This window comes from Micropterus salmoides, unplaced genomic scaffold (assembly GCF_014851395.1).
Source record: "Micropterus salmoides isolate LMB-PRFRI ecotype aquatic unplaced genomic scaffold, ASM1485139v1 Ms_hic_scaffold_19, whole genome shotgun sequence".
NCBI lineage: Eukaryota > Metazoa > Chordata > Actinopteri > Centrarchiformes > Centrarchidae > Micropterus > Micropterus salmoides.
The window spans coordinates 17161242-17449599 of record NW_024041039.1 but is presented as its reverse complement, the minus strand read 5'-3'; the positions used below and the strand labels follow the sequence as shown (position 1 = coordinate 17449599).

Below are 288358 nucleotides of genomic sequence, written 5' to 3'. Positions count from 1 at the left end.
CTGCTCTGCATATCAGTTTCTATCACATCCTCTTTTTAGGCAAAGCACCTTTCAAACACAGAGGCAATTCAAAGTGATTTACACAAGGTATAACACGAGAAATGCATTAAAATTACATTTAAAAACACAGTAACATGCTAAATAAAACCAAGCAAAATAAAATAAAATCAGATTTTAAAAATTTTCCAATACTTAAACTCTAGGATTAAGTAGCTTGTGTGTATGACACAAGGTTAAAGTGACTCACAGGTCAGGCTAGGGTTGAGGTCAGGGACCTTTCCTTTCCGGCGGGACTGCTTTCTCTCCTCGTCTCGGATCTTCCTCTCAGCTCCCTTGTCGCAGAAGACCTTGATCTGGCAGTAGCCACGGTGGATGGGCTTGTTGCTGCGGTTGTTGTAGCTGTAGGTGTCAATCTGCAAGTTCAGAGGAAGACCCTTCACGCCCTTCTGAGAGGAGAAGTCTGTGCTCAGGCAGTTGACGGAGATGAAGATCTGTGGAGAGGGTACAGAGGGAGAAGACAGGATAAATGAGACAAATAACATGGAACAGCTGTGTTTCAAGCAAAGAGAAAATGTACAAAGTTTGAGAAACTAAACATAACAACAAGCCTTGTCAAAAGTAAACAGCAACTTAAGTAGTGATCTAATGATTTAATAGCTGCTGCTAAATCATAAAGAAACTAAGGTTTTCACTTGGAATCATTGTGCAACACATAAGGCCTCTCTGCGGCAGATGGCTCATGGTCTGCGTTCAGTGTTCTGTGTTGCCCTCTATTGGTCTACTCTAGTAATCATAGGCTCATATAGTTTGCTAGGGGAGATGCTGCTTTGTTCTCCTGGTGCTTGTATTGAAAACAGGTTATCATTGTGTCAACAAAGCACACCATCATAACAGAGCATTTGGAAACACCTAATAGAGATGATCCGAGGGGTAAGCAGCAGACATCACTGACATTAAAATGTGTGAATATGTGAACACTGGTCTGTTCATCTGTGAACCCTGAACATGTTTAATTTATAGTAACATAACTTTATTTATATATCATGTAGAGAGAATTAGAGAAAAACAGTTCTGTAGACCAAAAAACATTTTGTTTTGAATATTTTCAGTGATTTACAGGAATACATTGGCCTTCACAAAGCCAAGTTAGAATAAAATCAGTTTACATGTAAATAGACTAATCTTACATGTTTCTGCTATATGTATTTGTGTGTGTAAATATTAAAACAATATTTTTTATGACTACAATCATATTTGGAGTGATTAACACTAAATATTGGTACATTTTCCTTGTATTTGGGGTTTATGACAGCGTTACGCTTTGTTAAAATGATAAGTCAGATTTGTAGCTGAGCTTGTCATGCACAGAGCAAAATGTGGTAACACCAGTAAAAGGCCCAAGAGCAGGTAATCATAAGGGAGAGGGCTGCCTTTTGCAAATACATACTGAAATGCCAATCACCTCGGGGGCAAGTCACACACACACACACACACACACACGTCATATCTATATCTGTCATCAAACAGATCGATGAGATCAACCATCATTGATGAGATGCTCAAACAACGTGGCAGGGTGTCGCTTCCACAAATACACACACAGTGAAGTAATGAACACACACAAGGATGAACATCCTATGGACACAGGCCTCAAGTCATGAGACAGACCCACATCCTGGTGTGTGTGTGAGTGTGTGTTTGTGTGTGCGTGAGAGAGGTTTGTGCTTGTGACTTTATTTATGTAAAGCGTAGCCTACAGATAGCAAGGCGCTGGAGAGGAGTCACGGCCATGTTGTCTCTGTCTGTTTGTTAGCCTCTCAGTCGTCCTCCGTCTCAGGCTGAGCGGATCAGTGCCAGAGAGCGACATGATGGTCAACAACAAACAAAAAATCAAGAGTGGAAGAGAGGACAGGAGCTCCTGCTGTCTGTCACTGTCACCTCTCCTACCCGTTAAACAGGATTTTATTTGTTAACACGCCCCCTCCCTGCTGCTGAGTTTCCTCATTCCTGCGCTCTTTGTTGCACCTGTCTGGGCGTGCAGAAATACCTGAACACTCAGCATCACAATAGGGGTGAGAGACAGGCAGGTTGGACCAGTCATAAATGTATATTCACGGAGCAGGAAGACTCGTACAAGCACACACAGATACACACACACACACACACACACACACACACACACACAAACATACACTCTAAACTTTAAACAAAAAGACAAAACACACACAAGGAGGTGACGGCATCCTCACTCTTCTACGTAGGTCCCTAAATTTCTTTTGGAGAATAACAATGAACAAAACGGCTGATGATCATCGACAAAAGCGTGTCAACACCTGAAACCTTAATTTTGGTCTGTGGCAAAAACCACACATGGCCTTGAAAAGGAGGAGGAGTAGCTTATTTCTGGCTTAAGAGTGTTTATGTGAAAAGTTCAGGGCTCACATTAAGGGTTCAAGACGAGGAAGTACATGGAAACCTTGGATTACAAGTGATCCTGCGGAGAAAACATTGCTCTTGTTCTTATATGAACACTGAAGGGCAAAAGGAAGGCTTTCGTACAAGCATGTCTAATTTTGTGTGTACATGTTCCTGTTGTTGTCTTACTTTGGCTTCGTCATTTGTGTCCCAGGTGAAGGAAATGGCGTTGTAGGAAATCTCCTCGATGTTGCCGATGGTGTTGAAGCTCTCCTTGTAGTCAGCTGTAACAAAAAAAAGTTTGGTGACTCATTTAGTAGTAGAGTAAGATGCACAGCTGAACCAACCAAGCTGGTGTAAAAGAGTAAAAGCATGCACAAATGCACAGAACGCAATCAAAAATAAATTTTTGGATCGGCAGTTTAAATCGGCCAGAAAAGCTATAAAGAAAACTTTACCTTTATTTTCTAAAAGACTGTATGACACACTAAGGCTGCAAAATTAATCCCTAGCCAACCAAACTGAACTGTCACAACAAAACAACACACCTTTTCCTGTCAGTTACCGCTAAGCTGTCCTTTCAAGCAGCCACTTAACTGTGCAGACACGGAAGGATTAATCAACCCACTACATGACAAAACCAGGATGAATCACTGAAATCACTACACCAGTAGTGTCTAAGACATTACACTTACTTACTTAACCCTTTTCATTTTTTTCATATATAACACTGACACTGACACTGATTACTTACCAATGTCCAGACACCTCTGTTTGGCCGTGTGCTGTCTGGAGTGCCAGTACTTCCAGTGTTTCAGCTGATCATCTCTGCACTTCTCCTCTCCAAACACCACCATCACTACACTCTGGCAATGAATTTACACACAAAGTGACAACTTAATATGTTAAAAATGATATACAGCATGTGAATACTTTCAGCAATCCCTAAACTGTTCCTTGTTCCAGGTTTATCTTTCGCTCTTACCCTGACTTTGGTAATGGGTTGCTGCATTCCTTTGTTGTCAACCTCCCTGAGGGTGATTGGGTAAAACTGGCCCTTGTTGAGGTACGTCATCGTCCCGTCACCTGTCTTCTGACGCAGAGACTTGGACGCCTCAAGAGTGTACTCAAACTTATTCCTAAAATACAATAAGATAACGGCAGAATTAAGTAAACACAAAAATAAGACAACAAGAGACAGCACTTCTTTTTTGGATAACAATGCAATAACACCATTCAAAAACATGGTGAAGCATAATGGCGCGTTTCATTGAGCCGCTGCAGCTAAATCATGACCTAAAACCAGCGCATTGTCAGATAACGACCAGTGTGTGTGCAGACTCTTGTCTTTCACACCTAGGGGGAGTCTGGTGTCTCCCCCGTGACTGCAATGAATGAGGCCATTCTGCACTGTTGTGTCAAAAGCTGAATGGCGGTGGAAGCCGGACGGTGGGCCGGCAGCAGCGCGACTTACCCCGGCACGGTGTCAAACGGCGGGTACTCCTCAGGCGTCATGGAGGCCATCCGTAACTGGAGATCCCCTGGGAAGGAAAACACCTGCGGCACAAAAAGAACACAGATGAGGTGTGAAGTGAGGTGCAGCAAAAAGAAGATATTAAAAAGCTGCTTTGCTTTGATTTTAAATGATTTAATTGCCTCTTCCTATCCTTCACCAGAGGGATAATAGGAATTTAATTTTGTGCCCCTCAGGGATTATTCTCTCTTTTTCCTACCACTTTATATAGATGTTATTAATGTGTTCTTTACCTTCATCCCCATTTCTTTTAGTTCAAATGGCTTTTCCTTCATGTTGCTAACTCCCCACCGCAACCCCCCTCCCCGTACAGGGGTTTTGTTGGGTTACTCTTTTCTAAGGTAATTCCCCTCCAGGTTAAACAGAGAAAGAGGACAGAGAAAGGGCATTGGCTATTGTCGGAGAAAAGTACAGCACTTTATTGTGTTGGTGAGACAATGGCATAATAACACACTGGCCGCTATTTTGGCATGTTCAAATAAAACCAGGGAAGGCTGAGCCCACCGCTGGCTCCATGGGATCAGGTGAATATCCTATTGTCTGATGGGAGAGATCTGAGAGAGGAGAGGAGAGGAAAGCGAAGTAGAGGAGGAGGAGGAGGAGGAGGAGGTTGTAGGGAAAGCATTAGCTGGGTTTTAGAAAGAAGGGGATCGAAACACACACCTCCTGGGAACCATCCTTGAAACTCTCTGAATAGGTGGAGTCGGGGGGCGTGCGGGACTGGGTGCTGGGGCTGAACTGGACCGTGCTGTGGGTGAGCTGGCGGTCAAAGACACCCACATGGCTGTCGGTTTCGGTGCAGTTGTTCGGTATGGTCACTGAGAAGCCATGGGCCGGCACCTCTGTCTTGACGGGCGGGTAGTTTGGCACAATGGAAAGCGTGACGGTCGTGTCTGAAGAGTCAAGCATCAGCAAACTGACAGTCAGGTTTTCTGCTTGTAGGCTAAATCATGTCCGCTTAAGTTACTGAATGTGAACAGACCTGGTGAAGGGAAATGGGCCCTCTTCTCCTGGGCCAGCTGAAGAATATTGAAGGGTCCCTTGAGAACCTGGATCCTGTTCTCCATACCGGCTTCCTGAAGTGGAGTAATGGAGTGTCCAGCCTGGATCTGGTGTCTGCAACAAAGACAAACAGCACATATGAAGTATTGAATTTAAAGTGTTATCTGGCATATTGATTTTCTAAAAATGATCATAATTGTAGTGATATCCATCTATATAGCTCCATATATACTGTAAATGCTTTTTACTCTGTGGTCTCATTTACATTCTTGATATCAGTGAGATTTCCTGACTATATAAAGTCAGTATAACCTCGTGATCCATGTATTTTTAACTTCAACTGTAGGACAAATCTAGCCGGGTTGGGCAAGGTGACAAGGTAACAAGGTGCTCCTGCAAAGATGACCATGTGTGCTGTGAAATGAGCTACACTCTGTACTGTACTGCTCCTCCCACAAATGCAAATACACAAAATTCAGAGAACGTGAAAGAGCTTGAATCTCTCCATTCCCTACATGCTGTGGTTCCACTCCTCTGTGCTTTTATTTTTTAAGGGGGATGGTATTAGGTGAGGGCTGCTGCTGTTTACCTTTTGTTGGGATCCACATCACAGACCAGTGATTCTTGCTTGCTCTGCGGTATTGTTCTCTTTTCCCTGGGCACCTGTATGGGAGGGTAAACACAGCCGCTGAGCGTCTGACCACATCACATCCAACAACCTGGGTCATCCTACTGTCTATATGGGCAACTGGATCAGTTAAATGACATGGGCTCTGGCTCACAGATGTTGCTTAATGGTCGGATGACAGCATAAAGAAAGTTCATATATGAAAAGCCTGTAACGATTTGGTAACTAATCCCCTGAGAAAAGATTTTGCACATTTGATTCATGACAGAAAAGTTCCTATGGCTGGAGAACTTTTTCCTGCGTGGTCAAGACTATAATTTCCAGGGTTTTCCTGATACCTTATAGTAGTCGTAGAGCAGGCCCAGTGCTGCAGCGCTGTCCTCGTCTCCATTTATGCTCATCATGGCCTTGGTGGCAGCTGTCAGCGGGTTCTCCAGAAATGACTTCCAGGCTTCATCTTCTGTGGTGAAGGAGCGGCGCTGGCTGCCGTAGCCTGGCTCGTTCTGGAGAACCAGGACCGCACGCTTACTGCGGGAAGACAGAGTTTCATAAGTTACCGTGTACAAAGTGATTATTAAGATGTTAATGCTTTTTTAAATGCGGAGATCTGCTTATGTGATGTCATTTTAAAGCCTTTACCATGTGATACCTCAAAAAAAGGTAATAATTAAAGACAATACTTCAACTATACTGTATGGACACTACTTATTTAGACTCTAGGATTAATATCTCCCTTTATTTGATTCTCCTTAAGCACTCAACAGGTTTATTCTCCTCACTGACTTAATACAAGTTCACAAAGCCAAGACCTACAATCACGGCCTCGTGCAAAACAGACAAACAGGTTGTAAGAGTGAGAGATCAACCACGAAGATGTTCTTTATCTGAGAGACCAGTTGTTCAAGCTTTTCAACGATTGTGCAACAAATCTCAGCCATCGAACCGCCGAGGTGTCCTGAGACAAAGACGCTCTACAGGCTCGTCCAGTGTGACAACTCTAGTTCGGGTATCACCTATTGGCTGAGAAGGTGAACGCAAGTGATGCGTCTGATCCTGCTACATTCCTGCGTTTAAACAGCGAGGTGCAACTGTTTTTGTAAGAGAACCTGTTTGTGAAAAATAATCAGGTGTTTTTGTACACAGTCACCACCTGTGTCTCATCAGCTTATAATGGTCTTAACACATTAATTTTAGCTCACTGGAATGAAAATACAGCACTTTCTTTCAACAAGTGAGAAAATATTGAAAATTTTACCGTAAATTTGGATGTTTGCTCAACTTATATTGATTTATTTATTTCTTGTAATGACTAGAGCAAAGTAAAGTCATTAGTCGAGCTCTTGTTATTAAAGTCTCATCTAAATCATCAGCTTTTACTTGCGAAACTTTGGAAACTCCACACCTGCATAACACCACCACCTACTGATTTTCTGCCACAACAAAGTAGTTATGATAAAGTGTAAACGGACTGGTTCAGTTTCTACCTTGAGTATCTACAACAAATCAAAACAGCTTTTGCCATGGTCAAAGCAAGGAGCTAATTAGTAATCCTATATCTAATTGTGCTTTTCATAAAAGGCAGCCTGATAAAATCCATTATTTACTGGCAATAAAACTTTAAGGAAATGTAATCCCTTAACCAAATAAACAGAATTCACTTGCAGGGAGAAAAAGTCCTAATTGCAGCATGTATTCACAGACATCTGTCACTTTTAACATACAGCAGCATGAAATAACACAAGTATTATTTTTTTCTGTGCGAACATTTAGAGAAATACATAAGAGAAAGAATGCATGAATCCTCTAAATTTTGACACAAAACATTTCAGTCATATAGTGTAAAAATAAAATATAACCTCATGTCGCCCTGTGCTTGCTTACATTGTCTGTGTAAGTAGTCTGGCCAACGCCTAACAGGTGTACAATTTCACTCTCCGAAAATGTCTCTTGTCGTTGCACTCAGAAAACATACACAATCATTTATGTCAACGTGAAAGACGTTTCTCTCTTTTTTAAATGCTTTTAAGTGAAGCTCTTGATCAGAACTATTCCTTGGAAATAAAACCATCAGCAGACAGTTTTCTTTAGCTGACAGCTCCCAGCTCAGGTCCATGTTTTTACCTGAATAAACATCATTAAGACTATCCACATAACTGTTGGGGCTTGAAGCGAAATCAAACACTAAACCGCCCATCGCTATCACGGGACGGGGCTTTAATTCTAACAGGCTCCTCTGCTCGCACGACAGGTGGAGATACACCTGTACAGGCTTGAACATGACAGGTGAAATGAGCAGAGTTTTACCATGGGAAACTAGGAGATTTAATCACTTTCCCGCTTGGCAGCCAGTGTAAAGAGTAAACTCACCATTAAAAAAGAAGCCATAATTATCCTAGAGTAAGGCATGTTAAACAAATACCAGAATAATTTTTAATATCATATAGCAGCTATAGGTCAGAGGTGGACCGCAGTGTGACCTTTCATAAATTCCGTTCGTGCCATGAAGTTAAAAAAGGTGCAAAAATAGTTACAATCCAAACAACAGGTATTTAGAGTCAGTATTACAAGCTTATAGAGACAACCTGCCCTGCTGTGCAGGCTAAAAAGTGGAGAGTCAGTGCAACTTACTTGTCATGCTCCTGTGACATCTCGGTCGGTCGAACTGGACTTTCTAGTTGGTACTGAAAATCCGATCCGTCTTCTTTACCGTAGAAAACTCCGCCGCTAACGCTGGATGAGGGCCGGGGCAACAAACAAGGTGTCCCCTACTGAGAGAACGGGTTTTGTCTGCTTTTCTCGCTTTTTGGGGCAATGCTGAGAAATTGAGGCCGGTTTTACCTGTGACAGGCCAGCGGATTGGATTACAGGTGCACCGTGGGGGCGGGGACACACTGTCAATTACCATCTCTGAGGTTGTGATTGGCTCACCTGGTGGCCTTGCTGGAGCTGGAGAGGGACACGCACTGTGGACCAGTGGAAGAACAAGGTTTAAATTTAAATCATGTTGGTTATGAAGTGGGGGAAATATAGCCTACATATCATATAGGCCTATATATAAAACGAACAAAAAGGTGATCAAAAGGTAGATGATTGCCCTCAGAACAACAGAATCAAATAAGAAACTGGTTCATAAAACTGGATACCTGCAGATATCAAGTACTGATCAGATATCAGTGCTTTCTTTTCACCACATGTACAATCTGTATACTGTGGAATTCATTGCAGTCCTTTTTATGTGGCGTAAGTTACAATGAGGCCAGATATTGTTGTGACACCAAAAACTGAGGCAGTATATGGTAATGCATATAAAGAAGCTGTTTTTAAAGGATAGGTTCTGTGTTAAAACAATAAGCAGTTGCCCATTGAACAGGTTTCACTTGCTGTAATAATTTCTCCTGTTCATATCATTATGAAATCCCTTTCTAACAAGCTTCCAATGCAAAATACAAAAGGGACACTATTCTTTAATGTGGAATTCTTCTATGTCATGTGCTTAAAAAGGTCAATATGGGCAATCAATCAATCCATTGTTTTGTATTGGTGCATCAAGACTGATAATATACTTTCTAACCATGACGTGAACATGTTATACTGTTCACATCGTGAGTAGAGTAGAGAGTAGAGATGTACTGTTTGTGGTGGTAGTAAGTGACTTTGTTGTGACCTCATTACAATTAATTGTGAGGAAAATTGGCCATTTGAACACCTTCCACAACAACTGGACAATCTTCTGATGAAGATCCTGTAATGTGGCTGAAAGCACCACAGTTTTCCACTAAATGCAACCATTTTCACAACATGTTGTAGGATCAACTCTTTTTTTCACGAGAATTATACAAACAAATTTGATTTTTATATTATGCCACAGAGTTAATCTTTACGCACTAAAAAGCTCTCGGATCCATTTACGTCTTTGAGCATTTTGAGAGTGTGAACATTTGGGGAAATCTGTTTCAATAAATACTATTTTAACGTAAAATATCATAAAATACTCATAGGTAAATTGACTCCCACCTACAACTGGATGATGTCACAGAGTGTTGTTTACATTCTCCTGGAGGAGAGATTACTATCAGCCTGCACAGCTGCAGGTAACAAGCAGGCAAATTAGTCCTGAAACCTCCAGAATCATAAGAAGAGTGCAAATAAAATGATTAATTTGCATGCAAATAAGGAGGGCCACTAACGGTTATAGATCAACAGCATCCTGCAGCAAGTAACATGAAACAGGAGCAAGTTACTGTTAATGGGGCTGCATAAAATGGGGAGTAAAACTATATATCTATCTATCTATCTATCATATATTTTGAGCTTCTCTGAAACACTGTATTTGCATTGCTCCTACTCTCTATAATCCAACAACCAGCTTTGGGTGGCTTGTGATAAAATAAATACTTCAAAATCCCCACAACACAAGATGAAATGAAACATTCTGAGTGAAAACAAACAGCTTTGTAAGACATAGAGGGGGGCTTAAACGATGCTATCAGTGATATTCAAAGTTTCTCCCTACTGTGACTGAAACTAACTGTAATCCCCCACCTGCACCCACACCCCCCTCTCCCTGACACACACACAGACACAACCTCCTGCTCCTGGATCCTGTTTTACTGTTTATTTATCCCAGTGGAAGGACACCTGCTTCTTCGGGAGCTTGTTTGTGTTTGCACTGAGGACATAGGATAATACAGTGTACAATGAGGGAGGGATACAAGGGTGTGTGTGTGTGTGTGTGTGTGTGTGTGAGAGAGAGAGAGAGAGAGGGGAGGCTGGAAATTGTGTATGGGATGCTGTTGGTGGGTCTGACTAAATGCTGACTCGACAGAGAGCAGAGGCACCAAATCATGGGTTGAAAACAGACAAAAGAAAAAACGGACAGATCAAAGAGGGGGATCAGACCTGAGAAAACACCTGCTAAGGTACGACAATCTGAAAATACTCCATTACAAATAAAAGTTCTGCATTCCAAAATCCTACTTACATGAAAGTTCAGAATTATTACCATCAGCAAAAGTACTTTAATGTAAAATAAAACTATTCTGCAGAAAAATGGACCATATGACTGACATATTACAGTATTATATATTACATTAATACTTGCGACAGTGTTGCATAGTAGGCTACTCTTGTAGCTGGTCAAGATCATTTTTAACTACTTTATTTACATTTATTCAGTTTAGCTGACACTTTTATCCAAAGTGACTTACAATTGCTATACATGTCAGAGGTTCCACGCCTCTGGAGCAACTAGGGGTTAAGTGTCTTGCTCAGGGACACAATGGTGGATGGATCACAGTGGGGGATTGAACCAGGGTCTCTCACACCAAAGGCATAGTCTTATCCATTGTTCCATCGCCACCCCATACTTTATATACTTAATTTACAGTTAGGTGTTTAGTGGAGGGAAAATGGGAAATGCTATACTGATAGACATCTAAAACTTGACAACAGGAACCACAGGTTTAATTTAAGCACACATCATAATGTATTATCTTATCATATTTTGTATGTTAAATCTAAATCTGTAGCTATTCTCTGTCAGATGGATGTAATGATTTTAAAGTATAATATGTTCCACTGAAATAGGTATAACTTGGCATACAATGGAAGTACCTCATACAAGTACCCTACATTTGTACTTTACAGCAGTATTTAAATATACTTAGTTACGTTCCACCACTGGATTTGGAACTTGTTCTAGTAGCTTTGAAAACAAAGAAAATTGCTTCGGCATCTCTGCCTTGTGGTGTGCCCCAAGGTTCTGTTCTGGGTCCTATTCTGTTTACCTTGCACGGATATGCAAACTGTTTTTAAGGTCTATCTTATCAAACAAAGCAAGAAAAAACTTATTTATGTGGCACATTGGGCAGCATGGTGGTCCAGTGGATAGCACTGTGGCCTCACAGCAAGAAGGTTGTGAGTTCAAACCCCGGACGTCCCGGCCTTTCTGTGTGGAGTTTGCATGATCTCCCCGTGTCTGCGTGGGTTTCCTCCAGGTGCTCCAGTCAGTGCCACTGACTAGACACTGATACATACATCTGGAGTTGGTCCCTGGGTGCTGCACACTACTGCCCACTGCTCCCTTGAGGGATGGGTTAAATGCAGAGAATGAATTTCACAACATGTATGTGACAATTATGGTTTCTTCTTCTTCATTTTATTTTTATGACCTAAGAGGTCAGATAGATTCACATTGTTTCAGCAGTGCACCTGCCGGTCTTTATAACAGTCACGTAACACCTTAGACCACCGTAAGAGTTGTAATATTACATTGTTGTATATTATGTGGGTCACGTTAGTTACAGCATTACATTTACTCATTTAGCTGACGCTTTTATCCAAAGTATCTTACAACTGCTATTTATGTCAGAGGTTGCACACCTCTGGAGCAACTAGGGGTTAAGTGTCCTACTCAGGTGCACACTGGTGGATGTGTCACAGTGGAAATTGAACCCAGATCTCTCACACCAAAAGCATTTGTCTTCTCCACTGCACCATCGCCACCCTATACAGCGACTGAGACGGTGGAGAAGCTGTGTATCTGAGTATCAGTAAAACGGCAATAAATCAAAATCCCGACATTGCAAAACAAACAACGTCAGATCCGTGCCTTGCGTCACTATTGGTTTTAGAAATAAATCATCCTCATTTCCTTTGTACTGTTACGACATTTCTTGAAGGAAAGGTGACCAGACGACTCCAGTGCCACGCCCCCCACACCCCGCCCCGATATTCACCTATTCTCATCTGGTCACCCTGCTTGCAGGCTAAAATCAACGTGTTGACATAATACCGGTGGTCCACAGGATAGTAATATGGGTCGCGTGAGCTGGTGCAATAATGTGGCAAACCATAATCTTACAGCTACAGTATTTTGCAACAGATAATGTTAGCAACTGGTCGGCGTTAGCCGGCAAGCTAACTTATAATTTGAGCCAATTAAAACCAAAATCCTAATTTATTTCACATGATTTGCAGTAATGTTTGTTTGCCTGTCCAATGTTTACATTTTCAAAACAAAGAGGAGGTCACCTCAGTTTGTACTGGGGGCCTGTGTTGTGCTGGGAGCCAGTCGTTTCATGGTGTTAGTGGACTCCATTTCGTTGATGCTGTGTGCAGAGTTCAGAATCAGTAGGCAGGTGGCTCTTGAGCCCGCATGAACGTCCCAGCTTACGTTAACCAAAGGATTTTGTGCTAAGTCCTTACATAGCAAGCAGCATAGTGGTTCTTCCATGCATGAGTGTAGTTTATTTTTATGTGAGGTTACAACCGTCCACAAATAGGAAATAACAAACAAATTCATTTAAAACTAGATGTAACCTACATATGTTTTTGGGTTGTCCATCCAGCTGTCCGTCATTCCTGTGACATGCTGTGACATGTCCTGGAAAAATACCTTTTTGGCCATTATTCAACACCATAACTCTGGAACAGAAGGGGAGATTGTGACCATATATTACAGTTGGCTGGACACTGAACAGGTGGCACTTTAATTCAAAATTCAAAGGTCATTGTGACCTTAAAATAAGATTTTAGCCATAATGTAAGGATTAATTGGGTGATTCTTGATTTCACACACCTGACGTGTACAGGGACGATAAAATGAGTAAACAATAACTAACAAAGTAAGGGCTTTTCTCCATCTCGTCCATTCTGCCTCTCACTTCCTGCCTCATTCTGAATTTAAAGCATCATCTGAATTACGTGACTGCAAACAACATATCAGAGTGCGCCTAACTATTAGTGATCAAGTGAGTGAGTTTCACCACGGCTTTGAGAGGCCAGTGTATCTAAAAAACAAACCCTTACCTAACCGTTTGTGTAGCTATACTCTATAAGAATCAATCTTTACATAGTAATCAAGTACATGTGTACCTGTTTAGCCAATAGGCTACATGTATGATAATCCTTTAATAAGTTCAACAATGTATATTCACTGGAATCATCCATATATATCATCAATATATTGCTAACTTCCATTAAGCCAAAAAATACACTTTATAACTTTTATTCAATTCCTTCCAAGTATTCACTAGGCTACATAGATTATATGATACTCGACAGACATTGATGTAAACTGCAACTTGTCTAGTTAGTGGAGGTTTTTTTTTAATGTATTGCTTTTATAATGTGTCTGTATTTCATCTTTTTTATTGTGAAACACTTTGTGACATTTGATCAAGAATTACTTACAAAAACAGGAGTAAAAACCCTAAGAAACACCCCAACTACCCAGTTTAAAGTCTGCTCTCCAACAGGAGGGAACCCACACCCAGGCCAGGCTTGCTATAGTTACCGGTGTTCTGTCGCCTGAGGCAAAGAGATGGTTTCATGGCTGTTTGGAAGAGACAGAAAGACAAAACATACAGTGAGAGATGAAAAGCTGCTATAAACAAGTGGACACCTAAATGTGCCATGTGGACTCTCTAATGTGGACTCTCGATTCCCAACAGTTTCCAATGACTCAAACCCTCCCGGACGTTTTGTGTCAATTTACTTAGTGGGATTCAGCTCCCTCCCCCCAGTCCTCTCTCACATCCCTCTTTCCACCTCCCAAATCCCGATCACCTCCCTCATCCTGGAAGACAGTTGTTCTTGAACGCCGTCCCGCCTCACTCCAGGCATCTAACCGGGATGGAAATGACATGCAAATCCATCCCCACTTTTCTAGCATGTAAGCACTTGTCTGAGCCGAGAGGCTAACTGTTTTGAGGTCTGTTTGAGTCATGCTGGACCACTGTCAGCCCGGGTTTGAAGCTTGTTGTTGTTGGGTAAACAGGGGGAGAGCCTGTGTGAACCATAAAACAGTGTCGTAATGTGTTTGAAGATCATTATCATGTTGTCGGTCGTCATCTCTGAATGTTAGCAGACAGTTAAGGTTTGAAATTATGAGATCTGTAGGACTATCATTGACATCTCCTCAACTACTCTACCTTAATGACAGATGACGCTGATCCACAAATATTATTTTATTGACATTGTGGGATTGTCCTTGCTCCCGCGTAACTGATTACTTGTGGTTTCAATGTTTCAGGGTTGAGCGCAGGCAATGCCTGGTCGGGATGTTTTTCAGTGTTTTGCTGAGGCCGGGGTTAGATGGTATCACACTGTTCCCTCTGATGACAGTAAAAACAGTGAGGGCACGGCAGACCCGCATGCTGCTCCACAAATCCTAAAACACTTGGGCTAATGCACGCACAGACACACACGCACGCACACATGCATGCGCGCGCACACACACACACACACACACACTCACTCCATTAAGAGTCCCTTAACCTCACCTGGAAAAAGTACTGACCTGTTTCCTTCTCATTGTGTGTATGTGTGTGTGTGTGTATATGTGTGTGTGTGTGTGTGTGTTTTGCTTCACAACACTGCTTATGTTTTAGTTCTGAACTGTGGATGTAGCTGTATTTTTTCCCTATATTTGTATCCATTTGTAACAATGTCAACAATTTCCACATTGACATCTACAGAAACAAAAACAAGAACAAATATACAACTAACTAACTAAATAAATAAGCCAACCCCTTACCACAGGTGGCTTACATGAGGTAAGTGGATATGGTATTTGTAATATATACAATATGAACAGCACGCATAGACGGATTTTGAGTGATGGTATTTTGGTTTTATAAAAATAGCCTGTTGTGGGAAGTCTTTAGGTTTACAGATCAAACAGGCAGTGATTTGATGCCACAGGAGCTGCTCTGTGATATTATATTCAAAGACCTATCTGAACCAGGACTACACACACATACACACACATACAGTCTAATGTAATCCAATTGTTTTGGAAACTGTAGCTGTTTAGACACAATGCAGATTACAATCACTTAATCTCAAACCCCAGTTATTCCTTCTTTTTCTTATATGTTTAAAGACATAGTCACAACCCTGAAGATTTAAACATCCCAACAGATTTATTATTATTTTATCTGTTTGTGTTCATGTGACCTCAGCTTCATTTACCTAACGTCTCATTCGGAGGTGAGATGATGATCTGTGAGCCGTTAGTGTGGGATTCAGCTGCCTGACACATGTAAACACTCACAGTAACCTGAGCACTGTATTGTGAAGCAGCTCTACAGGCTCAGACATTTCCATGGGTACATGAATGTTTGCAGGCAGGACATACAGAAATGACAGGCAAACCCTGTTTTATTACAGTGAATTAGAAGGAGATAAATTTGTATGCATCCCTTATCTTCCCAGTTCCTCTCATCTGCAGCTAGTGTACCGGTCAGGGCGAAGTCTCTATTTTGATATATGTTTAATCTCATAAAATATGACACCTTACTCACTGTTTTGTATTTTCATTTGGCTACAAGTATGAGATTTTTAAAAGCAGCTTTCGCTGGCCGTGTGTTGGCTGTTTGAGGAATGCAGCCAAACAGAGTGCACAGCATTCCTGCGTGATCATGGTTGCTTCAGCCCGCCATTTTAAGACTCACATCCATAGGAAACTTTCTCACCTTCATTTGAACTACACACAGAGACATGTATTTCGAGAGCGAAGCAGACATGAGTCATGAGACACGATGACAAATCTTCAAATGTACCCGCAGAAAAGGATGAAAAAAATTCCCTGTTCAGGATTATCAGTTTGGATCATGCTCTCCAGTTGTAGATACAATCAGATGCAAAACAGTCTACTGTGGTTAGACTCAACACTTATTTTAGTGTTTTAGTGAAGAGGTGAGAAAGTGCGATTGTGTAAATCACTCTGTTGCTGTCAGATCCTCGTCAGACAAGATACCATCAGTCAAAATTCCTCAATCTTCTCATCAGGCCTCAGAGGTTGTGGTTTGTCTTGATTTGCTGGACTGGCAAGATGTTTACAACCTTTACATTTCTTACAATATCAATTTTTTGCAGTACCCTTAAGTTGTTAAAGCCTCCAAAGTTTTATTTCTTTCTTTTCTTATTATCTGTCCAATTCATCACAGTCTTGTGACTCACAGGCACCTTCGGAACACAGAGGCAACAATGAGTGCATTATTTAAAATGAACAGAGTGGTGGAGGTTCATGGATGGCCTGGACAGGTGAGGTGACTTGTGACTGAAGGCGGTTATTGTTGAAGAAAGCATGGGAGACTGTCAAAACAAGCTCTGCCACTTCTCACCTGGTTCAGCCTCCCTTTCCGCCCAGTCCAGTTTGGTTCCTGTTGTGATTAAGCAGCAATCACAGCCTTCTCATTTTTTACGGCACAGACGAATAGTCAGATCTTTTACTTAAGTAAAATTAGCAGTACTACAATGTAAAATAAATTTTGAGGTGTTTGTGACAGATGGATATTTTGTTACAATGTATCAGTAAAATGTAGGCTACTTATGGTTTTTCTCAGTCTCTTTGGTGCATTTCTCACATCACTATTAACATTTGCACAACAGTTAGTTCAACCTCCACAACATTTAGTCATTTGTGCACATAATAGTAGCAATTTCTCATTCCTTCCAACAAATAACAAATGCTTTTGGACATGCATCAACTGCTATCATACAACTCTCTGCTGTTTTAGAACATTATCATTTGCTTATGTCATGTCACTCAAAATTAACTATACTTGTGACTGCTGAATAGTCATTCCATATAAAACTAATAGTCCTCATTTCATTGCTTGAGTCATTACATACAAAAATGTTGAACTAGTTCTCAAAATCTGTCAAGCAAATTTTACACAGGTGAACCTCAGCTTTCACTTATGAGAAGGGGTGTGTGAAGCATTAGTTGCAACCAATAATAAGCCACTTCTCTACAATCACTCAGAGCTGAATCCCATAACCCCCCACTTTACAAGCATATATGAACCAAGCAGGACATAGTGTGTACCATTTCTACAATACTGTGACACAGAAATGGAAGGTCAGCCTCATGGAAGAGGGGTGAGGGTGCGGGGAGGACGGGGAAGGGGGCAAAACAGGGTAAGAGGAAGAAGAGGCCAAGTACATAGGCAGATTCCTGATGAAATCAGGGCTACAATTGTGGATCATGTTGTCAATCACAGCCTCACAATGGCTTAGGCTGGTTGAAGGGTGCAGCCAAATGTTGGGAGAACCACTGTAAATTCAATTATTCAAACATTTTGTCGGGAGAACAGGTGTGTATAAATCGACAGTAATTCAGCACTAAACAATCTGCACTGCACTACTGTCATTGTGTCATACATGAAGCTTGCAGTGGAACAAGAACTTGTCACGGTTTACATTTTAAATTTAGACGTACAGCTTTAGTGCATCACACCTTTAGTGTATTGTAGTGTACAGTAGTGTTACACAGTTTACTGTGATTTTACTCTGCACCACACAGGATCGCAAGACAACCTTGCAGAGGTGGAAGAGGGCGCCTTTTTACTCCGCAACAAGAGGAAGCCATTTGTGCAATGGAGATTGCAAACAATGTCATATAGTTGACAAAGATACAAAGTGCTGTTATAGAGGATGACAACATCTTTGGGAATATTGAATCTGTTTCAGTCGCAACAATTGACAGAGTGCTCAGGAGGAATGAAATGCGCATGGAACAATTGTACAATGTGCCATTTGAGCAGAACAGCAACAGAGTGAAGGAGATCCGTCACCAGTATGTACAGGTAAAACATGTACAGGTGAAACTCAAAAAATTAGCATATCGTGCAAAAGTTCTTTTATTTCAGTAATTCAACTTAAAAGATGAAACTAATATTATATAGACTCATTCCATGCAAAGTGAGATATTTCAAGCCTTTATTTAATATAATTTTGATGATTATTGCGTACAGCTTCTGAAAACCCCAAATTCAAAATCTCAGAAAATTAGAATATTGTGAAAAGGTTCAGTATTGTAGGCTCAAAGTGTCACACTCTAATCAGATAATTAATCCAAAACACCTGCAAAGGGTTCCTGAGCCTTTAATTGGTCTCTCAGTCTGGTTCAGTGGAATTCACAATCATGGGGAAGACTGCTGACCTGACAGTTGTGTAGAAAACCATCATTGACAAAGCCTCAAAAGGTAATTGCAAAAGAAGCTGGATGTTCTCAAAGTGTTGTATCAAGGCACATTACAGTTTTTCTCCATTGGTTTGGCTCACTTCTTGAAACAGAAATTACATTCTCAAAACATCATGGACAAACCTCCAAACCACTTGGCAATTGTTAACAGAATTGAATCTCATTAATTTCATCAAATTGCAAATGTCTTAAGTAGATGTCTCAATGTCTCAGTACATCTTTGCAAATGATTAAGTACAGGTAGCCTACATTTAGCACAATTTTCAAGTGAATAGATCTTGTTGATCTAAACTGTTCATTTTGCAGTCTAATGGTTGTTCACTCCAAAATGTGTCAGCGTCATTTCATTGTATAAGTCATCACAAACAATAGTCTGTTCAATTGTCAAAATTAGTCAAGAACATAATACCATGAATACCATATATGAATTCCTTGGAACATTTGACATATTTATTACAGAAATTGACAGTCAGGTGAAACTAGAACTTGACTAACGAAGGAGTGTCACATCTCAGATGACCAATCAAACAGTATGTTTAGTTATATGACAAGTGCTGTCCATTACTGTGAATGTATGTAAAGAGCTTGACCATGTAGGACCAGTACAATTGGAGGACGAAGACACCATTCTGTCCCGGATGAAATTCTTGCCACAATTATAGACCATGTCATTAGCCATGGCCTCACAATGGCGGAGGCAGGTCGCAGAGTGCAGCCTAATGTGCCTCGCTTGTCACACTCTGCCTGTCTGCCATGCCATGTTTTGCACTTGTGTTTAGTTAGCGTTATTTTGGTCTGTTGGGTTTTGGGGGTCTGTCTTGTCTGTCGTCTAGTATTCGGTAACCCTTGTCATGTCTGTTACCCCAGTGATCCCTGTGCATGTCTCTCTGTTTTCTCCTGCCTCGTTAGCCTCATGACTTTCACCTGTGTTGCTCCCGCCCTGCTCGTTAGTAAGTATGTATGTATGTAGTGTTTCTGTCTTGTCTTTGTCGGGTCATTGTATGCTGTCTCCCTGTGTCGTGTGCAGATACTGTCTTGTGATGTTCTGTTTGCCTGCCTGTCGTGGCACCCTGTTTTCTGTGGATTTGGATTTCTGTTTGAATCAACAGTTTTGGATTTTGGACTCAGCCACTCTCTGTAAGTGTGCTCGCCTCTTATTTCGTTTATTAAAACCCTTGAACTGTACCTGTCAGCCTTGAGTCCAGCATTTGGGTCCTCCCACCTACTACCTGCTTCACCACACGAACCATGACATCGCTCTACAGTCTCCATCATCCAAACCTTTTGCAGGGAAAACAGGTATGTAGTCAGTCAATGATGGAATTATATGTTGTATAGGACAGGACACTGTGCATAGAACAAGAAATATATTTATTTACACATTTACCTATTCATTTAGAGTGTGTAATATCTTACCTCAATGGGATGTTATGATACTAAAAATGACAAGGAAAAACACTGGAGAAAATAAACTATACCATAGTTTATTTTCTACAGTATTGATGATACAGTTTACAGTACTATTCCAGTCACTGTCCAGTGATGCATTAGAATTGTGGTAAAGTTACTGTAAGTAAAACAACAATACAGTTACATAGGTAACTCATTCTTTAAGGTATACATTACAAATGGAGTGTTGTCCTTTTGAATTCTATGTCTAGGATTGGAAACTTCTCAGTGAACAACAAGAACAGGAGATCTGTAATGCCATCACCTTGAGACAGATTCGCACTGCAATCCTACAAGACAATGCCATATTCCAAAATGTCAACTCTATAAGCATCTCCACAATAGACCGGATATTGAAGAATCAGATGACAATGAAGCAAACTTACAGGGTACTATTTAAGAGGAACTCTGAGAGTGAAAGAGCTGTGGTACCAGTATGTACATGTAAGTCAGTTACTGGTTGTCCATTATAACCTTTTTATAATTAAGCAGTGGTTCCCTAACTTTTTTCACTTCAGTACCCACTTTACCTGATCTGTGTATCGAGGTATGAAAGTATTTGATTTATCTGACTTCAACATTTTGCCTAAAAACTGCAGCTTACTGTGATACAATTATCATTGTAATCCTTATTTTGAAGAATATAACATACAATAAGAAAAGGGTGTCAAAGAGCTGCAATTAGTGCCTCCCATGTAAATCTAATACTGTGGGTTTTACTGTAACATTTCAGTAAGTCTAGTCATTGATGATTTCCCCCTCCCCTTTCTGTCAAATACCCCTTGTAGCAGGGGTACATGTACCCCAGGTTTGGAACCACTGGAGTAGTGGCCAGTAGTATATTGAACTTGTGGAGAACATAGAACACTCAAATGTAATTGTCTGTAACTGTAGTGTATGACTGATTTGATTTTTTTTTTTTTTTTTTTTTTTGCTGTTGTAGAGAAGAATGGCATTTTAAGGAAATGAGACCCATCACATCCTCATGTTTGTGGATGAAGCTGGCTTCAACCTGGCCAAGGGCCAAAGACGTGGCCGTAATATTATTGGCCACAGTGGATGTCCCAGGGCAGCGAGGGGGCAATATAACTGTGTGCTGCCATATCTGAGAATGGTGTGGCCACTCACATCCCCAGTCTTGGCCCATACAATACATAGAAGCTCCTCATCTTCTTGGACCGCCTTCATTTGGATTTGATCCCTGAAAATGAGAGAGGTCTCGTAGGGCCTCACCTACCACAATATGTCATTGTATGGGACAATGTGAATTTCCACTGTGGCCCGCTCATCAGGTTCACTACTCATCCAAGGATGGTCATGGTGTTCCTACCACCTTACACTCCTTTCCTCAATCCTATTGAGGAGTTATTTCCTCAATGCTCTGCTTGGAGGTAGTGTATGAGAATTGGGCTCAAGATCAGAGGTCCCTGCTCCGTGCAATGGACGTGAGGATATTGCAGGAGATCAGTGTAGGGGATGGTTACGACATGCACGCCGTTTCTTCCCTCATTGCATCGCAAGGGAGAATATACGCTGTGATGTGGACGAGAATCTGTGGCCAAACAGCAGCGTGTGGATGGCCAGGAGGGTGAGAACTGTGACCAGTGAAGAACTGTTAGTTGTGAAACTCGAGCTTTATTTACAGCACTGTAGGCTGCATATAATTCATTGTGTTTTTTTTTGAGTGTTTATATTACAGTATATTATGCTGTATACACTTTCTTTTTACTCTGATGTATGGAAGTTACTTTGTGTGTGAATAAAGTACCCTAAAGTCCTATTTCTTTCAGTTTTATACACAATTGTATTCTGTTTAGCTAGATGACAAACTGTACAGTAACAATTGTCAATGAAGGACTGGGCTAAGACTGAAAGGTGGACGTGAGGTATATTTCAGTGGTCCCCTGCCATAGTGACAAAACATCTAAAGATTTTGACTTGCAGTGCTTGCACAATGCCAAAGGGAGGAAGCAAGAAAAAGGTGCACAAGCAGCAGGGGTGACCATAGCCTGGAGAGGATTGTCAGGAAAAGGCCATTCAAATGTGTGGGGGAGCGTCACAAGGAGTAGACTGAGGCTGGAGTGACTGCATCAAGAGCCACCACACACAGACGGGTCCTGGACATGAGCTTCAAATGTTGTATTCCTCTTGTCAAGCCGCTCCTGACCAACAAACGTCAGAAGCGTCTTACCTGGGCTAAAGGAAAAAAACTGGTCTGTTTCTCAGTGGTCCAAAGTCCTCTTTTCTGATGAGAGCAAATTTTGCATCTCATTTGGAAACCAAGGTCCCAGAGTCTGGGGGAAGAATGGAGAGGCACAAAATCCAAGATGCTTGAAGTCCAGTGTGAAGTTTCCACAGTCTGTGTTGGTTTGGGGAGCCATGTCATCTGCTGGTGTTGGTCCACTGTGCTTTAAGTCCAGAGTCAGCGCAGCCGTCTACCACGACATTTTAGAGCACTTTATGCTTCCTTCAGCAGACGAGCTTTATGGGGATGCTGACTTCATTTTCCAGCAGGACTTGGCACCTGCCCACACTGCCAAAAGTACCAAAACCTGGTTCAGTGACCATGGGATTACTGTGCTTGATTGGCTCAGCAAACTCGCCTGACCTGAGATTCTCTATGGGACATTGCCAAGAGAAAGATGAAAGACATGAGACTGAACAATGCAGAAGAGCTGAAGGCCGCTATTGAAGCATCCTGATCTTCCATAACACCTCAGCAGTGCCACAGGCTGATAGCATCCATGTCACGCCGCATTGAGGCAGTAATTCATGCAAAAGGGGCCCAAACCAAGTACTGAGTACATATGCATGATTACTTTTCAGAGGGCTGACATTTCTGTATTTAAAATCCTTTTTATTATTGATTTCATGTAATATTCTAATTTTCTGAGATTTTGAATTTGGGGTTTTCATAAGCCATAATCATCGAAATTATATCAAATAAAGACTTGAAATATCTCACTTTGCGTGTAATGAGTCTATATAATTTATATTATATACATTTATTTATTTCAGTAATTCTACTTAAAAGGTGAACTTATAAGTAGAATTACTGAAATAAATGGTTTTGGTGAGTTTCACCAGTATGTGTTCTCTGCATATTCTAATGTTCAGTGCTGTAAAGTGTTTACTTTGAGTAGTGTCATGCACTACACTTACATGACAGTTCTGTGTATGTGTATTCATAGTGCATACTGTACAATATGTTGTCCAAAATTCATTATGTTACACAGGAAAAGTTGTTATAGTTTTTCTCACTCACTCTTCTGTAATAAAGCATGTACTGGAGCAGGAGGCCAGGGAACCGCTGCACACATTCATATACCCTAATGAGGCAGGTTTCAATCTGGCAAAAGGTAGAAGATGTGGAAGGAATCGCATTGGACAGAGAGCAACCACTGAACAACCATGTGTGCAGCCATCTCAGAAAACAGCATCCTCATCCATATCCCCCATCTTGGTCCATACAACACACAACATCTGCTGACTTTTTAGACACTCTTTACAGGGACATCTAACTGGAGACCATCTGAACAAGCATGTTGTTGTTTGGGATAACGTGCGTTTTCACCACTCAGATGTCGTCAGACAGTGGTTTGCAGCACATGATAGGATGGTAGAATACAGTATCTCTCTCCCTACTCACCATTCCTAAATCCAATAGGAGTTTTTCTCTTCCTGGAAGTGGAAGGTATATGACGGGCATCCACATACCCAAATGGCCCTGCTAGCGGACATGGATGCAGCATGTGATGACATCACAGCAGAGTCCTGCAGAGGGTGGATTCGCCACTTGAGGAGATACTTTCCTCGCTGCATTGCAAGGGATGATATTCGCTGTGAGGTAGATGAAACTATGTGGCCAGACAGAGAGGAACATCTGGATGTGCATGAATGATTTACAGTACTATGTTGTATGTTCAGTTCCAATATGTACTGCAATATTGTTTACAGTTGTGCACAGCTCTACCCAAAGGGAGTTTATGTTTGGTGTATTTTGTCTTTTGCACAATGCTGTGAACAAATTAGAATTGCAAAGAGCATATGCAGTAAAAATATGAAACATACATCTTCAGTGTCTTGCACTCAGTTACCTCACTGAATACAATAATGTGTAACTTTACTGTTTTCAAATGGCTGTTCAAATAGTATATAGTGCTGTCTTGAGCATTTTCAGGTAGTGTCACCAAGATCTGACTTTTTTGCATTTACAGAGTAAACATGATGAAAACATGACAAAGCCATTTGACTATCTTGTTCATAAACAATGGTGTCAGGACTTTCACTGACATGAATACTTGCTTTTGAGGAATGAGCTATCCATTTTGAGCAAGTGACACACTTTTGCAGGTCATCAAATAGGTTTTGCAGTTTGTACTAATTGTTTTCAGAACTGCATTAACTGTTGTGCAAATGTAAATAGTGATGTGAGAAATGCACCAAAGCAACTGAGAGTAAAGTATCAACATGAAAAATGTCTGTAAATTTTTTGTATTTATAGGACTATTATGACTGACTAATACAACTGACATTTACCTAAGTACTGTACTGAGTACAGTAGGCCTATTAGGTAAATGTACTTAGTTACTTTGAATCAGTACATGGACTTTATGGCACACTGCAGTAACACTGTAATGTAGGTTCATCCCAGACAAAAGCTGTTCGAAGAATTTGCCTTTTTTCAGCCATCACAAGGTAAAGACGAGAGCAAATAATCTGTCAGCAGCTGGATTCATGCCTGCTTGATGGGACTTCATCTCGCCTTCATGTATTCGGGCATACTTACGTTCACTCTCGTCCATGCACAACCACACTTGTGTTCACACTTGGAGGAATGCTTCCTGAACAGATTTGCTGTCAAACCTGAAATGTGTCTTCAAGAGGAAGCAGGACACAAAATCAGAATCTGAAGTGTTTCTAAAAACTGTATTGAGTTTGAAAACAACAGGCTGACGTTCACAGAAATTTTGATTTTGGCTGCATGTTAGTTTGTCTTTAAGATGTTACTTGAATGGTTGTTATTATGCAATATATAGCTTCATGTTGCTTTTATATCATTTTAATTATCTTTTCTTATTTCTTGTGTTTTGGATGATTTAAACAGGAGTGGTGTCATTTTAGATAGCTAAACATGAATCTCGAAGTCTTTTATTTTGTAATTATTAGAAGTCAAATCTTTCTATAGATAGTATTAATGGACAACTTTTATTTTTACCCATGGGAATAAGAAATGGTTGAACTCCAGTAAGGAAAGATCTTACACATAAAACTTTTTCTTCATCAGAGTTCACAGTAATCAAAAGATATGAAGGAGAAGTTTCACTCAGGTATCAGTTATCAATTCAATTTATCACAACACACACACACACACACACACACACACGCACGCACACCAACACAGTCTCAGATTTGATTTCTATGTGGCTATACAGTCATCAGGATCTTAGATGGCATGTATAAACCTGCATGAGTTTCTGTTGTCTTAAAGCCAACCGTTGCTGCTTGGTGATCACTGCGTTCTTCATATTGTGAAGGAACGGCTGCAGTGAAACCCATTTGTCATCTCCACCTGTTTAACCTGTAACATACAGACAAGCAGCGACACCGTGGTGCAACATTGAGCAGACCCTGCCTTATACTGCACATGCACAACTGAACAGGAAGGCTTAAGGAAACCTTAGAGACATTCAGAAGAGCAACTGCTTTCATACTGCAGTCAGGTTTATTTTGGGTAAGTGAGTCGAGGAGGATCCCTACGTAGGTGAAAAGTAAAATGTGAAGTATCAGAAAAAGAGTTTGGAGGCAAGTGACAAGACATTAAAAGGCCCCAACAGAAAGTAGAAGAAAACAGAGGAGTTTCACTTGAACCAGGGCCAAACCTCCTGAGGGGATTAAGAAACAGGGAAGAGTCTGCTCCCTAACACATTACGTTTATTTTTTTTAAAATAAAGTTCATTAGTGAGGGACAATAATGGAAAACAGTGGGAAAGTTCCTCATCAGCACCAAATGTTTCTATTTAAACTGGGCTCCAAATAAGTACACTAATGAAGATTTCCATATTTCTCCAACAACATTTTATTCCCTGGCAGCATGGAGAGATTCTTGTTGGGACATTTAGAGCTTCTTGATGGGAAATAAAACAGTCATACTTCAGACTTTTAGAGATTAGTTAGTGGGGTGGAGTTTATGCAAATGGTCCTTATAAATCTAGCAGAATATACAACTGAACAGCTAATTAAATAGATAATGTGAAAAATCCAATTACTAAAACGTTAGGGTCGGGGTGGGGGCTGTCCTATATTTATATTTGTAAAATTTGTATTTTGTCATTGGAAATATTATTAATTCTAAAACATATAATAACATATTAATCTCCTACCAAATTTCCCTTGATAAAATCAGGTTTTCGAAATCTTAACAGTCAATAGCTGATAAACAGTTTGATTGCATCAGTGAGTCTAACATTGACTTTCTTCTTATTTCTTATATCTGACTCAAAATCACGTGTATGCAAAACTGCGGTTAAAATAACTCCTTTACATGGATTTCTTTTGTTAACTTTCCACAGACCAGTCAAACCAGCAACACCTCTGTCCTTGGTCCATCCCAGGGTGGAGCAGAGAAATCACTGCGGTTGACAAGTTGGGTTAGGCTAACCGTCATCTTTGTTTTTTTGTTGTTAATGTAGATCAGGGTTTCACTCAGTGTGCTGAGATTTGTTCAGATAAACACATGCACAGATACACAACTGCATGTTCTTACAAATACTCTTAAGCATTTGTGACATGTTTTATTTCATTTTTAATAGTCTTGCTTTTATTCACCTGTACCTTTTGAATGATCATTACTGACCAGTTACCAGTTACTCACTCACCAGACATGACTTCTCATTTTGATGACATTTTAAGGAGGATGTTAAATAGCTGGGCAATAAATACACGGTGAAGTCAGAAGCAGGAGAACTTGTTCTGTCCCTGAGAGGCTGGATGTATATGCAAGGCCACAGCTGCCATCGAGGACACTGAGGTCATATCTTCATATTCTCAGGGATGTGGGAGATTTAGACACGTTACTATGTGTACATATCAAATTGTAGAGGAAATGTTTAGTGGAAACACACCAGGATCATGATCACTAAATACATCAATATATATTTTGAAAGCCTCCTGCTCATGTACACTCTTGAACAAAATCTTAAGACCGGGGGAAACATTGCAAGTACTCGCATTTCACGCTGGTGGATCATAACCGGGTTGTAAGTACTGCTTACAGTCACACTGTCATGATCTCCTGATGGCAAAGGCAAAAAGCTTTCTCTCGTTGAACGTGGCAGGATTGTTGAGCTGCACAAGCAAGGCCTCTCGCAACGCGCCATCGCTGCCAAGGTTGGACGCAGTAAGACAGTCATTTTACATTTCTTAAAAGATCCTGAGAGTTATGGGACAAAAAAGTCAAGTGGTAGACCCAAAAAGATTTCACCTGCACTGAGCCGCAGGATCCGATGGGTTGTCCGTGAAGACACAGGTCGATCCTCGACCCAAATTAATTAATAAAATAAAATGCACATTGCATGATGTAGTAACATAAAAAAATAAATAGCCAGGGCTTTTATTTGATTTAATCACTGAACTCATCCTGCCTATATTTCTGACAGGCCCTTAATTCCTTTGCACAAAACACTCGCTCAGCAAAGATGGGAACGACGCTACTGTCAAATGGTTGTCTGGTAATAATGTGGCTCGGATAACATATCATTGATTAAAAAAACATCTATAAAAACCAGACCAGGCTTCAAATTGGGACCTCCCATTATTTGTCAAAACATGTAGCCACACCAGGCCAGTAAAAGGGACAGGCGTCCAATTAAAACAAGGCATTGAATTTCACTTTTAGTCACTTTTTAACACAATATGTCTGTAAATGATCAAATTGTTGTTTAAATTATAATAGTGCCACAGCCCGTTTGGCTTAAACAAGAATACAGTGTATTACAACGGTCAAAACAAGAGGAGAGAAATATAGAGTTGTTCTAGCCGTTGGAAAGATAAGAAGAGGTGTGTAGTTTTGCATTGTTTCTTCTTTGGACATAACAAGACTGAGACTTTAACGCATTTAATGCACAGTGAAGGAACAGAGGTCTGTTTATTAACTGTTCAATAAAGAGAAGACAAGGTTGAAAGACAGCACGCTCAGAGAGAGTACTGACGCAGCCTAAACAATACATTGTGTTTTTATGACGCACACCTCTGAGCCAAGTGACACTTCAGAGTCATCTGATTTTCAAAGCGGAGCCTCACCAGGATCACTCCCTCTCTGCATTCACGGAAACGTCAACAGCACCACGTGTGTCGGTGCAGCAGTGCAGGCTAAAGACCAGGAGAGGGCGGTGTATGATAACCTTTATGTGAAACCAACACAGTAATCAAACCTACTCCTCTTACTGCTCTGTGTTCGGGGAAACAAAGTATACTTTTGATCTTTCTTTCTTTTCCAAACATTTTGTTCCAACATGCCTTCTGTGCTGTTCTGCCTTCAGGCAAGAAACTGTGCTTCACACACACACACACACACACACGTATACCTGCACTTCTACATACACACAACTTTACACAACTAAAGAGGGGCTTTATAAGCTCTCAGTCTTTTCTGACCCCTCTATTTGTATGCAAATGTCTTCCTGTAGGACAGTGTATTGAAGCTCTTGTCAATGGAAATTAGTGGCAGGCTGTAATTGACGCTGCAGATAAAAGCCCATGTTTGATATGAGGCCTCTTAGCTTGGAGGCCTCTTATGAGGATAATACACTGCTTTTTCACTCTCTCTCACACACACATGCATGCAGGGCTTCACTGTGTCCGACTCTTTGTCTCCTTCCTTTCTGCTCTCCTGTCTCGCCCTCATGAATATTTCACAGTTTTCATTCCCCTGTTGCTCTCGCTAACACCCCTTCCTCTTTCATCTTCTTGTCTCCCACTTTCCTCATACTTTTATCTCAATGAGTGTGAGAAGTGGGTTTGGTATCGATCTGTTTGTTTCTATATACTATATATGAAAACCCACACACAGACCAATACCTACTGTTCGATTCCCACCACCCACTGGAGCACAAGCTAGGGGTCATGAGAACACTGCACCACAGAGCGGAAAACATACCAACAAGCGCCCAAGCCAGAGAGAAGGAACAGAACCACCTGAAGGGGGCACTTACAGCCTGTGGATACCCTAAATGGACCTTTGTGAAGACAGCCACAAGATCCAAGAAGAACAAAACTACAGGGGAGGAGGAAAAGAAGGTCAAACGCAACAACATTGTGATTCCATACGTGTCTGGAGTATCAGAGAAACTCAGGAGGATTTACATAACAGGAACATAACATCCCTGTGTTTTTTAAACCCAAGAACACACTAAGACAGATGCTGGTACACCCCAAAGACCGCACACCCAAACACAAGAAAAGCAATCTAGTGTATGCGGTCCAATGCAGTGAGGAATGCACAGACCTGTATATTGGGGAGACTAAACAAACCACTACACAAACGCATGGCTCAACACAGAAGGGCCAACTCCTCAGGTCAAGACTCTGCAGTCTACTTACATCTGAAGGACAGAGGACACTCGTTTGAGGACCACCAGGTGCACATTTTAGACAGAGAAGATGGATGGTTTGAAAGAGGTGTCAAGGAAGCCATCTACACCAGGGTCGAGAAGCCGTCATTGAACAGGGGAGGGGGTCTACGCCACCACTTATCCCCCACTTACAATGCTGTCCTTTCATCACTGCCCAGGAAACTCAACAAACGTAACCTATTGACCTCAGGTGAAGATACCAACAATGGTCGTTCAGTCTTGGCCACAGGTAGTCTTAACGGCTGTAACGACTGTCGTCACAGCAACAAGGAACACTAACGAACCAGCGGTATCGATGACCCGGGCCAACGACCCCACTGAGGTTAAATAGCTGAGTTTCCCTGCCAGTCAGTCAGAACTGAAGAAGTCCTTTGGATGAGGGACGAAACGTCTTCCAGTATCTTCAACCAAGTCCAGTTGCCCTTGATTTTAACCTTCGTTGGATAACTATGACCTGCATGACTGAGAATCTTCATAGACATCTTTCTATATACTGTTTATTTGAGAAAGGAAAATTTACATTGATCTACGTTCAAACAAATGTAAATGTACCTGAGTTAGCCACAAAGCTAGTTTTCATCGGCAGTCCCTTTGCTTGATGTTTTTAGGCATCCTTACTAATTCAATACAATATAGTAGTTAAAAACATACTACATTGTGGTAAAAAGCATATACAATACGGTTTATCAGTATGATCAGATAAAATCCAATAGCAGATGATACAGGTAAACAACATCAGTGTTGGCATTGTTGGTTTTCAATAAGCCACAGTAAGTGTGTGTGTGTGTCCCTGTCAAAGCGAAGAAATAAGGATTTATTATCATGGATAGGGCGAAGGAGAAGCACTTGCAGGGTAACAAGCTGCCTAAACACCCAGGGGTGCCCACTCAATTCATAATCCATGAACTGGTGCATGCTTTTCCCTTTTTGTCTGCAACCTGAAACCACACTCCTCGCTGCATGTTTCCGGACAGATCAATTTGAAAAACAGTAGACAAAAAGGGATCTCCGCACAGGAGAGGAAACAGGAAACAGGAAAAGCAAGACAGGAAGTGCAGCAACAACATCAATCTGTACCTCCTCCTCACCACTCACTCACACACACACACAGATGTTCCCATGCACATCCCCTCCCTCCCAATCCTCCGCACTCGCAGATCGTTGGCATGCCGCTGGTAACCATGGAAATCAAGGCGTGGAGAAAAAAGGGGGGGCCCTTCATCTAGAGGAAAAGACGCTGCATTCATCACCATGACAAGAGCAGTGCTGGGTGCTGATATGGTCGACTTTGCTGCACACACAAGAAGTTGAGTCCAAGAATAACATCTCGTCTTGTTTCTTTTGTTCTGATAGCGCACGTGGATGTATTACAAACACAACCACAGAGTTTCAAGACAAAAAAAAGGCTTAAATAGGATGAGAACATTTTGAAAGGATTCACGTAACATGCACACATAGGCCTACTATATACAGTAGGCCACATAGTTGCACTCTTACATGTAAATGTATACACATACAGTATATAGTAGATACACATGCTCAAAGCATGAGGGCTGCAAATTAGCTTCATCTGGACATTTTTTTATAGGCCTACATTTCATTTGTCCTTCCAAAGTAACAATGTGTATCTGTATTGTCTCTGTTTAAACAATTAAACAAAACCAATAAACAGAATAACTTCTCATGATAATAACAAATAACCTAATAATAATAATAATAAAAAAAGTTTCATATTCACACATGTAAATGTTTTTTGTTCCTGCTTTGGTTAGGGAAACTGTTTTTCTTCACAGTAGTTTAGCAGAAAACAAATCCTAACTCAAGGTCCTCTTACTACCTTTCTTCCTGGAGCTTCTCATTGCAATCTGTATGTTGCCGACATCCTGCTTTTCAGCTGAACTAAGGAAGACTGTGAGATCAAGAGATGATGTTTAAAGCTCTAGAAAAAGCCAAGTGACCACCTTGAGTTATGTTTTGTATAAAGGTATCATGGTAGGCTGGTGGTATTTGTATCTACATTACATTTATTCATTTAGCTGACGCTTTTATCTAAAGCAACTTACAATTGCTATATATATATATATATATATGAGAGGTCACACGCCTCTGGAGCAACAAGGTGTTAAGTGTCTTGCTCAGGGACACATTGGTGTCTCACGATGGATTCGAACCCAGGTCTCACACCAAAGCCAAGTGTCTTACCCACTGAGTCATCACCCCTAACAAAACTATAAAGTATATTTACATTATTCCAAGTCCAGAAAATGTCAAACACACTCCATAAAAACAATACTTTAAAATAATATAACTATGTTTACCTATATTTGTGTGCTTCTATTGATTCTCTACATGACAGCTATGATCTTCCACTTGTTGCCTCAAGTGTTCAACCAGGACACAACCAGGACCTAATTTAAACCATGATTAAAGACCTGCCAAGGTCGAAACTTGTGTTGTTTTTATTGTTTCATGAACATGCCATGTAACAAATAACAGATTTTTTGATTTCGAATGTTTGCTCTTTTGTACATGTTTAAAAATGTGTATTATTACTTACAAAAAAGCTGCCAAAACATACAGTTGCCCTAACTATAATTTGGTGCCTTTTGGTTAAGATCTATGTGAACCACCTGGCTCCATGTTCTCTCTGCTGTTTGTATATTTTCTGTTTTATTTATGTGACATTTACTCTATATTATATTATCACACACACACACACACACACACACACACACCTTCCTTTCTTGGTTTCTGTCTGGTTTCTCTCTTTGTGTCTGCTGGTGCACACTGCAATCCAGTTATCAGCGTAGTTAACGCCCAGGGACAGCTGTCATGTTGGAATGTAAACAACACTGGTGGAGTCACATCAAGAGTCACGATTACACAGAGAAAAAACGTCTATACTGTTAACACTAGAAGCCACAGTTAAGACACAGCCTTTATTCTTCTGTTCTTCCTTTGTGTGTGTGTGTGTGTGTGTGTGTGTGTGTGCAGTACCAGGTGTTGGCCAGATTAGTGACCAGTTGGCGATGACACACTCTCCTGGCATCCTCCCTGTCTGTCTCTGTCTGTGTTTGACTCTCTTCGTCTCGCGTTGCTTGTACATGACCTCGCTGCCCAGAGATCACACAGGGATGCCGGCAAGCACGTCAATCTGGATGGTATTGTTTCGTCTTTACTGCCCTTGGTCTCCATGGCAGCAGTCAAAGTCAGGGAGTGGGAGGAGAGAAAAGAGAGACACTGAGAGAGGCAGACCATTTAAGTGCCCATCTGAGTTTGACTGGATTTCACGAGAGAAATGCAGAGATGGGCTTTATGAGCAACTACACACTACAGTAATTGATATACACAACCAGTTTACTGGGTACTCCCATCTAAAACTAAAGTAGTCTAATAAAAAAGCACTGCAATAAATACTACCTTCCTGTAGGTTGTATTGTTCAGTTTTTGTTGAAACTGTTTTAGAGAGGTGTTGATATAGCTAGTTTGGAGGCTGCTGTTTGAGAAATACCTCTGAGTATAATCTAAATAATGGTGTATACTACATACTGGTGATGGCAACACATAACATACATTCTGATACAATACAACAAGAGTCTACAGCCATGCTACATAGCATACATACATAGAGATGGAGGTGCCTTAAGCTAAATGCTAATGTTTGCGTGCTAACATTAAGTTATAATGCTAACGTGCTTATGTTTAGCAGGTATAATGTTCACCATCTTAGTTTACTGTGTTAGCATGCTACCACTTGCTAATTAGCACTAACCACAAAGTACAGCTGAGGTTTAGTGCAGGTATTTGGTGATAAACCAAAGTATCAGACAAATGAAATTACCCTGCCAGGTGATGAAAAACATTATTTCATTTAAAAAACACTTCAATATAGTAGCTCAATTTGATCCCTGCTGCCACAAAGCAGTATTTTATTTTGAGGGGAGGGAAACAAGATTAGAAGTGGAGGGGAAAAGATGTCCAATTGATGATCCAATTCCCGTATAAATAAAACCATTTTAATTTATTTTATAATTTTAACAATATTAAATTAATTAAATTGGTTTGAGGTGATCAGCAGAAAAGGGCATACGATATGGAAGAGCAGGGGTGCAATGTAACACATTCAAGGTACTTTATAATGCTCACTCCACAACATTCCACAAAACTACAAACATATTATGATCTTCTAGAATATTACTACCCAAGGGTCCAGAATATTATTATTACTACCCAATTTAAATAAAGTATTTAAATTAGCTCAACCTTAAACATCTACAGCAGTAAAATGCAACATCAAGGCAGCAGTAATATTAATCCAAAAACATCAAACAAAATAAACACTGACAGGGACCATTTAAATGCAGAATGAGTACTTTCACTTTTGATGCTTAAAGTCACTTAAAGTAAGGTTTTCAATGCAGGACTTTTACTTGTACTGGCGTTGTAACTTCACAGTGTGGTATTGCTACTTTTACTTAAGTAAAGCATCTGAATACTACTTCCACCACTGCAGAGGAGGGGAATATGGTGCAAATTAGTCATTTTTCAAAGGCTCTCTGCTGCATCATTGTAGAGCAGAGTCACCTTGGGAGAGGAGAGGTGAGGAGAGGAGAGGAGTGGAGAGGGCTCGTCATCAGAGCAGAACATCACCTGAGGCCTGGACACAGACCGAAGCCTCTCTCTATTGCCGTAAATATGCTTTTAAACAAAAAAAAATCCAAGCTGTTGAAGCACATACAGTAACAAAGCTCCAAAAGATTTTCCATATTTGGGCCATAAATCATTTCCTGTTAAAGCATTGTACTTCCTAAAGGGATATCCTTTGTGTGTTTATGGTCACAGGATATTTGTACCAGTTCTGGCTCCATGCCTGTTCCAAATAGTATTTATAGTAAATTAATAGAAATAGTGAATGATAAGTACATTTTAGCCCGCTTCTTGTTAATCACCCACTAATTTATCATAAAGTAACCTCTAACGATAAAAGGGGAAAAATATTATCTGATTACAGTGGTATTTGAAAGTTGCTTTAGATAATCAGGATATCTTCTCTGTTTTTTAAATTCTGGTCTATGGAGTCATTGTTTTTTAAATGAGAGCGTGGGCAGGCAACTCACATTGCTATGGTGACCACAACAGGAGGTAAGAAAGGCAAGAAGAGCAGGAATCATGTTAGATATAAAAGCATTGACATGGAGATAAAGAGGCGCACTACATGGCATAGGGAAAAGCCTCCCATATCAGCTCTAATGGAAGTGTAATTTTGTAGTCAAATGTCAGCAGCTCAATGGTATCTACAACAAACACTTGAGCTGGAGGGCCTTGGTATGGTGGGGGCCTGCGTGGCATTCAAATACACCCCTGTACAAACACACACATGCATATCCCACAATGAGCCTTGTTAAAGGAATAGTTTGACATTTTGGGAAATACGCTTATTTGCATTCTTGCAAACCACTGTCATGTTTGTACGCTATGAAGCTAAAGCCAGCAGCTAGTTAGCTTAGCTTTGCACAAACAGTGGAAAACAGTTACCAGCCCATCTAAAACTCACAAATTAACTTTTTTTTAAAATGTTTAATTTTTACAAAAATGAAGTATAAAAAAAGACATGGTTTTACTGTACCAAACTATTTCCTGCCCGCACACGGTCTTTTATCTTCTATTTTGTTTATCTTTTTAGTCTTTCCAGTATTTCCAGTAAAATGCTGTCATTGTGTTCTGTAATTTCAGTGTTAAAGCTGACCTGTTTTACCTGCTGTTTCTCATATATTCTGGTACAAGGTGTATCGCCCCCATCACTCTTCCTCATTCCCTCTCTCTCTTTCTCTCTATTAGGGCTGCAGTCTGACCCGGCGAGCTGTTGCTAAGTTTATCTCTGTGCCAATCTGTGCCCCAGAGGCATGCAGAGGCAATCCAAAAACGACAGAGTGCACTGTCAGTTAGAATAATCATAGGAGGGAGGAGGGGATGAAAACCCATGATGGCATGCTCTGTTTTACATGAGCTACAAGCTAAAGAACAAGGGACATGTGGGCGAGCATGTGCGTATGAGCGAGTGGTTTTGTGAGCGTGTGGGTGTGTGTGTGTTGGTTAAGCGTGAGAAACTATTTGCATCACATAACAGTCGCATCAAAATATTAGCTGCAAATGATAGCAGAGTGCGATTCTGAATCATTAGACATTGCCTCAGTGCCCTGTTCCCTGTGACCTTTCTGTTGCTGTTTGCCTGCAAAGCTCTTGAACTGACTCAGCCATTTAATAATTAACACCAACCCCCCAAACCATTTCATGTGGTCCATGCTAATTAAACTCTGGTTACAGAAGCACTGTGCTGTGTGAATGTCTGGTTGATGAGCTCACCAGGTTTCCACTCTACAGCTTTGTAGATGTAAATTACAAAAACAGGTTTCTATCTATTATCCTTCTGTTGTGGAAACTTCTCCACAATGAAACTCTTCAATGATAGAAGACTTGACTTGTGGTTTGCATAAGAAACCAAACATGATCTAAAATAAACATTTATGTTAGCACTTTCAGAGAACACCAGGAAGCCAGAGTATTATTGGTCCAGAGCAGTACAGCAAATGCACTGTATTGTTTTAGCTGGTGGAGTGGAATATACTCCGGACCTTTTCATCAATATATCGATCCAAAATGAGGCAGGTCTGTGAATTATTGAGTTTATGACCTCTATGCAGGGGTCTGACATCATCACTCTGGGTCTGGAGCCAAGCACCCTGCTGCACTGGAAAAGCCCCTCTGGCCAGGACTGGGAGATCTCAGCCCTGCTGGTGGTGTGCTGTATCGGGCCGAGCTTAGAGTTTGATAACGTGTAGTGGCTCCCAGACAGGTGACCTTTGGCTGAGGCCTTAGATATAATACTGCACTCTAGCAGGGTGTTTCTGAAAAGGGATTGTGCAACATGTCCCTTTTTATTACATAATAGGCAAATAAAGTCTTCTAAGATTGAAATTGTTTCTGGGGGGAAATATCTTCTTGATATGAAATTGACCCTCATCAGAAAATGTTAATTCTGTGCCTTTTTATTCTTTAAAGTCAATTGGATTAAATTAATTATTTTTTAATTTATCAGCGAGGCGGACTCCTGAGCAATGCACCAATGTCCTCTTGGAATATGTCTTAATTTGTGTTGCTACTGCTGTGGCAGTATGTCTTTCCTATGTTGTCTGTTCTGACTTGTGTCTCTTGTGTAATTTGTCAGTATGCATGGACGAGCAAACCGGTTTCCCCTCTAATGAGTTATTTTACTGAATGTAATCTAATCTAAAGGCTATCAACTCATTTGTTAATATCCAAAACAAACATCTTTTTCTGAACTGTTTTATAAAAGCGTCACAGTTGAACATAAATGTATGTAAAAAATCACATTGCCATTATTCATCTTTGATTTAGCAGGAGGAGCTTTCTGCTTGGGCATGTTGAAGCACAGCCAGGGCAGTGTCTATTTGTCTACTGGCCAAGTGGTTGAGCCCTGCCCTGTAATGACTCATAAAATACTAAAGACAACAAAAAAACAGAGGACATCGGTACAAGGCTTCTGCACTTTACAGGTTTGACAGTCTCTTGGACAAACTGATATTTTGTGTGTCACAAGCAAATCCCTGCATTAATTAGTCGTAGACTGCTCATCTGCGCTGTAGCCACACAAGAGACACGTCTGGTCACAGAGCATGACTAAAGGGATACAGCACCATGCCATTCACCTCACCTTTGAGTAAACCACAGGGAGGGGCCGACACATAAAACCAGCTTTAGTAACTTTCCAGTTAACCTCACCACAGAGGAGGAAGGGAGAGGCTTGTGAGAAAGCCAGACTACATGCTTGAGCAATGGGTAGTTTTATTGTCTGAGAATGACCACAAGCTCCTCATTAATATCAACTTGAAGGACCGTACCTTTGTGTTAAGTTTTGTTCCTTAACTATTAATAATGTATGTACTTAACATTTCTGCATGCTAGTTTTATTTTTGTTTAATTTCTCTTACAATTTCAGGCATCTACTAGGCATCTACATCTTCCACTGATTTGGTTTCACTAAAATCATTTAACAGACTTATAAAACTTGCCTCAGTCATGTAATGTATAACAGTGAATATTCCAGTCTTCATTGATATTTTTGTCAAAGTTCACTCAATGTTGTGATGTAATGCAGTGCAGACAATTTTATGGATTTGCGCTCCAACTGCATTATTATGCAACAAATAATGTAACAAAAAAGAATCCAGACTCAGTGTTGATTGTGATGAATTGGAAAACTCAAGTTTCAAGAATCTGTTAATAGATTTAATAAGGCAGTCAGTGCCTGGAATGGCAGATGAAATGCATCTAAATCATTAAAACACTTTAGCTGAGCTTGCTGAATAGTTGTGATTTGTAGTAAATGTTACGACATTTATTACAAAGCACAAAAAAGGAACAAAACCACTGGTATGGTCATTTAAGTACAGAAACATTTAAAGTTACTGTAGGAAAATGCAGAGCCAGGTCACTCCAGGTATTACACATATGACGAATGTGTACAGAACACGCTTTTATGCACAGGCAGCTTCCTGCTACTAGTACAAAATGCAGTCCTCCCAGCACACCAACACTACTCCCCTCAGGAGAAACATGTCCTTATTGTGCACTTCCTGGGAAAAAGCATTCACTCACTTTTTATGGTCTCCTCTACCTTCATTCTCAGCTGCATTCCTGTGAGGAGCTGGCTGCGTCTCATCTCTGCAGGTTGACACAGGAGCCCATCAGCCCTTCTGTCTGATCTCCCCAGTGTTGGTATTTGGGTGTGTACCTTGCAAACACAGAGCAACAATGCTTACTACACAGATAAAGGGGTGTTCTTTCCAATATTGCATGTGCGTTTATGGAGGAGGGAAAGTTGTATGTAAGCCAGCAGCACAAAAAGCTAAGATATACTGAGGGAAAGAAGGGAATGAAAATGAAACAATGCGATGGAGACAGATGGCACATGAGAGAGAAACAGCAGCACTTCAGCCTACTCCTATCACTGTTTCATTTGGCATCTGGTACTGTAGCACACTAGGTGGGAGTATTGGAAGCCCACTTGTTGTGTAACACCTTTTCCCTCCTCCACACTATCGGCAAACTCTGCTACAACAAGGTTGAATCACAACAGGACACAACAGCTTTTTATGCAGTTTTCATGCCTCCCCCTCTCCCCACTTCCCCTTTAATATCCATCCATCGTCAACCGCTTATCCTGCTTGGTAGGCTAGTTTTGAAACACATTTACATGACTAGGGTGTGCTTGTTATAACAAAACTCCACATATGACCACAACATATCTTTTTCAGAGAGTCTAGCCTTGGTTTTCTTACAGGGCTTATTTATGTACAGAAGTTTTTATATCAAGCGATTGTTTAAAGAAACACATATCTCATATGGTACTGTAATGACATGAGTAAATGTTCATGTTGTATGTGCAAATATCATTGGTTACTTTATATAGAGTATTTTACACATTTCAATTATATAGTTATCTTATTTTTGTTTTTAATTATATTATTTATTTAATGTTGAACAGCTTGGGGTTCCCTACTAATAGGCCATAACAAAATTGAGGGCAGTATCTTTAAATACATTTATGCACATGCAAACATACCTAGAGAAAGCTAGCATCACATATGGACAGTATGTTCTAATATGTATGTGGTTGCATTGAAAAAGGGCAGCTTGTTAATTAACTAGATAAGCTCTTTTTATTTCAGGGTAGGCTACTTCCATCCATCCATCGTCAACCGCTTATCCTGCTTACAGGGTCACGGGGGGCTGGAGCCAATCCCAGCTTACATTGGGCGAAAAGCAGGGTACACCCTGCAGGTTGGCAGGCCATCGCAGGGGGTAGGCTACTTTTGAAACAAATTTACATGACTAGGGTGTGCTTGTTATAACAAAACTCAGTTCATCTGTGACCGCAACATATCTTTTTCAGAGAGTCTAGCCTTGATTTTATTACAGGGCTTATTTATGTACAGAATCTTTCACAAAACCTTCTATTATATCAAAGTGTAGGAGTCCTCACTGTTCCATAAAGCTGCTGCACATGAGGCTAATGACTTACAGTACACTGTCATATTGCTAAAGAGCATTAACACTTCCCTACAAGCCTCATTGATTTTTCTGTTGATCTGCCCTTCACTGACCTCGACAATAGCTCTCCATAGTGCTGAGTTGGAGATTGGCTTCCCCGTTTCTAACTTCAAGATTAATGGAGACAGTGATAAAACAGCCTCTGCATCAGCACCTCATGGTAACTTCACTTCACTAGTCAACACTGACTTCTTACTATATTGGACCAGGCCAATGACACCACAGCAGATTAGCCAGTGTGGCTGTGAAACTGGTTACACCAGAGAAATCCTCAATAGTTGACTGTTTCCCTAACATTTTATCCACTCCAGCAGAAAAAATCAAAAGTATTTGTTGTAATGATAACATTAAACATATTGCATCCTGCATTTCTCATCTGTTTTTCAATTTCTCTCAAAATCTTGCCAGAGTGTGCCTCGCTCGGGGCTCCTCTGCCGCCAACTGCCACTCCATCTGCAGCGAGGTGGAATGATGCTTGGCAGCCGCAGCTTCGAGGCTGAAGTGCTGCAGCATGTTGTATGTGTGTGCATGTATGTGCAGCCGGGAGAGATGGTGCCTAGACACATTCATTTAGGTGCTTCATCCACGCTTGTCAAAAGAACAGGACGTGGAGAGTAAATGTAATGGGGAAAATAGGCACGCCTCTGAACAAGCTGTGTGGTTTTCTGCCAGTGATGAGCCAGTGCATATGTGTGTCTGAACACATTTGACTGTCCAGCATCCCTAGAAAGGCTGAGTCAGTCAAGAGAAACACAGAGTGAGTGAAAAGAGAGATGGGAGGGAGAGCTGGTACTGACTCCATACATTATGAAAGCAGAGTAGGTCGGAAAGGGACAGGAAATGCATGTCACGGAGGACACTTTCTGAAGGGTACTGCATCTTGGTTAACCTCAGAAAACCTTTCAAAAAGCTTTGCAAAACAACCATGGTAAACGTTTTCTGTCTGATGTTCTCCGAATCACAAAATTCAGGATTAAAAACAGAAAAACATATCTGCAAAAAATTGTGACTTTCAACAAAATCCACATGAAATACTGAAAATGGTATCTTCATAGGAGTCCAAATTATCTGTCAATATGCAAGGTAAGGTCAAGACTCCAGTATTTTACTCTGTAGCCAGAATCTCTCCTGTTTTGGGATGTTCTTTCATTTATTTATTTATTTGATATAGAATAGAATAGAAAATAATAATAGAAAGTAGGTAGAATAAAGAGTATATAAATATGAGAGTATAAATATAAGATAAAGAAAAATATAAAGGAGTGTGGGTATTTACAATATTTACATTATTAATTATTAATTGTTATGGTAAAGAATTATTATATATATTCATTCCCTCATCAATCTTTTTTATTTTTGGATGAACTTGTTTATTTACCCTAAGTCATTAACTTTATTATGTCAATCAGTGAGGATAGCATGAGTCACAGTACAGAAGACGTGCTGCTATTGTCAACAAGCAACCATGACGACAGATCTGTCAACCATCACCACAATCTCATAACTCCTCTTTAGAGTTAAATATGAACCACAGAGGTCATTGGTGTTTAAATTAGCTGCCAATAGAAATGTTTTGTCCTGAAGTCACGTTTGCTCAGCATCTTCCTCTGCTAACACGACTGCAGAATTAAATGTTGTCTGGATGAATGTTCATTTGTTAAGAAAAGCATTCACTACTGAATAATATGAAGGTTCTCCCCACCCTTTGGGTATCTAAGAACGATTACTAGTCCGTCTCAAGGTGCCACAGTATAAAACTGTATGCGCTTTCCTACAAGATAGCAAGATACTGTACAGACTAAGGAGAGGAGAGGAGAGGAGAGAAGAAAGTTAGTATATATGTATATAGCGATGTGCACATAGTAATGTATTATTCATTTAAGCAGTCAAAGAATGAGAGTGAATGCAGCCTGCATACCAAGCTAACTAATGCACTCACACATACACACACAACAGTTTATGTGCACATTCATGTAGCCCTTAGCACATAACCACTGTTTAAAGAGCAGTTGTCACGATCCTGTCCTGAGTGCTGTGTTTTTGGGTTTTGATTCTGAGGGTTGGTCATTGGTTTTTAAATTAGCTGCCAATAGAAATGTTTTGTCCTGAAGTCACGTTTGCTCAGCATCTTCCTCTGCTAACACGACTGCAGAATTAAATGTTGTCTGGATGAATTTTAATTTGTTAAGAAAAGCATTCACTACTGAATAATATGAAGGTTCTCCCCACCCTTTGGGTATCTAAGAACGATTACTAGTCTGTCTCAAGGTGCCACAGTATAAAACTGTATTCGCTTTCCTACAAGATAGCAAGATACTGTACAGACTAAGGAGAGGAGAGGAGAGGAGAGGAGAGAAGAAAGTTAGTATATATGTATATAGCGATGTGCACATAGTGATGTATTATTCATATAAGCAGTCAAAGAATGAGAGTGAATGCAGCCTGCATACCAAGCTAACTAATGCACTCAAACATACACACACCACAGTTTATGCACACATTCATGTAGCCCTTAGCACATAACCACTGTTTAAAGAGCAGTTGTCACGATCCTGTCCTGAGTGCTGTGTTTTTGGGTTTAGATTCTGAGGGTTGCATGTTAGTCCTGTCATCTGCTCCGTTTAGTTCTCTGAGTTTATTCATTTATCAGTTGGGTATCTGTTATATAGTCTGTGGTCTTGTATCCAGTCTTCGTGGTCTGTGTTGTTCTGTTATCTTGTCTCTCCAGCCGGTCTTATTAGTTAGAATCTCTTTTGATGTGCTGTTAGTTTAGACTTTTTTTTAGTTTAGACTTTGTTTGCTTGTTACCTTTAGTGTGCGTCCTCTACCTGATGTTATTGTTTATCTGGTTATTATCTGTCAGCTGGTGTTTAGTGGTGTTTTGGTATTTTCCAGATTTCAGTCCTGTACCAGTCTCATGTAATCGTTTCTGTGCCATCATGCTTGAGTTCTGTCTGTTTGCTAGGTGTCGATTTATGTTCTCTGCCAGTTTTATTCATTAATCTGATTTTGATCATTCTGCTTTAGTCTCTGTGTAGCCTTTATTATTATAAGTCATCTTTAAGTTACTTAGTATCTGTCTTGTCTCGTATCTTAGTTCCTAGTTTAGTGTCTTAGTTCTTAGTCCTGTACCTTTAGTTCATGTCTTAAGTGTTTACTCCGGGTCTGTGTACTTCTGTGTTGTTTTGCCCATGTCTGCTCTGAGTTCTGTTTTACCTTAGCTTCTGTCTGTGTTCCTTGTTGGTGTTAGTTTGTTTGTGATCTGTCTGCTTGTATTAGTTTATTTATATTACTCTGATATGTTCAGTGTTGAATAACTTGTGTCTTTTCCCCCCTCAGTAATCTGCCTGCCTGCTAGTCTTCTCTGTTTTGGTCGCATGTCTTTCACCTGTGTGTCTCCACCCAGCTCATTAACCCTGTGTATATATGCTTGCTTGTTTCCCCTCGGTCTTTGTCTGGTCATTGTAGTGTGTATATGCTCTGTTATGTTATGTTATGTTATGTTATGTTATGTTATGTTATGTTATGTTATGTTATGTTAGAGGTTATGTCCTAACCTCTAACATGCACTTCCTGTGCTCTTCTTCTTCTATCCCCTTACAATTATCTTGTATTGATTGCACTTTTTTTGTTAACTCTTACTTCTTCCCTAGGTATTTACCCCATTGATGTGATATGAACTATGAGCTCTTAGTATTTATTGCTGCTCTTACTAGTATGTATTGTCAGTTGTAGATCTGTACTTGATGCTCTGCTGATGCTTGTATGTTGTTACCCAAATGTAAGCCAAATGAGTAAATGTAAATGTAATGTTGTATGGAGGAGTGTCTGTTGCTGTTGTTTTTGGATACCAGTCAACTACCTGTAAGCCTGATATTCTGCTTCTGTTGGATTAAATCCCCTGAACTGAATCTCTGCCTTGGTGTCTTGCGTTTGGGCTCACACTCTTGCTTGCACTGGTTCTGTAAATCATGACAGCAGTGGATGCAAATGCAGCAGTTGGGTGAGCGTAAGCAGAGAAGCAGCTCTGCACCGCTACTGCTTGATAATTCACTGACATTCTCTGTTGGATTTAATTAGGGCTTAGCCCTTTTGAAATCCTGGTGTGTGCTTGCATCTGTGTGAGAGACAGTGTAAGGGCGATTGAAAGAAAGTGTTTTAATTACCTCTAATTAGAGCTGAGAGATGGGCTGTGAACTGGAGCACAGAGGCATAATTGCCATGAGACGACCTCCCACCACTTCACGGTGTGGAGTGGAGACCACCTTCCCCTCTTACAGTCACTCATTTAACAGTTACAACCCACTGAATAAACACAATGAGGCAATCCAAAATCAGTCACTTAATTCATCCAAACTTTATTTATACTCGTATATTCTTATATTCCAGTGAGTTTCTGCATTACAGAATTAATTGAGCATTTTTTGCTAAAAACAGATGACTATTGTAGGTATTACTGTAGAGAAAGCTGTTGCCTCTAAAACACAGAACATGAATCTAATGAGGTTCAGAAAATAGCCTCAGCTCTCATCTATTATTCAACCTCTTGCTATCAGCAGCAAAGTCCATTTGCAGCAGCACGTCAACAATACTTCTGAGGCAAAATGAGAGAAAGTACTTAAGTGCCCCCTGTGTGTGGGTGTGTGGGGAATTCTGCTACACTTTCAGGATCCGACAGCTTGGTGGGAACCAAAATGCTGGACCCCACAAGTTTAAAGTTTTTTAGAGGGTCAAGACGTGTGCCGCAAATGACTCCCTTCAGCATCAGGATCCACTTGGTCAAATTATCGCTGGTTAATATTTGCCAACACATGATGCTCACACCTCTCTGGAAGCTCATTTTGCAGCGTCTGAAGTTGTCAGAGCTGTAATTGATGACTAGCATTCTTATGATTTGGGAGATGTTGCTAAATGCAGGGAGAAAAGGTGCTCATCAAGACCTCATTTTAACATGGGTGTTAATACTTCATAACGTGAGAGAATTTTTTTGTCTCCCAGGCCACGCCTGCAGAAGATATGGCCGATGCCGACCAAGTAGTTTGCAAACGCAGCTTTTTGCAAGTCTGCCCAAAAAGAGTCCTAATCTCAACAATGCAGACCCCACCAGCAGAAAACAGTAGTTGTGTGCTAATTATCTGAATACCTCTGTACTGATTTTGATTGTGAACACTTGAAGGTCAGGGTCCATGTTGATAGTCAGCATTTGATTAAATGCAATGTCAAGGTGACTTTGAAGACGTAACCTCTCTCCTCCAGTGCATAACCACATTCAGGTGTCACACTCTGAAGGTGGGTGTATCCTAGCAGTGCCAAATGACAACTCATCCTCTACAACAAAGAGAATGACCCTCAACCTCATCAACGCTCTGCTCATGAGGCTCATCACAAAGGCCCTAGAAGGTCAGCACAGACGGCAGACATCAACACAATCATCAAGCATCTGTCAGACAAGGTGCTGGATGAGATCCATCTCACTGGCTCGGCTGTCTGAAAAACCAAGCAGCATGACAAAACTCAACAAAGCCGTGATTAAAGTGCTTGCCCCGGAGTTTGGCTCTCCAGAAAAGACACAGGAGGGATCAATGGCATCAAACAATACATCTTTAGATGATGCTGTTTTGAAGAATCTGAAAAGTCATCCATCCTTGGCAGACCCCCAAAAATGTCCAGTTGCCAGGTGGGAAAAGCTGCAAGCAAGCCCATCTTGTGCTGCATCATGGCCTGCTGCAATGACTAAATAACCATCTTCCCCTTTTCACTGCCTCCCACTGCTTTTAACATCTGAAAGCATACCGCATTCATCCAACACTGTAATAAGTTCACAATCCGTCACACCTTCCTTCTCACTTGAATTGTAGGTCAGACGAGGTGGAGGGTGGTGGTGTTACAAGACAACCTAGAAAACATCTTTCCTTAAAGAAGGCTGCCATTAAAGGTGGGGTAAGCAATTCTGGAGAAATCCAATTCCATGACAAATACCGTGATATAGAGCAAACACTGACGCAGCAAGTAACGCAATAAACATTAGTTAAGTTAAGGTTAGCAAACTGTCGCTACAGCTTCTGCTGCAAAGCTAACACTAACCCTAGACGAGATGGTCCCAGAGAAAGCACAACAGCTCCAGACAGTGATACTCACAACTCTCCCATACTAGAGCTAACAACAAAAGCACAGCTTGGTAAACTGGAAAGTAAGCTGAATGTCTGTTACCTGGCACACAAATCATGGCCAGTACGGACTGAATAGTAGCGGGGTCCAGGCCACTTTCCTGCATCTACGAGGCCAGGGCAATGAATATCAGGATAAAATTCTCTAAGGTATACATAGTATATGCAATTTTCAAGTGAGATATAAATATATAATGGGATATAGTAAGTTTTAAAGGTAACCAGGTAGAAATATCTGTTTTTGTTTCATCCTCTGACTTAAATATGACATAAAGCTACATCACCCATTTAAAATTATACAAAAATCCAATACTCCCATAAAGAGGTTCAGCTCACTGATTTGAAATATTACCCACAGGGGCCTGATACGCACAGGAATTATTTAAGGGATAGAGGCCGTGGTAATAAAAAACAGTATGGCAGAAATGTATGTTATCTAGTACTGTATATACTCATTTTGCCCAACTACATGTAATATGTGTATTGAAAGAGCAGAGTCTTGTCTTTTTGAACATTGTGGTCATTTTCAAAAAGAAAGCTCTGTCTTGAAAACAATCTGCAAAATCCATAAACATAACAAATGTAAATAAAACTCACTAAATTGACTTGTAGAGATCCACAGTGGCAACACTGGCCTAATGTTGAATATGCACAAACATTGTAAACATTCACAGAAACCCTAGCAACACAAATATACCATATTTATTTTTAGGTGTTAGAACTTTCAAGATGACTTGGCATCCATGGAAACAACTGCGGTCTTGACATGACGTGACGTGACGTGACGTGACGTGAGTAGTAGTGAATTTCATCATTTTGCAGTCTTATGAACTAATAAGAATAAAGAATGATAAAGAATAAACTAACTGCTTTATAAAAGTAGGAAAATAACAAAGAACATATCACATTCAAGTTGTTTGTCGTTGCACAAAGCTTCAGATTCAGATTAGATTCAGGTTTGGTTATTTCGTAATGGATGAAACAAAGCAAATATGCAGCTTCAGGCCTTGGCTCAGGTTTGGGTCTTACAATTGGTAGTAGTCAAGGGTCAGGTCTCAAAGTCATGGGTAAGGGTTGGGTTGGAGTCTCAGTTTTAGGCCCTTGCAGCACAGGGACAAAACATCTCTTGCACTACTGAATTTGAGCACATTTTTTTCCAAAGCTGATATTTTGGCTGCTTCACATGTCAGATGAAACAAAAGGAAATGTAAACCTTAAGTATATGCAGCCGCCATGCTACTGGCTAATATCCACACAGGCATCTCAAAACTAGAGCTGAAGCCATGGGATTTCCCAACCTATTAACCATTATTATTTATAGCCACATGGCCTACTGTGGACAAGAGACTCTCCATCTGAGAGCGCCATGTCTAACGACAGAAATAGATGTCTTAGTTCTTAGCCTGGTGTCAGGTGGTGATTCAAATAAAGACTTTAAAGTTGAGGGAGAGGACCTGGTTGGGTTGGAAAGTAAAAATGCATTTTTCGCTGAATATACTAAAATTGGAAAGACACTTTATTCAGAATGCATACCCACGGAGTGATTCTTATTCAATTTTATTCATTTTTTTTCATTTCATTTCAATTCATAAGATGAGAGACAACTGCAATATTGCAATAGCTAAACATCTATCAAAACAAAATATTCCTTTTGGAATGTATAAAACAAGATGTCTCTGACTCTAAAACACAGATCAATATATTTAGTTTTAGATTTATTTGCCTTAATGCAGGTGCTCTTAAAATATGAATAGGAACTATTCCTCAGTTTTACTTTTACCAGAAACTCCTCGGAGTGTGGGGTGAAAGGCTTGTTGTGTGGTTAGGTTTGGCCATGTACAGGATGTTAACCTTAATGCTCTTTCCTGTTTAGAGCAATGGTAGCTGTGTAATGTATCCTGACCTGCACTGCTGGCTGCAAATGAGGGTCTTCATGCACTGTCTGTCAGAGTTGACACAGCACAGGGCCAGATGCTGAATCTAATGCTTGATGAGCTCTTTCCAAAAAAGACTTGTCCCAACAGGAGCGGATGTATTTGCTGTGAAAGGACCATTCTGCAAAATAAATGACCAGAAAACATACAGCACTGGCTTCATCTTTTGCAAGAATAATAACACAATAAACACAAAGGATTAACCCTGAATCTAAAGTGCAACTCATTAAATCAGAACCTATAGAGCCTGTTTGGATTATACTGGCAAAGCATTTACTCACAATGTAAAATGATATATTATTAATATTATAGATATTATACTAGACATGATGAATTTGAAGACAGTTCTACATCCATTTTACAGAGTTGGACTAGGACTAATTAAAATTTTATGAAGTGAATTAATTAATTTCAAATGGAAATTGCATTGCCAACTATATGGCTTGCCTTAACATGTGACTTAGGCCACATTCACACCCAGCAGGCAGGTTTAAACAGTTTATTCAAGCTCTGATGAGTTTTGTGTGCTTTTGCTGTACCGTGGTGAGAACAAAATCATTTGAACTTGGATGCAATGCCAAAATACCTGAAGAGACCATCTGTAAGTGCAATGAATGCTGTCCTTTTAAATAACTAAAATCTGCTCATTCATCTGAATCGTTTTCTTGTTAATTGAATGTTTTTAAAAGTATTGTGTGCAAAAGTAGGATTTAAAATTTTTTACACTTTCAAAATAATAAAATATGTGTGCATGAAAGTTCAGAAAGGAACTGGCAAAAATGCATCTGTAATATCAGAAACATTCAGAAATAAAGTATGCCATATGATGGATATCTACATACTTTTTTAAATGTAAATAGTATCTGGTGAAAATCAAAGTTGTGAGTAAGAAGGTAAACTCTTCCCTGTGTTAAAGTCTCTAAATGACGATTTGTGAAAATTATCCATATTGCACTGAGTTTGAATTTTTCCTTAAATCACTCAAGGCTCCTCACTGCCAACAAGTCCCTAGACTGCCTCAGACAGCTGCCTTCATCGTCAGGGAGTCAGGGCCAGAGCAGGCCTGCAGTCAGCCGTGAAGACGGAAGGATTCACAAAGTAATTAACTAAACAGAACGACAGCTTTTTAATTCCTTCTTCCTTCGCAATCATCATCTGGGAGTGACTATTGAAGTCCAACCATGAACACAAAGAAGAAGGAAGCTGTTTTACAAAGCAACGTGAAGAAAGTGTTCAACTGTTATGAAGATTATGAAGATTTAATCCTGCCTGTCTTTCTGTCTGTCTGCCTCTTCCAGCTGAGCCTGCGTTTAAAGCTCCCATTAGCTTAACTGTTGTCTGTCAGGAATGGTTAATAATGCATTTGTGGTTACCTTGGGGATGCATGATTAAGTTCACAGAATCTGGGAGAAATTATAGATTGTGATACAAGCAGCCAACTGAAACCCGCTGTAGTGCATGTCAACCCCAGTAACATATACATTAATTTAACTGTATTAGGTTTGATTTTTATTGTTAGTGTTGGTTTGTCACACGCCTTTTCATGACCTCAAACAGCTTATCGTTCTGCCTTCCTCTACGACTGAGAGGTGGAGACCAAGCAAGCTCAAAGGTCAGCGTGAGAAGGTTTGAATTGCGTAAGAGAAGGAACAGGCTTACAAAAGACCTTTGACGATGGTGGTTGTTGGCAAACAAGATTTGAATAGAAACTGCCATTGATATTTTCTCAAAAACACATGCTGCCTGATATTGTTTGAGCCACTGTGAACTGTGCACTGAGTCTGTTATTAGAAAGAAGGGCCATATACTCATACATTTCTATATTCTGGTAAGAAGTGATCCTACTAACAAGCATTATATATGTGTATCCAAAGCCTGATATAATGTTTTCCTCCGTGCCGTAGCGCTTCATTGTCCAAAAAACTATTTAAAACATCAGTGGGCCACAGAGTTGCAATGGGTGACATGTTTCTTCAATGCAATGAACATGAGCACTTGAGTATCTTTTTTTCAATAAATGGATTTATGAGACATTTGTTTCTTTTTAAAATTAGGTGTTCAATAGGAACCAAGGGACTTGGGGCTAAGAGCCACAAAGTAGCCTACCAAGAGACAAATTAACTGAAAGCTTATTGTCAGCTAATTTTCATGAAATTAGCTGACAATAAGAAAAAGACCACATTATCCTTAAACAGCCTTAAACAGCAAAAATATTGGCATACCAGCATGTGTGAGTCAATCCTTGTCTGCTCACCTTTTACCAGAAGGGTTCAGGTAGTATTTCAGGTTCTGGTAGGGGGGGGGCATACCAGAGTGGAAACTGATCCTCAGGATGTACAGAGGCCATTTTCATCTCCTACTACTTGAGATATCTGGCAAGATTCAGTAGAGTGTGTTCATCTATCTTTTTTCTCCTTGTAAAATATGCTACGGATGAAGAGGTTTGAGTTGAACCAGACATGCTACTTAAAATGATGAATGATGGGATTGCTAATAAGAATGGGAGGCAATCCACAGACCCCTTTGAGGGCTGAGAAGAGCTCTAGTTGACGTAGGTTTTTGATTGCCACAGTCTGACTGGACCACAGTCTATGGACATATAGCCTACAGTCTGCAATATTTATCCAACAGTGTTAGCAACACACTAATGACAGACAGCTAGCATAATGGCTAGCTAATTAGCAGTGAGCTTTCACGTAAAAGCTATGCTAAAGAATAGGCTACCTACAGATAATGCTCCAACGAGGGCATTTGTGGATGGGATAAACAATGTCTGTCAATATTTGCTTGGTCATAGATATAACAATATGGTGGCTGCAACTGTCTGTTGAACTGCAACTGTGGAACCATTCAGCTGAAAATAACTGATGGTTGGTGTGTGGTAAGTGAACAATTATTATGAATCCTCCCAGTGTGCCCACAATTCATTCACTAGAAATAGCATGTTTTATGCTTAGCCATATGCTCATATTTATAAAGGCCTATATGTAACATTTATGTCACAGATAAAACACCCAGGGTTTCATGGCAAACTCAACCTCAATACCTCCAGGGCAATACCATAGAGCTATCAGGTGTAAAGGTAACTGCTATAAGCTGTCCTTCATCCCTACTTCCATAGCTCTTCTTAATAAACAGAACAGACTCACTCAGTTGTTTTTAGCATTACTTAGGTTTTAATTGATTCAGTCATCAGTCACTGATAGAATAGGTGGTTATGTCACATACACATGTGCAATGCAATGTAAATGTATAGAACAGATTGTATGATGTGTGTGACTGTGAAGTCCACATCAGAAGCAGAATCAGAAATACTTTATTGATCCCTGAGGAGAAATTCTGTGTCAAAGGCAAAAGGAATATAAATAAGATAGTGGTATATAAAGAAGTATATAAATCTCAGAGTAAAAATATAAAATAAAGAAAATATAAAGGAGTGTGGATGTGTACAATATTTACATAATTAAAGGAATTGTTATAGTACAGTATTTACATAATTAAAGGAATTGTTATGGTGAACAGTAATAACGAATAAATAGTAGCAGCAGAGTATTACACATTAAGTATTTAAGCAGATGGTTATTGTACAAAACAGATAATAATGTCCAGTTTAAAACTAACTAAGTGTCCGTGTGTCAGACACTTAGAAGGAGGAGTTATAAAAGTTTGATGGCCACAGGCAGGAATGACTTCCTGTGGCATATTGTTTGTTACTGCAACATTGGGTGGCACTAATGCTCAAGACAGATTTCCCTCAGGGGAAAATAAAGTTTATCTTATCTTAAGGATTTTAAAATATACCTTTGTGCTGCACAGAACTGGTCTGAAACCTGTCAAGGAGGGCTGAACCAGACAGGTGACTCTTTGAGAAGAGGATTTGACACACTGGATATGCTTGACAGGGATCACCTATAAATTCTTAAGCTTAACCCCGGGGGCTCCCCTGACCACTTGGGCCTCTGGGTCGGTGTCCTGTTGGGCCTGTGTGGCATTCCTTCCATACTCAACAACAGTAGCTACAAACCCAGGAGGACAAAAATAGACACATTTTTTTTTCAGCAACTAAAATGACAAAGAGCAAACTGTTATTGAGACTGTATGGTGTTACATATTGTGGTATAAAATACTGTTTATCGCTCTTGTGTTTTCTTTGTGTCTCATTAAATACAGTCCGGTTCAACTTATCTGTAGACGTGTTGCTACAGTGTTTGTAAATGCAAATTAGCACGTAAAGCGTTGTCATCAACTGGTATTGCTTACAATGGCCAGAGGCATCAATCTTGGTTTTCCGACTTATTCTACATTTTTCTTACTGTCAAACTCCTGAAAAGACCAAAATCAACGCGTATGTCCATCTCTCAATACATTTTTAATTCTCCATACCCGCTGGTTCCTACTAAAGAGACACAAATAAATCTGAATATGCTTTCCTTTGTTATAAAGGGGCAATACTTTCCTTAAAAAGCTGGGCACTATATTCAGCCTATATGTGGAATCTACTCAAGATAAACGACCGTGTTCATAGTAATGAAGGAACATGTCACCCAGTACAACTGCCTGACTCACTGACTTGTTCATATGTTTTTAAAAGTTTTTGGACAACGATGGAGATATATGGCACAGACAGATAAGCTACATCAGGCTTTAGCAACACAGGCATTTGTGAGCTGGACCAATCAATTGTTGGTTTTGGTGTTTTCATGTGATTTGTTGATAACGTAAGGCATGTAAGACAGATTCATGTCTAACTAAAGAGTGCCACACCCGCCTACAGCGTGTGAAAGCAGGGAATGATTGGAGGAGCATCACCATGGCAATGCGATGACGTCTTCATCCCTTGCTCTAATTGGAGGAAACCCCGTGGCAACCGCTGCAGTGTTCCGGTCTGTCAAACTATCCGCGAAGGCCCGCCTCTTTCCCCCGCGCTAAACAACTACTGGTTTACACTGCCAAATGTTCCTGTCGATCAAATGAGATTACGATTTATGATTGGAGAATCGACTTTCAGCTGAACCGCCCCATTTTAGCAAGCTCAGTTGTATTTTCGCTGCTACTGCCGTTCTTTGCCTTTCTGACCAACATCTCAAATCGGATCAATTTGTGGAGCAAATTTGGACTTCAGTAGTTCAGAAACGGTGTGTATTTGATTATTCCCCCCTTCCTTTAAATATATAATCGCTGGTTGATCGCTCAACTAACAAATTGTGGTTCGTTTAGTGTTTTGTGAGAGTAACGTTAACGCTAACGTGACATTTTTTTATTGAAAGGAGTGGCCGATGTAGCTAACGCCAGCTAGCTTTGGCCAACTTGCTAGTTAGCTGCTCCAGACAGCTTTGTGGCGGGTTGCCGTGCGAAACTGGCTTGCCAGCAGATCTCTGGTTCCGATGCTCGCAGCCAAACTTAGATTGGAAACCATCTTTTCCATGCTGTATTGTATGTATAATGATGTTGGAAGCGAGATGGTCGTTATGTAATTAAATGTGTCTGACAAAGGATTTTCTTCCGTTTAAATATTTTTAACGACTGCAGTTACCTTTAGTGCCACAGTACAGCTTATATACCAGGAGGGTGCATGCTCTTTCATGTCATGATGGTGATTACACGTTTTATTTTTACCTAACTAAGTGTCAACTTCTTTTTGCAGCTTGAAACGTTCCTGTGGGGAATACTCTCGTCGATTCCTTGCTACACCCGTTCTTCAACCTAACGTTAACAGTCCTTGACTGTCCCCCGGATTTCTGATTCCTCAGTCCCCAAAAATACATAAACTATGGATAGAACGGATCTCATTCAGAAGGCCAAGCTGGCGGAACAGGCTGAGCGCTACGACGACATGGCAGACTGCATGAAAGAGGTTACAGAGAAGGGAGGCGAGCTGTCAAACGAGGAGAGGAACCTGCTGTCCGTCGCCTACAAAAACGTGGTTGGGGCGAGGCGGTCCGCATGGAGGGTGATGTCCAGTATCGGACTGAAGACCGAGGGATGTGAGAAGAAGCAGCAGATAGTGAAGGAGTATCGGGAGAAGGTGGAGAAGGAGTTGCAAGAGATCTGCAACAACGTTTTGGTAAAGTGTCCAATTTCTACTGTGATGTATTAAGTCTGCAGCATGGATCCATGTAACCTCTGTGAGGTGGAGACCTCTTACATTGTTTCACTGCATTATTATAATTTAACAAAGTTAAATGATGGCTATAACGGCAGTGTGGTTTCATTAATACTTTTCTGCTCTTGAGGCAAGGAGTGAAATGATTTATGTTTTTAATATGTTAAGAAGAAAATTGTCTGGTGTAGCTTAACTATTTAGGGATACACAAGTTACACATCATTATTTTGTACAATAATTGATGTCAAATGGCATCTGCCCTGCTTCCTGTGAGCTCCTCAGTTGTATAAATATGGCCTCTAAAGCCAGCGGTGACAAGGAAGTATTATGTAGTCCTCCCACTGTTCCTGCCTTTTGGGAATCTGGATTTAGAACAATGGGCTTGAAACGTTGTGAGGGCGTGAGCTGACAAAAGGTCCTTGTGACTACATCAGCGAGGTGTGTCTGAATGGGTGGAGAGAGAACTCAGGAGGACACACACAGGAAACATACGCTGTAGTGTGTGTTCTGTCAAGCTGTGCTATGGTCTGTGTCCATGCTGTCCCATCTGGCAGATAGATGCTTAATGTGGTTAGCCAAGTGCAAGAATATACATGCAGAAAAGGCTCATACTCTCCCTACAATCCAGTTTGTAGACGTCACCAAAAATGACCCTTCCATCCATAGAAACCAGTGAGACTGTGTTTGACAACTGATCTAAATGCATTCTGAGACTTTCCACAAGACTTAGTTTACGGGGGGGGGGGGGTCATGCTTTAACCTTGTTTAATCAAATGCAACAGCACAAATTGGTGCTTTACATTATTTCTAGCCTGCCTTGATAATGGATTAGAGGAGATCTGGGTGGAAGCTTAGCTGTAAGATGGAGATCATTTCTTTTTAAAAATGCACTGCAAAGCTGTAGGAGCCATTCATTTTCAATCAGCTTTCCATGTGTGTTTCTGAAGATATGCACTTGCACAGCTGTGACTCAGCTTTCAGTATCTCTGCGTGAGTGAGTATTGACTGAGGGTTTGTCAGCGGAGGAAGGTGTGTCAGTCTCCATGCTGTGACTTGTCTGCAACGCCTGACAGGTTAGTTATGCACCCACAAAAGCAGAAGCGCAGAGACCGCAATAAACAAGCGGTCTGTGTGCCCCTCTGTCTCGATTTCCTGCACAGTACACTGAAACCAGGCAGACTTGCATCCAAGCTGAAAGCAGGTCTTAGTTGAGAGGCAGCACAGTCTTGGGGATGGTTGGGTTCCAGTTTAGATGTGAATGTTAGGCTTGTAGACCAGGACGGGTGCCAGCTGAGCAGATTCAGGCTTTTCACTCTGCTACAAAAAGATGCAGGTTCTTCCAGCTGAATCTGGTATGCAAGCAGTGGGACATAGGCACGTTTCAAAATCAAAGTCTTGTCAGCGTTGTCAGACTGCCACATGCTTTCATCATCGTGTGTGTGATTCTTACATCTGCTGAGTTAAAAAAATAACCAATTCACAGCTAATTGTGGTGTTGCTAATTGAATTGATAATGAGGGATTAGTCCACGCTTGGCGGGGGGGGGGATCCTGACATGTAAAGACTTTCACTCGCATAACCAATCAGGTTTTAATCCAGTAGCACTGTTTGTGCTTTCACACAAAGCTCTGATTTCAGTCACCAGAAAGCACAGAGAGCGAGGCTACTTGTCTGTTGTGCAGAGCATGCAGTGAAAGACGAATGCTTAGCACTTGAGACATGCGCATGTTTCGGCTGAGCCAATCTTTGTCTCAGTAAATGACTGGGGAGTGGCTGCTGAGGTGGGTTTGGCTCAGACAAGGACAGCTTCTTTCTCCCAGGGTTTGGAAGGGAAAGCTCTTCTCTTTAAGTTAAAATGTTTTTTTTTTTTATTTAAAGACAGAGGATGTTTAAATTCTATTCTAAACACTGTATTGCTTCTCAATCAGGACTGTCATTTGGGTTGAGTTGTCATTTTCAGTCGGCGTGAACTGTTAATCTGCTCTCTAAATCGGTTAACTTGAGCATAAGCCATGGTTTCACTGACACAGATTAGCCCTGGTAATCTTCCCATGTCCACTGAAAGATGATTACTCAGCCTGGAGTGTAATCACAGGATGTAATTTATAACACATTTTTGCTGTTACCAATTATGTTAATACTAATTCTATATTAAGTTATTTTGGCTGTTTCAAGAAATTAATTGTAGATTTAAAGAAAACAATCATTAAAAGCTGCAGTTTGTATTTTTAATGGGGAAAAATATTACATTTAAATCATTTGAATATTTAATTCCACTGCTCTGCTATATTTTCTATAATTAAGTTGAAAACATGAGGGTAGTGTAAAAAGGAGCATGCAGTTGCAGTTATAGTAAAGTCGTCATTGAATATCTGAGATCAAATTTTATTCCAGCTGTTATTTCTGCACTTCAAAGTCTAGATAGAGGCAGATCCTTAACTTGCCAGCCAGCATGCACGTGCTGCAAACACGGCACTTTTTTGAGCTCTGCAAGCAGTTGTTAGCGAGGTCCAAGCCTCCCGACACCAGCCCCCCCCCCTCGCCCAGCAGAGGCTGCGCAAGTCAACCCGGGCGCCCCGCCCGTGGAGAATAAACGACCAGAGTTTTAAATGAAACGTACTTGCGATTACGGAGATATAAAATTAATGTATGTCTATGGGAGTGTTATTTGATATACGCTTAGTAGCTCCACCTAGAGGCCGATTGACAACAAACTTCATACAGCCTGTTGGGAGGGTGTGGCAGATAAGGTTCCCGAGTTTGGTGTATATCGGCCATTGCAAACCTGAGAGATGACCTCACTTCCTGTTTTTAGCATTTTTCGCATAGATTTGTTAGCCTATAATTGCGACACTTTTAGTTGATCAAGATTTCCTCTACAAACTCTATCAGCGTCGTCCATAGATGGTTCATGCCAAGTTTGGTGTCGATCGGACTTGCGGCTTTGGAGAAGTTAATTAAAATAGGTTTTTCAGTTTTCGCGATTTTGTGGGGAAAATTTAGGCGGAAATGGGTGTGGCCTATACCACGAGATTCAGTTCGATCCCCCGAGCGCGTGGATATGTTTTTGTTATGCGCCTTTGTAGGCGGGAGTTCGAAACCGAAACTCGTTGACCTTGCTTATAGCGCCCCTTAGAGGTAGAATTATGCAAATTGACCTACTGTATGAATTTTGCGTCTGTAGCACTTACCATGTAGGCTGCAGTATCAGTTTTCTTTACAGAAGAAGAAGAGTGATAAAAATCTTAACCATTACAATAGGGTTCCCAGCTCTGCTGGTACTGGGTGCCCAGTTGGACTTGGACCCCTAAGGAGTATGAGGCAGCACTGGTATCTTACTCTAGTCTGTTTTTAAAAAGAATCTGAAATAAGACCTCATACTATACTTTACAGTGCAGACAGGAGGACAGTGCTTATCAAGAGAGCGTGTAATCTGGGGCAGAAGGAATTGGAGGACACACTAGAGGCCTGGCCTGGTTGTAGACAATTTTGGAGCAACTTTATCTGAAACTGACAAGAAGTAGTGGGTCTTCTAAACAGCACTGGGGTGAGCACATGTACTTGACTCCTGATGGAGCAGATCTGTACCCGTTAATCCTTGAGCTGAGGAGCTACAAAGAGCAAAAGGAGTAGTGCTCTCTGGTGGATGGAGGCTAATGGGACACTTATGATGGGTGAGCCCCACCTATATTTAGGGTTGTACCATGCAATGTGGACGCCCATGTTCTCGCACCTTAGTTTGTGCCCAATTTGGTGAATGTAGCCATGTCATCCTTGAGTGTGGCTCTTCATCTGTCAGTCAGATGTCAGTAGTGATGGGTAAATGAAGCTTTTGTGAAGCACTGAACCACTTGAGCCAAATGTTTCGAAAATAGGTTCATTACATATCCTGGCGAAGTTCAAGGCTGCAGGCAAATTAGGCAGGCTAGCTGGTTGACAGGAGGCTTTTAATTACATACACGCACGCCCCTCAATGAGCAGTGTTGGAGAGACTAGTTTTGTAGAAAAGACCATTAGTTATAAAGCATCTTTGCTTTAAAGTACATTTACTTTGAAAATTCTTTGATGCACACACATTAAGACTGAACTTAATGGTCTATTTACAAATAAAGATTGATGAATGTATTTTGTTACTGAGGAGAGAGTGCTGGGAAATGTGGCATAGGTTGGATGTGCTTGTGTAACTGAATGTGTTAAATGGGGTGCACAAACACTCAAATGTTTCGGGACGGTCGAGGCAGTGCCAATAAATCACGGGATTGGACTGCGAACCAGTCGGTGATTCAGTCAGGGAAGCAGTTGCTGCTTCGGACGTCACCAAAACAAGCTTTGAAGCAGTGGTTCAATGGGATTGTAGTCCAGGGTTTGAAGCGTGTATCGAAGCTTCAGTGTCTCACTGCCATCACTAGATGTCAGTGTGCTTGTGGTTTGGTTGATTGATCTGATGAGTCGTAATGGTCATTATGTACTCAGCCCACCAAAATGAATTGATCATGACGTTTTCTCTCTCCACAGAAACTGCTGGATAATCATTTAATTGAAAACTCCCCAAATCCCGAGAGCAAAGTGTTCTATCTAAAGATGAAGGGTGACTACTATAGATACCTTGCTGAAGTTGCCTCTGGAGACGACAAATCAAGTGAGTTGACAGTTGTACGTTTTTATTAGAACTGTATTTCCTCCTGGAAGAAATGCCTTCATGTTTTTTTTTTTTTTGTTTGTTTTTATTTCCAGCTGTTGGGCTAAGCTAAAATATCCCAGCCCTATTAAGCACTCTTTAAAAAGTGGGCCTCTTCACACTCTAAATAGAAACGTGTCAGATTTTGTCCTGAAGCTAGGAGCTTGAAATGACGTCATGTAGGGCAATGCGTCACGGTCCTGTGATCACAGGGCCCCACCTCCATAGGAGGGTGAAACAACAGTGAGTGGTAGCTAATGAGGGCCTCCAGTTTTCCCACAAGGAAAAATGTACAGTGACAGAATTTTCTTCCCCACCTGCCCTCACTCTTATTAGCATTGTCTATTCCAGAGTGATCCACGTAACTAAAAGCACTTTGTGTGCTGATACAGAAATGTTCCTGCTGTCTAACAGTTTTCTGGCTGTGTCTTAATAGTCCCAGAATTCAATTTTAAATGGCTTCAAGGTTGAAGGAAAAAATGTATCTTTGTCATTGTGCAAAGAACAATGAAAATCATCTTGTCAGCTCTTCAGTAGTGTGCAGCATGAGGTGTAGTCATTTCCTGAAACGGCTGGGCACTGTAGTTTTTAGCACTCTTCTCTTATTAATACAGATTTGATGCTCTGAGTATCTATAGCAGCAGGACAATGTATACAGTGCCCATGTTCATAGTAATAAAGTACCATGTCTCCCCCTGTGAGGCACATTAATCTTGTTTTAATAGTTTTTGGATAACAGTGTGTGTGTGGGGGGGGGGGTCTATGGCACAGAGGAATAAGCAATATCAGGTTTTAGCTATATAGACAAAACTTCTTAGTCTGATCAAGTTATTGTTGGATTTGGTCGTTTAATTTGATTTGTTGACCCAAACGATAAAGAATGTCACCAGTCTTATACTTTAAAATTTAACTGCTTGACCTTTCGGGAAGTACGCTTTTCCTTCCTTGCCAAGAGTTGCATGAGAAGATGGCCACCATTTTCATGTTTGTACAGTAAATATATTTGAGCCAGCCAGTGATTACAGATCAGTGGAAAACGACTAGCCTGGCTCTGTCCAGAGGTAACAATCTGTCCACCACAAATTCTAAAAACTCCTAAATGAACACATTAAATCTCTGTTTAATCTGTGTATATATCAAAAATAATTTACTGGCAGTTATATGCCAAGAAAATTTTTTGGCCAGGAGCGGTTACCTTCTGAAGTCTCTGCAGGTTAACTGCTCTTTTCCTAGTTATGTGCCTGTGTGTAACACTCATGCCCGTAAAATAGGGCTGAACAATTAATCGAAATATAATCTAATGGTGCGTTCCAGTTGACATGGGAATTCGGAATTTCCGAGTTCAAAGGTCAAAATTTCAAAGGGAACGCCCCCTTAAGTCAGAATCCTGACTTGGGAAGTCTGGAGAACCGCACAACCCCGACTTCGTGATCCAAGATGGCTGTCGGGGTATCAACAGTTAGTGAAAGCTGTAGTTTATACTGTTTATTAGCACGTGTATGTGTACTTGTGACTCATATAAATGTTCGTACACAAAGTGCTGTCCAACAGCTGTCTGTGGACGTGTTGCTACAGTGTTTAGTGTGAGTAAATACCACACAGTGTTTTTTTTTTTTTTTTTTTTTTTTTTTTTTTTTTTAAATCAACTGGCGTATCAATAGCTAACCTGGCTAGTTGTAAACGAGCGAGATTTTCCGACTTGTTAACTGGAACGCCGTCTACTTGGGTGTGACGTCATTCCCAGCTCCGACTTCCGAGGTACATGGAACGCAGCATAAATCTCAATATCCAAATTGCAGTAGCTGCAGTAAAATTTATAACAGCATTATAATTTCAGCATTTTGGCGCTACAGAGACGCCCTGACCTACAAATCGCGTTCTCAAGACATAAGGGAACATTGGTACAGACCCAATTTCAGTGAAAATGAAAAAAATAAATTTAATAAAATAGCGGACTTCTATCTCAACCTTGACATATACATATTCTGACTGTTATATTGTTTTTCTTCCTCCGTCTCCAGAGACCATTGGAAACTCACAGCAAGCATACCAGGAAGCGTTTGACATCAGCAAGACTGAGATGGACTCCACACATCCCATCCGCTTGGGCTTGGCGCTCAACTTCTCAGTCTTCTACTACGAGATCCTCAACTCCCCAGAAAAAGCCTGTGAATTGGCTAAAAAGGTCTAAAGGCGTCTCTCAAAAAAATCAGCCCTCATTTCCACAATGTTGCATTGCAAGTGTTAACCTTTTCCTTTTTGTTTGCAGGCATTCGACGATGCCATTGCTGAGCTCGACCAGCTAAATGAAGAGTCCTACAAAGACAGCACTCTTATCATGCAGCTCCTCAGAGACAACCTGACAGTGAGTGTTGCACTTTTCACACAGCACAGAAATGACCTTCAGTGTTGCCTTAATGTCTGTCACATGGTCATATAATGCTTCAAACAAACTCATTTGTTGAAAAGGCCACACAAGGTCAAAAGCCTGCTGTCGTTGTAAGTGGTGAGACGCATTGAACCATACAAATGAGGTCTAAACGGCACACGCTTCCGGACAGCATCTCCTCAAAGGCATTCATTAGGGTTCACATGGTAATGGAAAAACCTGCATCACAGTCATGTACTTTGACAGCCCTAAAGGTTTTGGAAAATGTTTATTCCACCTCTAGGATTTGACGCGACGTGCTGCATAAAGCCTTAGAAAACCATTTATGTAGACGAGAACTTGGATTGGGTTTTTTGTTGTACGTTTGCACAAATTGCTGCCGTTTTTATGGTATTGTGCGTGTACAGATAGAAAGTCAGTTATAATTATCTCTACAATGCTTCAACATTTAAAAATGGTGAAGGAGTCGGGATATTTGACTAGATTCCACTGTATTTTAACCTAAATATCTGTTTGTCTCCTCAGTTATGGACATCGGACAATGCTGCCGAAGAGGGCGATGCTGGAGAAGGAGGAGAGGGTGGCGAGAATGAGAGCTAAAAAATAAATACATAACACAAGCCCTCATTGTTGGGGTCATCTCCTCCAAAAACAACAAAAGGACAAAAAAAAACTTTTTACACATCCTTCATTCCTTATTGCTCCACTCAAACATTCTACCAATGAAACCTATTGAAAAGAGTTGTGTAAGGAAAAAAAAATCATGCTTTTCACAATGTAGATTTGGACAATAAATTGGTGAAAAGAGAAACCCTCCATTCCCTATTTAATTTGTGTTTGTCCTGGCCTTCCCATTTGTGCAGTTTCAGCTGTAGAGAAGTGTTTGATAGCTTGACATGATATCCGACTCCTAGCTCAATTTTAGAGGCAGAAAATGTCGTTGACCAACTGGAAGTCTACATCCCATTGATTGAGAAAGTCTGGATTCCCCCCCGATAAGAAATGTTTGCTATAAAAACTAATTTCCGCCATATCTTTATTTCTTTTTAGTGTCTCTGTCTAGACAGTTATGTGGTACGGTTACAGCAGCTGAAGTCCAACTTCAAACAGATTCAATTTTTCATACTGCAGGGAAAGCTAGTGCACTTTACATGCTGGCAACAAATACTATAATACAGCCAAGTAGTGTCTATTGGTTCAATCCTCACTTTCTGCCCTGGTTATGATATGCCACTCTTTCACTAAAGCATGCTTGTTTGGGGGTGGGGCTTGTCTGACCAAATGCTGGGACCTTTTTAATGGGAAGAAGATAATTCTGTCATGCATGTCTCTGGAGATATTACACTGGAATGGGAGCAAATGCTGTAACACACACCAACAAGTCCAAATGTCAAGTTTAGTAAATTTCATTGCAGGTTTTTCACATCCTAAAAGGGGGTGATTTGTTAGTCTGTCCAGTGATTGTCATTAGAGATTTGGACCACTATTGTTTTGCTATTCATTCAATTGTAGTCCCCAAAAGCCTTGTGGAACTGTTTGAATCCCTATGTATCAGCTATGTTAACATAAATAAAACATTTTATAAACCAAGTTCAAATGGGTCTTTCTGTTTATTTTATTTGCTTAATAGTATGTACTTTGATGTTTGTAATTGTTGATTGTTAAAAGACAACCTTAGATGGGAATGAGAGAGAATTTATTTGGGAACATTTATTATTGTAAGGGTTTCCAACTTAATGATTTGTCAATATCTTTCTGCTAATCTCTTTTGTATTAAAAGTATTAAGTTTTTCTGTCTTAATATTTTTAGAAGCATCCACTCCGTTATTTAAGAACACAAATGTCATACACCCATGTTGGAAAGAAAGTACATTTATTCAAAAACTTCATCTATTTTACTCTACTTCAAATGGAAGTGGGGAGAAGTACTCAAGTACATTTATGTACATCTACAATTTTGAGGTTCTCATGTTTCTACTCTATCATTTAACCGCTATAGCTACTTTACAGATTAAGATTTTACATTAAAAAAACATGGATCAGGTTGTAAAATGCCCAACATAAAATTGTTAAACTTCACCAACATTAAAATACATTTTACATGTTAATGTAAATGTATAATTTTAGAAATAATCCAGTAATAATCTAACATTTACATTTTACACATTTATCTGACACTCTTACTAAGGAGACTTGCTATATAACTCAGAGGGCACACGCCTCTTATCTGCTAACTATTTTCATGATTAATTGTTTAGTCTTCTATAAAATGTCAAGAAATTGTGAAAAATGCTAATCACAATTTTCCAAAGCCTAAAGTGTTCAAATGGCTTATTTTGTCCAACCAAAAGACTCTTCATTTACTATCATAAATGACAAAGAATAGCAGCAGTTCCTTACATTTACGAGGACGAAACCAGCAATGTTTCACATTTTTGCGTAAAAAATGACTGATTCATTTTCTTTCAATCAACTGATTGATTAATCGACTAATCATTGCTGCTCCACTCTTGTCTTGCCCAAGCATGCATCGGTGTGTGGCAGTGGGAAGGGCCACTGTCCTGCATAAAGACAGAATAGAAAAGTGTATTTAGGTGGGCCTATCTGATACTTTACACTTTTCTGATAATACTTGACTACTTTTACTTAATTAAGATTTTTCATGCCATGCAGGACTTGTGATGGAGTATATTTGCTGAATACTTCTTCCACCTCTGATAATAATCCAGTTAAATACATTATGTTTTTACACTCTTTTCTGCATAATGGAGATTTCTACTATTCAAGGCAGGACTTTACATTGTGGTTTTGCGACTTTTACTTCCTCCTCTGTCATGAATCATCTGTGTAACTTCGGTGTTTCTGCTTCCCGCATTCCCGCATATTATGCTGAAAGCGGATGTTTTCTCTTCGACGCACTTCCGGGTAGCTCAGCTAGCTGTTTTAGACAAACCGACTTACTCTCGAAAATGACAGCAGTAGCGTAGCCAACTGAAAATGAGGCGCTTACTATTAATTGCCTTTCTGGCTCCTTGTTGGGTCAACGGTGCAGTTAAGTCAAGAGTTACTCCGGAGGAGAATCATGAAGAAAACACGGAATTTGGTAAGTAACGTATCAAGCTAACGTTAGCACAATGGTAATGCTAACTGTCTTTGGAATAATGGGCGTTAACGATGATTGCTGTGACTTTATGCTATCAATGTTAAGTTTATTCACAGTGATGATCAACACTAATATTTAATATTTTAACTAAGGGTTATAAAATGTTACGGTATTGAGTCCTGGTTAATTTTAATTATCTGCTAAACAAAAGCATCACCCGGCTAGCCTTGGCTCCAGGTGTTATCAGTCTGGTCATTTTAATGAAAAAAAGCAGTTTCTTTCTTGGTCGTGTATGACCATCATCGCCTCTCTATATTTATTTTCCAGATGCCCTGAACTCCATCCTGTCAGATTTTGAGGTGCTTCCATCGTCGGGCCTCCAGCTGCACTCTGTAAGGAAGAGGGACGTCCGCACCCAGTCCCACCTGGAGCGCCTGGTGAGCTTCAGAGCCCTGCACAGGTACATCAGCACCCTCATGTCTGACATTAACCCACCTTGAAGCACAGTGTTTTTTGTGGAATGATGCAGGGTAGGGTCAAATCTGTTTCAAAACAAAACTCACATGCCCATGCATATATTGAAAATTATTACTGATTGGTTGCTGCAATCATTCTTGTTGTCCATACTGCTGAAGAGGATAATAACTGGCATACTTAGCGAATGTGATTGCCCTTTTCACACACTGTGACTGTGCACACTGGAAAAGCAGTTCACACATTACTAGATGCAGTGCGTTAGTGGGTTCAGATGCCTGTTCACAAATCCTGAATGTTTTTGATTCAGGCGTGATCACTCCCTCTATTTGTCCTTCTAAATAAAAAATAAAATAAAAGCCTCAATACCAAGGTAGGGAAGAAAGAAAGAAATTAAAGAGAGGGGAGAGAGAAGAGAGCAAAAGAGAGAAGGGTGACCATAAAAGCCAAACTAAATGAAAACCTAAATAACTTCACTTGGTCTGTATTTCAGATTGAAAAATATAGATAAAGGTCCACTCTGCAGATTTTATGTTCAGCTGAATAGTGAAATGCTGTAGTCATCTGTGACAGGATTGGAAATATCAGAGATTCTCTCCAGAGCATAGACTGTTGCGTTGCTTGAAACAGTTGGTAGACCTTATCAAAGCATGTATGTGCTTCTGAGACAGGAACAGCCAGATTGGTCAAAATCCACAGTCCTTGCATAGCGTTAAAATACATTCTAAAGTTTGGACAACAGCCAGAGCTGAAATCATGCTTCTGTGGTCGGAGTTAGTTTATAAAGTGGGCATCTTCCAAAACATTTTTGTAGGAAATTCCCTCTCCGTCCACTGCAACCCAGCAAGGAAACACCGTAAGTGGAAACAAAAAGAGGGAAGTTGATGACTAAAATACCCCCTTGGTTTGGCAAACAAATGTCTTAAATAGATGTCATATGAGCCTCAGTTAATGTTTGCGATGCATTACTGCACCCCCATCACTGCTAGGATGGACAGCACATACAATTGTTTTTACAGCAACCAATTACTCTAAATGTCATCTTTAAATATCATAGATCAGACTAAAACTATGATCATACAAGACGGGTCATACTGAAAGTATTTTCTCACCTTGTGACTAAATACGCCCAGCATCAAATCCCATTTGACTCTTCACAGTACTGAAAGCAGCCATGTAATCGTGTTTGGATTAAAGTAGAAATAAGCTATTTTTATCTTTTTTCGACTTTAGAAATTTCAAGCTCTACTTGACCACCAACACAGACCTTTTCACTGACAACTTCAAAGCTGTGTTTGCTGATAAACACGGGAGGGAGGAGAACTATGATGTTCAGCTGCAGAACTATTTCACTGGACATGTTGTTGGTAAGCGAATGACTTATAGGATGAGGGATGCACCAATGTTTTTTAAATACTATATTTTCCTGATCGGGCTTTGTCTTAGTTTGCATATGCAAAACAAGTAAAGCTTAATAGACAAATTGTTTGTTAAAACCTTAATCTGAGATATCTGAATAATAGCCACTGTTTGCCACACATGATTAATAACTAAAATGTTGGGATGGCTAGCACAAAACTATGTGAATGTATCTGTGCACTATACTTAATACATTATTGGATTTAGTCTGCATTTGTCAATCTTTAAAAAGTAACCTTATTTATTTTGTGTTTGCAGGAGAGGAGAATTCACGTGTGCAGGCACACATAGAAGGAGATGAGTTTTCTGCTCATATTCTAACCGATGACGCAGAATACAATGTAGAGGTAAGGCTGTAAAATCAATCGTTGTGTAGAATCCAAACAGAGGGGGTATTGACCCTTTACCATTTTTTTGTAAGACACTTAACCCTCAGCCATTTTATCCAAGGCATTTGGCTGAAGTTTGACCGTAGAGGGTAGAGCTGGTGAAGGCTGTGATGGTCGGATCGACATAACCAAAGCCACAAAAAAAATCAAGAAAAAGGCAACCAAATGATAATTGAATACTGTGCTACAGTGTTGTACTCTAAATCTGGGAAGCTTTTCAGTGTGTGGGTGCCTTTTTCTTGATGATGCTTTTTGACATAAAAAAATGACTAAATGATTATGGGGTGGCGATAGTGTAGTGGGTAAGACACGTGCCTTTGGTGTGAGGGACCTGGGTTTGATTCCTACTACAAGGCACAGGCAACAAACAGTCTGACCATAGGGTCTGACCCGCTATGAGTATTTCTGTCACTCATTTCTGAGAAGATGATTAAGCTAGCTGCACCTAAATTTGGAGTGCACACGTATTTAAGCCACATGTAATTTACTTTACCCGACCCTCTGGCCTCAGCCCCACCCACTATGGTCTCTCCAAATCCTGTGGAAAACACTAAAAAGCACATTTTGACTATTTAATTTATGCAGTGGTAAAAAATGTGAATGTACTTGTTCGCTATTCAGCAAATTTTTTCATTATATTTGGTTTTTGCTTCGGCCAAGAATTTTCATTTCGGTGCACCCCTAGATAAAAGCATCAGCTAAATAAGTAAATGTAAAGGAGGAGAGGTGGGTAGTTTGATTGATAGTTTTGCTTTGTAGCCCAGTATATCTAACGATGAGGACATCTTGCGCAAAAAAATTGGAACTGTTCCACTCTACCACAAGTATACAGTGCATTTTGTAAGTATATTGACAGTGACACATTTTGCTCTGCCATCCAGCAAATTGGTTCTGAAATGAAACAATTACAGAGAGGACTGACTCAGCTTAATTTTGACACTGTTCTACTGCACTGTTTAAAATTCCGGGGGGGGGGTCAAAACAAAATGTGTTGCTGTCCGAGTACGTAAGGGCTATGTTGTATATAAATGTTGGTGAAGAATGAGAAGAAATGAAATGTCTACGTTGCAATAGCCAGTGACAGGCATTCCTTTTGAATTCCCTACCCCACTGCCACTACCTGGAAATGTCTTTGTATTTTCTTTTTGTTACTCCTTTTTTTTCTCCCTCCCGACCTCTACTCTCTCTGACTCCTCTAGCCCCTGTGGAGGTTTACCAATTCCCCGACTGATGGCAGGTTGCTGGTTTATCGCTCGGACGACATCAGGAACCTAAGCCGCATCATCTCCCCAAAAGTGTGTGGTTACATCCACGCAGAGGCTGAAAACTTGCTGCCACGGACTGCCAGGAGGGACTGGGACGGGCAGGAGGAGGTGGACCAGGAAAAGGGTGAGCTCTGCTGTCCGTTTCCCACGCTAGGGGTCGAGAGTCTTGCTGGGGTGTGTGTGTTCATATTTGTGCCCGTGTAGTGGAAACGTGTAGGAGGAGGATGAAGTATATAGGGGGTTGTTGAAGATCACAGATCTGGTGCAGCTTAGGCTCTGTGCTCTTGTTAGTGGATGGTAAAGAGTAGATAAAAAGTAGGAGGAGGATAACAAATGTTGAGAATGAAGGAGGCGGCTGTAGTAGTGAGACAAAGGAGGTGGGTGTTATATTCTGCAACAGTCACTTTAACAAAAGTCTTTTCATCTGTCAAACCTAGCCCATATTATGCACATACACACTGCAGACAAGTGGGGATTATGTAACAGCCAAATGCCTTTTTTTTCTCTTTTGTGCTGCTTTGGAAATGTAAAGCATGTAACACTGATAATGTGCCAGCAGAGGAATCTAAAACACCTCTTACAGGCTGCTGGTTGAAAGCACTCATTGGGGATATGAGTTGAGGTGAAGGTTCTTACGGAGGAGGCATTTAAATTCATGGAGGCACTGCTGCCCAATGAGATGACTCTGAGTCGTCACTGGTCTCCCACTGCTTGTTGTGGAAGCCAGGGCAGCACACACCCACACTTTTGAACGGCGCACAGCCAAGTGTGTGATGTAATGTTCAAATGTCTCGCTGCTTCCTGTGTCCTTTTCTGTTATTTTCCGCTTCTGACTGTTTCAAGAGTTTAGGATTTGTGAAGCTATGAGGCGTCCCTCCAGATTCCCTCCCCTATGCTTTTCTGTGGCAGTGAGATAAACATGATCCTCACTTACAGCTTCTACAATGTGAGGATTTGCATTAATTTTGCATTTGTAAACTACAAAATGTTACAATTTTAAGATGGGTTTTTTTCATCTTGTAGCCTTTAAAGGCTCTGAACCCGGGGAAGTATAGAGTCATTGCAGGGAGGAAACACATGACCAAGCGAAAAGTGGGTACATTTTTATTGTATTTAGGTTTATTATTATTGTAGTGGAAGAAATTTGTCCCTGAAATAATTGCAGTTTGAACTTGTATTGTTCTTACAATGTAACTCTTGAGAAGCATTTGTGAAAACATAATTATCAGTATATTAATTGCCTACGAAAATACTTGTTTGCACCCTTAAGCATTGCCTTTACAAAGTGAATGCATGGGCATTGCTTAATCTATTTGGTACTATGAAGTTATGTAAAACAGATCATTGTATAGAAGTGAAAACTACTGAGTACACCTCAACCTCTGCACTAGCTGGAGCTTGATTTGAATGTAACACTGTACGGTCTGTGTGTGAAATCGTTGCCTCCTTTAGCTGTCAGAATATACTGCGGACCTCGTTCACACTTATTATTATGCACTCTACTATAAAGATAAACTGCTATTTAATTCTGGCTTGAAGAATTGAAGAACGGAGGCAGAGCCTAATCAGTTCACAGGCAACAAAAAAGACAACGTGCTGCTAAATGTGAAAATGAGGGCAATTAACAGTTGGATACTGGAGCCATGGCCTCATTGTTAACTTTGTCTTGTCTTTTATGTAAGCTTACCCATGATAGTTTTGAATATTGTTACTTCTTTTGACTATGTTTCTTTCTCTACCCCTTCCAATATATCTGTCTATCTCTCTCTCACTCTTCCTGCTTCCTCCTTGTAGTTCACCACCATCGAGAGAAGAGACAGGCTCATGATCACAAGAAGAATACCTGCCCCCTGTTGCTGGTTGCAGATTATCGCTTCTTTAAACACATGGGGCGCGGTCAAGAGAGTGTCACACTCAACTACCTGGTCTGTCTTTCTGATATGGGCAAAGTCAAAATAAATTCTTGTAGTTGTGTTCATATATTACTTGAATAATTCTTGCTATATGATTGAATTGATGAATTATTTTTCTTTTCTCCCTCCAGATTGAGCTGATTGATCGAGTTGATGACATTTATAGGAACACAACCTGGGATGATGAATTCAAAGGCTACGGGGTCCAGATCCAACAGGTGTGTGTGTGCGGCTGGCTGCATGTTGTACTTCGAGTCTCACCTCTGGAACAAGTTGTGGCGTTGTATCATCAGACGTCACTGCTCCCAGCAGCATGACCGCTTTGTTTTACACCGAGTCACTCCTGGAAGTGGAGCTGAGAACAACACTGTCTCTCAGTGGGTTTGAGAAAAGCATTTTTAGGAGGAACTGAACGCTTTTGTGTGAGCTTCGTGGGGTAATTTAATTTGTTCCACAGGCTTTGGGAATGAATGGAGACACTGTTTTGTCAAACTGAGTTTGGGGTTTTCTCACTGAAAAGATATGCATTCATTCAGCTATACAGAGTTAGTTTTCTTTTTTTTTTTACACCATACATGTCAAGAAGAATCCCAGTACATTAAAAAAAGGAAAAATGGTTTTAGGACTTGAATGTAAACCCTAAAGCATGATGCTGACTTGAGTCACATTGTCCCCTCTACCTATAAAGCTATTTTTACTGCAGTAATGCTACTTTTACTTATGTGAGTAACACTTTGGACAAACTATGTTGCAGTTTAATGTAAAATAATTTATTATTCATCAGTATTTGAGGGACAAAGGGAATCTAATACACAGTATACAGGTGCTGGTCATAATTAGAATATCATCAAAAGGAAACTTGTATAATGTATACATTCATTCCACACAGACTGATATATTTCAAGTGTTCATTCCTTTTAATTTTGATGATTATAACTGACATCTAATGAAAACCCCAAAATCAGTATCTCAGAAAATTAGAATATTGTGAAAAGGTTCAATATTGAAGACACCTGGTGCCACACTCTAATCAGCCAATTAACTCAAAACACCTGCAAAGGCCTTTAAATGGTCTCTCAGTCTAGTTCTGTAGGCTTCACAATCATGGGGAAGACTGCTGACTTGACAGCTGTCCAAAAGACGACCATTGACACCTTGCACAAGGAGGGCACAAAGGTCATTGCTAAAGAGGCTGGCTGTTCACAGAGCTCTGTGTCCAAGCACATTAATGGAGAGGCGAAGGGAAGGAAAAGATGTGGTAGAAAAAAGTGTACAAGCAATAGGGATAACTGCACCCTGGAGAGGATTGTGAAACAAAACCCAGTCAAAAATGTCGGGGAGATTCATAAAGAGTGGACTGCAGCTGGAGTCAGTGCTTCAAGAACCACCACGCACAGACAGCTGTCGCATTCCTTGTGTCAAGCCACTCTTGAACAAGACACAGCGTCAGAAGCATCTCTCCTTGGCTAAAGACAAAAAGGACTGGACTGCTGCTGAGTGGTACGAAGTTATGTTCTCTGATGAAAGTAAATTTTGCATTTCCTTTGGAAATCAAGGTCCCCGAGTCTGGAGGAAGAGAGGAGAGGCACAGAATCCACGTTGCTTGAAGTCCAGTGTAAAGTTGCCACAGTCAGTGATGGCCATCACTCAGTCATGTCATCTGCTGGTGTTGGTCCACTGTGTTCTCTGAGGTCCAAGGTCAACGCAGCCATCTACCAGGAAGTTTTAGAGCACTTCATGCTTCCTGCTGATCACCAACTTTATGGAGATGCAGATTTCATTTTCCAACAGGACTTGGCACCTGCACACAGTGCCAAAGCTACCACTACCTGGTTTAAGGACCATGGTATCCCTGTTCTTAATTGGCCAGCAAACTCGCTTGACCTTAACCCTATAGGAAATCTATGGGGTATTGTGAAGAGGAAGATGCGATACGCCAGACCCAACAATGCAGAAGGGGCTGGAGGCCACTATCAGAGCAACCTGGGATCTCCTAACACCTGAGCAGTGCCACAGACTGATCGACTCCATGCGACGCCCACATTGCTGCAGTAATTCAGGCAAAAGGAGCCCCAATTAAGTATTGAGTGCTGTACATGCTCATACTTTTCATGTTCAACATTTCTAAAAATACTTTTTTTGTATGGGTCTTAAGTAATATTCAAATTTTCTGAGTTACTTAATTTGGGATTTTCATTAGTTGTCAGTTTTAATCATCACAATTAAATGAAATAAACATTTGAAATACTGTGTATCAGTCTGTGTGTAATGAATGAATATAATATCCAAGTTTCATTTTTTGAATGGAATTACTGAAATAAATCAACTTTTTGATGATATTCTAATTATATGACCAGCACCTGTATGTCTTTATATCTAGACTATGAAATGTTTTTATGTAACAACAATTATGAGCCAGTATGCAAAGATTTGTTTAAATTCTTTAAAAAAAAAACATTATTCTGTAATAACACATGATGAATTGTTCGTAAACGGTGTCTGTGGTTACCATTCGCAGATCATCATCAACAAGGAGCCTACAAAGCCTCCCCCTGGCCATGCTGGCTCTGACTGGGTACACTACAACATGGAGAACAGCCCCAGAGGAAGGGAGGTGTGGGATGTGAAGAGACTTCTGGAGGTAAGAGAGAGACGGAGTGAAAGATGGATTGTCAGACAGAATGACAGGATATGTCTAGATACACAAAATGTGTAGCAACAGTATGTCGGTGTGAGAGAGGAAGTTTGGGAAAGAATATCAAAATTATGTTCTAGGTCAGAGGTTTTCAAAATGTGAGGCCCTCAGGGAGGCTCCAAACTATTTCAGGGGAGGCTCATTGAATGGAAGGGAAACAATGTTACATAAGATTTCCAAAGGAGATCACATAGAAGAGCCTACATATGTGTGATTTAGTTAAAGAGAGTTCAGAGATTCAGTAGTTTTGGGGAACTGTTTTTCCCACTTTAGAGTCAGAAACTAATAACTACCTTAGGACGGACCTTTTTTATGTTTTTGGTGCTGTCTGAAGTTATGTCAAACAGCATGTCCGATATGTTGGCTGAATTTTTGAGTCTCTATGTGATCAAATAACATAAGCATAATCCCATAGATATCCAGGAATTGAGCGAAACTAAGCTAGTGAAGTAAAGGCCTAGTTCACGCTACACGATTTTAAGACCTGTTTGCACGTCGCCTAGCTTGCGGACCGTCGGGCTGTGATCGGGGGAAAATCTGCGATCAATCGGCACATGCCAGTCGTCGGCCGACTTGACATCCACATCCAGTCAATGATAGTAGGCAGCTGGCAGAGCTACACTACAAACATTTTTTACCCACCTTCAACTCTCTCTGCAGCACAGACAATCCCTGCTGCCCGCGTGTGCTTATCCATTCCTTCACCCATATCCTTTTTCTTATATAATGGTATAATTTTTATAATCGTTTATAATAATAAACAAGTCCAGTTTGGCGCATAGTTTCGCGTCATTATCACAATGAGTTTTTTTTTATTATTATTATTTTTTTTATGTAAGTAAAACCTTATTGAAAAGGGCTCATTCTGCAGTGTCTTTGTAAAACAAGGAATACAACAAATTTTGACATACACTAATGTTGGTAAATAAAGGTTCTCTTTGTGTCCCACAGCAATTCAGCTCAGACATAGCTGACAACGCCTCCGCTGTGTGTCTCGCCCACCTGTTCACTTACCAGGATTTTGATGAGGGCACACTGGGGCTGGCCTACGTGGCCCCCTCCAAACCTCTGGCCCTCGGCGGCCTCTGCCCAAAACGTAAGTACATCTTATCTCTTGATAAGTGTAAAGACATCTACATGGTACAAACTAGCAACCATCCTACATTACTAGTATATGGTTAATGTAGGCTGAGTTGAATCTGTATCAGTGAAATATTTTATAATGGAATGACACTTTGCTCTGTTTTGTTGCTTGTGTGTCATTTTTGAAAGAGACCATCTTTGTTGCAGTGTCAACAAAAATCTGTTACATTCATGTGCACTGTCGACATGGAACTGTGTGTTGGACACCCGGGCTTTTTGAAAGCAAAACCCGATACTGACATCATTCTTTGATTGTGTGATTTTTGTAGCATACTACCCATCTCACTCTGTAAAGAAGCCAAGTTACCTCAACACCGGCCTGACCAGCACCAAGAACTATGGCAAAACCATCCTAACAAAGGTCTGTTTTAATTTTCAGTCTTCATCTTTGACAAAAGTTATGACATGGTGCACTCAGGTTTTACTCAGGATGTTATGCAATATGTCACCAAGCCAAGTTTAGATTCTAAGTAGGCCAGACACACCTTTTTGTGTGGGTGTTATGAGTATTGATGTCAACTTGGTTGCATTTTGAAACCTCAGGTTGCTCCTCTGCACAGTTTCTATCTGAGTTGGGAGGAAGTTTTGGGATTTGGGGGGGCTATTTCTTGAGAGTGCATCTCTAGCCTCTGTGAATAAATAAATGTTTCTGTCAGTGAAATATTATGACTAGTAGTTAAACACCAGCATCTTTGTGTTGAGTAGAGACATGTTGTCAGTCCAACATTGCTTGATGGATGATCTGATATTTAAAGCAAATATATCTGGTCTGCTCTGTTCAGGAAGCAGATTTGGTGACCACTCATGAGCTGGGCCATAACTTTGGAGCAGAGCACGATCCTGACAACATCCCTTTTTGTGCACCCAGTGACGACCATGGGGGGAAGTTTGTCATGTACCCAATCGCTGTGAGCGGAGACCATATCAACAACAAGGTACCTGGCTGCCCAGATAAAAAGTGGTGTTCAACTTAAACATACAACAGGATACAACAGAAGCATTACGATGTAGGAAGGTATATAACAACCTCGTTATGTCATCCTGCTGATGTAATCGCTGACGTAATCTGTCCTCTGCGCATGCGTCTGTAGCGACCTGTCGGAAGCTCCGCGTTAAACCTGACTCTTATAACCGTTTTAATCCACACTTTTACATTACATTTTTTAAATCCTTTTATCTAACTTAAATGGGTTAAGGATTTTAGTCGTCCGACATGGATTCTAAACTAGATGAGTGTAAAAACGCTATGAACGCTACTGATCACAACAAAGCTCCGCCGACTAACGTTATGCTAGCCGAGATAACACTGCCCCATGAGGACTGCACACTCCTTAAGAAAGCGAACAAAATGATTGCTGACCTTATGGAAGACATCCGACGACTTTCAGAGGAACTCAAAGAGAAAGATTCCCTGCTGACTGGCTTTATGGATGTGGCTGCCTCTCCTCCGCACATCAGCCTCTCCAACCGCTAACTTCTTAAAGCTGTGTGGAAAGTCCGTTTTTATCTCTGGTCCCATTCCCACAGTTGGTCGCGGTGCTGGCCGCTTCAGTAGACTCCTTGGCCTCCACGACTGGCTCCAGTCCGCCTGCAGGGCTCACGGTTTGTGTTATGTTGATAACTTTAATATTTTCTGGCAAAGAATGTCTCTTTTTAAGACAGACAGACTTCACCCAAACAAACGGGGCTCAGAAATGTTAGCTGCTAACATACAGCATGTGGTGCGGTCCACACATGACTTAAGTGAATGACTAATCGTTCACGCAGCACACCTGGACACACCACTGCTCACTGAACAGATCTCTACCTCACTGCCACAAACAACTGTCTCCACCTGCTGGCATATAAAGCCGTCTTCTACCAGCGCTGTTCCAAAGACTTCTATTCCTGTCATCATCACGCATAGACCAGTAAACCGAAATGTGCACTTCACACACAGAAATCATAGTAATCTTATAAGGATTAGGACAACTGCACCAACTCCAGCACCCAAAACAAACTCGTTTAAAATGGCTCTCTTCAATGTGAGATCACTGTCAAGTAAGACTTTTATCTTAAATGATTTTATCTTGTCTGCAAATTTAGATTTTATGTTTTTAACTGAATCATGGTTGCAATTGAATGACTAAAGCTAGCTAGCTGAACTGTGTCCGCCTAAATATGATTGTTTTAGTCAACCGAGGGTCAGTTGTTGTGGTGGTGGGCTAGTGAGCGTGTATAGGAAAAATTTTAAATGTCATCAAGTACGCTGTGATGAATTTAACTCCTTTGAAGTTCTCACTCTAAAACTTGGAGGGCTGCAACCTATCATATTTGTTATAATTTATCGCCCCCAAAACCGCCTGGAGGATTTTTATCAGAACTTCCTGAATTTTTATCTATTCTGGTTTTAAATTATGACAGAATTGTTCTTTGTGGCGATTTTTAATATTCATGTTGATGACCCCAACAATGTTAATGCAACTGACTTTTAAATATGGCCACTTCTTTTAACTTCAAACAACATGTCATAGGGCAAACACATAACCGTGGTCATACACTGGACTTGGTTTTTACCCTGGGTGTCAGCATTTCCTCTGTGGAATTAGTGGACATGACCATATCTGTTTTTAGCTGCGATTCGCCTGTTACTCATGCCGCCTCACCAAGCTCCGTGTGTTCTCGCATCTTTAATGAACAAAGTGTTTCAAAGTTTTGCGCATTCTTTCAGAGCCAAACAACCAACACCAACACCAACACCTGTCTGATTCCAACACCAACAATCTGGGCGATCATTTCAATCATATCTGCTTGTCGTCACTAAATATTACTGCTCCTCTAAAGGTTAGGCCTATGTCTAAAGCTAGTAAGCAACCCTGGATAAATGACAACATTCACAGCCTAAAAAGGGAATGCAGGAAAGCAGAGCGCAGATGGAAAAAATCCAGTCTCCAAGTCCATTACCACAGTCTGAAGGATTTATTAATTAACTACAATAACATGCTTAAGGATGCGAGAACACATTATTTTTCTGAACTCATTACTACAAATAAACACAATCCCAGGTTTCTGTTTAAGACTGTGGATCAGCTGGTAAACCCAACCCCTCCTTGTGCCTCAGCTGGAAGTAATGATGACTGTGAATTGTTTTTATCTTATTTTACCAATAAGGTTGTGTCAATCAGAGCCTCTATTACCCCCGCGGCCTCTTACTCGGAGGTTCCTCACCAGCAACAAGAGAGTTTTAACCAGTTTTATCCCATTGACTTGTCTGAGCTTTTGAAAACAATATCACAAATGAGAGTGTCCTCCAGCCCACTTAATGTAATACCTACAAAGTTTTTACTGAAAGTAATGGATTCTGTTGATCTCGGTTTTTAACAGCTCCCTATCTACTGGTTGTGTCCCTGATTATTTTAAAACGGCTTGCGTGAACCCACTTTTAAAGAAGCATAGCACTGAGACTGCGCTGCTTAAACTCACCAATGACCTTTTAATGTCTGCTGATGAAGGCATGTGTTCTGGTACTCCTGGACCTTAGCGCTGCTTTTGACACCATTGATCACAACATCATGTTAGACAGACTGAGACACTGCGTGGGGATCTCTGGTACTGCCCTAGAATGGTTTTCATCCTACCTGTCAAATAGGAAGTTTTGCGTGTCTGTAAACAACTGTCTCTTCGTTCTGTCCAGTTAAATATGGTGTGCCTCAGGGGTCGGTCTTAGGAACAGACCCTGGAATGCTGAGTTCACTTAACTGCCTTTGTGAAGTTAGAAAATGGATGTCAAATAATTTCCTCCAGCTGAACTCAGACAAAACAGAAATCCTGGTCATCGGGTCTCAGCAGATGGCAAAACAAATACTGCCATCTGCTGGTTCCCTAGTAAATCATATTAAGCCTGTTGCACAGAACCTTGGTGTTTGGTTTGATAGTAAATTAAATTTTGAGCAGCACACCACAAAGCTTGTTCAATCATGTTTTTATCAACTTAGAAATATAGCAAAAATTCAATCTATGTTAACTTTTAAGGACACCGAGACCATTTTACACGCCTTCATCTCATCACGCCTGGATTATTGCAACAGCCTTTTCACTTGCTTAACCCAAAAATATACTGATCGACTCCAGACTGTCCAGAACTCAGCTGCCAGGCTTTTAACCAGAACAAAGAAATATGACCACATTACCCCTATTTTAGCTTCACTACACTGGCTCCCAGTATGTTTTAGAATTGACTTGAAAATTTTATTGATCACTTTTAAAGCTCTTCATGGCCTCTCGCCTTGTTATATTTCCGACCTTTTAGTCCCATACACACCAGCACGTACCTTGAGATCCTCGGGCAGAGGTCTGTTGTCTGTTCCAGACTCTCGACTGAAAACTAAAGATGACAGAGCGTTTGCTGTCAGGGCCCCGAGGCTCTGGAACAGCCTGCCCGGGGAAATCAGGTCGGCTGAGTCAGTGAACTCTTAAGTCCCTTCTTAAAACATACTTTTATAGGAGAGCCTTTCCCAATCTTATTTGACTTTATTTTATCCCTTTTATTTTGTTCTATTTTACTTATTTTATATTTACCATAAACGTGTATTTTAGCACTTTGTAACTTGTTTTTGAAAAGTGCTCTACAAATAAAGATTATTATTATAACAAGCTACTCAGACAGTTCTGAAGAAGCACTGAGTTAATGAGGCAAAGTGTGATAAGAAGTGTGAATGCCATTCCTAAGTGAGTTGCTTAATCTACAGAGTGTTGGATAAATGTGAGTCACAGTTGTTCCTGTGAAATGTAATGACAGACAGTAAATAAATTGTACCTCCTCTGACGTCAGCCTTAACAGCTAATATGCACATCACTTTTGCTGCAGTTTAATTGTAAAAAGTGCTGCTGTTTATCTAAGCAAGGGTTAAAACGAAATCTTGAACCACATCAGTACGCATCAGTAAAAAAGCATACAAAGGCCATGAAAATGTTTGCGTGGCTGTAAATGCATGCATTGTTTTGTCATTAAGGATAAACTCGTCGCAGGTAGAAACACCATTGTTTCACTAACTTTGTATACATGTTCCATGTAATTGCTTTTTCATCAGAAAAAGCTTTACATCTGTTCTAATATGTTAGCTTCACAGCAGTCACATTGTCACATCGTCTTTCACAGCTGAACATAAAGAATCTACCCCTAGATAATAAGCTCTGTCTACTTCCCCTTCCCTCCTAAAGCGTTTCTCCAACTGCAGCAAGATCTCCGTAGGAAAGACGTTACGTTTTAAGGCTCCCTTGTGCTTCATAGAGAGGAACAGTAAAGTATGTGGGAACTCCAGAGTGGAGGATGGGGAAGAGTGCGACCCCGGGTTACTCCACCTCAACGATGACCCCTGCTGCTCATCCGACTGCAAATTCAAAGGTGGTGCACAGTGCAGGTATGAGATCCAAACAATAGATCACTTGTACAAAATCCACTTGTCAAGTCTAAATACATTCTCAAACACTGGATTCATTGATTGAACTTAAGATGTCTGAAAATCTTTGTTCTAGTTTGAGTCACATATGTCTCTGTCTCCACAGTGACAGAAACAGCCCTTGCTGTAAGAATTGCAAGTTTGAGCAGGCTGGAACAAGGTGCCAGGAACCCATTAGCGCTACCTGTAAAGGCATATCCTCCTGCACAGGTGAGCGCCTCCTGCTGGTGTAATGCAAGAACTGCAGCGACCACTTGAAGGCTGTTTTCTTCTGTGTTTTGTACCTTTTTTAAAATGATAAATTGTTAATACCTTGAAAACTACAACTCCCTACCCTTTCTTCAAGTCAGGCAACAGCAGTCAATGTCCACCTCCTGAAAACGCTGCTGACAACACCGTGTGTGTTGACAACGGCCGATGTCGCAATGGAGAGTGCAACCCCTTTTGTGAGGCCATGCAGAATCTTCAGTCCTGTGCATGCAACGGTAAAGACCAGTACATTTGTCACAAGATTGAGGAATGAAATGTGCAAAAGTCACACAATTAGGAAAGCTTCAAGAGGTTTGTCCGACTAATGTTGTGGATCCTGCCAGTCTGACTGTAAAACTGCAGATTCCCAGTGATCATGGAGGTCCCGGAGAAGTTTAAACCAGACAGACAAAATTAGGAAATGTAAAGAAAAGAAATGGAAATCATACCTTGAAAAATTCAAGTATGATAAGAATTTTGTTTAGTTGAGATTAAAAAAATATAATCCTTTCATAGATGTATTGTAGGAATATGTTGTCAGTTAAGCACGAAGACAAACTCCCAGGAAGACGCATGTTTTGTGTATGTGGGGAAAAAAACACCAGCACTTGTGTTACGTGGCAAATTTCATATTTGAACTTTAGTTGAAGGATTGGAAGGTCCACTGGTGGATGTAGAAAATCCCACAAGCCCTGGGCTCATGAAACCCTTTAAAAAAGTTAAACAAACTCATTCCGGGAAAGTTGACATTAGACAAAAGATTTTTCTGGATGGCAGTGGCATATTAAAAATATTTTAGGAGATGAACATGTCTGAATGAATGACTCCAGTCTGAATTAATCTTTCAATCTCTGTTCTGAAAGTGAATGTGTGCACTGCCCCTATTAATGGAGGGTCCTGTCTTCTGTTTGCAGCTACAGAGAACTCCTGTAAAGTGTGCTGCAGGGGAAAAGATGGCACTTGCTCTCCTTTCCTCCAGACCAATGGCAGTTTCCTTTTCCTTCGCAAAGGAAAACCCTGCACTGTGGGCTTCTGTGACGGGGCCGTGAGTCACCAAATCTTTTATATCTGTCCACTCTCCAGACAGAACTCTAGCTGATCCTCCCATTTCCGTCATGTTTAGTATTTTCCTGTCACGCTCCAGCACTGACGGGGCTTACAAAATTGTACAAAAGTCACAATGAGTTCATTGATTTTTGCTTTATTTGACTGTTTGGAGAGCGTCAATTTTCTCTTTTTAAAACAGGGAAAGTGCATGAAGCAGGTGCAGGACGTGATCGAGAGGTTGTGGGATTTTATCGACAAACTGAATATTAACACATTTGGTAAGCTGGTTAGAACAGGCCACTTTCAAATCTATATATATATCTAGTATTTGGAAAGTCAGTCGTTTGTGTTGTTGCTAATGACTATAGTACCTGAGTTAAGTTCAAACCTGATTTGTTGCTTAAACTTCGGCTTTCTGTTTGTTTGGTTTTTTTATCTACCACCGTCCTCAACGCCGCTTCTTTACCAGGGAAGTTTCTGGCTGATAACATTGTGGGCTCTGTCGTGGTGTTTTCCCTCGTCTTCTGGATTCCTCTCAGTATCCTGGTTCACTGCGTGGTAAGAAACAGCTGGACATCCAGTTACACTATTTCCTGCATACCATTAACTGCTCCTTTTTAGGATTCTGTAACTCTGTGGTTGAAGTTAAATCGCTTCTTCACCCGCTACGTTAAAGCCCTGTCCTTTTGTGTTTATTTCTGCAGGACAAAAGACTCGACCAGCAGTATGAGGAGAACACAAAGTCCTTCTTTTACCCTCCAAGCGTAAGTTTCTCATCTCTTGTATGCCCATATATGATCCTGTGCACTAGCCTTGCTGCCACACTAACCAACTAATACAACGTTACTTTTTTAAACACACTGACATCTTTAATGACGGAGGGAGAGGCGAGCATGACGGTTAATTGTTCACGTTGGAGGTATTTGCTCTTTATATATTCACCATTAAACTAGGTGTTACAATTCAGCAAGTATCCTGCAGAGAGGAAATTAAATAAGTTTCAATGATAAACAATAAAATAAGAATTTACTATTTTATGTATTTGCACGTGCACCAAACGTATCTCTACCATGTTAAACTGTTTGTTTTTTTTATTAAAAAGCTAACAAATTTACAAAATCCAGAATCTTAAAAGTAGCAATATAACTTTATAAATAACTTTTTGTTATTTATATTAAAGGTCCTTAAAAAAATTTAACTACATTAAAACTTTTACTAGCAACTTACGAGTACACAACATAATGAGCTACAGTTCAAACACAAATTTAGAAAATGTTGCTGTTCCTTACTTCTGTGCACCAATCAGGATTTAGCAATTTTTGAATTAAAACAGTTGTTTGCTTGTTGTTAAACACTTGATGATCCCCAGATTGTCTCAAAAATGTTACTTTGATTGTTCTTTATTTAGTCATATATTTTAAATGTTGTGGAAAAAAGTAGGATTTGAAACCAGGTTTTCCGAGACTTTAAGAAATGCTGTTTGTGCCGCCACAAGAGCAATGCCTCAATTTGTAATCTGACAAAATATTTATTGTCTCTCTGACATTCAATGTATGCTACTACAAACCATTCATACTCTTTAACTTAATAAACATGTTTGTAACATCATTCCCAAGGCGGTCCTGAGAAATCTGGTTCTAAATTGATTCAAGCCTTGAAAATAAGAGCAGAGCAAGAGCAGGACACAAATGCATTTAGAATCCCGAGGAAAAAGCTCTAACTTGAAGCAGTGTGAACTTGTGGTCAGGTTATCTGTCAGTAAGGGCCTCGCTCTCCCTGCTCACTTTAAGCTGCGAATGACCTGTCCATCACTCTTTGCCTTGGCCCTTTCTGTTCTCATTGGAACTGCAGCAGATGGTGGAAGTTTGTAGTAGAGCTCCCGCCATAGGTGAGTGTGTGTGCCATGGTTTGGTGTTGCGAATTGCGTTGCCATTAGGTCCATGATGATGCATGGTCGGTGGCCCACGTTTGGGATACTCCTGCAGTCTCTTACTCCTTGATGTAATCGCTGATCTGGTCATTATTTCCAGCCTCCTCAGACTCACCGGCGTCTTTTAATCTGAGAGATGACATGAGAGAGGCTCAAACTAAAACGGTTCAATGTGAACAAAGCTATAAGTGTGTTTCTCTGTACAGACATCGGCCGTGCAGAGTCGTATCCGATCAGAGGTCACCTCAAGGAAGGCAAGATTGCATTTGAGGAGTATTCAAACAGAGAGAGGACTGTGCAGGCTGCACCTTGTTGTCTTTTGTGAAATCCGATGCAGTGTGTGTCAGTATTTTAAGTTTGCATCTGCTGCTGACATGAAGAGGGTAACGTCCTTTAGGTGATCGTTGTTTTTATTTCTCCTTTCTTTTTCTTTTTTCAATGGCTGTCTTCTTCACTGTGTCAAGTCCTTCTTAGGTTTGAAACACGTGGAGACTGAGGGCACATTCCTCTATAGACTTTTCACATGGCAGACATTTTGATTTGTAGTAGCAGGAAAAGTGCCGGAGCAACTAATTAATGATGGCTTAATTCCATTTAGGTATGACAGGAAGTCCTGCAAGTGAGCCAGCATGCACAATAGCAGGGTCCTTGTGCTTCTAAATGGACTGCAGCCATTATTAATATTAGTTACACCTCTGTTTGACAACTCAAGATGTCCACTGTGAGAAATGTTCGTTTTACTCATTCCCTTTTTTAAAGGGGGTATTGGGGATGATAATGGGGTGGAGGTAGCAGATAGCTCTTACTAAATTTGAGGAAACATCTTTACGGTTTTGGTAAACTATTTCTGGATAAAGTATGAAGATCAGGAGAAATATCTGATGCAGAATGGAGTAAAAAGGGAATGGATCCCATCTCAGTCAGACCGTTTAGACGCTTTGACGTGCTTCAGTCTCACGTGTTGTTTTTGCTCTTCAGAGTCAAGAAATGCTGAGCAACCTCGAGTCGGCGTCCGTGCGCATCGTCAAGCCTCCTCAGCCTCCCTGCTCCTCCGCCGGCCCGACCGCGCCCTCCTCCCTGCCCCTGCAGCATCAGCAGCTGAGCCAGCTCGGGGCACCTCCCGCGGCAAGCAGCAGTACCCAGGCCCCCGGCCCGAGCTGCGGCCCCACCCCGGACAGCGCAGGGGGGCTGCGGATGGCCACCATCCAGGAGGACACCAGCAGCGACTCTCACCTGGGAGAGGAGGGCCTGTCGGACGATTTCACAACCGCAGGAGCCTGCTCGTTGGCTACGAAATCCTCCTACGAGGATCTGACAGAACAGAACCTGCCAGCCAGGGACCGGCGGCGGCTCAAGAGGCAGGACTGCATTGACACTAAAGAGACCGAGTGCTGAAAGTAAACCACCAGTACTGATACGTGTTTTAGGGAACATGCAAATATCAACCGTATCTGTTGAAAGGTAAAAGCATACGTGTTTTGTAGGTCAGTGTACGGCAACTCTAGATGTGGATGTTAATCAGCCAGCTGTAATTTGGATTTAAGCACCACCATACGAGTAATACACAAGTAGTGTTAAATCCCTGTCACTGCAAATAAATTAGTTACTGAATTCAGGTTTTTGTGTGCCTGTGGTAAAATAAAGCTGTGTCTTTTTCAGTTAGGGTTTCCTTGACCAGATGAAGCCTTCAGGATCAGAGTAGGTCTGTGAGATTTAATCCACCGCAGCCCTGTTGCCATCACACATTAGTTCAGTTATCTTTTTGTCATAACCCATTGGCTAAATGGTTTCTGAATACGCATTAAAAAATTATTTACATATCATATTACAAAATATCACAGTGAACCCAAGGCTCTATCCGATTTTGCCAGTGTGTCCTGTTGTCAAAGATTGTGGATCATGTTGTTTGTTTTTGTTTGTTTTTTAAAAAAGCATCACATTAACAGCCTTAGCCTCGCCCACCGCCTTCCCAGAAGTACTGTGTTCATAGCAATGCAACTCACCCATTTGCTCCACTCCATATTAATGTATCTGTGGTTACTTTCCCGTGAAAGGAAACATTTCAGTGTGATATATTAAGCAGCAAACACTTAACGTTGACTTAAAAATGTTTCATCTTGAATCTGTCATAACTGCGCTAGTAACACATCACTGGATAATTGAAATAATTTGTACATGTTTTTACTGTGCTGTGTCATCAGTGGTTTGTTGTTAAAAATTACAGCCTTATATAATATTTTGACCCCCCTTGTATTTGGGATACAACATTTTAATACTGTGCAAGGAACGAGGGGTTGTCTCTTACGTCAGTATTACACTTATTGTATTCGTCCATCTGTTGAAACTAAGAGATGTTGCAAGACTCTAATAGAATGATGGTTATTTTTTGTCATGTATTCTTTCTGTCTGGTTTATCCCTCTATGAAACGACATGGTGCCTTTTCTGATTTTTGTGCCTAACCGTCCCAGTAGATGAACATGAGTCTGAACAATCCTGAATTTAATTTGAAAAGAAACCGGAGAAGGTGCTCAATGTTATTTTTCCGCTTGGGTCTTCTGTGCCAATGTGAGTTCTGCGCCTCTTCCTCTTATTTAATGCGCTCTCACCACTGTTGCCTGCTGTGTCACGTGTTAAAATAGTGAAAAATGTATTAACAGTAGGTCAAGGAAAAAAAATAAACTGTGTAGCTAACATTGACTTTACTGGATGAATGTGAACTGATACAAAAACAGACAGATGTCCTGTGTCATCTGTTCTGATGTGTATATTCTTAATGTTTAAAAATGTCCACCCTTGAGTTACTTTTTTGTTTCTGTTAACTACACACCTCAAAATAAAAATCTTTATTGTGCATTTTAAACTTGAATACATGGTCTTGCATTTGACATATACACATCACAGCTGCTTCATGGTTTCATAACCGGAATGCAGTCGTGTCTGGCTCGCAGTTTAACAAGTGCAACACATGAATGCCGCTGAGTGTTATGTTCTCCACAGAATAATCAGCCTTGTAGGACCTTAATGGAAGATGTTTTTCCAAACGTCCTCTCCTTCACTGGTCACAGAGGAGGCTGCTCTCGGGGCTCTTGGCATCGATGTCTCCCCAGTAGGGCAGGAGGAAGGGAAGGTCAGTCACACGACTCTCCAGAAGCCTCCACAGCTGCTCAGCCACAAATTTGTTTCCCTTCTCTGAGAGATGCAGTCCGTCAGACAGGTAGGCTGTGTAGTCCTGTGAAGCAGAGGACAAAACAGGATGTTTGATGCCACAGGAAGACTTCTGTTAAATTATGAATTTGGAGAAAAATAATAGGGTATAATGGCGAATCTAAATACTTTGTCTGGTCACTTCCATTCTTTTAGTTTGTCTCAAATATGACAAAAAAGAAAATGTTTGAAACATTTAAGGACACCATATTGACAACATATACTATATTTACATAGAGTCGTAAATGTCCTACAACAACAAAAACAACATGCAGCAGTGACCATGATGAGTACTACCCACCTGTCCATCTTTCTGCATGAGTGTCCAGAGGTCCAAGACGTCTGTACCACACTCGCCAGCAGTCTGGACGCACGCCTGGGCATACTGGCCAGCAACAGAGTTGTGGCGATTGAGAGCACATCCTGGGTAATAAACATGAAGCATTCATGATCTCTGTAGGCCTGTAGAGTAAAAATGGTCTGCGTGACGAGGAGAGAAACACTGTGAATGAATGTTACCTTTCAAAATGCACTCCTTCTCCCAGGCTGGCTCATGAAGAGGTGGAGGAGTGATGAAGATGACTCTGTCTGCTGACACTCCAGCTGACGCCAGGAGCCTGGTGATCGCCTTCAGGTTCTCTGAATATTCCTGCAGGGGGACGTGCTGTTGGGGGTTTTTATCTTCATGACAGGAACAGACAAAAGGAGGCAAAATCATGCACAAACATTAGGATATGATGGTTGATTATTAGTGACAATATTTTTATGCAAACATTTTCAATTAGTCATTTTGGATAATCCCAAGAAGCCCGAGCAGTGGATGACATCTGAAGACATTTAGGATAGTTCTCCAGTGATTCAGTCTTGCACTTCCATAAGATCCAAGTTCCAAACATAGCTTCTTGCCTGGTAAATATCCACATCTTTTAAAGCAGGGTTTGAGTATGGAAAAGTGACAAAATTTGATGAACTGAATGTACTAAAAATGCTTGATTTTTTTTGTATGCTTTTTGTTGCACTGTATTGTCCCACAATTCAATGCACTAAGGAAACAAAGGTGGTTCTCACACATTCAATATTTGGAAAACCATTTTGCTTTCTCTGGTCCAATGTAGGCTGATTGCCACTGGTGTTTTAAAGTTGCGGCTTGGCGTCCAAAAGGCACATATTGAATCATATATGATTAAATTTTATTATATTGTATTGTAGTGATAAATAAACAAAGTAACACAAACAAATATTCACACAAAATATTCCTAAAAAACTAAGAAAAAAAGCACAGAGATCCCTACTCAGATCAATCAAATAGAGAGTTACTGAACTTCTTAAATTGTCTGTACAGGTTCTGTCAGTGAAGTTTTACCTTCCAGTGCGCAGTCGTTGGCTCCAAAGAAGACAGTGACAGCAGCTATGTTGTTGTCTGCTGGGTTTTGGGTGTCGATGAGGCGAGGAAGAACTATCTTGGCCCATCTGGAGTTGTAGCCAGACAGTCCTCTGTTTTCAACATCGCACGTTCTGAAGGCAAAACACGTCATATTCAGATATAAGTGAAAGGCACATCAATTTGGTTGTTTACAAAACTATCACATCAACACAATTTCTGTTCATAACTCTGGACTGTTACTGAAACCTGAGGTGTTTATGCGAAATTTAAATTAACAGCTAATATGTGAGAACTACTTACCTTGCTAATTTGTTGGCAATTTCTGCACCCCAGCCATTGGCTTGAAAGGAAAACTGAAAGAATCACAGCATTGTGTTTTTAATGGCATAACTTACTGAAGCTAGCAAGCTAGCAGCTACTGCTAAATAACTGAGTAGCAGACGGTATGCAGAAAAATATTACAGTCCTTAAAGATCAATTATCTAGCAGGAGCTGACCTGTGTGATGGAGTCCCCAAATAAAATCACTTTAGGCCAAATTACTGTTTTGTACTTGGACATCTTGAAAAAGAAAGTAGGAACTGACAGCAGAACAACCCGAACTTCCGGTTAAGGGGAGCCGGGGTGTGTTACCATACTTCACAATAAAAGTCTAAACATCATGACTTTTTCTATATTTACTTTTTTCTATAATTATGCATTTTGATTTTAGCTAGATAGATACAATTATATAATATAAACCAATAAAAAAACTGTATTCTCATCATTATATTTTGCAAGCCCATTTCTATAAGGAAAGCTAAAAAAATAGAAATGTGTGAATGACTGAGTAAATATGAATTACGAGTTATTGACTTACTATTGCATAAATTTTGTGCATTTAAGTTAAAATCTTTCTAAATATCACATTATTACCTCGAAAGTCAAAATTTGGAGGGTTGGCTAAATCACAGAAACACCTTTCTATATAACGCAATACCAGTAAGGACATCCTTCTAACTTTCTTGAAGGTATGATTTATTGCAGGACTGTTCAGGACTGTGCATTTCTTTCTTGAAGTAGCTCATATGATTAAATTTAATCATATAAGATGATGAATTTGCATAATTCTTGCAGTTTTGCGGTTGTTTGAATGCACTTATTGTAACTCACTTTAGATAAAAGTCTTCTTAATAAATGTAATGTAATATGACATATTATGCATATCTGCATTAAACGTTTGGTTAATGGCTGCACACAACCATAGACTGTATAGAAGAAGTACAACAGTACATCACAACTTTGATTTGACTTCTTCATACCCACCACTGGGGGCGCTGTAGTCAGACCAGCCTCCCTCCGCAACACGGAAATCAGCTGTCTTTTCGCTCCCCGTAAACATGGCGGAGGTCAGGCATCGTCTTGGAAGGGGGACGTACATCTTTGCACACAAATTATGTAAACGCTACCTCTTGCAAAGTCTGAACAAACAGGGCACAAATGCAACTCGGGCTTCGTCTCTGTCAGCGGGGTTCCTGTTGGGTGACATTCAAAATGGCGAACTGTTTGGAGCCGTTGGAGTCTCACAGGACGGTTTCATAAGGGTAACGCCACTGCATGGGACTGGTAATGTCTGGGGAGACGGAAATGTCGCTGAATATTATTATCTTGGACTTAACAAAGAGTATTCACTCCCAAACAAGACACAAACTCAAAATATAGAAAGAAATATCTCTGTTTATAGGAATAATGCTAAGTTTCGGAGGACTGGCTGCACCATCAGGTCTGCTTGTCCACTACAGAGCCTCTGTAGTCAGTTTGTGTCTACCAGAGCTTACAGCGGCAACGGACCCCGATCTGAGCCCCTTTACAAAACCAAAACAGGCTACTATGACATCCTGGAGGTGACTCCTATCGCCACTCAAGCCCAGATTAAAACAGCCTATTACAAGCAGTCCTTCGTCTACCACCCGGACAGAAACGCCGGCAGCGAGGACGCCACAGTCCGTTTCTCTGAGATCAGCGAGGCCTACACCGTGCTGGGCAACAAGGCGCTGAGGAAGAAGTACGACCGGGGTCTATTGTCCCAGTCAGACCTCCTCGCAACAGCCAAACCCTCCTCCCATGTCACCACAGGGAGCTCAAAGCAAACCGAGAGCCGCCGGTCTGTGGTGGGGGGAGACAGCCGAGGAGGCGTCTTTGATTTCGAGAAGTTTTTCAAGAACCACTACAGCGAGCAGCTGCAGAGACAACGAGACATCAGAGTCCGCAAAGAGGAGATGCTGAAGAAGAAGCAGGAGACGATTGAGGAGAAGGAGTTGGGCAGGATGATGGAGATGGGAGTTGGGCTGCTGCTGGCGATGGCCGTGGCTATACTGATCAGCTTAAAACGCGGTTGATGTTCGTCCACAGGGAGGAGATGAAGGATGAAGTGAGGAGGACAGTTTTACTTGTTAGGAATTATGGACACTTTTAAAATAAATTTATTGTGGTTCTCTTGAATCATCACCACCTTTCACACTACAAAAAAACCCTGCTTTTAAAACACTGTCTGTCTTCTGACCTCTCTGTGCAGGGAGACATGAACAACTAAATATCAGTGAAATACCATGGATGACTTAACATCATTTTCTCTAGGATTGCACCAAAAAACTGCCAGTTAAAGACTAGACTGTAATGTGCATAACAATTCAGTTCCCCATTCTGAAATTGTGCATCTCAACCCAGTACTGTCTACTTCTCATTCAATACAGTATTCAGTTCACTACTTGTGATTCTGTGCACTGCTTTTTTGCTTGGTGTCGTCCTTTGTCACTCAGTTTGTTGGTCACACACAGTCAGCACAAGAATCCCAGCGGCAGGGACGGGGTCTTTTTTAAATGTTTGGTGCTGATGCAACACATAAGGTTACCAAATCAGATGTTTTTGCCAATTCTTTACAAATGCCAAATGTTGTCTAAACACAAGCAGCCCTTCAAGAAGAAAAAAATATATATCTCATTAAACAATAAGTAAAAAGATTATGAATAAAACCAGGTATTTGTAACTTTCAGTACTTTACAGTTCTGATACAGAAACTTTTGAGTGTCGAGGGTTCAGCTCGACCCAAAAAAGTGTAGAGGGTTCAGCTCTCGGCTCTACCCAGGAGTCCTTAATCTGTCACTCTGCCATGAATCACTCTTTAAACGTCGTCCTACAGTAGTAGTGCTACAGTAGTAGTGCTACAGTTCAACTCATTTGGCTTTTATAAAGTCACCTGTCTAGCAGATTTCTTTATTTTTATAGTGGAGAAAATTTTTATTATGTTTTAATGTATTGCTATTTATGAAGTATTTATAGCAATATAAGGAAGTAGGGGATGTGTGGGACAGGTAACACATTAAACAGGTGCATTATAGGAACTGTGGGTTTACGCTCATAGTAAGTGTAGATAGTAATAGTAATAGTGAAGAAATGTGCCTTGGATTATATATATTGTAAAAACATTGTCCTGATATTTAACTAATAAATGTCTTGTGAGAACAGTGAAACAAATGTTGCTTAAGTCTTTTGTTGGCACTACTGACACCAACAATACCCGATGATGATCCAACTCAATGATACAAGGCGCACATTTTTGAAAAAGTCTTGTTTCAAACATGTAATGAACACAAACATTTAGTGCATTTAGAAATTCCACAGGTCACACCACAGATAAAAAGTAAACAAATCTGTCATATCAGTGCACATTACTAACAAACTCTGGTCAAGTAAAACCTAAAGTGCATCTACACAAATACAGTAAACTTATTAAATATAATTAAAAGTGCTTGCATAACAAACAAAAAAAACCCACAACAACACTAAAATCTATTAAAACAAAACCTTAATTATTCACTTTTCTTACTTGTTAGCTTTGTGGCCACAGGTCATAAACTTTCCTTCTTGTTCATTTAATTAGTAAAATGCCAATAGTCTTTCCATATTGCATTTACTCAATTACACCAAACCACACAGAGCAAGTGCCTAATGATTTGGATCTATAGAAGGATCAATCATCTGCATTTTGCTGATTTGTTTTGTCAAATGTATTTGGGATAAAATGAGCTTTTAAAACACTGTGAATCCTGGTAGTGTAGAATTATGGACGTCAGAAGAATCCAGTGGTTCTCAAACTGTTTGTCTTGAGAAATGTCTGACCTTGAGAGACTGTCCCCCGTTTGTCTAACTTGTTATGAACGCGTCTGCAGACCTGCAGTCCAGTATGTCCTCTCAGATGGCCGGGTTGAGGGCGTCATAGAGCCGCTGCACCGCCAGCTCCACCATCTCTCTCAGGGAGTCGTCCTCCGTGCCTTCATCCTCGTAGCACACCGACTGATCGGGGGAGAGGAAGTCAGTAAGAAAGATAAAAACAACTCTGACATATGTTGTTCTGTTCGGCTCCTCACCCTCGTTTCCAAGCAAATGTGAACCATCTTCCCATCTACCGTCACAGTGAAGTTTTTACCATCACGGAAATCCACACATTCCTCTCCAAACATGTCCCTAAACACAGAGAGAGATTACTTCAACTAAAGACTGACTGAGGTACTGTTTCTGAGGACGTATACCCTGTTATAAACAGCCACTCACTGCAACATGACTCCTAGGCGGGTTTGGAAGACGTCCATGTCCATAAAAGAACTCTGGGTCTCCATGACTGTCAATAAAACAGAAATTAAATCACACTAAACAAGAATTTATAAAAACAAAGACAATGGCAATAACGAAACCCAGTAGTAAATGTGTTCAAGTCAAACATGAGTCATTTGTTGTAGGCTTCCTAGTTTATAAAGCATTCAAAACTAAAGATCTGGATAAACAACATACATAGCTGACAGGCAAACCGACCTTTCTGAGCCTTTGGGTTTGACTGCACTTCCAGCACTACAGTGGTGACAGCATCGGCATACATGTCGTTGAGAGGGTTAGCTATCCACTGAAACAGGAGATAAAGAGAAAAGGTGGTTGGGTGATCTGCAGCGATTAAGAAAACACATCAGACCCAGCCGACCTCTGAGCTGCACGATATAAATTTCCTATATAAACCGTAAGACATGATAATAATAGGCCATTTTATTCATACTGTAAACCTGGGATCTGTAACCTGCTAGCCAAACACAAACTCATTTTTGAGAACACATCTGTGTTTTGATAATGAGCTTAGATTTCACACAGCAGTTGCATAAAGTCACTCAGTGAACTAAAGTGACCATGAGCAAGAATTACAGCTCATGAAGTTACTACACAAATGGGTGTGATTAGACAGAAGTCTCTCCACGCATCAGGACCACCGCTTACCTCTAGCAGCACCATGCCGACCTCGTGGACCAGAGTGATAGTTTTAAAGATCTTCAAAGTGTTCTTCTCGGTTCCATCCAGCTCTTCCACATCGCCTGAGAGCAAAAAGACCGCCAGAGGCAGTGTGGTACGAGCGCCAAATCAGTGTAAGTGAAGTCAAGAATGAATGAACCCAAAAAAACAAGAATACATTTGGAAAAGTTTGCACGAATACACATCAGACTGTAAAGGAATTGGTCACTCAGCGCACACCCTCACACACACACACACACACACACACACACACACACACACACACACACACACACAGCAGTCTTACCAGTGAGGTTCCTCAGATGGCAGACGAGCAGTGAGTAAGGTCCGGTGAAGGGGATGGCCTGGGACTGTTTCACAGTGCTCATGGCCAACTCTGTGTACGCTGCAAGACACATCAGGTCACTTCATGGTAAGGATCGTGAGACTGTTGTATTCTGATTCACCCTGGAGCAACAGAACAAATGTGTTAACATATATCTCTTTGGAGAACTAAAAAAAAAAACTTACTAGAAAGGTCAGAGGGATTGAGGATGTGGTAGTTGAAGTTCTTCTTCACCAGTATGCCTGACACCCTCTGGCCCTGGACACACTTCTTATCAGCCAGAGAGCCCATCACCTGAGAGAAGGAGCCATGTTCAGTAACGTCTCTCCAGTTTCAGAGTAGATTTATGTGTTAAACATTTATAGCAGCTGTCGACCAATGTGGGTTTTATAATGGCCGATGCCGATATCAAAACAAAAAAAAGTAATGTATAATTCCATTATTCGTGCAGAGTACAATCTAATATAAATGTCTATCTGAGCCAGTAATGTGTTGTTTAAGATGGATTTCCTATTAATTAATGAAAAAGAAAAATACATTGGGTTATGTTAGATCTCAGAACATGACTGGTGTTTAAGGGAGAGTGTGGTATAATTTTAAAAAAAAAAGTCAGTTTTATTGACCTTGGCCAGCTTCTCTCCTCTGAAGTTGAGGGTGACAGCTTCTGTGTTGCGAGGGTTGTGGACTTCAATGTGAACCTGGTCATTATCCTCATACTCCCTGATCAATGCAGCCTTCAGACGAGCCATCTCATTCTGTTCCCCGTGGACCAGGATCTGAACATTACAGATTTTTATTTACAACTGATGTAACTGACAGGTACAGACGATTTCAGACACAAATAAATCAATTGATTTTTTCCCCCCCTCCTACCACGTGTGGTGGTTTGAGAGCCCTGATGAACTCGCTGGTCTGCTGGTAGTCAGTGTGGGCGGAGAAGGAGATGTAGTCCACTGACATCTTTAGCTGCAGCTTCTGTCCCGACATGGTGGTGATCTCCTCCGGCTCAGACATGATGTGCTGCAGGAGAGAACGCAACACATAATTTTAAACTGACGTCGTTATATATTCACTGTTTCAATAGATGCATCCAATTTGAATTTAAACACACTTTTATCCAAGAAACCAGATGCATCTACGGTAGCCCTGAGAGGCAAGTGAGAAAAAGTTGTGGCGATCTATTGTACCGACGCCTGGTAGTGAAGTGTTACTACCAGACGCTGGTAAAAACAAAGAAAATTTATTTATTAAGACAGGACTATAATTGCACAAACATTTAGATTTTTTGTAATTTCATGACTATTCAAAAATTCAAAAATCATGACCAATCCCTATCGTGTTTAAGACTTAATAACAGCTGAAAAACGTTTTGCCAGGATGCCATGTTTCTAAGTGACTTTTTTTTATCTGTAAAAAGACGGGATTTTTTGTCAGAATCATTAGAAACATATCTGAAGCAATAATCTTTTCTTCCAGATGAGTTTTAATTTCTCCATACACTCTAAATACAAGATACGTATTATGTTATGTAACGTTACTGTCACGTCTTTCTTTTGGCTGGTAGTTTATCAGCGCGTCACCTGGAATAAAACATGAATACTTTTAGTCCTCTTTAGAACATGGGCCAGTGGTGCACTTCAGTCTCTTGTGGTTAAATGGAGTATTACAACAACAAACACAAAAAAACTATCCTGACAAAAGAAAACTTTTTTTTCACCTGGTCTTAAGTCATAAACACAGGAGAGAAAACAATTTAGATCAGACTTAGAAAATAGATCACCAGAACTTTTTTTCTCACTTGCCTCTCAGGGCTTCCGTATATATCACACTATTATTAACTCAAAATAACATTCACACTTTGTCTACCGTCCTGCTGGAGTCTGACCTTGGCCAGTGTGCCCTCTACACAGTATCCAGCGATAATCACTCCGTTCCTCTTATCAGTGCACCAGCTCTCAAAGAGCTCTCTGGAGAGCCCGCTCTGCATCATACCCGGAGACGCCATCACAACGCTGGGACCAATGTCGTCAAAGTGATCCATGCTCTGGGAAGAACCGACACCACAGTTATAGATACTCAGAAGATATAACAGTGTGGGTATCTGTGCCTGCAGCGCTCTCTACCTTGAGGTTACTGATGTGCTTGAAGACAAAAGGATTGTTGATATTGATGGCCTTGCGGATCTTGTCGTTCATTGCGTTGACGTAGGTCTGGTACACGGCCATGCACTTCTTGGCTAGGGATGAAGCATAGTAGATGGGGATGTCATGGAGCTCTGGGTGGTTCTGCCAGTACTCATCTACAGGAGAACATGAAACACAATCTTACAGACTCCTCTGATACATGATATAATACAGACGCAACTGACAAAACTAATTTTTAGTGTAATACAATGCAAATATTAAGCATCTCATGATCAAAGGTGATAGCACAGAAGCAAAAAATGTTGAATTCAGAATAGCCTATATAGAGACATAATCGAAATCAGGGAGTGACACACGACTTCTCACCCAGGATGAGCAGCAGTTCCTGGGCTCGTCCCAACGCGAACACTGGGATTAAACAGCGGCCTTCTCTGTTGACAATGTCATGGACTGTGTTACAGAACCGAGCTTCACGCTCCTCCCTCTTTTCATGGATGTGGGTGCCGTAGGTCGACTCCTGCAAAAAGAATGAACAGGATTCATCATGTTGTGGTCACATGACAATGCATCAATTGTAGTGTTCAATGTGAATCATCTTTTGGCATACTATGATTAAGATGTCAGGTTTGACACTGGGGATCTCGGCAGCCATCAGATGCCTGTCTTCTTGTCGGGAGAAGTCTCCTGTGTACAGCAGCTTCGTGGGGAAAAGGCAGACTTGTTAAGTAAACAACAGGTCTCTCTGAAAGAAAAAAAACAAAAACAATTGTCATTACCTTGACTCCAGCTATTTCGATCATGAACATGGCAGCTCCCAGCACATGACCAGCGTGGTAGCACCAGAACTTGATTCCGGCCACCTCCTTGACCTCGTGGAAGTTGATGGTCTCAATCTTATCCATGCTCTCCTCCAGGTCTGTCTCAGTGTACAGCATGTCATCTGCAGAAATGTTGCTGCAATAAATCAAGGACACAATTATTCATTTGGAAGATAATCTGTTGTTGCATAGTGACGAATGGCCCCAGCTCCTACCTGACTTTGACGTAGTCTGACAGTAGCCAGCGGTAGATGGCTTTAGTGGCGTGGGTCATGAAGGTCCTGCCTTTAAAGCTGGTCTTCTGGAGGAACCAGGGGAGAGCTCCACAGTGATCCAAGTGGAAACTGGAGAGAGGAAATATGCATCAACATCAAATGGCATTCTTAGTCAGTCTTTAGTTATGTTTTAAAATACAATCAGAAGAACATGCCCTAGTAAGGAAAATACAGATGCGTTTAAGCATGTGCAAATAAAAAAATACACAGCAATACATTTAAAAGAGAGGAGGGAAGACTCACTGGCTGATGAGAAGCAGGTCTATCTCAGCTGGGTCGATCAAGTCTATATAGGGGAGGGCGTCCATTCCCTCCAAGCCAGGGTGGATACCACAGTCCAGCTGCCAAACACAAATATGACTTTCAAAAACAAGCCACCGCACACTGAAATGACTTTACTAAATTTACTGTGAACAACGCATTTCGCATATGGCTTCTAAAGGTTCATACAGTCTCAACAAATATGACTTTATTTCACTCAGAACCAATACTGATTTCCAGGGAGGCCTGGGCACATAGAAAAAAACACATGACACAATAAAACAACAATAATTCAAAAATATCAAATAATAACGACAAATGTGTAAACATATAACTATTTGTACTCTTTTAGCTGTGGTTCCTTAACTTAACTGAATAATACTTGCAGATATGTTAATAGGTTAAGATATATTGTTAGCAATTTTACTTGAGATAATAGAGACACATACACATTTTGTCTATTTTTAAGTCGCATAGCAGCATACTGTACAGCTACAACTTAATACTGAATCATGGAGTCAACATATTTACCATAATTTTCCTTCCTTTGAACTCCAAGATGATGCATGACCTCCCCACTTCCTGACCAGCACCCCTGTTGTTACATGAGGGGGGGGGGGCATTTAAGCTAACGGTACATTTATTGGGTTGTTATTAACCTTTATTCATAAAAAAAAAATTACAAATGAACTCACAGTGGACGGATTAGGAGCTGGTCGCTTTCCTCTGCGGGAATAATCACCTCTACTTTGCGTTTTGTCGCCATATGCGGTCAATTTTACAGGCCAATTTCAAAATTGAAATAACTCAAGCCTGTGTTTCTGTGTTTGCAGGTTGAATGAGAGGGGGCGGCCTCGCGGAACGTCACACTTCCGGTGTTGTTGCAAAATACCACCGAGAGGAACCAAAAGCGTTGGCAAAGGTTCCCGAGACATGTGTTTTTGCGGCAACGAATTCAAAAAAACAACTAAACGTTACAAGGGGTACGTAAATTATTTATTCATATATATATATATATTTTTTTTTTTATTTTTTTTTAAATCAAGCATTATACACACTTAATAATATATATTATCCATAGGCCTGACGGGTAAACTTTCAGCTTCAGAGATACTTATTCGTACTTCGTTGCGTCCCCTTTAAGCGGTGTTGGGTGTGGGCTGTGAAACTCAAACAGAAGCTAAACAGAAAGCGTCTTTGGAGAATATTTACTCTAAACGGTACATTGAGCCGGTTACGGTACAAACAGGTAACGTTATGTTTGCAGCTAACTCTGTTGAATACACGTGCAAGTCTTAGCTTTTCAACTTCAGTATGAAAATTAATGCGGTGGGGGACATTTAAGGTGGAGCAGGATGAGTTCATCTAAACATTTGCTTTTCTGTTAGGATGTATCGTTACAGTGTAACTTAGCACAACGAGTTTCCTGCTGAGCGTGTGGGTTGGCATGTTGGATAAAGTTCTTGTCCAACCTGTTGATTCTGGGGGATCACTTGTGTCGTGGGGGCTCGGTTTTAAAATATGGTATGCTCTCCCACATCTCACCCTCCGACTCCATCACAAAGACCTGCTGGGCTGTTTGCTCTGACATGGTGGAGGTAGAAGATATTTATACAGTAGCAGGTGTAACAGATAAATTGGTTTCCTTTACGACTTTATCAACAGGTATATTTTACAAACTGCAGCTCTGGCAGTCTTTTGTCAGAGCCAATATTATAAACACCTCAAATGTAGTATTTATTACAGTGCTATATTGGCATAGTATTGTTTTGATGCTCTCTAACTCAGCACTGAATGGGACAACAAAATGAAAGTATGGCAAACTGAAAGTGAACTTTTTGTTTTTGGAGTCAATTTATGCTCAATGTTTACAATGTATCTGTATTGTGAGGAAAGTGCTGTTTTTGAAATATTGGCATCAATATTGTATGGCCTTGAAAACTAAGTTGATGTGCCTTTTAAAGGTAAAGATAAATTGTGACTTGAGGTACTTTTATTGTCACATACAGGGTTGTTGGACTGGGGGAGGATGGGGACTGAGTATACAGGGCCTTCATGTGAGGAGGGCCCACAAAGAAACTAGAATGAATAGGTGTGGATGTGGGGAGGGGCCCATAGAGAATGCACAGGACCCAGATTTTTGTGTGACGCCCCTGGTCACATGCACATACATGAAATTCATTCTCTGCATTTAACCCATCCCTCAAGGGAGCAGTGGGCAGCCACTGTGCAGCGCCCGGGGACCAACTCCAGATCTGTGCCAGTGTCACTGGTCAATGGCACTGACTGGAGAACCTGAAATGTTTTTGATGATGGAGGAAACCAGAGCAGACATGGGGAGAACTTGCAATGCCGCACAGAAAGGCCCAGGATGACCGGGGTTTTACCATATTTAGGAGGCATTACAGGATAGATTAGCTTTCTCATGTTCACTCTGAGCTGGGGAAAACTTTACTACTGTAATGAACTGCTAAACAAACTAACTTTCTCTGTGGGATTTTAAAGTTCTAATAGGATTTTTTTTTGTGTGTGTGTGTGTGTGTGTGCGCGCGCTTTGTGTTACTACTAATTGTCTTGTGTTTGTTCTTAGGTCACTCGTGCAAAAGAGATTTTGATCTTTACAAGACTTCCTGAATAAATTAAAGCTGAACTAACTGACTAACCAACACTCTTATAATGTGAACGGCTGTGCAGCTGTCATAGTAACAGTTGAATCGTGCAAAGGATAGCTAAAGGATTATTATGTTCCTGAAGGTCCACACTCTTGGACAACGATATGTTCTGCCTTCAATTATTCATCATCTGTGTTGACACTTGAGAAGGCAGTCCTGTGTTTCATGCTGTGGTACATGGTGTTTCAGGCTGGTGAGGCCGGAGATGCCTGATGTGGTCGTCATGTTGAAGGATGTTCCGGAAAGTCAAGAAGCGCCACAGCAGCAGCAGCTCGCAGAGCAGTGAGATCAGCACCAAAAGCAAAGTACGAGGACGCACACATAAATGTTATGACAGAGGCACTTTCTCGCTTGTTGAATTCAGCCAACACCCTCTTGCGGTTCCGTCTCTTTTTAGTCTGTGGACTCCAGTTTGGGAGGGCTTTCCAGGTCGAGCACTGTCGCCAGTCTTGACACAGACTCCACCAAGAGCTCAGGTCAGTCTGTCTTTCCTCTTCTCCTTCCGTTCCTCCTTTTCCTTTTTAACTGATTATGTGGTGTACGCCCTCCGTAGGTAACAGCACGTCAGAAACATGTGCTGAGTTCCGGGTAAAGTATGTGGGAGCCATTGAGAAGTTACAGTTTGACATGAGCAAGACCCTCCAGGAGCCCCTGGACCTCATAAACTACATTGATGCTGCTCAGGTAAGAAGCTAAGGAAAGATACGGGCATTCATCAAGCAGTGATGGTTGCTTTGCCCATCACTCCAGGCTAACAGAATTCAATATCACGGTCGATATCATGGAGAAGATGCTGTAAATATTCTGCTCCTTCTTCACAGCAAGATGGAAAGCTGCCCTTCGTGCCTGGAGACGAAGAGATGATTTTGGGAGTGTCGAAGCATGGCGTCAAAGTGGCCTCTCTGGACCAGTGTGTGAGTAGAAAAGCAATAGAAATGAGATATACTGTACTTCAGATTGAATGGTCATTGATTAGACTCTGTGGTGTCGCTGGGTCATCAATACAGCCAAACAGCATGGTTATGAATTCAGTATCAATTTATATTTTTGACATGGTGCTGCGCAAAGCTGATCAGCAATTCCCCTGAAATTTCCTGATGTTGCATCCACATTACCCATTTTATCTGAACTGATGCAGTATGAGCTGAATCTGTGGTGTAGCGCTACACTAATGTGATCGATTCGTGATGATTTACATTTCCTAACCGCCCAATACAAATGACAAAATGTATGCTTGAACTAATGAGTTAGTAATTATTAATTAAAGTCCACTTTAATTGTACCTCTGGCCAGGATGTGCTGCACCGCCACCCTCTGTACCTGATAGTGCGTATGCTGTGTTACGACGACGGCCTGGGCGCAGGGAAGAATCTCCTGGCTCTCAAAACCACTGACGCAAAGCAAGAGGAGTGCAGCATCTGGGTGTACCAGTGCAGCAGTTCAGTGAGTGTGACAAAGTATAAAATGAAGCAGTTTGCCTGATTTGGGGTAGTAAAAATGTCAATAAAAGCAGTTTTTAATCATCTGTCTGAACAGGAGCAGGCTCAGTCCATCTGCAAGGTGCTGTCGTCTTCTTTTGACTGTGCTCTGATATCAGGCAAGTCCTGAGGCCAGAGGGATGGGACGGGTGCGGAGGTCGGTCTAGAAGAGAATTTAAACAACTGCAAAACCAGCAACAGCAAACCAGGAGACAACCATGGCCAAAAAATGCAACCATTTCCCTTTGTTTTCTCCAACTTTGCTTTAAGAGAAATTAACTGGAGGTCAAATCCTCTCTGTTTTCAGTTTGCGGGAAAACACGATTTAGATTCCCAGTTTGATTCCTAGTAACACCTCCCTCCATCATCAGTTAAGACAGGACTGCTGTGAATTTGAATCATGTCCTTGGAATTTGTTTCCTTTACCTCAGACGGTCCTTTGACCTTTCACATAAAGTGTTCAGAAAGCTCAGAAAAAAAGGGAAACGGTTGCATTTAAAAAAAAAAAAAAAAGCATTGCAGCCTGCCATTTCAGTGAATCACATTTAAATGTAAATGATGGTACAAAATGGTACATTTTATCTTAGCTGAGTCAGCATGTGGTAATTCATGGGAGGCATTCATCAGTGTTGAAATGAGATGGTACATTCTCCTCATGTGGAAACCACTCCGATCCCTTTTTAAGTTTAGATATCCCTTTGTGTGTTTTTCTGAGACAAACAGTATTGGTACAATAGCAGTCATTTCTTGACTAGAAGGTACATTATACAAAGAGGCTTTAACTGTGGCCCGCATCCAATATTTTGCCATGTGAGTGTTAATTTTTTCTTAATTTGTGGAATTTACTCATTTTAATGACTGTTGTAGCATATGTCATTTTAAATTTTATTGGTACTAAAAGCTTGATGTGTTTTTGGATTTACTAAGTCCTTGTTTTATTCAAAATACATTAAATCCATTAGACTTACTGAAACCACGTAAATCCTGAAACTTGACTTCACCCTGGCCTCCCTTGTCAGCATGGTCCGGGTTAAGATTGGGTTGAAAATGTGTGTGACGATGAGGAAATGAAATAATTTGATCTGGTGCAGTATAAGGAGTGGAAGGTTTTTATGTTTTTGAATATTATTTTACTGATTAAATGTCATTTTTCCTTTTTAGCATCATCTTTACTTTTGAGTGGCTTTGACATTTTGTATCTGTTAACTATGAATTGTTGATAATATTGCTTTACCAAAACAGCACATTATAACAGTGTTTTTACACTGCAGTGAATTCTTACATTTTGATGCAGACATGCTGAAATCTTCCCCATCAAAGGACTTAAGACCATAAAGCAATTAATACTGTAAAGAAACAGACTAAAGCCTTGCATGATTTCATATTTTATTATTCCAGTTTCATTTTCCCATTTGCTTGCACAATAGAGTTGATCCACAGACAGTTAATGAGAATTAATTAAGTTTATTTTCCCATTTGTGTGAGTGTGTGTGAGTGTCTGTATTTGTGTTTTCAGCACACACAGGTCCAGCTGAGGTCGTATTTGTAACTCCTCACCACCACAGCGCATTAAGACATTTACTGCCCAGGTTAACTCTGCTTTTTTAATTTTTTTTTTACACTTAAATATCAACAAAAAACAAATCTATTTACACAAATAGATTATTAAATCTTCCTGTTTCCAGTGAGTTAATATTAAACATGAAGTGTATCAATTACGAGCACATGCTTCTCTTGTCATTCACAAATCAATGGAAGGCTCTGGTTTCAGTTTAAATGTCTAAATAACATTATGAACAAAAAACAAAGTTGCTCTGCAACCAAAAATGAAGTTAATTACATTGAATGTTTTATATTTATTTCAAACCACTACTGATAAACATCTTTCTACATTCTAGGACCCCAGAGATGAGAGGCTTAAGCTGTAGGAAGGATATTCCTTTCTCTCCTGGCTGTATAGACAGTGTCACAGAGAGACAGTTTCAGCTCAGTTGTCAATAAAAAGCAGCCTGTCTGAGTGCTTTCAAAGGCAAGAGGAAGCAACAAAAGTCAGAGAGCTAACTCTCACTTAAAAAAAAAAAAAACTTTCCACTTTGATATTCTTTCATTCTGAGCTTATTCCATACAGATGAGACGCGGACACACACACACACACACACACACACACACGCGCACGCACGCTTCCTATTCCTCTAATAAGGCAGATGACAGGCGAAGACGGCCTGAGGTGTCAGACCCGAACTACTGGCTGCTGCAGCTCCAGTCAGTCTCATCATTTCACCTAAAACAGTACAGGGGGAAGAACTGGAGTTTGCTGTTCAGTCGGCCTACTATCCTCCATGAAATAACACAGGCTGTGTGTGTGTGTGTGTGTGTGTGTGTGTGTGTGTGTGTGTGTGTGTGTGTGTGTGTGTGTAAAAGCACTGGTAGAAGGTGGATGCAGCTCTGTTAGTCTTCACACGTGTGAGAAAGTGATGTCTCCCAGGTGTGATGGGATGGAGGCTATTTTTTACATTAGTTTTGCATCCCCATCTTGCCACAACAGTCTTTGACACAGGGGGGAGACAGGGAAGCGCTCCCTTGGGCTTCTAGCATATTCCGGCGTTAATGTAGCACCATTAGGAAAAACCTCCACACTGGAGGCCTAACTACAGAGTTGCAAAAGTCGCACCTTTAAGCAGGTAGGTATTTAGAATCGCTCATGCACAGAGGTGGAATGTAAGCATGTTGACTACGTTCACATTTACAGTTAAGATAAAATACCTTGCTGTAGTCTTCTCAGTACTATTGCTTTCAGGACTGTATAACGCGGACTGAAAGCGGATGAAGTTAATACTGTACATATAACCTTCATTATGTCACATGTGGTCTCATGTTGTAACAAGGATAAAGACAAGGAAAGTGCATTTATTGCCAGAGGTCATTCACTACAATCATCGTTTTTAAATCTAAAGAGTCTTTGTCGGAAACATTAACAGCAAGCATTAAAACACACAACAGACAGTCACATTAGTCTTCACAGGGAGCGATACCGAGACTCTGTGGCGCAAGTCTATCACAGCTGCCATGATGACACCCGCGCAAAGTTGCAGCCGGGTCGATGATACAGCAGTGACACTTAAACAAGGTCGCCGGTGATGCCAGCAAAGATGATGATGGTAATGATGACCACAAACACCGGGACGGTGGTGGAGGTCAGATGGACAGAGACGGGTGAAGGAGGGGAAGCTGCGTACTGTGAGGCTCCCTGAGACCCAGACAGCGGCCGGTCAGTCAACAATGAAGTGTACAAATGTAACAGGGAAGGCTCCTCTTCTCATCGGATCGCCTTCGATGTGGCCCAGCTGCAAACACAGAAAGACAGACAAAGTCAGAGGAGATAGAGCACAGAGAGCATAATTTCACTAAAAAACTCAATAATTTGACTGATTTTAACAAAGGAAGTCACCTAGAACACAAACACAACACTAAAAACACAACCAAACACTAGGGCAGGGTTATATAAGTGGATTTTACCATGAATCACTATTGAAAAATTCAATATTGATTCCTAAAATCACAAGATCGATCTGCCATTTCTCAATGAATGTGTACATTTGCACCAATTATTATGTGTAAAATGTCTTCATAGTGGAAATTAAGTTATTACTACATATAAATTAATATACATTTTTTAGGTCCCAAAGTAACGGATATCATAGCTCTTTATGTGTGGTGGGATAAAATCTTTAAAAAAAATAATTCCATTTAATTTGTATTTTAAGTCTGGAAAAAATCTGAAAACTGCTTTTATATTTTTGAAAATTATTATTTTTTATTTGATTTTAATCTTGAAAACCAAACCGAAATGGAATCAAATCGGGGTCAGTTCCAATATCCAGCCCTGCTAAACACCACCTAATGGAGCACACACGAGTGAACTATGAGAGGCTAAAACACAATAAACATCTAAAAACAATACTGAAAAATTACATTCCTACATTATATTACCTTGAGTGATAAAGAAGACAGTACTTATTATGTCCATTTAAGTCATTTTAAAGTCCCCTATACCTGAAAATAAAAAAAGCTAGGACATGTTTCTGATCCAACAATGTATAGACGAGGCTAAAAAGTGAAACATGACAAGCCGTTGAGGAAATAAATACAGAATAAGATACAGTCTGAGCTGAAACCACAGACGTCTCTGTGCAAACAAATTCATACGGATTCTTCAAAACAACAAAACATCTGTCATTTATTTTACTTCTCTTACAAAATGCAGTCATACTCAGAAATGAAAAACGAAACTCGGTAGCTTGAGTCATATAATAGGACTGAATTCCAACGAAGAGACCAATTTAACTTCCAACTAAAGCCCCACAGAGACACTGCAGAACACTTCAGTCCCTCTTTGTGCTGTCTCATTACTGTGCTTTCATTTTGATATTTCAGACACACAAAAGAGCGATAACGCCGCTGAATGCAGGACAGAGATGAAGCATGGCGAGCGGACCTCAGGGGACCTTTAGGGTCCATGCAGGGACACGGAGAGAGAAAGTGACTAAATACGGTCATGTCTGCAGAGGCGGCTCAGAGGAAAACAAGTTGCAGCTGGTTGATGTTCACACAAAGGGGCTCCACAGAGGAAGCAACAGCAGGCGGAGGAGGGGGAATATCAGCCAGAGTGAGGTCATGGCTTTTTTGCTTCAGCCACCATGGTTACCGAGTGTGCCGACTTCCACATGGTGAAAATGGGACCAGAGTGGGAAATCAGCTGGACTGGGAGCGCTTTGTGCTTTAATTTGAGAACACAGAGTATCCACACACACTAAAACACTGAATTTGCAGCGCCCAAGATACTGACCCACCACTCCTGGTCCTCCTCTCCATCCACCACGATCACCTCACCCTCAGAGAAGGTCAGCTCATCTGGGTTGTCGGCGATGCAGTTGTAGATGGCTTTCACTCGCTTCGGTCGCTGCTTCTGAGAGACAGAACAAAGCACATAAGCGCTTGCTCAAGATTGTTCAGAACAGAAGGAAACTGCAGTGTGGCGGATGCGGCATCACAGTCATATTGCATGGTTTTTGTTCATTGTATTCAGTTGGGTTTGTTTTATTGGGAACTAGAAGAAAAGAAGAGTAGATGAACTCTTCACTGTACTGTGTACATTACAGGAGAAAGCTCCTCAGGATGACTATGTATGGTGTGTTCTGGTAGTGTTACTTTTTTTTCTTCTGAATTTAGGGTCTAGGGACAGATGGGCTTATAAAGCCTGTTGAAGCAAATTTGTGATTTTGGGATATGAAGGCTGGACAGCCAAAAACATATTGTCTTCTACAAATAAAGTGACTTCTTGTCATTGAGAGTGACCCTCCTCTGTAATCATGAGTCAACATAATAAGGATAATGCACCAATCTGAGTATGGTGGAAACTCTACATGTATGTTTATTTTGGGCTGTACAAATAAAAGGGATTTTTACGGGCTGTCTCAGCTGTTTATTTTTTGCACCTCTGAGCAAATGTATTTATTTATTCATTTGCACAATAATGTTAAACATTGGGATTAGTGGGATTCTCCACTGACTGACAAATTAAAAGAAATGCCCCATCTTTCACCTTGATTCTCTTTAGAAACTGAGAAAGAAGCTCTTTGCCTGCACGGGAAGGAAGTTTACTGCACCAGCAGACCCTGGAAACACTGAGACAATAAGTCGGCCTGCGGCGTACTGAAGGGAATTGCACAACACTAATAATGGGATAAACCTTGACTTGGAAAATCAGCAGCCAGTGAATCGGTATAACAGTGTGAATGAATACACTTACAAGCACTTTACAATCAACGGTATCTGGATGATAGTGAGAGGAAGAATGAGGGACTCACTGGGTAGGCCTTTCTCGGCACGGGGGCTGGAGGCAGAGACTGACCTATGGAGTTCTGGGAGCATCCTGGCACTTCCTTAGCTGGAACAGGAAGAGGAAATGAAGTCACAACGACAACAAAACCTTGCATGTTTCCACAGAAGAAAACGGAAAAGACGGATATTAAAACAACATCAACTCTGTACGCTGGACAGACACTGATTTAACAGGACTGATAGTGTGAGACACACTGTCATCTGTACACTCACCTGGTCTCTCGATAGATTGTGTTCGATTTAGAGGTCCTCTGTTGAAACTTTTATCATTGCTGTAAAACAAAAGAATTAATGTAAAAATTTGCACTCTTGCCAACAAAGTAATAGTCATATGAAGACGCAAATCTAAAAGAAAACGGTCCAGCTCTCTAAAACTCAACATCTCTGTTACAGAGCTATAAAAGCACTATAGATTTAAAAAAAAAAAAAGACTGTGGAGGAGAGTTATTGCTTGTCTGACTCGGTGCAGAGCTTAGCCTGGAAGCTAATGAAGCAGCTAAACAGCAGCCATGTAGGCTCATTTGTCTTGGGAAACGCACACCAGGTTAAAAGACAAACATTCACAACAGCAAGATGCACAACCCTGGGGGGTAAAGCACCATGTTCCTGTTCATGTGTAGTGAATTATTGTTTATTATTTTCCTGTTGCTAAGAAGCCACTGAACGCTGATGGTAGATATACATGTGTATATATATACAGATATAACACTTTATACATGTGTTTTTTTTGTTCTTACCCTGCAGGAGATTTAGGTGGCACTGCTCTGGACCCCAGTGGTCCCTGGCCTGACTTGGACTGTCCGCTCATGGCGTCCATCTTCGCCACAGGAGGACCCAGACCTTAGACACAAAATAAAACACACTCACTGCCTTTTATTTCACATCTTTGCACACTTAACGTACCATTTGCATTCTAAATGATTAAATCACAATAAAGAGATAAATTGATTAAAATAAACTTATCAGAAGAAAACAATCAATTTGAAATCCAATGAATCCAATATGAAAATTAAACATTTAAATGCCTCCTTACGTAACGTATTTAGTACACATGAAACTATGCTTCACGGATATAAGCAGACTTTGAATTTAAAACACTATACTGATATGAAGATAAGACAGAGGAATGTGCCTTGAGGTCCATACCTCCAGTTGAAGTGAGTCTCATTGGGGGGACAGGAGGGTGCATGTTGGGGGGGTCTGAGGATGACCGCTGGCGGCCAACCAGGTCTAAAGAACCGGGCTTCCAGCTACTGGACACTGAAGACTGACCGATGCCCCCCAGACCGGGTAACTGGCCTGAGAAAGAGAGACGGAGAGAGAGAAGGGTTATTAAGAGATTGAGAGAGAGTGCCAGCACCAGCGTCCACTTTAAGAGTCAAGCCGTTTCCATTTGAGTGTAATTGGAAGCGACAGTTAATGGGGAGAGGGAATGTGGAGACTGTCGGGGCTGGGGGGCCACGGTGGGCAACACAGCTGGCCGTTTCTCCTCCTCTGTTGGCAGCACTCCAGACAGCCACTAATGTTATTAAAGAGAAAGTTTTCTAGCAGCACATATACAGACTTTCATCAGAGAAGGTTTTAGATTTTTTTTTATAAAGTAATACCACACATTTCTTTAAAGACCTTTTACATGAAATCCTCCTCGTTTAGACTTCACGTGTAAATACAGAAAGAGGTCAACAACTTTCTGGGGAAGCTGCCTATCCATCTGTCTCCAATGTGACTTTTGCCTGCTCCAGGACCCAGAGACATCTGTGGTGTTGAAACAGTTCAAAAGGTCACCAAGACCTGCATAGTAATTAATATAAAGGCCTTGGAAACCAGTGGCACGGGGCCAAATGAGACTAGGCCCTCACAGATACTGTAGATCTAAATGAGGTTGTTCCTCTAGGGTATATTTTAAAAATATTGCTTCCCTGAGGCAGGCGAAGAGGTCAGATTCAGGTCAGAAAGTTCAACATGTTTAGCTGGGTTTTAAATAACATCTTCATCTATTCATCCTTGTAAAAATATTCCTAAAATGATGATGAGACAATTTCACCTACAAATGCTTCTATCGCTTTAACATTTGCCTTTCTTCTAGTCCTGAGCTTACCCAGGTTCCTTGGGGGCAAGGGCGGAGCAGAGGTGGTGGCAGGCTGAGGTGGGTTGGCGTTGAGGATGGTGCCATAGGTCTCGTTGTTGACCATGTTGGGAATGAAGGTACGCTGCTTGTCCTTGGCGAGGCTGGTGGCATCGCGGCCTGCAGAGCCCAGACTGCTCTGGAGGTGGGAGTTACTGCTTGGGGTGTAACAGCTGACCGGACGCTCGTCCCTGCGATGAGGGCTGGGCTGGAGGGGCAGCAAGAGGTCAGGGGGAGGTCAGAATGGGCCAAAGGTAGAGTATGCATATATGGATGATGTGAACCATGATTTGATCTCTTCACTGTAGGTTTACTATAAACAGTGGGAAGAACATTATGTGCTCACTCATTCAGTCACACAAACTTTTTCCACTTTTATTCCTGTTTTCTAGTGATATTTTGTCTGTATATATTTATAAGCCTACAGTACACACAGTAAAGACTCTCATAGTATGTCATAGTATATGTTTACTATCTACAGTGCCCCAGAAGGGGCTGGGCATGAGTCTTTCATGGGAACATTTGCCATCGGGACAACAAGATTAAGGACCACCTCACCTGAGGAACATTGTCATCTTTACTATCATATTTTAAATATTTTCTTCTTAGGCTTTAATGTAATGTTTGTTTGCCAATTTTCAAATGTTGTATATTTTCTCTTTTGAAAAGAAGATTCAACAATGTATCTACCAAGTTAGCAGTCACTACAGTAATCACCATTAAATTATTCAACCTAACTTGCAAGTGTATTATAACATTTCTAAACATCAAATTCATCCCTTTCAGCCACTCAATCTAAGAGCCACTCGCCTGGCTGTAGGGCAATTTGTAAACTCTTCTGCTTACAAAAGTGCGTCTCACCTTCTCATCCAGATCTTCGTCACTTTCATCCAAGTCTTCATGCTGCAGACACCATTCATATTCAACATGGGCGTGGCCGTTGAACTTCCCTGCCAGCGCTTGATTCAACTATACACACGAACAAATTCACACACATACAAACAAACACAAATGAGTGACAGCTCTTGTGTGATATGTTTGTAGGCATAAGCCAAGTCTAAACATAGTAAGCTCACCAGCTCCTCACACTGTAGATGCTTCAGCCTCCGAGCGATATCCAGCGGTGTCTCGCCGGCCTCATTAGCTGGAAGGGAAAACAACACAAACATATAATCACTGTTGCATCCACATGCCGCATGAGCACAAACACACAGCCCATTTTCTTTTCTCCCATTTCACTGTGATGTGAGGTATGTGTAATTAGACTGTTTCCCACACAGAACAACTCTCTGGTTTCTCTCCGTCCTCCTCCTCTCTGTATCTATTATCTAGCTGTTTTGTTGATGTCAGAGTTGAGCAGAAACAGTGTTGTGAGAAAGAGTTGCCATGGTCTGTTGGCAAGCACCCCTGGGAACTAAACCTGAAAGACTTGGACCAAGGAGTGAGTGAGTGAGTGAGTGAGTGAGAGAGAAATGCAACAGGCTTATGCACACACATATACATACAGACACATTCACCTGCACGCACACAGACACACACAGTCTCACATACAGACAGACACACACACACACACACAAATTTAGGCTGTCCCTGGTAGAATTATTCTTGATGCTTTTCTTTCAGTTAGTTATTTAAATTAATTGTTATTATTCCAGCTCTGATGGCTGTGCTGTGTTGTTTATTTATTTTGCTTGACCGTTTCTCGTTTTTATTTCTGTCTCACTTGTCTTCCTATGTCAACTGTTTATTGCTGCTGTTCGGCTGGTTGTCTCTTTGTTTTTGTTTGTTTTTCTCCACCCCAAGCCCCCCTCCCCGTTCTCTTGCAGGTGATGTCCTTTCTCTGTGCTGTCTGTTTGTGTGGTGTTTGTGTCCCCCATCCCCATGTAAAAAAAATACACAAAACAGTTGTTTTCATAAATAAATAAAATAATAAAACCGCAATATGCATACATGTATTATGGTTTTATTATTTTATCTATTAATACTGATTAACGTTAGCTAAGATACTTTTAATCGTGCAACCAGATTTAGTAGCTAAATGACTTGCTTGCTTACCAATCTCTATGGAGGCCTTCCCCCGCAGCAGCAGCTTCAGACACTCGCTGTTGTCGGTCAGGCAGCAGTAGTGCAGCGCTGTGCTGCCTTTGGCCGTCTGTTTATCCAAATTCAAACTGTCAAGGGACACAGACAGAGAGGGGACAACTTTTAATCCCAACACTGGAGGCTTAAAATGTCCATCCCCAATGCTCCTCTGGATATTATCCTCCAACCAAGTCAAAAAACGTCAACTAATTTCTAACTTATTTTGCACTTGTGAAATATGAAAAATACTAATACTAATGTAGTTATTTATTGTTTATAAATAGAACACAGAAACAACAAACAGCTATTTACAAATAATGATGACTGATAGAAAGACAAAAAAGAGAAATACATAATTGAAAACCTTCAATCTCAAGAGAGAAAAAAGATAAATATGGATAAACCATGTAAATATGCATATTGGCCTTATTAAACGTTTAAATTACAACAACAGTTTTGGTCAAAATCAGACAAGTGGTATATTTTTATTGTGGGGTATTCAATGTTTAGTTAAAGTCAGAACCCATCCCAGCATATTGCATTCTGTAAATAACAGCAGTGAAGTGCAAATGTATTGTGGTCCTCTGTTGTTTTCTTGCTTTGTTTACCTGTTCTGCGTGAGGAAGTCAACTATGTGAAGAGACGTTCTATCCACCAGTCTGACTGCAAGATGAAGGGCTGTCTCTCCTTGTTCCTGTGAATAAAAAGATTAAACATTTGCACAATGTTTCCATAACACACCTGGGAATGCAAGGTATTTGTGGAAAATCAATGAGAGCAAGAAGGATGCAACAGAATATTATTATGAGTAGGAAGTCAAACTCTGCAAAAGCTACTGGGAAAAAGTTTCAAATTCACCAGTGAAGGACCGATTCAGTTTCAAACTTCACATGGGTTAAATATTCTGTATACTGACGTGTCCGTTGGCTAGAGGTATGGGCTCCATGAGGTCGACTCCCTCGGCGTAGACCTGAATGAGGGAGAAGATGTCCCGGGCCTTCACTGCATCGCACAACGTGTGGAGCCGCGATGTTGCATCAGGACACTTCTTCCTAGCGAAACGTTTCTCTGTGTATTTGGCTGTGATGAAGTCTTTCCTCGCCTGCCTGGTGGAGGATGTGAAGCAGCAGCCGCTCAGTTACAGCTGTATCATTTATGGTCTTAATGTGAATAGGTGTGATTATTTTTAATGGGCATTGAAACTGGGGACACACCAATCAAAAGTCACTGATCACAACTGGTCAATAAACATGCTTAATTTGATTTTTGTTATACTATTTCAGTGCCTGATTGAGATTCATATTTAGGTTTTAAATGTCACATATAAGTCATCAAAATTATGATACAGAAGTTGCCTCTAGTTGCCGGTCAGTAACATAACTTGCATTGTATTCTTGTAGACAGACCATTTCAAATTTTGAGAAAAACAGTTGTTTCATGACAACATCAAATGGTCTACGTTGTATATGCTACTACTAAACCTTAAGAAACCTAACCTCTAAAAGGCACTTTTAGTGTGAGAAAAAAAGAAACAGCTGTCCTGTTCAGAGAGGGACATGTGTCAAGCAGGTGCAGTAAAGCAAACACAACCACTGCAAAATGTTACTCCAACTCGTTTGTGATTTCTAACTTTGTTAGACATTTCATACATATTTGAACAGCTGTGCAAAGCATATTAGTAGAAAAATTGTGTGATCAATCTGAAAATTTGCAAAAAATATGATATCTAAAATATTACATGTGAAAATATGATATAGGTGAGCAAGTACATCAGCTTTCAAGCTAGAGCCCAACCGATAATATTGGCACTGCTGATATGAGCTAATTGCAGATAAATCGGTACTTTTATAACAGGCGATAAATGACTATTAAAAGAAAAGAAACAGAGAGACGGATCCTTCAATGTTATGAGTGTTGTCGTTGCATAGTTTGTCCACCAGAGGGCACTCTGCAGCTCTCTGTCGGCAACACACGTTTGTTCAGATTATTATTTATAACAATAAAAAAAGTTTCTTTTTAAACTGCTTTACGTTGTGTTATCTTGGTGTGGTCTCATAACTACACATAAATGTTTCTGAAAAGAAGAAAAGAAAAAAAGAATATCAGCTTAAAAATCCCATAAGTCTACTTCAAGCACACACTAACTATACTTAGTTACTGTGTTACACCAGAAGACCTTTTCCTTGAAGGTATAAGAAAACACGTATTTATTTTTAAACATAATGGTGTCATATAATAAAGATCACAGGCATGTCACTGTTACTAGAAAGTTGGGTGAAATGTATCATTTGAAGTGCTGTCAGATCTGTGAGTTGCCAGTCATGCCAAATCAATCACGTTCAGAAAACCTGATCAGTGCATCACTGGTTATGTTTCAGTCATGGTGTCGCCAGTTTTGGATGGGCTGTGGCAGAGAGTGCGCAATGTGATACAACAAGCGAGAATAGAGGGAGACAAGGATGGGGGAGTGATGGAGTGTCGAGGAGAGAAGTTTGATCGGTGACTTACATGTCACTGGCTGGGTTGGGTTTCACATTTTCAGCACTTAAACAAGCCTCCATGATTTCATTAAAGCCTGCGTTCCCCACATTCTTGGCCAGCTGTGGAACACACACACACACACACACACACACACACACACACGGACATAGAGACACCCACATATTAAAACTAGCCATTTTCTGCACCACATGCATTTATTAAAAAGTCATCATGTTTGCCAGTTCAAGTCACACCTCCATCAGGATGCGGTATAGATCCTAAACTATATGTGTGGAGCCTTATAAACTGCACAACGCCCTTCTGATTATGGCTAACACGACTGGCGTCTTAACACCGAGGAAAGCAATCATGACTGGAAGCATTTAATCCCGACAGTACCACTGGCTGTAAATCTCTACACCAAACAGTGATTACAAAAGCCCCCAAAAAATCTCAGCTATTCTGAGCGTGAAGATTTCCGGAGGTCTTGGAGAAGAGAAGAGAGGAGAACAAGGCCTGGGACGATGCTAATCTCGATTTACAGTCCATCTCGTCCTCATTTCCCTTTCTTCCTCATTCTTCTTCGCTCCATCTACTCCCACCCGTCCTCTCCTTAAGTTTCTATCCTGCCTAAAAATCTCCAAAGAGATTTGTGCGGAAAATCAGTACAATGGGATGACAACTGGGATGAAAAACAGGGGAACATGAGGTGATTCAGCGAGAAGACGGACGTCATCTGTGATTTACCAAGAGCTCTGAGGTGCTGAGTACGTCCAGAGTGAGGGACTGGATCCTGGAGTAGTGGACTCCCAGCTCCCTGTGTATCCCCGAACATTCAATACAGGTAAGGATGCCCAGGTTGGTGGACAGCCACGTCGGGTCTGAGAAAGAGAGAAGGGAAATTGTCAAGACAATGGAGAGAAGAGGTGGTAAACGACACATGAGGGAAAAAGAGGGAGACATGAACATGAGTGACACGCTGTCCGCCTGCAAAAACCTTTGAACCAAAAGTAATTTCTGCAGCACGTGAGCCAACTTTGATGTGTCCTTGTGGAAAGATGTGGGCTCTGGAAATGTAATAGCTCCCTGAAGGGCTTTTTACCATCTCGCAGCCGACAATGTCAGAGGAAAGTGACCAAACTGACTGTAGCTAAGTCTGACCTACATACATGGTGTATGTGCAGATACTGCATTCTGCATGTGTATGGTCTGTGCAGTGTGTAGAAGTATATACACACGTCTGCTGGAGGAAATTTCACGTGATTTGAGAAAAAAATATTGGGAGACTCCATGCATTTGAGGAAAAACTGATTTCAAAGTCATGACAGAATGTCCTCACAAATGCAGAGGATCCAGTGTGCAAGAGATTCAGCATTTTCTGAGGCAGGGACTTACCATACCATGGCCTTTTACCAGTGGTTCTGCATGCTTTGGCTCATATTTATGCATATACATGGCTGCTAACACTTTCCAAAAGCATACCGCACATTTTTAGACAGATTTCCTACCTTTGAGGCAGCAAATCATGTCTGTTATTTCAGAGGCTTGAAACGTGCCTCTAAGTGCAGTCTTGGTTTAGTTTTTTTATGACAAAGTCAGGAAGCCAAGTCTAGGGTTGAAGGATTCCTGATGATTTTAAAGTACTTCTCAAGAATATATCGCTTTTTTCTCTGGATTCCTGGGATTTCTCGCCACAAATGAAATTTGATTTTAACCACTGAGCCGTGGATAATTACTGTTAAATCCTGACTGATCCTGTGCCGGGAGATTTAAATAAATGAACGAAGTTACCGCTGCTGTTCATAAAGTGTATTCAGCACCTCTCAATTTGGAAATGCACCTATCTTTCCAGCTGCTGTGTGATGGCTACAGGTATTTAATTAACTCAGGACACAATCCAACATAAAGACCACCAGTACTGACGTCTCTGTAAAAGCTCAGATTACATACAGTGACATGTGAACGACATTGGCAAGACATTTATCCCCTTCTTAATCATGTTCAAAGTTGAATTGTAATTGTCAATTCAATGTGTAATGCACACAAAATTGTCGGGAAAAACAAGAGGCCAAACTTAATATTTATGAAACCTTTTGTCATTTTGGAGAGGACTCCAACTAAAGCCACACAAATTGTGGCAGTAGTGTTATCATAATTTCTGCATCTTAAGGTCTTAAGTTCTTGTGACACCCTGTGGGGTGAATACAGCTACAACAGTTACACGATAGTGTTAATGGTCTGGAGAAGTACACTGGCGCACACACGCATACACATGCTAAAAAACCCAAGTTCCCGCAGGCATTTCTCCAAATTTTGTCAAGAAATGCCAGGAAGTCCAGTGATTCCTAACATTCAACTCTGGCTAGGAGAAATTTTTAAAGTATGCTTTGTGGTGTCTTAAAGATACAGTGTTGCCTGGAATGTAGAAAGTCAGTTTAAAACTTGTGCTCTGGAAAGATTAAAACGTATACCTGATTTGTGGTTAATAAGCTTAAAACCACTGCTTTCATCCTTTCTGTCAGAATCAATCACTCTAAAGGGCATAAAATGTGTGTTGATTCTGTGCTGTCAGTCATTTGTGAGATCTTTGCCACTCACTGGGCGCTCCGCAATCACAGCACACGTCATTTCCTGTCATCCTCTTGACCTCTCCCAGGATCGCCTTGGTCAGCTCCTGCACGATGTTGTTCTCGCCGACATGTTGGTCCCCTTTAAAGGCCTGATTCAACGCCTCCTCCTTACTGTTCTGTAGCACTGAGATCCAGCTGGGAATAGGCAGGAGAGGAGAGCAGACAGGAGGGGCGTACAGGAAAAGTGAGTCAGGATGATGAGAATAATGACAGAAGAGAAGGGAGAAGGAGCGGGAGAAGTAGGGGAAAGGAGGTTGAGAAGTGGGGATGGGAGCAGCTGAGGCAGAAACTTATGTGATGAGAAAGGGAGGGAGTTAGAAAGAGAGACAAGATGGGAGTAAAAGGCAGGAGGTAAAGACAAGGCCAAGCGTCTGGCTGGGTGTGAGGTAGGAAGTGTGTGGAAAGTGGTAAACAGGATGCACCAGACTGAACACACACACACACACACACACACACACACACACACACGGAAGGAAGGAAGGAAGGAAGGAAGGAACAGGCACTTACATCTGACAGTCCTGGTCGTCCTCAGCCTGAAAGTGATACGTTCTGTCATCTAAAACAAAAAAAGAATGAATGACACAAGAGAAGAGAGAAGTGTGAGAGGGAGGAGAGAAGAACATGAATCAAAGATCAGTAGAAAGGGAGTGACAAAGCCCTGAGCGATTCCCTACAGAGGGCACTCAAGCATCCTACTGACAGGTCAGACTGAGGGTGTGTTGCTGAGCAGCAAACAACAAAAAAAGCTCTGTTAGCTCTTATTTTTGGCTTCAAATGTGAATCACTCGCTAATGACCAGGGGAGATTGAGATCTATTTTTACACTACTGTATCCAAAGAAACTTAAACTATGTCATGTCCCCAGTGGCTGAAGCTTAGCCTCTTCAGCTCAATGCCAGTTTTTCTTATGTGTGGAGAAAAAAAAAAAAAAGGCCAAACCCTGAACTGTGAATCGCAATGTCTACTGCATGCGATTCCCCTTTTCTCTCTCCCCCCATCATTTCCTGTCATCTCTCTACTGTCAACTTTGCAATGAAAGGGGTTAATTTAAAAAGGGGTTATTAGCTACATCTTAGTCTGTCCAGAAAAGACAACAGTGTGCAATGGGCTGATGTGTCCAAGTGTATGTTGTGGAAAAGGTGCTAAAATTAAATTATTATATATTATTAAATTGTTACTGACTATTTAGGGAAGAGCAATGATAACCATTATTTTCATTTTTGATTGATTTGCAGACATTTTTGTAGTTACTAGACTAGCAAAATACTTGGTTGCTTTTATTTCATTCTAGGACTCAGATTAAATCCTAGATTGAGATGTGCTGGATGTGTTAATGTACATTTTTTTAAATCAGCTTATCTTTTGGCTTGCTGCAGCTCGCTAAATAGCAAAACGATTTGAAACCCACAGAGCTGCAATAACAAAATCTTGGCTGGCTGCTGCCTGGATGATTGGAGCTAATTAAAATTAGGCATTTGAGTGCAACATACACTGGTTGGGAAAAGGAGAAAAAAAGGCAGGGGAAAAGAGGTGGCAAATTGTGAGCACAGATGACAAGATAAGGAAAGCGAACAGAGAGAGAGGGCTGAACTTACGGGATATGAGGTCAAAGCTTCTCTTCTCTTCAGGGTTGTGTTTCACCTGGCAGGTGAGCAGGTTGAGTTTAGCTGGCGGCCGGTTAGCCTGACAGAGAGAGGGGAGAGGGAGGGAGCGTAGTAACAACAACATTAATGAGCGAGTGTGTTGTGTTTAACGAGTCCGACTGCTGCTGGAGCCAAATGAAACATCTGATAAGCTGCTACGTGTGAGATGAACTGTGTTAGTGAGAGGAACTAAATCGTTATATGGGAACGACATGGGAGTTCGTTTAAAAGCGACTCAGCTGAGGCAGCGATGTGAGACGAATGTTAACTTGTGAACTCGGCCTGCGCTCTCTGCTGCTCTCCCTTAATATATTCATGGTTAATGGGGGAAGATAATGGCCGGCTGGGGAGAAGGCCTGCAGCCAGGACACTGAAACTGCAATGTGTGTGACGACTGTGAGGCTAAACGAAGCATGCATGGAGGTCTGCTCACATACGCGTGCATCTAAGTGCCTATTTGGTTTTAATCAGAACAAACACAGATTACTTACTATTTACTTACCGTTCCATGTGAGATAGTGAGGTATCCGTTCTTCGCTGTGCACTTTCTCTTCTGCCACACTTTCCTCAACCTGTGACACACAGAAGATGGTGATTAGTACGTCACATACACAGGGGCGACCCATGATAAAATATGTAATAGGGTCACATGTTACAATACAGAACACATGCATTAGTTATGACACAGGCTGAGCAGTGTATTCATATAAATAACAAAAGCTGCATCATTAATACTAGAGCTGCAAATAATTGATTTTATGAGATGACCAACAGAAAATGAATCTGCAACAACTTTGATAAGTAAGTAAGTAATTTTTCAATGAAAAACAAAAAATATTCTTTTGTCACTGCTCATCCAATGTGATGATTTGCTGATTTTCTCTGTGAAAAATTGAAAATCTTTAGGATTTGGACAGTTTGTCAGGCTAAACAAGCAATATGAAGGTGTCACTTTGGGCTCTGGGAAAATGTGATGGCCATTTTTTGTGACATTTTACAGACTAAACAATTAATCAGTTAAATCCACAGGTTAATAGATTGAGTAATAAAAACAACTGTAGGTTGCAAATTGTCCAAACCTAATTTTAATGTAGTTATTACAAATTTAACCTACAGCAACCTAGTTGTTTCCCTCCCCCCACCTAAAGTTCTCATCTTCAAGTTATTCTAAAAACTTACCCGTCACTTTTCTTGTACAGGCAGCCGCTGCGCTCTGTGCCGTGCTCCTTGTTACCCTGTGGCTGGTGCAGACTGTAGGTGGTGCTCTGCCGCACCTGGGAATCCTGGGGAAAGCGCACACAAACAACTAAGAGACGACATATCGGAGACTTTATGCAAATATAAAAACAAACTAAAAAAGCAGGCGCTGCACGTAGGTTCTGCAACTCCACACGGCAGTCAAGGAACTACTGAAGCGTTAAATGGCTCTAATTTACGCTCTGCTTCTGGGTCTCCTGCTCCTCAGAGTATTTTGGAGCAAGTATGGACAACAAAAGGAAGATTGCTACTGTGAGCCTGAATGACTTTCTACACATGGGGATAAGAAAATAAGAAGAACTTCTCTGAAACAGAATCTGCAGGTGGCCAAAAGCTGTCATTAGTATTTTAATCTCAGAAGCAAATCTGAGAGGATTAAAATACTTTAACAGATTTATCCTTAACTATATTAAATTTAACTTGATTTATGTTTTGGATACTCAGGTTTGACTGCAATGGAACAACAACAAGGACCAAACAAAGGCCAGATTTTTGTATCAATGATGTAATTTCCTTTCTGGAAACACTACGGGAAACAGAGGACAACATCTGAAGGCAGGCGTTGACGGGGCTCTAGTGATTTAATTGGTGTGTGTGCAGTTGTCAGCACACAGACACAGACAGACACAGACACACACATGAAGCCAACAGCATAATCTTGGAAGAGCAGGAATGCAGCCCTCAGCTCGATCTTTTCTCATTGAAAGGTCATTTAAAATAAAAAGCACAACATAAATGCACCGAAGCACTAAAACATGGCAATGTCATATGTGAACAGAAACATGGATGATTTGTTGCTGAAAGAGAACAGAAAACAAACTAGTGATTTAGCACTACAACTGATGCAACACCACAATGAAAACAGGATGCAACCAACCACAAAATCTTTTGGATTTTTTTCCACTTACTCTCCTAGACTTGTTTCACAAAAGACGAAGGCAGAGAAGGAAAGGAGAAAACAATCTTCAGGTGAGACCAGGAGCTGTTATTAATAGTTTTTATTGCTATTTAATAGCTCACTGAGCATGGGGGCTCATTTCACGTCCATTCATTTGCGTGGTAGAAAAAATGGAAATTAAACTGAAAACAGCTCAGCCTTTTCAAGACACAATAAAGGTCTCTTGAATCAGCTGATACATGGTTATGTGAACTTCCAACCCTGATAGAGTCCCACACTAGTACAAATCACATGGCTGAAAGTTGAAGAGTTGTTAAGTTCAGGAATGTTTCTAACAAATATAATCTGATTTTAGAACAGAGTTATAGGAATTAGGATTAAAATGTGATATTTGACACTGAAAGATCGTGGAGGACCTTCAGCTCCGTGCGCGTATGTGTGTATTACCTCCTTCTGCTCCACCTGTAGCGCTGACTTGAGGACATCTCGTAACTGAGTCAGCTGTTTCCTCTCCTCATCCTGCACCTGCTTTATCTGTGGTGAAGGAAAGAACAGCAAAGAAACGCATGTGACGCATACGTGATATAAATATCAGAGTCGAGTGAAGGAAGGAAGATACCAGAGGTGCTGGGTTTTCTCACCGTGTGCAGATCTGTGGCCAGTTTTTCTATGGAAGGTTTCAGATTGTCCACGGCTTTCAGCCCGTCCTGAAAGAAACTGAACAGGAAGCACATAAATTTAACATAGCAGGCGCACATTAGCATCACAGAATTGCCACAACATGGGTCTGAATTTATATTTGAGTGCCTTAAATTGGATAAACTGCTCACATGACAACATTAGGTTTATCACAAATCAAAAGCAAAATAATGTAATATAACTAACATGTTTTTCTGGTTCACTGGAAACCAAAGCAGTTTAATTGGGTACAGGATTTGTAGGTCTTACTTGCACTGTGCGTGGAAGTACTTGATGAGGTTCTGCAGCAGGTCCACCCCCTTCTTGATTTTGATCTCATTGACTTTGAGGAGATACTGTAACCATATTGAATACAGATTTAGTCCGACAGGGTGAGGCCGGGTTCACTCAGAGGGAACAGCAACTCCACAGCTCCAACTCAAACATGTACATCGTCCCTTTCATCTCATATCTACACACTTACACAAAGTAAAAAATAGACTTCATCTTTCAAGTAAAGTTTTAGTGAAGTAAAACATCAAAGAGGTACAGACCACTACAAACAAACACCTATTCTGAGATAGCCAACCTTTCAATTACGTTTGGCAAAGACATACTTTTACAGGAAGTGGTACCTGTTACATGCGGCATTAACTTTGTGCAGTCATTTTCTGAAAATAGGAGTCCCATTTTTTACGTTTCATGGTGCATATTAAAAGTTACTTGTTTAGTAAACATATTTAAACGACCGGCAATCTGATGATCCAATCATTAGTCCGACTAACCTCACACATCTGCAGCTGGAAGAATCTCCTCTCCTTCTCCATCTCTTCAGCGATTTCCGCCCCACTAATTTCTGTCCTGATCATCCCGTGCTGCCTTGCATGCTCTTTCTTCTCCTTCTCTATCTTGGTGCTGGCAGGAAGTGACATCACAGAAGGTCGATGAGCACACAGCACCTCCATAACAGCGCCGTAAATGCATAAATAGTGTGGTGCTCTGCAAAATCAGCCCTGTTGTTATCTGGCAGATAAAGAAGATGGCTCCCTGAGAAGTCAGTGGTTTCTGCTAATTACATGATGGGTTAGTTTTAGCTATAAGGTTAGAAATGACTGGGATTTGGATTTTTTGGTGTAACAGTAATGTCAGTGTTAATGTCTGTGTAAGATCATCTTAATCATGCAGGTAGTAAGCAGTCTTTAAATTTTAAAATGAAGGCATGTGATGTGTTTTTAAGTTCTGTTGTTGTGCGAAGTAACCGTGGCATTCAACCCAGCAGGGACATAACGTCTCCTTATGATAGGATAATTCGTCTTCCTCTCACAACACTACAATGACAACACCTACATCACCACCAACTCATCCCCGTTGTAGGAATAAAGCCATCCCTGGAGAAAGTGATGTTAATGGAGGTAGGTGTCCTGGAGGCATTGCTTCTTCCACAGAGTTAAACACTGAGGTTTCCCTACCCGACAACTGAGCTAAAAAAGCCATTCAGATGCATAGCAAACAGCCATCGCTGTTTTTATAGTAGCGCATTTCCAGATGTATAACGTACTGAAGTAAACACTAAATTTGCAGGGGAGAAACATCTGACGCGGCAACGATTACACTGAAACAGATCTATAAAATCAGAATTCCCAAGAGGGGAATCTACTGCACTGAGCTCATGAGTGCATTTGGAGGGTGTAAAACGCTTTCTATCATTAGTATAAAGCTTGTGAGCAAAATCGAACACTTGTTGTTTCTCACTGATGATGGCAGTGGAAATGGTTACATAAATCAGAAAAAATTAGAAAGCAGATGTCAGCTAGAGGGAATAACTAAACTCATCAGTCCTCATTTACTGAGTCAGACTGTTATAAATTTGAAGTTCAAATCCAAAGGGTAATCTATTTTTATTCATAATTGACGTGCATTAGGTATTTGGCTATGTGTAGGTATTATTATGTAGATAGGATTAAGGTTAGGTATGTGTTTAAAAGGTCAGGGATAGACCTATGAGGGTGTGAGCCCATGATGTTCTTGCACTGGCTCTGTTGAAACCTTTCACATGCCTGGTTGCCTAACAATCACTATTCAGGGCTGATTTTTCACAAAGACCATAAACTCGGAATACAGTATCTTGCACAGGCAATCAGGAAAACACACCATACACAGAGGAGGGGAGGAGGCACCAATCCATGCAACAGGGCATTCTTTTCCATATGCTGACAGCATACTCCCTGCAAAAAGGATGCAGCGGTTTGCTCCCTCTACGAGGGACGAATTTGTCAATGACCGCTAGCTGCTTGAGAGCTGTTCGTGTGCATTAACAGAGACTTCACTCCCTCCTGTTCAACTGTGTAATCAATTTGACCTGCAACTAGGCTCAGTGCAAGATATACAGCTGCAGGTAAAAGTGTGTGAACCCTTTGTAATTACCTGGATTTCTGCATGCTCTCAGAAGACCTACGATTAAGAATTGTTGAATTGCATGAAGATGGAAAGGGTTACAAAATATCTAAAAGCCTTGATGTTTACCAGTCGACAGTAAGACAAATTGTCTATGAATGTAGAAAGTCCAGTATTGTTGCTACTCTCGCTAGGAATGGCTGTGCTGCAAAGATGACTTCACAAGCACAGCGCAGAATGCTCATTGAGGTTAAGAAGGATCCTAGAGTGTCAGCAGAAGACTTACAGAATTCTTTGGAACATGGTAACATCTCTGTTAATGACTCTACAATACGTAAAACACTAAACAAGAATGGATTTCATGGGAGGACACCACGGAGGAAGCCACTGCTGTCCAAAAAAAACATTGCTACACATCTGAAGTTTGCAAAAGAGCGCCTGGATGTTCCATAGCACTACTGGCAAAATATTCTGTGGACAGATCAACCCAAAGTTGAGTTGTTTGGAGGAAAAAAGGCACAGCAAACCAACATCAAAACCTCATCCCAACTGTGAAGTATGGCGGAGGGAACATCATGGTTTGGGGCATCTTCGCTGCCTCGGGGCCAGGAAGGGTTGCTATCTTTGATAGAAAATGAATTCCAAAGTTTATCAACAAATTTTGCAGGATAATGTAAGGCCATCTGACCGCCAATTGAAGCTAAACAGAAGATGGGTGATGTAACAGGACAACAACCCAAAGCACAGAAGTAAATCAACCACAGAAAGGCTTCAGCAGAAGAAAATATGCCTTCTGGAGTGGCCCGGTCAGAGTCCTGACCTCAACTTAATTAAGATGCTGTGGCTTGACCTCAAGAGAGTGATTCACACCAGATATCCCAAGAATATTGATGAACAGAAACCATTTTGTAAAGAGGAATGGTCCAAAATTCCTCCTGTTGTTCAGGTCTGATCTGCAACTACAGATAACGTTTGGTTGAGGTTACTGCTGCCAAAAGAGGATCAACCAGTTCTTCGATCCAAAGGTTTACATACTTCTTCCACCTTGCACTGTGCATGTTTACAGTGTGTTCAATAAAAACATTAAAACATATAATTGTTTGTGTGGTATTAGTTTTAGCAGACTGTGTTTGTCTATTGTTGTGACTTGGATGAAGATCACATTTTCTGACCAATTTATGCAGAAATCCAGGTAACGCCAAAGGGTTCACACACATTTGCCTGCAACTGTATGACTAAAACAAATAAATACAAAAAGGCCATTCCAAAATTTAACTTTAAAAAGAGGAAAAATCAAAGTGGTGGGACTGCATGAGCAATCTTCAAACATTCTGTTATAATATAAAACTACCAGCTAGTCTTAAAGGAATACTTTGACATTTTGGGAAATACATTCTTTTTCTGGCGAGAGTTAGGTGAAAACAACAACTGGACGTTTTTACCCTTTGGTTTGTTATTGGCTTGCTATTTCCCCAATTAATGTCAGTCTTTATGCTAAGCTAAGCTTATCATCTCTTCCAAAATGTCGAACTATTCCATTAACATTTCTTGTCAACTGCCTTGTTACTTCCTTCACACTGTGATTCATTACGTCGCACCACTTTACAAAAGGCGATAAAAAGAAACCTCTGGATTCTTGCTGTAGCACAATAAATATCTAGTGCCCCTCAAGTGAAGTGTTTTGTACTTTCTTCTTTATTTTGACTAAACACTCCGCAGCGAGCTGCAGTTCTATTGTTAATATTCATTGTTTGGCAGGCAGGATACTAGCATTGAAACAAAATTTGGCATGTTCACAAATGCTGTGTAATATGGTGCTGCAAACAAATGCTTTGATTCACTCAAGGGTGAGTCATGGTGAAAATAGACTTAATTAAAGTTAGTTTCCTTTCTCTTTTTGCTATTCCAAAAAACATAAGCAGTTTGCTGTTACCAACGTAACAGTCTCAGACATGGTTGGAAAACTGGAAACAATCAGCCATAAAGATTAAAATAGTTCAGGCAGCCTTTAGTTTTCATCGTAAACTCGCCATTTGAACAAGCCAAATTAAATTTCATTGCGAGTATACTGCTGGCCTTTGTCATGGCATAAATCTTCAGCCCTGACAACATTACAGCATCATCAGGGCTGCAATTAATAGACACATGTTATTGTGTATGGCAGCCAGCCAAACTGACTGACTGATGATTGGGCTGAGAATCCATTCACTTTTAGTCCTGTCAGTTCAGGGAGTGATTTACCAATTAGGAAATAAAGAAGAAAGATACATTGTGCATTCAAATAAAAAAAAAAAAAGGTCTGATTTTAGTAATTAGATTTTAGATTTAACACTCCTCCTGAATTAACGGCATTCAAAAGTGAGACAACCCACAACCTGCAGACTGAAAACAGAATTCAAACTCGGGTGTTGGATGCAAAGAGCTTTGCAAACCAAATTAGGGAATCAGAAATCAATTCATCTCTCTGTGTCTGAATATGAAAACAGTCATTATTGTGACAGCAGAGAGATTGGAGACGAACACTGATGAAGAAAAGCGGCAGGATATGTCGGGGTGTTTGGCTGGTTTTCCCAGTCAGGCAGAAAACTGAGCTCTATTGATGGCCCCTGTTTGCCATTAATAGAGTCAAATCATAAGAATAAGTTGGGACGCACAGGAACGGTCACATAGCATCCGGCTGAACTCTCGATGTCAGTACAAAGCCCGTATTGTCTGATCGAAACGGAGAGAAAGTGTATTACCCTTTCAGTAAAGAATGTCCTTTGCAGCTTGTAAAATATATGAAAGTGCTATAAAACGTCATGTGTTTTCTGCATGCACATTCACAATGGTGTCAGGGTGGAGGTGGAAAGGTGATGGTGAGAGTTGGTTATTCACATTATCAATGACGTGTTGACAGAAAATCACAATGGAGGTTAGAAGGGCAGAGCGGTTAGTCAAGACAAGTCAGAGACAAGACACACACTGCACATTTCATTTTAGCATACTGACTGACACATGTATGGCTTTAAATCGACGAGTTAAGACTAGTTTCAGCACTGAACTGAAACATGTTAATGTCTAGTTCTATTTATGAAAATAAATGAAAAGGTGTTGAGTTTAGATATTAGGTTTCTTACACTTTAGTTTCGTAGTCCTTCCAGGCTTTGTCAAAAGGCTTTTTCAGATCCTGTAAAAAACAGAAAAGCCAAAATTGTAAACAATTGTCAGGAATATATTGCTGAAATGATTGGTTGATTAATTGATCGCATAATAATAACTATTTTTGATTTGACAGAAAGGTCTAAAAACAGCTACTACTGTTGATTCTTGTATGTTGTTCCTCAAATGTAAGTCGCTTTGGATAAAAGTGTCTGCCAAATGAATAAATGCTCTAAATGGACCTTGTGGTAAGATTGTTTTGTCAACTACTGTTTCCATGGACAAGGATGAACTTTAAATCTTGAATTTGCTTCTTTTGAATATGTGGCTCTTCAGCTGAATTCCTCTTCGAGCTATTTTTCTAAATATCTACAGGCCCCCCAAATACTGTGCAAACTTTTTTGATGACTTTTGTGAACTGCCGTCTATAATCTGTATTGACTTTGACTGTGTGGTTATTGTTGGTGATTTTAACATCCATGTTGACAACCCCCAGGAAAGAGGGACTAAAGAACTGTTTTGTGTTCTTGATAATTATGGACTGACTCAACATGTGACAAGGCCCACGCACAATAAGGGGCACACTTTGGACTTGGTCATCTCCAAGGGTCTGAACATTTCCAAGGTTGTGGTGACTGATGTTGCTCTCTCTGATCATTCCTGTGTTTTCTTTGAGAGTGCTATCTGCGTGCACACAAATGTTAAAACAGAGGTGATCACAAAACGGCATATCACTGAAAATACTAGTGAAAAATTTATTGAGGCTTTCTCCTCAACACCCGCCCTCTCACGGATCTCAGTCAATGAGCTTGTAGATAATTTCAGTTCTAAAATTACAAATGTTATTGATGCCATTGCACCAGCCAAGGTGAAGGTGGTCTCTGGTAAGAGAAGATCTCCATGGAGAAATGCCACGCTGGTTAGAACTCAAAAAAGAGAGTGTCGAAAAGCTGAACGCAGGTGGTGGAAAACAAATCTCCAGGTTCATTATGACATCGATAAAGAGAGACTTCGCATTTCTAATTTAGAGCTGAGAAATGCAAGGCGGTCCTTCTTCTCTGACATCATCACCAAAAACACTAATAATGCACGTGCCCTGTTTGCTACTGTCGACAGGCTAACCAACCCTCCTGTGTCTGTAGCCTCTGAACTTCTATCCACCAGGGCCTGCAATGAATTTGCTTCCTTCTTCACAGACAAAATTCAAACAATTAGACAAGCAATCAGTGCCTCCCTATCAGTAACAGGATATGTCTTGTCCCTGTGTCCACTTAAAAACAATTCATATAGCATGAGACAATTTGATTCTATTAACCATAAAAACCTGGAGGACATAATACAACATCTGAAATCCTCCGCATGCTGCCTTGATATTCTGCTAACTAACAGGTTAACAGGTTTTTTCAAAAATGTGTCTAAATGCATGGCCCCAGATTTACTACAAATTGTCAACATGTCTCTCCTCTCAGGTTTTTTCCCCACAGGCCCTGAAAACTCATTAAGCCACTCTTAAAAAAAGAGCAATCTAGACAGTTCACTAATGAGCAATTATAGGCCCATATCAAATCTCCCATTTCTGAGTAAAATCATTGAAAAGTCTGTTTTTCAACAGCTTAATGCTTTCTTGGCACTAAATAACTGTTTTGACGTCTTCCAGTCAGGTTTTCGACCACACCACAGCACTGAGACAGCTCTTGTTAAGGTCTTCAATGACATCCATTTAAACACTGACAGTGGCAGAATTTCAGTCTTAGTATTATTGGATCTCAGTGCTGCATTCGACACGGTCGACCACAACATATTACTAGACAGACTTGAAAACTGGGTTGGACTTTCTGGCACAGTACTAAATTGGTTTGAATCTTACTTAAAGGACAGGGACTACTTTGTGTCTATAGGTAATCACACATCTGAGCTGACAAAAATGACATGTGGAGTTCCCTAAGGCTCCATTCTGGGACCTCTTTTGTTTAACATTTACATGCTTCCACTGGCTCACATTATGAAAAACAACAAAATATGTTACCATAATTATGCAGATGACACACAGATTTACATAACCATTTCACCAGGGGACTATGATCCCATACAGGCGCTGAGTAACTGTATTGAGCAGGTCAACAATTGAATGTGCCAGAATTCTCTTCAATTAAACAAGGATAAAACTGAAGTTATTGTTTTTTGAGCCAGGGAGGAACGATTGAAAGTCAGTGCTCGACTTCAATCTGTTAAGAACCACAAATCAAGCCAGAAATCTTGGTGTAGTCATGGACTCAGACCTGAATTTGAGGAGCCATATTAACACAATTACAAAGTCAGCCTACTATCACCTGAAGAATATATCAAGGATTAAAGGATTATGTCTCAGCAGGACCTGGAAAAGCTTATCCATGCATTTATCTTCAGTCGACTTGACTACTGTAACAGTGTCCTTACAGGGCTCCCTAAGAAATCCATCAGACAGCCGCAGCTGATTCAGAACACTGCTGCTCGAGTCCTCACTAAGAGCAAAAAGGTGGATCACATCACTCCAGTTCTGAGGTCTTTACACTGGCTTCCTGTATGTCAAAGAATTGATTTCAAAATCCTGCTGTTAGTTTATAAAGCATTAAATGGTTTAGGGCCAAAATACATTTCCGATCTTCTGCTTCATTACGAACCATCCAGACCTCTCAGGTCGTCTGGGGCAGGTCTGCTTTCTGTCCCGAGAGTCAAAACTAAACAAGGAGAAGCAGCGTTCAGTTATTATGCTCCGGATATTTGGAACAAACGCCCAGATAACTGCAGGTCTGCTGAAACAGTCAGTTCTTTTAAATTAAGACTGAAGACTTTTCTTTTTACCATTGCTTTTAATTAATTAAATATTTAAGATTTAACTTACACTGCACCTTTTACTGTCCTGTTTTCTTTTTCTTTGTATTATTTTCCATTTAACTCTTTTAACCCTGATTGCTAACTAACTTTTATTATATTTTATGTTGCATTTAAACTTTTACATATTTCCCTGTTGCTTTTATGTTTTATGTAAAGCACTTTGAATTACCTTGTTGTTAAATTGTGCTATACAAATAAACTTGCCTTGCCTTAACAATTGTGTCACTTTGTGACCTTGTGACAGGAGTTTGTCGCCTTTTACTATATATATTTTAACATTTTGGGAATACGCTTGCTGGGAGTTAGATGAGGTGATCAATACCAACCTCATGTCTGTGTGGTAAATATGAAACTAAAAAGAAGCAACTGATAAGCTTATCTTACCATAACGACTAGAAAACCACATTGCAGCACCTCTAAAACTCACTTATCAACTTACTATATCTCCTGTTTCATGTGGACAAAACTCCATAGCATAAAAAGTACAATTTGTGGTTTTATGAGAGGGTTTGTGCCGGACTGGCTGGGCTCAGTGACTTTGTGAGCTTAACAGGTGCAGGTAGGCAGATTTTGTTACCTTGAAGAGAGCTTGGCCAGCTGTTTCCCCGTTTTCAGTCTTTCTGCTAAGCTAACTGGTTGCTGGTGGTAGCTTCATACAGTATTTACTTAGCCATATAAGACTGGTATCTAACTCCTGACAAGACAGCGAGCTGTGATTTAACACTAGGGGAGTGTGTGCGGTTACAGGTGTGTGTTTCATCACAATGTGAATCAGTAAGCTGAATCATCCTTCTCACAGATGCAGAGCAGCCCACAGCTGTCTCAGCAGGGAACCGGGCGAGGTCACGGTGAAGGGTTTGAGGGTAAGCAGACCTTTTGCCATTCATAACGCAATTCCTCTGTTCACACCGCCAACAGGCGACGCTGATTTCTCATCATCTTGGGTGTGCTTTCAACAGCTGCTTGAGCAAAACACCTGATTAAACAGCATCCCTGACATTGCGTGTCTGATTAAACGGCAATTAGGATAAACAAAAGCAGACATTACAGTGCGCAATTGGCCATGTCATCCCCCTCCCCCCAAAAAAAACAATTCAACAAAATAAATTTTTGCGGATACCAGAGCCAGAATACCAGGAAAGTCTGCTTAACGTCTTGCAACAATAACAACAAATAATCATGAGAATTATGTCACATCTACCTCAAATGTTGTCTTTGTACTTAAAATGCCAAAAAACGCAGTAAGCACCTGCTGAATCAAGCCATAGAAAACTCAAATCAAAACAAACACAAATTCAACAACAAATTCAGCACTTACACCTTAAGCAGCACTCATATCTGGCTTACTGTGCATTTCTCTCCATAAACGTCAAAAGCACACATATTTAATTCAGCTAGACACACAGCTTATGGCTTTGAGTGCATTGTTTGCGCTCCAGAGAGGACTGTGATCCCGCTGTGGACCACTTCAACAGCAGAGGAGTGGCAGGCTCAACCTGTCAGCCCACAGGATCACGGTCTGGTTCACTGGGCCAAGCCAAGGCGCACTCAGCCATTCAGTCAACCAGCTCGAGGGCAGAAACCACAAGAGGAAAAAGAGCGTGAAAGACCATAAAAGTACAAAAGAAGCTGAAGAACGAAGTAAAAGAACAAGCCTGTGAAATAAAAAAGTCAAAGCAACAGAGGAAGCTGTTAAAACTGCAGGGCAAGAGAGTGTCAGAAAGAAAAGAGAGGCTGAGTGGAAGGAAATGTCAGAGCCAGAGAGAGGAGAAAAATGGTAACAATGGCTAAAAATACCAGATACAGGCACCGCAGGGCAGAGAATGGCAGAGCAGAATAGGCACTGGGCACTGGGCAAAACACTCCCTGAGAGAGCAACGAGCTCTTAGCGCCCTGAATCCCTGTCTGTCTGAATCCAAAGGACGGTGGAGGAATGTCATGCCCTTCACAAGGCCCTCCATTTGCAAACTTATCACCTCTTACTGCCCACTACAACACATTTCAAGCAATAGCACTTCCTGTTACACATTCCTCCCACAATTTCCCAGCCCTGTAATATAATGTTCAACCTGGTCAGCAGCAACAAAGGCAGAGTTTAGTTTGGACCTGTATCACTGGTGGACTTTTGAATGTACATACTTAAAAAATGGTCAATTTGGTAGGAGGACTTCTGTGCAGAAAGTAGTCAAGGACACTAACACTACAGTATTTCTGCAAAGTCATGTTACCTTTTAAAAAAAAAAATAAAGCTATTTTTGTGAAGAAGTGGAGGCATAAAACTCAGAGACAAACAAATTGAACCACATCTGCACGGCTAGATACTACTAGTAGGTAAGTGGGAAAAAATATGCTTTATTATAATTTGGTTGAACTGACATTTAAATGTTCTAAAAAATACTGATGCTGCTGATGTTTTTGTTGATAGCAGAGTTTATAGAACACAAACCAATGAGAAAAAGCCTTTATTAGTAATCTGCTCTTATCTAAAATCTCAAACAGCAAGCATTCACAACCCACTGAACCACAATGAGACACAGTGCAGCTGGACTCGCATCACTGCGCACTCCAAAAAGCATTAGACCACAGACCTCTCATCTCCCACTCCTTAACACATACACACACACGCACGCACGCACACGCACGCACGCACACCCACGCACCGTGGATTCTGCCACAACTATCCAGACACTGCAATTGAATAGTGATAAGCTGATATCACTCATGCTGGGTGAAAAACACAGACTGGTCAATAAGCGAAGAATGAGAGGGTCGGCTGCAGGCATGACATCATGGAGGCGTCCACTCTGAAAGTCCGCTGTTAGCAGAATGGTCTTGTGGACTCAGCACTTTCCATTTTGTGTGTGTGCATTGTGTTTATCTTCAGTAATAACACTCCTGGGTCTTCCATGGACCCCACTCCAGCCTTTTTGGCTTGTACTGCGCAGACTGAGCTGTATCCTGAGTAAAAACTATTTCAGTTAAATGTCTGCAATGTACACAGTTAACCTGGTTTCACGTGCCCTACACCACAGAAAGCATTTAAAAGGCAAGAACTGAAGGCAGCCTAAAAATGACAAGGTCCCTTTTATTGTTTTAAACATGAAATGCCATTCGCCCTCTGCGGTGAAATGACCACTGAAGGAGGTAGATGAGGTGGAAAATGGTGGGATTTTAGTAGAGTAACAGCGGTGACAGGTTGCTCGGTGTTAGCTCTAGTCAGACAGCCATTAGCGATTGCCTCCCTCGCAGTTAGTTCATCGCACTCATAGCCAAAGACAGCACTAGAAGAATATTAACAAGTTCTGGGGGGAACAACGGCCACCAGAAAGCCATTAAGTCTTGAGTTAAATCAAATGAAATTACTGGTGACTATTATAGCTGCCACACAGCTGCAGAAATTGCTGAGCATTTTAAGATACCAGACTTCACTTTTTGTGCATTGAAAGATAATTAGGAATGACATTTTTAGATATGTCATTTATTCACCTTCTTCACTGAGATGTTCCCGTTTCCCTGGCTGTTCTGATCCTTATCACACCCCTAAAAGTATTTTCCTAGCTGTTACCTGCCTCTCTGTATGCTCAGTCTCCCTGCAGCAGCCTCATATGGAGAGAAATTACTCTTCATTTTGCATTTATTTTCAATTTGCTGAATGCGTGTGCACAGATCACCTAACATGAGTGGATTTGGGTTATATTTGTTTGTGGCGTTTTGAGACTTTTCCCATCTGCCTCTGATCCACAGATGCATGTTGCGTTTAAGTGCTGGTGGTAGCTCGGGTGCCAGCCTTCTTTTTTTTTTTTGTGCTGAATTTCAAAGTGGGAAGCATGTTAGCCCGAAACATACAATAGCTCAGACAATATTTCAGTAATTAAAAGTATTTTTACATGTAATATTCCGGTGTTATATGGTATATTTAAATTGACTGACTCTACCGTTTCACATCAAGCACATAGAGACTGTGCCCCTTTCCTGACCCCTATAGATGTAAATAAAACTTTTATTAGATTAATTAATTTTTTTTAGATTAATTTCATTAAAATCATAAAAATTCAAGTTGTATTTATTTGTGAAATTGTTGGTCAATTTGGTTGGTAACATAAAAATAGTAAAATAGTTTATTTCCATTTACCATTTTTATAATTGTTTTAATATTAATGTATATTGTCTGCTACGTCGCAGAAGAGACTTACAAACTCATTTTCACTCTACAGCCTGTTGTATTGTGACAAATAAATCCACCTTCTACACTTGTAAATCCTGTGGATCATGAAACACACATTTGTCATTAATATTGAGACCAATTTCTCTCTATAGACTTGTCTGATCTTTTAAATACATATTGGACGATATGGCCAAAAATGTTATCACGATAAAAAGTTTCATATCTTTCAATATCGATAATTAACACGATAATTATCGAAAATGATCAGGATAAATGTCAAATCATTACTTCTATCGAGTTTAAATGCAGATTTTTGCTCCTGAGTGAAAGTTGAAGAAACCTGATGGTTAATTGTGGTGTTCTTCATGGGCAACACTTGATGCCAAACAGTGGATCACTTTACAAATCTGAGGCAGAACATTCAAAACAATTATGATAAAATCTTTGTCAACAAATATGCACGAGTAAAATTAAGTAAAAGTTTTTTTCAGTCCTTTTTCCTCAACAAAATAAACATCTTAACAAAATGTTTTATTGATTCAATTTTTATTGTATGATTCAAGTGAATAAAATCATACATTTATTGAACATTTATTATATTGTTACTGAAAATAAGTATATCGCAATAATTATTGTTATTGTTTTATTGTCCAGGCCTACATATTCTCTTCCTCCATATCCACCCTTCACTTCATCATGCGCTCCATCCTTCTCGCCCGTCATGCACGCCTGAACTTCTTCCTTCTTCACCCTCACCTAACAAGAACTTCCTCCTGGAAGAGGACAGGAGTGAAGAAGCAGGATAATGAGAGAGGAGGAGGAAGATGATGAAGGGGAAGGCAGGGACGAGGGAACGGCCTCAGGCTGTGGACGTGAGCAACAGGTTGGGAGAGGGGTGTAGCCGTGAACGAACACACGAAATAATCCATCATTTTATTTCTAGATTACTCACTCTACTTTCTTCCTTACTTTTCCTTCTTCTGTCACTGGAGGCTTAATATCTTTTCTGACAGTGGTGACATTTATGTAAATGTGTGTGTGTGTTCTGAGGTATAAAATAACCAGCAGCTCATTAGCCCCATGTCAGTGGAGTAATGAGAATCATCAGAGGTCTAATGAGCAGTAAGTGCGTAAGCATTACAGATGTGACTGGCTGCCACAGCCAGACTGCAGAGTGAGTGTGTGGGCGAAGGGGACAGAGTGAAGGAGACAGGGTAAAAGAAAGAGGGAGAGAAACAGTAGTGGAGTTATGAAAAGAGACAAAAAGACAAAAAAGGAAACCATGGAAGAGAAAAGCAGAAAGAAGCTGAAAAGAAAACATTGCACTTGAGATGTGCAAAAGAGCTGGAGAAGAGAAATGACAAACAGTTCAGAGGTCGAGACAGAGCCAAGTGGTCGAGGTCATGGGGACCACCGGTGTTTCTATGGCAACCAGCCTCATTACAGAGCTGGCTTAATCATAACATACCTCGGTGGAAACCGCAGCCAATCATGTGGCCGGAGAGTTAAAGGTCACAGACTGCCACGGACAGTAACGAGTGCTGATTGCATTACAGAGCAGCAGAGCCAGCACACAAGAGTCTGTCTGGGTTTAGTCCGGTTGGTAGACACACATGACTGACTGGTTTATTAAGTAATGGGATGCACCAGTATTTAAGGTGGTAGGGCAATGTGTTAAACCTCAATACTGTACAGACTGAAATGTGTCCAAAGCACCAAGTATCGGAAATGGTCAATTACTAAAAGCTGGCATTAAAAGTTCAGTGTGTAAGTTCCCGAGTGGAAGTTGTTCCTCCGACTTCAGTGTGTGTTCACGTGCTCTTAAGTCGAAATGTGGAATTAACATGGACGCTAATATAAAGATTTGTTGTATTAACATTATCAGAGCGTATAAACAACACGCAGACATCTACAATATCTTAAATCAATTTAATTCCTAAATCCAACAACAAAAAGGCTGTGTAAACTGTTAACATATGGACATCTTTTAATATCTTTAGATAATATAGATTACCCCTGGCAAGGTTTCATTATTTGTGTCTACTTATATATTTGTATACTCTTCTTTATGTCCCATGTACACTTTATTTCCCTTTTTGAAATAAAGATTTAAGAAGGGAAAAAAAATTCAGATTTTTTCCAACACCATATGAATGCGCCATCAGACACCGCTCACCCCACCTTTTCCAAGCACGCAGGAGAAGCGATGGTGGCCAACACACTCTGTCGGCTCTTGTGCTAAAAATTCATTTTCTTTACTTATTCTTTGATCAGAAAGTTCCTTGTGTACATTTTGTCAATTTTTAGTCAACCACTGTGAACCACCATTGTACTTCAAAATCAGTTAACTTTTATATTTTCTTTTAATCGCTTTTGAGATAATTCGTCTTCTACTGCATGCTACATAGTGCGAGAAATATTAGTAATGGTTTGTACAAATGATTACAAATAACACATTGATGACTCAGTGCTTGCATCACTTAAATTAACACAATGTCCACTCACTCATAAAACCCGTATTTCTTCAGTCACTGATCATCCACCACAAGGATCTCTAAACTCTACTCACCTACTTGTATGACACTTGCTGTTCAGTTGAAGAGTTTAAAAAGACCATGCTGTTTTGCTGTCTTACCCCTTTGACTCCCTTCAGGTCTCCTTTCAGCAGGCTGTCCAGAGGAAAGGTGATGATGTTGTTCATATTTTGAAACTGGAGGAGGGTGAGGAGCAAGACAGAGAAGAGTTGAAAGGTTACAACAGCAGCAGAGTGAAAGTTAGGGGTGCCTGACGCCAGAGATGTAATCCTGAAATGTAATGTGTCCTGTGTGTTGTTTGAGTGTGTGTGTATGAGCGCAACAGGAAAGGAGAGAGGCACTCAGGTATACATGTGAGTTTTCTTCTTTTATCTTCAGTAAATGATGGTGATAGGAGGCTGAATGAGCTAAATGAGGTAAAACTTAAGACATAATGTCAGGAAATACCAATTATGAAAGCAATGTGGGACAATGAGTTAATTAAACTTTGCTAAGGTCTCTCTCATGTCTGAACACTTGCACCATATTTTTAATCACAAAGAAACTCCCCTGTTTGCAAGTTTCTGTTAAGGTCAGCCTGTGTGTGTGTAATGCTGTACATGTAATCTAGGAAGCTTGCTAAAGCTTTGAGAGATTACATCTTCGCGTCCAGGTCAGGTGGCAGCTCATATTTCTTTAATATAAAGTGTTGAGATAACACTAATACAAAATCTCAGGCCCCTGGTCTCAGTGAGAGTGTAGATGCAGTGTCCAGGGGCAGCGACAGACCTGACATGATGGTGTCAAATATTTCTAATAAAGCTCTGGCTTCAATACAAAACCAGAGCAGGATCAGGTTGAATTAGATCCAGCAGATATTTGGGGTTGCAGCGGCTCTTTGGCCGTCTCAGTGGAAAACTACAGCTACCTCCGGAGGGCTTTATGTTCCAGCTGGACTTGGTATGTGCTCGGTGTGTGTGTGTGTGTGAGTGTGTGAGTGTGTGAGAGAGAGAGAGAGAGAGAGCGAGAGAGAGCGCGAGAGAGAGAGAGAGAGAGAGAGAGAACACACACAGAGACTCGAGGGGATTGAGACAATTAGGGACAGGATGGAAATCCATTTGTCCCAGAGGATTTTACCTCTCCTAACTACATAGAATCCTACGACCCACAAATACACACATTAGACACACACACACAGTGTAGAATCACCAGGTTTTTGAAGAGCGCAGTGAGCTCCTTGGTGAAGACGGAGAACTTGAGGAAAGCTGAACCCAGATCAGGATCATCTCTGTACACGCAGTTTTCTCCAAACCTCTCCAGGGCCTGAGTGTACTGCTCCTCGTTCTCTACATGGGCTGAAAAACACACACACACACACACACACACACACACACAGATCAGGTTGACAGGTAGTAGTGATCAAACTAAGGTCTTTCACTCTCTGATTATTAAGTCAAAAAATCAATCACTGTGTATTAATAATGTATGGCAGCCTTTCAGTGAACAGAGGTCCACGTTTCTGGCTGGTCAATACTTCCATCACAGGTTTTTCCCAGAGAGCAGTTTTGCTGAAGTGGTACGTGCTGCCCCACCACTGACTAGGCCGTTTTTTTACTTTTACTTCCCTGACTTTGAAACGTGCTGCGCTTATCAGTTAATGCAAAACAAAAGGCTGAACTGAAAACTCTAGTTTTGCAGATACATATTTTGATGTTTTAAAAGCCAATATATCAGCCAATATTCTTCTTCTTTTCAGAAACGCATAACATCAACAAACATTATCCCAAACATTTGTTATGTGTAGTTTTGAGACCTGACTAAGATAACATGACATAATGTAAACCCTTTCATGCAATCCTCAAATCCTCAATTTGTGGACAGTTATTTTAACTACACTTTGGGTTAATATATCATGGTTATGTCCGCCAAGCCACCTGAGGGCAGTGTCAGGTGATTGATAACAATATTGTAACAGCGGTTACTATTGTCTATTCCAAATATTCATTGTTTGATGACCTGATCAATCTAAGATGGCTGATATTGATAGCCATGTGATAAATGCTATTTAACAGAAATATGAACATACACTCTCATCCAAAAGTATTAGAACGGTAAGGCACATTCCTTTGTTTTTGTTGTTCACTGAAGACATTTGGGTTAAAGCTCAAAAGATGAGTATGAGACAAGAGTTCAGAATTTCAGCTTTTATTTCCTGGTATTCACATCTAGATGTGTTAAACAACTAAGGACATACCACCGTTTGTATTAGACCACAGCATTCTTAGGTGAGCAAAGTAATGGAACAAATAATCTTAAAGTAAATAACATTTAACATTTGGTGGTATAACCCTTGCTTGCAATAACTGCCTCAAGCCTGCGACCCACTGACATCGCCAAACTGTTGCATTCTTAATTTGTGATGCTATTCCAGGCTTTTACCGCAGCTTCTTTTAGTTCTTGATTGTTTCGAGGTGTTTCTCCCTTCAGTCTCCTCTTAAGGAGGTGAAATGCATGCTCTATTGGGTTAAGGTCAGGTGATTGACTTGGCCAGTCTAAAACCTTCCTTTGTTTTGTTGGTAGTGTGCTTTGGGTCATTGTCCTGCTGCATGATAAACTTCCTCCCAATTAGTTTCAATGCATTTCTTCGTAAATTGGCAGAAAAAATATGTCTGTACACTTCTGAATTCATTCTGCTGCTACCATCATCAGTTACATCATCAATAAATATTAATGAGCCTGTTCCAGAAGCAGCCGTGCACGCCCAAGCCATGATATTAGCGCCACCATGCTTCACAGATGAGCTTGTATGCTTCGGATCATAAGCAGTTCCTTTCTTTCTCCACACTTTGGCCTTTCCATCACTTTGTCAGAGATTCATCTTGGTCTCATTAGTCCATAAGATTGTGTTCCAGAACTTTCACGGCTCATCTCTGTACTTCTTTGCAAATTTCAGTCTAGCCTTCCGATTCTTACTGCTGATGAGTGGTTTGCATCTTGTGGTGTGGCCTCTATATTTCTGCTCTCTGAGTCTTCTTCCAACAGTGGATTGTGATACCTTCACCCCTACACTGTGGAGGTCGTTGGTGATGTCACTTACTGATGTTTTGGGGGTTTTCTTCACAGCTCTCACGATATTTCTGTCATCAACTACTGTTGTTTTCCTTGGCCGACCTGTTGGATGTCAGATGTTCAGTCCACCAGTAGTTTCTTTCTTTTTCAGGACGTTCCAAATTGTTGTGCTTGCTATACCCAATGTTTGTCTAATGGGTCTGGTCGATTTTCCTTCTTTCTCAGCTTGTCAATGGCTTGCTTTTCTCCCATAGACAGCTCTCTGGTCTTGATGTTGGTTTATCCTCTTTAACAGGAAATGCAGTCTTTATAGGTTTGAACAGAGGATGAAAACTTAGACTAGTCATGCAGAGCTATTTAATGTTTGGACAATCAACCTAAAAGGCAACACATGGGCAACAAGAAATATCTGTCAGTCACATAGATTTGCTCACATGAAAAATGGGCGGGTTAAAACAAAGGGTGGTCTGTCCTGAGTTCTTTAACACATCTAGATGTGAATACCATGAAATGAGAGCTGAAATTCTGAATTCTTGTCTCATACTCATCTTTTGATCTTAAACCCAAATGTCTTCAGTGAACAAAAACAAAGGAATTTGCCTTACCGTTCCAATACTTTTGGGAGGGGACTGTAAATAACAATGCAAAGGTACATATTACAGCATTAAATTGCAAAGTTTTACATACATACATAGACAATTTTGCTTTTTTGTTTTCTAAACAGGGACAGCATAGGTCAAGGACCCAATAAAGAGTAAATGAGAATATCCCAGAGGGTAGTGGAAGTGACAGTGACAGCAGTAATGAGGACTATGTGCCAGAAAACCCCAGGTCTGAGACAGAAAGTGAAGTGGAGAACAATACAGAGAGACTACCGGAGAGATCACAAGAGAATGAGGCACAGGGTGAGATGAAGTGATTCAACATTAAGTCAGATAAGGATAAAAATATAAATGAGTTGTTACTATATCAGCAGTGAATGTTTTCTATTACTTAGCCTCATTGTTATTGGGTTTCCGCATATATGTTACTACAGTTATAAATACCACCGATTGTTTTCTCTCTCATTGTTCCTAAATTATTATTATGATTGTTAGTTTTCAATGTTTGAGCTCAACATGACAACAACAAAACAAAATATTCCATATTGTCAGGTGTGGCAATTTACGCGTTTGTTGCATGGTGTCTACACATAAGGACAATTTTAGCACAATTTTGAGTATTAAAAACAATCTTCAAGGATGTTTGGACTCTTTTTTTTATTCTGACATTTTTACAAACTAAATAAGTAATTTAACAATAACTAATAACTATAACTATTATATTTGAAAATAATTGTTAGTTGTCATCCCACTACTGACAATAAAAAAAAAAAAAAAAGAACAGAGACAATGTAAACGTTGAGGTGAAGGAAGTGCGAGGGTTTTTAATTTTTTTTTCTAAATTTTGGTGGCTATAATCTTGAAATCTCTTCCTCCATTAGCTGTGATCAGACACATTTTTCACAATTCTCCACCTCATCTGTATTTGCTTTTCAATTGTGCTTGTTCTTTAAAACAACAAGAAACACTGGGGATTTTCTTCCTTGATAACAACACCCACGGGGAGACAAAGAGAAGCAAGGGGCAGGACCAAATAGAAACGATTGACAGCAAAGGAAACGTTATGCCGAGGATGGACAGGAAGAAGAAAAGACAAAATATACTGAACTGGCCACAAACTAAACAAACCTTCAGTCAGTTACCAGTCAGGAGGGAAACCCATAAACTAGCTGTGACCAAAGTCTCCTAGTGTGTCTTAAGTCGCCCTAATGTACCATGGGGTTAGGCCTAGATGATTCCACTTAATACACTTCACGCTAGACTAGGCAGCTGATAACAGCTAATGCCATTGGGACAGCGACATGGCAAGGGATGAAGCACGGGGGATTGTTGCTATGACAACATTCACTAAGAGACAGTGATGAAGACGGAGGGGGAGTTTGAGGGAGGTACTCCAGGAAAAAAGATAAGAGGAGGTGTGTGTAAAAATATGGAGGATGTACACTAAAGAGCTCCTGACTGCCACTTCATGACTCAGCTTTTTATATTACACACATCCACACCATTGTGTTACTATGTTTGTGAGGACGCGTCACTGACATAATGTATTCCCCAACCCCGAACCTTAACCATCACAACTACATGCCTAACCGTTGCCTAATTCTACCCCTAACCCAAAAACCAAGTCTTAGCCCTCAAACAGCCCTTTAAACTTGTGAGGTACAGCATTTTGGTCCTCACAAAGCTGTCGGACCAAAGCATAGTGGAATCCATGTTTTTGGACCCCACAAATTTAGTAAAACAAGCCCACACACATGCACAGATGTGGCAGGTTTGTGCATGAGGTTGGATAAGTTCCACCACAGAGATATCATGTTATTAAAAGGGGAAAGCTGAAAGCCTCTGAGTCACTACCCGCTTACCTCCTCACATCAGACAAATCTAATTTAAGCCACCAAATATCAACTGATGCAAAAGGTGAGCTGGACGATATGCACCGAGTCCTATAGGAGCCTTAAGTGGCAAAATGAGAGCATTGAACAGCTTCTAGTATGAAGTATCTGAGATAATAGTTTTGGTTTTCCCCCTAATACAACTAAAGAAAACAGACACAAAAGTTGATTTTTTTTAAAACAAACTCATTTTTATTAACTGATCAATTGTCTATAGAATTATATAATTGCTTGTTTTGTCCAAAAAGAGAGAAGCACCAAATCCTCACATTTGAAAAGCTTGACTGAACACGCTAATGACTGAAGATTAACTTCTTTTTTTGTGTTTATCAAAAAATACATTACCTGAAATTTATGCTTGAACACTTAAAATATACAGGTGCTGGTCATATATTTAGAATATCATCAAAAAGTTGATTTATTTCAGTAATTCCATTCAAAAAGTGAAACCTGTATAATGTATACATTCATTCCACACAGACTGATATATTTCAAGTGTTCATTCCTTTTAATTTTGATGATTATAACTGACAACTAATGAAAATCCCAAAATCAGTATCTCAGAAAATTAGAATATTGTGTTAATATAAGGTTCAATATTGAAGACACCTGGTGCCACACTCTAATTCGCTAATTAACTCAAAACACCTGCAAAGGCCTTTAAATGGTCTCTCAGTCTAGTTCTGTAGGCTACACAATCATGGGGAAGACTGCTGACATGACAGCTGTCCAAAAGACGACCACTGACAACTTGCACAAGGAGGGCAAGACACAAAAGGTCATTGCTAAAGAGGCTGGCTGTTCACAGATCTCTGTGTCCAAGTGTCTCCATTAATAGAGAGGCGAAGGGAAGGAAAAGATGTGGTAGAAAAAAGTATACAAGCAGTAGGGATAACCGCACCCTGGAGAGGATTGTGAAACAAAACCCAGTCAAAAATGTCCGGGGAGATTCACAAAGAGTGGACTGCAGCTGGAGTCAGTGCTTCAAGAACCACCACGCATAGACGTATGCAAGACATGGGTTTCAGCTGTCGCATTCCTTGTGTCAAACCACTCTTGAACAAGACACAGCGTCAGAAGCGTCTCGCCTGGGCTGAAGACAAAAAGGACTGTACTGCTGCTGAGTGGTCCAAAATGATGTTCTCTGATGAAAGTAAATTTTGCATCTCCTTTGGAAATCAAGGTCCCAGAGTCTGGAGGAAGAGAGGAGAGGCACAGAATCCACGTTGCTTGAAGTCCAGTGTAAAGTTGCCACAGTCAGTGATGGCCATCACTCAGCCATGTCATCTGCTGGTGTTGGTCCACTGTGTTCTCTGAGGTCCAAGGTCAACGCAGCCGTCTACCAGGACTTGGCACCTGCACACAGTGCCAAAGCTACCAGTACCTCATTTAAGGACCATGGTATGCCTGTTCTTAATTGGCCAGCAAACTCGCCTGACCTTAACCCTATAGAAAATCTAAGGGGTACTGTGAAGAGGAAGATGCGATATGCCAGACCCAACAATGCAGAAGAGCTGAAGGCCACTATCAGAGCAACCAGGGATCTCATAACACCTGAGCAGTGCCACAGACTGATCGACTCCATGCGACGCCGCATTGCTGCAGTAATTCAGGCAAAAGGAGCCCCAACTAAGTATTGAGTGCTGTACATGCTCATACTTTTCATGTTCATACTTTTCAGTTGGCCAACATTTCTAAAAATCCTTTTTTTGTATTGGTCTTAAGTAATATTCAAATTTTTTGAGATACTGAATTTGGGATTTTCATTAGTTGTCAGTTTTAATCATCACAATTAAATGAAATAAACATTTGGAATATATCAGTCTGTGTGTAATGAATGAATATAAAGTCCAAGTTTCACTTTTTGAATGGAATTACTGAAATAAATCAACTTTTTGATGATATTCTAATTATATGACCAGCACCTGTATGTAGTGCTGGGAAGTTCCATTGTTATATTGCCATGGTGTACACAGGTGCAAGTTTTCATGCATTTCGTGTTGCACAAGCCTTTCAAGCCATTAAGAGCAGGGCACACTAACATGTTATGGTACTGAGTGAAAATAAAAATATTATAAATGTATAAAGCTGATAACATTAATTCAAGAGGTGTTTTACTGTGATAACTGTGCTTATGCCATGTATGTATTCTGTTTACTATAGTATTCTGTATTTTATTATTTAGAAATGATCAGGAGACAATAAAAAGAAAACAATTATTAAAGCTGCAAGCAGCATTGGGTGGGCCCTCGCATGTGTAGCGTCTTGAGGTGTGAGGTGGCCACGTTGCAGATCCTGCAGCTCTGCCTGTGCCGCTGTGAATTTGCCACACGCCTCTGACGCTGCACAAAGGTGTTGAACATCACTTCCTGTGTCACGTTTGTGGTTACCGTCTTAAGTAATATTCTAATTTTCGGAGATACTGAATTTGGGATTTTCATTAGTTGTCAGTTATAATGATCACAATTAAATGAAATAAACATTTGAAATACTATATATCAGTCTGTGTGTAATGAATGAATATAATATCCAAGTTTCACTTTTTGAATGGAATTACTGAAATAAATCAACTTTTTGATGATATTCTAATTATATGACCAGCACCTGTATATATTTTGCATGTTAGTATGAATATTTTTGTTTCAACAGTAAAACATATTGTTTTTGTTTAAAAGGGGCTGGTGACCTTTAAGAACGCAGAAATTAAAAAGTAATTTTTTAAGCTAAATGAACTGGTTCAAGCTTCTCAAACGTAAATGTGATGGACATTTTTCACTATTTTCTGACATTTAAATGATTAATCAATTAAAAAAAAATAAGGTTCTAATCCTTTTGCAGTAGTTGCAGCTGTATTACAACAATCTGACAGCTTCTGGTTCAAAGCAGCGGAATATGTCATAAGGAGATATAATAAACTTTAATCACTCATGTGTCAGACACCAACCCTCACCACACACAGCAGCCTACAGTTTCCACATCAGCTCCAGCTGTTTGGCTGAGGCTCTGCCAGGCTCTATGCGGGATGGGCGGTGGCCTGCTGGTATTTTTGAAGTGGCACGCTAGAGCTCTGAGCTCCGCTATCCAGCGCCGATGAACAGCCCAAACCCCCCTGGGCTGCTTAGTGAGTACCTGTATATTTGTTGTAACATGACTTGAACACATCACACATGGACACTAGGGTGCGGAGCAGCTTTGAACCTCAAATGACTGCATGACACGCTGAGGTAGTTTATATGTAACGTGGCAAAGTATAGTTTACACTCTAAACAAAACCTGCTAATCCAGTGCAGCCCTGCAGATGTTGCCTGAAGATGTCCAATATACTAAGCTGGTGTTCAGGGGCTTCTTAAAGAAACACAGACTTTGCAAGGCTCAAACCTGTCAGCTTTCGGGTAGAGGAGTCACTCTAAAAAATGTTACATGCCTTTTATTAACACTGAACTATTGCTATTACTATTGAAATTACCTACAGAAGTGGTTCCAGACCTTTTTAGTTTGTGACCCCTTAAAACAAAGGCATTTCTACTTTCGAGCCCTCATCATTAGTACAATAAAAATTATACAGCCTGTTCAAGGTGGGAATGGAGCACCATTATTCCACCAGGCTGTTCTGCATGAAACATACAAACACATAATAGGAGGGCATATGTAAAGCCGGCAGCAGAGTCAGTACCAGAGCCGAATTGACACCGGTGTAAAATTGGGAAGCCCGCAGGATGGGACACACTAGGTGACGAGCCTTTTGTGTTACAGGCCTCTGTTGCTATCTAAACTCACACACTGGGGCAGAATTATGCAGTCGTTGTTTAAATTAGTGTAACAAAGCAAAGCCGGTGTAATGATGGGTCTTTTTTATGGTAGTATTGCAGGACATCTGTTTAAAAAGGGCTTAAGATTGAAACAAAGTCTCATGACCCCTAAAATTCATCTTGCAACCCTTTGATGGGGAGCCCCGGCCCCCAGTTTTGGGATCTACTAACCTAGATCTTACAAACTCTATTTAGGCACCTGTAGCTTAAGACATACTGGTTATTTTACAAATGTTACTTAGCACTGTCAGTGTTTTGGATTTGATCTTCCCAGTGTGCCTTGCCTTTCAGAAGATAACTAATTAAGAGTCTCAATAGAATCTGAAAGCCAATTAAGTGGAACCATGTAGACATCCAGCAGTCACATTAAGCTACTGTCAGCTTACAACAGAGAAAAATCAAGCTATTATTACACTGAGGGATGATAGATTGTCTTACAGAAAAATGGGAGAGAAGCCAATAATTATCTATGCACCATGAAAAGAAGCTGATGGTTGAAGAAGACTATCAAACCTACTGCATGTTAAATAACATTCAGTGTTCAGTATTATTTGAGGGATAAATATACAGGTATTTGGGCTGCTACAGGCACCTAGTTAGAGCTATCACAATCTATAGCACCTTTAATTAGCAATTCCAACATACAGTCATTACTATACAGGCATGCAAACTGGTCAGGGGTAAAAAAGGTGAGAAGGATATGCAAGCAGAGAAACGTACAGAGACAGTGTAAGAGGGATCTTTAAGCTTACATGTTGCATAAAGTGCATTTGTCTACTGCAACAAGAGAAAGATACTGACACGCAAGGGCATCACTTTGTGTTGAAAAGTAGTGGGGATGTAAGGGCTCAGATTGGGGGTGCGACGATACGCTTAGATTACGAGATGTGGCGATGCACCATACTGGTGTCACAAGAACGAGATGTGATTATGAAATTAACAGCATTTAATAGGAATCATCAAAGATGAAATATATGAGTTTATATATGAGTAAATTTTGTGCATTAAACACTTAATTTCCTGCATTCTGGAAACATTTCCTGTTCTGTCCTTTCTTATATCAATTTATGATTAAAATGTTTTTATTTATGTAAAGGGAAACAGAAAATTCAGGTGGCATGTGACAATTCAAAATCTATAAGTATTAAATAATCTAATGCAGTGCAGGTCTCTGCCATTCTGTGATGCTTTCATACACGTTTCTCCTGGAGATCAACTTTTCTCATGTAATATCATCCCTGCTGAAGTAGCACACATGCAGGCATGATTTAGTCTTCCCTCCTCTTTTGTCATGTTCACAGGGAGAGAACGGAAAATTTGGCCAAATAGAAATTGTGAAAAGAAGTTGTTAAAGTTACTGACTGGGGTCATTTTATTATCAGTAGCTTGTTTATTCTTACTTAAAAATGCAAATAAACCTTTCTCAAAGCACTTTCATGGCCATTTCATGTTGCAAGCTATTTTTCAAAGCATTTTTAACAAACACTTTCAAAAAGTGATGGGGCCATGCGTCCCCCGTGTAAATACCAAGGATGCTTACACATTTTATCCTTTATCCTGTTGATGTTAGCCAACATTATATCCAGGTTGCTGCCACTGTTCTGAACAATTAGCTTAGCTTACATTTCTGGTTAATAACTGCAGCCAAAGTTATATATAAAATATATAGACATAATATAGAGATTATGATAATAATGATCATAATATAGAGATCTCTATATTATGTCTATGGTTCAGCAGTCCTTTGCCGTCCTCACGTGTTCATCTGTCAGACTCTGCAGTATAGCAGACATGAAAAAAAGACCTCTGCCTCTGCCTGGCTGATGGGTTGAGGCATTAGGAGTGATGACTGGTTAGGCAGAGCCAGTTGTAAAGTTGCAAAGCTCACGCTAGAGGAGAGAACTCGGAAGTAACAACAAACTTAAAGACAGTAAATACTGGTTGTGAAAGTTTTCGTGTGGGTTTTTTCCATATCAAAAGAAGCTAAATAAAATATAGTTTCAAGTTGAGAAAAATGCTTGAAAAGGTAGTGTGGCAGTGTTGTGTGCGTGTGTCGGTGAACTCAGGAACTGATGACCTTGTGTTTACTGGAGGACAGAGGTCATGACGCATACACACACAAATACATACTAGTACAGCAGACACAAATGGCCTGCTAATACGCAGTTGTGTACAACATTCTTTACTGCATCTTCCCTCCCAAAACACACACACACACACACACACACACACACACACACACACACACACACACACACACACACACACACACACACACACACACACACGGTTTAATCACCAGATAACAGGCTGGCCTCTGCTTCCTCTCTCCCACACTCATTCCCTTACACTCGGCTCCATCAGGCCTGGTCGGCTGACGCTCCGACTCTTACTAACACAATGTGCAGCCGACCGCACATCAATTCCATATCCCTCTACGGACTTTGTGAAAACAACACTGGACATCATGGCAACAATATGGCCAGCTGCACTGAGAGATAGGATTATAGTTAACTATTACACGTAGAAGAAGGGCGTTTGAAAGACGAATAATAACTGTAAAAGAGAATAATATTTAAAAGGAAGAGTTTGACAATTTGGGAAATATGCTTATTTGCTTCTTTCTTATTTGTGTAGCTGTAGTAGATGAGAAGATTGATACCATTGTCAGATACACTCACCGGCCACTTTATTAGGTACACCTCGCAAGTACCGGGATGGACCCCCCCTTTGCCTTCAGAAGTGTGTTAATTCTTCGTTGCATACTTTCAACTAGGTGTTGGAAACATTCCTCAGAGACTTTGGTCCATATTGACATGACAGTATCACGCAGTCGATGCGAATCTCGCATTCCACCACATCCCAAAGGTGCTGTATTGGACTGAGATCTGGTGACTGTGGAGGCCGTTGGAGTGCAGTGAACTCATTTTCATGTTCAAGAAACCAGTTTGAGATGATTGGAGCTTTGTGACATGGTGCGTTAGCCATCAGAAGATGGGGACACTGTGGTCATAAAGGGATGGACATGGTCAGCAACAAAACTCAGGTTGGCTGTCGCGTTTAAACCAAAACCAGTTGGTACTAAGGGACCCAAAGTGTGCCAAGAAAATATCCCCCACACCACCAACAAATGTAAATGCTCCGTACTTGTATAGCGCCTTTCTAGTCTTTTCGACCACTCAAAGCGCTTTTACACTGCATTCACCAGTCACACACATTCATACACTGAGTCTAAGTGCTCAAACGGAAACTAACATTCACACTCACTCATACACTGGCCGCCAGGGGCAATTCGGGGTTCAGTATCTTGCCCAAGGACACTTCGACATGCAACCAGGGGAGCCAGGGATTGAACCGCCGAACTTCTGATTAACGGCCAACCCGCTCTACCTCCTGAGCCACAGCCGCCCCAACAGCCTGAACCATTGATACAAGGCGGGATGGATCCATGCTTTCATGTCTGTCGGACCATTCTCTGTAAACCCTAGAGATAGTTGTGTGTGAAAATCCCAGTAGATCAGCAGTTTCTGTCTGGCACCAACAACCATACGACGTTCAAAGTCACTTAAATCCCCTTTCTTCCCCATTCCGACGCTCGGTTTGAACGTCAGCAAGTTGTCTTGACCGTGTTGCTGCCATGTGATTGGCTGATTAGCTATTTGTTTTAACAAGCAATTAAACAGGTGTACCTAATAAAGTGGCCGGTGAGCGTATGCCAGTTAAATACTAAGCTGAAGCCGTGTAAGGATGGGTTCCATTTTGGATCTGGTTCTAAGCTGTTGAAATACCCAAATGAATTTGTTGTTATTCATATTTACAGCTAAGACATAAGAGTGATATCAATCTTCTCATTTAACTCTCACAAAGAGAAGAGGGAAGGAAAGAAAAGGAATTTGTTTGAATAGGTGGCTCTGTCTTCCATTTTCATTACACTTTCTTTTGTCTTCTTCCTCCTTTATTTCAGTGTCTCCTTGGGTGTTTTTCCCTCAGACATCCATGCAGTTTAATTACATTAGTGTTTGTGGGAGTCTCATATTCTTGGTTACCTGGCAGCCAGGAGAGAAAGGCGTGTGTGTATGTGTGTGTGTGTGTGTAGCAGTGACCTGGACGACATGGCCAGATCAGACACCATCACATTTAGCATTTTCCTGGTGCAACATGGGCCGAGTGCTGCATTATCCAGCAACTCACCCAGCCATCCTGCCCATCTATAGGTACCTACTATAGTGAACACAGCGTTTCACTTATCTGCCTCGAGTCGTTGTCTGCTCAGCAGCTTTGGGAGGCCTGTCCTAGCAGCTCTGCTCCATCCGCTCCAGGTTCTTCAGGGGTTTGAGATGCAGCTCCTGGTTTATTCATCAAAACCAACAAGCTGACAGCCTGACAGTTCCCTGCAGCAACATGGGGCTCTCTTGATTATCTATACAGCGTTCCCTGTATTTTTCTTTCTCACCTCTTTCACTCTCTCATTTCCCTCATCTTTTTCTTACTCTCTGGTACAAGCTTACAGTGCTTGCTCAGCCGCTCTGGTTCTCCCTAGCGTGGTAACTCTTGTAATCTTGTTAATTTTTCCGCACCATTCCAACCAAACCACACCCTCTCCGTCCTCACCTCCTCATCATTACTATTGCTCATGTCATAGCTAAAAATATCCTTGCAGGGATTTGGCTAGACAGCCAGTCAGGACAGTATTCTCCGAGTATTGAGGCAGTCGGTGTTGAGGATCCCTGTCGTGCGTCTCATTATTCAGGCGTTATCCCAGTTTCCTATTTGAAGAACAATTATTTTATTGCACATTAACGCAGTTTTTATTATTATTAATATTATTTTGAAAGTCCGTTGCTCACTGGCTCTGAATACACATAGTCAAACCATGGATCACAGGAGGGGTGGGATGTTGATCAGCCAGCAAATCACCCACCCAAACAAGCAGCGGAGGGAGGCTTCGGCAGACTACACTGGATGTGGCGTGTGGGAGTAGATAAAAAATAAAATACAAAATCAAGCCAAGCGAACCAAGTATTAGTAGTATTAGTATTGGGGAAGAAGTCTGTCTTAGGAATAGGGCTGGACGATATGGCCAAAAATGTTATCACGATAAAAAGTTTCATATCTGTCGATATCGATAATTATCACGATAAGTATCAAATCATTATTTCTTTCAAGTTTAAAGGCTGACTTTTGCTCCTGAGGTAAAGTTGAAGAAACCTGATGGTTAATTGTGGTTTAAAGTCTTCTTTGTGGTCAACACTTGAGGCCAAACAGTGGATCACTTCACAAATCTGAGGTGGGAGATTCAAAACAATTATGATAAAATCTTTGTCAACAAATACGCATGAGTAAAATCAAGTAAAAGCTTTTTTCAGTCCTTTTTCCTCAACAAAATAAATATACTAATAAAAAAATTAAGTCCTAATTCGTGTATGATTCAAGTGAATAAAATCAAAAATTTGTTATATTGTTATTGAAAAAAATTATATCGCAATAATTATTGTTATCATAACGTAGTCACTTGGCCCCGCGGGGTTGCTCTGCTCTTCTCTGGTGAACAACAGCCGCTCTATGGATAGTAACCATGGCAACAGCTTCTGTATGCTACACAGCAGTAGCCTATTTAACTTAAATTAAAATTATACATAACTTTACCTGATAGGCCTTCATCTAGTTTTGCGGGGATACTCTGCCATGCAAATTCCCTCCTGTTGATTTCCTATTTAGTAAACAGTAATAGACTATGGAAACTCACAAACAGCGAGGATCAGTCTGTCTTCCAATGATTTGTGCTCTGCGTCGCATACAAAAAGTTCAAGACAAGACAAACTTTAGCAGCAGGCGGGTGTGTGCATGAGGCGACCACTTCACCTCACTCTAACAGGGACACTTGCTATTGAACATAGACTGATTATGCTGCTCCGCGATAAAAGAAAAATGTTTCTGCTGATAACTGTTCAGAAAAAATATACAAGAAAACAATTTATATATGTTAACCTGTTGCTCAAAAGGTGCCTGTCCTAATGTTATGATCGTGGCTCTGGACTTGTTTTAACAAGCTATAAGGTAAATTTGATTTAATATATGATTTGATCACATTAATGTTTAAGTTGAGATTTACAAGAAATATTTTATTTCTACTGTGTAAAGGGAATACTGCTGGTAAAAAGTACCTTATTTGTTTATATTTATTTATTATATTTATATATTTGTTGTTATTACACTTGTGTATATAGCAGTACATTAAAATTAAAAGTGCGCAATACACTACTTTAAAAACAAATTCATTATTCAATTTTGCAAACAACTATGCGATTAATTGCAATTAATTGCAGAAAATCATGCGATTAATCTCAATTAAAAAATTTTATTGCTGCCAAGCACTATTTACTTGTAATGACATAGAAATGAATGGAAATCAAATTATTCTTACTTACTAACTACATAGTTATTTGATCAATTGTTACTGTAAAATTACTGATTAGTGCAGCCATGGGCCACATCCGGCCCACAGAATGGCCACTGATGAGAGTATAGCAATATTTATATATTTGCAGTATTGTGCATCTGTGGTGAAAGCTATATTAGGTTGCTGCTAATGCAAACTTCACCTTAAAAGTATTTAAATGGCGAAGTAGACTTTTATTATGAAGTAGTCACAGGAAATGCAATGTGTTTATCAGTGAGATTAGCACTGATCGTTAATCAAAAATGCGTCTACAAAACAATGGTCATTTGCAACATTTTATGACAGCAGGTCAGTTTGAAATATTGCAGCGAGTAACGCAACAGTCAGGAGCAGCCACAGTCAGCTGATAAATAAAGAGCTGCAGGCGACAGGCTGCTCACCTCCACCTTCTCAGTCAGGTAACCAACTCCTTTCACTTTTGCTGTTCGCAGGCTCATGTCGTGTGCAGCATAAAGTCAGATTATGACTGCTCACAGAATAATGGAAAAAGACCAATTATTGCCTGACAGTCTATAGCCTCTTTTGTTGTTTTTTGGCAAGTCCAACCCCCACAGTGTCTGCTTAAAAACCTTCTGGACCTTGAACAAATGTAGTTGACCCCTGGTATACAGTATTTGTAGTAAATGGGCTTAAACTGCAAACTCTACTCTATATTTGGAAGTCTAAGTATATGTCTGTCTCATGTTCTAGAGAAATGCAGTTGACAGGCATAAAACAGAGGAGTGATCTTGGTTGTATTCAAAACAGAGCAGTGTCTGGGCAGCATTCCTAAATGACTGAGGTCAAGGTGATGCGAGTTAACGTGAGCTTCCCTTAGAACTGTGAAGAAGCGTTCCCAGTGGTATTTCCACAGTGTTTCCATTGTAAACACTGATCTGGACAAGCTTCATGGTTTAAGCTTAAAAGGCAAAAATGCTGATTTGCTTCCTCCCAATTTTTCCTACAGCAGATAACCTTGTTCCTAATGAAAACAAAAAATTGCAACTGCCTGAAACACCTGCCGTTCTCAAACACGTGTACCCTGCTGCACTAACCACAGAGATTCAAATGATGGTAACAGGGGCATTCATTTGGCAAGCTGAACAGTGTGATTAAACTGTATGAGTTAATCTTCATGTACACCTGCACACATACACACACACTATCAGCTTTTAATGACAAAAGAGAAGTTCCGCGTCTTGGCAGCGACAAAAGACAACATGTATATGTGTAAATACATGTTTAACATCGAGGTGAAGTGAGAACATGTGTGTGTCCATGCCTCAGCACCCCCACACACAGTGTGCGCCCCTCCCCAGCTGTTACTTTGGGGGTCTGGATCAGACAGCTGTCCCTCTGGCCTGAACAGAGCTCACACTGTTCTGAAAAAGACATGCTCAGCACATTGTTCAGAGGTTTCTCTGCCTCCCTCTCTCAGCGGGGTTCTGTCAGGCAGGCCAAACAAAAGACACTGGAAACACCCAACAGTGGCACAGCCAGCCACAACGAGCATGGTAATAACACACACACACACACACACACTTTAGGGAATTAATAATCATTTTCATTTTCAATATATTGTGCCTTTTTAAATTAAACTAATGGTGAAGAGAATAAAACACAAACATTCATCATGATCTTGTTTTAGATCATATTAGCCTTGTCTGCCCAATAGCCACAAAAAAACTCAAAATTCTTCTTTTTTTATATCAAGGAGAGAAATGCCTTATAAAAATGAGAAAAGATGTATAAAGAATAATTGTAATAATTAATTGATTGATCATTTCAATGTCCAAATTTCTAGCTGTTAGTCATACAACTGAGCTTGAAAGCATCTTTGAAGGTTTCTGAGTGGTAAAATAAGGAAATGAAAACAGACAGGACAGACAGGAGGACTCACCTAGACCTGACGTGTAGATGGCCTTCACAGACTTCTTCATCTTGTACAGAACACTGCGGTCCACGTCCAGAGCCTGGACACACAAAGACAAAGAGACAGACATTGAGAAGTCATCACTAAAGTTATTGTAGAGCTATCATTAACAGCAGCATGGAAAGGAGGGCTCTCATCATCAAACATGTTTGTGATTGGCTTTTACTGACAGCACACTGTGCTGGTTTGAAGGATTTACGGTGGCAAAAATGTCTATTATTCATGTGATTTGTTTTCCCCCCCCCATCAGTTTTTCAATTTTATTTACTGACGCGTCTGTTCCACCAACATCATGTCTCCACTTCCTCCCACAACAATGTTTTTTCACATTGATTAAAGATATACTGTATGTCAATTTTAGAGCTGTTATTTCTGTAAATCCTGTACAGCTGCATCAATGTAATTCACACTTTTCTCAAACTTCTTACACTATTTATTATTAATGTTGTTAGGTAGCTAGCCAGCCATATATGAGGATGAAGTCCCATTTTTAATCCCACCTACAAACCTTTCACATAGCGTCTCTAACCGAGGGAAACACCTGTCAATGAAGCCAGACCTTCTTGAGATGTGGGTGGCGATTCAGAGGTATAGAGTCAGGTTAGCGTTCGGATCTGCAGTAGTACGGTAAATCACCTTTGTAAAGTTCACACTGTACAGACTGTGGATTCAACTCTTCTGTCATTTTTGAGGTTGCAGTTTGTGTTGTTGCTGTACTGAGTTGAATTATATTGATTACATTGTTTGGTGTTCCTGCTGGCGTTTTTGTCCACGCCCTCAATGCATGACTCCGTGTGGTGGGTACAGTTTGTGTGTGTGTGTGTGTGTGTCTATACCATTTCCACTCTGGCTGCAAGTAATGAATAATTCAAGGCAGAACTAAGAATAGACCTGAGCTCCCTTGTAAGTTTGTGTGTGTGTGTGTGTGTGTGTGTGTGTGTGTGTGTGTGTGTGTGTGTGTGTGTGTGTGTGTGTGTGTGTCAGTATAATAGCTTGTAGGACAAGAGCAGTGAGCATCTGAGGTCCCTTACTTGAAGGACAGTTTCTCTGACATGTGTATGCACGGGAACACACACTAACCTGTGAATAAGTCACACACTTTTACATATGCGTCAGCCCACACTCACACACTAACCAGAACAAACGCCGAAAGTCCGGCTGAGACAATGCAGCACTGTAGCAGTGATGAGTGAGGGAGCCTCTCGGGATGCGGGGGATTTGGGGAAATTAGTTTTTAGAGAGCTTTATTAAGTACGTTCGCCCAACCGAGCCAAAGCCGGCGCCACCTTCCCCTGCCCTGCTCCCCGTCTGAATGACATATCAGATCCCCTGGACCCTCTGAAAACAAAAACACACAATGGCTCCCATTCAGCTACAATGCACACACACCAATACTGTACATTGCACACACTCCCACATTGTCCTCTTTGTAACACCACTGGATTAGATGACAACATTTATTAAATCCATAAATCGGGGCTATATTAACATCCACGCTATGAGCGGTTCGCTATTGCGAAACTGAAGAACCACTCAGCACCAGCACTTTCCCCAGGGTCATATTTGTCACACACACACACATACACACACACAAAAGGGAAGAGGAAATGACATAAATTAAATGTCACTGGCAGAGGAATGGGCAGAATAAAATAACAGAGCTCACAGAGAAGACAAGAATACTGACATATAGAAGAGTGCCTTTTCACTTTATCAATGGTGGCTCATAGTGGCCACCTATGAAGTGTGGCAAAAGAGCCCTAGTCAGCCTGTTAGGGTATACAGTTACTCTGGTCAGACTCAAATTTGCAGTCCTAATGAAATAATTATCCGATCAAGCAAAGGCATGTCTGTCCTTTTACATTTATTTCTATTTCAGTGAGTATTGGTCTCATATCCCGATATAGATTATTTCATATCCCTCTTGATATATAACATTTTCATGATTCAACTCATGATTTTTCTCTTTATCATCAAGGCAGGGTAAGCTATTCAGGAGAAATCCAACACCAGGACAGAAACCATGAACAGAGTGAACAACCACACAGCAAGTAATGTAACTAACGTTATTTAGGTTGTGGGCTAGCAAACTGTAGCTACTTGCTGCTGCAAAGCTAACATGAGAGGACGAGACGGTACCAGAGCAGCACAGCAGCTCTAGACAGCAATACAACACTCCTGCTGCTATAGCTCACATCACAACAACAGCACATCTCTGTGAACTAGAAAGTAACCTAGTACTGTTGCGTGGCTTGCCCATACAACCGACTTCTCTCTGAGGTATGAGCTCCTCGTTTTTGTTTGCATGGTCTGAGTCCTCCTGTTCAGTATCATCCAGTTATGAGTAAACTTCACGAGCTTCTCCTCCACATTTGTTTATTCTTAATGCAAATTCTTTCCCTGCAACACAGGCAAGTGTGGAAGAACGGACCGCGGTGAAGTTAGTTTCAAGTTGGATAATCGACAGATGTTGGTTGAATATCCAACGTAAAACTTCACCGCAGTGCGAAGTGTCCTCCCCTTGTAAAGTATAAAATTTGCGACACAATGAAATAAACGATAGAGCATCATTTTAATGGATGGACGTTTTGCTATCATCAAACAATTGATATCGTCATATCGCACAGACCTATTTAGGTGTATCAAGCTTCAAGGAAAATGAGCAGTTGCACTATCACGCAGCAAAGGCCAAATATTTTATGGCTGTGGCGAATGTTCATTAGTAAGTAGTCATCTAGAAGAAACTACATTTACAAAATAAGATGCGCCATAATCTACAAGTTGGGAAAAGACAAACAGCCTAAGCACAGTTAATGTGCAAGTTTGTCTCACTGACTAGTTTGATCATTTCCAGCTGGACACACACTTTACCCAATAGGCCATTTTCACAAAGACATTTTGACATGTAAAAGCAGGAAAAGCTCAGGTATAAATACTAAAATTAATGATTTTACTGAAATTGCTGTTGATTACATTTTTTCCAGCAGCCTTTATTACTTTAACACCTTTAACAAGGGTCTCGACACTGCAAAACACGTTGTTGAGTTGTTATTAAGCAACGTAAGGTACAGTCTCATTCACAACAAGTCCTGACCTCAAGCTGGAACAAACAAAACAAAAGGTAACACCTTTAAACAAAGATAAAAAAAACAGTTATAATCTAAATGACAAAAAAAATTTGCAGGTTGGATTAGAAAAAACTCCCAGACACAGCAGTAGGTGTTAAAAAGTAACACATGCTAAAAATAAAACCTGACATCCTTCACCAGGGGAACTGTGCAAATTAAAAGAGGCCGGCTAGAAGCTGAGTAAAAGTAGGATTACAGTGCTGTGGTTTTAGTTCCTTCAACTCCTGTTAAATGACTCATCCATTACACATGCTATTATCTCATTAGCTCTGTCTGGCTCAGACATACTCCCCCAACTGTAGCTCAGACCCCACACAGCCACACGTGCCTGCTTTCTGTACCGAGTACTATCTCTGTCTACACTGCCAAACCCATCCAACCACACAAAGACTTTCAAAAAGGTAACTGGAGATGACCACTGAGTGTTTTCTGAGCAGAGCTGATTCCACCTCCGGCTCTGCCCTGTACGTTAAATCGACTCGCTTAGAGCAAAAGCCTGGAGAGCACTGAAAGCATTTCTTTAGGTATCTGGTATCTGAGAGACATTATAAACACAGAGTGTATGATAGTGGTGCCAACATCAATTTTGGACAGAAAAATACTATTTCAGTATTAGAGATGAAACGATTACCGGTTTAACGGTAAACCATGGTAAAATTCCCGACGGTTATTATTACCGTACACATTTTAATTACCATGATAACCGGGTACGATTAACCGCACTGTTATAATCTCACGGCAAACACGGTCCAGCGTCTCCCAGAAGAAGGCGCGCATGCACAGAATGCAACGTCGGTTTGTTTGGGTCAATGACAACACAGCGGAAGACAATGCTGCGGAGATTTTCCAGTCACTCTGAAGCCCAGTCGTATTTTAGTGTTTATGAGAGCACTGAGGGAAACTTGATTGAAGAAAATCACCTTACAGTGAACGCAGGGTGAGTTAATTTTTTGCTTTGGTTTGTCTCCTGACTTGCTAACAGCGTGTAAAACTGAAGCTGCTCTTGTAAAAACTCTACACGTTGTTCTGTTGCTGTGTGCGTCGTGTGTCGGCAGAGTCTATTCGTCCACTGCACATGACAACATGTTACGCTGTTTAGTCAACCAACCAGCATATCTAGAAACGCTACAGACTCCTCTGTATTTATGTCCGTGTTTGGGCTCATTACAATTACTATCACTGCCTTTTTGGCACATTTTTACAATACCGTGATAATACTGATAACTGTGACAATTTTGGTCACTATAATCGTGATATGAAATTTTCATACCGTTTCATCCCTATTCAGTATTGCAGGAAGCAATTTAAAAATCACCCCGTAACACACAGTGGAAACTTTAATTAATTTATTGATTATTTGATGTGTGTTTGGTGTAGAGGGTGTGAGGTCAAACAAGGGTGAGCTACTGAAGTCAAAGCATGTAACGGTGTTTAACAGCCATGTGGTGCACAGAATCAATCAGACACCAGCCTGTCCTTGTGCGTTTAATCCATAATTCATAAGAAGAGTACAGCTAAAATGTGTCAAGATATGTTTGACACGATACCTGCACTGTAATGTTGATAGCTGGCTGTGATTACAGTTTGGTGAAATTTAAGTCACATATTCTTGTAGTTAAGCATGGTATCACAACTTTGTTACTGCTTATAAGAAAATGACAAAAGAGGGGGCAAACAGAAACGCAGCACTCTGACCAACTTAGCCAGGCTCCCTGGCAGCAGCGTTAAATGTTTTTATGGAGAGAGACAAGCCAAATGGACAAGAGATTTATAGCAATCTGTTCACTTGACTGCAGCTTTTGGTGTGTGTAGCTGCATCACCACAGTCAGATGGCAGCTACGTGTTCTGCTCTAGTATCATGTAACTGCTTTAGTATAAGATGTTCTTTGTCAGCTACTGCGACATACAGCAAACTGCAACTGTACAACAACCCTTCTTCATTGGTTGGCGTGCGTCACCTCGCTTTCAACTTAAAAACCTTGTAACGTCGTAATCACAGGCAGCCTCGTGACCCAAAATGTATCGGCTCAATTTTCCCAAACAGGTTTGGAAAATCACGATGAATGAAGTTGTTCTGGGAATCTCCCAAGTATGAGTCTATTTTAATATCAAGCAGGCTTGTGTTAACATAGAGCATGTCATAATGTTATCTACATCTACAGAATCGCATTACAACACCAGAGAAGTCGCTAACGTTTGCCGCTTAAAGAGTCAAACCTTTGCTTTATCCCTGTTCAACTCTACATGCTGTAGTGTTTTCACACTTGAAAATGGCATAATAAGAAAGTCAGTAACAGGGCTCTCCAGTGTGAGTCTTTCACTCGCGTATGCTGCTAAAAATAAATACATGCGAACCGTAAAAAATATTTACGAGCATGTTGGGTGAGTAAAGACTAAAAGCTGCTCTAATCTCCCAGGATTCTTTGACCCAGGATGCAACATGTGCTTCATCTGGTCATCCTCCTCTTGAGAACAACATGTTGCCCTTGTTCTGTTTTACATCTGTTTTACATCTGTTTTACTTAAGTTATTGTTATAAATGTACTAAATAAAAATAATCTTGTTTACATAAAGTGTGGCATGGGTGATGCTGGTGTATCGTGATCCGTCCCTGGTTCAAAAACTATAAGTCTCAATGCCTCACTGCCCCAGAGTTTTTAGTGAGGAGATCAAGGTTTTAAAAAGCAGCGTCCATGTTTAAAAAACTGTTTTCACTGTATCAAATGTTCCTAAAAAATCTGTTTCAGTGTTTCAAGCTCAATATTTTAAAAGGCCCATGCCGAGTGTCCTGATACTTGGGTTTTCACGTTCATAGTCTTCCACTGGTTTCCCCTTCAAAATTGCACACAAGGATAAGGATGACACACACAGAGTATAAATATATAATGAATTGTCTGTTATTTAAAATTTTTTTGTCACTGTGCTCTTCAAGGTGCTCATTTAGGAGCATATGTGCTCCTTGGGAAAAAAGTTAATCTGCTTTATTTTGGGGTTTGCTGGCAATGCACACCATTGTCCCACAATACAACGCACACAGGAAATTGAGGAGCTACTAACAGCTGCAAAATATGTATTTTAAACTGGTCCCGGAAGATCTTCGAAAATAAAAACAGTTTCCATTGCTTTGTTTTTGTTTGATTGGCTATGGATTTTCACACATACTGTGTCATTTCCTGTGAGTATAAAATGATAAAAGACACTTTGATATTGTGACTTAAATGCTCTACTGGCAGATTGGTATATCTAAGGCCTTCTTGACCTCCACATACTGCCGGTTCCCAGCCCATGAATCAGTCTGACCAGCTGAAGCCTTGCACGCACATCAACATGCAAATCACAGCTCCCATCAACCTACGGCCTCGCTCGCTGCAACGCAAACATCCCCCCCCAAAAAAAATCAGGCAGTATCACGCTCCAGCAGACCCTTTCAATTTGCAGAGAGTGGTCTGATGAGGAAAGGGGCGAGAGTGGGGGACAGACAGGCAGGGTAATAAACCAATCCCACCTGAACACAACAAAAACACTGCTCTAAATCATTCACACAGAGAGCGAGAGAGAGAGGACTCCTATCACTTTCACACATTTCCACTCTGATATGCTCTCCAGGGTTGAGCAAAGTGACTCTTCTCCAAGCGCATGGATGCCCAACAGTATGTGCGAGCCCTCTTGTTTGTAGCAAAGACTGCGCTAAAATTAGACACTTAACCCCAAAAAAGGTTTTCACAGTGAGAGGGGAATTCCACTACCGACAGCGCCGGATCCGAGCTGAATCCTTGCACAATAGACCCTAGGCCTCCGAGCCTGCAGCTGCTTCACAAGCACACTTCATGAAATCACTGCAGTGTCAGCATTTTTCCTCTACTGATAGCAGCTCGCGGTAAACTAACCACAGTGGCTCTTTTCTCCCGCCCTGCCACTGACTGACCGTTTCAGCCTAAGCAGTAGGAGGAGAAACCCGAACTGAATTGAATTAATCCTCGCCTTAATGCATGGCATCATCGTCACCATCATAATCATCGTGATTACAATCTGGCACCATCTGCTGCTAGCCAATCTTCAGAGGCTATCAAACGCGGCCCGGGTCACGGGGGTCGTAGCCACGGTGATCCATTCACTTATGGTCGTGCATTTCCTGAACAGTAGAGTAACGTGTGTCAGGTTACTGATCTCTTTGAGCACAGTACAGATATCTAATATCTAATCATATCTAATGTACGTGCATAGACAGATAGAGAGGGAAAGAAGATACTGTTAACCCAGTTAATGAGGAAGCTCAGATTACAGTAGGAATTTACGTTGAGAGGCAAGAGGACAGTCTTTCCATCCTGAGAATAGAATAGCTTGGTTGTTCTGTATCAGGGGGTATGACTATTAAAGAGAATCCCTTCTCCCCAGCTTCATAACTACATCCTCTTGGCCTAGCAGTTACCACAACCACCTTTGGATGAAAGAATAAACGGCGTAAACCAACACGAGACCCAAATTAAGTGAATAACTTCTGTAAATCTTTTGATTGCTGTCAAAAAGCTCTGCTGAGAGCACAAAGTTCGACTACGAGGATCCAAACCAAAGAGAATGAATCTGATGTGCTTGCCCAGCATTTCCAGAGGTCTTCATGACCACAAACAGGAAGGGGAAATTAGCAAAAGAGGGTCACCAAGTCTTCTCATAGTGCATCCATTGTCCATCTCTGAGCTGTTCACATCAAACATTGAAAGTCCCATTATACGGCTGCAACCCCAAGAAGAATGCAAAGCTAATACTGGATACCAGACAAGGTGGGAAAATTTGTTTTGGATAGGTTTTCCAAATAAGCGCACTTTTCTGTTATCGGTTTAGTGCAACGCTACCAAAATTGCAGCCAAGATGGATAAGGTAACAGTGTGACTGAACAATCATTTTCATTACTGGGGAATCTGCTGAATACATTGCTGAATAAATCAACCGTTTGTGTCACAAGTCCCAGAGCTCTAGGTGAAGTCTTCAAAAAGCTCGTTTTGTCTGAACAACTGTAGGATATAATAGGAAACTATGATATTCTGTTTACAATCAATCAAAATTGTTGCGGATTCATTTTTTTGGCAAACAACGTATCGATTTATTGTATAATCATTTTAGCTCTAGTGTGACTGAAATAGAGAGACAAAGGGAAATGTTTGTGTGTGTGCATGAGAGTGGTAAGCATCTTTGCTCCATGAATAAAACAACAATCAGGTATTCCTCAATGACAAAAGGCTGCTTTAAGCACTCCATGTACTGAGGCTCATATGTGTGCTTCTGTGAACAAAAAGCTCACTTCACATGAAAACAGGGGGACGGGGAGGAGAGCAATATGCCGCTGACTACAAGAAAACTGAGTCAAGCTAACAAGCCTGTTGTAGTAGTAGTGCTCTCCACCTCTTACTCCGCTGTCTATTGAAGAAAGACATTCCTGGATGATTGCATGCCAGAGTGACTGACAGACAAGACAGAGTCCCAGCCCCATTGTTCCTGCCGACTAACTATCTGCTGATGACAGCATGTCTGCTTGGCAAGACGCTGTCCCACTTTTCTCAGAGGGCCCCACCACCATACAGCACACACACACATCCAGTTTTAACAAAACATTATCCGAGCAATCCCCCCCGTCTGTAGTATTTCTATCGTTATCTCCACACACTTCTTTAAAGCTGACACACACACACACACACACACACACACACACACACACACACACACACACCTTCTGTCTCCTTATAACCCTTTAAGCCCCCACATACTGTGGAACTCAGGCAATAAGAAGGCTGCAGTCTGGGATGTAATTATCCAATTTATTTGGTGCAATAGTGGGTACAGTATCTGTGATGGCTGTGGTGGGTTGTAAACCATGTTTCATGAAGATACCAGATGTAACACGATAAACCCAAACAAACTTCACTCCTCAAAGAACACTACTAAAACATCTAAGTGTGCGCTGGTTTTATTGTGAAAATCACGGGCAAGACTTACCCATCACGTTAAATCATATTTATTTCACCACTGTGGTGCGGTCAGGAGAAGCAACAAAAAAAGTGAAAGTGGATCTCTCAGCGAGACAGTTCTAATCCATTGTCCTTTTTGATCAATTTTTCAGATCAATAACTGCCACAGGCAGGCGGCACGTTCACAATATCCGGCTTTTTCATTAAGCATCACTCCACAATATTACAATGAGCTGGGATCTTCTCTCAAAAAGCTAAATGACATCCAATAAAAGCAGGGAACAGGTCTGACAACCAGCAGTACAATAGATATCTGAGATGTTGGGGTTCAACAATTTTGAAACTTTCCGATAAAGTGAACAGAGGTGAAAAAGTACGCAGGAATTGAAGCTCCCGCTCAATATATTTTTCATAATTTTTCATGTACAGCCTTAGCACTTCACGCTGGTGTGAAATGTTGATGTACTACACCACCATTCTGTTCTCCCATATGGCTGCCAACAGTTATGTTAGATCACCTGAAAGTTATCCATCCCTGTAGAAAAAAATAAAACATCAGATCATTAGTAGGCAGTCTTGTCCACTATACATTACAGAGCGAGACACGTCAGCATTTCTGCAGGTGCTCAGCTACAGCTCCACATGTGGTACAGTCAGCGTAAACACAGGAAGGGCGCTCTCTTTTTACTTCGAACGTCCACAGAGGAAAAGCTGTGACTCATTCAAAACATATGTCAAATATACAGTTTAACCCTGCAGGCATCAAAGAGGAAGCAGAACCCTGAGGAGGCAGTGCTCCGGTAAAGCTGTTCACTGTAGTACAAACTTTTTCTGTTACAACGGTCACATTTTAAAGTTAGTGCTTAAGACAGCACCACTGCAAGATGGATTCTTAACTACAGTCTGAGTCCATTTAGTGTACCCAGAGCTACAAACCCACTGTTTTTTTTAAAAATCTATCCGAAAACACCCTTTCAAGTGTTTCATTCACAACTTTTCTCCATGCTGAGTGAGTAAAGTCAATATTTGGATAAAAATGGGTTCCATCAAGCAGACCGCTAACAGGCCATGGTTGCAGGGTTTCTCTGTTCTCTCAGACAGCTAAGATGTGTGTAGTCAGCCTGCCCCGGGGAAGCATGGAAAACCCCAGCATGCAGGTTCAGTGGGAGTGCGGGACAGAGAGAAAGGGAGGGGAAGGGCAATTTAACTCTGCCATAAGACAGTCTGACACAAGCTCATTAACGCGCAGATGCACGTAGGAAACAAAATTGATGTACACTGCACGGCAAAGATGAGACAGTTGTACAAGTCATTAAAAAATGTACACTGAGTCAGTATCTGCAAGAGATTTGTTATAGACAGAGAGAAACACTTTTTGGGAGCTCTGAACTCAGAGATTGATTGCAAACAACTTGTAGGATTTGGTTCCATTTGTGTGCAGGTTCTTTCTGCCTGACTGCGAGTTATTCAAACTTCTCATCTACTTACGAGCCTTCTGGTATTTTAGCACCGGGACACTTGGGGCTTTACAGCTCCGCAGTGAGCGCTACAAAGACCACTGCTGGACCAGAGCCTCAACCGCCAGCTGCCAGAAATCACACTGGGGTGACAACATCAACTGTAGTACTTTAAGTGTTAGAGAAAACAAGCTTTCATGTTAACTGCTGAGGAGCTGTTTAGGGTGTTTTACATTTTACAAGGTGAGAGACCCAGGCAGTGTTTTTTTTTCCGTTTGGTGTTCCCAGACAGATGTGCTGTCTCATGGTGATAATACTTCAGGGGCAATGTTCTGGGTGTTTTTTTTTGTCTGGTGTCTAGACTTATCAGAGCCCTAACCTGTTACTAACAAAGTTTAAAACATACTTTGTTTGTCATTGTTCTCATTTGAACATTAGCATTTACTCAATGATAGCATTTCTTCAACCATCTTTAAAAGAAAACAAAGAGGGTTAGGTGAGGAGTATATTTATTTCCCTGAAACGCAATAAATAAAAATCACAGTGGAGACCTGATGGCGCCATGTTTAAAACCTGATAAAATGGTCCACGACTTTGAGGGGAGTCTTTAATGAAGTTTATAAACTAGCAGGAGACTGATAAAAAACCAAGTTGGAAGGAGGGGCCGGGAAATAAGGACCAAATGTGCTGCGCTTTGAAGGGGGAAAATACTCTTCTGACTTCACCTCCGAGTCACTGTTTGGCTCTTTTCACATTGACGTAAGTGTCAACCTTGTGGTGTCAAAGCAGGAGCGCCAGAGACAAAGTGCCCAGTAGTTGCCTGAAACACACAAGGGAAAATGACCTTCTTTCTCCTGGAAAACGCTGCAGCAACACACTACAGAGAGCATAACTCTGTAGTTTGTGTGTGTGTGTGTGTGTTTGCTGTGCTGTGATATTGTGGGTTGAAGCACACTTCAGTCAGACAAAAAAAATACCTTAATTTCAAACAAGTCCTTTTGAACTCTGCTGGGAACTCATGACATGAAAAGAGTTTTGCTTGACATAAACCGTGCCCCTCAATGAAACCATTAGACAATCTGAAGAGTCCAAGACTTAAGAGAACTTCACAAAGGGTCTACAGATAAAACCTGCAGAAGTTAAATTAGAGCATTATTTCAAATAGTAAAATGTTTTATGTGACTATTGCCAACTCTAAAGATGTTTCCTATTGTACAAAAGAGACACAGGATCTGGGAGCATTTCGAACATTAAATAAATCATTGCGTGCATCAAAACACAGACTAAATTAAGATAATAATGAGAAAAATGTTATGATTTCTGGAATAAAGAACCCTTAAGAGCCTCCAAGGAGTTCATGTTAAAACATTCCCCCAACAGAGAAGAAGTCTGGGTCTGTTCCCTGAGTGAAAGTGACAGCAGGACAACACAACTGTGAGGATTCACCCCCCCCCCCCACCACACTCTGGCCCCAAGCAGCGCAGAGTGGCCTGGACTACAAATCAATGGTGGAGTTCATTAATGAAGAGGCAGGGCCTGTCAGGGGACAATAAACGTCAACAGGAGCCGTCTCAGACAATCTGGGCCAGGACACACTGATGGATGAGATGAGCTTTAGGTTCCCATTTAGCCCCAGTGCGCCTAGTGTCCAACCCCTTAACCTCCGTATGGGATGGAGAGCAGCCTGTCTCCCCTTTCATCTCAATCCCCTTCACCATGCTAGAGAGTTTCACCCTCCTCCAAACCAAACAGACCTACCAGGAGTGGCAACGGCCAATCACATCACTCCCAAACCACAACATCCACAGTCAATGAGGACAGACTGTGTACAAAAGTGAGTAAAATCATATCACATCCTTACAGCCAAAGCCCATCGGGGGTAAGAGAGATCGTGGCTTTGAATCAACCGGGACATGACTGTGACCTTCACCTCTGGCAGGTCCATGGGGCGGGCTGTTGCCTCAATAATGAGGGCCGGGATAGGGCCTGTCTCTGGATGATAACACAGATCCTGCTCTATCTGGGCCTGGACCCTCTTATTTTAAACAAAGATGCCATAGGAAACACTGAGGTCCTACATACAGGATGAAAAGGGTTTTTGCTAGAACTAAGGTTAGGGTGATCCATCACTGAATCTGAAAGTTAGAATCCGAGAGTAGGTGACGTTCTGGTACATGTTGTCCTCCTGAACTGTTTGGTACAAAATATGAGTGTTAGAAGTGGTAGAACTTTCTGTTCAATGGGCTCTCTGAACCAAAACTTGCAGTCTCTTTAATCTAATACGGTCTTATTATGTTCATGTTTGGGCATGTGCATAAATAAATTAGCATACACAACATAACAAAAACCAATGTAAAAAGCTGCTGTTTCGCTACTCTGGTGGCATTAACTACGGTAAGGCCAAGTCAAGGGACGGTGGGGACGGCAGATGTAGAGTGAGGGTGAAGGGGGGAGACAGAACTGCAGTGATCTTGCCAGAAATCCCATTTCAATTATAGGAAGCATTAGGCTTAGGGGGTATTCTGAAGACTGGCCAGAGTGTCTGAGGGTTTAGACTGCTCACTTTGGCCAGACAGCACATTTAGGCCATGTGTGCGTGAGCGCTCATAGATCCATGAGTGTGTCTCTAAAGCTATTAGATGTGGATTGTCCCTGCATCGATAATCCTATGGTCTGAAGCCTTGTTTAAACTTTCCACCAGGCCACCTGTTGCAGGGGTGCAGCTGTTGTCCCCAGCTAGGCCACAGCCATTCCTGCCAACCTTGCCTGAAATTGGGAGGGGGGCGGAATAAGGGCAGAAAAAGGCCAGGCCTATCTCGGGAACTACTCCAGCACAAGCTGGCAGACTGACACGGGAGTTACGCGAACACACTTGCCTTTGGATGTTGGAACACATAAATTGTTGCACATTAAATGAGCGACATTTCAGTGCAAAGCGGTAGTACAGAGTAAGTATTATGTTCTCCAACAACCTGTTATACAAAGACAGAGCAGTGTAGCAACAGAAGAATTTGAGACATCATCTTGTGTTAACAGAAGAAAACAGTTTGTTTCAAGGTAAAGCATGTACCCAAAACAACCAAATACGCCCACAGCACTAACATCAGAAAAGCCAGAAACAGTCTGTGAGAACCAGACTGAAGCCTGGTGTGGTCTGGCCAGCCAGTGCCAATATTAACTACAAGGGCTGTGAATACCATCGCCATTCCTAGAGGTTCTCCCTAATGATCTCTCAACAAACTTAAGCAGCAAGGCAGTGTGCCTTATGAGTAAATAGCTGGCATACCAGCGTGATGGCCCTCTGTTGTATGAAATATTAAGCTAATGGAAGACTAATGATGCTAGCCTTTCAGGACTGAGTCACCCCCAGCCCCCCTCAACACCAGTAATGGCCCATGAAAAGGTAACCTGGCTATAAATAAGAGTTATTCATCTGCAAAAAATTAATAAACTGGACGAAGGGATACGGGACAGAGGGAGAGACTTAGTGGATGGGTGGGTTTCTGGCACTGTATAAGGGAGCTCTGTTGTCTCTAGAGGGATACAGGCCTACAGTTTGTACAGTATTGTTGGTGGTTATTTGGGTTCATGTGAGGCACATGATCCCAAATTGGTTCTTGGTCTAGAAACAGCTTCAACAATCAAGTCGTTTTAAGCTATAACGTGCAATTCAAATTTTTGATAGGAAGCCAATAATAAGAACCCACCAATGCCATGATCTCAAAAAACTAAATGTTCTGATACTTCATAAAATTTTCTAATGTTAAACTTATCCATAAATGCCTACATAACCAGGCCCCTCTCTAAGCCACGCACCTCTTAGTTACTGTTGCTAAGTCCGTTGGACCTGTAGGACTATTACTGCAGTCCCTGGAGTAATATTGTGTAATTTTTGGAAAAAGCCAACATTTTCCTGGATTTGTTTTAGGTTTTGGAAAGTGAATAAATCATACTTCTCCTTTCAACCTCTCTGGGTAGCAAGTGTAACTATTAAAAGTGCCACAGGAATAGCTTTGACCATATCTTGGGAAAATACTGCAAAAAAATCTAGGAAACGACTCATTTTGCACTAGAGTCAATAGAGCGCAGCCATGAAAGTGTCGGACCTCAGTTAGAGCAAGTCATATACTGCGCAGTGATTGGCCAGCTGCATATTCGGGGCGTGGCTCAGCGCAGGGTCAATTATAGAGACCTGGTGCCTTTTTGATTCTCAAAAACACCCTTTCGAGAGACGTTTTTCTCTGTTGGAAGGGATCGTACAGAAGAAGGGAAGTCAAAGGGGATAATGAACAGGCTCAGCTAGATACACAGATTTTATTACTGTTTTGCATGTTTTTTCTCTAATGAGCTCTGTGTATTTGTACAAAGGTTCCTCTGGGGACGAGTGTTGCAAACTAGCTTAGGTTATGAATGCTGTAGTATGTGGGATTGGTTGATGCTATGTACTTGTCCTGGTGAAAATAAACATTATGTAAATATACAGGGCCAGGGAGACAGGCATACTGAGGACAGAGCAGAAATTTGCTTATGGGCCAGGACAGACTAAAACAACCTGGGGATATTTGTATTTATGCAGCAGTAACCAGGAATGTCCACAACTGCATTACAAGTAGGCACTCTACCCGTCAAGCCACTTGTAATTTACAAAGCAGCTGTAATGACATGAAACATATACTGCCTCTATAAGCAGCTGACAGACTGATCAAAGGGCTTTACTGTCGACAATACAAAAGCTTGTCTTGAATGTCAAGTAGTGATGGTTGTTTTGCAGCCACAAGCCCTAATACTCAGCAATCTTGCGCAGTCTACTGTATGAGTCAGATCCGTTCCATACTGTATTCAGTTCACAGACACGTTGAGAAGGCTGAACTGATCCACTCTGCCAGAGAATTAATATACAGTAAATCTTTACACACCTGCAAGCTGTAAGTGCAACACTGTGATATTACACACACATATACCTGTCTTCATACCTGAAGTTAGAAGTAGATGCACTTCAGATTGTTCAAGGAGACAACTATATTGATTGCATCATTTTAGGAGTGTCTCTGCCTGACAGGATTCAGTAACTGGGGCATAAACACAGTCACAGATGCAAAAATAGACTAAGACTACAATGTGTGCTAGTTTCTGGCCTCAGACAGACTCATGAGGTTTTCTTGGGTGAGACAAAAGCACAGGGGCATTTTCATTCCGATCAATACTTAACACAGAGCTCAGCTCAGCCCTCGGGGCTGATGCCTCCTTCAAATGGAACTTGTGAGGTCATGTTTTTAACACGGAAAGCTGAGAACACAATTGGCTTTCTATTGCCAAATGAAAACACTCGTGAAACTTCGCAAAAACACTAATAGGCAACTGGAAAGAAAAATGGATGTCACTTTGTCAAATATGGCGAATGAATGAATGAATTTTGTGTATTCTGCATTTCAATGTCTCACAAGAAATTCTACAAGATGTACTTCGCACAAGGGTTTTCAAAGTCTGAAACTGAAGGGCCTCCCCTCAATCAAAGCTTGGAAAAAGGTGCGTAATTTGATAACTAACGTAATATTTTTTCACCTCCATTCACCGAGCCTCCTGTGAAACTGTTTGGAGGTGTTCGCATATGTCAAAACTCATAAGGGTAATCAGAAAATCTACACACAAAAATGTCAAAGTTTTGAATGATTAATATTAGGAGTGGATCATAGCATCCCCAGTGTACGAGAGCAGTCACTACTTGCCATTTTCATCATTTTGAATGAAACTTAACGGGAAAAACCAGATCCCAGAGCTCTTATTTCCAAAAGTCAACACAAGTGTGAAGGAAGAAAAGCCGTGTTCTACAGTCGCACAAAGGGGGGTCATGACACAAATCCCAACATCCTCTTACTGGATAAACAGGTTTTTATTACCGTGGTTTTAGCAGCACACATACACAAACACACACAAGCTCTCTGTAAGGCCTCTATAGCCAGCAGTTTTAAACTACTAGCCTAATTAAAGTTGTGTCAGATGCAATTAAGTTTAGAAAAAAGTAATTACGCAACATTTGCGCACCCATTTCCGCAAAACCTCGGAGTGCTTGAGAGTCCCCTCTCCTATTAATGTTCTCGAAGGCTTTCTTGAAAACAAACAGACCCAGGTCAGTTTTAAAGGTTTTAAAGGAGATGAGGCTGTGAGTGCATTAGCGATTTTAAACAAGTGCAAGCTCGATTTGGAAATACAGAGCACTGGATGCACTCTATTTCATACATTTGGGGTAAGATGGTCTGAACAAGGAGGGAGAAAAGGAAAATCTTTAAAGCCTAAACATTCAACAAAGCTCAGAAGATCTACCAAACAGCTCAAAACTGTGAATGTTGTCAATAATAATTTATTAAGATTAAAATTACTCTGTGGACAGAATTGAAAACCTTGCTATAAATGGATTTGTGTTTAAATTGTTTCTATCCCTGTTTTGTTCTCACTGGTAACAAGATTGGGGAGCAGAACTTCTATGTAATCAGTACCAAACACAAAGCAGTACTTAAACCATCTGGTACAGCAGATTTACACATTAACCACACCCCTCTACTAACAGATTAAATCTCCCTTGTCAACAAGTTACACCCTCTTAAAAAACAAACTTGTGTCAAAAGAAGAGATGTATTAGTGATTTAGAGTGTAAACAAATGGCAAGGCTTTGCTCAAAAAGGGGGAACCTCCATCAATTTTACACGTCAAAGTCTGTTTACAGTCTTGGGCAGAGTTGTACATATTCTTTGTGTCAGATGAATTGGCTCAAGTAATGTCACTTCAGTCTGCGTTGGGTCGGGCTGAAGACTACAATTCTGAAAATGAAAAAGAATGATCTCACCAGACTTCTGTAACCCTCTCCTCATCTCTGCTTGAGGGTAGCGGCCCGAGGCTACATTAGCTGCTACTAGCATAACACAACCAAACTGTTGCATTGTAGGTAATGTAGGTGCCAGGTATTAAATAAAGAACAAGAATGCATGGAAGAAAAAAGATTATACCTCTGGTTCTGTTGCACTGATTTTTATCAGCCATGACAGCAAGGCTGGTATTGTTTTCACCTCGTCAGTCAGTCTGTTTATATGTCTCTGGACAGATTTTGCACGCAATTCAAATAGGGCTGGGTGATATGGCCAAAAATGTTATCATGATAAAAACATTTCATATCATTCGATATATCAAATAATTTTTTATTTCAAGTTTAAAGGCAGATTTTTGTTACTGAGTGAAAATGGAAGAAACCAGATGGTTAATTACTCCAAATTCTGATCAGCAAGAAAAGTTTAACCACAAAAGTTTAACCACTTAACAAATCTGAGGTAGAACATTCAAAACGAATCTGATAAAATCTTTTTCAACAAATGAGAGTAGTGAATCATTTTTGAAGTCATAGAATTAGCTTTGCCAAGATGGCAAGATCCAGGCAGACAAAAAAAGCATATGGTTTTAGCATACAATAATTCAGCAACTAACAACTACAACTAACATGAACAACCATTAGATCCTTAATAATTTACCTTTGCCTAACCAAATAAACAGTCTAATGTACGTATAATATTAACAGCTGAACTAGCTCCCAACATTCAATGTTCGTGTTCTTGCCAAACAACTAATTATTTATCTCATGCCATTAATGACACATTCGAACATTGTCGAACAGTAAACAATAACCATGTTTAATGTTGTACATTCCTTGTATCAAACCAGGGATTTCAGCAAAACACATATATACGCATATCAAAACTAACATAGGGTAATTTGACCCTGCAAGGAGGGTTAGGCATGCTGAATAAATCTGGCACAGTTAAGCAAACTCACTTTTCACATGGCCCTGGCACCATATAATGGTCTCTAGTGATTACTTTTGTTTTAAACTGTCCATCAGGACATCAACAGAGTTCTAGGATTGTGATCCTAAATCAGTATTATTTTAAAGAATGCAACAATGCACAACCATTCTCTACTGTTGCTTGCTAATTTGCACTTCCAAAATATGCTTTAAGATGCATATTCCAAACCAAATACATGCACATAATATTAAAATGTTTATAAAAATACCTTTCCCCTCCCAATAGAGCATTATCATATCCAGAATATTTATGAACTAAAACAACAACAGCATGCCAACAAGAGACTGTGTTCAAAAATCTTGAAGTCAGCAACAAATCAGACAGACCATTATCAAAACTCATAGGTGCCAATTCACAAAACTTAAAATGATATACCAGCCCACTGTTACAGAACACAGTGTTGCTCCAATCAGCATCTCCTCAGCTGTCAGTTCAAGGGTAAAGCTTTCAAGTGAGCGCTTACATAGCAAGCTGTTATTCTAGAGAAGTTCGGAATCAGCACAATGTTTGAAACTCAGCACAATGCTGAAAACAGCTAAATCTGAATTTTCATTTAGTCTTCATAAATATACAGTATGCGGATGTATTATTATACTTGAGGGTGAAAGTTGTCCTCTTGATGGTCACATCTTTCAAGAAACGCTAACAGGAATATAAAAAAGAGCCAATTTTGAACCTTGTAAATAAAATACCAGCTACTTGTGGATGCCTGTATATGTATATTTGTAAATGTGTTTTTGTTTGGGTGCGTGTGTTTGAGATTCCAGGCAGGCTGGCAAACAAGAAGTGAAAGTGTCCCTCATCCACTGCAGTGTGCAATTGGTCAAACAGACCATAGTGAGCGGGGCCTTGTTGTCCCAACAATAAGGCCTTGTGTTCCCTGAGCCTGAGCCTGAGGAGGTCAATGTGGAACAACAACACGCTACTCCACGTCCCTGCAAAAACAATTCAGCAGCTTCAACAGCAGATCCTGTCTCAAGTTGATTCTAAAGCCAACCTCACATGCCAGCAATTACTTCTGGGCTACTGTTGCCCTCCACACACACCTATTTGTTTATTCCTACAGAACACATTACATTTAAGCAGTGCTAAAGTCATTTTCCAATAGCGGATTAATTGCTATTTTAAAACCAGCAGCAGCAGTTTGAAGCAAAACAGGGGTCTGACGCCTAAGTGAAGCACCTGTTGGCCTGAGCAGGTGTGTGTCTGAGTGCCTGGCTTGGTCGTCAACAAACACCACAGATTAAAAATCAAGCCAGAGCCCTGACCAAGGTATGGAGGATCAGGCGCTTAACTTGAAGTTGACTCTTTAACACAGAAGTGGATTAGCTAGAGTAAAACCGACATTAGATGCCAACGACTTATCCAGTCTCTGTACGTATCATATGTTTTTGTTTTGTTTTTTTAAAAAGGTGTAAAAATTGTCTGTTATGATTCCATTCTGATGACATCTAAACCTTCTCCCCGGCAAAATCAGGAAGATTTCCTCACACTACACCTCGCATCTGCAGAGGAGAGACACACTAACACCCATAACACACCGAGATGCTCATGTGGGAACTTCTATTTTTACCATCAGCCAGGGCGAGGCTCTGCCATACAGCACACAAAGTAGGGAAACTATAACAAGGGAAGGAGGGAAGGCGGTGGAGAGCTGTCAGGGAACAAAGCGGAAGTGTCCTTCCTCCTGATGACCTGCAAGTTAAAAGGAAGAACACAGAGTGCTCTCTGTGCACATTTACAGTGCAATGTATCTGGAAACCGGGGAAACAGTGTGATTATTTCTCCTTTTATCACTGTGGGAATGATCACCCAGCCAAAATACTTGCACTGACTGATACTTAAAAGTGGTTTATATGTAGAGGATTGTCCTTTTTTCCTCACTTTGAACTGCACATGTTTTATATATATATATATATATATATATATATATATATATATATATATATATATATATATATATATATATATTTTCTCAATGTTACTCCTGTTTTTGTCCACTCTGTATAAACAGCATCTATAGCGTGTATTTCTCTCTGTCTGGAAGATGGATCCCTCCTCGGTTGCTCTTCCAGAGGTTTTGTCCTTTTTTACCCCAGAAAGGGTCTTTTAGGGGAGTTTTTACTCATCCAAATTGAGGGTTTCAGGATAGAGGGTGTCATGTGTTGAATATATTGTAAAGCCATTTGAAGCAAAGTGAGATATGACTTTAAGCTATATACATGTAATTTACAGACTTACTGTTGCTGTCTAATTGGTAATTAAATGAAAACTACTGTATAATGGCACACAATAGAGCAGGACAGTAATAAAAACCTTCATGAACTATGTCTCAGCTGGTTACAATAAAAACATGGAGCATGGGGGTGCATGTAGTGGGGGGTTTCTTTACCAATTGATCACTACTCTGAGCTGACATATATCTTTAAAATTTGTATGATTAAACGTTGTGTAAATATGGAAGGATAACATCAGAGAATACACAATTCTTATTTTACTCAGATTAGTGGTGGGTTATTTGCCGGATGTTTCTGGGGACTACAATCCCAGTCCCACCAAAATCACTCACCTCTTCCAGGGCAGTCACTGTATTCCTGCAGTGGGACATCCTTGTGGTGAAGTTAGAGGCAGTCGGCGATTTATAATCTTCATTCGTCTCTGCCACAAACTCTGAAACTGTGATTTGGTCTGGCATAATTAATCCCTTTTCTGATAAGAAGAAGAAGAAGCACTTTCCGTAATCCCCCTTCTCGTCTGTACAGTTTTAGGACAGAAAAGTTCACAGCAGCAGTAGTGTCTCTGAAGGTCCCCGCGGGTAGCAAACCATCTCTGTATGTTTATGTCATTCCCTTGTTTGCTCCCAACACAATCCAGTGCAGCGGTGTTGCACGCTGGCTTGAGGAGTTGCAATGTTGCCGCTCACACGGCGTTGTGCTACAAGGTGATGGGTAGGTTATATCCCTCCTGCCTTCTCTTCAAGCCCACACTACTCTCTTTCCATACAATTTTACAGATCGTCCTCTGGTCACAGCATAAAGTGAAGCTGCCGCGATAGAGTCTGTTGTCCTCTCTCTGTGTTCCCAACCCTCCGACAGAGCGAGGTGGACAACTTCTTCCTCCTAACCCGGGGAAACAACAACCAGGCGTTTCAACGGGAGCGCAAGAAATTGACAAAGGTAGAGGAGGGGATTCAATGGACGCGTAACCGCCAATGAGGGACACCAGCTGGTAATTGGCAGCCAATCAGGATTCATGGGAGGCGTGACTCGTGCTGCCTTCAAATGCCCTTTGTACACCACGAAGTCCTCGTTATGTGCCGCATTTAAGCCTTCAACTGCCTTACTAATCTAAAGTTTCAACAGTCAAGTGAGGGTATATATGGAAGCCTATTTCTGTCACTGTGATGAACAACAAAAAAAGTAATTATTTTGAACTGTTCAGTAATTATTTTGAGATACTATAAGTTATTATGTCGAGAAAGTTTCTCATTAGAAGGACCCACAGGTTCTTTTTTTACCCATCACAGTGGCGGAAATGGGCTTCCATATTTCCACAATTATTTTAAAAGCTCAAGAAAAGGGGATTGAATCTGGTATGGAACGTTATGTAAATTTAGTAAAACTTACTGAAACGAACTGATACTTTCATATGTTTCAATAGAGAGCCTAAGTCCCTCCCCTTCCGGTGGAACATCATGGGACTTTACTTCGGAAAAAATATGTATGGTAGTCAATGGCAAGAGATAATACATTTTTTGATCCCCTTTGAATTGTGGTCTGAATTACACATATGATGGTGGTCTATTTAAAATATACAATTAAAAGTCAAGAAAGTTGCATTTTCATGTAAAACTGTTAAGGTATAAGACTGTGAAAATACATAATTACAAAGACCACAAACCCAAAAGTCGTGTATATGACATCATAACTTTTTCTCTCAATGACCAAAGCTAACATTACTGAAGCTAACGTCAAAGAACTTCCATGTGTAGATGATGTGATAAAAGCACTGAGAGTCGTTGGATTAAACACATCAGGTGAGATGTATTTCTGCATGGAACATAGCTAAGTTATCTAGCTAGCAGCAATCAAGCAATGAACATATAGCATTACCACGCTAACATGTTAGTGACATGTTGGTGGTATATTGTGTGAGACAGAGATGTAGTTCATTGAATGATTTTCACACAAAACGACACGTAACTTCACTGTTTTACGACAAACTGCAACTTTCTTGACCGGACAAAATTAACTTTTAAATTGACAAACATCGTGTATGTAATTCAGGGCACAGTTCAAACAGGACTAAAAAATAAGTTGTCTCTCGCCACTGACTACCGTACATATTTTTCCCGAAATAAGGTCCCATGGGCCAGAAGCGGAAGCGAGTGACTTAGGCTGTGTGTATGTGATACATACAGTAGGCCTACATTACATTTGCCTTCTTTCATACAGTCTATGACATTAGCTTAAATGCTTGTTGGCAACATTTTTCAGCTAACATTAAAAAAGTGTTGCTGTCAGCACTTTGATATGATCAAAAGAACTTAAGAAAGAGCAGATATTATTTGTTATAAAAACTGCTAAATTATTCAACCTATTATTATTATTATATTATTATATTGAGGACTGTGTAAAATTTAGAGAACACATGTCAGATGAAACTTCTCTCAGTAACTTTCCCATTACTTTTCTGTAAACCCTGTAGTTATGTTCAGTCTCATAGAGGTGTGTCTTAAAGTGGTTATGTTATTTTTCTTGACTAACCTTTCTCATTGTTTTTTTGTGTCCATGTAAATATAGACAACGATTCTAGGTCTGATTCCCAGTGGGGAAAACACTTTCAGGCATGTATTTAGTTTTTAATATGGTTATCAGTGAAGGTGCTACCAACTGAGATTTTGTGAGATTTTGATTGTGGGGATTGTTAGCAGCAGTAGGTTACACATCTTAAGAGTAGGCTACATAATATTGTCTTTTGTCCATACACAGTGTTAATGGTGTAAATACACCTCATTTAGAGGCTGCAATTGTTACAGTATACTTCCAAAATCAATGAGCACAGACAAACTTTCTGTTTTTGTGTTGGGAAATAAACAAGTGGTGATATTCAATAGATGTTTCATTTATGAATTTTCCAAATATTGCTACACATGTGACACCTGATGTAAGAATTTAAATAAAACACATATCATGCACAGAATACAAAAAATATGCAATTGTAAAACGCATTAATTCTTCAATTCCCACACCTTCCATACTCAATCACAATTTGTTAAACGAAATGGCATACAAATGTCCCAAATATATTTTCTACTAATTTTGGGCATTTGATTAATCCAGTGCTGTACAAACTCTAAGACATCCAAATATTTCCAACAGCACTTAAATGCAGCATTTGATTACAGCACCACTAGTAGTTTCTTTAAGGTGGAGACTTTACAGTCTAAGGGGTGGAGGTAAGAGAAGCAGTCCGCTGTGTGAAAATGATGCAGTATCCTAGTGGAAGTGTGGTTTAGAGTGTGTTTCTGTACGATATCTGTACCTTATGTTTTTTTCTGTTATAAAGTGTGAAAGACACATAATGGATAATTGGTCAGTACACAAATACTTTGCCTAGTGTGATTAGCTGTTAATACAAGCTGTAAATCCAGTGTAATTGTGGCCAAATGTCAAACATGAAAACAATTATAACAAAAAGAGTCCATTAATATTTTCTTTGATGTAACACTAGGTTTTGGGTTTATTCAAATCTTCAAAATATAATGTTACTGTGTAGCCTAAATATTCAAGGATTCAGTCAATAATTGGCACCAACACAGCACAGCTCAATGTGAAAGAAGGTAAACAATGAAATTAAAATACACACTTGACAAATAATACTATTGCAAGCAATAATAATTGTCATTATTATAAATTGAAATGATACTTTGAAATTGAAATGATACTTTGAAAGCCAAAACTCTTTGATTGTGATATCAAGCAAACCTTTGAATGCGTGTCTTCAAGGTGCTTTATCTTCAGATGAGCAGGTGGCAGCCACTAAATGCATTTCATGCTTGGGAACCCTAAAATGGAAACTCTCTTACTTACTCTCCTGCTGTCCCCTTGATAATGTCAGCTGTTCAAAGAGTTCATTATCTGCATCTTTTGAATTCATTATTCATTTAAAAGGAAATGATATGCATCAATAGAGCGACCACAACAACACAAACCAATTGCCTTGTCATGATGTATAAACCACTGCTCAGTACTCTCTATAATGTAACCTTGTGTGCAGTGAAGACTGTTTTTTAAATATTGTCAAGAGATTTCCATTAACATTTATCTAGACAGCCTGCAGGAGATCTTTTTTGTTACATCTCCCATAAAGACAGGAGTTTTGTGATAAGCTTGAACAGTATCAGCACTGATGTTGGTAATGAGCCCCACTAGTGTGCCGTCACAATGTATCAAATAAAAAGATCCATTAGACCAGTAATTACCAGAGCACTATCAACTCTGCATATGTGTGTGTGCTCCAGAGTTTACATGAAAGTAGCTAATATATTATTCCCTATGAGAGAATATGTTTAGTTGTTTTTTTGTAGGCCACAGCCAAGAATAAAAATCCCCAAAAAGAAAACATTCTCTCATTAGGCGCTGCCTGAAACTTGTGACGACTCTCTCCCATGCCTGAATTCAACAGGAGTTTGAAAAAACAACAGCGTCTGCTCCCAGAGTGCTCGCGTTTTTCCTGGGCTTTGGGATGAAAAATCTGATGATGTTTCCCAGCTCATTCAGCCCTGGCAGGACAGCTACTGGTATAAATAGTATCACAGCGGCCGAGGCAAAATCCTGGGCAGCCTTTAAATCACAAACTGGGCAGTGTTCACACATTCTTTCAGCGCTGCAGCGTCTCCTGGCAAGCTGCTAAATGAAGAGCTTAAGACCCAGGCTGACCCTGACTGGCTACCCAGGCCTCAACTCCCTTATGAAATGAATACACACACTCCCAGCGAACATCTGCTATCCAGAGACAGAGCAGCTCAGTCAGTGAAGTCAGCAGAACCAAACAACACCAGCCACTCTTCCCCACTGACATGGCTTTATATCTTCAGTCCCATCTGTCTTTTTGTAAATGTAGGTTTTATTTTTTAAATCAAGACCAAACCAGCCTTAAAATATTTAAAATCTTTGTGCTGCATCAGTTTGATAATTAGGTGTCATCCAGCAGGTACAGGTTGGGAACATAGTATGAAAAGCACATTGTTTGATATTTTACGGAACCTGGAAAAACACAACCTGGCACATCAGTGGGATCATAAAAAGCAGCTGGAATCACTTTTAAAATGTAGTGTGTAATGTAGCCTTTGCGTAAATAATCAGTGCTCTACTTTTATTGCATCATGCAGTCATCAAAGCCTCATAAAGTTTTGTTTATAAAATTTTATAATCAAGCTGTATATGCTGCAGCACGGTGAAAAAAGACGCCAAAGAAGAAGCTGCCGTCTGTTTTATTAAACTGAACAGAAGCCTCATTCATCAGCAGCAGCCATCCTCAATATAGACCTTGTTTGCATGCAAACAACTCACAGCCTTGAGTAACAAGTGAAAGCGGTAGATGTCGGACCTGCTGTGGTCACGGCTGCTGTATTTTAACATCCTCAAGTGATTCGGTGAGACACCACACTGAAAATATCCATATTATTCACTGCTTTAGTACAAAATGTGCTTTTTTCACTTTCGTTTCAAACCAAAAGCTGATTTGGCAGTAAAAACTGAAACTTTATTGCAACCAGGCAGCTGCAGACAGAAGAATAGCCAAAGCAGATGTCATACTGTACACTGAGACCCTCTTGGAAAAGATGTTTGTAATTTGCATTGTGAACAGAACACGGTGTGTTGGCACACCCATCCTTTGGTCAAAATGAGCCACAAACATCCAATATGCTGATTTGGCTGATTTGAATGTTAGCAGGAAAAGACAACATGTCATAGAAATGAAGGGGATTAAAGTTTCAGTGGGAGTCACTTTTTCCTAATTACACTGCCATGACATCATGATTGTGTAACAGGTGGGAAAACCTCACAATCCTGCCTCTTATGTTTCGAATAAGTGGAATGAGTAACTTCTTTGTTTCAAATAATTAGCAACTAATTCTAACCATTTGCCAGCTGCAACGTTCCAACACACAAGTGGATGAAACGGCATATCCCGGGCCAAGCTCATGTCCACTACTGAAACTTTCTTACGTGGGGAACTTATATCAGCTTCTCATAGATCCTAAAGTATATTACTAAATATATACTGCATTAAAGAAGAGTTTGTTACACAAATGAAGTGGCCGCACATAGGCATGAACTGAACAAGCAGTGCTTGGTGAACCTGAGTGAGCACTGTGGGAGTACAATGGGAGATGGATAAGGAGAAGATGGGAGGAACAAGGGGGAGGAGAGGAGCGCTGAGGGGAGGGAATTGAACTATCACAAGCCTTTCTCACAAACTCACAGGAAACTCAGTGAGTTCAGGCAAAACAAGTTTGAACCAAAAGCATGTATTTTAGTGGAAGTTTGATGTAGGCACGGCCCTAAGAGGATAAAAAGCAAATGAAAAATAAAAAGCAAATGAGACAGGAATCGGTTTGACACCAACTAGAGAGGAGCTGTAGTTGCCCTGTATGCAGGTGCGCAGTGTATTTATTTGATTGAAAAGCTATTTCAAATCCTGTTTTCAGCTATGTTTTTAGGCATTTCAGTTATGCAGTGCTCTCAAAACTGCTGCCCTGGACACTGCCTGTCAATGCAACCCATATGCTGAAAAATGCTGTTTTGGGGCTGGCTAGATCTGTTCATGTGCTTGGTAGCATGTTAGCATGTGAATGTTATTCCTGTCTGCCTGTGGAGTCTGGCAAGTCTAGCTACTGGAGTTTGGTTTATAGACAACTTGAGCACTTACTGTGTTAATTAGTCCGATCGACTTCAAATTTTCACTGTGCACTCTAAACCCATTGACGATTAAAAGTTGTCCAAACGGTAACCACAAACGTGACACAGGAAGTGATGTTCAACACCTTTGTGCAGCGTCAGAGGCATGTGGCAAATTCACAGCGGCACAGGCAGAGCTGCAGGATCTGCAACGTGGCCACCTCACACCTCGAGACGCTACACATGCGAGGGCCCACCCAATGCTGCTTGCAGCTTTAATAATTGTTTTCTTTTTATTGTCTCCTGATCATTTCTAAATAATAAAATACAGAATACTATAGTAAACAGAATACATACATGGCATAAGCACAGTTATCACAGTAAAACGCCTCTTGAATTAATGTTATCAGCTTTATACATTTATATTTTAATATTTTTATTTTCACTCAGTACCATAACATGTTAGTGTGCCCTGCTCTTAATGGCTTGAAAGGCTTGTGCAACACGAAATGCATGAAAACTTGCACCTGTGTACACCATGGCAATATAACAATGGAACTTCCTAGCACTACATACAGGTGCTGGTCATATAATTAGAATATCATCAAAAAGTTGTTTCACTTTTTGAATGGAATTACTGAAATAAATCAACTTTTTGATGATATTCTAATTATATGACCAGCACCTGTAGAGGTACTTTTCAACTTGAGCGTTCGCTTCCCTAAATGACTCCTGATAATAATAGCTTAGCAACCATTACTAGGCCTGTCAAGATTTTTCCACACGTGTGTGATTCTCCCTACATAAAGAGTTTGGACAGTGTTTTTTGTCTTTGTTTCAAGTTCAAGTTCAAATTTATTTATACAGCACATTTAAAAACATACCCTAGTTGACAAAGTGTTTTCCAAGCTCAGGATAAACAGCAAATGTACAAAACAAAGACAGTAGAAAAGGTCAAAGTGTCAAAACTCAACTCGAATTGAAAGCCAACAAAAAGGGTCTTCAGGGTCTTCAGGGTCTTCAGGTCTTCAGCACTTACTTGAAAATTTCAGCAGTCTGAGCAGTACTTATTCCAGATATTTGGAGCAGCCGCTGAAAAGGCTCGGACATCTTTAATTTTTTAACCTGGATCTGGGAAGATTGAGGAGCATCTGATCAGACGACCTCAGTGCTTTTAACAGGAGTGTGTAAATTCTGAAAAATAAGAAGGTGCCAACCCATTTACCCTCTGAAAAACCAAAAATACAAGAGCATGGGTACAAGGAATGTATGTTTAACAGTGTGTCCTAGTATCCTGTCCTGTCCTAATAGGCTAATTCTGCTCTAAAGTAAGCTGCAAACATTAGCATGTCCAACTAACTAGCCAGCGTCACCAGCAGCTATTCACACTACATTATTTTGTGGGGTCACAGTTTAGGTAAAAAAAAATCCCTGTTCACTTATACTTGTTAATGTAAAAACAAGAAAAGAAATTTAAAAAAAGAATAGTTATCCCCATGTATTTACATGCTGTAGCAGCCTAATTCAACAGTAACGGTAAATTTGAATTCAGTCACTCACAGACTAAATAGGGTCAAAGGTCAGCGTTAGATGCAATCACACATTGTTCATTTAATATCCAGTAATATCCAAATCTGAGCACGACCAGACACTTCAATCAGTGGAATCCTCTGGATCATGATTATCATTTAACCTTGTCACCCTGAAGGACACCCAAGAAATAACGTGAGGTAACATAATTGGATGACACTTTTAGCCAGCCTCCAACACACACACCCATCTGAGTGATGATCTCAAAGAGCTGGGGTTTTGCAGCTGCTTCACTATCATCATTAAGAGCAAGTGGCTTTTACAGTAATTATTGTTCCTCTTAGGATTTGGCACTGTGAGCCTGACCATAACATGTCCCTGTACTTCATTATATTCTGACAGGCAGCGTGTCAACCTGCCCCAGTCTTCTCTTGGTTTCCTAGTTACCATAACTAGTTACTCGAGATGCTTCATGAAGTGTTACACTTCCACTTTGCACCCCTACATTGTGTGAAAGTACATTTTGTCTTGCATACTGCAACAAAAATATAGTCAAACGTTATTTTATTGCATAGTGTCCCCTGAGACAGTATGAGGAGGATGATACCTCTAATGTGCTCTCACCAGCTCTTAATAAATGTCAGTGTCTACAAATTCTCCTTCTGTGGATACTGCTGATCATTTCCTCTGGTCCCCAAGCAATGTAAACCACTGGATATTAATCGCTAAACCACAAGACAAACACACAGAAACTTGATTATGATCACTGTAACCTTAGCAATTCTATCCCATGCGTTGGGAATATATAGCTGGTCACAAACATTGCTGTGTATTGAGCAGTTAAACTACTTATATACCAAGGAATATGAATAAGAGCTTGATGTCATGGCACAGGTTGCTGTCATGGATCTCCTTAAACATCACAAGGTCAGTGCAAGTATTTGAATGTACGCTGACCACGCAAAACATCTCCTTTATCACAGCATCATCTTTTTTTAATGCCCACAATAAAATATTCACTCCTCATCTTCATTTCAGCTTGGCAGCCACAATGGAAACGGCGCAGTGCAGGTTCAGTGGCTCCTCTGAATGAATTTATCTAGGGATTAACGGAGGGGGGTAAAGCTTTGTTAGACAACAATCATGACGAAGAAGTGACATGCTTGGTCTCTCCTGAGTCCAGTCATGTAGATAACGCACAGGGCTTATTCTGTATTTTCTCTTGTAAAATGCTGTGGAAAAAGTCAATATATAAACAGTAAATAAAAAAGGAAAGAAAGAAAACATACATAGCTGTACCCCGTATACTAGGGAGAGGCGAACGGTTAACAGAAATTAGATCAGTGCTTGGGAAAACTGTCAGGTTTTGGGCTGAATCTGTCCAGCTCATCCACACAGATTTAGCATAACCCAGAGTACAAATTTAACCAGAATGTAGGTTCTGACGGAATCAGCATATCTGCAGCACCATGAATCCAAATCAGCCTCATTGACAGTCCTGCAAACTCCCCGAGCGACTGCTGTCACGGTGCAAATTCCCAGGCTGTGTTGCATCTGTTCTGACACCCCAACAGACGGGTTGAAAGACTTCTCAGGCATTTGAACTAGCTGTGTTAAAGTTCCAGAGTGCTGGGAACAGTGCTGGGATAGTAGAGGATGAAAGTGTATACCTCAAGGGTGTTTGCATTCTGCTCCCCATTGCCTCAACTAGACGATTAATTTCATAATCTTGTATCCCAATTTTCATCACTTCAAAGGTCTGGTAAGTTCAAAAGAGAATGAGGAGCTATGGCATGGTGTGCAACAGTAAAAAGAATAAAGTGGAACCAGCATCGTGTGTGTAGTGAATCTGTTGGTATCCTCTGGGGAATGCTAATGGAGAGGCGGCGAATTCAGTCCATGTAACTCAATGATTGTGTCTGCTCCTCCCACAAAGAACAGTTCAGACAGACTGTAAGCAGAGTGGAGCCTTGACATCCATCATGTTCATCCATCTTCCTGTCTAGATAGAATTTTAGCCATATGGGAAAGCGGAAAATCAGTCCTGCAGTATACAGCATCAAGTGAACATACAGAGAATACTGTACAGATCTAAAGGTGAAATGGGAGCTAAGCTTGTCATTTTTTCTGTATCAGATCGATACACAAACCAATGGAGACATATAACATCTACCAGCATTTGGTTATTAAATAAAAAACATCCATGACAGAACGTTAGATTTCTTATATCGGGTTAGCCAAAAGATTAAGCAGCGTGACTGACTGAATCTCTATGATAAGCCACTCCCTTATTGGTCTATTGATGTTACAGTTACAAGTTACCTTGTACAAAAGCAAATTGTCTGTCATTAATCTTTATCTGTTAACCTTATTGGAATGAAGCAATTTTCCCACTTTGCTTTTTCCATTAAACAAGATCAAACAAGATATAATGTGTTATTTAGTGAGCTCTTGAGGCGCTGGTAGACAGAGCCAGGCAAACCGCTTCCCACTGTTACCAGACTTTGTGCTAAGCTAAGCTAACCTCATGTGGCTTCAGATTTACCATGCAGACATTATAGTGTTATCAGTCTTCTCATTTAACTCTTGGTAATAACTAAATAAGCGTATTTCCCAAACTGTTGAACAATTCCTTAAATTAATGAAAACAAATCATTTCACAATATTCATAGTGAGTGTTTCTTGTGGCACTGAATCCATGTCTATATAATTATATATGAAAAATTCATATTGACATGTAAAAGTGTAAAACCTCCTTAAATTCTGCTACTCTCCCTCCCATTTACACTCCCATTCTTTCCCTCCCCTGCAGCCTCTATTGTGCGTCCACTTTGCATGCTGCATTGGTTTATGCAGTGCTGCCAAACTTTGGCGTGCTGGCCACAAAGCGACTTTCATCTAATCCAGATCTGGATAAAACAAGAAAACTAATCTCCGAAATTGTCTATGATGATACATTTCAAAAATCAGCTGTGTGTTTTGTGCATTTGTTGCCAGAAACAACTGACACAGATAAAAAGGAAGAGCTGACTGGAAATCAAGCTCTTTGCTCTCCCTGTTTGGGAATGTAAACATCACACTTTTTGATCTAAGAACATATTTTACTGAAAAAGGCAACGATATTGTTTCTCTTAATTGAGAGAGCTTGACAAAGGCAGAACAAAGCAGAGAAACAGACAGAAAGGAGGAGTAAGGCGTAAGGACACAGAAGGTCGTGCTGTAAGTGAGGGAAAATGAATGATTGCCCCGCCCTTCAGCTAAGTGTGGGGAGAAAATGAAACAATGAGCTGAGAAAGCTCATGTTTCTGCTACTGAAATAGATGGTGGTTACGGATTTCACTCCACACTTTGTGGAAAGGATGGGTGTGTGTTTTTGCACTTTAGCTGGGGATACTAACTGATTTGGGGTATTACTCCTGTAACTCAACTCAACTACTCTCCGGTTGTCAATGTTGTCAACCAAGCAAAACGCAATGGAGAGAATTTATTCATTATTAATGTAGAGTAATATAAGTATATGTCTTGTTTTTTTGTTTTTTTTTCGGGATTTGTCAGTGAGCATGCACATATTGATTGGGTAACACTGTTTATGGATTGTAAAATTAGCAACAACACATTCATTCCTGCAGGACTATTTTGAGTGATAATGATAATGTGCTCCTGGAGTAATCCCACTGGGATCGCAGAACCATTGAAAATGGCCGACATTATGCAGGCTAAGTAAGATTTCTGTCTGCAGCCATTGCTAAACCAAGATGTAGAGGAAAAGAGGGGAGGGGGGGGAAAGACAAGAATCACAACATGATTCTTGGATATAACGGGTTGTTGTGGAAAACAAACAGCACATGTCCATCTCTGTGAACTGTGGTTTTATTTTAAGAAACCTCGTCCAGAGACTCTGGCCTGACCCCCCAAACACAAAGACACTTCCTGTCTGATTTGTAAAGAGAAAGGCTGCATGTCCCTAGAGGAACGAGCTCGAGTTCAAAACATGAACTACTGACTATATAAGGAGCTTATGGACTTTATCACCACAATACAGATCATACATACAACTTCGCTTGTAAACAAATGTCAGTCACACCATGGTAGGGAGTACTTTTGGAGGAGAAAAAAAACAAGAAAAGGAAAGAGAAGAATAAATGCAAAGTTATAACACATGTGCACACTTGTGAGCTGCCTGGCCTTCATTGTGAATGAGTGGGAACTCCAGTAACTCATCCACCATTCACATGCTGCTACAGCCTTTTAAATAGATTAGCAGAGGCTTTGTCTCACCCTGCTCGTTTCACCGTCTCTTTTCTCTCCTCTAAACACCATGCACTTTAGGCTCAGTATTAGCCTGTAAGAGAGGCAACGAGGAAGGGGATGGGGTTGCCATGACGATGCCAACTTAACGAACTGTGTCTCTCTCTTCGTGATTGTGGGTTTAATTGGATATCATTGAGGAGAAGAACAAATACGTAGCTGAGTGCTGTGACATGAATGCAGTGCAGCTCTGTCAGCCGTCTGCCGGTCTTAATGTAATACTCGCTCTCTGTCCTTATGTAGTTATGAATGATTAATGGCGATTATAGAAGTGCTGTAGTACATGAAGGGCATGGTGAGTGTTACAGAGAGCATGTAGTTCATTGAGGGATAGAGAAGGGACTTCCTGAGTCACTTGGCATAAATAAATAACCTATAATAATAAAAGTACTTACGTCTCCAGTCTCGCAGGCTTTCAAATAAGTGAAATGTTTTATCTATTCATTGACAATTCATTGCAGTTAAAAAATAATCATTAAACTCCCTGCTCTCAGATGTAATCTTACTGTGGCCAAAAGAGTGTTTTTGCTCAGCCAGCTTTTCTTTAACATTTGATGGAATCCTTTTTGCAGTCATGATGTGCAGGCTCAAAAAACCCTGGGATACACCATCAATTGTTAAATAATTTAATATGCCCATCCCTTGCAGGCACACACACACACATACACACACACACACACACACACACATACATAAACAAACAAAATGCGCTGAGTCACTCAGTAAAATGTATTGCTTCAGAGCAAAATGCTGAAGGTTTTGACACAATCTCTTTTAAAACAAAAGCCCAAACAAAAAGCACAATTACAGTAAAGCAGAGTATTGCTGTGATGGTCAAACACAGGTTCTATTACCACTGGGACAAAAGCACTAAAAATGCATGCAACTGCAAGGAACAAAAAGGTGTGTGAGTGCTGCAAAAAGCAGAAAAGTCTTCCTCCATTTTGCCCCTCTTCCTCCCCCTACTCAGACTTAAAAAGAGCTCTGACGTAATAACTGGATCCTGGTCTGTCAGGGGGGCACCTGAAGGTCTTTACTGTTTAGTGCTCCCCTGCCTCTGCTCTTCATTCTTCTTCGTCTCTCCTCTCGGCTCCCTATCTCTGCAGTCATTCACTGGAGTATAGCCTGTTCATAGCATTCGTAGCATGTGCTGATGGATCAAAGACTTCCACGTACACAGCGGCCAATTAAATTAAAATTAGGTTCTCTAGGGCGTCTTGCTTTCTATCCAACTTAGAATCCAACTTGTAATTTATCTGACCAATATTATGCATGACATTTTTTTTTACTGTGCATCCTCATCCCTGAGCTGATGCTCTTCATGATAACCATTACTAAGGAGTACAGCGGTCACATAGAACCATGATAATGTTCCTATGAGAGAAGTTTTAGAAAAAAAATATGAGGAAAATAGTGTAGCCTTATTGTATACTCTACTGTACCATATATAAGGTGGATTGATATGTATAGTTTAATTGCCTAGCAGTATCTCTTTTTGGGTGTATTTGTATAAAAATTATACCCGACTAAATGTCCTTGTACCAGTGTCGCTATGAAAAATCCATCTACATTTAGATCTCTTTATAAAGTGATTCTTTCGCTGATTAAAAAAGCATATACCAACAATGACTTAGTGACAGCACACATCTTTCTGTCTCAATTCAAATACCTTTCCACTTTAGCACAGCACATACTTCTGAACATTTCTAATGTTGCAGGAACTTGCTGCCCTGAATTGACAACAGTGGAACGTTGCAAAGTCAGATGAGTTGTCATTGATTTGTAAGTGCTGCCCTCTATTGGCTACTGTGTCTTGTTGCAAACCTTATTAAAATAAAACATAACTAGATTATTTCAGTGAAAAAAATATATATAATTACAGAGCATGATCACAAATTCAGAAGAATGGTGAAGAGTTTATGGTTAGAAAAATGCATCATACTGAAAGTTCAAACCTAAAAATCTGTACATATAGTTTGATGAATTATGAATATGTCATAACATACACCTGTGTCTGGTCTACATTTTTAATGCTTTCTTAAATATTTCCTTCAACTGTTTTATTAAGGAAATAAAATGTATGTATTTACTAAACATTATCTAATTACGGTTCTGGGTGAAATCCCTGTAAACCACTAGGTGGGGCTGATAGATAGTGAAGAAGAAGAAAACGCTATTGTGTAACAATTCAGGCGACTAATAACTGTTTAATTGATAGCAAAAGTAATTTTCATACACAATCATAATTATCGTTCAACTTTAGATGCATTATCTTCATTGCAACTTCATGATGCAGTGCAATCAATATCATGCAAATGTGCAGTATTATTTTTACGTTTCTTTTGCTTCTTCTCTCACAGCCAACCTATGTACATTTGAAAAATATTCAAGAATGTAATGGCATGAAAATTAAAGCAACTACTCTTTACTGGCTAAATTAGGATACATTGGTGTCCTATGGTCTATTGACAAACTACCTCTTGTTGTGAAGCAAAACGTGTGGCTGTAGCCTATGTCCATTTACAGCTTGTAAAGTGTTTGCACAGTGTCAAAGGTGTGTCAGTGCAGTCACCATTTAGAAAGAGCTGTTCAACTCTTCCTTCTATGCAGCCGAAAGATACCAGTGAAGGTACATTCGTGCAAATGCAGGGCTCGCTGTTTAAGCAACCACCATTGGCCTGATTGTAGTCGTTGCCTCAAATGAATCCTGCCAAATGCCCCCTCTTACGTCATCGCCTTCATGTGTGGAATGCTATAAATGTGGGAGGGGTGGGGAAGAAATGCAACGCTATTCAGTTCAAATTCAATTTGCCCTGAAAGCTGTAACTCAAGCTCCCCCACCCATATACAAAACTGTATTGGCTGATGGACTTCCCTTTCTCCATGCGATAGGTCAAAATAGATAGTTATTACGGAGGGCTGGGCCGCCATCTCTTCACTTGCCACTTTCATCGTCGTAAGAGATACTCTGCTATCAAGATGGTTCACGTCCTACTCTACTAAATAGTAACCATTGTCCTCCTTTGGAGAGCGTACAACTATTAGAAAAAATGGATGAATAGGCACAGAAGAGGTTAGCCAGCACACAACAGGAGCAACCTTTTCGAGTAGCTCTGAAAACGAGACATTTTGTATGTCTGTTTAAAAGTTTTTGTCAGTGGAGTAGGCAGCTAAAACCTTAAAACCTCAGCCTAATTGAAATACAAATACATGTACCACACAGTAGTAAAAACGCCAAATGTGGGGAAGCTCTCTCCGACTCCCAGCTAAAAAATACGACGCTTTGTGTGCTTAACTGGCATTAGACGAAAGCGGAAGTGGTCAAGATGTAAATCTCGTCTCTGTTTTGTACTCTTTGCTGGATGAGTGTGGTGGATGACAGCCGTCTAGCACGTCGCAACAACAACAGCAGCAGCAGCAGCAGCCGTGTGTTTATCGTCGGAGCTGCAACTGAGGGGTAGTGAAGTGAACCGGAGGACGGAGACAGAAAGGATTTACGGACACCGATAAAGCATGGCTACCCAAACGACAGCATCATGTACTGGGTCCACTTTGTTGCAGCCAATCAGCGACATTATCAATCTCCCTCTTGACCAGGTATGTTTTTGGATGGAGAAAATATCGACACATGAACCGTCTGAGTTGATAATGTTTTACACATCATTTTTAAATAGTTAGCTAGCATATCTACATAAACCGTTAGCAGAGGCTGGTGATACGCAGCGCTATATTCTTCCTAAACGTTAGCGTAGCCTTTATACAATCCGTATTTATTGAACATGAGGGCACAACATGTTGGTGTTTCACTGTCACCGTCAGCAAGTCCCATGCCAAGCTAGACTACAGCTAGTTAATGCCTTTTGTCTCTCCCCTTTGATGGCTGGAGCCCAGTTTTTCCCAAACTGGCTTCCGATATGGCCCTAAAATAATACCACGATATTTCAGGTTTTTTTTCACCATAATGATATTCATGACGAAATGACAACAAACTGAAAAATATTTTGTCTTTAGAACTTAAACTGAAGAGCTAGGGACTCCTTCTAAATTACCCAACTGGGTGCTTCTGCTTGAGGTGGTGAAATAAGTTTGTTGTATTGCCCCCTTTTTGTTTTTATAGTCTTTTTGCACTGTTTACACATTACCATTGTTTGTTGAACATTTTGTACTTTTGTAACCAACCCACTTCCACGCTGCTGAAGTTGCTCCCGTCTTTGGAGCAGACCACACCACCGTGGAGTTGGTAGAAAATGTTACCTTCACTTATAGCCATGCTGGTTGTTGCAGTGTGTAACCTTATTGACGTCTCCACATTGTCATGATATGGATGTTTATATTAATATTAAACTTATACTGACACATCGTGAACCTTTAGGATAGGGCACGCTCCTACCCCTCAGATCTCTTTGATCTGCTTTCCATGGGATACCCAGTATAATCTGGATTATCTAGTTACACTTCATTTACTTAAAAGTTAGCTCAAGTGTGTATTTAGACCACAATGACTAAGCTGCCCTGTTGTAGCAGTTTTCTCATTGCAAAGAAACACAACAACATGTAGTTTTATGGAAGGAAATTATTGAGCTGGAAAAATGTTGGGAACTTGTTAATTAATCTATTTGGGGTGAAATGAGATTTTGGATTTGCTATGATTCTAATATGGTTGTTCTGTGGTCCTTCAGTTCACAGCTACCTTCAGCACTATATCTAGTTGGGAGTAAGCCATGCAATTCAGATGTTGTTATGAGGAAAAAACATTTAGAAGTTCATAACTTTAGGAACCGCAACTCATCCAGTTTTACACTTACAAACCTAAACCAGGTCAAAGGAGACTTAAGAAAAGATGTGGTGTTTGTTAAGGCACATCGCTGATGACTTTGCTGGTCATCATTGCTCATCTGTAGTGAGAGAGGACACTTGACCTTTCCTGTCAGTCTTCATATTGCACTGAAATGGATGGGGTAACCACTGTAGTTGTGGTTAGTCTGGAATTGTGGGAAGTGGAATTCATTGCATGTGTGCAAATGTTTGCATTTCAAACTCTTTCACAATCACAAGCGCCACACCTACACCATCACACATGGTGAGTATTATGCAAAGCAAATTTTCATAACAATGTGGTTGTGTGTGGAAGCACGCAATCACGCCAGCACGGACAAGACACTCAGGATTTGTTAGACATGCTTCTAAGGACAAATACCAGTTGCTTCTCTTTTTCTGCTGTTTGATCAGCTGTTGATCATACTATGATTTGTGGCTTGTCTGAGGAAAGTTTGAAACATCCCATGTTAACTACAGTGGTTTCCTCCAACTACACTTTTGATTGTTTTTATATGGTGGACATGACAGTGCAATAACTATTGCACTGTCATGTCCCTTAATTGCCATTATCCACCACGCAACACATTCACTATTTTTCAAGTATGAATAATTATTTCTTGTATTGATCAACAATAGATTCACAAATGGACTCCAAAAAATATACTTTTTTCTTCTTATGCTGGCATAGGTTTGCTGTTTGGATCACTTGTTTGTACTCATGACTCGCTCTTCTCACACTTGACCACATACACAGCTACCAAGCCATGTGACTAATCTCCAACTCCTTGTCTTGCTGCGGTTCAAACAGCAAACCAATCCGAACATCTGTCATCCTCCATACCTGCATGGGCAGACTGCTGTTGACTGTTTATTGTCTCTATCCACCCTAAAATTCCCCAGCCTCTGCAAGGAATGTTGCAGGGCAGCAACTCACTGTTTAACAGATAATCTGTTCTGTATCATAAAAACATTCGCTGAACTTGGAAAGGAGTTCAAGAGCCTTCATACTGCGTGTGCCTCTAAGTGAAACAATAAGTATCAGTGAAACGATATGACGATCCCAGGGACATTACAAAATGTGTATGCTGCGTATGTACATTTTATATGTGTGTGTGTGTGTGTGTGTATATATATATATATATGTGTGTGTGTATGTATGTATATGTCATATATGTGTATATATATACTTCTCTCAAAGGACGGCCAAAGCTTATGTGAGGTCACACTTGTGTTTTCAAAATGATTTTATTGCCTTTTAACCTGCAGTATTTAGCATGAGTGCATGCCACAGATAAAACATGGATGTAGTCTGTGTTTCTGAAGAGCGATTGTGAAGCTCATTGTGGTAGTCCCGTCCTTCGCCATCTTGGCAGTGCCCGAACTTGCCTAGCTCCCAGCTAATCCAAAAATGGGCAAAGATATGGAGCGTCAGTGGAACTAGCAGACATCTAGCGGCTAGCCACCTGTCACTCAAAGCGGCCACAGCCTTAATTATTCATAACTTTAAGCCTTATTATGATTTAAACAGGTAAGTTAAATAAAAACAGTTGTCAAATACAGGGAGAATAGCTACAGAGAATGAAAACCATTCCCCAACTTTTTCACATCAAGGACCCCTAAACTGACACAAATTAGATCAAAGACCCCCATTTGTCCCAGGGTGGTAGGATTTTTGGCTTTTAGATGTTTGTTCACATTAAGTGTATGAAACCTATGACCCAAGTAGACATACATTCTGTTTATTGTGTTACTTATGGATGGAATTAAAAGGAAAAACAATGATTCCCCTTTTTGCTGGTGACCATCTGGGTCCACCTAAAGACCGCTGTGGGTCCCTGGACCCCACTTTGAGAACCACTGCCCTAGAAGTTGCTGCTTGTTCCACCCCACAGTTTTACATTACTAAGATCATTACAGTTTAGTTATTAACTACATTGCTTATTTTGATCATTTCCATGACCCTGGGATCACAATTGTCAATCATAACAATATTGTTTACACTTTGTACAGCTAATTGTATACTTGGATAGTTTCCAAGCCCTTTGCCTTAGTGAAGAGGAAGTCTAGTTGTAATGCAGGAAATGAGAAAACCATCCACTGTGTCATGTATTTGTTTATTGAAACGTTTGAAAGAATACTGCCCAAGTAAGAAAGAATTGCATAAACAAATGGGTCACATAATATTTCATTATCATGGCCCACACTACTTTGCTGGACAGGTGTCACCCTTGTGTCAAAGTGGTTTGTTAGCATCCAGCCAACTGGTTGCCCTACTGTGCCAAGGCCGCTGTCAACACCATGAAAATCAATGCAGCCACTCAGATACAATATGATCTGTGCAGCCCACAGACATTGACACTGATTTGAAGCTGCTATAGTGTGGCCCTTCCCTGTGTGTTGTTAGGACTGTATGCATCGCATGGGAGAGACAGACCTCTGCACTGGCCTGTGTCAGAGCTATAATGGGAGTTGTGAAATCTGAATTGACACTCATTCTCTCTTCTTCTCTCCCTTTCTTTCTCTCTCCATCACACACAGCCTGTCCCCTCTCACTAACATGCTGTTACTACCTTGACTAATTCCTCCTACTGCATTTTTTGTGCACCCACACACAAACACTATGTTCACCCACTCTGGTTCAGGGGTGCTTGTATGAAAAGTGTGATTTTTTTTCTTCTTTTTTTTTTTTTTTTTTTAAAACACAAATTACACATCCTGATCCCAAGCTTTGTCTGCCCCAGATATGTTTGTATCTAATTGTTTTCATCTTGTTTGCCATAAACCTTGTGCAGTGAAGGCCATATCAAGTATGAAGTGCTGCTCTTGAAGACGTTGACCTGAAAGTATTCATCAAGAAAACCCTTGGCATTTTACTACATCTCATCTGGCCTCCCTCCACCCCTAGCTTAAACATCCACTTGTTATGACAGCGCTGTAGACTTTCTTATATCCACTGGACTCACCACCAGGATGCTGGGTATTGATCTATCTCAGTCCCTTTAGGATTTGGCATAACCGTTTACACATCCACACAATGAAGCACAGCTGCCTTGCAGATTAGCTAGCATTTTCCGGGGGTTCTTGTAACTGAATCAGGTCCAATCTCTTGGGTGGAACATCAGTGTTGCAGTGTTGCATGTCAGTATCCAAGCAGTATGGTTTTTGTGCTTACGTCATTTGTGGTGTACCACAAGATAAGTTTCCAGGCCCAGTTTTGTTTTTCAGAATCAGAATCAGTTTATTGCTCATGATGTGCTTACTCATACAAAAATACCATAACACAATAATAAAATAATAAAATAAAATCAGACACAATCTACAGTATAGACAACACTAATATACACACTATGAACAAAACAATATAGACATAGACAAATAGTGCAGTGATCAGAGTGCAAAGGATGCAAGAGTAATCTATTATTCTCATGTACATGTAGAAGGTGGATATGATATACAGGTACACATACATGCATGCGTGTACACATGTACACAGTGTGATGGAGCATAGTGCAAAGGATGCTGGGAAAAATAAATAAGACCTATGACCTTATGACCTGAGGTAGGTGTATTGGTATACAGTATATACAATGACATAGTATGAACAGCACTGAGATAGAGACTGGTGAATAAATAAATACTAAGTGGTAACCAGTAAACAGGTGGCTGATTAGAGACAGAGTTACTGGGTTTCGATCAATAATGATCAATAATGCACTTTCAGTCTGAAATTTGAAAACCAGTTGACACAGTCTCATAAGTGTTTTGTAGACATCAAGTGTTGGGTGATTCTTAACAGTGTGCTACCTCTGAGAAGGGACTTTTGTTACTCTTCAGGCCGTAGTATCAGCTGTGAAGTCCCTCCACAGCGGCAGCTGTTTCAATATGCTCAGCTGGGCTGCTGATGAATCCCTTTACTGGCCTTTCCACACATATACAATGAATCTTAACAACTTGCCGCTTGTTTGTGCAGCTCTTCATTGTCTTGCATCCTAATAAATTGATTGCTTTGTGCCCTTACAATTAGCCAATATCTGGCATTTTGAGATAACTGGCATTGGCCGATGCCTGTACTCACAAGGCTGCTAAATAATGTCTGCAGGCGTTAGCGGATGTTCCCCCTTGTGTATTTTGGGAAGGTGTTGAAAAAGTCCTGACTTTCCTCAGTCACCATCGTCCTTTCTAAATGATATCACGTTTCTCCCATCCTAAATGACAGAAAATCTAATCTAAAACCATTACATGCTTGACTTGTGTTAAATATACATGGTTATACTGTAGAGAACAATGCAGTTGAATGACATCACATCTGACAAACTACCCCACTCTCCCTTAAACACCAGTCACATTCTGAAATCTATAGCATAACCCAAAGTGTTTTTCTGTGTTTTGTTAATAAGGAAAATTCCATCCAAAACAGAACGTTAGATGACGCATTGCTCTCTTTTGTGTCCCATGATTACATTTACATTTATCTGACGCTTTTATCCAAAGCGACTTACAATTGCTATTTATGTCAGAGGTCGCACGCTTCTGGAGCAACTAGGGGTTAAGTGTCTGGCTCAAGGACACAATGGTGGATGTCTCAGTGGGAATCGAACCCAGGTCTCCCACACCAAAGGCAAGCATCTTATCTATGCGCCATCACCACCCCCACGATTAAATGACAAAACAAAAGGAAATATCAGTTCCAGCTTTGCTATTTTATCTCAGACTAGCAGAATTTTATTTCTTCTGTTGAGGAATAAACAGCCAACGTGCTGGCGTTGTAGCTGATCAATCATCAGTGTACCAACAATGTCTTATGTAAAGATGCAGTCTTACAACACTGTACAGACTCGTGTGTGTCCTGTGGTCACAAAAGGCTCGCTGCCCAGCTGTACAATCAGTCTTCTGTTTATGTGACAAATTGGATTGCAGTTTGTCACAGTTAACAGCCATGTCTTTTATCATGATAACAAGCCTTCTTTTGTTGTTGCTGCTGCATTTTCCACCAGGCTATTGTACTGTAGGCCTCTGAGCCCACATGGTGACAGTTCCCTGCTATCAGTGACACAAGTCTAACACTTTAACATGGCTAGGCCGATGAGTTTAACTGAAGTTTGACAGTACATTTAATGGCGACTGGCCATTACTGGAGTTCTTTCTAATATCTCTGGATCTTTAGAAAACATATTTATCTTATTAGCACTAACATAACATTTTCCTTTAATAAGTGGATTTGGTGGAATGGTCATAAGGGTTTGGGGAGCTTTGCCTTAAGAATCTCAACTTGGCTTTCCTCTAAGATCCCCTACTGCTGACTGAGTCCCAAAGGCTTCCTGCCTTGGGACTGCTGGTCTTACTTTTAAGCCATTGGGTCTTGTCAGAGGTTTTCTACCTCCCCTTTGTCTTTAATTGGCTGCCCTCTGGGAGTTATCCACCCAATTGATTTCTCTCTTCCTCTCTAAGGGAGTGCTGCTGGCTGCTGCCGTTATTATTGTGCATGATCAACACAAGCATGCATGATTTCTCCTAGGGAATATGGAAAGACTTTGCTCTGTTGTTAACATTACTGAGTGGTTGTGTGGCATGACATTTAATCCGCAAGAAGTAGAAGAATTGACCACAGAAGAAGAGCCAGGGATACTGTCAGACGGCCAATCCACATGTTTACCCAGCACAAATAGCACTGTGTAATACTTGACTTTGAAAAAAAGACAAATAACCTATATTGACTGTTTAACATTCATTACATAATATTAGAGTAGATAAATTTGCTATAGGTTTGAATGAGTACACATCTAGTGCCTCCTTAAAGCTTTTAATGCAAACTTTGGTAGTATGCACAATTTTGCCTTTATTCTAGATGAGTCTGCTACTTAACCGATAGCTGAAGTCCTGACTTCAACCAACCTAACCTTTGTTAGGATACGAAAACTACGACGGCCTTGAAAATGATTCAACGTGGCAGTGCGTGTATTTACGTCATTCTCCAACGCGCTCTCTTAGAGTAATTCTTACAATTTTGTTGCTGTAATCTGTGCTAGCTTATAACTTCTGCAGCAGTCACTCCTCTTTGCCCTGTTGTTATTACAGGCTTGTCTGATCTCGCCTCTTTTTTCTAGCAGCAATTTTTAACCCATGATGGTCTAGGGGTTATGGGAAGTGGTGTTTGTTAAAGGCAGCTAAAAAAACATAAGCATAGAAGGATATAGGGCTGGACAATATGGCCAAAAATGTTATCAAGATTAAAAGTTTCATAGTGTTCGATATCGATAATTATCACGATAAGTATGAAATCGTTATTTCTTTCGAATTTAAAGGGTGATTTTTGCTTGTGAGTGAAAGTTGAAGAAACCTGATGGTTAACTGTGGTTTAAACTCTTCTTGCTGGTCAACACTTGATGACAAACAGTGGATCACTTCACTATTCTGAGGTAGAATTTAAAAACAATATATATTTGTCAACAAATAGTAAAATTAGGTAAAAGCTTTTTTCAGTCCTTTTTCCTCACCAAAATAAATGTCTTTATAAACCAACTAAGTCCTAAGTCGTGTATGGTTCAAGTGAATAAAATCAAACATTTATTGAACATTTGTTATATTGTTGTTGGAAAAAATTATATCAGGATAATTATTGTTTTATTGTCCAGCCCTAGACGGACACGATCATTTTAAATTACCATTCTTATCTAAACTTGGACAGCATACAGGACATGCTGTAGGACAAGGCTGGATACTTAGCTATTAGATTGTGAATGAGATTTTTTTTTTTTTACTTCCGGATCTGAACGGAAAAGGAAAGTGGAGCTTCCACCATATTCCCTTCAGCTCTCTGTATTGTTATGGTTAAAGCATGATTATGACTGCCATGGGTGTGGGTTAATTTTCTACTAGCAATAAATGCTGTCATTGTATTGTAAAGCCATTATACTAAAAGGCCTGCATTATGTGATTAGCATTATGGGAAATAAAGTAGTGGTTTCTGTATCTTCTGCAGTGCTTGTGATCGAACAAAACACAGGCAGGCTGACTTACTGTAGATTTACAGTAGATATGCAGGGAAATCAGTGCATCTGTCATCCCTCTTTACTCTAAAGTACTTGGCGTCACCTCAAAAGTGGATGCCCACATGACTAAGCTTACTAACTCATTAGTTACACTGGTAATGGTGTGGTGTTATGGGGGTGGATTGGGTTTCTGTGCTTAAAAAAAAGCCCGCACTCTGGGCTTAGAGCACCAGTTTAATGTTTGCATGGCACAGTCCATAGTCAGCTCGGAGAACATATTTTCAGGGAATCATTTTAACAGCTTCGAATTACAGGCCAAGCAAGCATCTGATGTTGTGGATTGTAAAAAGAAAAGAAAATGTATGCAAACAAGCAAGCCCAGCTTTGAAGATTTGCCTCTGGGTATGATGGGGCCATCACAGTTCATATGTCTGAGTTTCTTACTTTGATAGTTGTTAGTCCGTCTCTGCAAATGTATTTTCAGTCTGAATTTTGTTAGCTCTCACGTTTTCACATTTCAGGCCAGTCCACAAGTGTCCATGTCAACATGGTGCTGAGGCCTATAATTTCTCTACAGATCTCTGCTTTCTGGTTCATTCAGTGTGCTTGGCCAGGAGTCCAGTGGGATGAAGGAGATGCATCCAATAAATGAGAGGACATGAATATTAATTTGTGTGACTTTGCACTGTCACTTGTAATTGCATTGAGGTAAGCCAGTAACGGCATTAAGCTGATTCACCTTCACAGGAACAGATAGACTCTGACACAGTCACCAAGTCTCTTGTCACCTTACTTTTAATACTCTACTTACTCTATGCTAGTCAAGCTGCGTATCTATCATCCTTAACCACAGTTGTGCTGTCATCTGAAAAGTTCGGCCCCTAAATGCGGAATTGATAAACTATGTTTACACCTCAGGGCCTTCTGCCATTGATTACCTTGAACCTGATCACCTGCGCTACAAACGGCTAAACAATCCTTGCTTAAAGTGGTATACCACGCAATTTAATGCATTATATGGGATCTCTCTATAGTCTGTGATAAACATCACTAACATATAGATCATCAAAGGTGCAAGGCAAGGAAAGTTTATAGAAACTTTCAAACACAGGGAATGTACACTATAGTATTTTACATAAGACAATTAAATGCAATATGAAATAAAACCACAATAAAAGGAAAATAAAATCAATGGAAATAGAATAAAATTTAAAAGGTTTTGAGCTTGAGCTGAGTTGACCAGATTTAAAAATGGGACTGATTCAAATCATTTTGATTATAGATACTTATTTGGCAGACAGTCGTCGCCACCCTGTCGTTAGAAAGCCGGTCCCAGCTTTTGTTGCACACAACCATGTATTGAGTGAGCTCTGTCTGTATCAAACATGCTGCATACTGTATTTGCATGATGCCATGTTGCTATCATACTCCAGTCAATTAAGTTTTTATCAGTTTCCACCACACGTGTATGCATGTCTGCTACTGCAGCTGTTTTTAACACTGAAAGAGGCCTCAAGGAAATAACAACTGAATTAAATTGTTTCAGTTTCAGATCTCGGACTCGTTCTCTCTCTCGTGAGTTGTGAAATGAAGAGAGAGAGCTGGTACACGATTTGGAACATGCGTGTGTACCTACAAACAAACTGCATCTTGTGATGTGCTACCCCACGTCGTTAACGCCTCTTCCCAGCTGTAAATCACGCTCAAAAATTGGGAACATGTCTTCAGATGAAACTGCTTCCAGCGGCCATTGGGGAAATTGATGTTGTCACTTGTGACTTGTCTGAGCAGTGCCACACAACCGCAGAACATTCATCCAACAAGCAAATGTCAGTTACTTAATATGCTTATGTAACTTTGGCCTAGCATTTACAGTTTTTTTGTAACATTACAGAAAAACCTGACTTTTGTGCTGTGCTCAGTTCTGATACTTGAGCATTGTTAAGTTTGGAACACCGGATTTTGATTGTGTATTACACAGTCGTTATAAAGCCTGCACACTCCACTGTAGATGTGAACACTTGCAATCAGCTGTGACTGCAGATTATGCCAGAGGGCCTTCTGTCATTTGTGAAGCTCCGTTGTTTAAAGGTTGTCCCCGCTCTCTTAGAGCACCATTGAGGACTTTTGCATATACTGTGCTGTATCATAGCAACTGACTGCTTTCTTTTTTTTCATCTATGTGGTGGTTGCCAACACTAGTAATATTGTGTGTTTCTTCTCTGAAATCAATGCTATTTCCCTGTTCTTTCAAAGTTATAAGGCAAATTTAGGTGCTACTCTTTACAAGGTAGGTAGGTTTCTTGTTGCAGTATAACAAGTTATAGACTGAAATTGTCTAAAAATGGTAAATAGAAATAATCTATAATCAATGGAGCAGTGCTGAGGATGAATTAGAGTTTAAGAATCTGATAGCTTGAGGGGGAAAAGCTGCTCTGCAGTCTGGTGGTGTGGCAGCAGAAACTCCTATATCTCCTCCCAGAAGGCAGCAGGGTGAACAGGCTGTGGCTGGGTGGGTACTGTCCTTTAGTATCCTTGGGCTCTGCGTAGGCACCTCAACTCACTGATGCTCAGGAGATGGGTACCAATGATCTTCTGAGCAGTTTTAATCACCCGCTGCAGATCCCTCCAGTCCTGGGCCGTGCACATCCCATGCCAGTTTGTGATGTTTCCGGTCAGGATGCTTTCTGTTGCTCCTCTGTAAAAGCTGACAAGAACTTGCCATGGGAATTTTGCCTTCTTAAGCTTATGGCTGTTTAGGACATTTGGCTCTTGAACCACAGGCAGATAGCAGTGTTGTTCTGTTGGTCAGTCGTTCCTCCACTTTGGTCCAGACTGAAATATCGCAACTCTCTACTAACAGCTATGAGTGAAATATTTTAATTTGACTTAATGTAGTGTTGGATTTACCTCTTGGCACTGATCCTAACTGAGCTAATGAACAGATAAAATGCCTTTTGTAATACTGACCTTTAGGTGGGATAGGGCATAATTAGTGGTTCCAGTGGAAGCTGGCATGTTTGTGTTGTCGAGAGCATATATTCTGTATTCTCTTACGATTTTTCCAAGTATCTTCTTGTGTGTCTCCTGACTTGCAAGCCTCATATTTTCTCTAAAAGTGACATACAGGCTACTAATGTACTGCTTCACTAAGCAAAAAAGGCCACTCTGTCAAACCTGTCAAGCTCAGTAATTAAGGTACTGTAATAGTTCCCAAGGGGCTCACTATTGATTAATAATGGCTAATATTTTTTTGGGGAGTTCTTGCCTTTGGGTTTAGACCACACAACGACAGGAATGAAGCCCACCAGAGAGGGGGCAAAATGTGCTGTAATGATTGATTTCCATTTTTATGTAAGAAGTTGAAACTAGGCAGTTCAAGGCTTCTTCCCCCTACCGTTCTTCCACCAATCCCTTATAGACCATGTGGTTCTCCAGTGTTCCCACCACTTTTAAGAGCGTATTTTTCACAGCACCTTAAGTTCACCTTAATCTGCGCATAATCACCTGTTTTAATAAAAGAACAGAGGATCACCTTTGGTTTTAGACAATGCTTACACTAGGTTGTACTACATTATTTGAGGCTGAACAGTTTCAGAGGCCATTTATTGAAGCAAGACTGACCATGCATAGCAACACAACCTCTCTGAACCTTTATCTTAATATGTTCCATGTTGAGGGACTACAGCTGTGGCCCCCTGTTCAAACAGCACGGGGGTGGTGATTAAAGTTTGGTTAGAGGCTGTCTCACATGTTACTAGTGAAGTCCTGGCTGGCTAAGCCCGATCAGGCGGCAGCCGTGTGAGTTTGCCCTTGGTCAAACTCACAATGACTTATAGCCTATCACACCACATCCACTACATACCATAAGAAGGTCTTTTTAAAAATGGTTACTCACAAAGTATCTTGCATTCCTGGGTCCATTTGTGATATTTTTTTGGTTTATTGGTGTCACCTCTCAACTAGAAAGAAACATGACAATTTTCCACTTACGTTTACAGTCATCACCTTGATAAAATATTTTCAGGTCTGTTCCTTGCAGAGAAATGCAGCAGTAGAAATTTTGGATTTGTTAAATATTACTGATTAATAACAGTAAAAAAAAGGATTGTTTCTTTAAGAGATTTCTTTTGGTTTTCTGCATATTTGTTACATGCTGAACTTGTCTACTGATGGCTAACATACAGTGTACTGAGCTAGCTGGGCACAGTCCAGCATACAGTAGACCTGGATGAATGGATATTTTTGTCCCTCATTTACACTTGCTTAGACTGCTGGAGTGTGTCATCATTCATTTTCGCTAATGTTCTTGAAACTCAAGAAAACAGCAGTCATATCCTCAGGCAAGTCTGGGTTTGCTCCAAAATTGTCCACAATTTCTATTCAGAAAGCTTAGCATCACTCTCCCTGTGTCTCTGTGTGCAAGTAAGTCATCATATAAATCAAGTGGCTGCACGGCTGGCAGTTGTTTGTCAAGAGTTGTCAGACAGTGCTCCCTGCTTGTATTTTTATCCATTCACATTACTCACCCACGTGGCAGAGACATGCATCCACAGGCAGCATGAATATATCTAATAGATGACATCAGTCAGCAGTAATTTCATCAATTTATTAGTTTATCTGCTGTGGCCGTTGTGGAACATACTGCAGATTAATTCTTTAAAATATGTCCGAGTCACTCTCTCTATCTCGGTCTCTCTGTAATGATGCCAGTAAACCTCTTGTATAAATGATATGGCTGGCCGTTGTTTGCTAGGAGTTGCACCTGTCAAAAGGGGTAAGTGGTGTCAAACAAAGCTCTTTGAGTATAGCAGAGGAAGATGAAAGAAAGAGGGAACCTAGAGAGACATGTCTGTACTCAAGGGTACACAGACAATGGTTGGCACACCAAGTGTGCAAGGCCCACACAAGAAGTTTCCTATAGAGATTGCTGCCTAATTATGGATACAAGGTTTTGGCTTTCCTCCCTTCTTTACTTCTGGTGCTCTGCGTTCATTTTTGTGCTGGCATGGTAACGCACTGTATGTACATAAGCCTGAGTACATCAAGCCAAGGTCATTCATCACGGTGGAAGTGTATCCCGCTGTGGTGACACTATTTCTATTATATACTCTCCCAGTGGGCACCAGGACGATTGCTCAGATGAAATTTTGACCAAAAGCAGCCCTGTAATCTTTGCTTGGGTCGGATTCATGTGTTACAAGAAAGGCTCTACAAACACACGCGCACACATGCTTGTGCATTGTGTGTGGTTCTGGCCCAGTGCTGCTGGCTGCCTAGTGGGGAATAGCTGATTGTTTGGCTATTAATAGCCAGCCTGACCGTAGAGCTGGACTAGGATCTGTGGATCAGCTCAGAGAGGAGAGCATCACACTGCATACTTTATCGCTCTGCGTGTATGTTTTTTCATCAGTGCATGCTTCCTTTGCTGCTGCTCCTATCTGTGTGTCATGTTTCTCGTGATGCGTGTTTAGCTTTTGTGATTGTAGCCGACATTTGATTTTAAGTGAACATTTAAGTAAACATTATCATATTTAAAGCCTTTTTTCTGCTATCTTCTAGTTTTATTCAGCAGACAGGTTTGTGACATGACTTGAGGTGAAGAACTTGTCAGAGGATCCAACTTTTCCTTGTTTGATTTCTGTGTGTTTGTGAGTGGGTAGAGGGGGCACCGCACCACACACACACACACACACACACACACACACACACACACACACACACACACACACACACACACACACACACACGTCGGTTTGTTTCTAGGTGCCATGACCAATTGTGCCACATTTATTGGCCAAGACTACAGTGGTCATGACATTGCCTGTGTCTTTGTCTGGCTGCAGATAGTGTGCATGCACATGTGTTTGTTTGCATGTGGGAGCACACTGGCAGACACTGCTCTCATTTCTCCCCAGCCAAGGATAGGGTTGAATGGCAGAGTTTGGAGCACCATTATGTACATTCTGCGGTTGGCTTTTCTCACTAGGTTCTTCTCTCCACGTTTTTGATTGATGGAGACATTTATTGCGCCATAAACCATGCAAGTAATAGTTTGACCTTGTATAATAATCTGCACTTTCCCTACCTTCTGCAGCCCATTTCTGACTCTGATTCTTTCATCCACATTTGCTAACACTCTTGTCATCAACTGTTTTTAATCCTCTGCTGGATTTCTACTTGAATTCTAGGGCTGAACGATTAATTGCATTTGCGATATCATCGCAATGTGATTTCCTAATCGCAAAGGAATTAGACTCTGGTCACATGACCACAAGAGTAAAGCAGTCTGCAGACGAAGCAGAGATTTGCACATTACGCTGTACCTTGACTTGTTGTTGTACAATGGCCTTAAGCTTGACAGAAGCTGACACTACAAAAACTTTAGTGTCACACAGGGAATGAAAGTAGCACCCGCCACCCGCGGGTAACTTGGTGGTGGGTGAAGACACGTGTAGTAAGGTAAGCGCATTGTGGCAATCAGCGCCTGTGTCACACACACAGCCATCAGTCAGCTCAGGAAATATCTGTGAAACGGCGTTTCAAACCAAACTCACTAGTCCGAAAGAGGCCCAGTCTGTCCTGAGTTACAGCCTGGTTACCGCCAGTGCGCTGCTTACCAGTGTCAGAGTAGCAACTCCAGAGAATTACTGAGCTTGTCTATTAAACAAGAGAGGCGTCACTTGGTTTTATTTTCATTGGCCAACTTTTGAATTGAACCTTAAACTGAGTATTTTTTTGTTTGCTTCCTAGGATATTGAAAGATGGACTCCTAGGAGATTTGAACTGAGATAAGAACTCGTTAATTGGTGGTTGAACTGTGGGTTTTGTATTGCGCGCTTACTGTATAACACACTGTGGGAAACTTTTTTTGTGGTCTGTTGGTAGGCCGACCTGATGATATTAAATCATATTATTTAATGCCATGACTTGACTCAAATTATCTTTCACATATTATAAAAGATTAATACTACTTCTCCACCATTCATTCACAATTCATGTACCACCTAATTTCATCATAACACAGGCCTGACCTACAAGAAAGAACCGTGTACGTTTAATCTATCTAATATTGTGTTGGTCATACTATACACTTGATTTACTGCTTGTCTGTTTTGAATAATACAGAAGGTAAAAAGCTTAAAGATGAATTGCATGTTAAATTGCAATCGCAGTATTGGTTTAAAAAAAAATCGCAGTTAGATTATTTTCCAAAATCGTTCAGCCCTATTGAACACTCTGTCCAGTGCTCACTTAACGTGAAAACTGCTGACAACAGGGTGTTTGCATATGCGCTAGCATACTCTAAGAAGGGTCAGGAGAGTAAATGTGTAGTATACCATATATGCTCCACAGCCACTTTTTGTGTAGAAAACAAACTGTGACAGTAGTTGAGTTTAACTTCAAGGTTTTGAATCTGTTCTTCCACTCAAGCAGCAGCTCCGGGAATCCGCATGAGTCATTGTGGACGACAGCTGATTGAAATGAAATGAGACTGTGCAGAACGAGGCAGGATCGTCACATAGGCGGCACGAGGGGGAGGACTCGGGGGGTGGGGGTGGCTGTGGGTAGTGACTTAATGACATGGGGAAAAAAGGGTTTTATGCTAATGACTGTCTAAATTTATCTCCCACTTTGTGTAGACACACAAACAGATGCAGGCGCACATGCATTGACAAGAACCCACTAGTCGCTATGAGTAAGGCTCTGATTAGGAGGCAGACACTGCTCTTTGCAGAAGGAACTATTTTAGTCTCTGGGTGCTACACATGGACTGTGCACTGGGGAGGGGAGAGCGGAGTACTATGAATATTACCACAGTGTGTGTGTGTGTGTGTGTGTGTGGGGCGGGGGTATTTTACTTGGTATTAAAAGTACCTTCTTACTTTACTGGTTAAGTTACTATATTACTTTCAATGCCCCCCTTTCTACAAGTGTGGCATGGCTGTGCTGCTTTAGCAGATGCTTCAATAAATTAGAGCTTTAAATCCTTTTGCTGGTTGCACAAAGTTTACAACGGACAACAATGTTATTTGTATCTTTGACTGTGACACAACAATGGCAATACTGACAGCTGTCAAAAGAACGCCCGTCTCCCTTGTTCTCTGATCTTTCTTCAGTTGTTTGGCTCGCAGCCAGCTTGAACAACATATTGTCTGGCTTCTCAACTTGAACTCCTGCAGACCTGCCGTGCAGTCGCGCATACACGTCAAGGATAACAAAACAAATTAGGATGGGAGCTTTCAGTTCATCACTGTTGTTCGAATCTGTTCCTAAGAAGTGATGACCCTTTTTAGACTATTGGATCAACATTTTTTATTTACAGACCTTACATAGATTTACACAGGAGCCCTGCATACCCGCAGAACTTTAATACTCTTTTTATTCATGCCACCTAAGGTTTGTTAAATTTTTGCCATACTTAAGGTATGGCTCTATGGATAGCAGTGTTGTTCTGTTGGTCAGTCGTACCTCCACTGTGGTCCAGACTGAAATATCGCAACTCTCTACTAACAGCTATGACTTAATGTAGTTTTGGGTTTACTACTAAATTTACTACAGAGATTCCATGTCCCTCAGGGTGAAATTAGTAATCCCTTAACTTCCGGAGTACGACCAAAAAGACAAAGAGATGATCAAAAGAAAGTGTCCACCGTTTTACAGCTGCTTGTTTGGCCACTAGTAAATCCGGCTCCAGAGCACTTCTTTGGAGCTATTCTATAAATATCTGAGAGCAGCACGCACTTTTGAGTTTGTTTGAATTTTCAGTTTGTCAAGCACTTTCAACATCAGCACTTTTTAACTTTTGTTACCATAATGAAGTTTTAGCCATTTTTTGTTTGTGCTGTGATTCCAATAAAGACAAACATTTACTTATAGGTGTTCCTGTTTACAATCACTTGCATACAGTAACTATCAATGTGTATGGGAAATGACAGAAGGTTAGAATATACTGTTTGGGTACCCCTAAATTTTGTGGTGCCGTGTTTAGTGCTAATTAGCAAATGTTGTAGCAACATATCTACAAACTCTGTAGCAACATATCTACCGATATACGTTGGACAGGACTATATTTAATAAGACCCAAATAAGACAAGTATAATAAATAATGTTTTACTACAGCTTTCATTACTGTTGATTCCGGGAGCAGCCATCTTGGATTTTGAGGTCGGGGTAGGTGAGGTTCTCCTAACTTTCCGAGTCGGAAATCTGAATTAAGGGGGTGTTCCTGATGAAATTTCCGACTTGGAACTCGGAAATTCTGACTTTCCATGTCAAATGAAACCCACCATTTGTTCAAAGCACACGTGTAACTAAATACAGCCTCACAGAGCCGCTAGCGTGGTTGTATTCTAGGTCTTGTTTTATAGGAAAAAGGAAAGAGGAAAAGCTGTATCCGGAGGGCAAATGACTCGCCATCTGTCTGTTCCCTCCTGCGCCATCACTCCTTCCTTTCTCTTCACAGCCTCGCTGCCTGGCTGCAGCTCCTATCCAATGTTACATCTCCAGCTGATAAGTTAGATTTAAAAAAAAAAAGCAGGGGCAGAAGGAGAGAAATGTCATATATATATATATATATATATATATATATATGCTAATTCAGGACAAACAGTAATAGAGGAAAATTATGGGAGGAGGACTTTAAAAATATAGACAGAATATAAATGATAATGAGGCAAAGGGGTATATGAATGATGTGAACTGGACTCTCTCTCACATGTACACATACAGAGAGACATGCACACTGTGTTTCACTCAACAATGAGCTACAGGAAGCTGGCTTATCTCTTTCTTCCACTGCATCCACAATGACTTCCTCCCTTCCCCTTCTGCTTCTTTCTCTCAGCCAGTCTATAATGTAGCTTCTTAAAACCGAGCTGAGCTGAGCCCCGCACCACAGCTGCCAGGAGGAACTGCCTGATAGCTTATTGCCTTCAAGCGCTAATCACTCACTGGCGCCTGCCACCCATCATAACCCATCATCATGCTGTCTGTCTCCTCCATGTGTCTCTCTGATCCATGCATGCTGTAATGAAATGCGATCGGTGTGCCGCCTTTTAGACGAAGGGAGGAAAGAGTTGTTGCTGCCAAGCCAGTTTGGAGGCATTTATTTGAGCTTTTGAAGCAAATATTGTGCTAGTGGGGTTTGTTAACACAGACGAGAGGAACTTTGAAAGAGTTTGTTAGAAGTGGGAGTGGCAGGTTACCAAAATCCTAACTGTCCATCTTTTGTTTATAAGCCCTATTTTTATGGTCTGAACCAGAGTCACATCTAAATTTCATTCAGTTTTTTTGTGCCTCTCATCCATTCCCTAATTAGTCCTTTTCCCACTCTATTTAGTCCTTTTTTCCCCCAGGAACATATTTCAGTAGGTTTGCTGCAGTGCAGTTATCCAAAATAGTGGCTTTTGGTTTTTCTGTGGCTTCCTTTGAATCTGTTACAAACTGTTCTGCAGCACAGATATCCTGCCTTACATTCTGAAACAATAAGAGTCTTGTACCCCAGGGTAAAGTTGGCTACAGAATGAATAAATGATGGAAGAAGGAGTCCATTTATTATGAATGAAAAAAACAACACACCCTGGCACAGGAGCTTGTCTATTACAAAACGTTTATTCAGTAAACTATTATTCCAACACTGGCAGCAAGCTGAGGGAAAACACATTTAGCTTTGTCTTTTAACAAATCCTGTGTCTATCAAGAATTATATTTTCTCCAAGAGACTTTCAGATCTTACTGTTTTTGTCACGCAGTGCATTATCCAACAGTTTCATCGTGTTGCCATAACTTTGCTGTGAAGTGCAGCATGCACCCAGGAGGCAACAGCGGTTGCTGCATATCCCACAATTTATTTAATTTATGTGGAAGGCAAATCTTTTTATGCGGGATCAAAATCATCGCTGTGGTGTGTCACATTCACAGTGTAAAATCACATCTGTGAGTGAAATGTAGCAAGTCAACTGGCATGTGGTTTCATTATATAACGGCTGCTCAGGCAAAACACCTGTTCCAAAAACAGTTTGATAGTTGATTTCTCAACTGCTGGCATTCATTTCCAGCTCCATTCTAAAACACTGAAGTGTGACTTTGGCATTTGTTGCTGTACACTATGATGCATTTATTTCTCCAGCTTTCTGCTGAGCTGAAGTGACTGAGATACTGCAAGGTGTGAATTTAGTTTTAAAAGGGAACATGTGGTTGTTGTGAGTACCTCAGAGGTATTAATGCACAAACACATTGCGAATGAGGTGAGAATTGTAACTAAAATGGCTGGTTAGCAAGCAGTCGCTCTTCATGATTTCCTTGTGTGCGCATTGTGTGTTTGTGTGTTAATGCATGTAATCCTGTGTTTTTACACAGATCAAAATAACGACTCTGACAAGTACTGCCTTTTAAAGGCATGGATGGAGGTTTCCCTCCATCATCAATCATCTGACAGCGTGTCAGTGAGTGTGTTTCAGGGTGCCTGAGATCTCTAATCAACAAGCCAACCAGTTCAACAGGTCCAATTACAAGCCTGCACAAGGAGACAACAGTGGGTCTTTTCACAGTCTGCCAGAGAGATTTCCATACATCTCATCACCGCCAAAGAAGCCTCTTTGAAAAGCAGGCTTATCTTATCTTCGAACACAGATTGGCTACTTGAATATTGAGAGGTTTATTTTTGTAAGGTAGCATTTTAAAGCAATGTTTAAATATTGTTCAGTATGCCCTGTCAACATAAATATTTACTTCAGTTGCTGTTTTCTCGTCATGCATGGAAAGCAGTCCTCTTTTGTCATGTGTTGTTTTTCAGACTGACGTAAGTGGTTTTCGGCAAACAGAAGATCTGCTTCAAGATCATTAGTTCAAGTTTGTTTTTGTTTTTTTTTGACAACAGTAGTTGAAGTAAATTGGTGTTCAGAATTAAGTCTTAAAGGGTGAGAGTTCCAAGCTGTACAATGGAGGGCTGCTCTACAGCTTTTCCACGAAGCCTCCCGCTCTTATCATGTAGTTCCACGTTCTGTTTTACTCTATATAGTAATTATTTATGTGTCATAATCAAAATGTTGCTGGTGTAAAAAGTCAACTACTGCAGTCTTATTCTTCATATTACATAAAAGGCTTAATAGATCATTCGCACTTAATAAATTGCTCAGTCAGAGCTTTTGCCACACAGTCAGCTTTTCAAGTAGTAACCCACAGCTCGACTTAAACAATACAGTTCCTCTGTCACGCCCTTCCGGTCTCCCACATGAAATTCCTTCCTTACAAAGACATGCCTTGATATCTAGGGTGGAGCTGATTTCACACTTTCTTGCTCTCAAGCTGTTGCAAAGACAGAAGATGTAGTTCCACTTTTCCACTTTTAAAGTAATTTGTAAGGGAACGCTCCGTTGAACAGAAGTTGTAATAAAATAGCTCTATTTCTTTTAACAATATTCTATATAAGATGAATTTGTCTTTGGTTTGTTGTTTTTGCTGTGGAAGCATGCACACAATTATGCTCAGGAAAACTACCTTAATACATGCTGGAACCTTCTTACTATTTGCCACTGCTTTAAGAAGTGTGGGATGTTTGCTGGTTTGCAAATGAGCCAGTCGCTCTTTCTGTGTGCAGGCGCACAGGCTGGCAAGTGAGCTTTTCATTCAACCAGCTAGCAATGGCCTCTTCTTTAAGAGAGCAGCTTGAAGTAATCAAAGCGTGAAATGACATCCAAAGCGGTGGATTGGGTGAACACTGTTTGAAAAAGAGGCTTGCATGAGAAGGAGTAGCTGGAGGAGGTCTATTTGATGTGACTCGTTGTCATTACCAGGGCATCATATTTTATTTTTAGCACTTTAGATTTAAAGGAGGAGGGGGCGATTTGCAGTTGAACCTGGGTCTAATTTTGCCTGATTTGCAACACTAGAAATTGCCCAAACTGAATCAGCACAAAACAGTTATTCACATGAGGAGAAAATCTATTTAGATTCAAGCTAGGCCTACTTACTGTATTATTCATAGTTGAATGATGGAGCTGCCACTCTGAATAAACATGTGTTGGCTCATGGGTGGTTTGGGGTGTTTGCCTTTGATCTACAATGGTAGTTTGCTTTTTAGATACCATAGAAACACTATCTGCAGCTAATCTGACACACCTTGATAGAAAAGCAACGACCGGTGTAATGACTTTGATTACTTAGATTTTGTTTGCTTTTCGGTGTAGCTCAGACAGGAGCACCAGGACCTGCTCACAGCCTTGTGTTTTTGGGTTCTCCTGCTGGATTATCTGTTAATTAAACTTGTCTATAGTCCCAGTTGGGTTTTTCCCTTGAACAGTACCAACCATAACAAAAGAGGCCAGCTGGTACTGAGGCCCCATCCACACTATTCCGTTTTAGTTTACAAACGGAGAATTAAAATGAATACGATCTTCGTCCACACCAGCGTTTTAGCTGCGTTTTGGAGTTGATCTCCGTTTACATCATAACGACTGAAAACATTCAGGTACGCTGGGCATGCGTGTGCCAGTGTAAACATGAAGCAGATGGTCTCTTCCTAGTTACAGAAGATTTGGTGAAAGAATAAATAAATACAGCATGCATGCACCAATAACGAGCTGGGACTGTTACTGAATGTAACATGGGAGTGTGGCGGCAGAAAACAGACTGGGAGTCGTCGTAAAGTAAACGGCGACATGCACAGTAGAAGTCTAGGCAGATAAGTGTTATTTGCACAGTACAGAATATTTTAATAACAATACCAAGTCAAAAACCCGGTCAGTATTTATTTATTCTTTCTCCAAATCTTCTACAGAATAGACCATCTGCTTCCTGTTTACACTGGCACACGCATGCCCAGTGTACCTGAACAGCCAATAGCTGTGTCGTTTTAATGTAGACTGAGATCAACTCTAAAACGCTGGTGTGGACGGAGATCGTATTCGTTTCAATTCTCCTTTTGTAAACTTAAACGGAGTAGTGTGGATGGGGCCTTACGCTCCTGTGATTTGTGTCTGTATGTATGTATTCCTTCACTGAACAAAAGAAAATCCCCAATATTCACTGTCTTATGACACAGAGTCTAATGGTGCAGATGATTTGCCGCTGTTAGTTGTGCAGACTAACAGACCTACATACATGAGGCTATATCTGTCCCCCTCCTTCTCTCTCTCATTAATCATGCAGAATCCATAGATAATGGATGGTGCTCATGGTGGCTGTAGCCTTTCACTGCTTACCGGCCAGACGGATCTGTTAACATGACCTATATACATGGACGGGCCATTGTGCCTTCAGACATGCATAAAGTGGCCGCATAAATGCATAAATTAAAGATGCCAGGAGAAAACAAACCTTCACATAAACCTTTATGTAACTACTCTACTCTAACAATCCATCTATATATTGTAATAAAGTACATGTGTACCTGTTTAGCCAATACATCTATTATAATCCTTCATTAATCAGTTCAAAAATGTATACCTTTTATTTATGTCCTTCCACATATTCACTACATGTATTATACGAGTCTGAACAGACATGGATGAAAACTGCAACTTGACTGGTTGGTGGAGGCATACAACCGTGGGGCGGTAATTCTAGTTTCAGTTAGTGTTGTGTCTGCTAAGCATTTCCTGCGTCTGCTTCTCTTTGTCCCACTTCAACCTTTTACTATTCTATATTTTAGACAGGGTTGTAAAAAGATGTGCACAGTCACTGACCATGTATGACCACGCATGTGAGGTAATGTCATTGTGCTGGGATAACAGCTCTTGCATTGCAATTACTCATATTGACCTTGTATGTTAAGTCTGTGTGTGGATATGCATTTGCAAAGGGAGACAGAAGGCAGACAGGACATTCAGAAATAAAAGCTGCTTTTACTTTGTGCTTAGGTAAATGTGTGTACAAGTGTGTAGTCTGATAAGAATGATTAATAGTCCATACACACTGGACCCATAGATTCGTAATAGCAAGACACAACAAACATCATCCCTGAGTCACCACTGTTTATGGGCTGAAAGGACATCTGCGGACACATACACAAGCACAACACTATGTATCACCTACAGTAATGCTGTCAGTGAGGGATAATTGAATAAGACTGTCAACAGAGAGGTAGGCCATGTTTGTGATGGTTCAGTCAAAAAAAGTCTTAAAATAAACACATTTTCAGGATCAACCTGAACCAGTCAGATCAATAGGACATAATATATATGACCCTGCTTTCTATCTTATACCATATGATTGAGGATGACCAGAGTTAAAGTTTTGGTAATCAAACGGAGAGGTTTCCATTGTCCTCCCCTCGATGGATCCAGTCAATCTCACTATTGTCTGGAGTAAAGCCTCTTTGCTGTGCCATTTGGAGACATTAGGAGATGAAATAAGGCTTCCAACACCCACTCTAGCCCAGCTTTGCTCTGACCTGTCAGACAAAAGGTATTTACATACAAATATAACATAATAATAAAGAGCTGGGTGATATGGCCATCAATGTTGTCACGATAAAAGATTTCATATCATTTGATATCGATAAATATCATGCTAAATCGTTTTCAAGTTCAAAGACTAATGTTTGCTCCTGAGTGAAAGTTGAAGCAAATGTAAAATTAAGTAAAATCTTTTTTTCAGTCAATAAATAACACTGAACATTTATTATATTGTTTTTGAGGAAAATGATATTGTGATAATTATCCTTATTGCTTTATTGCCCAGCCCTACAATAATACATGTGTTAATAGAAAATGCTGATATCTGTAGTCTACTGGGAGAGAGAAAACAATAGTGCATAGTGAACCACACCTGCATTGTGTGCACTTTCTTCTAGCCCATTTACTAGAAATCCTTTACATGTTAGTGACAACCATAAAAATCTGTGGTGACAGAAGAAGTCAGAAGGTACATGTAAGTCTCAAAATACAAAATATCTATTAGTTTAGTTACTGTCAAAGATGTTAGCTTGCTAGTTAGCCACTAGCTAGTTACTAAGTTCTTGTGTAAGCACTGATGTACAGTGGTTAGCCCTCTGGATATCTCTCTGGATATTCACTGTATGCTTTACTTTCTGTTGGGGTTGAATTTTCAACCTCTAAGGTGACGACACAATTTATATTTGTGTGGCAGCCATTTGTATTTGTATAAGCAATGTAGTTCTCAGTGATCACCTTGGGGAACCATTAAGGAAACATGTAGTGTTAAAGATGTTTTATGCTGCTTTCATGCAGCTGACATCTGGGATTTGACCTTGTTTGCTTGCATTCACAGTGGGTGACCAGTGTGTTCACATCCTTTGTATTTCTACTTTTTACACAGTACACCATATGTACCGTAGGTTCATCCTTCTTTAGAGGTCAACTTTGTGCTTCCCCCTCTCTCGTTATTTCCCACTATTTATTTATCTGCCCTAATATCACTCTAATCCCAGAACCTGACACAGGCCCATCTCTAGCTATCAGTCTTTTTGGATTTGTAATTGTTTTTGTGTGTCCCTCTGTGCAGGTTAACTTTGTGGCATGTCAGCTGTTTGCCCTGCTGATGGCTGTGTGGTTTCGGCTCTACCTCCACCCCAGTAAGACCAGTCCTTTCATAAGACATGTGGTGGCCACTCTGCTGGGTTTCTACTTGGCTCTCTTCTGCTTTGGCTGGTGAGTCACTGCTCTATTTGTCACGCTGTCATCACTGTTATTTTATACTCCTGCTCTTACCTACCTTCCTTCCTTCCTTCCTCAGAATTTCTTCCAACAGTATTATATTTGTGAGATATTTTTTTCCTGGAGACTGTGACCATGTCCAAATTTCATGCTATTGTGATTACAATACTGTAAATTGCTGGATAGTTTGAAAGGATATTGTTAATGTCGTGGTTCCGGTATTGGTATGTGAAATGTTGTGTAATGAAAGGAAATGAAGTTGTGAAGTGCACCCTTCTGTTTCACTTAGGGATTTCCTAATTTCCCAGAATGCCTCTCTATTAATCCCAGAGAATGTAACAAGCAGGAACCTCCGGGTCTGAAAGGTAAAGCAAAAATGCCTTAAAGCTGCATAATTTCTGGCCAGCAGGGGCGGATCCACTGGTTGTAAAAAGAAGTCCGATTGTATATAAGTCTATGATAAAATAACCCTACTTCCCACTTGATTTTTTTTTTACATTGTTAAACACTTCCCTTAAGGAGTTTATGGTCTCAGTCGCTGATTTAAAGTCTTTTTCAATACAGCTTGCTGTTCATTTTGTAAATTATGTTCTCAATTAGAAGAAAATAGACAATAAAGCAGCGTGGGCATGGCTACGTTGTGATTGACAAGTCGTTACCACAGCGACATGACAGGCATAGCAACGTGTATCCCTCCCCAGCTCCAACCTCTCATCCAAGTACGGTCACTTCTGGTTCCAAAAGCCAAGACGGCAACGGCCAAATGTCAGACCTGAGGCTTCAAAACACTAGTCCACAAACCAATGGGTGACGTCACGGTGGTTCTGTCTACTTCTTTTAATCTTAATCTTTTAAATTGTAATAGTATGAAACAACAGTGCCAAATATTTGGCATGTCTTTTGATTTTTCAGGTGTTTGTCAGATAAAAACATAATGGGCGTTTTAATTTTTTTGGATTTTTTAAAATACAAAACAGTCAAAAATCTAAATTATCTAATTAATTGACCGTGAAAATTATCTTTGGTTTCAACCTTGTTTCAGCTTTGTTTTTGTTTTTTTACATGTAGGTATACCCTTTCAGAGAAGTTAAAAGTAATTTTGTTTGAGCAGAAGGGGGCATCACATTCCTGAGGGTCTTTTGACTGCACTGTATAAAGGTCACTGATGTATATCCCTAGAAAGAAAGACTAAATCCAAAGAGGCTGAGTAGGAAATTAAACTGTTTGCTATATTTGCACTCAGTTGAAGTCAGATACATCCATTGTTTGACCTATAAAATGTCAAAAATAGTGAAGAATGCTCCTTACTAGATCCAAAAGCGCAAGGCGACGTCTACAGATGTCTTGTTTTGTTCAAACAGCAGTTCATTTAACTCTCACATGAGAGAAAGAAAAGATGTTGGCATGTTGACAATGTTTGGCATGTCTGCTTGAAAAAAGTGACTGAAACAATTAACCAATTTCAGTAATCAGTTGCCAAAAATGTTTGTCATCTGCTTGACATTGACAGAAACCTGACATTAACAATTTCAATTCTAGTTAATTGCTGTATCATTTGTATTGTTGTTTTGATTAATAGCGTTTCATCATTGTCTTTGTCTCATGTTACTTTTAAATTATCAGTCACTCAATTTGCAGTTTCTTATTCTGCTTTTGTTCTCCTGTCATTGTCCTTATACCCATCTCCTTGTTTGCTACCTGTCTGCCATCATCCTACTTCCCTCCTCTCATCGCTTCCCCCCTTCACTCTCCCTCACCCCGTCCTCATTCTCTTCCCCTTGCCAAAGCAAATGGGTCGATAGGGGAGTAACTGATATCCAATTAGAAAGCTATTGCCCTGTAATGGACAACCCACTGTACCTCTGGCGGAGTGCCTCTCAAAGTCCGTGTGTGTGTGTGTGTGTGTGTGTGTGTGCGTGTGTGTGAGAGCAAACATAAGAAACATTAGCCAGACATCCAGCTACTGGGGAAATGCTAACCAGGTGAAACGTTACCTTGTCATCAGGTTATAGATAGATGATAGGGTTTTACTTCGTCACCTCCCCGACAGACGGTTTTTGTACACGGTCAACTGACACTGAGTTGCGGTTGGGTCGGATTATTTGTTGTGGCTAGGTGATGTAGTATAATTCATTCCTGAATCAGAAACTACATTGACAGCTGTAGATCAACAACTCCCTGGTTCTGCAAAGGTAAAAGTTTTTTGTCAAGGGAGTCTGGTGGCTTGAAGAGAGCGATATAGCGATTGTTTCTGGTTGAACAAAAAGGATCTAACTCTTTAAAAAAGGTCTATCTCTGTAGGGATTATGGCTGAATGATTTTGGGAAGAAATCTAAATGCGATTTTTCTGCCAGATATTGCGATTTAAAAAAACAAAAACAAAAAAAGTTCAGCGAAAGTTCAATATTTACTGCCAGTCTATTTTTGATGGAAGCAGCGTCAAGCATCACAGAGCAGATGAACCGGGCAGGAAGTCAGACACAGAACGGCATAGAGAATTCGGTAAATTTTTCTAAATAAAGCAGGCAAAACGCTCTTGTTCTGAAATGCCCCATGTGGGATATGTAGCCTGCTGTTATCCATACTATCCATACTTGAAGCACACAAAATGAAAAATTAACAACAGTGTAAGGGTAAACAACTTAGGGCTAAATGCTCTGCTGCTGAAACACTTCAGTGTGAGTTGACGCCGGACAAAACCGCGGCACAGCCGCCGCCTGTGTCAATTCGCCTGACACCATGATCCGACGTTATCCTCCGGTTTCGTTTGTTGTTGTAAAATGTACACACCCTGTGCCCGCTCTGATTAGTGAGCAGGACCGTAACAGGAGCTGCATGGGCTTGTGATTGGTTAGCAAGTCTGTCACACAAGGATGACAACAGAATGAATCTGTAACTGCATAACTGTTTAAAACGGGTCAGATGCGCTGTATGTCTATAATAAACCTATATTTTAATCGCTGCCTTTAGGATTAGCTTATCGCGTACTTTCAAATCGCAATTTCGATTTGAAAACGATTAATCGTTCAGGCCTAGTAGGGATCATTTCCTCAGTGTTGTCAGACAATTACAATAACAACCCTGTCAGTGGCAAAAACAAACACTTATGTGGATGTACTGTGACCAGGCGCAATTGCCGGCAAGGCTGATTTAATTAAATAATCAGGACATGTTACCAGATCATCACCACATCCTAAAAATACAACAGAAATAAGTGTATAAGAAATAAGGAACTGAGACATAGAATTAGTCAGACACAAAACAGTAAGTTAATGTACTATAGTCACTGAGCTGTATCATCCTGTACCATTTGACAAAGTCATGACAACCTCTTTATCTGTTTGTCTGTAAAAGCCTGCCAAAGAATTTTTATTTGCTACAGTAATTAATAGAGCACAAGCTTCTTTAAATATCTATGAACAGACACATTTTACAAATGTAGTATATGGTATTTATTGTGCTGGGCTCAGTGCTCCAAGCTAAGTATTTTATGTTTAATTACAGGTATAAATTGTTCTTATCCCCAAAACTACTAATTTTACAATACCGTAACATATAATGATGTAATCAAAAGTTGTGATTCAAAAAAGATGAGTGTAATTATTTATTAAACTTCTCAAACAGAGGAAAGTCACAGCAACTTAGAGCCATGCACATGTTAATTGTTTATAGGATCCCAAGCAGCGTCTGCCAGAGCAGCATGCTCGTGGATGATGCATGAATGCATCTATGCATACACTTAAATTTGCACACCTTTTTTTATTCACACACACACACACACACACACACACACACACACACACACACACACACACACACACACACAATAATTTTAGCTTCCATTGCACAAACACTCCCGCTGTTCTGTCTTAGAGGGCACCTGGCTGCAGCCCTAGAGGATCTGCCTCACAGATGCTGCAGGGTGTTGGTTTATTTTAGGACGTATTCCCACTCTGAGTGTCACTGGAGAAGACATTTTTGAGATTGTTCAATAGTTGAAACAATGTCTTAAGAACTTTATTTATGTTTTTCCACTCCCTTCATCAGGTTATTATTACTGCATTCTTAACCCTTTTATTTGCTGGGCGGTTCATTGAATCCACCCACCTTGTGCTCCCTTGTTCCCTGCCAACCCCCCGATGCCCTTGCCCTCTTTGTTGAGTCACTGCTAACACATTGTGGCATCTCTCCTCTCCTGGAGGGCTTGACGTCGGTAGCATCACAGACTGTGCCCTTCAAAGACCCATCTGGTGGCTGCTGCTGCTGTTGAACTTTATGTTTGTGCGTGGATGTGAAGGGAGAGAAGTGGATATAAATCCGAATCTGATCAACACACACACACACACACACACACACACACACACACACACACACACACATACACATTCATGCTCAATTATGGTGCCAATATAAGGAGTCTTGGAGCTAGAGGTCAAGGGAATCCGTTAAGAACATAGTGTGACGGTGACCGTCACTATCCTGTCTTGTGACTGTAGATTACACATTATTGGCTACAAAGGTCTGGCCTCACACAGCTTATGGTGTGACCGTAGTTTCATAATGCTGTTATTTCCTTTTCGTTATTACTGTATGGGATGACAAAGCAGGATGTGGAAGGTAATACAAAAAGCAAATAAAGTCTTATATAGTCTAGTGTACGGAAGTGGTAAAGAATACTTTTTTCAGTAAATAACAAACCAGGAAACAATGGCAAGAAAATGTCAAAAGTTGAGTTCAAAAAAGTGCCTAATCATTCATAATGTCTGTCTCTCCACAGGTACTCCCTCCATTTCCTGGTGCAGAGCGGTCTGTCCTACAGTGTGATGGTCTTTGCTGGCTTGGAGCACATGCACAAGTAAGTGCAGGTGGAGCACAAATTAAATGCAAAATTTCATTAAAAAACTTGAACGGTTTTCCACCAGATTTGTTTATTTGGCTTCACGGTTCCTAGAAGTGTCAGAATCGCATAGGATTGTAAAAAGCCTCTTCATTTCCCCCACATTAATGAACCTGAAAGGGGAAGCGGAAGCATGACAAACACATTTTGTCAAAGCCAGTAAACCAAAATCTTGTTCAGAATTTACAGATATTAGATGTTAGATAAACAGGAGCACCCTTCTGTTTGTGTCTTCATTCATTTGTCTGTGTTTTTGAGGCATACAAGCCTGGGTCACCATGATGATGGCAATGATGATAATGATGCCCCCAGCCCTCCATCTGTGACCATGGCTCATCAAGACGCACGCATGCACGCACGCACACACGCACACACACACACAGAGAGACAGACAGTCTTTGATGTTATTTTTTACCAGAATTCAATGTCATGAGTGCAGGTGTAAACAGTAGATGTTTCCCCCTGGGGAGAGCGCTCTAAATAGACGCCAACAAAACATTAATCACATCAGCAACTGCCCTCAGAAAGAAAGGACTGAAAACCCAGCGACAGAATGGCAGTAGCGTAAGACACAATACATGTTTAGCCACACTAGAAGATGGCAATTCAACAGCTGGCAGTGTCATATGACATTATTCTTGGAAGCGTAACCCTCTACAAACAGCATTAGTGTGCCTTTAGACTGGTGGTTATGTCTGTCGTGTAAGTGGGCAGATAAGCGTCCACTCCCTCTTACTGTAGCTCTTATAAAACTGAAAGCTGGCTGTCATCCAAGCCAAACCAACACACCTCCATTACTTCCAGAGATAAAAAAATGCACCCAGCCCCCCGAGGGTGATGGCGCAGCTCAGGGGCAGAGAGGAGGAGAACCACAGAGGCAGGACACTGTTTCTCAATACCGAGTTCGCCAAGTTCGGACTTCTGTACTTTAAAGCTTGGGAATATAAACTTCCAGGAACGGGAGCACGCCGTCAGTCATTCAGCAATTGGAGCAGCAGCGAACTTGATGACGGCCGGACCGTTAGCGGGCGGGACCTCACATCTCCGAAAACGTCGTATCATTTTTTTCAATCAGCTCTGTCTTGAGAAATCAACCACATATTTGGAGTTTAAACAACTGTATTCCCTCATTAAAAACTCTTAAAACTACTATTTGTGACACAAGAACATATAGTAGTTATATAGTTACTTATAGTACACACAAGTATTATAAGTTGCAGTTCTGAGTTTTCTCGTCCGACATTTCCGCTTTTTGGCAGCAAAATGTACTTGGCTAGATGCGGACTTTTGAATTGGAACAGTACTTTGGCTGCGACTTATGACGTTTCACAGGTCCACAAGAACACAAGTGCAGACAAGAACGCAGATTGAGAAACCTCTCAATGTTCAACCCATGGCTGTTACTCTTTGAACTACACTTGAATGGGCTGCATAGATAGTCAAGGTTTTCAAATATGTGAAGCCATTGTTATGTATATGTATATTCGTATATACAAGAATGAGGACTAACTGTGGTTCCTTCTCTCTATACAGTCCGCTACTTTGTATAAAGTCACAGTACCTTTTAAAAAATGTGCAGGTCTTAATTTAACATACTGCTGTATCATGTGCATGACAATATTTTAGCAACTACAGTTTTTACATTTTGTTTTCATGGTTATATTTCCACTTTAGTTTCTTGCCCCCCCTTTATGTTGTTCTTAGTTTGTCTCTCTTTATTTTATTTGTATGTTCATGTTAAAAGAAAAAGAGGAAGCTAATTTGCTCTGCTCTCTCAATAAAACCAGACATAGAAGTAGTTCATTGGTAAAACTCTGATCTCCATGCCCCAATCAGTTATCCCACCTCATAATGTTTTTGCAGTATTACACAACACGCTGTAACACCTGCTAAAGATAAAACGGCTGAGTCAAGATAAAAATAAATCAGTATAATGATGAATATATACGCTTTTACCTCCACTAACACCTTTGGCTATAAGACTTGTTTGCAGTTATGCTCGGACAGAGTTTGCAAACATACTCTTAACAGTGCGCTGCTCTCAAGACCGTTGCACTGTGTCGGGACCTGTGTTCTCTATTTGTTGTTCTCCCATTCAGATACCCGGCAAGGGGAGGGGAGGGGGGTAGGGGTTGTACAGTGTTTGCAGTGTGACAGCTTTGTGGAGCTGCTAAAAGTACTTTTTTTCTGGACTGTGGGAATGACTGTGAATGTAAACCCGGCGTAGTGTGGCTCTTGACTGACCACTTTGTTCAATGGGGAGGTGTCATATTTCATACTATTCACTCTTGCATCTGGATCTCTCACTCCCCCACTCTCTTTGACTGTTCACCTGTTGAATGTGGTGAGCAGAAAGGGAATGTTCTGGATGCTTACCTACTTGCCCCAAGTTGGGAAAACAGCACTGCCTGCTGGTTGACAGCTGGGAGAAACAGAGAATTGTGAAATCCTGAGATATGGGGTAACCAATGGGGAAGGCTGTGAGAGTAATGTGTCACTGAGTGGCTCCAAGATAAGTTTTGACATAGAGGATGGGGAAGGGCAATACTGACAGCTGAGGGTCCTCCCTCTAGCTGTTTACTCAGCCCGACTCGTAACCTAGCAGCCCAAGAACACTAAATCGGAGCAGACACTTTCCAGTGCAGGGGCACTAAACATTAGTTCTCTGGGATGGTCTGCCCACTCATGACACTACTCTATTACCCTGCACGCATCTCCAGTTACAGCCATCTAATCCTCAGGAGGGCTTGAGTTATGGATACAACTTCTGTCTGTAACATAAGCTTGCAATTGGATTTCGTATTCATTTTGGTGTGAAAAAGCATGATTGTGAACCTGACGGTGATAAGTGTGCATATTACTGCCTCGTAGTTGCATGCTGAACAGACAGAAGTTTGTTCCCGGATCTGTTTATGCATTTGAGCAAGCGGACACGCACGCGCGCCTCAGGCCGTTTACTATGTGTACACAACCTTAGAGAAAAGTCTTGGGAGTGTTCATACATTTATTTATAGCCTGTCTTTTTTTCATTTTCATTGCTCCATGTACAGTGTGTACTGTGTATCTATACCTGTGGCTCCTCGTCTACACGTTGACCCTTCTACCGCTGTCCCACAGTGGGAGACCAGCCCTACTTTAGTCCCAGACTCCAATCCGATGCCTTGAGTGGAAATGAAACACCCCCCTCTGAGCTGCGAATTACAGAAACACAAATCAGATGAGGATGAAGACAGAATCCCTGGTGGCCCACTGCAAATATAGCTGCTGCAGCACATACAGTATAGCTCAAATCCTCACTGATAATAACTGCTGCTGTGTGCTGCCTGTAGAGAAAGCTGATCTTGGTGAAACAGGGTTGTTGCTAAGGATTGAAATTGTTAGCAGAGTCAATAGAAAAACCTAAAGCTTTCTTACAGTGCAAAAATGTCCATTTTCTATCATGTTGTCTGTAGTAGTGAGCATATTTAGTCGTTGTGTTAAAGCTAGTAAACTTTCTACTTTTCCTTTACTTTTAATACAAATCAAACAGCAATTTGGGAACTCTGGTCACCTTATCTTGATGTTGCTGGAGTGGTCTGCAACAGGATATGGCCACTTGCTTCATGAAATTGTCAAATTAGGTAAAGCCCCATTGTAAACAGTGGAATAGGACAACTTACTGTAACTTACTCTATAAGTAGGATTTTGGTTCAGGTGTTTCTTTCTACCGTGTATAACAAACCACTGATCAGGGAAAATAAATTAATATATTCACTATTTTTGCCTCGTAGGTTTTCAGTGTACTGCAGAGAATAGTACCGAAATTGGGAGACCTTTGTGAATGAGGTGCAAAACATGATTTATGGATACACGTTTAGGCACAGATACGGAGTCCGTCGCCTTGGACTCCTGGCAGTGATGGTATTACCCTCTTGGTACATGCTTGGAGGTATGGCTGGGCGATATGGCCCAAAATTTATCACAATAAAAAATTTCATACCATTCGATATCGATAATTATCACAATAAATGCCAAATTATTATATATTTCGAGTTAAAAGGCTGGTTATTGCTTTTTAAAGAAATCAGATGGTTATTTGTGTTATTAAACTGTTCTTTATGGTCAGAACATGACAAAATCTCCTTTTTTAAATATGCTGGAGTAAAATTAAGTCAAATCTTTTTTCAGTCCCTTTTCTCAACAAAATAAATATCTTAATAGAAAAATTAAGTGCTAATTTGTTCATGATCCAAATGAATTAAATCAAATATTTAGTGACAATATATTTAACATTTGCTATGTTATTGTGGAAAATTATATTGCGATAATTATCATTATGGGTATATTGCCCAGCCCTACTTGCAGGTCCAGATTCCTCTAGAGTTCTAGCCAATAGTGGACAATGTTAGCTGAATACCACTTATGTTGTCCAGTATAGAAAAGTTTATGAATGGGTGGCCCAGTAGGAAGCATACCACATAATGTCATATCCATTTTTTGTGGTTGGTTTCCTGAAACCAACCATTGTTCCAAAAATAAATTACTCAGTGTGAAACACACCTTTTACCTAATATTACTGAATGTGTCCACACAGTATACTTCAATGAGCCCTGTTGCTGTAGGACGGATCTCCCGAGATCCTGAGAAATATTGTGTACACTGAAAAGCACACCAAGTGTGGGTTGTGCCTTCTCTAAAGGGTTTAGTGATTAATAGTAGTGTGTAATCTTTGTCCGAGTTTTTAGAGGCTGAGATGGATCTTGAAAGGTCTGAAGATATTTCATATCGCAGCAGCATGAGCGGTTAGAAATTCTTGGCTCCAGAGTTTAGATGGTGTCCTGGACTGCAGATACAGTAGGCTCTCAGAATCAAGAGGTCCCGTTGTGTCCTATCAGTGTTGTATTCCTTCTCAGTGCAGCACAATACTCTTATTGTTGGCAGCAGAGGAATGGTAGCCAGCTAGCTTTGACTTGGACTGACTCTGCAACAGTCTTGTACAACAGGCTTTAGTGCTGCTCTGTGTTTGGTCTTCTGTTGAAAGGTTGCGTTGTCCTCTGTCTTCAACCATTGACAGTGACACATTATTGGAGCCTCCTCCTGCCTTTTTGTCCAATTTTTGACCCCCTCCCCTTTCCATAGCTCTGCCCTGTTACCGAGGCTGCTGTCTTTCGTACTGTACAAGAAGAAAGTCTTTTCTGCTATAGATATAAGAACAAAAAGATGGACTAAGTTTATTTTCTCTCCTCCGAACTTTGCATTAAGAAATTAGATTGACAGTTAATGTTAGAACATATTCATCAAGATTTCCCTACTAGTTTTTGGCCTTTCAATGCAAAATTTTCTTATTCTTACATGTGTTTCACCTGTTTGCACTGCGTTTATTATGTATTAATGTCCTCATTTCTCTTTTCTTTCCTTTCTCCGCACAGGTACTGCTTCATTGTGACGCTTGGCTATCTGATATTGTGTCAGATCACACGAGTCTACGTGTTTGATTATGGCATGTACTCTGCAGATTTTACAGGGTAAGACCACAGAGCTCTCTAGAGTATTTCTGGTTCTCCAGTAAAAACTGAAGACCTACACTGGTCTTAATTGTGGATGCTCAAGTGGAGTACAAATAAAACTTAAAAGAGATGTTACCTGTAAGAGTCAGGGGAATATTGGATATGACTCAACCAGTCTGAGCTAAACCGAAAGAAGTCCCCAGTTGATAGCGACTAAAGTTCCTCGTGGTTGGTTCCAGCTCCTCCAGACTGTCTGACAATCGAAGCAGACAGCCTGGACTCTCAGCAGGGGTGGGGGTGGCCAGTTGCTAAGTAACCTAATGCAAACCCATACTGCCTCTGCAAGGGCAGAGATTTCACTGTTTCAACAACATTTTCTTGTAAATGTCAGTGTCATTTTTCTAAAACATCAGTGTGAGCCTTATAGGCAAATGTACTTTTACAGCACCTGGTAATCTTTAATTTTCTTAAGTCTTTTGAAGCTATTTTATTGAAAGACCAGAACATCTCAGGCTAGTTGCATGTTTTGACTATATATCTAAATGCAGGCTAAGGCACACAAGAGCAGATATTTACAATCCTTATTGAAAGAGAATGCCTTTATTAAGTCAAGAGGAAGGGGGCTGAGTAGCACAGGGCCATATTGGGCCTAAATAATATGGAAGAAGTAGAGAAAGAATAGCTAAAGGAAGTTCAGAGGTCTGCAGTTACCCCGGAGGAAACTTCCCATTGTGGAGATACTACTGCAGCTGATACTGTTTCTATTATTATTGGATGAATTGGCATCTAAGGCCAGTAGTTACCCATGTAAAAGGAAACAACAATGATTGAATAAACATGGGCCAGCAGATTAACACAATAACATCTTCTAAACTAAAAAAACAAGCATTTATTATAAAGGTGATGTATGTATGAAAATAATGTAAATGTCAGCTTGTTAAAAAGCCAAACAAAACATTGTGATGAGCCGGTTTGTTTGATCTTTCTCTGCTGTAGTGCTGCTTTCTTAGTCTACTGAGTGCAGCGGTTTTGAAATCTACACACATTAACGTGGCCTTTATCTGTTTGATGCTCTTCATTAGGCCCATGATGGTTATAACACAGAAGATTACCAGCTTGGCGTTTGAAATACACGATGGTAAGGCGGGCATCAAAGCGTCTCTAAAGTGTGTGTGTGTTTTCAGTGTGTGTGCATCCGCTGTGCAGAAATAAAAAAGTGGCAGACGTGACAGAAGTGAAAATGGTTCAGTTCTCTTTGGAGTTTAAAAAACAGATCACATGGCCATGCTTCCAAGCCAGTAGTCAGTTCTGACAATGGACTAGTGAACCAGAAAGAGGGCAAACACAGTTATGTAATGACCAAGTATGCACATTCTCCCTCTCTTGCTGGCTCTCTTAAAACACAAGCTGAATTTGAACTAGGCTGCATACCTTTTAAACCATGTATGGTAATGCTTTAACCATTTATTAGCTCAATGTGAAGCACTGTACGGTAAATGTAGTCCTGTGCCACGCTAATACTGAAGTCAGCTTTTTGAAACAAATTAAGTTTGACATTTCTGCTGTGAGTTACTGAAACGCCACATGTGCTAATGAGCAATAATTAAAGATGGAGAATTGACACCAAGGTTAAAATAAACAAGTGCGATCAAGTGTCCGAGGGGCTTTGCGATTAAGAGGAATATGAGTCACACGTAGCTTTTTAGTTCCCGCTTGTAGTCCCCTCAGAATATTCTAGCATGAACACAATCGCCAGTCTAGTTTATCAATGTGTGTGTTTGCTCGTACATGCATGTGGATGCAGTTTAAAGTAGCATAGTTTTTTAAATTCTGTTGAGGTCACAGATTCTCCGAGTCTAATGACCTTGGAGAACTGTCACACCCTGATACCTGTGTGCTGTTTATACTTACGCATACTAGATATATTTTTCTACAGTTAAGTTATCGTTGGTAATCCAGCTATTATTAAAGCACCAGTGAAGCTGCTTCATAATTCAGTCATTTGATTGGGATCATAGGTTTAATTGTGGCTAAAGGAGCAGCAGAATCTAACTAAACATAGCCTTGCACGATGAGCCGTACACTCAGCTCCTACACGTTCACCATGATGCCAAATCTGGCCACGAGTGCTCAGTCTAATGAGTTATGAAAGCCGCAGGACTTCATAAACAAAGAGCGGACTGAAAATCAAATATTCCCAGACATTTAGCCCTCCAAATAAAGCACACTTTTACAGACCTTCTCAAAAACAACAGTAACTACTTTGAGGATATCTAGCCAAGGTGAAAACTGTCCTCCTGGAATATTTATCAGAAAGGGGCCAACGCAAAAGTACAACCAGAACAGTGGAACAACCTGTGTTAGATGATGAGTCACTTACTGGCCCATGTGTTGAAATGGCAGGTACATCCGACGACCGGCTAGGTTTGATATACCTGCACGCCTTGAGAGTCCGAGCTTGATCAGAACACATTTTGTGTGTGTGCGTGTGTTTGTGTGAGTGAATGATTCTCAGAATATGATTTTCAGCTGTCCATGTACATACATTTCTATTGTTTTAAATGTGACATGTGTCTCTTTGCATCTGTCTGTAGGTTTGGCCAAGCGAGATGTGCAGCTGACTCCCACTCAGAAATACCTTGCTATCAGGTATGTGACTCAGGTATGTTTTTACTGCTTCAGGTGATGGGCCCATTCAATCAAGTTGAGTCAAAATGTTGACACTGTGTTAAATTAAAGAGTTAATGTACTCTGTGATTTTAATAAAGGCTCCATTGCCTTCTGTACAGGAACTCACCACATTGCCCCCTTTGCAGGCTCTCTCTGGTGTTATCAAGCAGTTGTTAGGCACTCTGTATCCTGGAAACCACACATTCACTACTTTCATGTGGCCGGTTTGAATGCCCTACCCTCTACCTATCTTGCATTAACACCTCAGATTTCCTTCCCTGACAGTTACTATTTGAGACAGTAGTGCAGCTGAAGGTGCTGAAATAATGGGGAAAAAACAGTTCATAGGGTTGCTGAGTAGATGAGTTGCTACCTTAGGCTAACAGGGAGTTAATATGTGACAATAATATAACAGTTAAGAGACAGAGCAGAGAGCAAGGCTCACATCTTGACATAGTGGTGACCAATGTGCCCCTAAGGTCCCAAGTATGTGTACGAGGCCCCAAACCTTTGTTTCATAAACCTTTGCTGGGCTACTGCGAGTCAGCCGCTGACTCTGGGGTGGTTACTGGGAAGGTGACGAATTAGCAGTCAAAACAAGTGCTCCTCTTCAGGCAGTTTGATTGCTACCTTGCCAGGCAGATTAAATTCAGCAAGATAGGGTAAGAGAACACAAAAGTCTTCAGTCAGTCAAAGCCCTCAGGCACTCCTTTTTTTCTTGCATAGTTCAATAGAATAGACCCCACTGGTTTCTCAGTGGACAGGTAGCCATTGTTACACATGGTCTGTTAAAAACTGCTGCAATACATGAAAACATCCCATCACCCCTTCCCCCAACAAATCTGCTCTTCTCTCTTCCCGGTGGCCTTTAAGGCGGATGCCCAGCTTGCTGGAGTACCTGAGCTACAACTGTAACTTCATGGGCATCCTGGCAGGGCCCACCTGCTCTTACAACGACTACATGGCCTTCATCGAAGGAACGGGCTACCAGCCACGCCACCAGGAGAACTCCAACGGCAAGGAGAACGGGAAGTACAAGCAGAGTGAACCCTCACCCAAGGTACAACACAGTTTGTACCACTTGAATAGAAGGGCATACATCATGTGAAGTCTGCGAACACTGTGGTAAAATAGACTTACATTTTCTGCTACGGTGGGCGAAATACATTCTAAAATGCACTAAGCTCTCAGAGTTTTTTTTTTTAAATGCATATTTAGGTAATGTTTGAAAAAGGCCCATACAATAGTAGAGCAGTTTTAAGGGGTGCGGTAATTAAAATGCGCTTACAGAATCTGAGACGTTATTGAGAATTTAATGATGCAAATGTCTAAATCTTAAAACTAAAGGTTATTTGTGTTTTCTTTTTGCATAATGCATTAATAATTTAATTACACTACCAGATTTGAGTGTGTGATCTCAGAAGAGAAAGGAACAGAGAGAAACACAAGCGTTGCTAAATATAAAACACAAGAGAATGCTCAAGGACTTGCGTTAACCTCGAGTAAACTTAACAGAGTTTTTTTTAAGTACAACCATGATGTCTCCTAATATGGTTATTGTTGTTTTTGAATATAATTTGCAATGGGCTGCTTATTTGCATCTCGTTCTCTTCTTTCACCTCCACCCAGAATGACGTCATCTCCAAACTGTGTACATGTGCCATCTCGCTGGCCATCTATCTGTCGCTGTGTAAGGTGCTCCCAGTGGAGCACGCCATAGACGATGACTTTGTCAACTCCACACCCTTCTACCTTCAGGTCATCTACCTTTACTTGGCCATGCTGTCTCTGAGGCCAAAGTACTACTTTGTCTGGACACTTGGTGAGTTTGATGTGACTTTATTACTGAAGTACACATTTCCTCCCACCCATCTGACCACCCATATGTATTTGATGGTTGGCGTATCAAAAAGACAAGCAAACACTGAAAAAGAGCAAAGCTCTGGTATTAGAGGAAGAGAAAAAAGTAATGGCCTTCAGAATCACATATTTAATCAAATAATGGTTGTCAAAAGACTGGGAATGTGAGTTACCCTTGAAAGTACCTGGATGGCCTTGTGTATCTCTGTCTTCTTCTTTCAATAATGAACTTAGACTGAAGACTGTGCTCCATCTCCTGGAAGAGTCAAATTGCTTGACTCAATACAAAGTGAGTGACTTTGGAGTGAATGAAGCTGGACTGTGATATATATTTATATAGGCATCTTACTACTTTGGTTTTATAATGCTACCACTGGTATGAACTCACTGAGCTGTTACAGGTTCAAAGATTTGAGCTATTTTTAAAGTAGTCTGTACAGTATGTTGAGATGCAGCCTAAAAAAGTCTTATTTAACAACGTTTCCTGAAGCAACAGTGCCATCTAGTGTTGAACTGAAAACTGCAGCGCTTCATACAAATACATGTGATGCTGTATCTCCATCTGTTTCTGTCATTGCTATACAAGCTAATGCTATCCTTTGCTGTTGCTGTTGTAGTACTTATTTGTACCTTTCTCCTGCAGCTGACGCTATCAACAATGCTGCCGGATTTGGCTTCAATGGATACAACAAAGATGGCTCCCCACGTTGGGACCTGATATCCAACCTCAGAATTCTGGACATTGAGGTCAGGCTCTTTTTACAAGACATATTATATCTAGATAAAGGCCTTTCTCAACTAAAGCCTAAAAGTATATTGTTTTGGGTCCAATTTCAGTTTGCCACCAGTTTCAAGAGTTTCCTAGACAACTGGAATATCCAGACAGCTCTTTGGCTCAAAAGGTAAACTAATACAGTTTGTAATACTATACCTTGCTCAGCTTGTGTGAGAGCAAGCCCTGGCTGTAGAGGGATGCTGAAATATAAGCATAAACCTTTCATATGTTTCTACTTGAATTGTTTTGACCAAACACTGGATGTGTGTCATGGCGGTCTTCTCCCCAGAGTGTGCTATGAGCGCTGTGCCATCAACCCCACTGCTGCCACCTTCCTGCTGTCGGCCATGTGGCATGGGGTGTACCCCGGCTATTACCTGACCTTCCTCACTGGCATTGCCATGACCATGGCTGCACGTGCAGTGAGTACATACACTGATTCTGTCTATATAGTACAATCTATGGTTGGAGCCAAATATATTCAGCCAGATAGATATAGATGATAGAAGTCATGATTATACAATAGTACGTTATGCTCTGATAATATAGAGGATGAATCCCACAGTTATTATGGATATATTTTATTAATTGGATTTTTTTGTTTTTCCATTGTTCTGTAAGAGCTCTTTAGATTTACCACTTAGCTACTTAGCATACCCACAAACAAAATCTCTTTATGGAGAGTAAGAGGATAATAATAAAGTAGTATGCCACATATACCTCATGCGAAAGTGTGAGGCCATTACCACTAATCTCTGCTAAGCCAGACCTCTTCACTCTAGTCTAGTGAAAGAAAGAGACAAGAGGGTATTTATATAGAGACAAGTGGAGTGGTGATTTACACTGTATAATTCTGGATAAGAACGGTCTGAAGGGTTGATTATCGGAAACACAGGTGAGTTCCTGCAGGGACTTTTTTCTTCTTTATCTAAAGTAGGACAAGGAGACCACTGACCCAGTTACAGCATAAAACTATTGGCCACTGCCACATGGACATGTTCAGAGATAGATTTCTCTGAAGAGTTATGAGATGGAGAAAGACAGAGAGAGAGATGGGAAAAAAGAGAAGGATGGGCAGATTATAAGCAGACCTAGGCAGTGTAATGCCTGCTGCCACGAAAAATTTCAGGAAGTAGGTCAGTTGGTTCATTTTGAGTCTAGTTTACTGCACGGTGGAATGGCAGGAATGCATTTTAAAGTTTACAGATTAATGCATGTGAAAGTTATTTTGAGAAACTCACAGGATGTTTTTTCTGCACTCCCAGGTAAGGCACAACATCAGACCGCACTTCCTGGGGTCTGACTCGTACAAGTGCATCTATGATGTCATCACGTGGGCATGGACTCAGGTCGCCATTAGCTACACAGTGGCGCCATTTGTCCTACTTGCTGTGGGACCCTCACTCAAATTCTACAGGTATATGTGTGTAGCGGCTAAATCTAAACTTGAAGCCACTGAGGGTTGCATAGACTGCTAGTGTCTAGTTACATAAAGAAATGTGCTCTTGCTATTTTTGTTCAGATTTATTTATCACCGTTAACGGTCTTCAGGTAAATGCAGTAGTCCACAACACAGTCAACAAAGATCCACTGAGTCTAACATTTCCCCACTAAACACAGTACAGCTTATAAATTAATATTGGTGCTCCCCATCCATCTAGCAACTCCTGTCGCCTGAGTAAAGGTTCCTACATAAATTGTGTTTGACGCAAAGCAGAAAGGTGACACCTGGACTGGACCCACAACACAAACCTCCATATATGGCTCTTACAGTGTGTTTGACTGAATTGTATATTGAAACTGATACAATATTTCTTTGAGCAGTATTGTTGACTGTGGAGTCCATTAAACCAAATATCAGACTCCAAGAGAGAATACTATAGCCTCTGCTTTTCACAAAGAAATTATGAGAGTTTTGTACACTGCTGTTGTGTAAAATAGTTGTTATATTAAGCATGGAAATGCAGTTAATGTGGCACAGTGTAGAAATTAAAACTTTTTCATTAGCCTGGTTCTCTGTTGTCAGGCTGTAACAGTTAACGAGACAGCTTAATGAACGAAGGCTGGGGAGGATTGATGAGGAGGACATAAAATGTGCCGCCCTTACATTGCTCGTTCTCTGCCCTAAAATAAAGTCCCAGCTATGGTCAGTGTCGTTAAGACGAGGACTGCACCTGACTACTAGACAGGCAGTGTGAAACGGATGCATTAAAGGAGCAGGGATGTGGGAGAAGGAGGAGGCAGAGCTGGAAAAATATCCATGTATGGTGCTATTGTTTAGGTCAACAACATAATAAGCATAACTGAATAGTCTGATAAGGTAGATTTCTTTCCGTATTTAGTTAGGTTAGTTAGGTTAGTTTGACACAGAGAGCGTATTGTCTCGTTCCTTTGTCAGCAGTTTTAATCTAATTTTCCTGCAGCCTTTTTTTTTTGTCAACCTGAAAATTGCAGTTTCCTTCTTCTCATACGACACACAATTAGCCATTCCCCCCTAACTTTGACTAATAATGATGCTAATGACTATGAGGTTGTCAGTGCCCCCGCCTTTCGAAAAGCCTTTCGATGTTTACAATTGTTGTTTATAGGCACAGTGCTAATGCTAATGTCAGCATGCTAACATGCTCACAGTCATAGACTTTATAAAAGAAGCGGACATAGTCATCGGTTTGTGGACTGCCAGGAGGTGCCTGGAAGTGACCATATTTGGACGAGAAGGTGGAGCTAGTTAGCTTGCTTAACTAGGTGCATCTGTAATTCACGTTAACTGTCATGTTAACAGGGCTGACAATTTTGTCTAGCGAACAACAGTATTAAAACTAAATGTACTCACCAGAGAAAGTGAACAGCCAATTCCTAATAAGCTTTTTCAGCGGCGCTGGTTAAATTTACACAGTGTTGTGGGTAGGAGTCATTCTAGCCTGATTGACAGGTTGCCATGGTAACAACTTGTCAATCACAGCTATTCCTGCCCATACTCTGCTTTATGGTCTATTTTCCTCTAAATGGGACCATAATTTATTAAATGAACATCACGTTGTATTGAAGAAGACATGAAACTAGCAACTGAGACCATAAACTCATTTGGAAAGTGTTTGCTGAGGTAATAAATCAGCTGAGAAGTAGGGTCATTTTACCAATATTTCTAATGGAACCGGACTTCTTTTTGCAACCAGAAGAGTCTCCCCCTGCTGGCCGTTCAATAGAATGCAAGTTTATGGGATTTCCGCATTGGATTCACATCTCAGACCGGAAGCTTCCCGCTTGCTCACAATGACCAATCTAACAAGATGTTAGCAGGTATAATGTTTCCCATGTTCACCAACCTAGCTCAGTGTATTAGCATGCTAACATTAGCTTATTAGCACTAAATACAAAGTACAGCTGATGGGAATGTCATTATATAGTTTTGCAGATTTAGGGTATACTGTATCATCAGCGATATTACAATTCATCCTGAGGGGAACACAATGTTTGCACCAAACTGAATCACAGTCAATGTTGTTAATAGTTGTTAAGATATTTCCATCTGGACCAAAGCGGTGGACCAACTGACCAACATTGCCGCTCTTTGTTTTTTTGCCACACTAGCGGCATGACTAAGAAATTTACATCTTTTCTCTATCTGCTACTTATAATAAACTGTGTTGACATAATTCTCACTTTGGATTTTTAGGTCCTGGTACTTCTGCTTACATCTCCTCTGTCTCCTGGTGGTACTGGCCCTGCCGGTCAAATCAAAACGCCGGCAGGCCAAAGAGCAGGACGGCCTACAGGACAATCAGACAGACCACAACAGCACAGACAACAAACAGAACCCAGAGAGACAAAGCCACGTGAGGCTCAGGACAGCGTCGCACAGTCCCCTCAGCAGCAAAAACAGTGAGACGAACTAGAAACCACTCGGAGCTGGAGCGTGGCGGGTCTGTTTACCTGACAAAAGAACCAAATATCGGACTCTCTGAAAATCCTAACAGACAGAAAAACACAAGTCAATGTTCTGTCAAAACTTCCAGTAGCAAGGATGACAGCAATCACACTTCTGACATGGATAAGAGACCAGGATGTAACAATGGCGACGGTGTAAACTAATGAGTGATAGTGATTACTTTAGTGGAAATTAAGACTTCCAAGCTGCCTTAAACCCTCTATGTACTCATCTGGTGAAATAGCCGTTGGATGGCACACTGCTAGACGCCAAATGCCGTTTCACCATTGCGGCGTAACAGAACAGAATAGAAGTGCAGTATGTGGAGGGTTTTTGTCATTGTCTGGATATAAGCCTCTGTTAGGTGGAAACCCAAAATGTGTTCATGTAAAAGAAACATAACCTTTTATCATCAGCTGCCAATTTCAAACAGGCCTTAGGATCCTCACAACGTTGTATGATTTCTATGTCTTTAAAAAAAAAACTATTGGAGAAGAATTCCCATTGTACCTGTTTTGTATTTAGATGTGTGTGACAACACTATTTGAAATCCATTCTCAATGCTTTTTTTTTCTGGGATGAATTGACTTTGCCTGACATAGAGAGTCCCAAAGTGGAATTCACATCCTGCCTCCTGCAGTGGTAAGTCTAAAAGAGGCACATGAGGTATGGATTTAGATTTCTTTTTATATTTTTCATATCTGCTGCTTTTTTGACAAACATGACTCATAAGATAAATGTGTGTTTCAAAGGGAGTTTATTGGCCCTATCATGACTTAAATTTTTATATAATTAAGGATTTCTGACCTGGGGCTCAGGGGTGTGAATTTTTATTTTATTTTTTATTTTTTAATGCGTTCATATTTTTCACACAACAGGTTTCCTCTGCAATGTCTTGCCTTTCTATTACAAGTATCCAAAAACTATTTAATGAATGCTAATAAAATTGTATAATTGGGGAAACACAGTGGATTGTTAACGTCACTGTTGAACACTTGCACAGTTTAATTGTTTTAAATCCTACAAATGTAACAGGAATCTAATCACATTCCCACATTCACTGAAGACTTGTTTAATGGTCCAAAGGTTTTGTAGTATTCTAAACCAACTGAATGTAAAAGAAAAGTTTCCAATTTGATGCACAGTGCTAAAAAATGCACATATTGTGTTCGGGCTGCAGATGAAGTGTGCGATTTGCATTTGTCTGTGAGGAAATGTGCTACAGTTATTAATGTGTATGACATCATAATATTGTACAAAGACATAGACCAGCTGCAGTAAATGGTCTTATATCATATTGTGTGCACTTATGTTAGAAAAGGGGCTGTTTCAGGGCGCATTTACTGTAGGGTGTTAGAAACACTGCTTTCCCATGTTGTTTTAGTCCACCTTAAGCCTTTCAAATCATCTACATCTATTCTTTACAACAAGCAGCAGTTCAAAACAGCCAACCATGTAATTCATTTCCATTTCACTAGACATTTTCATGGATTTAGTTGAGGAAATGTGTAAACGAGGTGAAAAGGCACTGCACTGTTGTTTAAAGAGTTAAAAGACACATTTTTCCGCCCGTATCTGTTAGAGCAGGAAAGTAGTCTGGGGATTTGGAGCCCACAAAATCATAACCACAATGAAGTTGTGCTTTTTTTTCTTTCTTAAAAATTGTCAGTAAATTGAGTAGCACATGCGTTACGTAAAATAACAAAGCAGCAGATGTGAGGCCTCTTTCATTTCTTTTTAAGATTTTCTAACATTTGCATATTCCTGCCATAACTGTTTGTGTTACAAGTATTCGAGTGATCCGTACATGTTGATGTGGTCTCATGTAAACCATATTTTGTAGCCTGGGCCTTTGTGTAGGCAAGTGTGGCCCACTTAAGGGAAGGGGGTGTCATTCTATAAACATAACGATTATTGCACTGCATGGCCACCCGAACCAGCAGATCAATGCAAACTGCTCCATATGTCCAAAGTGCCAAATCAAGAATGGCGCATTTTATTTTGTGTGTATGTGAGCATGTGTGCGTGCGTGCGTGTGTCCCATGTAGTATGTGTGTGCTGCGCCTGTGTAACATGATGGTTATTTTTGTGTCCGAAGGAAATTTAATGAAAGATTTGTATAACAGTACCTTAAAATTCTGATTTATGTGGCAAAATAAAGAGAAATTATTTTTAAACACTAAAATTGATGTTTGAAAATAATGTGTTCCCCCCCAGTAATTTCATCTAGGGGCATGCTCATTCAGCAAAGGGAAAATCCCTACAACAGATAGTGTCCCTGAATTGCTGTGGTGCAATGTCGCTGCATTATTACATTAGACCGTTTTCACGGCAGACAGACATTTTCACTTGTCTTCGCAGGAAAATCAAAGGTGCAACAAATTTCATTAATGATGGCTCGGTGCCAGCATTCCAAAGCCCTGGAACTAAATGTCATACAGATGTTGTTAATTACAGCTCTGCTTTTTCTGTTATGACATGCCAAATTGTCTCCTGTGAAAAAGGTAAATTACAGTTAGTGACGATTGTATTTCTGCAATACTGAAATGTTACAATATAACATACTGTAGATGTTAAAGAAAAATAAGTCCCTGCAACGCTGTCTGTCTGCATAGGATTCTGAAATGTTGAAGTTTAAGGAATATTTAGGGGGTCTTATCAAAATATTACTGTTTGGGCACCTCTGTCAACATGACATGTATTTGCAATAGGCCTTTTTCACACAGGACATGATGACATGTAGGTGAAGCACAGGTGTAAGTGATAAAATTAATAACGGCTGCTTCCATTTCAGAGTGGACACTTAAATAGGTCGGAGCCATCGGGTAACACCTGTTGATTTTCTGCTATGACAAATCAAAATGTCCGCTTTGACAAAGGCCTATGTTGGTAAAATGTTCTGATGAAACAGTTTGAACTGAAGAGTAAACTCAACATGCACTTTACAGTAGTATGTTGCTGTGACATTAGACTTCCCTTTCTACCACTATGGTACCCCAACATCACTCCCAACTGTACAGATGTTGACTCTGTGTCAAACACATTCACAAATCCAATGTTTAAATGATTATAATTCAACGGTCCAGTATAAATTTAAAGCGACCAAGACTTTTTTCAAAGTAAATGTCAGTGTGTGTGGGCATTTTCTGGCTCCAATACTCTAGTAACATGTTACTGCTCAACATGCTCTCATTTGCTTAGCACATTATATTGTAATAAATGAACCATAATCTCTAGGCTCCTCATCTGTTGTTTAATACATGCGTATAAACATAAAATAAAATAGGAACTAAAGTAGACAACTGTGTGTAAAAATCAGTAGTGGAAGAAGTATTCAGATTACTCTATTATGAGTAAAAGATATTATTAGCACTTATATGAAGTATTGATTTTGCAGAAAATTACCCCTGTGAGTGTTATTATATTTATATTAGATTATTATCACTGATGGATTCAAGTGTAAGAAGCATTTTAATAGCTAGTTGAGGTGGAGCATATTTGAGCAATTTTATATTCTGTTGGGTTGTTTAATGTACTGGACAGCTATAATATTCCATATTCTCATTACAGATTTTTAAAATCTGAATCTACAAAAATGGTAACACATGTCGTGAAATAATATTTCTTACTACTGCTCAAGTAAAGAACAAGTACCTGATGATTATGATGATGATGGAAGAGCCCAACTTGGTGAATCATTAATGAGTTTTTCATCGACTGGCTGAAACTGGGGTTTTCTTTTGTCTGGTAAAATAATACATGTAGTGTCTGCATTTTACAGTAGGCTATATAGTGCAGAATAGTTATAGAAATGTCATTTGTGAGTACTGTTGTTCAGTTCCAGGTAAAATTGGTTACAATGACTCAGTATTAGTGGAACATGTCTGGGTTTAAACTAATTATTTAGAATGGTGCAGCCTAATCATAGATAATCTCCCCAAAGTGGGCTGTCTTTCTGCATTGATTTATCTTGCGCCTTACTGCTATTTCCCCATTGATGCAAAGCAGCCTCTGTGAAATAGTGTGCAGCTGTGTGCCTATTGTACTTCCAGGCACTACAAATTCCCCAAAGTCCAATTTCAGGCAGTGGAGGAGGGTAGGAGCACCAAGGCACCATTGCATCATAGGATCAAAGTTTAAAGACTGCTGTTTGTCTTCAGTGGTATTTGACGACTTAGTGGACTTCTGTGTTTCACGCAGAACAGATTTTAAATGTATTTAATTATTAAACACATGGATAGCTGTTATGACAAGTCCACTTGTTTTTTACAGAGAGAACATTTTGAAAAATTCAGTGCAACATCCAAACTGTCAACAGTAATCCTGTCAGAGAGGGCCCTTCTAGTAGACAAAATATAGGTGTGTGTGTGTGTGTTATGGGGGGCAGGTCACACCACTGTAACCGCAGATAGTAGGAGGCGGAGCTACTGCTACGTTACTGTAGCAGCTAGAGTGCAGGCAGGTTAACGTTGCTGTTAAAAACATAGAAGCAAAGAAGTCACAGTATGCCGTGAAAAGCAGTACTTTGACAATATTCTCCGGAGTGGAATCAAAACAGAAACTGTTACAGTGCATCCTAACCTAGGTAAGAGAACTTTGGGTTGTGCGCTGTACCCTTTATCCCTTTAAGATGTGATAAAAGTATGTATGTATTAGGACCTGTTGGTGAGCTAGCCACTCTAAGCTAACGTTAGCCTGTTAGCCGTTGGGAGTTTCGCAAGCGAGTGTTTTGCTGTTGCTTCCTAGTGATAGTACTAAACACGGGAAGTCAGTCTGTTCGTAACACCGTTTTCAAAACCAAATCCACTACAGACCAGAATAAGTATATTATTACTTTGTGTAGTCACGATTGAGGCCACACGTGTGTGTGAGAGTGTCATCCAGATGTTTACTTTTTTGACAACAACAAAGACACGCACTTAGATGGGCTGTTAGAAATGAACTTCAAGGTGCAGATGCAGGCAGAAAACATACACCCACAGTATGTTTATCACCACTATGTTGAAACAGTGTCCTGGTTGGCTGTTTGTCAGACCTTCAGTTTCTCTCCAGCAGCTGCAGGGATTTGTTCCAAGCATAGGTTAAATAGATAACCTTTCAGATCCGCCTCAAATATTACATAGACTGACATGAAAAGACCAGTTCCGGGTTTCGCTATTATAGTTTTCCAGACAACTCAGTTAAGCACTTTTTCTTGGAGCAGACCCCAGTATCTGTTAGGGAACTGAATCCTCAGCAGTTTCATACCCACATGACAAGCCTTAAAGAGCTGACAGGTTAAATTTAGAGATCCCATCCAGTGCTGCTTACCAAGTTCACATTTGTCTGAGTTCAGATAACAGCTCAGCTGACAAGGACTTTATTTGAATTTTCAACAAGAAATCACGAGGTCTGTGTTTTAACATAAATACTGGACCATATCTGACCTGAGAGTAGGCATTTCTGTATGTTGATATAAATGATATTGATACACGACATTGGTAATAAAAACACAGCATTTTATAAATACTTATGTTTTCAAACTCTGCTACTAGCACGACATTGATAACAATTTATTTATAGACCTTTTAAAAATTTAGAAAACCACTGAAACCACCCCAAGCTGCGGCTTAGGAGCCTATTTGCAGTACTGACAGTAACAGTATTTGTAAACAGCACAATACTATTTAAGACTATAGCTTCATTATGATTTGAACAAAAGTAAGTAACTGCACGCAGTACTGTAATTTAATTTGTACAGTTATTTGAAAAGTGTTTGAAACAGCTGTACTGTATTTGTAAACTGTAAGTAAATTTTAATAAATAATGAAGCTGTCTTTTTAATTTAAATATCATATAATAAATATACAGATGTAAATTAGATGGTAATCTGCATGAAAAATAAAGAAAAAGGAAATAATTTTGATCATAATAATCATTCTTATGGTGATCAATTTGCAGCGGTTTCCACAGTAATTTCCTTTGATTCAAATTTTCTTGTGCGTCTTTTTCCTCTTGCATGTTAATGTATGCTAAAAGCACTGCCTTTCTCTACAGAAGTAAAATGATTTTTCAATTAATCTGTAACTTCACTGAAAGAAAATTAATTGGCAAAAAAGTTTAAGTAATTCTTTAAAGCAAAAATGCAAAAAACCCACTGGCTGCAGCTTCCTTAAGTGTGAATATTTTTGAATAGTACCTCTTCTACCATTGTTTACCTATAGTAAACAATAGTATCATATAATAATGGCCAATAGTTAATAGACAGTGTTTCAGGATTTGTTTATATTTAGTTTATCTATATATTGTGGCTTTAACTGAGTGACAAGTGTGATAATCTGCCAGTGATGGCTTCCATTAATATAATATCCAAATCTTACTTCATTGCATTACTCATAAAATCAAATCAGGCCAACATCTTAATCGTCTCTCTAATTTGTCTGCTTCAGTTGGTGTCTAGCCAGCACATGTAATGAGTGAAAATCTGGTCGCGTGTGTCCATTGTGTTGGGAAGAGATGGGCGTAGGCCAGCCCCCTCATCTAATATTCTGCCTTCAGTGAAGGGGGGATGCTGAGCGTGAGCCCGGCAGTGCTTGTTGATACTGTGTGTGAGCGAGCAAGGGATAAAGATTGGTGTTGACTAGCCAAATAAATAATAAGCTTCACCCTACACCAAGGTAAGGGGCTCCTCTGTTTACCGTTTTAGTGTTTTCTAGAGACCACGTGTCACTCTTTTAGCCTCTTCAAACATTTATTTTAATGGATTTGACTGTTTTTGTTGGTGTTTTGTCTGTTTTTTTTAATATGTGCGTGTTTTGTGAAAAGGGATGTGTGGGGGGTCCCCATCTGATCATTGTTTAAAAGGGATAAATGTGTACTGATTGGTTGTTGTGTGGTCTTACTTTCCATCCATTGTGCTGACAGACCAGGAACTGAGGAGGGTGTGTCAACAGGCTCCTGCCTTCACTGTAAACAAAGGATTTTGTTGTTGTTTTTTTTTATTTATGCACGACACTGTGGGAGAACAGTTGGCAGGTGATCCCTGACTGAAGAGTCAGGGTCAGACTTTTGGGAAAAACTAAAAAATTTTATTCACTGCTTGGCCACTCTGAATTTGACTGAAACGACTGCTTTGGGCCTTTGTGCTGGCAGCCCAACAGGCATGTGACATTTAGGTATTTATTGACCTGAGCCTGAGCTGCTTGTCTCACAGATTATGTTGAAATATTGAACAGTATGTTTGCTAGTCTTTACGTTAAACCCATTGCCAAGACAATCTGAAAGCAGTGAACGCAGCTCTTTAATCCATGTTTCTGTGGCAGGAAGTAAGTCTGACAATGATGATGAAGAGCCCAACTTGATGAATCATTAATGAGTTTTTCATCGATTGGCTGAATCCCTACTAAAGCAAACGCCATGATTGACAGGGTTTTTTTCTTTTGTAAGGTAAAATAACACATGTACTGTCTGGGAAGCTTTGACATTTTACAGTATATAGTGCAGAATAGTTACAGAAATGTCATTCGTGAGTACTGCTGTTGAACTCCTGGTTAAAAATTACTCAGTAAATAGAGGAACATGCTATTCAATGTCTGAGTTTAAACTAATCTTTAAAATGGTGCAGCCTAATTCTAGATAATCTCCCCAAAGTGGGCTGTCTACATTGATTTGTCAGATGCAATCGCCTAACTGTTCCTTACTGCTATTTTCCCATCAATGGAAAGCAGCTTTGGTGAAATAGTGCGCAGCTGTGCACCTATTGTACTTTCAGGCACTTAAAAAAAGCAGCACTTTTCTTGTTTTATTGTAAACAAGTTCCACAAAGTCCAATTTCATGCAGTCGAAGAGGGTAGGACTGAGGTCGGTCTTGATATAATTAGAGCACACAGTAGAGTGCACCAATTGTCCAAGTCATCATTACATCAAAGGATCAAAGTTTCAAGGCTATTGTTGGTCTTCAGTGGTATTTGATGACTTAGTGGACTTTTGTGAGCGGGGCATTGCTTCGTTATACTGAGCAGACACATTTCACTTCATGTTTTCAGCATGAGCAGGCAGGCTGAACTAAACTGAACCAAGTGCCCTTTGCCTGTTAGCTCTTGTGTAATGAGCGTGTTCAGCGCATTGTCCTACTGTAACCATACTTTTACATTCTGCTTGAAACACACACAAAAATACAGTCTCTGACATTCTGCTTTTACTTTTAGAGGTAAAAAAAAGAAAGCACAAACACGCATTGAAACCATACATACACAGGAAAGCGGACACACGCTGGCAAACCATATTGGTGATCAATAAATCTTTTTTTCCAATAAGACCTTTTGAAATATGACACCCTCTTCTGTGATTGTATGTCGCGCTGTTTATAGCTGGGCAAAAAGATCAAGCCTCTGGTTTTTGTTTTTTATGGGTGAGTTTGTGCGTGTTAGCTGGGTCTGGACACTACTTATTTATTCCCCAGCATCGCTTCAAAGATACACCACACCCAACTTCCTGGCTTTAATTTAACGACTCTCTTGGGCTTCTCTCTCTGTAGTGTTGTACATTCAGCTGTGCAGGCCAGATAGATGCCATCGGTATCTTTAGCCTTCTGTGAATGCTAATCTGCTTTCCCCTCGCTCTCAAGTGGTGCACAGGGGGTCAGCAGTCCGCCATGGATACCACCACCTCCATGAAGATGACCTCGCTGGCAATCCAGAGTCTGTTCAGCAATGTGGAGGAGGAGAACCTGGCTGCCATCAAAGCACATTTGGACAAGTTCAAAGATGTGGACAGCAGGAGTGATGTAAGTCAGCCACTAGTATGCCCGAGTATGAAGTAATGAGATGCTCTTTGAGATCATGTAACAAGTGTTTTATGGGAAAAGGGTACTATAATCTCAGAAGACACAGTACTTAATATTGTGTTCAGCTTATGGAGGGTTACTTTACATTGGCCATACATGAGAAATAGTGTCTATAAAAAGTATTCACTGCCCTTTAAAATAATTTTTAGAGATCTGTTTTCACTTGGACATTTAAGAGCGTTTTTCTGCACATCAAAACAGGCACATTAAATCACCGTTTAAATTAATGATGTAAAAGAGTAAAATGTGAAAACTTCTAAAGGCCTTTTCACACGGGAAGTGATTTACGGGCCTTGTAATTCATTTTCAATGAGAGGCGAGCGTGTAGGAAGGGAGGTGCGAGGATTGCGACAGGCATAGCGACAAGCGGGCATGTTCCCGAAACTGTCGCAGTCGTGCTCGTCTCACACACACGCCCGCCCCTGCCAAAGCTGAATTGACTTGAACTTTCTGTACGCAACGCGCAGCACAAAAAGAAGAGAGACTGATCCTCGGTGTCTGTGACTTCCCTGAAATATATAAGTGCTCACTGAACAGTTACCGGGACATTAACTGGAGGGCTTTTGCATGACACAGAATCAGTTGCCATGGTTACTACTTCACTGGGTGATCTGTTCCTTCATTTCCATGGCCATGGGCACTAGTTTATTTTCATGTTAGCCCACAGAAGTTGGAAAGTATTGAAAGATGGACTAACGCACTGTTGGTTTTAGTCTTTTCATGAAATTTTTTGACAGAAAGAAAAATATAGAATAACATCTTTCTCCTTTAACCTGACTAATGTAGGTATAGGCCATGTTGCATTAAGGGATTGATTGTCAGGTTGTCTTACAGTATAGGATTAGCGTTAAATCATCAAATAATATCCCTGCCTAGGATTTTATATATAATTTTTATTCAGTATAATGAATTGGCAGTTTCCATTCTTTCCCTCTCTCCTTGTTTCAGAATGGACAGACTCCCCTGATGGTGGCAGCAGAGCAGGGCAATCTGGAGATATTACAAGAACTAATTAGGAGAGGAGCCACTGTGAACTTGGACGACATTGTAAGCATACACAAGCACACACATAACCTCGCCAACTGCCTAATATGAACACACCCTCGCTCACAGGTGCATGTGGCGTTATAGAGGGCACTGAGGCCAGGCACAGGTGAAAAACAATGCGGCCCTTTTAACCACATCGTCCACTTGACAGAGAATACGTAGCTGAACTGGGGTCCTTGATGTTCCATCTTGCTGAACTCACCACACTCGGGCTTAGTCCACAGCTATTATGAGCCGTCATGAGCCATAATGACAAGTTATTACACACTTTTACCTTCACTCTTTTGGCTAAATGACAGGATTCACTAGCTGGCCAACACCCTATGCCTTAGGAAGCCAACCCCCCATGCACGCACACATTTACGCGTGCATATACCCTCCCACTTAGGCACACGCATGCATGCTCACACACTACACCTCTCATTAACATCTCACGTACATGTAACCTGCTATTACACATGGCACACTCAAACTTGTGCTTGCTCACGTACTAACACAGATAAAGAAAGGAGAAGCATTACACACTGTAGTCGCTCTTGTCTTTCACACTTTACTTTCTGACACTCCTGTCTGTCCATGAGACACCGTGTTCCCATGAGCACCTGGTATGACCAGCTGGTAGGTACAATGCTTTGAGCATTCCCAGGGGCGTCCCACGTAGAGCTCGGCCAGACGTTGGTCCACTGGATTTTTAGTCTGATGGGAGTTCCCAGGGTAACAGGTTGTCTGTATGTGCAGGACGGTTGGACGGCGTTGATCTCGGCAGCTAAGGAGGGCCACATTGAGGTGGTGAGGGAGCTGCTGGAGAACAATGCTAACCTGGAACATCGAGACATGGTGAGAAAATATAGTTACTGAAATGTGATGATCTGATTTTCAGTTTTAAATATGAAAAAGTGAATTGTAGCATGACATTATCCAAAACTGTGCACTGTACTACAGGGTTGGGCGTAATGGCCAAATATGTTATCACGATAAAAAAAATTTATACCATTCGATGTCAATATTTATCATGATTAATGTCTATCAGGTTTAAAGGCTGATTTACGCTCCTGAGTGAAAATTGAAGAAGCCAGATGGGTAATTGTGTGGTTAAACTATTGTTTATGGTCAGAACTTTACATACACTTGATGCCAAACAAAGGATCACTTCACAAATCTGAGGTAAAACATTCAATACAATTACGATAAAATCTTTTGTTCAAAAAATATGATTAATAATCTTTTTTTCAGTCCTTTTCCTCAACAAATTAAATATCTTATTAGAAAAAAAAAGTGCTAATTCGTTTGTGATTCAAATGAATTAAATAAAACATTTATTGACAATATATTGAACATTTGTTCTATTGTTATTGAGGAAAATTATATTGCGATATTGTTTTATTGCCCAGCCCTTCTGTACTATAATAATGACATCATTATCTCCAGAAAGGCCATACAGCGTTATTGATATTAAGGCAAGAAAATAGTGTTTAAAAAAAATTAAAAAGGGTAAATTTATTGTCTCTCCTTGTTTCCTTTATAGCTATACTACTATAATAAATGGCTTAAATGCCAAGAAAATTATCATAATAAAATACAACTGGTGTGTAGGGAGGAGCAAAAGTAAGGGATATTAATGTATCCTCTCCGTCAAAATGACTTGACAGTTTATTCCATTAAAATAAAACTTGGTTGATTAACAAGCTGCTCAAACTTCTTTTCTGTAAGTTGACTCTTGACAATGTTGCCTTTTATACAAAAAACACAGTAAAATAATGATGTCTAGATTGTATGTACATTGATGGTTTCTGTAAAATGTAATGACCCCAGTGCTGTTTTTTACAGGATGATCCATTAGCCTTGAAATGGACATACAATGAAATTACTTTATGTGTGATGGCTCCTCTCTAGTAGTAATCCCATTTACTGAGCTCTGGTTGTCTCTGCATGGGGCAGTGATATGATTTAGTCTTGGGATCCAGACTTGTGAGAGGCAGAGAGTTGTCTGCCAGGCTTGCTGTAGCAGCTATACCGTATATTCACGGGCAGAGTTATTGGCAACATGCAGATGAGATACACACATGTATGACCTGGGGCTGAGCGTGTTTGGTATTTAGTTGTGATGTAGATGTCCCGGCTCAAGAAGCAATGTGCATTTCCAGCAGCTGGAAATGCTCAAAATGTAGTGAGCTATGATGATTTACCCTACCTACCATCAGTAGGTAGGGTAAATCATGTATTACATTTCTACTTTGGCACCCAAAGATTATTATTATTATTATTATTATTTTTAAATCCTTGGCCCCAGTGACTTTATGGCAGCAATTTAGGACATCATCTGACTCATTGCCATGCGAGGCGTGTCTAAGCTGCACAGGACAGATCACAGCCAGTCATCACAGTGGGATTATAATAAACCACACTGCTTGATCGTGTTCACTCACTGGAAAGTGTGTCACACCAGCTGTAAATAGCACATTTTCCTACCACAAAATCTGCTTAGATTTGACCTATTCTGGAAGGTTTGGAATTGATACTGTTCTGCTCATATACCTTATTACTATAAAATAATGCCTATAATAATAGGTCCAGAATATTGCATACACTGTATATATGTAGAGCTGTTTTGTAGTCATCAACACATCCTCTCTTCTCTCCTTTCCGATCGTCATAATTATTCTATTCAAGTGTGCTATGTTCTGCGCTTGTATCCTACTCAGGGAGGTTGGACTGCTCTCATGTGGGCAGCTTATAAAGGTCGAACAGATGTGGCCCAGCTGCTCTTGGAAAAAGGAGCTAACCCGAACATCACTGGTCAGGTGAGACTGTACATACTGTACTTAATACTGTACTACCTATAATAATAGCATAATCGACGTTGATAGGTATATTTTCATCTGTTGAACAGGAAAAGTTTACACCACTCCACACCAACAGAATCTAATCTCAGATAGTAGTCCCTGAAGGGGGAAGATGACTTTCCTTTTTTTTGTTATTCTAATTACTCCATGTAAGTGTAATGCAGCGTCTCAGCTCACTAGTTATAAACTGATATGAACATTAGTTGTACATGCTAGTAAATGTAACTTCAGAGGAAGAAGAATGTGACCACAACCACAGCCCCGCTCTTCACCTGCACAGCGCGACGTGTCTCCCATCATCTGCTGTGTCAGTCCTGTGTGGTGGCTTAAAGCGTGCGACTGCAGGCCTGACACTGATCATTAGTTACCGTCAGCATGACTTCACACACCTCCTCTGCCCCAACAGTACAGCGTCTACCCCATTATCTGGGCGGCGGGTCGAGGCCATGCTGAGATTGTCCATCTTCTGCTGCAGCATGGAGCCAAGGTCAACTGCTCAGACAAGGTAACTACATACTGGCAGATGTTTGTCATCAACACAGAAAATGTAGTCATTGGTACAAGCTTAAAAGATTCTTCCTTCATAATTAAGTCCATGGGTTGTTGACTAAATCATCTCTTACCACTCATGTCTCATGCACTCTTTACACATGTTTCCTTCTTTTCTTCGCAGTATGGTACCACTCCTCTGATCTGGGCAGCCAGGAAGGGCCACTATGACAGTGTGATGCACCTTCTGGCCAACGGAGCCGATGTGGACCAAGAAGGAGCGGTATGTAGGTTGTAGATTTCCTGTGAAGTGGTTGTTTACTATTTGTTGGTAGCATTCAATAGAGATCCAACACTCTCATGCTTTCATCTAGAAAGACGAAGTAAAGTTTGACTTTAAAAAGCCTTATTACAGTTTACAATTGCAGTTTGCAAAATTATAAATGAGACAATATTAACAGAATTATTTTTCTTCTGAAATGTAATATTTGTTTGATAACAATAATCTAGATTACAAGTGTATTTTTTATTGTCAGGGTTTTTAGATGTGGCTGCAAAGTTTGGAAAGCTTTTGAAAGTTGTGGAAAAATATAACAAATTATGTTATATTAAATATGTTTATTTTATTTATTTGTGCCAATAACCATATTACAATGCTTTAAATGGCTTTGCACCCACAATTAGTTATATAGTATTTGGCTTTGTTAATATTAGATTTGGTAGTCTGAACAGGCAGCATAACAAGTCATATTTTGTTTTGGGTTCATCATCGGTGCCATGAGACACAAAGCTGCCTGTTCTCGCCAGCCAAGATTTAATGCTGCCAGGTACCACAAACACGTTAGTAAACTGCATTGTTAAAAAATTGATTGCATCGATGACGCAGCATATCTATGCTCCTGCGAGTCATGTTGCATCTGTGCTGAACAAACTGAACACTGTGATGATTTGATATGTAGCATCAATAATCAGGTGGAACTATTGTAACTAATGTTGCAGAGCAGTTCATTTATATGTGATTAAGACACATATATAAATATATGAGCTATTGGGCTTGCTAAATGATATGTTAATAATAAAGTGTTATTAAGCCTAGTCTCCCTGAGCTGCTGAAGTAAACTGATTTGGGAAATACAGTTTGTTAATCTTCAGACGTAAATTACTGACTACCAACCTTGAACACCCAGTCTTGTAGAGAGAAACATCTGCAATGTTGAAATGTTAGAGGTAGAGGCACCTTCAAATACGCACATTTAAAGTCCTTCTTTCTGTGTCTTTTCAGAACTCAATGACCGCTCTGATTGTGGCAGTGAAAGGTGGCTATACAGAGGTTGTTAAGGAGCTGCTGAAGAGGAACCCAAATGTCAACATGACGGACAAAGATGGCAACACAGCCCTGGCCATTGCTGCCAAGGAGGGACACATCGAGATCGTACAGGACCTGCTGGACGCCGGCACCTATGTCAACATCCCAGACAGGGTAAGGCCAACCTGATGCAGCATTACAAGCTTGCAGTTTGAAGACGTAGAGGAGTGGTTGATGTGAAATACAGCGTGAACTGTATGTCTCCCCTCTGTCTGTAATTCCTTTCTGTCTCTCTTTCACCATCTCTTTCAGAGTGGGGAGACAATGCTGATTGGAGCTGTGAGAGGAGGTCACGGGGAGATAGTTCGAGCTCTGCTGAACAAATACGCTGATATTGATGTCAGGGGCCAGGTAGGAGCTCTTCTTACTGTATCTTTGCCGATTTTGTGAAGTTTAAAGGCAGACGAGGTGTTCTCTTATTGAAATGTGGGGTGGTGATGGAACAGTGGATAGGACACATGCCTTTGGTGTGAGAGACCTGGGTTCGAATCCACTGTGAGACATCAATGTGTCCCTGAGCAAGACACTTGACCCTTAGTTGTTCCAGAGGCACGCAACCTCTGACATATATAGCAATTGTAAGCCGCTTTGGATAAAAGTGACAGCTAAATAAATAATTTAATGTAATATAATAAATGTCACACTGCTCCTCAGTACTGTTAATTTAGCCCTCTTGTTTCTGTGTAAAGTGATTTTAAATCCATTGTGTTAGAATTACACAAATATACTCTAGTATTATTAGTATTATATGCTGTAATGGTTAACATTATAAATATACTATGCACAATACAAAATAATAAACTGCTTTATCTGCTATGATTACCAGTCCATATGTATTTTTGTATTTTTGACACAGTGTATTTTGTTCAAAGAGAAACAAGCCTTACCTTGTCCTTTCCACATCAGGATGGAAAGACTGCCCTCTACTGGGCAGTAGAGAAAGGCAACTCTACCATGGTGAGAGACATCCTACAGTGTAACCCAGACACCGAGAGCTGCACTAAGGTACAACACACTCTGTAGAAAAGGAGTAAAACGCACTCTTCTATTATCCTAAATGTCTTGATTGTATCATTTCCCCTGCTTTACTTCTCCTGATTTCTCAGAGTTTCAAACATAAAAATGTTGAATAGTTTTAACATTTTTAGTTTCTGAAAAAAGTCTGTAAAAATACTGTTGACCAAAAATACAGGCAGAATCTATAAATATTCCCTTTTAACAGCAGACCCCAGGCTTTCTGTCTTTCTTTCTCTTTCTGAAACATCCTTTTCACATGTGTATTGTTGATTCATTGGAAATTTAAACGTCCAATGTGTATAGATGTTTGTGTTCAAAACAAATTTCAGAATGATATCCATGAAATGTTGTGTATCTCTGTCTGTGTTTTAGGAGGGAGAGACCCCACTTATCAAAGCCACAAAAATGAGGAACATAGAGATCGTGGAACTGCTGCTGGATAAAGGAGCCAAGGTGTCTGCGCTGGATAAGGTACTTTTTAAAACACACTTACATACATACTTACGTACATACATTTGTTTTGTCATAACAGTACTATCATAGTGTTATTAAGTTTAGTGATCTGGAATTTTCTTTTTTGCTCCCCTTCTTTTGGAGTGTTTTACAGAGCTTTCAGTAACAGCAATTAGTTTATTCTGTGATTTTCTTTGCTCAGAAAGGAGACACGCCCCTCCACATTGCCATCCGAGGGCGAAGCCGAAAGTTAGCTGAGCTGCTGCTGAGGAACCCTAAAGACGGTCGCCTGCTTTACCGGCCCAACAAAGCTGGAGAGACCCCATACAACATCGATTGTACCCACCAGAAAAGCATCCTCACGCAGATATTTGGAGCCAGTATGAGCCATTTCTCCATTTTATTCAGAAAAAATGTGTGACAAAACAAGCTCAAAGGCTTGTGGTTCAGAAATTGGAAAAGATGACACTGGTTTACGCTGTCTTCTCTTATCGACTTCTGCACTGGTTTTGCTTTCCTCTCTTTACATTTCTCTCTCTCTCTTTTTCTCTCTTAGAGCACCTCTCCCCCTGTGAGTCAGATGGAGACATGTTGGGCTATGACCTGTATAGCAGTGCTCTAGCAGACATCCTTAGCGAGCCCACCATGCAGCCACCTATCTGTGTTGGACTGTACGCTCAGTGGGGCAGCGGAAAGTCTTTCCTTCTCAAGAAACTGGAGGGTACGTAAGCCCACAGCATTAAAAACAGTCTCATATAAAGATGAAAAGTGGAAATTTGCTTTCTCAACCATGCCTTTCCTCAGGTTTTTAACCCTTCTGTAACATTTGTTTGTTTTCATATTGCTTCATATTGTCCTATATTTTAATCTCCCCTTACACTTGATTGAAATGTCTTGTTTTTTTTTACTTCTTCCTTCCTCTCATCTTCAGATGAGATGAAGACCTTTGCAGGCCAGCAGATAGAGCCATTGTTCCAGTTCTCTTGGCTGGTGGTCTTCCTCACCCTGCTACTCTGTGGCTCACTTGCCGCAGTTCTAGGCTTCACCGTTGATCCCAAGCTGGCAATTGCCGTCTCCCTCAGCCTCCTCGCCCTGCTCTACATCTTTTTTGGTGAGGAGAAAGATGTCCTAGGCTGATGACTGTGAAGAAATTGTGTTTTCATTTGACCAGCTCTTCAGGGAGAGGAGCCTCTTTGGAAGTGGTTGAATTAATACTGGTATTACTGTAATGGCATATGTTTACAGCAAAGGAAGTTCCAAATGGATTAAATAAACATGTATATGTTTATACAAAGCTGTTACCAAACAAATGCCACCTAAAACAAAACAACCTTCACATTCATAAGAAAACTAAAATAATACTTATTCATTTGTGCAAAGCGAACCTCTTCTGTATGATGCTTTTGAAACTGCTTTGCTCACTAGAGTGTGCCATTATACAACCAATATTAAAGATGATGACGGCATGAACTTTTTAACTTACATTGTTGTTGATTTTTAAGAGAAGAGAATTTACTGATGTTTCTGAATAGAATTTAACATAGCAATCATGAAATATATTGTTTTGGCTCGTTACCCCACTGAAAAGCTAAAGCAATTCCTTAGTTGACCCTGTCTCCTACTGTCTCCAGTGTTGGTGTACTTTGGAAGTCGGCGTGAGAGGGAGAACTGGAGCTGGGCATGGGTCATCAGCACACGTCTGGCTCGCCAGGTTGGTTACCTGGAGCTGCTTCTCAAACTGATGTTTGTCAACCCCCCTGAACTTCCTGAGCAGACCACCCGCGCACTGCCTGTCAGGTGACAGTGACACACACACACACACACACACGCAGTCACTGCTGATTTCTGTCAGGTTCCCAGGTGAAGACAAAACATGTAAACATCTAACAATTGCAGTCCCACACTGCATTTATTATGAGTAGTGAATCTTAATATGTGGATTAGTACCATTGACTATGACATCTCTTATTGCAATGTTAAAAACTCAGTCCCATATGCAGTTTGCTGTGTGGCTAAGCAAAACAAAGCATAATTTCTCTTTCTTACATCACACAGGTTCTTGTTCACGGATTATAATCGTCTGTCCAGCGTTGGAGGAGAGACCTCCATGGCTGAAATGATTGCCACGCTCTCAGATGCTTGTGAGAGGGAGTTTGGCTTCATGGCCACCAGGCTCTTCAGGGTTTTCAAGAACAGTGAAATCCAAGGTGACGTCGCAGTCTTTGACTTTAGATGTCAGCACACAAAAACCTCTTATTGAGATGAAAGAATCTTACATTTGCAATAATGAGCTTAAATTATTATAGGTCAATGACTGACAAATTAAAATATGTTCATGTACTGTACAGTAAACCAAAATTTAAAGAAGTGAAATATATCACTATTTAATTAAACAGTAAACCAGATTTCATGGTATTTACTTAATAAAATTAGATGAGAATGTTGTTTAAGAATGACACTTTTAAAAACATAATGGAACTCTTGTATGTATAACCAGTACTTAGGCAGTATTTTCTCTACTTACTACATACTTTCTAAAATGATCTTAACATGTAAAGATTGTGGTAATTCTAGTGTGCACAGAATATATACAGTTGGGGGACAAATTAAGGGAAAACCGGAATAAAAGAGTGGAGAAAGATATCCAATGCAGATGCTTGAGTTTGATGAGTATGAAAATGATGTAAATAAAATACTACAGCCAGATCTCGATCCAGTTTCACACCTATAGGATTTTAAAACATCATGTAAGAAAATGCTCAACATAACCATAAAACCAAATTATATAATATAAACTTACATCTTTTAAATCTATTTAGGGATGTAGGTGCCTGTCTCTGATGCAGTATGTCCTATGTCCTACATCTGGTGATTTTTTGTTTTTCTTGCTATCTGCTGTACTCGGGTCTCTCTTGCAAAAGAGATTTTGATCTCAATGAGATTACCTGATTAAGTAAAGGTTGTTTATACATAAATGAGGGAATATCTAGTTGAGAAATTGTGTTCATCCCTCCACAGAGTCCCACAGACTTGGCAAAGAGCACCGAAGCTGTTCTGGAGGCTCGTGGTAGCCTGACTTCATACTAAGACGCTTCATGTCGGCTTTTCCTTGAATTTGTCAGTTGTTTGTAGTTTTTCTTTGTGTTTTGTGCTCTCTCTCACGTTATCCTCTACCTTCCTCACATACCCCAGGTAAGAAGTGGAAGAAAACATGTTGCGTTCCCTCCTTTGTGCTGTTCGTCTTGACACTGGGATGCCTGATCACTGGTATGGCCCTGTTGGCCATCTTTAAGGTGGGTTAGAACAATGAACCGGGGACCCTACGTTTAAACACTGTGCATTCTAACCACTAGGTCGCCTGACACCCCAGTAATCAGTTTCAATGCTTTTATTTCCTAGGTGGACCCTGAGAACTTGACAATAAATGCAGTTTTAATAGCCATGGCTAGTGTGGTGGGCCTGGCCATAGTGCTCAACTGTAGGACCTGGTGGCAGGTGGCAGACTCTGTCCTCAACTCCCAGAGGAAACGGCTGCACAGTGCTGCCAACAACTTGCATAAACTCAAGAGTGAAGGATTTATGAAGGTAGCCTGATACACTTAAGTCATTGTACCTAATCAAGTACAACATCCTGTTGTCATGGCTGAAGGGGAGTTCCATTTGCTTATAAAGTTATGAGCTTGTATTCCTAATCCAATTTTCCTTTCCCACATAAACATTGAAAATTAAATTGATTTGAGCCATTGGAGTTTTTTTGTCGCCTGTGTCACACCAGGTTTTAAAGCATGAAGTGGAGCTAATGTCAAAAATGGCCAAAACCATTGATGGCTTTACCCAGAACCAGACTCGCATGGCCGTCATCATCGACGGACTTGACGCCTGTGAACAGGACAAAGTGCTGCAGATGCTGGACACGGTGTGTGTTTTTTATATTAATGATGATCGCAGCTTCTTCACGACTGATAACAAGATAATATGGGAGAAGGAATTACATTTTTCAACATCTGTCACTCAAGCAAATGTATAACCATGAGACACAGTTGTAGAGCAGTGCACACAGAGCCCACACATCTCCAGTGCTGTGCAGCCACCCTGGTGTTCACAGCTGCATCAGCTCGCCTCCAAGTTTAGATTCTTCCTCCTAGCCGCTGTAATAGAATTTCCTTTAGCCAAATGTTATTATTTGGTGAAGTAATCCCAGGGTAGATTGCTACCTCCTGTGCGCTAATGTAATCTTCTCATCTCTGCATGCACCTCCCAGTCACTGTGAACCATCTTCTGTTCAAAGCAATTTGAAATCCATTCTTTTGTAGGTTACACAAATCAAACCAAAATCTTTTTTTCTTCAGTCTGTGTACTTTTCCTACCAGACAATGTACATCAAAGAAACAGATCATGTGATGGTGCCTTACTTGACGGTGCCGTCAGCTGCTATAGGGAAAGGGGTTCGTCATCCTGTGGGGCGAGGCTGAGGGTGCTGGCCAGGGTTTAACAAACCATTTATGCATGTAGCACAAATCGATGTCCTGTGACACTTGGACAATGTCCCTTAGTTAGTAGAGTGGAAATCCCCGACACCATGTGCTGCAGATAGTCAGCTCTCACAGGGGTCATTAAATTTAAGCACTACAGCTGACTGTTGCCTCTAGCTGTCCTGTTGTTGATTTATTAGATTGTAAACTTACCCATTTTAACATTCAAGTAAGAGACACTCCACAGAGGGATCTGCTGTGTTAAAACCTATGTTTCTCACATGACTGAACCAAATGAGTTTCATTGCAAACAGCAGTGCAACAGGCTGATATCATACTTTGAAAAACATTATCTTATGGGGAAAAAAAGATGTTCTTTCACACTAACTTGTGGTTCCTTTCTCATTCCAGGTGAGAGTACTCTTCTCCAAGGGTCCTTTTATCTCCATCTTTGCCAGCGATCCCCATATTATCATTAAAGCTATCAATCAGAACCTCAACAGTGTGCTCAGAGATTCCAACATCAATGGACACGACTACATGAGGAACATCGTTCACCTGCCAGTATTCCTCAACAGCAGAGGCCTCAGTACAGCCAAAAAGCTCTGCATGGCCCCCACCAATGGAGAGCCATTACCTGTTGAGGGTATATATAACTTATTGTACTGTATTCACACATATGGAGAATTGCACACAATTTGGGGCCATTTTTGCTTCGAAGATATAGTTCTGTTTGAATAGATCTAATATTTTATTGTTTTATATTTATCTCTTCATCCATCTGTCTCCAGGAAGGCATGAAGACATTGACAGGAAGATGTCTCAGACCAGCATGGGCCAAGACCAGGCCAAGCTTGGCAGCAAGAACACCCTAAACCGCAGGGTAACAGCTATTCAAGCCTGGTTTATTTGTGGAGGCCAAAATCACAAACCGTGTTTGGCCCACATCAGTGGTTCCCAACTCCACCCAAGCTATATAACTTAAGAAGACAAGAATGGATGTGCCTCGGTTCTTCTTTGTCAAAAGACCTTGAGAGAGCAAACAAGTCCAAGAGTAGGATTATAGAATATCCAAATTAGATATATCGAGCGCTGTTCATTGTACTTATCACATGTAAATAGACACAGTTCCCACCCCACCCTAACCCATAACAACCAAATCAAAGCCAACAATAATAACAAATTGCAGAGAAGCTTTTGATACAAAATTAAAATGAAACAGATGTATTGTTTATAGAACGAGGTTGAAGAAATTAGTTTTCCCCAGCGCACTTATTCCCACAACACTCATGTCTTATCCGGAAATATCATAAAGCTGGAAATGAATGCTTGATCTCCTGACATTAATCAAATAAAATTAAAATGCAGTTACGTCAACACAACTTTAATAGAAAACATTGGATTAGGGTTAGGGATTCTGCCTTAGAAACCCTCACTGCTCTCGCTTTGTCGAAACGAGTGTGAGGGGGTGGGGGGGCAGTACAGGCGTGGTGTTGGCAGCCAGGTAGTACAGAGGACAGAAGGAGACACACAGAGACGAAAAGAGAGAGGTGCTCGGTGTGCGGCCAAGGTTCCTGGTGTAATTGATGTAATGACTGTTTATCCTTCCTGCTGCGTTGCCACAGCCTAATGACAAGGCCTACCAGCAGTGGGTCCCTGTGACAAAACGCTGGCACCAGGTCTGCTGGCAGGAGGCTAAGTGACTCTGCTGCTGTCGCTGATGCCTTCCTCCACCCCCTGCGAGACCATCCCGCTACCCCTCCTTCCTTCCCGCCTCCTTCTCTTGTTTGTTTGTTTGACATTTGTTTGTACCCTGGGTTTATCTAGTACCCTCAATTATTGGTGCTAGCTCTTTTATTATGGGGTTGCAAGCTCTTTTTATTTGCCCTCCGCCACTAGCTAGCTCTTGGCAGGAGAGCCCACTTTCTACAAGTGGAGATTAAAATGAGGGCAGGAGGGGAAAATGAATTAGTGGCTCTCCATTCTCATGTGGCTTCTCAAGTTGTGGATGACATTAGGAGTATTGCTACCATCTTTTTTCCACTTATTGGAATCAAATGAATCCCCATTCATAAGAAAAACTCAGCTTTCTGTATTTCTAAATAAATAAAGGAACCACACTCTCAAAGTATAACCAATTTTGCCAGCAAGCAGAAAAGGAACCAGTAGAAATAAGCATATACAAAAACAATAATCTCAGTTGACCAATAAAATATATGTTGGTAAATTGGACACACAGGGCTGTCTGTATCATAGACCTTTTCAGTTCTCACTGAGTGGTGGCCATATGTTTCATCTCTCAGAGAAAGAGGTCATGAGACTGGCGTTACGACTTCAAAGTCAACCAAAAGCCTCGCCTTGGCTTATGACCATGGCAGCTGTCTGATATCATCACAGATGTTCTCCGGTAGATCTGTGTCAACAGCTTGCCTGTGTGTCATGACTGTTCAGCTTTGGACAGTCTCTCTTTGATTTTTATTTGCAGTCACAGGGAGTTATATGTTTCTTCATGAAGACATGGATGATATAGAAAGGAAGAGAGAATAAGCTGATCATTAGAGTGACAACATGAAAGAAATGTTTTTTATTGGTTTCACTCATACCCCATTCATGCAGACCTTTGCTGGGTTATCTTTACAGTACAGTAACTGCTCTAATGCTGCTGAAAAAAGTTGTGCTACTATTGATATGCTAAAATAAAATAATTTCATTTTGAATGAAAGTAAAATAATCCATCAATGCATCATTGGGTTCCATGCAAGTACATTCAAACATGGATCGGATGCATGGGAAGTCAAGAATATGAGAACATGAGGCTCTATCGACATGGATACATGGATCCCTCAATCTGTTCAAGCACAAGGTTTTACAATGACATGGCCTGAGATCACATGGTGACCCTTAAATGTCTGCTCTCCTGTCTCATGATGCACCGCTTGCAGCAATGATGATGCGCAAGTAATTAAAATCTCAAGAAGGGACAAGAGTAATTCTGTACTTTTGTTTCACTTTGTTTCAATTTGTCTTTGGAGAGATCTGATTTTTAAGACTTCCCTGTATGGTATATGGCTGTTAAATGTCTCCTGTGGCTGTCTTGGTTTTATATCCATGACTGTAAAAACAGTTCCTGCTCTTCGTTTCCCACTTATATACTGCTTGTATTGGCACTGTGACAGGATTTACATTACAAAATTGCAATAAAAATGCAATTCTGTTTCTTTCCAAAATTCAGATTTTTCGGCATCACGTCCTGTCACTTGTCATGATTTGATGATACAAGGTGACAATAAAAAGAACAAATGAAACCATAGCTTTAGAAACATATTAATCTTGCCAAGCCAGCCGGAGACTTGACAATCCAGAACATGTTAAGTTTCCGGTTCTATGCTAATTTGAGTTTTGTCTTTGTACTCTTGCTCTGTTAAGGACACATACCGGCGTCGGCAGATGCAGAGGACCGTCACCAGACAGATGTCCTTTGACCTGACTAAGCTGCTGGTGACTGAGGACTGGTTCAGCGACATCAGCCCACAGACCATGAGGAGACTGCTCAACATTGTTTCCATCACAGGTAAAGAATAAACCATATTCTGCTCCAGCACCACCATCATCTCATAATACTCACAAATCACATTTTGTCTGTACTGCAACATCAAAGTTATTTAGCCTTAATTAACTAATTTTAACTTCAGTCAGCCATTGGGAAAATACTGCTTGGGACGGAGGAAGGGGAAAACCCATAAACAGAGACCAGTTGGGGTTAACATGTGGTTGCAGAGGCCGTACATTTAACCAGGCATTTTAATAAAGAGTGCATTTTGCTTGAAAGTTTAAGCAGGCATTAATTAAAAATGTTATTTCCATTTTCAATAAACACATTGCAGCAAGTTATGATTTATAAAAGAAATGATGGACACAAATTGGTTAAAATATTGATAACAGATTCTACAAGAGTAACAGAACCAAACAGCTACTACAATATATTATACATATCAGATATACTGTAAATATATCAAATTCTCGCAGGATGTGGAAGTAGGTCATGTAACAACAACCTGTGACATTTCTCTGTGATTCAACCTTGCAATAGTTATAAGCCCACTTCTCTATCCTTAATGCCACAACTTTGGACAGATTATTTCATCGACAGAGATGATGAGAGGAGGATGCCCAATCCTGAGAGGTTTGTTTTCTCTGGTAGACTGGGAGGAAGAGCAGACCAGTGATCTTTAATGCCCACTAATCCTCTGCACCATTGTTGTCAGGTCGTCTGTTGCGGGCCAATCAGATCATCTTCAACTGGGACCGGCTGGCATCATGGATCAACCTGACTGAAGAGTGGCCTTACAGGACATCGTGGATCATCCTGTTTTTGGAAGAGACTGATGGAGTGTCTGACCAGGTCCCTCTCAAGACCATCTACGAAAGGTACACACAGATACACAATCACCCCTTTCTAAATTGCTTATTTGATCTACAAGGTGTACAGGCTTCCTCAATACACCTGCAAAGTTTCTTCCTTTGTTTCATTCTTTTATGTATTTCCATCACTCTCTTTCTAATTTGGGACATGATATTAGCAGACAGATGAAATGGTCAAAGGAGATTAGCTTTAGGGCCCAGCATCGTCGAGTTGCTTGTGTGTGCTGGTGTTACTGAAGAGATCAAAAAGCCAGAACATAATTTTAACAGTTGGAGTCAATAAATAATCATATTTCTTGATGTTCTCTCCTCAAAATAGTGATATAAGTAACTTTGACCAGCAGGTGGCAGTAGAGGATTTTGTTTTCTGTGTGGGCTACATCAGTCCACAGTTTCGGTCCACACTCTGCCCGTGGCTGAGTGTGCCACACTAATTGGCAACTGACAGATTTTGTAATTGATCATAATGCACAAGGCAAATGATGACTATTATTGTCTGGACTTCTCCAGATTCATAAAGGGACACATTTCCTTAAAACTGGACAAGAGATGGTCGACACTCGGGCTCCTTTGAGCCGTCGTTGAGCAATGAGAGAAGCATTTTTGTATCTCTCTCTGTGTGTATATGCAGTATGACTGCTCATGCCTTTGTATGTGTGTGGTCACGGATGCTTTTAGGCGCACTCACCGCAGACAAGAGGAGCAGACCGACATAGGCTGAGTCGCTGGGTTTGGGTGCTGTTGTGCATCAGTCGCTGGCCTTTAAAGGTTGCACTCTGTCACAATACACTAGTGCCTACAACTCCCGCGGCAGTGAAGTGTCACAGACCGTTACTGTCACCCAGTCAGCCAGTTAGATTCAGCAGACAACCCTCCCTCCCCCATCTCCAAGGCAAACCACTGCCTCATTAGACTAGGTTTTTGCTGTTTGCTTTTCAAAGGACAATAGACATTACCTACCACCCTTTTTTATGTATTATTACAAGGGATGTGTACAGTATGAGGGGAGGACAAGGTATTAGATGTGAAGCAAGGCTGTAACTCAATCATTTTGCTGGATATGATGATGTCAGCCTTTTATAATTGTTAATGTTGGTGGAAAAATATCAGTACATAGTACAAAACGTCAGTACACTTCTCTGTTGTATATGTTTAGAATGTTTAAGTATAGTGGACACCCCAGAGGAAATGTTTTACCACAATTATTATGGAAAATAAAACTGGGAGAAATAATTGCACATTAGGACAGCCATGAAATTCTGCAATGTTTCTACATTGAAAGGCCTGGATTCAAGTGCCTTTACAACGGCACAGATTGGGGCTCACACTGTTCATTAGACTTAATATAGCCATCATCTTGTTTTTTGACCAAAGGTCCTGTCATTCTTTATCTTCCTTCTCACTGGCTATCTTTCCAAATGGCTGCTCTGTTCTGCAGTGGCTGTCGGAGAAGTGGCCTTAATGATGATGACAGGAAGCCTCAAACAGGCTAAACACAACGCCTTGCCTAGAGGCCTTATCTCTTGCACTAATCTGCCACTGATAAGACTCAGGGCTCTGTCTGTGTTTCTTTTTCCGTCTGTCTACTCTTTTCTTCCTCTTTCTTATGATCTGAGGCTCTTTAGGTCCGTTTTTTTTGTTCTGGATGAGATATTCTATCTTTTTCCCTTAGCAATGGATGGGCACTTGACTGGCCTCTCAGAACCTCAGGCCCCTTCTCCCACCTGTCTGTCTTCTTGAGAAATGGATAGCCACTTCTCTTTGCTTTCCGTTTCAGCACTCTATATGAATACGCACATGCACAGCACATGTGCACACACTCTCATCACATCTTATTTCGTAACCTAAATTTGACCCATGGACCATTTCCCTTATCATATTTACAGTTGGCATCTTTTTTTAGTAAATTCTGTGCGCTTTGTTTAGCGTGCAAACATGCGTTCGAGTTGTTGTGCTCAACCATTTTTATGCAGTGAAACTGCACATCCCCTGAGCGTTACTAAATGAATATATTAGTGGTGAAGTGAACGTGGGGGTGAGTCAGCCCCTTATAGGTCAACTGTCGCCCTGCATCTCAGTCACAAGGCAGCATGCGCTTCCTCTCCTCTTTGTAAGGCTTTCTACAGCTCAGCAGGCCACAGTACACAGAGCATGAGAAATATTACATTTTGTCAAATCTGTACTAAATCTAGATAAACTGTACAGCTATGGTAAGTCTAAAAATATGTTTTCTGTTTCCATCTTCACCTCTATAAAGGTAAAAATAAAATGCAGGTTTGATCCTTGCCTTTTTAAATTTGGCTCAGTGTCAAGAGAGGGTCTCAGTTTAGACTGTCTGCCCTACCTAGCATTCTAACGTGAAACTAAATTAACCCATACACTACTTAACCATAGGGGAATATTGCATGAGTAACCCAGAGTGCCTCTCAGTGATGAATGTGACAGCTCCTCTCTGTGGCATGTACCTGCACTCCTAGAAAACAGAGAAAAAAAATAGAAACACTCGCCCACCTTCCCTCATATCTCACACAAACACACATGCTTTCAAAACGGCTAAAAGCTGCTTTTAGCAACTTGCCTGGCAATAACAAGCGTCCATGAAGGGCTGTGAAGTGTCATTGTAGGACACGGCGTGAAGAGAAATGTGTAGCGCTAATTCCTGTAGCGGGGACTGGGCTGGGTACAGCCTTCCTAATCTGATGGAGAATGTGTAATCGGTTAATAACCTCAGCGATTTCTATCATTAACGGTAAGAACGGGAGCTGCCCAGACTAATGCAAGGTAGCAGGGGGAAAGAACTGTGTAACAAAGATGGCACTGTCTGTAGGAGATGTTGGCTCAAAGCAATAAAGTATACACAGACACATGCGCACAGACACACACGCACACAAAGCAGCTAACTAAATTGCTTGTCTCACTAGTTCTGCAGGGAAAACAACACATTACACCTCGAGCAGTGAGCCAGCATCATGGCTTCCCCAGCACACTGACAGAAACAGAACAAAAAAACGTTTTGGATGGACGCTCATAATTTGTAGCCGTCAAATTAACAACCCTAAAATCGAATGCTGTTTTTTTTGATCACTTGCAAATTGAATTTGGAGCCTGCGGCCTTGTGACTATCTTTATTTTCTTTCTTTCTTTATTTATTTATTGAGCACATTTTTTAAACCCACATTACGAAGTACTTCACACAAGGCAACTTCATAAAACAAATTAAACCAGCAAAAGGGCAGTCACTAAAATCAAGAAATGCGCTCAGATAAAAGTATGTTTTTAAGAAGAGGTTTAAAAGAGGTCACTGATTCTGCTGACCTGATTTCCTCAGGCAGCTTTATCATTTCTTCCTTCTCAGTATCGTCTCCTCTCAGGAGTCAGTCGTTCCTTGTTTTAGTTGCCATTAGATTCTTAATGACTGCGGCTAACTTAGCTCCTGCTTCATGGTTATTGCTTTAAAGCAGCTCTGCCATTTCCAAAGTGTTAATGGGCGTTTGTATTTTTTATTTGCTTGATGTTGTTTAGTCATTACATTACATTTAGCCATTTAGTGGAATCTCTTCAGTTGAGTGATTTCAAGTGACTGAGCAAGTACAGGTTCTGGATGTTTTCGGCGCCGTGGCCAACATTTTCGTAGCTTCCTCACACCCTGCACGCTGCGATTAGCCGGGGGCTACACACCCACTGCCCAAAGGCTAACACCCGGAAACGTCCCAAACACAGCAAAATAATGCCCTCTGCAGATACAGACACCGCCACACACTCCTAGTGGGTCAGAAGTAATGATTGAGAGGGATTGTTTTTAGTACGAGTCTATACATTGTTTTTTAGTAAAATCCTACTCTTTCGCCATTTAAGTCAGTTTTCCAAGCAAAAATGTACTGGTTTCACCTTCATTTCATTGTTTTCTGTGATGGTAAACTGAATATCTAGGGGTTTTAGACTCTTGTTTGGACAAAAAAGGCTATATGAAGATGTCAGCTTGAATTCTTGGAAATTGTAATGGGCATTTTCCCTTGTTTTCTAAAATGATTAATCGACTAATTGAGATCTCAGCTCCTGTATCTCCGGACAAACCTTCAAGGACTTATAAAGGACTGTAGTCTGTAGGCAACAATGTTAGTTAATGTCTGTAATTGTTAGTTTTAGATTTTCTTTGACAGTGGTGATTTGTTTGAAAGTGAAATAGTTCTGTGTTTTGGTTGAAGGGTTAGCATATTTGGACCTCATGATGTATGGGGGTGGGCCCCTCAGAGGGTTTATTCCTGGACGCCCAGATCCCGTTTTCAGCTCTAGATAAAAGTGTCACTGGTCCACTGAGCAGGTTCCTGCACTGCTCTGACATCTGGTGCCCTGTCTGTGCCAGGATGCCCCCGCCGCACTCAGGAGTGTGTTTCTGGCGCTGCACCTGAATCCTCTGTTGATTACAAACACCCACACATACATACACACACACACTATTGCACAACATACACTTATAAACACACTTAGACACACACACATTCACAAATTGTGGTAAATTGGATGCATGTTGTAACTGAAACGAGCACACATTCAAACACTATTTGCAACTACAAGCATTTGGGATTGTACATTTGCATGCACGCACCTCTGATCACACATAAAACTGGTGAGTGTGCTACACATGCAACACACACACCTATCTCTCACACCAGTGCAGGAACATATGCCACCCCCAACTCCTCTGAGAATCAGTGTAATTAATCAGGCCCTGAGATGCAGGCTGTGTTCAAACACAAACACGCATTATGCACGCACACACACACACACACATGCGTTCACATAGTGCAGGAAGCAGAACACTGCAGAGAAATTGTTGCCAGGTAAAATTGTAGTGTTCAGAAGTGCTTTTTGTGGCAGTGTTACTGTGTTTGCCAGTATCTGTGTGTAAAACAAATCTCGATGCACTTTATGCTTTTACTTTTTATGCCTCAGCTTGTGAACAATCAACTATTCCTCTCATCCCTTTATCCTCTCTACACTTCTTTTATGTCAACCTGACCCTGCATTCATACACCAAACAATCCTCCCTCTCAGAAACGTGACTAGAGCCAAGCACTTCTCGGACACTTCAAAAGTTTATTATTATTATTTTTTTTTTTCACTATTCGCACTTTGAATGAATATGTAGCCAGGCAATTCAGTCTTAATTAGAGAGACTCTTATCCCAAGTACTGAAACATTAAGATGACGCTCTCTTCATTCAGGATTACTTTAATTGGCACAATTATTGTAATTTGGTTGCAATTATGTGCCGGGATAAAAGTGCTGTTCCAAAGCTCACGCGGGTGATTCCCTTTATGTGGAATCCTTTAATAAGCTCTTAAATATCTTGCTGCAAAAAAAATAGGCAAGATCCTATTCTTTTCTTGATGATGAATACTTTTGAACCCTTCCTGCCCTCAAATGAAAAGTCTTTATTCTTTGCCACGCTGCTTATTGTTAATGTGAATTCCTGTCACATTTACTACAGATTCTATCATCTACATTACGGCAAATGCTCAAAAATGTTTTTTTCTCTCTGTATGTGTCCTCCACTTTGGGAGCCCATTGTCCCATTCCAGTGAAAGACGAAGTAAAACTGGTAATGCCATTGCTCATTGCCCTGCCATTTGCCAAGAGGCTTGAAGATGTGTGTGAATTTATAAAGGCATGGTGTGAAGCCACCTATGTCTCAGTAGAGCTCTGGCTCCATTGCTGATAGGACACTGCCATTGATTCTTCACACCAGAATGCTGACAGATCACCTGACTGACTAGAAGACAAAGACAGACAGGACAAAAAAAGAAAGTATGGCAGGTGTGAGATAAAGATGGAAAAGGGACAGAGTTGGGATTTGAGGAGAAAAGGCATTAAAAAGAGAGTCCAGTCTCAGGAGGTAAAACGAGGTAAAGGAATCAAAATGTGTGAATACTGTAGAGGATCAGAACAGATACCAGCAGCATTACTGCTAGATGGGTTTGCCATTGGTGTGTTCACGTCTCGGGTGTATTGAAAGCCTCAGGTGATGCTGCTGCTCAAAGTGAGATAGTCCAGGTGGTGGACACACACAGATTCATGCACATGTCCCTTGGGTCCCACATGGCTGTTTATACGGTGAAACTGGTCCTCTGCTGATTCCATTTGAGGGGGTGTGTGTGTGTCGGCCCGGTCTGCATTGTTGTTACTCCATCCCTCAGGTGTTTGGCGGTGGTGACTCAGGCATGAATCAGCTGCAGGCAGCCAACTCCACCACCACCACTCAACCCCCGCTGAGCTGCTCAAAATGTAAAAAGAAACACACAAAAACACCATGGCAGCCACAGCCAGTGTGTACAGGTGACACAGGAGGAGGTGTGTGTGTATGTGCAAGTGAGCGTCTGATTGTGTATGCGTCTCGGTGTATTTGTGTGCGGAGTCTACGACGTGAGGACGGAAAGCACGTCATGCAGCATTCTTTGTTAGAAAATCCTTAAAGCCCTTTTCATTTCTGCCTGTAAGCCGAAGTTGAAGGATTAGTCTAATTGGGCTGAAACAAGAGAGCTGCTCTGTTCCCTTTTTTTTACAAAGCATAAAGGATCATTTCAAATGCAATAAAAGCCTCTTGCTACACCTTTGAATGGCCTCTACTCTTTAGTCCATCAGTGACGACAGGGTTGGATTTAACATTTAAATGTGACACTGAGATGGAGGGAAAGGAGTGAAGGGCCGAGAAGCAGACATCATCCTGAGACCCTGGTGTTTCTGGGGTGCTGAGCATTATTGCTGGTCTCTCTCCTGCTCTGCTGTCTCTCTGCGCTCACGGTGGGTTGGGTGGGGAGGGGGGCTGATTATAAATAGCACGCTGGGTTGCAAGAGGGTCAGCGCTGACCTTTAAGTGGACAACGAGATTTGCCACTCTGCCGCCGTGGGAGCCACCGGCCCACTTGATACACACGTATGTGCGCACACACACACACACACACACACACACACACACACACACACACACACACACACACATCCGGCTCTTAACTGATGTTAACATCCTAGCCCTTCAAAGTCAATATAGGTCAGGCCCTTTTAGGGTGTGTGCGCATGTGTGTATAAACCACACTGAAATGGCAAAGAACGACTAGCAAGCCCAAAGAAGGCGAATTGAAGATGGAGCCTATCCACTCTGTGTTCATGACTGTCCTTTTCATTCCTGTCTTTGCTTTTAAAGCAGCTTTTAATTTGGCACGTGATCATGCTACCAGCCACTGTATAAGTCAAGGATTTAACTATCAGATGTGTCTGCTGGGGTTTTCGAGCAGTGTGCTTCAGGATCTACAGAAGGTTCTTAATAATCAGTAGAGGCTTTTCCTCGCTGCCCCTGGCTCAGACACAAATTTGAGTAGAGAAGCTTTTGTAAAAAATCTGTTTTACTATACAACATGCTCTTTCTCTCCCATGCTCGTGCGCTCATTGACATTCTCCTATCCCTCACTCATCTTAATTCTGATGCGCACATCCCCCTCTGTTAAGTTAACTGGAGGATTACTGGTTCAGCCTGAGGATCCCAAGCTTTATTTGTCATATTCATCACTCGCTGTATAGATTTGAGCTCTATAACAGACTTATTCCAGATGTATTATCTGCTGCAGAAGAGCACATTTGTCTTCACTTTAGCGGTCCTTCCCACCTAATTTGGCATCACATGGCCTATCAACCGGCCATTGCAGCTATCAAACAACCACATGCACTGATTTGAACTTCGTGGCGCAATTAGTGTCACAATGAACGAACTCTGCCATGGCCTAGGAAGCTCCAAACTCTCCTCCTGTGTGTAAATCACCAAGCTGAGGTTTAGTGTTTTACTATTTGTGAAGAATGAGGCCTTAGTTACTCGGAGTGGAGGGTTCAGTTAAGGTTTTTGGGGTCTGGAACAAGGAGGCTCCATTTCGTCGCTACACATGAGTTTAATCAACATTTCAGGGAACCACTGAAAGTCCTGAGTTCATCTGAAAGGGAGGCCGCTCTCTCCGAAGCAGCTCGGTTTTTATCAGCCTGGTGTGTTTCCCATTAGCCTGCTTGTCTCTGTGGTTTGCTTTGGGATGCACAGGTCCAGCTTAGTACAAGAGAGTTTCAATTATTGGACTAAACTTTGCCACGAATGTGTATGGAAAACAGACGCTGCCACAAGTTGTCAGTTGGCACTGCCAAGGCAAGGAAGCGAGAAAGAAAGAAAGTCAGAGACAGAGAGGAAAGCAGAGACAGAGGGTGTCCACATTACTTGAAGCATTTGATTCAAATCAAGGAAATACGCCTGGATTTTAAGGAGACAAAGAACATGGCGTCATCTAAAGTGAAAACATATTTTTGCTCCCCCCCCTCTGCCTTTGGGGTGGTGGAGGCTTTGGCAGCTTCCACTGTAACAATAACCTCTCTCAGCATTGATGCTGCGAGTCCACGCGCCAACTTACTGGTCTGTCCGCCTGTCCACTGTTTTCCCAGAGAGGGCCTCACTGGGTTCATCTACACACTTGGCAGAGGCTGTGCCAGCGGCTCTGACATGCCTCTGACCAGGAGAGGAATGTGCCGGACCTGGGTCTGGTTAACTTGTTCACCCACACACTGTCATACTGGTCACACACTGTCTGACATTGAAACTCTCGAGCCTCTCAAACACAATGTGCACAGGCGTTTGTCTGTTCTGCAGGCATCTCTCTCAGTCTTTGGGCCCCTTTATGGAAATGTTTGGCAGCAAGACCACCTCTTTGTGGCGTGTGTGCGCATGTCATCTGTAAGCACAGAGGGCAGCTGTAAAGCAAAGTCAAGTGGCACATTCATACGTTCAGCACCCAAATAGCGGACGGAAGGGATAGAGAGATGAATTCTGCTCATTCCCGTCAGCTGCAGCGTGTGGGAGGTTGAGAGGAGAAGAAAGGCTATGCTCCAGTCAGCTTTGGGACCTATTAGCATTTGGATAAGCTCAGAAAGCTCCCAGTGGCCACGCCACACAGAGAGTGGTTGGGCCTAAGCGCCTGTACTGCTGAAGCTATAAGCTGGGTCCTGTCAATGGACCCATTGTGCAGGAACGGCTGCCGGGATGCCTGACGGCCTTTATCTCACTCTTCCTCGATCTGCTTGAAAGTAGCATGCCGGTTTCTTTGGCACTCCAACCCGAGCATCCATCTTGTCATTTGGCAACTGATTGCTGATAAAAAAGCCTTTGTTCATTTTGTCTGTTTCGTCTGTTCACTGTGAGGATGACTAAGTCTGACGTGATTTGTGTCAATTACTTAATGCTAAGGCCAACAACTCATCATTAAGTTAACTGCAAAAGGATGTCATTTGAAGTGGCAAACCTCATTGATAAACTGCTTTTTATATTAATGGGTACTTTTTGTTCTGTAACACCGTGCACTTCAGCATGTTGGTCAGAATCACTCTCATGGATTATCAGCTGTCAGTTTTACAGTCATTCTGTTCCTTCCTTCCATTATTATTATTATGTATGTCCTTTTCAACCATCCGCTTGCACGTTTGGTGCCCTCCGATCCTTACCAATTATCTTACAAGGCCAGTGTTGAAGTGTGAGCTCCACTTTGTGTCTGGCCAGCAGCTCCTGCAGACATGTCTGACCAGTCAGCTGGGAATGTCAAGAACGGACTCTCTCGCGCTCTCCTTTTTTCTTTCCATCTGTCTGGGTGTAACGCTCAGTGATGGATGTCCTTGATTTGTTCTTCTCACCAGCTCCTGGTTGTCTTTGGAAGATGCATCTGTGCTACTGCATGCTTGCAGTGTACCACAACATGCCAGAGCAAACACACAGGTCAGCAAAATATGTGCAATTATAGCTTCTTGCGTGCCATTGTTGTTGGGCAATGTACATGAAGGATTTATTTGTATGTAGCACTTTTTCCTTTTTTCCCAAGGAAAGTGACTCATAATAACCAAGATGGATGAATCCTTGAACTTTTTAAAGTTGTAATTAGCAGTTAAAGTATCAACTTATTTAACTATTTAGGTTATAATAAATGTATGAAGTAAAAAAGAAGTATCCAAAAGTGTCTGATATCTCCTACTTGATAGGTCTAAGAGTTTAATTATTAGTGTCTATTCTCAATTTTAGTACAGTACGACCAGAGTGTGTTATGTTATTGTGTTATGTTGGAGTGTCCTATAAAAAGACTCTCAAGATTCCTTAGAAAGTCTTGGGAGGGCGTTCTCTATATAGCAAAAGTGCCGTGTGTGTGTGTGTGTGTGTGTGAGTCACTGGCTCCTGTTGGTCTGTGTCTGCAGACCCACAAATAAACAGCAGTTAAGCCAGCTGGAAATGGGGAAAAGCACAGGCTTCTCTCAGTCTGTATACGGGTTAATACAGTTCATGGGAAAAGGAATCAAACACCCACACATACTGTATGCACTTGCACATGCACGCAAACACACACTCGACCCCTCATCTGTGCCTTTGAGTGTCCCAATTCCTCACTGGCCAGGTGTACGTGGTGGACATTACTCAGTTGTTTTTGTTGATGGAATCATTTGAGTCAGTACCAGTGCCGCACACTGTTGCTGTTTATGAGTGTGCATTCAGGTAACATCTGTGCCTTCAGAGTCCCACTCATCCTCCCCAGCAGAGGTCACATGAGCGTGGGTTCATCTTTGTGCCAACATGAAGCTTCCTTGACCTTTTGGGTCTTGTTAAAGGTTCTAATGGAAGGAACACTGAGAGGTCTTTGTCCGCTGGAGCCCAGCTGTGCCTCTATGTCCTCCCTGCTCAAAGCGTATTCTCTCTCCTTTCAGTCCATGTGTGTAGTTACTGGCATTTGGGTGGGGACAGTGGGGTTGGGGTGACTCACCTGGGCTGGTCTGCTGAGAAGTGAATCCGTGCAGGAAGATCAAACAGGATTGGGGAGAGGCGTATGACTGGAGCAAAGATGCAAAAACACTGATTTAGTGTCAGCAATTTAGATTGCACTTCTTCGCCACCTTAAGATTTACAGGAAATGTAAAGGGGATTTGTCACAAGGTTGAAAGTAGACATTGATTTCCAGTAAAACTCTTGATGGAAATTCGGAACATCTGCCATTTGTGCTACTCCTTTATAGTTAGAATTTCAAAATGCCTCTTTAGGACATCCACATCCTTGTATTTTTTGCCAGACTTGTACATTTGGTTAGAAACTTTCTGTAACGGGTCAGCGGTTTGAGCCTTGCAACTGCAGATGTGTCCATCACGTGCCATCTGTCCTGTCAAAATGTCCTTGAACAGAAGACTGGACCCCTACCTGTTCATTCACGGTAAGATGTCTGGATTGGAGTATCCGCTAAAGGCCTTACATGGAAGTTTGTTAACTGGATTAAGTTATCTGATAGTTTGGATTATTGCCTAAAAGGGTGCTGTGTTGAACCCTTGCCTGATGCTGACCTCACGCTGACTTCGCTAGTGTGCTGCAGCGATGGCACTAATCATCCAATCAAGTCTCAGAAAGGCCAGGCTGTGTTCACTCTCAAAAACAGATCAAGCGCAGGGAAAAACCCAACTCATCAGTCCGTGTTCTCGGCAGAGCATACCAGTACACGGACCGGGTGATGTATGAGGAGGAGGGTGAGTTGGGGCTGAACTGGTAGGAGGGAAGGTTAAGCAGGATGGCAGGATGTAGGGAGAGGAACATATCCACTGAGAAAATGATGAAGGGTTCGGATGAGAAATGGAGGCGGAGATGAAAAAAATGTCTGCTCCCTGCTGGAGTCTCCTCATTCATCTGATAAGAGCAGCACATTCTGGTGATGAATGGCCGGTGTTATAAGTCACTCTGAGTTTCATATTTTCATGTCTGAATGATGGGATTAACGAGATGTACTGATTGCTCTAGGTTGTTGGTGTTTGCTTTTCTTGTAGCCTGGGCCACATGTTACGCTGTCCTTGATTAAACTGATATCTATTTTAACCTTGTGCAGCTGAAATTGGATTTCCCACCTTCCCAACACTTCAGTGTTCCCGCTCAGTATTCATCATTTCAGAGTTGCTGTTGCCACTCCTACACTACTGGTTAAAGCATTAGTTTGTGTTTTGTGGTGCCATGGTTTGTGCCGGTTTTTTTTATGATGTTAAAGTGAAGACTGTCTGTAAATTGGTGTAATCTGATATAATACAGTGTTGTTTTTTTTTGCAGTATAGACAGGAAAAACTATATCACACAGTAATGGAACAATCTCCAAACACGGTGTATACCTTGGTGCCTGTGAAAGCAAACATCACGTTAACTGTAGCAGCGCATCATGACGCGCTTCCGTCTGCTGCTTGCTAAATTACCCTGATTGTCATCTTCTCAGATTTCCTCCTCTGCTGAGAAAAGATAACATCCCTCTCTCTATCTGTCCTCAAACATCCCCCTTTCACTATCTTGCCTTCTCTAAATCCAGTTATCTCTCTGCTCTCATGATGATGATGACCGTTGCATATCTTTTCAATCTTAACAGTACTGCTTGCTATTTCCTCTTTTCTTTTTTCATCAGAATGTGATGCTTTGTGTTGTTTACTGTGACTCTAGCAGTAAGAACCAAGTGTACACTGACATGTTGTATGTGTATACTTACTTGTTTTCTTTAATATTTCCAATTTGAAGTTCAACAACCAAATAGTTGTGTTCTCCTAATCATTAAGATTAATATTTGTGAATAATTATCATGTTGCCATCACTACATTAACTCCTGCTAAAACCCCCTTCTCTTTTTCCTTTTTGTCTGAAGAATTTCCAAGAACATCCCCACCACTAAGGACGTGGAACCTCTGCTGGAGATCGATGGAGACGTCCGCAGCTTTGAGGTCTTCCTCTCCTCCAGGACGCCCGTCCTCACTGCCAGAGATGTGGAGATGTTCCTGCCCTGCACAGTCAACCTGGACCCCAAACTGAGGGAGATCATAGCAGGTTCATACACACTGAGTATTAGTACAGATGGGTGAACATTTGAAGGGAAAAAGCAGCATAAACTGTCTTAGTAAAGGCCTGTGCAGACTACACAACTTTCAGCGTTGGTCGATGGCTGCGCCGTTCACACTACACAACTTGCCGTCATTGTAGCGTTCACACTACGTGACTGATCGGTGTCAGGGGGTCACACACTACACGAGCTGACAACGGCTCTGTCATCCGATGCTGGTCTCCAAACCACGTTTTGTCAAGAAAACTAACTGTTTGTTATTATAAAGGTAGCACACGCAGGTAGCAGGGATTGTTTGAGCTACAGAGAAAGCTGGAGGTGAGTAAAAAGTGTTTTGCAGTGAAAACGTAGCTGCCTGCTCTGCCAGCTGCCTGCTCTCATTGGCTGGATGTGGATGTCGAGTCAGCCGACTCCTCCCAATATTTGCATTGCTAGATATCTGGCAGACGTCGGCAATGTGTTGGGGAGCCATTTTGATGCGTCGTTGAGTAGTTCACACATAACGACTAGCGACCGCCGATCGATCACTGATTTACCCCTGATCACAGCCTGACGGTCACCAAACTCGACGACCGGCAAATCCGGCTAAAAATCGTGTAGTGTGAACTAGGCTTAAGGTTCAACCTTGGCATAGATTCTGCAAGTTTCTGGGGCTCTGCTGCAGGGATTAACATTCTTCCAAAAGATATTCCCTCACTTGGTGCTTTGATGATGGCAATGGAGAGTGCTGTCTAACACTGCAAAGACCACAGCATACTGAGCATCGTCCAACAGCAATTTGACAAAAATCTCAACCAAGGTCCAACCTAGTGGAACCCTCTGGGTATGAAAAGTGAAGTCAATGCAGAAGTGCCTTAAACCTGCATTATTTTAATGGCCAGCAGGAGGTAACTCCACTGGTTGCAGAAACAAGTCCAATAGTGTAGAAGTCTATGAGAAAATGGCCCTACTCACCGAATTTATTACCTCAGTAAACACTTTCCTAATGACTTTTATGGTCTCAGTCGCTAATTTCGTGTCTTTTTCGATACAACATGATGTTCATTTTGTAAATTATGGTCCAATTTAGAGTAAAATGGATGATAAAGCAGGATATGCTTTAGGGCATGGCTACCTTGTCATTGACAAGTCACTACCATGGTGACCTGTCCGGTGTAGCAATGCGCATCCCCAGCTGCACCCTCTCGTCCAAATATGGTCCCTTCTGGTTCCAAAAAGCAAAGATCGCGATGGCCAAAATAACAAACTCGATGCTTCAGAACGATAGTCCACAAACCAATAGATGGCTGATAGCTGGTGAAGTAATGAAAGCCATTCAACTAAAGTATTTTGCACCGTATAATGTTAGCTACTGGTCGGCTTTAGACTGCAAGCTAACGTTATCTAACTTGAACCAAAAGCCCAAAATCACAATATATTTCACATACTTTGCAATAATATTAGTTTACCTGTACAATAGGATGAAAACCAACTCGGGTTGGTCTATCGGTTCCAAAACAAAGCGGAGTTCTGTCTGTGACTCAAGTCCTTCCGATGTTGACTGTGTTTTCACCCGACGTATGTGAGAGAAAGCACAGTCAGTGTCTAAAGTACATAAAAGGGTTGGGTATACAACAGCATGGAGAAACAAAGAACTGTCCTCTATGTGATGTGTAGAATTCATTGCCAGCTCATTTGGCAGTGACATTACTCAAAACATTGCAGCAAGGTCTGCTCTAAAATCGCCCACTGCAGGGGCTCTCAGAAACCCACAGCTTGCTTCTCATTTCCAAACAATCAAATGTCGAGCAGGTTTCCAGTACAGCACTGTGGGATCAGGACAACATTTTCACTCGCTGTCACCAATCTGCCTCCAGTACTGCACCAAATTTCACAGTGTGTAGTTACAGTGACGTAATAGTGCATTAGTATCAGACTGTAAGCCAGAGCGGCACTGTACTTTTGCTACCGTGCGTCAGCGTCCATTCAGCCTATACAGGAGTGTCAATGACGCCTAGTGTGAAGCTGCTGCATCATAGTGTTATGAGACAACAGAAAACACACAAACTCACACGCACAAAGTCTGTTCCATTGAGCCAAGGTTGAGTCATGGAGGGCGCAGCTGACCAAGCTCTACAACCAGACGTCCAGTCTGAAAGTACTGGTACCCCTGTGCTAAAAGTGTGTTGGTGTGTAAATGTGAATGTTTTTATTTGTATGTGTGTGTGCTCAAAAGTGTGTGGGCGTTTTCCGCTCCACACTTTTCCCCAGAGAGCAGAAGGTGACCAATGCTCCTACGCAGTCATCCGGCTCCCTCCGCTCCCTCCGCTCCCTCCGTGGCCAGTCGGCACTTGGTGCCCACTGTCCTGTGGCCAGCCAGTGGGCATTGCTGTCAGTGATACCCGCCCATGAGCCTGACTCACATCATAAGGCCCCCATTGTGTTCGCAGGCTGGATTGGGTCTCACTCAGCGTGTCATTCAGCAGCCACTTGTATAACCAGGAGACATTCTGGTGCCTGCTTCTGTTTCTGGTTCGTACTTTCTTGCCAGCCACACAGAGCCGCTCTGTTCTGTCTGCAGGCTTATTTAACTTTAATTTGGGAGTTTTTTTCCCTCTTCAGCTCCTACTCGACTCCTCTCGAAGTCAAGTTGATTTATGCAAAAACAGTTGTGGCGAAGTGCTTATGCGATAGTGTGTTTGAGTTGACATGGTCCGCTTTGTTTGTTTACATGGGTGCATTTATTTGTCAGGGACAGCGAGGGCCAGGTTGTCACGTGGCTGGCATATCATTTGGAAAAGACAGAAAATGAGCACGCCTGCTGGTTTTTCAGCAAACAGTATTAAAAAGTGAAAAAGTGAGAATGGAAACAGATCGTTGTAATCATAATATCTGCGCCCGTTTTCTCAGCATTTAGTTGTTTGGATAAGGAGAACATGTTCCGGGACAGTGTTCTTGTTGTATTCCCTGCACTGCTCTGAGAATCAAGGAATTTTTCTCTTATGTATGTCAATTGTTTGATATGTATTTTTCTCTGTGGATTCACAACTGTCTAAACTCTCATGAGATGATGAAATAAGGCTAAATTATTGATGTGTGGGTGGATCTGAAGGGTCTTTATAGTCATAGCCAAGACATGATCATCAGCATCACAGATAAACACTTCCTTCTCTCTCCCTCTCTTGTTCTTTCTTCCCCCTGGCTCTGCCCTCTCTTAGATGTCCGTGCGGCCAGGGAGCAGATGCACATGGGAGGAGTGACCTATCCCACGCTGCCCCTGCAAGAGGCAATGCCCCGTCCCCAGTCAGGTTATGGCCAACAGTCTGCCGCCTGCTCGCCGACGGGCTCCTTCGCCGGACCCCTGCCTCCTCAGCCCCACAGTGCCTACTTCAGTGGGATGACTGGCCCTCAGCACCCCTTCTACAACCGGGTGAGACAGGAAAGGGAGTTACATTTAGATAATCACTTTCAGATGTCCGTATTAATGTAGAAAAATGCAGTTGAGAAAATGATCAACATGATCAACATGATCATTTAAAAATAAACCATGTAAATGTTCAGTATCTTCACTACACTCGATAAAACTAGAATCTCTGGCCACTGTCTAACAGCAACAGAAGGAATAGTTCCTGCCTCCTGAGTGACACTCACCGATCTGCACAACCACACTGGTTTAAAAAAGAACCTTTCTAAATTTATCTGCTCAGTTCTCTGCACGTTATAATGTAGCATTGCACTGACCCACCTGGCAGATACACCTGACTAAACTGTGTAGGTCTTTGTATATGACCAATGACCATGGTTTTTAAATAACCAGCACTTTACTGAGAAAGTTAGCGATGAGTATGTTTTCCCCGCAGCATTTTTTTTTATGTGTGTCTGACCTCCCACGTATGATTTTCATTTTATTTTTACCTCCTCTCCACATTCCTTCCTTTCCCCTCATAGCCTTATTTCCCCCACCATGTGTATCACCTGCCACGGCATTACTACCACCATGTCCCCTCATCCTCGCGCCCCTCCAATAAACAACCCGGTCAACCTAAGGACAACACCAATGGACTTGTAAGTAAAGACGCAGTGCTAGATCCATCTGACGTGTGCCTCTATCGCAGTAAATGATTATAGCCACATATATACTAGATATAGTAGTAGTATTTATATGATGCAGCAACAGAACATTTAAACAGTTGGTTTCTGTTTCTTCTTAAAAAATTGTATCCTGAGGTATTCAATGTTTCCTAGTAGTACCAGTTAAGGGAGATATTCTTCCATTTTTATTATTAATTATATGAATACAATTAAACTTACAAAGGCTCCAAGATATAGTGCCTTTTTTTTAACACTTCCTCTTCTCTTACATACTTCTTTCCTCCATTCCCTTGTCTCCCTTTCATCAGTGTGATTTCAAATGTTTTACCATTACATTTTAATTGCACCCTGTTTTCAGGGTATGCACCACCACTGTCCAGCTCCTGGCGGGGGTATTTCTCAGTTTTTGTGACCCCAGAGCAAAGTGAAACAGTGAAAGGTTATTCCATAAATTTAGTCGACACCTTTATTAGCCCTTCTCTCTATGCAATCCTTGTTTCCATTCTTTGCCCACGTCAGGATGTTATTGCAGAGGATGCCAGAGAAGGTCTCCTCTCCTCTCCCTCTGAACCTACCATGGTAACATGTAGTTGCAGTCGTCAAGCACTGCTGATATGCAACTAGTCCGTGATTATCTGCCTGTTGACTTGATGTTTAAACCTCATCTGTCATTTCTTGTGTTGCATGTATAAATTGCACGTCTATATGTTTGACGGACTACTTACTTTGTGTCTGTGGTTTACAAAAGCAGAGAGAACAAATATAGACTTGTCACGCTTGCTGCAGAATGCTTACAATAACTACTTACGCTACGTCCGGTGTAACTCTGACCTCCAAACTTCAGCATACGTAAATATAACACAGTTACAGTTCCCATTCACTTACAAAATGGACATAAAAGTGTTGTTAACCCACTTCAGGAATGCATGGAGTTTCACTGACAAGAACTGAATGTCTACCCCCAGATATTCACACATTTTTCAGAGAAAGCAGCCACTATTAGAACAATTTCCAGATAACACTGCTTGGGAGATTTCTGCTCACAAAGCCACTTATCAGGGCACTGCCAGCAGGCCTTTAAAGGAGCTGTATTAAAGATGTAAATATAGATTAATGGTCCCTTCCTTTTTCTGTCTGTATTTTTGTGTCTTTAAATGTTTACTTCGATCTTCCCCCTTTTCTTTAAACCATCATGACTGTCTTCAATTTTTACTCCCTTTTTTGTTCTTAATAGCTTCCTTTTCTCAGCTTCATCCCATTCTAGCTTTTCGATGTACATTAGCCCATCTTATCCCTTCTCGGTTCACACATGATCTTTTTGTGTAATGTTCACATGCGCCTGTATTCCTGCAAATCTATGAGTGTGGATGTGTGTGCACACTCGCTCATTTGTGTGAGTCTTTGGATATGTGAGCGGGCCTAGCCCAGTGTAATTGCCTAGCTGATATAAGTGCGAGTATGGATTCCTCGGGCGGCCGGGATTATCATCAGAGCAACTGTTGGGGGCTGGCAACACACACACACACACACACACACACACACAGACACAATGAGCCCAGCACTGGTAGAGCTTATCTCCTTACCAAGACGCTTCCTCCCTCACAGAGCTCTGTTTCCTCTTCCCCATCCTTCTGCCCGGCCCTGAGCTCAGCCCAGCTGTAATTACAGTCTTATCACACACACACTGGGAGGGTTCACGCAAACACACACATACATGCAGACATTTATGCTTTCGCTCACATTCTTAGAACACACGCTTGCCATCTGAATACGAGGAGTCATATTCAGGGCCTTCCTTGAATTGAGACTTCTGCTTTTTCTACGCAAAGTGAGAGACATCTCGTTCTCTAAATGAGTATTTCTCTCTGTCTCGTCCGCAGTCCTTTCTGTCTGCAAAGATTATGACTGTAAATGCCTGCTGACTGCAGCAAAAACAAAATCTCCTTGTATAATAATTCTACTTCCAATAGCCTCTTCTCTTCCAGTCTGACGTGCTGTGAAGGATCCGTCTCCTGCCCTGCTGTGAGACAGATAAATGTCCGTTTGCTCTGTTGTCAATGTCTCTCCTGTCCCCTGATGATGAGTTCAACATGTGTGCTAGTGTCATTCTGTCCCGCGCCCCCCCCCTCCCCCCCAGGTCTTTTTGTCTGACTATTTGTCTGTCTGCTTCTTTTTGTCTCCACATCAAGCATTTAAAGGCGCTGCCTTACAAATTAAAGCAGGTACACATTTGGTTTAATGACTACTTTCATCTCTGCATCCTTCACTCCATCCTTCATGGATCTCTGCCTCATTTCTAATACACTGGTTCAATACCACCAAGCATGCTGTAGAAAGATATATATAGCCTCATCACTTAAAAGTAAATGCAAAAACACAACTTCACGTCCTGTTATAGTTCAGTAGATTCGCTAACATAGTTTCATTCTAGTAAATCCTCTACTGTGTGGACATAAACAGTCTAACTCAGGGACTAAAACTCCCTGAGTGCCAGCATTCATCCTCTTGCCCACCACTACAGAAAGTTGGCACCTACTATTGTGTACTGTATGGTGTGAGCTGCTTATTTATTTGTTTAACAACCACTCACAGTCCAACTAAGCTCTGCTCTTCTCTCCCTCGAAACCAGAAACAAAGCCGGGGGGCTTAGTCTGAAGCCACGTCTTAATGGTGTTAATAGCCGAGAGAGAGAGCAAAAGATGATGAGGGAGGGAGTAGGAGGAAGAGATGGGGTAGAAACAGAGTGATGGAAAAGTGAGCAGGAGGTCAGTGCAGGAGGCTAAGAGGGAAGGAATGTGAGAGGGAGGAAGGAAGGGAGGGAAGGAAGGAAGGAACGAAGGAGAGTGAGGGTTCATAAAGACAAGCAGAGAGTGAAGAAAGGGAGGGCAGTGGGTTGAGGAGGGTGGATGAGGTTTGTTTAGTTTTTGTGCCAGCGGGTGGCATGTTTGCTCTGTGTGAGGCCTTAGACAGTAGCTACAGGCCGCTGGTATTAGTCACTTCAGGCCTTGTGGCTGCTCATTGTCCGCCGCTACAGTGTGGCCGGCTCGACATGCGACTCCCAGACTCCATCCTTTAAGTGTTGTGCACACACTTTGCGTGCTTATATATACACTGAGAAAGATAATAAGAGCAGGTAACCGTGTATTTGGATAGGCTGGCAGCTTTGTTTACTTTTATACTTACACTGTGCGATAGAGAGAATTACTGTGTGTTGCAGTTTTGCACCCATGTGCGTACTATAACTACCCTGCACGTCTTTGCCAGAAATTGTTGCTCGTTTTACCCTAATCAGTGTGCAAGTAGTGATGAGTTTGATAATGTCTAACAATGTCCTAAAGGTGTGAGTTTGCCCTGATAACCGTAACTCACAAACACATTCTGAATAAGCTGTTTATATTGTGTGTGTGTGTGTGTGTGTGTGTGTGTGTGTGTGTGTGAAGGTATCTCCTGTGATCGTGCTCAGCTCTATGACCACAGATGCGGTGTGTGATCGTCTCAAACAAATCGATGGAATTGACCCCAGCATGCTTCCTCTGTACAATGCCACCATAAAGAAGGTGCGTCTATAAATGACATTCAGAATTTGATCCATGTAGTCTCTGCTTAACATGGTAGACTTATTTCAACCAAAAACAAACGTTTTTAATGTTTTTTCTGAAACCAGATATTTTGTTTTCTCTGTGTAGCTTCCTTCTGCTCTGCTTTTTTATTTTGATTGTGTAGGGGCTTTTTTTGGCCTGATGCAACTCTGCAAATGTTAATGAAGTCCATCAGTCAGTGAACTAATCAGTCAGTCCCTTCACTGTCCATTGCAGGCTAATATAAATGGTCGAGTGCTGTCTCAGTGCAACCTGGACGAGCTGAAGAAAGAGATGGAGATGAACTTTGGCGACTGGCAGCTCTTCAGGGGAATGGTGAGAATAAATTTGTCAGTAGGGTAGACATAAATGGTAAAGAAAGCATAAGTCCACCAACACCATTAACAACAACTCCTTTATTGCTCTAGAGTAATGGCCTGAAATAAATTTAGCATACATTCTCCTCACTCTGTGATACTCTGCAGACACTCAGCCCTGCCAGGGCCCTCCTGTTGATACATGTCATCTCATGTTTATTCCAAAAAGAAGCAAGACAGAACCTCGTAATACAACATCTTGTGCTGTGCTGAGATATTGGGATAGAGATTTTATAATCCGTATTACGAGAAGGGCGCTAGTCAGTCAGCCAGGAGTCCAGCCGGCTGAGCCATGGCTGAACTCACTAACACATGTAGCCGGCACCACTTCATCAGATGTCAGTCTGTGCTCCTAATAATCCAGAGCCCTGGATTGGTCGTGTTTTACAGCTGGAAAGTGGAGTGGCCTTACAGCTCCGTGTACTAAGCAGTGTTGTGTTGCCAGGACGCAGCCAGCACAGACATCTGGTTCAAGATGGCTGACTGATATCTGGATGAAGGGAGGTTATTGTTGGGGAGGAGTGGACAGCTGAATAGCTCCACTTAATGAACAGCTCACTCTCGCAGGCACATGCTTTTGTTGTTGCTGTCTGTCATACTTGTTTTGTATGTCACATGGTTTAAAAAACATGTTTAAGATCCTGAAACAAAAGTCAAATGACTAGTTGACCCAAAATATTAAATTGTGATATCTTTCCCCAGGTGATGGAACAGCGTAATGCTGAAAGCCAGGCTCTGCTTCAGGATGAGTCCCGAGCTGCTAGCGAGCAGGGCAGCAGCGTGCACCACGGGGAGCCCAACAGACGCTCTGGGGGGGCCCAGCATGAAGCGGCGGCCTTCAGCCTCAACCTCAGCTTCGAGGAGCTCAGCGGAGTTGGGCTGGAGGAGCCTCTGAGACACAGCAACAACTCACACTGGCCGGTCAGTCTTCCTGCCAGGAGCTTAGTGTAAATGTACCCCAACAGCAGATAGGATCAGACAGACGTGATCCGTGTGTATGCACATTACACTCACCCATATACACATGAAACGAGATAAGAAATGATTTGAAAGTTGCTTGTGTGATTGTATTTGTGAGCGGGTAACACTCGCAAATGGGATCGCAAGGTCACACACCCCAAACTGTCACATGTCACAAGTCCTCTACACCAAGCCAGCGTGTTAGTGACTTCAGTGGTTTCACATTAATGTGGTTTAAAGTGGAAAAAAAAGAGCACGGCAGAGGAAGCTTATGGTGCTCTAGTACATGGCAGAATTAAAAATACACACACTGCAGTGCACCAAAAGGTGTCAAGGGGCTCCCTGTTTGTTATTTTCACTTTCCCTATTCCCAGTTTACAAAATGTCTAAGACACGAGCAGACACTCACACATAGACAGCTGGCTCCGCTGCTATTTTTTATATGATCTCACTTTGTGATCTTTTTAAAATTCAAATCATCCAACACTGAAAATACACCACTTTTCATTGCCACTCTGTTTGCAGTCTTATCTTATGGATTTTTTATGGTTATTAATGTAATTAAGTGCTATTGTAACTGCCACATTTGTATATTTATCATATTCAGGTGTCAGTTAAGGTTATCAACCCAAAACCATACACTCTCACTCTGCAGCTACTCTTAACATAACTATACTCCACAACAAACTCACGTGGATGTATGCACACCAATGCAACCTTTTTCGCGTCTTGTCAGGTGGCAAATCTCCGCACCTCAAGCATGTCCAGCCTCAACTCTCAGGAATCCTCTAATGACATCTGCAAGCTGACTGACAAGCAGCAGGATGAGTATCGTGATGCCTACAGGGAGTACATCACTCAGATGGCCCAGCTGGATATGTCCGGCAGTGGGGGAGAGAGGCCCGTGCAGCCCCACCCTGGACAATTCCTTCAGGCCGCCAGCTCAGAGGACAAAGGGGTGGGTGGACAGTCACAAGTACACTGAGTTTTTCTCTTTGCATCGCTGACAGCATAAATAGTTCAGTCAAATCGATGTAGACGCTCCCATTTTCAGATTACAGAAAAATACCTTGTGGTAACTGCTGTTATTAACTTGTGCAGACATAGTTTCTGAGCCCGTATGTTATGTCGTTCTTAAACTTTTTAAATGTTGTATTCCTCTGGCCTGTACAATGGCAAAAGTCTTATTCTGAGCTGGAAAAGGGGAGACCACTCCTTCTTGAGTTTCTTAATTATTGGCTTATACGTTTTGTTTCTCTTGGCACATAAAGGAGAGACAGGAATCCCTCTTCAGAGGCCTCTCGGCCAGCAGCGCAGGATCTGTATATTTTCTTATTGAATCCTCTTCCCTCTCCTCAGGCCAAGGAAGGAGCTGACCAAGACAGCCGCAAGTCCTTCACCAAGAGAGGCTCCAAGAATAGTGATGCCACAGACTTCCCCTCAGGGACCGATGCCCAGCTCCTAGACCCCATCAGTGAAGAGGATGAGAAGCTGGACCACAGCGCGTCCTCCAGGACTCCAGGTACCAGAAAGAAGGGAGCCGGGGCATTGTACCACAAGCTGCCCAACGATGAAGACTCCGGCCCAGAAGAAGCTGACAACACCACACCTCTCCTCCACAGAGAGGGTGTTGCTCTGTACTCCCAGCCCAGCAGGCTGCTAACCAAGCCTGGCTTCCTCACCGAAATCCTCCTGGATAAGAAGGACTCGTCCGACTCAGGGATGCGCTCCAGTGACAGCTCCTCAGACCCTTCCTTGGAGGAGGCTGAAGGAGAGTCTTACACAGAGAGAGAAACACTGAAGTCCAGCCTGATTGAACTAGAGCTGGAGGGCCTGGTGAAGAAGAGAGGCCTCCTCCCCAGCAGCCTGAGCGGCCTTCAGGATGCGGCAGTGGCCCGCATGTCCATCTGCTCTGAGGCTCCGTCTGAGGCCAGCCTAATGGCCAGCAGCCCAGATGAGGGGTGGCCGTCTATCAGGGTCAGCAACCTCAATCGCACCGACAGCAACACCACCCTCAATAACAACACAAACAGCCCTGGCGACTCCACCAGCAACACCAACACCAACAACAGCCACCAGCAGCCGGTTAACATCACAGGCACAGAATCCACCACCACCTGCCGCAGCATCAGCGTCTCGCCAGCTGTCATCATCATGCCCGGCAGCAGCAGCACTGCCAACACCACGGCTGCCACCATCCACAACCAGAACCTGCGCACAATCAGCCTGGGAGATGAGAGGGAGAGTGTCCTCTAGGAAGCAGGTTGTTGTTCTGAGGAGGGTCATGTAGACTGTTCTAGATGTTGTTGGTGACCTTATTGTACTGTTGGCATCGTGATGTGTTCCAAAGAAGTAGAGTAGATACGTGTTCTACTGAAAATGTTGCTGTGAAGCAAGAGTAGTGCATCAAAAGCTTCAGGTAGTTGGCTAATGAAAACAAAAATCACCTTTTTATTTTAAAAAAAAGGACAACTCTAAAGACACATTTTTAATTAGATTTTTAATTTAATGATACCAAAATGCTTCAATCAGGTCAAATTGGGATTGTTTTAATTTATTTTTATGTTATTTCTTACTGTTGTTTGGATGGTTTAAGTGTCATTTCTTTCTCATGTGAATGTGGTGCTGTTATGGAAACGGTGTGTTTTTGTGGTGCTGTGTTGTGGACATCATATGTTACCAAAACAAAAAGTGTTTGTCAGGAAATGTAGCCACAACTGAAAAAGCTCAGTGTTTTTGACTTATTTAAAATAGATGGCATTGTAAACAGTGGTGCAGTGTGTTGTTGGCTGTTTCTGTGATGGAAGAAGTGCATGCAATAGTCTCCAAAGCGGTGACTGTCTTCTCCAAATGTCCTTGTGAAATGGTGTTCCGTGAATCAATAAACATTTTGCTACATGATCCATTGAAATTAGTTCCATGTTTTCTCTTTTCTGCTCTTTTCTTGCAGGAAAATCAGCTGTTTGTAGAGTGAAGCCTCAGTGGCCTAGGATTTTGCTTGTAAATAAACCAGAATAAGTAATCTAAGAGTCTACAACTATTTAATATTTTATCTATTGCAGTTCAGGGGAAAGAAGAGGGTGACGTGCACAGGGAGGGCGTCATTGACAGGATTTATATTCTCCAATAGATGGCGCACTCTCCATACAAACTTGCTAGCAGTCTGGCGTGACAGGCACTGCCTGTCAGTATTATAAACTACTGAGGGTAATGACTGGAGCTCAGTGACTCTCAAAGTCTGGTGAGGGGACCTGCAGAGATCCTTTGAGAAGGTTTCCGAGCTGCTTTTGCATTCAACTGTAAATAAATCTTAGTTAAGGAATTGAATTCATAAATGACTTTTGTTTTTACACACTTGATCATGAAAGATCCCATAAAGTGGTCCATGGGGTAAAATCATCGAATGTAGGTCCATGTCTTAGTTTGCTCGTAGGTGGTGTGAAAATATTTGAGAAGCCATGCTGCACTGTAGTGAGACGATTGACAGTTGGCTTTTTACTACAGCGTACTCATGTCACTCAACAGCCCATGTTGCCTACCTTTCTTACCAGAGGTCATCTATAGCTTTCATACCACCTTTACAGTACTATACAGCCTACTATCTAATAATTCGGGAAGAGCCGTAAATTTCTCCCCCTAGAATAGTTGGCAGCAGTTGTATTTTCAGCCCATAGCTTGGTTCATTGTGTGCACAGCTACCTGGTCATTTTTCACTGGCAACAAGCAACGAAGTTTGCCGTCACCAGGTGCTCTCACTGCTTTATTCCATCCGACTGATCAAGTCAAACATTGGACCCCAGTGCTGTTTGGTCTGTCACATGACAGGAGAGGTCACCCGTTTTGAGAAGTGTTGGCTATTTGGCAAACTTAAAATAACGGAAGGCCATACAGGCCTCAAATTTACAAAATAAAAGAGGAATAACAGCACCAATTAAGGAATAAACTGAATATTTCTTAAGAATATATTAACGCCTTGATGGCCCAATTTCACCATAAGTTACATTTCCGTAATTGCCTATTTTTGTTTTAAAAACAGCCTACAGCTCACCGCTTTAATGGCTCGGTCTGTCACGCTAAACCATTTAATCCTATTTACTTTACATATAGCATGTGGGGAAGTAAAAGTGCAGTCAGTGCGCACTAAATAGGCTTTTCTGCAACTGTGTGTGCCTCCAAGTCCTGTTTGACTTGGGGGGGTATTGACCATTTGAGACTATTACATGTCACAGGGCAGGTCTAATAAGGACACTTTGTGGGATTTGTTTGTGAAGTGCATCAGATGTTCACACTGGTGTACAGCGCGGTCGTGTCCATATACATACTCATGTAGAAAGCCAGCTGGACGCACAGCTGGAAAAACTGGTTTTACGCACAGGGTGGTGTCTTCTGAACCCCTGATAACAGTCCCCACACCCCCCAAATGAAACATGTTCAAATTGCGTTTTTGATTTATTTTGTAAAAAAGGTACAATTTACATTACTTTTATAAAAAGTTTCAGCATAATTAAGTACAACATTACACTTTTGCAGAATTTTCAAATTCCTGCAACTATACAAGATAAAACTCCCGATAAGAGTTCACACGGTTTCATTCTTTCATTTTAACTTTTTTTTTTTAAACCAACGTCCAGTCCTTCATGTGCCAACAATTCTGACAAGACTAGACTAAACTTTGTACAGTAACTAACCAAGTTCTCTTTTCTATTTCACGTTCCCACCTCCGCAAAAAAAGCGAAGACTTCAACAAGGAGGGGGACAGGGGCGGGGTGGCGGAATAATCCTTGTGACAATAATCTCGTTTTTCCTCCCACTGTCGGGAATATAACGCGCCTTCCATTTCCAGAAAGGACCCACAAATAATTAAAAAAAAAAAAAGTCTTAAGTTAAATAAGAAGTGTCCAAACAGAAAACACATCACATACGATTGTCCCATAATAAGCAAAAGTCTCTTGATTTCAGCGTCAGAAGAAAAAGGAAAAAAAAAAAATCCAGGCCTGAAGGACAGAGGTGGGAGGGTGGTGTGGGGGGGAAAGTCCTGCTCCCCAGGTCCTGTGTGTGTTTTTGCGTCTTGACCAAACACCTGCAACAGATTGAGAAAGAGAGGCGTGTTTAGAAAATGCAAACAGGGCAGAGATCCGGACAGACTGGCGCCAGGGAGGAAGCCGCAGTTTTTAACATTTAACCAAACACTCCCAATACTAAGCAAACCCTGCGCTCCAGATGTACACACACACTTTTCGCACAACTTCAGCCTACAATCTGGGGAAGAATCAGCGTAATTGCCGCTCAGCTGGCGCCTACCCACTTCTTGTACCAATTATGTGCAGACATCGTAGTAGCAGCAATCCAAACAGCCATTATTTTCCTGTTGCAGATGCTCTTCATTATAGACACAAGAGGGTATAATACAACCCTGACGACTGCTACTTATCTACAGTAACCCGAGCTGCCTAGAGCGAATATCTCTCATTTTATTCCACCAAACTCCAAAAATGTGAACCATTGGAATGTCTTTTGGACACAGCGAATGAGTCGGAATTATTTTGATTAATCCGGGTCACTTTACTGACACATAGGAGTCCCGAAGGAGCCCATGATACGATCTTTGTTTGACATTGTGGCTACATTTCTGCTAATTTTTAAAATAAAAGAAATTATATCAAATTTGAAATCAAGTCAAGCCAACTGTCTGCCCCTCGTCATAACTGACGCCTTAGTGTTGCGGCGCATTCTCATACAAAACATATTGGGACCATTACTGCAACGCGAGACGACAGCCACATTAGCGGGAACAAATGGGATTGGTAAATGGTGATTCTAGCCCATTCTGCTCCAGCAGACTGGGAGACAGAATGTAGCGGAGCCTAAACGCCCTGGACAGAATGCAGCAGCAGACATGAGGACAGCCTACTTACCGCTTTAACGATGCAGAGTCCGGCTGTCATCTGTTATCAGCTCTGATGGCAACTCCGGGGACTGAAAACAAACAAACAAACAGACCAAATGTTAATTCTTTACTGCTGCAACCGATTGAGGTGTCGGGCGTTTTAACAGTGTTATGTAGGTCGAATCGCTTTCCTCTGATTCTGTACAAGAGAAATATATATAACATGCCATTTTCTTTTTTCAACAAGCCATTTTGTGCGAGTTACGCATAGGCTACAAAAGGAGCACTAGCTATGCGCACGAACACAAACACACTAAATATCCTGAACACCACACCAGCCTTCCGTTTCCCCTAAATTATGACGCTTGTTTAGCTACAGTGTAATTACCTGTAATGACAAGATGCTGATATCTGTGTTGAGGGTGGTCAAAGGGGTCCTGGATGGAGCCTGCCCCGGCCGCGCAGGGTGATGCAGGCTGGTTAGTGCGACACTGGAGTCCAGCGCGATCTGCAGGTCCAGGATGTAGTCAATGACATGCTGCAGGATTTCCATCTTGCTGACGTTCTTGTTCTGGGGGATGCTGGGCACCAGCTCCTTCAGCTTGGAGTAGCAGTCGTTCATGTTGTACAGCAGGCTGAGCGGGTCATCCACCGGGGTCTTGCTCCGAGAGAGTCCCAAGGAGTGCTCCGATAAATTCGCGTTGCTTTTCCGGAAGGACCGCACGGGGCTTATTGCTTTCATTTTGTCAGTGTTAAGTTTGGCGAGAGGGTTTGTGTGTGTCGATATCTTGCTTCTTTTAAGTCCTGTTATTTGCCAGACGATCAGCTATCAGACTGGCTCACCAAGCTGTCAGTGTGGTTTATATAGGCAGCAGGCTGGGCATGCGACGCAGGCGGGTCCAACGCGCTGATTGGTCGGGGACTCCGTGTCACTCAACGCCATTCAGCTCTACTATTAGCTCATCCTGTTTAAATCCCTCCCCTTCTCCACCTCGTTACCAGTGGCAACGCATGTTGAAGGCGGAACCCAGAGGGCGCTTCAGCAGCTCCGGTGGGCAATTTGGAAAATTAAGCCCTTACCTGTTTCTGATCAAGAAAATTAATGATTCGCATGGCTGTCAATTTGACTGTGGCAAAGTGTGAGCACGCGCCAATACCTTTTGGCATAACAAATTCAATTTAATCCTGTATTTTTGTCATGAACATAAAGCAGAAATGTATTTGGAAACGTGCATTTAAAAAACATCAAAAGGGTTCCAGTCATAATAAAAAATTGCATTCACACATGTGCGACAGTGCAAGAGTTTAAATCTGATAACTGCATCTTCCAGACACAACAACCATATTTTGTCAGCCATCACTTATTCTGAGACGTGCAGCGTTGGAGGTGTGGAGCAGTGATGATAGGGACCGTCTCAGGCGCGCCTGATGATTCTTAATTCACTCCAGCCCCGACCGGTGTGAAGGCAAGTTTCTGATACTGAATAGCCAACTGAGAGATAAATGTTTGAGTGGGCAACTGAAACAGTTTCCACCAGGAAAATGGTCAGACCAGCGTCAAGACAAATGTTTTATGCATGAGAAAATAAAGCTTGGGCCTTGGGGTTTATATTGTCAGAAATAGCCTATATTATTCGGTAATTTGACGCACCTTAATGTTTTCTATTAATCACAGCTACCAGCATTGTGCATTGAGTGTGATCTTTCAAAATTTTAGAGATGGTGCAACAGAAGGGATCAGAAAATAAATAAATCATTAAAGGAGTTGACGGACAACTTGTCCGTCAACTCCTTTAATGATTTATTACCCTTTAAACAAATATAGCAACTAGCCTATAGTCATTCAAGGGTCTGTGTGTGGACCATGTGAGACGTATAGTTTAACCCAACTCAGCCATGTAGCCTACATGTTTGTTTGTTTTTT

General features: G+C 41.0%; 11 protein-coding genes and 1 long non-coding RNA gene across 18 annotated transcripts in view; 7 read left to right on the top strand and 5 right to left on the bottom strand.

The window, feature by feature from the left end:
* The window catches only part of grhl1 (grainyhead-like transcription factor 1), a 15741-nt gene extending 7346 nt beyond the window's left edge, over positions 1-8395 (bottom strand). The window contains exons 1-10 of one of the 2 annotated variants that reach the window (XM_038729566.1): positions 8208-8395; positions 5918-6107; positions 5541-5614; positions 4932-5065; positions 4613-4842; positions 3890-3972; positions 3401-3554; positions 3170-3281; positions 2605-2699; positions 248-491 (exon numbers count right to left, since the gene is read on the bottom strand). In XM_038729566.1, coding sequence (XP_038585494.1) covers positions 248-491; positions 2605-2699; positions 3170-3281; positions 3401-3554; positions 3890-3972; positions 4613-4842; positions 4932-5065; positions 5541-5614; positions 5918-6107; positions 8208-8227 — 1336 coding nt within the window. In that variant the 5' untranslated portion in view covers positions 8228-8395. Of the gene's footprint in view, positions 1-247; positions 492-2604; positions 2700-3169; positions 3282-3400; positions 3555-3889; positions 3973-4612; positions 4843-4931; positions 5066-5540; positions 5615-5917; positions 6108-7946; positions 8170-8207 lie in introns of those variants that run through there. The other variant, XM_038729567.1, reaches the window with a different exon arrangement.
* Positions 8396-19493: 11098 nt separating this feature from the next.
* Positions 19494-21007, top strand: LOC119909852. Of its 2 annotated transcripts, XR_005445553.1 has the most exons (4): positions 19494-19523; positions 19767-19872; positions 20235-20466; positions 20966-21007. It is a non-coding gene; the product is annotated as an uncharacterized LOC119909852 (long non-coding RNA). The 2 variants fall into 2 exon arrangements; XR_005445552.1 differs by lacking the exon at positions 19494-19523 and having other exon boundaries at positions 19541-19872.
* Positions 21008-52864: 31857 nt separating this feature from the next.
* On the top strand, positions 52865-62647 carry LOC119910277 (14-3-3 protein beta/alpha-1-like). The gene is made up of 6 exons (XM_038728784.1): positions 52865-53021; positions 53531-53950; positions 58505-58628; positions 60689-60852; positions 60937-61032; positions 61582-62647. Exons 2-6 carry the CDS (start codon positions 53657-53659, stop codon positions 61654-61656), a joined length of 753 nt encoding a protein of 250 aa, XP_038584712.1. The 5' UTR covers positions 52865-53021; positions 53531-53656; the 3' UTR covers positions 61657-62647.
* Positions 62648-63962: 1315 nt separating this feature from the next.
* adam17a (ADAM metallopeptidase domain 17a) lies at positions 63963-83937 on the top strand. The gene is made up of 19 exons (XM_038729032.1): positions 63963-64159; positions 64487-64619; positions 65867-66000; positions 66311-66399; positions 67641-67830; positions 69501-69631; positions 69751-69837; positions 72138-72260; positions 73266-73410; positions 73727-73818; positions 74240-74392; positions 78657-78856; positions 79002-79105; positions 79246-79380; positions 80059-80189; positions 80391-80469; positions 80661-80749; positions 80896-80955; positions 83100-83937. The coding sequence occupies exons 1-19, from the start codon at positions 64054-64056 to the stop codon at positions 83514-83516; spliced, it is 2598 nt and encodes an 865-aa protein (XP_038584960.1). The 5' UTR covers positions 63963-64053; the 3' UTR covers positions 83517-83937.
* Positions 83938-84940: 1003 nt separating this feature from the next.
* Positions 84941-87324, bottom strand: iah1 (isoamyl acetate hydrolyzing esterase 1 (putative)). Its single transcript, XM_038729033.1, has 6 exons — positions 87208-87324; positions 87011-87063; positions 86690-86841; positions 85846-86007; positions 85628-85749; positions 84941-85351 (listed from the first exon to the last, which is right to left on the bottom strand). Exons 1-6 carry the CDS (start codon positions 87268-87270, stop codon positions 85175-85177), a joined length of 729 nt encoding a protein of 242 aa, XP_038584961.1. The 5' UTR covers positions 87271-87324; the 3' UTR covers positions 84941-85174.
* Positions 87325-88058: 734 nt separating this feature from the next.
* Positions 88059-89661, top strand: LOC119910411. Its single transcript, XM_038729027.1, has one exon. It carries the CDS (start codon positions 88089-88091, stop codon positions 89085-89087), a length of 999 nt encoding a protein of 332 aa, XP_038584955.1. The 5' UTR covers positions 88059-88088; the 3' UTR covers positions 89088-89661.
* A 638-nt stretch (positions 89662-90299) lies between these two features.
* On the bottom strand, positions 90300-96713 carry LOC119910410 (cleavage and polyadenylation specificity factor subunit 3). The gene is made up of 18 exons (XM_038729026.1): positions 96559-96713; positions 96395-96458; positions 95846-95943; positions 95543-95671; positions 95286-95463; positions 95117-95206; positions 94876-95026; positions 94489-94664; positions 94251-94409; positions 93239-93385; positions 92989-93141; positions 92551-92659; positions 92327-92425; positions 92008-92102; positions 91558-91645; positions 91300-91366; positions 91116-91212; positions 90300-91041 (listed from the first exon to the last, which is right to left on the bottom strand). Exons 1-18 carry the CDS (start codon positions 96627-96629, stop codon positions 90940-90942), a joined length of 2073 nt encoding a protein of 690 aa, XP_038584954.1. The 5' UTR covers positions 96630-96713; the 3' UTR covers positions 90300-90939.
* A 114-nt stretch (positions 96714-96827) lies between these two features.
* Positions 96828-101366, top strand: itgb1bp1 (integrin beta 1 binding protein 1). 3 transcript variants are annotated; one of them, XM_038729030.1, is made up of 7 exons: positions 96828-96846; positions 98725-98840; positions 98933-99011; positions 99089-99219; positions 99357-99449; positions 99829-99978; positions 100049-101366. In XM_038729030.1, exons 2-7 carry the CDS (start codon positions 98769-98771, stop codon positions 100124-100126), a joined length of 603 nt encoding a protein of 200 aa, XP_038584958.1. In that variant the 5' UTR covers positions 96828-96846; positions 98725-98768; the 3' UTR covers positions 100127-101366. The 3 variants fall into 3 exon arrangements, with proteins under 3 accessions (XP_038584958.1, XP_038584959.1, XP_038584957.1); XM_038729031.1 differs by lacking the exon at positions 96828-96846 and adding an exon at positions 96978-97112 and having other exon boundaries at positions 100072-101366; XM_038729029.1 differs by lacking the exon at positions 96828-96846 and adding an exon at positions 96978-97112.
* A 1534-nt stretch (positions 101367-102900) lies between these two features.
* On the bottom strand, positions 102901-174077 carry asap2a (ArfGAP with SH3 domain, ankyrin repeat and PH domain 2a). The gene is made up of 28 exons (XM_038729025.1): positions 173504-174077; positions 152506-152578; positions 136004-136149; positions 134917-134991; positions 125221-125270; positions 120493-120622; positions 119978-120063; positions 119671-119746; positions 119477-119563; positions 118054-118157; positions 117377-117446; positions 116827-116914; positions 115740-115788; positions 115201-115367; positions 113350-113483; positions 112630-112721; positions 111038-111227; positions 110730-110815; positions 110095-110210; positions 109116-109183; positions 108901-109008; positions 108013-108247; positions 107061-107213; positions 106652-106754; positions 106128-106186; positions 105881-105960; positions 104860-104979; positions 102901-103357 (listed from the first exon to the last, which is right to left on the bottom strand). Exons 1-28 carry the CDS (start codon positions 173627-173629, stop codon positions 103283-103285), a joined length of 2946 nt encoding a protein of 981 aa, XP_038584953.1. The 5' UTR covers positions 173630-174077; the 3' UTR covers positions 102901-103282.
* A 14546-nt stretch (positions 174078-188623) lies between these two features.
* mboat2a (membrane bound O-acyltransferase domain containing 2a) lies at positions 188624-235905 on the top strand. Its single transcript, XM_038728998.1, has 13 exons — positions 188624-189275; positions 213953-214098; positions 218882-218959; positions 224410-224505; positions 225570-225625; positions 227082-227136; positions 228031-228217; positions 228787-228979; positions 229661-229764; positions 229855-229919; positions 230082-230214; positions 231058-231209; positions 233469-235905. Exons 1-13 carry the CDS (start codon positions 189192-189194, stop codon positions 233686-233688), a joined length of 1569 nt encoding a protein of 522 aa, XP_038584926.1. The 5' UTR covers positions 188624-189191; the 3' UTR covers positions 233689-235905.
* Positions 235906-238147: 2242 nt separating this feature from the next.
* kidins220a (kinase D-interacting substrate 220a) lies at positions 238148-283458 on the top strand. Of its 3 annotated transcripts, none has more exons than XM_038728266.1 (32): positions 238148-238305; positions 242326-242484; positions 243493-243591; positions 244330-244428; positions 246294-246392; positions 246841-246939; positions 247108-247206; positions 248206-248403; positions 248542-248640; positions 249196-249294; positions 249679-249777; positions 249962-250139; positions 250316-250480; positions 250691-250870; positions 251391-251556; positions 251815-251966; positions 252952-253052; positions 253159-253344; positions 253535-253675; positions 254643-254877; positions 255023-255114; positions 257658-257802; positions 258497-258659; positions 271370-271548; positions 274759-274970; positions 275489-275605; positions 276152-276211; positions 279073-279189; positions 279448-279546; positions 280290-280508; positions 281284-281505; positions 281907-283458. In XM_038728266.1, exons 2-32 carry the CDS (start codon positions 242353-242355, stop codon positions 282801-282803), a joined length of 5148 nt encoding a protein of 1715 aa, XP_038584194.1. In that variant the 5' UTR covers positions 238148-238305; positions 242326-242352; the 3' UTR covers positions 282804-283458. The 3 variants fall into 3 exon arrangements, with proteins under 3 accessions (XP_038584194.1, XP_038584196.1, XP_038584195.1); XM_038728267.1 differs by lacking the exon at positions 238148-238305 and adding an exon at positions 240352-240376; XM_038728268.1 differs by lacking the exon at positions 276152-276211 and having other exon boundaries at positions 238149-238305.
* A 1525-nt stretch (positions 283459-284983) lies between these two features.
* On the bottom strand, positions 284984-287279 carry id2a (inhibitor of DNA binding 2a). The gene is made up of 3 exons (XM_038729154.1): positions 286823-287279; positions 286463-286523; positions 284984-285627 (listed from the first exon to the last, which is right to left on the bottom strand). Exons 1-2 carry the CDS (start codon positions 287174-287176, stop codon positions 286467-286469), a joined length of 411 nt encoding a protein of 136 aa, XP_038585082.1. The 5' UTR covers positions 287177-287279; the 3' UTR covers positions 284984-285627; positions 286463-286466.
* Positions 287280-288358: the final 1079 nt, after the last annotated feature.

Excerpts from the sequence above, each read along its gene's own strand:
- iah1 (XM_038729033.1), bottom strand. The coding sequence starts at position 87,270 with ATGTCCAAGTACAAAACAGTAATTTGGCCTAAAGTGATTTTATTTGGG. Across the intron at positions 86,008-86,689 it reads CAACGACTGCGCACTGGAAG|ATAAAAACCCCCAACAGCAC; the intron begins GTAAAACTTCAC and ends CCTGTCATGAAG. Across the intron at positions 85,352-85,627 it reads TCATGCAGAAAGATGGACAG|GACTACACAGCCTACCTGTC; the intron begins GTGGGTAGTACT and ends TCTGCTTCACAG.
- LOC119910411 (XM_038729027.1), top strand. The coding sequence starts at position 88,089 with ATGGCGGAGGTCAGGCATCGTCTTGGAAGGGGGACGTACATCTTTGCA.
- mboat2a (XM_038728998.1), top strand. The coding sequence starts at position 189,192 with ATGGCTACCCAAACGACAGCATCATGTACTGGGTCCACTTTGTTGCAG. Across the intron at positions 189,276-213,952 it reads TCAATCTCCCTCTTGACCAG|GTTAACTTTGTGGCATGTCA; the intron begins GTATGTTTTTGG and ends CCCTCTGTGCAG. Across the intron at positions 214,099-218,881 it reads GCTCTCTTCTGCTTTGGCTG|GTACTCCCTCCATTTCCTGG; the intron begins GTGAGTCACTGC and ends GTCTCTCCACAG.
- LOC119910410 (XM_038729026.1), bottom strand. The coding sequence starts at position 96,629 with ATGGCGACAAAACGCAAAGTAGAGGTGATTATTCCCGCAGAGGAAAGC. Across the intron at positions 95,944-96,394 it reads TCAAAGGAAGGAAAATTATG|CTGGACTGTGGTATCCACCC; the intron begins GTAAATATGTTG and ends TGTGTTTGGCAG. Across the intron at positions 93,386-94,250 it reads TAGAGGGCACACTGGCCAAG|CACATCATGTCTGAGCCGGA; the intron begins GTCAGACTCCAG and ends TCTCTCCTGCAG.
- asap2a (XM_038729025.1), bottom strand. The coding sequence starts at position 173,629 with ATGCCAGACCAAATCACAGTTTCAGAGTTTGTGGCAGAGACGAATGAA. Across the intron at positions 118,158-119,476 it reads TACAGGTGGAGCAGAAGGAG|GATTCCCAGGTGCGGCAGAG; the intron begins GTAATACACACA and ends CGCTTTCCCCAG. Across the intron at positions 113,484-115,200 it reads CTGTGATTGCGGAGCGCCCA|ACCCGACGTGGCTGTCCACC; the intron begins GTGAGTGGCAAA and ends TCTCTTTCTCAG.
- itgb1bp1 (XM_038729030.1), top strand. The coding sequence starts at position 98,769 with ATGTTCCGGAAAGTCAAGAAGCGCCACAGCAGCAGCAGCTCGCAGAGC. Across the intron at positions 99,220-99,356 it reads ACTACATTGATGCTGCTCAG|CAAGATGGAAAGCTGCCCTT; the intron begins GTAAGAAGCTAA and ends CCTTCTTCACAG. Across the intron at positions 99,450-99,828 it reads TGGCCTCTCTGGACCAGTGT|GATGTGCTGCACCGCCACCC; the intron begins GTGAGTAGAAAA and ends ACCTCTGGCCAG.
- kidins220a (XM_038728266.1), top strand. The coding sequence starts at position 242,353 with ATGGATACCACCACCTCCATGAAGATGACCTCGCTGGCAATCCAGAGT. Across the intron at positions 250,871-251,390 it reads CCTGCTCTACATCTTTTTTG|TGTTGGTGTACTTTGGAAGT; the intron begins GTGAGGAGAAAG and ends TACTGTCTCCAG. Across the intron at positions 275,606-276,151 it reads AGGACAACACCAATGGACTT|GATGTTATTGCAGAGGATGC; the intron begins GTAAGTAAAGAC and ends TGCCCACGTCAG.
- LOC119910277 (XM_038728784.1), top strand. The coding sequence starts at position 53,657 with ATGGATAGAACGGATCTCATTCAGAAGGCCAAGCTGGCGGAACAGGCT. Across the intron at positions 60,853-60,936 it reads CCTGTGAATTGGCTAAAAAG|GCATTCGACGATGCCATTGC; the intron begins GTCTAAAGGCGT and ends TTTTGTTTGCAG. Across the intron at positions 61,033-61,581 it reads TCCTCAGAGACAACCTGACA|TTATGGACATCGGACAATGC; the intron begins GTGAGTGTTGCA and ends TTGTCTCCTCAG.
- id2a (XM_038729154.1), bottom strand. The coding sequence starts at position 287,176 with ATGAAAGCAATAAGCCCCGTGCGGTCCTTCCGGAAAAGCAACGCGAAT. Across the intron at positions 286,524-286,822 it reads TCAGCATCTTGTCATTACAG|TCCCCGGAGTTGCCATCAGA; the intron begins GTAATTACACTG and ends GTTTGTTTTCAG.
- adam17a (XM_038729032.1), top strand. The coding sequence starts at position 64,054 with ATGAGGCGCTTACTATTAATTGCCTTTCTGGCTCCTTGTTGGGTCAAC. Across the intron at positions 66,001-66,310 it reads TTTCACTGGACATGTTGTTG|GAGAGGAGAATTCACGTGTG; the intron begins GTAAGCGAATGA and ends TTGTGTTTGCAG. Across the intron at positions 66,400-67,640 it reads ACGCAGAATACAATGTAGAG|CCCCTGTGGAGGTTTACCAA; the intron begins GTAAGGCTGTAA and ends TGACTCCTCTAG.